General features: G+C 41.8%; 4 protein-coding genes and 1 non-coding gene across 9 annotated transcripts; 2 read left to right on the forward strand and 3 right to left on the reverse strand.

Annotated features, from left to right (window-relative positions):
• Positions 1-3963: 3963 nt before the first annotated feature.
• On the reverse strand, positions 3964-44435 carry shcbp1 (SHC SH2-domain binding protein 1). The gene is made up of 14 exons (XM_078210254.1): positions 44296-44435; positions 43189-43242; positions 42435-42590; positions 40439-40554; positions 35377-35585; positions 31685-31777; positions 28880-29119; positions 26383-26557; positions 25328-25448; positions 22880-23011; positions 15501-15619; positions 11483-11569; positions 10039-10189; positions 3964-5485 (listed from the first exon to the last, which is right to left on the reverse strand). Exons 1-14 carry the CDS (start codon positions 44411-44413, stop codon positions 5142-5144), a joined length of 2115 nt encoding a protein of 704 aa, XP_078066380.1. The 5' UTR covers positions 44414-44435; the 3' UTR covers positions 3964-5141.
• Positions 44436-63403: 18968 nt separating this feature from the next.
• vps35 (VPS35 retromer complex component) lies at positions 63404-121165 on the reverse strand. The gene is made up of 17 exons (XM_078210818.1): positions 121017-121165; positions 110367-110465; positions 100739-100835; positions 97631-97754; positions 96799-96981; positions 89387-89600; positions 88028-88111; positions 83903-84012; positions 83659-83755; positions 80048-80196; positions 79668-79875; positions 76894-77049; positions 72315-72437; positions 70687-70866; positions 70142-70381; positions 69256-69399; positions 63404-66673 (listed from the first exon to the last, which is right to left on the reverse strand). Exons 1-17 carry the CDS (start codon positions 121017-121019, stop codon positions 66494-66496), a joined length of 2391 nt encoding a protein of 796 aa, XP_078066944.1. The 5' UTR covers positions 121020-121165; the 3' UTR covers positions 63404-66493.
• On the forward strand, positions 110604-110799 carry LOC144493210 (U2 spliceosomal RNA). Its single transcript, XR_013497688.1, has one exon. It is a non-coding gene; the product is annotated as a U2 spliceosomal RNA (small nuclear RNA).
• orc6 (origin recognition complex, subunit 6) lies at positions 121108-161837 on the forward strand. 4 transcript variants are annotated; one of them, XM_078210819.1, is made up of 7 exons: positions 121108-121516; positions 133334-133463; positions 136240-136403; positions 148834-148923; positions 157933-158045; positions 158147-158218; positions 161229-161837. In XM_078210819.1, exons 1-7 carry the CDS (start codon positions 121452-121454, stop codon positions 161357-161359), a joined length of 765 nt encoding a protein of 254 aa, XP_078066945.1. In that variant the 5' UTR covers positions 121108-121451; the 3' UTR covers positions 161360-161837. The 4 variants fall into 4 exon arrangements, with proteins under 4 accessions (XP_078066945.1, XP_078066947.1, XP_078066948.1 ...); XM_078210821.1 differs by having other exon boundaries at positions 161232-161837; XM_078210822.1 differs by lacking the exon at positions 121108-121516 and adding an exon at positions 132681-132807.
• A 5831-nt stretch (positions 161838-167668) lies between these two features.
• On the reverse strand, positions 167669-218147 carry mylk3 (myosin light chain kinase 3). 2 transcript variants are annotated; one of them, XM_078210833.1, is made up of 13 exons: positions 217352-218147; positions 211609-211702; positions 205426-205909; positions 197573-198072; positions 197350-197455; positions 191285-191378; positions 189272-189381; positions 187642-187783; positions 181642-181712; positions 177383-177511; positions 172199-172351; positions 170655-170784; positions 167669-168307 (listed from the first exon to the last, which is right to left on the reverse strand). In XM_078210833.1, the coding sequence occupies exons 1-13, from the start codon at positions 217934-217936 to the stop codon at positions 168230-168232; spliced, it is 2676 nt and encodes an 891-aa protein (XP_078066959.1). In that variant the 5' UTR covers positions 217937-218147; the 3' UTR covers positions 167669-168229. The 2 variants fall into 2 exon arrangements, with proteins under 2 accessions (XP_078066959.1, XP_078066958.1); XM_078210832.1 differs by having other exon boundaries at positions 170655-170787.
• Positions 218148-281207: the final 63060 nt, after the last annotated feature.

The following is a 281207-nucleotide window of genomic DNA, read 5'->3' on the forward strand; positions in this document are numbered from 1 at the left end:
GCTGGCCAGCATTTATTGCCCATTGCTAGATGGCCTCGAGAGGATAGTGGATCTGCCTTCTTGAATCGCTGCAGTCTATGCGCTGTGGGTTGATCTACAATGCCATTAGGGAGGGAATTCCAGGAATTTGACCCTGCGACTGCGAAGGAACAACGGTATATTTCCAAGTGAGGATGATGAGTAGCTTGTAGGGGAACTTGCAGGTGGTGGTGTATCTGCTGCCCTTGTCCTTCTAGATAGAAGTGGTCATGAGGTTGGAAGGTGCTGTCAAAGGATCTTTGGTGAATTGCTGCAGTGCATCTTGCAGGTAGTACACACTGCTGCTACTGAGCATCGGTGGTGGGCATGGATGTTTGTAGATGTGGTGCCAATCAAGTGGGCTGCTTTGTCCTGGATAGTGTCAAGCTTCTTGAGTGCTGTTGGAGCTGCACCCATCCAGGCAAGTGGGGAGTATTCCATCATACTCCTGACTTGTGCCTTGTACATGATGGATAAGTTTTGGGGAGTCAGGAGATGACTTACTCGCCGCAGTATTCCTAGCCTTTGACCGGCCACTGTTTATGTGGCTAATCCAGTTGAGTTTCTGGTTAATGGTAACTCCAAGGATGTTGACAGTGGGGGATTCAGTGATGGTAACACTATTGAATGTCAAAGGGCGGAAGTTAGTGTGTCTCTTATTGGTGATGGTCATTGCCTGGCATTTGTGTGGTATGAATGTTACTTGCCACGTCAGCCTAACCTGAACATTGTCCAAATCTTGTTGCATTTAAACATGGACTGCTTCAGTATCTGAGGAGTCGCGAATGGTAAACATTGTGCAATCATCAGTGAACATCCACACTTCTGACTTTATTAGAGGGAAGGTCATTGATGAATCAGCTGAAGATGGTTGGGTCTAGGACACTTCCCTGAGGGACTTCTGCAGAGATGTCCTGGAGCTGAGATGACTGATCCTCCACAACCATCTTCCCATGTACCAGGTATGAATCCAACCAAAGAACAAAGAACAGTACAGCACAGGAAACAGGCCTGTGCCGCTCCTTGGTCCAACTAGACCAATCGTTTATATCCCTCCATTCCCAGGCTGCTCGTGTGACTATCCAGGTAAGTCTTAAACGATGTCAGCGTGTCTGCCTCCACCACCCTACTTGGCAGCGCATTCCAGGCCCCCACCACCCTCTGTGTAAAAAACATCCCTCTAATATCTGAGTTATACTTCGCCCCTCTCACCTTGAGCCCGTGACCCCTCATGAACGTCACTTCTGATCTGGGAAAAAGCTTCCCACCGTTCACCCTATCTATACCCTTCATAATCTTGTACACCTCTATTAGATCTCCCCTCATTCTCCGGCTTTCCAGGGAGAACAACCCCAGTTTACCCAATCTCTCCTCATAGCCAAGACCCTCCATACCAGGCAACATCCTGGTAAACCTTCTCTGCACTCTCTCTAACGCCTCCACGTCTTTCTGGTAGTGCGGCGACCAGAACTGGACGCAGTACTCCAAATGTGGCCTAACCAGCGTTCTATACAGCTGCATCATCAGACTCCAGCTTTTATACTCTATACCCCATCCTATAAAGGCAAGCATACCATATGCCTTCTTCACCACCTTCTCCACCTGTGTTGCCACCTTCAAGGATTTGTGGACTTGCACACCTAGGTCCCTCTGTGTTTCTATACTCCTAATGACTCTGCCATTTATTGTATAACTCCTCCCTACATTATTTCTTCAAAATGCATCACTTCGCATTTATCCGGATTAAACTCCATCTGCCACCTCTCCGCCCAATTTTCCAGCCTATCTATATCCTGCTGTATTGCCCGACAATGCTCTTCGCTATCCGCAAGTCCAGCCATCTTCGTGTCATCCGCAAACTTGGTGATTACACCAGTTACACCTTCTTCCAAATCATTTATATGTATCACAAATAGCAGAGGTCCCAGTACAGAGCCCTGCGGAACACCACTGGTCACAGACCTCCAGCCGGAAAAAGACCCTTCAACCACTACCCTCTGTCTCCTATGGCCAAGCCAAGATGGATCAATAGAGAGTTTGCCCCTTGATACCCATTGATTCCAAGTTTGGCTAGGGCTCCTTGCTGCCACACAGTCTTGATGTCAAGGGTTGTCACTCTCATCTCACCTCTGGAATACAGCTGTTTTGTCCATGTTTGAACCAAGCTTGTAATGAGGTCAGGAGCTGAGTGACCCTGCTGAAACCCACACTGGGCATCACTGAGCAGGTTATTGCTGAGCAGGTGCTGCTTGATAGCACTGTTGATGACCGCTTCCATCACTTTACTGATGAGAGTCGACCGATTGGGCGCCAATTGGTTGGGTTGGAAATGTCCTGCTTTTTGTGTACAGGAGATACCTGGGTAATTTTCCAGGTAGATGCCAGTTTTATAACTGTACTGGAAGAGTTTGGAAAGGGGAGCAGCAGGTTCTGTAGCACAAGTCTTCAGTACTACTGCTGGAATGTTATCAGGGCCCATTGTCTTTACAGTATCTAATGCCTTCAACCATTTCTTGATATCACTTGGAGTGAATCGAATTGGCTGGAAGCTGAGATGCTGGGGACCACTGGAGGAGGCAGAGATGGATCATCCACTCGGCACTTCTGGCTGAAGATTGCTGCGAATGCTTCAGCCTTATCTTTTGCACTGATGTGCTGGACTCCTCCATCATTGAAGATGGGGATATTTGTGGAGCATTGTCCTCCAGTGAGTTGTTTAATTGTCCACATCATTCACGACTGAATGTGGCAGGACTGCAGAGTTTAGATCTTATCCGTCGGTTAGCTCTGTCTATCACTTGCTGTTTGGCATGCAAGTAGTCCTGTTTGGTAGCTTCACCAGGTTGACACCTCATTTTTACGTTTGCCTGATGCTGCTCCTGGCATGCCCTCCTGCACTCAGTTTAACCAGGGTTGATCCCCTGGCTTGATGGTAATGGTTGAGTGGAGGATATGCCTGGCTGCGAGGTTGCAGATTGTGCTGGGATATAGTTCTGCTGCTGTTGATGGCCCACAGCCCTCATAGATGCCCAGTTTCGAGTTGCTAGATCTATTCGCAGTCTATCCCATTTACCACGATGAAAGTGCCACACAACACAATAGAGTTTATTCTCAATGTGAAGGCAGGATTTCGTCTCCACAAGGACTGTGCGGTGGTCACTCTTACCGATGTTGTCATGGACAGATGCATCTGCAAGAGGCAGATTGGTACGGATAAGGTCAAGTTTTTTTCTCTTGCTGGTTCCTTCACCAACTGCTGCAGATCCAGTCCAGCAGTTTTATTCTTTACGACCCGACCAGCTCGATCAGTAGTGCTGCTGCCGAGCCACTCTTGGTGGTGGACATTGAAATCCCCACCCAGAGTACCTCAGAACAAGTTCTAACCAAACTTAATTTTCAGCATATAGTTCACAGAATTTATCACATAAGCATTAGTTCGAACATGCCGGTTACCTTGGCTTGTTCTCTCTCTCTCTCTCTCTCTCTCCCCCCCCCCCCCCCCCCCACTTTTCCCATAAAGGCTCCAATTTCCTGGTAAATGGATTGTCAATACACTATTAAAGCAAATGAAAACTTCCAAATTGGAACTCAGAATTTATCATCACATAACATTAATTACTCTTGAGAATTGAACAATTTATCAATCATTTATATGGAAACATTGAGGGGAACAAAATAGTTTCCACCATAGCTCTCAACTCCTTATATGCAATAATTATGAATCGGAGTAGCATATTGGCCACAAGTTTTATAACATGTAGTCTTCTGGTGTTATGTTTATTCAACACAATGTACTTGGGATCTTTAGCTCTTGTAATCAAACTTAGTATTTGTATCAAATAGTCATCCACCCTGAAATTAGAGCCTGAAGTTTCAAATACCTGTGATAAACTCACATTCAAGGGAAAAGCAACATTTATCACAAAATAATAAAAAATACTGCTTGCAATGTAAGGCACTTGGATATTTAATTTAAAATGTTTGCAGTGTAATTAGGTTTTGTTTGGAATAAGGGTTTCAGTAATGAAATCAATAAACATTAGACACTAATTACAACTGGCAGTGGCATGAACCGAAGAAAGCAAAAACAGGTAAAATTCAAGTTCTTTGACAATGCAAATTAAATAAGTCACATTTGCAAATATAGCAGAAATATGTTCTCTCATGCTTACTCGCAACTTTACCCTGCACCAAAACACAATTTAAATAGTAAAATTGGTGCTCATTCAATATTATTGCAAAGTTACATGATTACATCTGATAAAATTATCAAGCATATTTCTTTATTCAATAAAGTGGTGAAGTTCACAAGTTGGTATAAAGCAAAAGGAAAATTATTCAAAGTACACACTCTTTACACCTGCAGGCGAACTGACAGGAAAAGACTGAGCAAAAAATCAGTTGTATCGGTGAAATGAACTATTCATTTTCTATCGAATTAGAACAGAACCGGAGTGAAACTAGAGGTGAGAAAAGAATCCCGGTAGATGAACATAGTGATGAAAATAAAGGACAGAAATTAATGAAATTGCAGGAAGAGATTTTGTCTGTAAAATAAGTCAAGTAGTACTGGTGTATTGAGCATGTCAGGGTATTTGGGCTGTGCTGGGGAGAGGGCATTAAAAGAGGAAGACAGTTACCAAGGGATCCCTGCTTTTTTTCAAAATATCTGCACATCTGGGGACCAATAGTTCCAATAATAGCATGTGAAAAATTATGAACACCAAGCATATCCCACTATTACAAACACCACATTTAGATTTTACATTATATTTCAGAAGCTAATTGAAGGGCAAAGCAAGTCTCTTTCTGCAGTTTATGGAAAAGTATTCCTAAATCACCTTAAACACTACACAATTAATTATCAATGGATCAGCTCTGATTACATTGTATTTGAATAAATAGATTTTGAGCTGGAATGATGACAAGCTTGATTAAACAGACTTGCTACTTAGAACACCTTCAGAACATGGCTCAGCGCCAATCATTTGCTGGGCATTGTGATTTTGCTATTTTACACATACTACTTAACTATAAGCTGATGAAAAATATGTTATACAGCTGCTTCATAAATAATGTACAAATATATTTCATACTTAAGGGTTTATATACATGGCTTAAAGTTACGAGTACACAATTCCAAAATTTCCTTTTCCATTTTTTTTAAAATGATTACTCACAATGGATAGAAACATTTCTTGTGCCATTACATCATCAGTCACTACGTCATTTATTCTACTTCTGGACTGTTTCCTTTTTTTTGCAGAAGTCGAAATTAGTTCATTTGTTACAGCTTCATCACATTCAGCAGCATCAGAAGGATTCAATTCTACAGCTTGTTCACATTTGTTAGGACTGCACTCAATTAATAAATCTGGTGCATTTTGTGTTTCACAACAATCAGAATTTAACTCCAAATTGTTTTCATTGAAATTGCTCTGTGGATTCTGATTTTGTTCTGCACCACCTAAAGGATAGAAATAGTAAAATTAATTATTCAAATTTTCATTTATCGTGCAATTTTCTGGTTTCATATAGAGTGCCATTGCAACATGCTATCAATTTAATCCTTTTTTATCACATTGCCTTTCTAATAGTCAGTAGGGGTGCCCGAATTATACCTCAACCTATTTTTCCAGATAACTAAACAGTTTTCCAGAAATGTTCAATTTCTGCAAATATCAACTTGGTGTTGGGAAAAGGGGAAAACGCTCACTAAATCACAACCAAAGCAAGTTTTGAACTCAAATATTGCAGCGCAATTAGGTTTTGTTTGGAATAAGGGTCTCAGTAATATTAATAAACATTAGACATTAATTACTATTGGCAGAGAGATGACAATCAAGAGATCTTACTTAGTACATACTTCACAAGGCATTATACATATAAACCAGAGGAATCATATTTCTATTCAAAGACGACAATCAGTCATACATTAGAAAGAACATACATTAGGAAGAACCAGATGTTGAGTTAGAGTTTGGTTTAGTTTCAGATTCCAGCATCCGCAGTAATTTGTTTTTATCCAGTGTTGAGTTAGAAATTAAGAACTGGATACTACAACTCTCAAAGACCATCCAAATCAAGAAAAAGGAGTTGAGAGAGAGATAACTGATCTTCCAAGTTTGACAAGAACATGATTGTGAAGCCTTCCACCAGATTGAATTTGTGATGTCAGTGGGAAAGATTTAGAAACCATAATCAAGAATAAAATTAATAGCCTCTGGCACAAAGATAGACCAATAAAAGAAATCTAGCAAAGATGCATCAAGATAAATCAATATTCACCAAATTGAGTTTTTTTTAATGAGGTAACATGGAAAAATGCAGTTGATGTGCACATGGACTTTCAACAAGTGTTTAATAATGTACCATATATTAGGCTCATAAACAAAGTTAAAGCCCATGGCTAAGGGCCAGAAAGGTGGTGGCGTATGGCTGTTTTACAGACTGGAGGGAGGTCTACATTGAAGCTTTTCGAGGTCAGTACTAAAATCTTTGTTTATGATGTACATTCAGGATTGGAACATGGGTGAAATAGAGACAATTTCAAAATGTGCACATAGCTGGAAACTTCTAAGTTTACAACAAAAGTGAGAATGGTGGTAGTAGACTCGAAGACAGAAACTGGTTGGTGGAATAGCCAGACACACGATAGATAAAATTTAATGCAGAAAAGTTGCTTATGGTACAATTTAAAAGGATGTGCAAAAATAGGCCCGGGCATGTTTGTGCACAAATTAAGATAGCAGGATAGGTTAAAAATCTGATGGAATGGTCTGTATAAACTGAAGGAATAAAACAATTGAAGAATAAAAAACAGGACATTATGCTAAACCTATATGAAGACACAAGTTTGGCTCAAGAAGGAGTATTGTGCTTGGACACCAAACTTCACGAAACATATGAAGAATTGGAAGAGGATATAAAACAAGATTGTAGAGTTTACAGTTAAATGGTTAGATTCAAAAAGGTAGAATTATTTTCCTTGGAGCAGAGATGGTTAAAAGGAGATTTGATAAAGCTTTTTACTCTTTTAATTTTTCCTGATTTTAAATAAATAAAAATTGCTCCCAGTGGCTGAAGAGTTGATAATAAAAGTACACATATTTACAGTGACTCGCAAAAGTACCAGAGTTAACATGGCTAAAACTTTTTACCCAATGAACAGTTAGAATTTGGAACACACTGCCTTATGAGGAAGTGTCTACTGATTCAATAGTAGCCTTCAAATTATTAGACAAATACTTGAAGGAGAAAAAACTACAGAGATATGGAAAAAGAGCAACAATGTAGGAGTAATATAGATTGAAAAGAACAACAGTGTAGAATAACATATATTGCTCTTCGAATGGCCTCCTCTGTGCTGTAGTATTTTATGATCTTGACTACGTAGTGGTAGAAGTCTTGGGGAGAGGTACTACTGAAGTAATTTTGAGCTGTCGCAGTGCCGTAGACAGTACATACATATTGCAGCCACACTGCACCGATGATGGAAGGGTTGCCTGTTGATTCTTACAGTAGAGGCACTGAAGTAAACCTTTCTGCCCTTAATGACAACAGCTTAATTGTTTCTGAAACATCACTCAAGTGGGTGATTATTAATCACATTGTTGACTCGAGTGGTGTAGATGATGGACAGACTGAGGACTATAAGAATACAATTTAACCAAATTCAAAAGTTGGCCAAAAGTTACCAGCATGGCCAAAGACCTTTCCAAAATAAACATTGCTGCTGAATGCTGCAAGCTGTTTTTCACAGATAAAGAAAACCTTGGACAGGAGTGAATTGCTGCGATTGTAACTGGTAAAAAGAGTTTCCAATGCCTGTTAAGATAGTTGAGAGGATCTGGAAAGCTAGTCTTGACCATTACTCACTGACTGGCACTGAATTTGTGGGTGAGTTTTTACTTCAGGGTTTTAGATAAAGAACTCAATGTACTATTGAACAATTTGTGTTAAGAACTTTTATAGGGAGAGGTTCCCATTGTGATTGTATCTAGGTTGACTCCTGGGATGAAAGTTTAAGATGTTGTGACAGAGTACTCGCTACACAGTCAGGAAGACAACTAGGTAGGTTGTCATTTGAAAAGCTGCTCGAGTCACTGCTGAACTGACCACTTGCTGATGTTCTTAAATGAGGATTTTGCTTGTAGTTAAAGTAAAACAGCAGACTTATGCACGTGTGTGTAATCTGGGATTACTCAGTACCATCAGATACTTGTAAACTGGTAAATCACACCCAAGCACAAAGAACTTATTCCAAAATTCTTTGCTTTGCAATGTTTGTTCCAAAGATCAGAACTCTGCAAATTGCTAACAAAAAGAAATTCTTATAGCAATCAGGAAGCAAATCAGTCTCTGGCCTGCTTTTGTTGCTATGGTGTTACTCTTGTGAGAGACCTTACACTGTATATTATGCTTATCAAATATAGACAGGGATGCTTATTGCTATCTCTAAGAATTTCAAACGGGACAAAAACCTACCCTGACTGAATCTATCAGTCTGTGACTCTGAACAAAAGAAGCTACCTGGCATTATCAGAGAAATTTGCTTACTGGTACCTCTGAACAACCACAAATGACCCCCTGGGGGCTACACAGGCTAAATTCAAAGAGAGCCATACAAAGGCCATCTGCATTCCATACCAGGGCTGACCAACAGAAGACTGCTCATCTGCCAAGACAAAGGGCCCCACAACCTCCCTTTCAATTCTTAATACTTGAGACATTTAACAATCTTGGGGGCCCAGACAAGGGAAACATGTTTTTTGTCGAGGACAATGGGGAGATGTAGGCATAATGTGAGATGGATCTCTGGCTTGAGGCACCAGTAATATTGCCTTACTGAACTGCAAAGCTTTGGGCTGCTATTTTACCATTTGACGAGCAGTTTCACAGACAAGGAGATCTGAACCAGTTTGGACACCTGACCCTCATCCACACTGCTCCTGTTGGAAATTATGTGCCATCATCTACAAGGCAGATTCATTTCTATAGGCCTGTCTCATCATGTGAAGTCAGCATTACCAGAAAAGTGAATCCAGTCTCAGTTTTCAGCTCACCAAGAAGGAATACCTCATTGGACTGTGATTCTAGACTCTGGAACCCACGTGAAACTATATTTATTTTCTTTGTGGTCTCTGCACCGTAAATTTTCCTTATCCCTTTCCCCTCTTTTATTCTATGAATGCAAAGAAGATAATATTGCAAACATCCTCCCAGTGTATTGAGTGTGGGCAAACAAATTCACGCTCGAGTTTGCTGTGGGGTTATTTATAGAAAATTGGATCACACCCAAAACCAAGAGGTTAGAAAATATGCCACCACTTATAAAGAGGGAAACAAATCGAAATACCTTTCCGTGGTGAGAGGAGAAATTAGTGCTGTTTAAATTAACCTCCTTCCTGTCAGTAACAATATGGTTTGATCAATTTGACATTGATAAATGCTGACCCACATGGAAACATGGAAATTGTGGTTCCATTGAAGGTCATGTTGAGGTGGCTGGACTTGCTCATTCAAAATGACAGCCATCCAGCAGTTAGGAACAATGTTGAAGTGTAATCCTGGAATTTATGTGGCTTGAATGTTACTGTCATTTATCAGTCCATGGTCTGGATTCTATCCAAGTACTGCTGTACGAAGCATAGGTTTGTTTCATAATCAGAGTGTGAATGGAACTGAACACTGGTACTAACAGACTCTTTCCTGACCATATGATGGAGGGAAATTCTCTATCATTTCCACATTTCCTGTGGAATTAAATGCATTTAACAAAAGCATATAGATATTGTGTTGATAGCCTATTCAGTATATTCAAGATAATTCATTGTAAAATTATAATTTATTAGCATTAACAGATCAGAAGCGGGTCATTCAATGTGAGGTCCATGTCAGAGTTTCTCAGTCTCCTCCCCCCATCTAACTCTATGAGCAAATACTTTTATTCACTTCTTCCTGTTTCAGATCATATAAGTAACAAAGTTAATCAATTTACAATAAATCTTTGCCACTTACTAATAGGTTGTGTTACAATTGCAGAAGGAGTTTTCTTTTTTGGAAAGGGTATTGCAAACTTGGCCATTGTAATACCGTAGTCTTCGTGATTATGAATCAGATTGTTCATCATTGTTATTTTTGGCACATCGTAGAGCTCCTCCATGAAATTCTGCAACAAAAGTACAAATGACATGGCATTCTGGTCATTCATGACACACTTACAGGACACTTTCATACACATCTATTATCAAGCACAGTATGAACATGCATGCATCTTATTACCTCTCTCTCTCCCTCTTCCACCCGATTAAAGTTGAAGAATTCTAGAAGGCCCGCCAGCAGGCACTGGGTCTGCAATACGATTTCCCCATGTCCAATGAAAGTGAAGCAGACAACAAGCAAATCTTCACATTTCCTGCTTGCTCATCTCCATGACTGTGGCATGCAGGCCAATTATAAAACTGTTGAGGTGCTGCATGCTCAACAGGGGTTCCAACTTCATGGAAGGCTCGTCTCAATTAAAGCTGAACTGCACTTCTTAAAGCCACCTCTAAAAGGTGCAGGGCCATTCAGGCTGCAGCAGGCCCGAGAAACTAACCCTGATCAGAAAGAAACACAACAGGACAAAGTGGACTCCCAGGAACTCAGCCACAGAACTGGAGACGTTAATGCCAGAGGTGGAAAGAAAGTAGTCATCTTTTCAGAGGAAAGACCCTCCAGGCATACAATTCAATGCAGTGAGATGAGATAGCTAGAAATTAATGCTAGGTCATGAGGAGCTGGATACAGTGCTAGATAAAGTTCAATAGCCTCACACGAGCAGTCTAGATCAAAGAATGCATGTTGAAATGACATCTCTTACCAATCTCTCACTCTTCAATGTGCCACTTCTCCATCACTCCCCTATCACAATCTTGAGTCATGTCGAACAATCATATGCTCCACCTTACCCTCACATGCTTACCACTGCTGCAAGCCTCATACCCACACCTCACAACTTCCATATACTCCTAACTATTCAGCCATAACAGGCACATCACACAAGTGCTGTACATTACCTTAATAAACTTCATCCTCTATTGCAAGACATGGTGACAGATAACAGGAGGCAGTGGCAGCAACAAACTAGCAGTGGGAAAGGGATGGCTGCATGTCTTCAACCTTTGGAGGATATGGTGCTCAACAATATTGGCACAGCAGTCACTGAGGCCATGAAAATTAATGTCACTGAAACCACATTCACTTGCCGAGTCTCTATACCTCCTTCAGCAGGGAACTACTTCCCTACATCCTTGTGCCATCTCCAATCATCTACTCTGACCTATCTTTTTGACCAAACTTTTGATTACCTTTGCTGGGTTGGCTTTTGTTTTCTCATCCATTTCAAAAGAATTTATTTCTCTATATAAAGGCACTACATCAATGCAAGTTGCTACTGTTGTCCAAAATATTTTGGGCTTACCTTGATGCGTATTCCTTCTTTGCAGTGATGTATATCATTGCCAAAAAGCTCACAGGTGCTGGTAGGATAAATTTCAAGTCCTGCACCCTGTTGAGAACCATATTTTAATGATTTTTCTGTTAAATCTTCTATGTAGATAATGCATTTTGGAAGGTCTAATACATATAGAAAATATATAGTAAATGGCAGAAACCTTAAGAGTATTGATAGGCAGAGGGATCTGGGTGTACAGGTACACAGGTCACTGAAAGTGGCAACGCAGGTGGAGAAGATAGTCAAGAAGACATACGGCATGCTTGCCTTCATCGGCCAGGGCACTGAGTTTAAAAATTGGCAAGTCATGACGCAGCTTTATAGAACCTTAGTTAGGCTGCACTTGGAATATAGTGTTCAATTCTGGTCGCCACACTACCAGAAGGATGTGGAGGCTTTGGAGAGGATACAGAAAAGATTTACCAGGATGTTGCCTGGCATGGAGGACATTAGCTATGAGGAGAGGTTGGAGAAACTTGGTTTGTTCTCACTGAAATGACGGAGGTTGAGGGGCAACCTGATAGAAGTCTACAAGATTATGAGGGGCATGGACAGAGTGGATAGTCAGAAGCTTTTTCCCAGGGTGGAAGAGCCAATTACTTGGGGGCATAGGTTTAAGGTGTGAGGAGCAAAGTTTAAAGGAGATGTACGAGGCAAGTTTTTTTTTTACACAGAAGGTGGTGAGTGCCTGGAACCCACTACCGGGGGAGGTAGTGGAAGCAGATACAATAGTGGCTTTTAAGGGGCGTCTTGACAAATACATGAATAGGATGGGAATAGAGGGATATGGTCCCCGGAAGGGTAGGGGGCTTTAGTTCAGTCGGGCAGCATGGTCGGTGCAGGCTTAGAGGGCTGAAAAGCCTGTTCCTGTGCTGTAATTTTCTTTGTTCTTTGATAAAAGTGCTTTTCCCCCACTTAATCCTCTCCTAAGAAACACATTTCCAAAACAATAACATGTTTCCCTCATTTGCGGTAATAAATTTTCATTTCATATACTTACTTTCCAAATCTCTTTGACTAACAAGTTAGCACTTTAAATCATTATATTTACTTTCAGTTATATGCCTAAATACATGAGCTTCAATCAATATTGCCCAGCTAAGGGTTTTTTTTTCTATTTTCATTTACATTATCCAGTTTCTTTGTTTAGTTGAATTGAGGGGATGGGAGGGAAATATTGCCATAATATTGTCTTATTTTGCTTTTCGCAATCGTTCTTACTTTAACTACCAAATTTAAACACTGTACCAGATGGTTTAGAGGATGATGACAGCGACATAAGGAGGAATTTCTCCAATTGTGTGAAAGGGTTACATACTGGATTCTTAAAGATCTGCAAGGTAAAAATGATCTTATCTCATTGAAAAATATAATTCACTGTTCACTGGATGAATGCTTTGCAGCCAGATAATGCAATATATTTTCTCCAAGACCATAATTCCCTTATAGTATATCTGGAAATATGAGCTAAGTAGATGTACCTGCAATTTAAAATTAAACCCTTCTTTGGGAATTTGTTGTGTGCTCTCTCTCACAAATGCTGGGTTAAGTATTCAGTTTCATCATGTCAAACACATTCTTGTGATTTCTTGAAAATTAGTTTTTGAGTCAATCATTACCCCCATTAATGTGAAAACTAAATAGACATTAAGTAATTATGAGTTTCTGTTGGAAAATATACCTCAGGAATGTTGTGCAGCTTGCAAATATCAAGCTGAGTCCAACATTGGAACAGCTGATTTAAGATCTTTCATGGGAAATGCAGTACACTTCAGCAATTAGAACTTTTTAAAAAATGTTTTGCCTGGAACAAACTACCAAAATATGTGCATGTAACAAATTTCAAATCGAAGGTAAGCTGCTAGCTAGTTTTGTCAGAGGAATCTCCTCAGTTATCCTGAATTCATTTATTTGCCTCTCCCAGGAGGGAGCATGATTAAGAGTGGGTGACGTGTGTGCAATTATATACCAAGTCCGGATGTGGCAGGCTCGACATGCTTGAGAAATACAGCAGCACAATGTTGTTAAAAAAAACATTTAACGAGCTTAGCTCAAAAATGTAACTTTGCATTGCCTCAAAAGACTCAATTAAAATTGCTAGCATTACTTTAATTACGAACAAATATTCAACTCCTTCACTAAGTGAAAATGAACTGCAATTACAAAACTGTTTTCTTCAAAGTTCAATTATTGCTGAAGAAAATAAAACCGTGTGTTTAAAGAGGTACTAGTCTCCAGTTGAGGAATGTTTCCTGGTGTGCTCTAATCTTTAAACTACGCAGTTAAATCAATTATACAATGTTAGTTTTAAATACCTTCAGGAAAACTATTTCAATTGCTATTCATATTCAAAACAAGTCATGTCCTGAATAAACATTTTGCTGTTCACTTTACAGAGTAATCAAGTCAAGTGCACAAAAACTAGTTTCTAGAGGCAGCTGCAGAAGAAATATGTGAGAAGTCACTTTAGCATGAACGCATTCAAGCTCATCTGCAAAAAGCCATTGCTCAGTTATTCGGACAGAATAAACCCCAAAACAGATAATGTTGTGCTAAATTTCTTACTAAGCATGATTATGTGGAAACCATTGGTTGAATCTGATACAAAATAAAATGCGTTTGGAAACACGCAATAAGTACAGTGGAGAAAATTATGTTCACAGAAGCTTCAGTTCTTTTATATTGGATAGTAAAACCCTAGGCATAGAAATGAAGACAAATATATTTAGTCCCACACCCCAAGTATAATAAAAAAGGGAAATTAATAAAAAAAGAAACACAATGCAAGTTCATTGCCTCACACAAGGTGAAATTCTGGCAAACAACCAGTGTTGATAATCAATGTTCAACTGTACTTTTAATAGATAACATCTTTAAGAAAATAACTTGAAAGACAACAAAATAAAACTTCAATCATTCAATCACTCTGCACCTCACAGCCTAATATAATCCTAGATTCATCTTCTATATCAATATTTTATTTCCCCCAGCTCAAAAATAGTCAAAAAAATGAATTAAATTTCATAGCTGAGTTTTCAAGAAGTAAACTCAAGCTGTTTCTTGACCTGCTTTTGTAAAATGCTTTGATATCAAATTTTTGATAAAAGTGGCCACAAAACAATACCAGATTTAGGCATCCCCACATATTTCTAATTTCAAAAGACCTGGCAACATTATTTCTCAGTATTTACCAGCTCTGCTGATACCAGCCCCTGGGAACTTCCCAACTATATTCTCTGATGGCATAAACAAAAGGGAAAGAAGAAAATCAACGAATATCTCTCTATAACACTCTTTACACACATCCTACCAGCCACAGCAAGTCCTTCACACCCCTCTGCATCATGCCTAGTTTGTTGCCAGAGAAGGGCAACACGATGCCTCACAGTACCCAGGAATTTGGGTTCAATTCCAGCCTTGGGTGACTGTCCGTGTGAGTTTGCACATTTTTCCTGTGTCTGCGAGGGTTTCCTCTGGGTGCTCCGGTTTCCTCCCACCCTCCAAAGATGCACAAGTTAGGTTGATTGACCATGCTAAATTGCCCCTTGGCGTGAAGGGGATTAGTAGAGTAAATAGGTAAGGTTACGGGGATAGGGCCTGGTTGAGATTGTTGACGGTGCAGACTCGATGGGCTGAATGGCCTTCTTCTGCACTGTACGGATTCTATGAATCAACATAACTAGTTATAAAGCAGTCAATTTGTGAAATGCATAGAAAAGTGTATTTCCTAACCAATTATGTAAATTGAAAACAAGAGATGTGTATAGAAATTTGTTCTGGAAACAAATATACAACTGATGCAGTTAGATCGAATTCCGATCAAGTTCAGAGCAGAGCTGTGAGCTTTCAGCATGCTGAAACTGAATATTCTAGCATGTCATTACACAGAAGGGATTATCAATTATTTTTCATTCAATTATTTAAATTATGTTCAAGTGTATTTATAGACCAATATTTTGTGTGTAGATTTATCATTAGACTATACCTTTGCTCCATACAGATCACAATTTTTCATATGCAGTTTTGCTGAAGTTCTCAATACGACGCCAGTAGTGTCACATTGGAATACACAATTCTCAATAATAGCCTGGCCCTTACGAACACCTAAACAGTTCAAACACAGAAGATTAGACTTTTTTCCATTTTATTCATTTGTCTAAATTAACAGATTTTCCATATTTTATTGATTATAGAAAATAGTCAGTGTTTTAAGTGCAGTTTGCTCATCAAGCAAATTAGACTTTATTAAACTACATCAGTTGTCAGCACAAAAATTGAGATGTTTAGCACATAGCAAAACTTCCACTAAAAGATAAATGTTCTTCAATATTCAATTACCAAATCCTTTTTCCACGTTGTTGCAAAAATCTTCACCCTAGCCGCACAATTGCTTATTAGTTTTGCCTGTAACATTCACCTGACACCCAATTTAAATGTTAGTCTTTAACTTAGCTGTTGGTTCAGAAGCTATCCTGCAGAATCACTGCGGTATAACTTCCATGGAATGGCAATCACAGTTCATTCCTAGTTATTTAGCCTGAAATATAGACTTTTGGACTTGGGCCAGGTGAGAAAGGTGCAGTGCAATGAATCCTGAGGCTTTGCGTTGAGGGCAGATGAGTCAGAAGAAAAGAAGGCACTCCCCCTTTACCACAGTGCCAGTTTCTGTAAAGTAGATAGGTTTGAAAGGTCCAGCCAGTTTGTGAAGCTAGAGAGAAAGAGGGTACAATTGGAGGGCAGAGGTAAAGTGATCAGGGAAGTGATCAGTGGGGGCCGTCCTGGGGGGATCACAGGGTAGTCGGAGGTTCCCGTGGAGGTTGGGTGAGTACTATAGTTAACCAGGAGTTAGAAGTGGTTTTAATTCTTCTCACATTTCCTGGGTTACGATTCCTGAAAGGCGATCAGAACCATTTGAATTTTGCCATTCAAATCAGAGTTTTGGATTGCAGGGCAATTGCTGTGCAATCTTTACAACGGGAACTTCCGGAGTGGAGCACATCTTTGGGGTACCCCCTGGGTACGACACCCCAGAGCCCACAAGTTATAGGCCAATGCATCTCTCAGCATCAAAAGTGGATCGCTGGCCCATCAACCTATGCTGGTTCTTAAAAATGTTTAATTCATTTTAGTCCCACAGCCCAGAACGTTTTGCCATAACTATCCAAATTATTCTTGTTCAGCTAACATGTTGTCACTTGTAAACCTGGGCTGCTCAAACGAAATTGGTAATCAATCAAACACCAAAAATCTATAAAATTATTATAAATGTTTGCCTTCTCCATATTTTACATTCTGAAAATCACTACCATACATCTAAGCTTGAAGTCAATAGTTCAGAACACAGCGCAATAAATTATCACAAACCTGTGTACATCATATATACAGATCAATATTTCAGATCTATCATTTAGAATGAAATGGGAAGGATTTAAGGATAAAACAATGATACTGTTATTGGTTGCACTGTCTCCTAATTCACGACTCAGTTTATTTTCTACACACAGATAATCGGTGCAGCAATTTATTGGAATAATTATACAAATACCGAGTGCAATTAATCTCAGGCGTGAGTCAGTATATCATCTATAAAAAGCAAGAGAACAATACAGGTTGTTCATGTACTGATGGTTGATAAGAGCTTTAGTTCTCCAGTGCCACAATCGCCCTGAGAATGAGGTCTCCAAGAATACTTTCTCAGCAGATAAGTACAAAGTTGCTTAAGGTTCATTATCACCCTCAGTTATACAGCACACTAATCCATGTTTAAGTTTGAATTAAAAATTTTGCAAGTGATTGTTTGAATTAAAAATTTTGCAAGTGATTGTTGCTCTACATTTGGGTAAATAATTAGAAAGGAAATTGTTAATGCTGCGAATATACAGCTATTTAATGGCAAGCACTCTCTGACCTGTTTCTATACAAAACATTGAGATTTAAATCTGAATTGCATGTAGTGCGGAGCCTTCTTTACTAACACCCATTAATCATATTAAACTCAAACTGTGATAACTTCTCTTTAAAAAGGTGGTAATATCAAAAAAAGGAAAGCATTCAGCAGTTTAAAACTGTAAAGGAATATATAAAAGATACCAACATACCAGTTATTGCCAGATTAAAGAAAGTAAAAATTTAATTGTACATCAGCAGTATAAACTGATGCAATCAGAATCTATAAAGCAAATGAAAAATAGCTTCTACTTTGACTGTATTTGCTAACTAGGAATGTCTGGCAGCTGGCACAGGAATAGCTGGCACAAAGGAAAGTGGTTGTGGTGATTGGAGGTCAATCATCTCAGCTCCAGGACATCTCAGCAGGAGTTCATCAGGGTAGTGCCCCAGCCTCAACCACCTTTAGCTGCTTCATCAATGATCTTCCTTCCATCATAAGGTCAGAAGTGGGGATATTTGCACAATGTTCAGCACCATTCTTGATTCCTCAGATACTGAAGCAGTCCATGTCCAAATGCAACAAAACCAAGACAATATCTAAGCATGGGCTGACAAGTGGCAAGTAACAGTTCCACCACACATGTGCCAGACAATGATCATTTCCAACAAGAGAGAATCTAACCATTGCCCCATGACATTCAATGGCATTACCATCGCTGAATCCCCAACTATCAACATCCTGCGGGTTACCATTGACCAAAAACTGAACTGGACTAGCCATATAAATGCTGTGGTTACCAGAGCACATCTGAGGTACAAATACTGCAGCGAATAAGCCACCTCCTGACTCCCCAAAGCCTGTCCACCATCTACAAGGCACAAGTCAGGAATGCAATGGAATACTCTCTATTTGACTGGATGAGTGAAGCTCCAGCCACACTCAAGTAGCTTGACACCATCCAAGACAAAGCAGTCCAATTAACTGGCACCCCATCCACAAACATTCACTCCCTCCACCACTGGTGAACAGTGGTAGCAATGTGTACCATCTGCAAGATACACTTCAGGATCTCACCAAGGCATCTTAGGCAGCACCTTCCAAACTCTCAACCACTACCATCTAGAAGGACAAGAGCAGCATACACATGGGAACACCACCACCTGAAAGATCCCCTCCAAGTCATTCACCATCCTGAATTGGAAATATATCATCTTCACTGTTGCTAGGTCAAGATCCTGGAACTGCCTCCCTGACAGCATTGTGTGTTTACCTACGCTCAGACTGCCGCCGATCAAGGCAGCAGCTCACTGCCACCTTCTCAAGGGCAATTAGGGATGGACAATGAATGCTGGTTGAGCCAATGATGCCCACATCCCATGAATGATATTTTTTAAAGCCTGACAATCCAGTCAGCTATCAGGTATGAGTGGGAACTTGATCATTAAGTGGTGTTTAAATTAACTCTCAATTATGGATGGATTTGACTTCCTTAGCTGGGATCTTAATTCCTAAAATGTATTAGGCAAAACATACATCCAGCAGTGCAGCACACCACCAGGAAGCGAGATCTGAGATTTGAAGCATTGGAAACTCAGCAATCTATGCAACAGTAAATTAAGTTGATTGGAATGAATTTTGACAAGTTGATTTCAATTGCTAACCATCAAAAGACTTTTCACAATATACAATGAGTAACTAATCATCATCCTTTCTGCCAAAGAAAGCAGATTTCAAAATTAAAACAAAATGGCATGAGGAACAATGAGACATAAACAGTTCATCTGAAGATAAGTCCTGAAAGTGAAAGGCACATAAGTGATCATTTTTCTAAAATATTGTGAATAGTCTCTAAAGCAGCCTGTGATTTGTGCAAGAACAGATATGAAAATTCTGATAGTAAAAACATTTTTAACAATTCAACTACAGAACTTAAAAAGCATTAAATCCATTATATGGAATTACTGATTTTTAAACTCAAAACGTAATTCAAATGTATTTCCCAGATTAAATCCCGTCATGTATAATCACAAATTGGCCATTTTTTTCATCATAGCGCACTTAATATTGTCTAATTTGTGTCCCAACAGGTCAATGTAATGTGCCTAGTGCATGGGTGAAGAAAGTTAGCACCCTTCTGACTTTTGTGTGCACGTTTGCTTCTCATTTTCAGCCCATACTGCTGGCCAGCAGCAATCCGGAAAAGGGAACCAATTGTGTAAGTCTTTTCCTCTCAGTACACAGCCTCTCAATTAGCAAGTCCTCATCCGTGCTTCCCCGTAGTGCAACATGGAAACTGGATTCCATGCAGCCCTGGGCTAAAAGTTCAGAGGAACCTGGAAGAGATATGTCTCTCAGGCATCCACTTTACAGATCCACCTGTGTATGAACACATCTTGACACTCATGAACCAATCACCCAGCCATGGGCAAATAGCGCCACAGCCTTGTGGATACCTCGGGAGAGTCAGACACTAACGGACAAGAAAATCTGGAATGGAACCGAAAGGCAGATTGATGTCCAAATATGTAACCTTCTGGCAACTCCTCCAACAAAAGCGGTGTCAAACGTAGTGCTTTGAATTAATTTAGACTCCTGGGGAGGTCAGGAGGGGAAGTCCTGATGTTTGGGCACACCATGGTGACCATAAATTTTGCCCAGGCTTGCGACTGGAGAGGACACTCCACTTTGCAGCAGAGTATTAAAAAAAATGGAAGGCAGCAGTTAAGAGTGATCAACCCAACACGATTGGCATAGACTACAGGCTGTTTCTGACAGTGGGAGGGACCATCGTGTTCTACCAGTCAGCCATGGCCACCTCAAGTTGGGATGCCCAGACCAGTAAAGTGCTGACCTGCCACATCCCATCTGTTTCAATGAGTGTTTGGAGTTTAGAGTCTCTACTCAACAAGTGGATGAAATCCATTGCCAATCTTCGATTGCAACAAAAAAAAACTTGCCAACAGCAGATCTCACTAAAACAAAAATGTTACACGTTCATTGGCAGAAGAGTTCAGAGGAAACAAGTGACCATGGGGTAGATTTCACTATAAGGAACTTGCCACTCTCAATGATAGAACCCTCCCCCTCACACACACACCTCAATATGTTCTCTCCATTTGCCCTTAAATCAAAAACAGGGCCAGTTAACCTCATGAGCATCTAGGCCCCAACGCTGTGCTCCGCCATAGAGGCGAAAGCCCAGTCCTATGAGTAATTTGACACAGTCATCAGCAGAATCTCCAAGTCAGAACATCTTTACTTATTGGGGAATTTCAACGCAAGAGTGGATGTGGACCATGAGACATGGCTGTCCTGACTTTAACATCATGCCCTGGGAAAGGTAAATAGGAAAGGGCAGACACTCTAGGAGCTGTGCTGCCCCCATGAGCTTTGTGTAACTAATACCTTCTTTCAGAATAAACCATGCCACAAGGTATCCTGGAGGCATATGAGATCAGCACATTGACACCGGCTCGATCAGATCATCACCAGACGTGACTCTCTGAATATAATTAAACATAATTGATGTGCAATTAACAATGAGAAAAATCCTGGAATACTATGTGCAGTTTGGTCTCCATATCCAAGGAAGGATATATTTGCCTTGGAGGCAATACTGTGGCATTCACTAGATTGGTTCCTAGGATGAGTGAGTTGTCCTATAAGAGGTTGTGCAAATTGGGTTGATGCTCTTTGGCGTCAAGAAGAATGAGAAATGCTCTCATTGAAACATACAAAATTCTGAAGGGGTTCAACAGCTAAACACTGACTGACACAGTCTAAAAATCTAGAATAAAGGGCAATAGCCTCAAGATAAGGCATCAATCATTTTGGATGGAGATAAGGAGAAATCTCTTCACTCAGTCATGACTCTTTAGAACTGTCTATTCCAGAATATTATGGATACTCCACTCAATATACTCAAAGCTGAGATAAGTAAATTTTTGATCAAGTGGGGATCAAGCAGAAAAGTAGAGTTGAGGCAGATCATGATTTATGGTCATATTGAATAGCAGAGCAAGTTTTGTGCGGCCATATGGTCCACTCCTGCTCCCATTTCTTACGTTCTTATTGAAGAGAAGTATAAAACCAAAACTGACACAAGCACTTCATTGTTAAGAATCTACTTCCATTCTCAATTTCATTTACACTATTTCTCATTACTGCTCCTTGATTGTCTCTCTTCTCATTCACCCACCAGATTTCACCATTTCTCCTCTGTCCTCTTTCATTCAATTACCAACATGGGCTCTCAAACTTGAACGGCAACTAAAATCCAAATAACTTTACATGGCCTATTTGCTGCTAAAGAATCAAATATTGCATTGAGGGTTTGTATTTGTTGCAGTTACAGCATTAATTCCTGTTGAATTTTACTCCTGATAAATGCTTTGTTAAAAATTCCAAAACGTAAGCAAACAAATATCTTACAATTTTTTGAACTAAAAACTTTCCTAATGTACAACTCCAGACAACAAATCTGTATTTTACCTATAATCATTCCTGCTAATTGAAAATAAATTGGGAGGTCCTACTTTTCAAATTAACATCCCAATTTTCCTCAAAGAGTAACCCAATATATGATATTGGTTATTCACTATAATTCCAAACTTCAGCTCCTTCTCCACAATAGAAGTGTATGAATATAGGATGCTCATCATATAGTTGATGAAACATGACATTTTAGAAGAATTGCCCAGCCACGAAAAGGTTTCAGAGAAGGAAACACAACAACTAGGCAGAGTGAGAGAGAAAGCCTGAGCACTCAAGATCATAACCTGCAAAGCAGAAGTTAATGTCAAAGCTGACAATAGATTATTAACCTGAAATGTTAACTTTGGTTTTCTCTCTCCACAAATGCTGCCTGACCTACATGGTGTTTCTGACATTTTCTGTTTTTAATTTCCAGCATCCATAATATTGTGCAATTGGAATAACAATAGTAATCAATAAACACATTAAACCTATTTTCAACCAAATTATGTTGAAAAGTTATTATTCCAAAAAAGTGAAACCAAGATTAATGAGTTTTATCATTAGTCTTCAGTAATTTAGCAGAAGGATGAGACAAGTTTTTGCTGCACATCCAGCATTAAATAATTGACATATTAATTCCAAAAATTGAGATGAGCTACTTCAGATGGAAGACTGTCTGTTCAATTACGATGAATTGCATTCATTGTGACCCCCAATAACTGTCAACCCCAAAACTATATACATGACTGTTAATGTATATTTAATCACATTGAGATGAGTTTGTGCTCGAAAGAAAGACACGTCCTCTGACGTGTGTAAAGGCATCTAAAGCAGAAGAATGTACTACTAATAAGGAAAGCATAACTGAGCAGAATTGCAGAATGGAAGGGGTTTCTATTAATTGTTTTGAATTTATAAAGTTAGGAATGAGAAACATCAACCACTTTCTTAGATTCCTCAACCCTTTCTCATATAGTAGACATCTATACTCTACTTACATAGAATACCCTCTGTAGCATCATGCTGAATAAATTTCAGGTTGGATATTTTTACACAACTGGCTGTGCAAGCAACAAAGGCGTCTCCTTTACCTTCCTTTTCCAGCACAACATCATCAGGAGGCCCGTAACCTAGACACAGAGAAAGAAAATATTTTCATGATTTTGTGGAAAACAAGCCGCAACAGATTTGTGGAGTATTAACAGTTCCTAAAATGCTCAAAGATCCCAGAAAATGCATTGCACAAAACTATGTAGCAACTATTGTGGCAAAGCATTGTTGGAAGCACAAGATCTCTCCAGGTCATACTATTCCTCAAAGATACCAACTAGCTTTTTTCTCTATTCCAAACTATCTTTTCTCTGTTCTAAATCCTATACCAAATGCTAAAATTCATGGACTTGTTGCCTGCACCACTTCACTCCCTTACCCTAGTCCATTGGGTCAAAACCTCTTCCATGAGTCCCCCACCCCTGCCCTAGCCCTGAAAATGCACTAGAATTTATTTCCTATCTGCCTCGTGCCCTGTGAACTTATCCTGTCCAAAAGACTCACTTTCTCTACCACACACCCTCCGCCCCCCTTCAGCTCTATTTTGATTCATTGCTGACCATCCAACTTTCTTTCCTGGTTCCCTTGCTAGTTGATATTAATGGTTCTCACATCACCCCTCTCATGAAACAAAGAGACTTCTCAGTCCTGTAAAACATCGAAAGTACAATATCCTGTTCCTCTCCAAAGTCATATTGCCCCTCACAAATCTATGCCAACCTCTCTGCAACTTAATCTGTGAATACCTCCACTTGTGCCATAATACTGAAACAGCTCAGTGATAAGTTACAGTCTATGATTTTGAGAAAGGCAAACTATGCTTCCTCATTCTTCTCAAATTGTCTGCAGTTTTGGGCACTATTGACCACATTATCTTCCTCTAACCCTTCTCCACTATCAGGCGGCTAGGTTGGACTGCACTCACCTGGTTCCATTCTTTTCCAACCGTGACCAGAGAATCATCTCCAATGATTTCTCTTCCCGCTACCACACAGTTAACTCTGGTGTCCCCCAAGGAACTATCCTTGATCCATCCATATTTCTCATTTACGTACTGCCCCTCAGTGACCTCATCCGAAAACACATGTGCTGATGACAACCAACTCTCCCCCACCACCATCTTTCTCAATCCCTTCTCTGTCTCTAATTGTCAGACAGCTTATCAGACATCCAGTACCAGACGAACAGAAATTGCTTCCAATTAAATATTGGGAAGACAGAAGTCTTTGTCTTTGATCCCATCACAAACTCTCTTCCCAGTCACCATTTTGGTGCCTGGTTCTGGTCTTCCCCAGCAGAGAAAACATTTCTACATCTACCCTATCAATCTTTTCATATTCTTAAGAGACCTCTATTTGTTTTTATTTTGAGAAAAGAACACAAGACTGTCTAGCCTTTCCTGTGAGTACCACATTCAGCTCTGGTAGCTGCTTAGTTAATCTTTTTTGCACCTCTCCAGTGCCTCTACATTTGTTTTAATTATTTGGAGGTCGGAGCGAATCACAATACTTCCAAGGTGTAATCCAATCAATGATCTATACAAGTTTCACGTAACTTTTTCACATTTATGTTTATTACTATATACAAATATATTTTATTAAATATCAAATTATTCCTAAGTTTGATAAGTGTACTTGCATGTGAGAAAAATATTTAATACCATCTAAGCTTAATATTCCAATAGGAGAACTGTCTTTAACTCCCTCTCTTCAGTTGTCCGCCTGCATCATTCTTAGTTATTAATTCAAGCACCATAACAACTGAAATTAAGACAGGAACCCATATTTTCTCTTCCCAAAGTTTTGTTCTTTGTTCCCATTCCCAAAATTCAACCAAAAAGATTTATGCTTTATCTTTTCCTTGTGGCTTGATCATATTGAATAAGATAATCATTGTTGGGCAGGTTGTACAATTACATGGGTGTTGGCTACCATTCAGATCCAAGCACTTTGATTGCCCTGTCCATTTCTATGTTTCTTCTAGCTTTTGCTAACAGTACACACTCCCTCAATCTCTAACTCCCACCCTCTCAGTATTATTCATATTTGTCTGTGGTTGTTGAATGAAACCAGCAAAACAAGTCTTTCATTTTCACTTTGAAAAGGTTGCCAAAAGATTTGATAAGCACTATTATGAATGCAAATCTTCTAATCACCAGTCTAGTGACCTGATTATTTCTGATTAATACCAGAGTATTAGACAAGCAAAGAAAGCAATAGTTCATAAACCACGAGATTCAAACTAAAATACATTACAATGGTCAAAGTTCATATAACATACATATAAAACTTTTATAAGAGTTGATAAATGGTATTGACATATTACCCTTTTTCAGATTTACAGATAAGAAAACCTGTGTAAAGTTGCAACATGTACACATTATTCTCCCAGCCTACCTTCTACTTGAATAGAATCAGCAATGCTGAAGTAGCCATTCACATAGTAATGACCAGGACAGATAACAACAACATCTCCTTCAAAGCAAGCATTTATTGCTACAAGTGGATCACTGTGAAACTAAAACAAAAGATGGTTACAATAAAATATTTACTCATTCTTGCAATAAATACATTTCATTCACATGCATTCAAAGCAATTTCCTAGAGGTCAGCTTTAGACTCAGCATGGTTGGGTAGTTTTTCATTCTTTTTAACACTATAATACTAACTCTATAATATGCACGTCCCCTAAATTTCAAAACTGTTTAATGATCAGAAAAGCCAACATGGGGAATTTGCCTAGTATTGCATGCAAACAGCCATTTATGATGTTTTTGTAAAATAATTGCCAGACTCTCTCAAATTTGAAAACATGCTGATCGGCACAGCAGTTTTCCTAAATCCATGCTGCTTGACACAACATAATTTTCCTAAATCTTAACCTAACTGGATTACGATGAAACATTAACAAATTTTACATCACAAAAGCTTAGAAATGATTAGCTCCTTTGGTAGCACAATCAAATTTGAATCAGAAGGTTACAGGTTTAGCTCACATACATGGAACTCATTATGTAGCTGGCAGTACTAGTGTCAGAGAAATTATTCTTTGGGTCATGTTAAACCAGGATCCAAACAGCTTGTTCCAGTGGTTCAGTTGCACATGAAAGATCTCAGGGATTTATTGAAAGAATGGGAGGCGAATTCCCTTGCCCTGGCAAGTTACTGTCTCACCATTACCAGAATGAATAACAGGTCACTTGTCTCATTGCTGTAAGCGATGTTGCAATTATTCAATGCCAGCAATAAGTCACTGCTCTTAAAACGTAATTCATTCTGTTAATAAATACTAAAGCTTATTTTTCTGGTGATACCAAAATGTTTATAGAAAGATTACAAATTTGTCTACTCTGCAATCCCTCAGGATTGTATTTTGGATTGTGTTAATAACTGAAAGTAATGATTTTATTCAACTAATATTTCATTCATTGATGGTCAAGGAAAATCAGTACCTCCAGCACACGTTCCTGAGTCACTTGGTCTGGGTTTAGCTTCTCCCTCAGCAGAGACTGCAGCAGAGTAACAGTCATGGAATTCGAAACTACATGAATAACATTTTCACCTGAGGGACGAGTTCCTTTAGCCTGCTTTGTTGGCAATCCATAGCTATCCTGACACAGTATGTACCTAAAAATAAATTTTCTCAAAGTTATTGATGTTTTCGTTAGGATCAGAGTTTCACCTTTATATATCCTTATCCAAATTTCTCTCAATTATTATTAATCGTCACAGTCCCTGAGCATCAGTGCTGTAGGTCCTCGGGACAGTATTCCAAGCCTAACCATCTTCAGCTGCTTCAATGACCTTCCCTCCATCCTAAGGTTAGACGTTCGCTGTTAATTACAATGCTCAGTTCTATTCACAGTTCTTCAGATAATGAAACAGCTTGTCTGTGCATGCAACAAGGCCTTGGATTGATAAGTGGCAAGTAATATTTGCATCTTTCAAGTGCTTGGGAATGACCAGCTCGAACAAAAAGAGAATCTAACCATCCCTTCCTGACAATAACCATCACTGAAACCCCACCATCAACATCTGGGGGTCACCACTCAATTAAAATTTCCACATAAAATAAATGATTGAGAATTAGAAAGTAAAACATAAACTTTAAAAGGAACTAATAAAAATACATGAATCCTAATAGAGAAATTTGACATTTCACTAATGTTTTCATGGGCAGTGAGGGTGCTGAGCAGTAATTTTGAAGTTAGCTTATTTTGCTGAAAATTTAAATTAAGTGGTGAACCCCAGATGTTGTTGGTGGAGACCAGAAACTTAACCTGACCAGCCACAAATATTGTGGTCGTAACAGGTTCAGAGACCGGGTATTCTGAGACAAGTGACTCACCTCCTGGCTCCCCAGTCTCTCCACCATCTACAAGGTGCAAGTGTGATGGAATAGTTGCCTCTTGTCTGGATGAGTGAAGCTCAAACAACACGCAAGAAGCTCAACACCATCCAGGACAAAAATACCCCACTTAAACAACCTCAGAACATTCACTCTCGTCACTCCTGGCACAACATGATTGCATGCACCATCTATAAAATCCACTGCAACAACTCAACAAGGCTTCCTCGACAGTTCCCTAATCTGAAATATATATTATTTAGAAGAGCAACTGCAGCAGGCACCTGGGATCACCATCATCTCAAAGCCACTCATTATCCTGATTTTGTAGTATATCACCATTCCTTTGTCACTGGATCAAAACTCTGTACCTAACAGCGCTATGGGTGTACCTTCACCACACAGACCATTTGTCAAGGGTAATTAGAGGGGAAATGATGGTGACCTGCCTTCTCAAATGGCTGCTGTCCATGTGGTGTTGTAACTCCCTCCCTAACAGCACTGTTGTCATTGATTGAAACTCCTGTAACTCCCTCCCTAACAGTGCTGTTAGGGAGGGAGTTACAGGAGTTTCAATCAATGACAATGAAGGAACAACAATATTTCCAAGTCAGAATGTGAGAGACTGGAGGGAAATTGGCAGGTGGTGGTGGTCCAATGCACTTGCTGCCCTTCTTCTGGGTGGTAGAGATCATAGTTTTGGAATGGCCAATGGAAGGTGCCTTGGAGAGCTGTTTCAGTGCATTATGTAGATGATGCACACTTATCACAGTGTGCCAGTGTTGGAGTTAATTTTTAAGCTGGTGGGCAGAGGTGCCACTAAAGTTGGCTGTTTTGTAGCCTTAGCGTTATTTTAACAGCACTCATCCAGGAAAGTAGAGGGTATGCCATCACTACCAGTGATTCTTCATTTCTCCATAAGGTGTGCTTTGGAGATTCCCCACAATCAGTACAAAAGCTTCCACTTTCAAACGGTTATGCTCACTTTTTAAAAACCCTTGAAAAAGTTACACCTTGTTGAATGAGGTTCAATTGGGTTTTTAAACTGTGTACTAACTTTACTGCCCTGAAAAGTTCATTTCATAGCGGTGGAATGTCGAATTTCGTCAGTGAGATTAAAAATTCCATGCAATTGTATTAGTTTCTTTTAAAATTTATGTTGATATTTTAGCTTCTAAATCCAATTATTTATTTTATGCACAAATTTAAATTAAGGGAAGATTGAAGTGCTTTTACCTTCGAGATTTACTGTCTGAGAATACATCAATGACAGTGAAGGAACAACAATATTTCTGCTTACCGCAAGCCTGGAACTCCCCTTGATGTGATATCAAATTTAAACCTCCACCAGGAAAGCAGAGGGCTGCACCACAGATTGCTGGACCTTTGCATGCAGCTTTCATTGAAGTCACCAGCAAGGCCTGCCGCTTCACTGCTGGCTGCAAAATCTAGCTCATTGCTACTTTTTAATCACAGTTGATGATTTTCTTAAGATAGTAAATACATAATTTTTAAAAAGGCAAATTCCCATGAATTTTATTATCTAACAAGAAAGACAGATGGTAAACAACATCAATGGAGTGAAACAAAGTATTGATTACCTATAAAATGGGGTCTCCATTATTTGAAGTTTATATTTAAGCTTCTCCAATTGTTCACAAAGTTGAAATCCTTCCACCATGGAAACATTATTCAATTCCGATTCCAATGCAGAATCATTAGTAGAAATATTCTCTCTCAGTTTTATAAATTCCTTGTATGTTTCCTCACACTTGGACAACATACGATTATATTCAGCAATGAGATTAGCGGGAACACGATCTTCAAGAATATCATAGTACCTGAATTTAAAAATAAAAAAGTGGATGTCTTCTCCAGCAGAAATGCATCTTTAATTTCATAATCAACCCAGATCACATCCTCCTTTATTCAACCTATTAGCTACTGTTAAATTCATATTCCCAATCTGTTTATTAGAATTATAGTTGAATTGGACATAATGAAAATATTTCAGAACACAAAAGCATTCACTGCTAATTCTGGTGAAATCAATTAGCTTTCAATGATTCCAAGTGAAGATGGCAAAAGTTGTTGTATTTTGATGAGGGGTTGTAATGTTAGTTGATAAAAGACAAAATTCAGATGTCAACTTTCACAGTACTGCTTAAAAAAAGTGATCCAATAAGGAGCAGAACCACAGAAATAAAAATAAACTCAATCTTCAGTCTTTCCAGAGTTAGTCAACTTTTGTCAGGGCAGTTGGGGAGCATTATTATTAGCCTCTGAACTGCAGCGGAAGGGACAATTGGTCATTGTTCTTGCACCTGATTGTTAGTCAAAAACTGCTGTTCAATACTAGCCAATGACAGTACCAAACCTGTGTACGATGCCCTCACTGTGAAGTGATCTGCCAAAATATCAAAGCTTATATGAATAAAGACATTTAGGCAAAGCATGAAAAAGAACACTAGCACTCCATCAAGGAGCAAGGCTTACAACAGAGGACGAAAATGATTGAGAATGAGAAAACTCTATGCTTTCCAATAACATTATTGCAATTCAATCATTGATGAATCCTCTAGTTCAATTAACACTAAAATCCATGATAATCACATGGTTTTAGAGATCGTACTCGAGTCAAGCCAGATTAAAATTTCAGTTTGCATAGAGCACCATCTGGTGTTAGGAATCAGCAAGAACGTTTTTAGTGAGAAGTCCCAATATTAGCAATGAAACTGAATAAGGGGCACAGTGAAATAAAGGATTATAATTGGCCTCGAGTGGATTGAGATCAAAGCTAAAAATTGTGGAGAATCTTCATAATTCACTCATGTATACATTATCAGTGTATTATGAAGATCATATAATCAAAATTCACTGGACCATTAAAAGTATTAAAATTGGTTAAAATTAAAGATTAAGGCAGGCAATGATTACAAACAAGGGCTACCAGTATTAAAAAATACAATAGCAAATTACATTTCAAATGCTGGAAAGCCAAAATAAAAAAGTTGGAAATACTCAGGTCAGCAGCATATATGGAAAGAGAAATCAAGTTAACGTTTTAATTCAATTAGAGTATTAGAAGCATTTTCTGTTTTTATTTTAAATGTTGCCTATAATTTTTTAAGCTGTAGCTGCTTAAAATAAATAATTTATGGAGCTTGTACAGAATGTTTACATAGGTTGCATTTTTAACACCATTTCAGTGCATGGTTATAGTTGTACACTACAGGTAGGGTTTTTAAGGTTGGAAAGGCAGTTTCTCACAACAGAAAATAGGAGCAGGAGTAGGTCATTCAGCCTTCAAGCCTACTCCGCCATTCATTATGATCATGGCTGATCTTCCAATTCAAGTAACCTGTTCCTGCATTCCCCACATATACTTTGATCCCTTTTGCCCAAGAGCTATATCTAACTCCTTCTTGAAAACATACAACACTTTTGTTTCAACTGCTTTCTGTGGTAGAGAATTCCACAGGTTCACCACTCTCTGGGTGAAGAAATTTCTCTTCATCTTAGTCCTAAATGGTCTACACCGTATCCTCATTCTGTGACCCCTCATTTTAGACTCCCCTCACCATCAGGAACATCTTTACTGTATCTACCTTGTCTAATCCTGTTAGAATTTTATAGGTTTCTTTGAGACCATCCCCTCATTCTCCTAAGCTCCAGCAAATATAATCCTAATCAACTCAATCTCCCATAGGTCAATCTCGCCATCCCAAGAATATCCTGTAAACCGTCACTGCACGCCATCATTAACAAGAACGTCCTTCCTCAGATAAGGAGAGAATATTCCAGGTGTGGTCTCACCAAGGCCCTGTATAATTGCAGCAAGTTATCTCTGGTCCTGCACTGAAATCCTCAACATACCATTTGCCTTCATCATCTGCTGCACCTGCATGCTTACTTTCAGCGACTGGCACACAAGATCACCCAGGTTTCTAAACTGCTCCCAACCCTCACTTTTGCTGTTTTTTCTGGCCAATTTGTATGCACCTTCCTTGGATCTAATACCATCTTTAATTTCCCTTGCAAGCCCTGGTTTGGCCAATTTCCCGTTTCCTGACAGGAATGAACAAATTGTTGCAGTCCACCTGTACGCTCTTTGAATGTTTTCCATTGCCTATCCATCGTCATCAATTAATTAATTTTTGATCTGTTGACAGTGCAACAGGGAAATTATCACGCATCAGAGATTACATATTTAAACCCAGCAAGTTTGTGACTTCTATTAAATCAGTGGTAGAACTTAGAAAAAGGTCTCTGCCTTTCTAGAAAACACTTCTAAATTCATTACTTGAGTAATCAAAAATTACATTAATTCTAGAAACATAATGACTTCTCAATATATTGGCAATTGTAACATTTGGCCAAGTCAAACCTTGACAAAATATACTAACAGTTTCAATCTTGGTTCGCAACATTTGACAAAATAATCAAATTCATCTTCGTCATCTTCATCCCAGTTTTTCCAGATGTGTAGGAAGAAAAACCTACAAAACATAAAATGTCAAGCAAATTATACTAAATGTAACCAATTGCAATAAATGTTAAAATACATAAATGAACTCATTTGCGAGGTGCTGAAAACATCTAATTAACCAAAGACAGCTCATTCATTATACATTCCAGCTCGTGATTGGGAAAACAAAGTTAGGAAAAAGTTTTCTGAGCAATTTTTCTTCAGTTTTGGGATGTCTGCTTTGAACAAATTCCACCATCAAAGATACTTTGGGTGTACTGATGATTTCTAGTATTGCCGAAAACTAAATAAATTGCATTATGAAATAAAAGCTATAAATTTATCTAAATAAATGTAGGCTTTAAAATATTGAAGAAAATTTGTCACACGACTGGGCTGCACGGTGGCACAGTGGTTAGCATTGGTGCCTCACAGTGCCAGGACCTGGGTTCGATTCCAGTCTTGGGTGACTGTCTATGTGGAATTTGCACATTCTCCCTGTGTCTGTGTGGGTTTCCTCCAGCTGCTTTGGTTTCCTCCCACAATCCAAAAATGTTCAGGTGAGGTGGATTGGCCATGGTAAATACGTGGGGTTACAGGGATAGGGCAGAGGCGAAGGCCTGGGTGGGATGCTGTTTCAGAGAATCGGTGCTAACTCGATGGGCCGGATGCCGTCTCTCTGCATCGTAGGGAATCTATGGTTCTTCTAAGATGTCCCAGGAAGCATCATCTCCCTAGACTAAATGTGTTTTCATAAAATAAATGGGGGAGTCAAGAATCCCCCACACCTTTAAGTTAATACTTTAAAAGGCCAGTGACAGCATATAGGTAAATATAGGTTCCATGCCATAGCCAGAATAGTGGCTTCAGTGGGCTGGATTTTGCAGAGATAACACAACAAAACTGTCAAGATCTGCTATCCTCATCCCACTGAAACTGGCAATAACTTCTGGAATTGGCACATATGCTTAGTAATAAGGATATCCACAAGCTGCTGTCAGTGATTTTACACTTCTCCAGAGTGCACTGCTGAGGTACATCCCCCCACCCCACTCCCCCTGCTGAGCAACACCCCCACCTCACTCCACCGAATCGAACACAACCAATTGAATTGTGAACTTCCACTATAATGCTGTTAAAAACTTTGAAAAGGCTTGAATGAGATGCAACTATTTTTAATACTCAACAGTGTCATAAAAATTGGTAAACACGTCATTGGCCTTGAAAACCTAATTTTATATTTGTGGATTATCAAATTTCTCCATAATAAATTCCACTTAAAAAAAATAAAGTTTCATTGAGGTTCTAGTTTAATCCAATAATTTACTGAACTGAAATTTTAAAATATAAAGTGAAAGTTAAGCGGTGACTGTGTGGAGTTTGCACATTCTCCCTGTGTCTGTTTGGATTTCCTTTGGGTTCTCTGGTTTCCTCCCATAGTCCAACGATGTGCAGGATAAGTGGATTGGCCATGATAAATTGCCCTTTAGTGTCCCAAGATGTATAGGCTAGGGGAATTAGCAAAGTAAATATGTGGGGTTACGGGGTTAGGACCTGGGTAAGATGCTGTATTGGAGGGTCAGTGCAGACTCAATGGGCCGAATGGCCTCCTTCTGCCCTGTACATTCTATGAAATACTTCAGTTCGATTGGTTGCATACCTGCATGCTAATATCATTGCTGCTGCATTCCAAAATATGTATTTGATTCAATACTACTTGGAAAGGATAAAACCACAGCATAGGGATCATTTCTCCTTAGGATTGTTAAGCTTTAGCAAATGACAAATGCAACAAACTGTTTCCCAGCCTAGACGCATGTAATATGATTTGAGAATAAATGCGTGCCCTCAATTCCTCTCATCTATTAGTTCTAATGAATAGAAAATCATGAGGGTTCAAAATCAGTCTTACGCTCGCATTCTTATTTTGCACCCCTTTCATACGAATCTCTGCTGGAAGAGTTGTGTTCCCTGGAATTAAGATTGAGACATCATTTGATTGAAGATATTAAGAAGAATGATGGGCTAGATGAAGAAAAACTATTTCAGCAGATTGCAGAATCTAGGGCTGAATAATAGGGAGTGCAGGATGGGTTGGAGGGTTCTCTCCCCATAGCAACAAAGCCCCCGTGCCAACTTGTCCCACAGCCAAAAAACACTCTGGGCAGGCTAAATGATGGCCAAGTGGGACGTCTATCCATCATTGGTAAAAGACCCGCCCTCTGGAGCTACCAGCCAATCAGATTGGCTAGCAGCTCCATCAGTCCTGGAGGGGCCAAAAGCATCTCAGTGGTTGCCACCAGGCCTGCGAGTAGGAAGAAGCCCCACTGATCACCAGAACAAGTCTTTAGCAGGGAGGGTTTGGACAGGTCAGGGAGAAAGGAGGGGGCTAGTTGAGGGGTTGAGTTCAAGCCTTTGGATGGATAAGAAGGAAGGGAAATTTCAATCCCAGGGCATCTTCCTGCAATAGGGGCAGCCCCCAAATAATAATCCACCTTTCCTTCCCACCCTTTGAAGAACTTTTTAAAGAGAAAAATGAGGCTGCCCACTCTGGCTCATGCCAAACATTTTATGGCACGGGCCAGTCGCATATTATCAGGGTAAATTGGCTTGATAACAAGCCCTAATTGACCCTTGGTTATTTATTTGAGCATGGTGGGTGGGCTGCAAATTGAGTTCAGTGGTGGGTGGGAAGGTGGATCTTGCCCTATTTTACTTCCTTCCCCCAAAACAGCCCTGATGAAGGCACGTAAAATACAGCCCGAGGACTTGTATATATCTCCTAAATACCAGAGCCAGGTCTTTCAGTAGTGAAGGTAGGAAACACTTCTACATAAATTGCAGTTGATGCTAGGTCAATTGTTAATTTTAATTCAATTTGATGAATTTCTGTTAACCAGAAACGTTAAGGGACACAAAGCAAAGGCCAGTACATGGAGTTGGGGGGCCACAGATTAACCACGTTCTCAATGAATGACAGAATAGGCGTAAGGGATTGAACAACCCAGTGCTGGTCCTATGTTTAAAGGAAAAAAATGGTCATTCATTTAAAATCTCTACTTCAGCTTTCTATTCCCGAAGCTCATTTTATTTCATGTCATCTGATTTTTTGTTCCCACATTGAAAATAAAGCCACATACAAAATGGGCAAAATATGTTCCATTCTTGAGCTGCCAGAATTCTCACTTCCAGCCCAGGAAACTTGCAAAAGGAGATAATATGCATCATACTGTATCTGTACAACAACCTCCAGAATATCACAAGTGCCATCCGCTGCACTCCAGGCATCTCACTATCATCTGCCATCTTCTCTACCCCTTGCCAGCCAAGCCTCACACTGAAATGCCTCATCTCTCCAGTTCCAACCTTGTGTCTCCTGGCACCCTCAAGTTTTCATGCTGCTGCTTATTTGTGACTTTTATTGCCCACAAGTAAAGAACCTTGCTTCATAACTGAACAGATACTCATCAAACAAGTTAAAAACCTGTCTTTTACTGGTCAACAAATTAAGAGTTTTTTCATAACCCTTACTCCTAACAGTTTGGCATTAACAATAAAAGGCAATAAAAGGTAAACTCCCTACATAGTTTTTTAAAAAGTCAAACACAAGTCTTTCACTCAATCTCTTACCGGAGATGTTCAATAGCGAGAGCTGTTTGGTCAAACTCTCCTGACTCATCAGACACCACATAAAGTTCTTGCAAGGGCACCAGGTGCTTTTTTGCCTCAAGGAAATTTTCCATTGCTTCTGCGTCAAGGGGATAGGTTTCAGACTCATAAAGGAATGGCTCTGTTAACTTTACCACTGCCCTGTGATTCGAAGTCTCCACATCAGTCACCTGAAATTGTAAGCAAATATTTTTTTTTTAAAACAGAAGCAGCTCAGTGTATTATTTCCCAATTTTTCAATCAGTATGGTTTAAAATGAGGACCTTCATTTTTGTAGTGCGTGCAGTAATCACCAGGCCACAGCTTCCACAGGGGATAAAAGGAGCTTTCTGAGCCCACCATTGAACTTTGTCAGGGGGTGTCTTCAATGATGTGAGTCATTGATTAACTTCTGTTTTTGAAACATACTTGTGCTTTACAGTAAGTGCCTCTTGAGCAACTTTGATCATAATGAATGCTACCAGAACAAAATGACATATAGTACCGGGTGGGGTGGAGGTTACATAAGCACAGTAGGGGACTAGTCTTTTGAGATAAGGCACACGCGGAGATAAAATAGAGAATCCAATCCAGGAGAATATAGTCATAAAACAAAATAATCTGTTTTTATATGTTTAAAATAGATTGGTTAAATCAATATTAAAGATGCAGCCAGCTTTGCACGAGATATTTGAATAAAACTTTGTTTGAATTTCTATACAAGTGGTTGGTCAACATTGATGGTTAATTGGACATATTTAGCCTTTGTCAACATTTTTAATGTGAATGTCAGTCTCTGCACCCACCTCCCCGGTACCTTATGTGAAATTATCTTGATAATGTTTAAAACTAATTTACTGAGTTCCCTGTTGTCAGGTGTAAGGCTCAGTATAACTGGATGATGTGATCGCCAGGGGAGACATATGGGAGTGCTTTCCACTGGCACAATCCTGCAGCAGAGCTTTGTCTGCTGTGATGAAAATGAATGGACAGAAAATTGTGGACTGCATGCGCATGATTGTCCATTGTGTTCCTGGTTGATGAGGCTCTAAGAGAAAGCGCTCAAGTGGTAAATTTACCCTATTCTTTCATATTCAGTCACGTAACTTTGGGGAATCTGCTTGAACTCAGTCTTCAAAGATTGCTTCTCCATTGAGAAAAATACCCTGATTAGCTGGAAATTTGACTAGTCCTCAATAATGCACAATTCACAAAACTGAGGGGCAAAATTAACATTTTATCTGCATTTACTAGTGACTGCAGTTTTAATGAGATGAAGAATTAGGCAGGTTCTTTAACAGATGTACACAATCTCCTCTTCCAGGTTATTCTCCTGACAAACTTCAAAGCAGCCCCCTGTATTTTGAGAAACTTTGGTTAAGGGTTGCAAAAACTATTGATGATGCCCCTCGTAAAAAAAGTGAACAGCTTTTATGATAATTAAAACCAAAAATGCTGGAAATCCTCAGATCTGGTAGCATCTGTGGAGAGAGAAACCAAATTAACGTTTCAGGTCTGGTGGCCTCTGATCAGAGCTTTTGCAAGTGCAAAAAGTGGGTGATAATGGAATAAGTGAAAGGAACAAAAGATGGGTCTAGAGGTGATGTAAATGGGCAAAGCAGAATCAAGAGCTGTCATCTGGGGAAAAAATGGGCAGAAGCTATGATCCGAAATTGTTGGATAGTCTTCCAAACTTAACATTGTAAAATTCCCAATGGAAACGATGTTCCTCGAGCTCATTTTGAATTTCATGTTTGAGTGAAAGTGGGAGAGGGACAGAGAATTAAATGACAAGCAACTGGAAACTCAGTGTCACACTTGTGGACTAAATGGAGGTATGCTGCAAAGTGTTCATCCTGTTTTTGGCCTTCCCGATGTCAAGGGTGCTGCACAATGAATGTAGTATAGTAAATAGAAGGAAGCACAGAGAAAATACTGCTTCACTTGCAAAGTGTTCGGGGCCCAGGTGGGAAGTGAGTGAAAGTATTGCGTCAACTATGCCTCTATGGAGAGGTGTTTTAGAAAGGGAAGAGGTTGTTGGGGATGATTGAGTAGTGGGCTAGAGTGTCAAGGAGAGAACAGTGTCAATAGAATCCTGAAAGGGGAGGGTGCTACAAGTTAGGAAAGAGATAGAGTAAAGGGTGCAGAAAAATTGAGATCAAGAAAGGTTAAGAGGCCAGATCAAGGATCCCAGGTAGAAGAGAATTCCGAGGCTGGGACAAAGGCTCCGCTATATGGGAGCAGAGAAAGACTGCCAGCCAAAGTGTGCATAGAGGCAAAAGAAAAGCTCACTGTCGTGCTGAACTCAAAGTTCATTGAGGTGCGGGCATAAAAGGGTGAAGCTGAGGCCTTTTCTGAGAATTTATCTTTTAGATCAGAGAGCAAAAGGTAAACATAGTGTAAACATGGCAAGGGGCAAGATTGGAAGAGGAAAATAACTGGGAAGAAAGCCCCAGCAGGGCACTGGGGTACAAGAGTGGTTGAAATTTGTGATCCTTCATGCCTGAGAGGAAGAAAATGTTTTGATACACATGAGGTGAGGTGTGGGGTGAATCAGAATTGAGGATCAGGAGAGCTCTGAGATAGAAAGAGAGAGAGTGAATGTGTGAGTGTTGGTGCTGAAGGAAGATCAACACTGCACATGTTGGTACAGAGGGTTGACTGTGGATGTCAGGAAGTGACTAAAACAATGGTTCAAGAAGCGCTGGAAAGTATCTGTAATCATGAAGAATTAGAAACATGAAGGGAAGGATTGAGTCCACGTCCACCAGTGGACTCACCTGATGAAGGAGCAACACTCCGAAAGCTCGTGCTACCAAATAAACCTGTTGGACTTTAACCTAGTGTTGTGAGACTACTTATTGTGCATACACCAGTCCAACGCCAGCAACTCCACATCTTTGAGTAGTGCCTTGGCACTTAACTTGTGCCAGGGCCAGTGCTAGTCCCTCAGAAAGGGGATTCGCTTTGTGTGTGGTGTGGTGGGAAGGAGGAGGGTTTGATGGCTGTGAGGGGGAAGAGTACTACAATACTGCCATGGGACTGGGGGGAAAGAGGACCCCTGAAATTTGTGTGTTTGCGTGGAAAGAGAGTCCTCAATACCTCAATGGTGTGTGTGTGTGTGTCTGGGGGATTCTCCATGGGGGGGGGGGGGGTGGTTTGATTCCAGCACTGATCGGGGCAGCTTTTAAAGATGGTGTCCCAGTCTCTATGGAACCAGCCTTGCTGGTTCTATCAGGCTTCATCCCGCCAGGGTGATAGCATAAATTACGTTCCCAGATTTTCTCTGCACCAAGTGCCAGAAAATCTGATCTAAAAGCTCGGCTGTGCATCTGGAAAGAAACATGCCTGTTTTCAGTCAGAGCCTGACACTGACAAATTATGGTAAAATTCCGCCTGAATGGTGGAATTTAAGATGGAATCCACACGGAAGAAGTCAGAGCGGCACGGTAGCACAGTGGTTAGCACTGCTGCTTCACAGCTCCAGGGACCTGGGTTCGATTCCCGGCTTGGGTCACTGTCTGTGTGGAGTTTGCACATTCTCCTCGTGTCTGCGTGGGTTTCCTCCGGGAGCTCCGGTTTCCTCCCACAATCCAAAGATGTGCGGGTTAGGTTGATTGGCTATGCTAAAATTGCCCCTTAGTGTCCTGGGATGCATAGATTAGAGGAATTAGTGGGTAAAATATATGGGGGTAGGGCCTGGGTGGGATTGTGGTCGGTGCAGACTCGATGGGCCGAATGGCCTCTTTCTGTACTGTAGGGTTTCTATGATTTCTTTCTATGATTTCTAGCCAGGGGCAGTTGTTAAAGAAATAGGTGTGGCTGTGAAAGTGAGATTAGGTAGATAACTGATAAAACATGAGAAGGGAAATAGAAAACAATAATGATCAGGGTAAAAAAAGAGACTAAATGAAATCCCTAAAACTTTCTAATATTTAAGAGGTTTGGCTCTGGCAATTGAATAAAAGAGACACTGGAAGTTCAAAGAGGTTCTCCAAAGCTGAAGAAAGACCTATGTTCTCATACAAGTTCCAAGACTCTTACCAAGTCAGGACCAAGAGGCTGAATTTTCAATCCAGTGTCAGAAACCTGACACCCAGATAATTTCAAGCTCTTGACCCTGTTCTGTGTAAGCACAAGTGCAGCAATGCTATTTTTAAATGTAAAATACATAATTGGTTTCAGGGTGAGCTTGGCACCTATTCAGCAGTGCCGGGTGTGAACTGAAGGCAGGACATAGAAACCAAAGGCCCTTTGAAAAGACAAACGGCAACCATGGCTGGGCATGCTGTTCATTGAAGACAAGTCACAGAAGAGGCCAGTGCTGACAAGGGCAAAGATTCGCAGGCGACGCCAAGGCTTTCCAATGCCTCCAGAGGCATTGACGGAGGTTGTTATGGACCAGAGGACAGATGTCCGAAACCATCTTCCTGGAAACATTCAGCCTCATATGGCATGGCCATTCTGTCATTTACAGTGAGCTGTCACTTGGACGGTACACACTTTCTCTCTTGGGTAGTGCCTTCTTCCCCTTGCAATCACTTTGTGCTCCTCTGGCCTCATCTTCACCAAGCATGTGCCTCTGCTGATCCAGTGCCAACTTCCAGGAAAGCAATTTTCAAGTCACACCTGTACACATTCCCAACCCACTGGTGTTAGAACACCCAGCCCATGGGAGTCGCAGGAGAGAAAATGGTGCTCCAGTGAAAAAGGTTGTAACCTTAGTCAATCAAAATTGGACAAGTTTCTTCAGTGCGACAAGGCTGATTGAATGACAAGGGACATGCAGAAGTATCAAGGGCTGAAATTTAAAATTGATAATTGCTGAACATAGATTTGATTAGTGTAATTTGAGAGAGGAGTAAAACTCGCACAGCACACTCAAAGCATCTCACCTCATTGATATAACCAAGGGATTGAAGCCCATTAGATCTTGGAGAACACACATACTATAATGTGTTGTGTTTGTGCAGCACTGCAAGCAAAAGTATCAAAATGCAGTAGTTAGCATCACCATTTGTATTTATTTAGAATAAAAATTTACCTCAACTAGCACCTCAAACATATCATTGGACCAGAGTGCTTGCCAGCCGTACGGTTCTAGGACTTTCTCCAAATATTCTGCAATGAAATCTTTCACTTCCGATGGTTTAGCATCACCTGTTCGTTAAAATCATGGACAGAGAATCCTCAATGACTAAAATATTCTAATCAAGAATTTTAGATAATAATCTTCATCATGAGCTTAATACAAATGCATTGAATGAGAAAAGATGAGATGTTGTTACGTGAATGCTTCCCATGGATATTGTATAATTTGCTCTATAATAGTATCATCCAGCTTAAATTTTTGAATTCAATAATCACAAGCATAAAATTTAAAAATATTTTCTTGGTCTCCAAGATAACCTCGCAAAACTCCAAAATATCCATTTTATATTAGAATCTTATCTTATGTAGCCCAGGCAGCTGCATTCCATTAGAACGCACTGGTCTGTCGGAGCCTTAAGGACCATATGCTTGCAGTCAATCACACCCTACACCGGGGAGATATCTCGCAATGGCCCAAAACCAAAACTGACTGTCTGAATTGGTGCAGAAGTGTTTATACTTGCTGGCCTTCTTGAAAAGGGCACTGGTGATCACCTCGATGTAATGATATACCTGTAAAATCTCTCACTACCTCCAGAGGATCGCTGCTGGAGATTCAACACATCGACCTTCAGCAGCACTGGAAGGTCATGAACTCTCATGGAGCTAAGCTTGTCCTACAGCATAGAACACAGCAAAAACCTCTCTGGAGGTGTACAAACATACAGATAGGAGCAGGAGTACGCCATTCAACTTCAGGTCTGCTACCATTCAATAAGATCATGGCTGATCTGTTTGTGTTTCCAACTCCCGATTCCCATCTACCCTCCAATAATCTCTGATTCCCTTGCCTAACAAAGATTGGTCTACCTCAGCTTTAAAAATATTGAATGATCCCCCTTCTAGAAGCAGAGAGTTTCAAAGCTGCACAACCCTCAGAAGAGATTTCTCCTCATCTATATCCTAAAAGGGTGACCCCTAATTTTAAAACAGTGCCTCCCCACCCCCAGTTCTGGACACACCAACAAAAGGAAACATCCTTTTCACATCCACCTTGTCAAGACAATTCAGGACTTTGTATATTTCAATTAAGTCACCCCTCAATTCTTCTAAACTCCAGTGGAAACGCGCCCAGTCTGTTCAACCCTTCCTCAGGAAACAACCAGCTCAATTACAGATACCAATCTAGCAAATCTCCTTTGAACCGTCTCCAACACATTTACATCATTTCTTGAATAAGGCTTTTTATATAAATGATCCCCTCCTTTCCCCTATATGCTTCTTCTGTTCATGTGCCATTGTCCCAATGCCATGCCCCTACAGTGCTAGCACATTATTCTCCCTCCTTATACAGCTTTGTACATTGCTGTCCTCATTGCTCTGGCCTCTCTGCCATGTCATGTTGGCTCTCTCAATGGATGCCATATGATTTCTATGATTTCTAAGCCAGCACTGAGTCCCTGCTTGCTTGCCTGCCAGCTCCTTTCACCAGGTAAGGTTCTGAAGCCCTGTGGTGTCAGTGCACCATTAGTAAAACTCAAAAACCACTGTAAAATTGTTCTCAAATAGCCAATTAATTGCCTTCCCATCGCAGGATATACAAAGCCCACCCACCATGTTGACCACCATCAGGGAAATGCAGAAGCAACAAAGATGTTGGGTCTTCTGCCTGATTTTACAAAACCCTACACACCACAACACTGCCTCTGAGCCCAGAAATTTCTGGCTTGTGTTTCTCCATATTAATTACTCTGTAGGAAAAATATCCTTCCATCTCTAGTTTCACTTGTATGGCTGCCCTCTTTTAGATGCTATTGTCAAAGGTAAATAGTTCTTGTATCTGCATTGCCCATACTTTTCATTTTAAAGATCCGGATGTTACAGTAGTATTTTCTGTCTATACTACTTACTTAAAAGTTTATTTAGAAGCACTAATAGAAATGACAAACCCAAGATGTAGTCCTGGTAGGCCCTGTATCGCTCATAATAGGTAAGTTGGGTTGACTCGATAACTTCTGGAAACTTGGCCGTTCCGTGGTGCGAAGGATTGTCCTTATTGGGACTGTCACAACTGCCTCTACTTTCCATTTGATCTTGAATGAGATCTAGATTTAAAATTGAAAACAACATTTGTTGTCAAGCACTGCTTCTTAAACAACTAGAAATAAATGCATTGGCTCCTTACTAATATTGGTTTTAGATAGAGCATTATTGCACTAATTGCATTTATCCACAGAACCTGCAAAGAACAAAAAACAATACAGCACAGGAACAGGCCCTTTGGTCCACCAAGTCTGTGCTGACAGAGATGCCTCTCTAATCTAATATTTTCTTGCTTCTACATGGTCCATATCCCTCTATTCATGTATCTATCCAAATTCTTCTTGAACGTTGTAATAGAATCTGCTTCCACCACCTCCTCCGGTATCGCGCTCCAGGCATTCACCACCCTCTGTGAAAAAACTAGCCCCCTTTTAAACTTTCCTCCCTCACTCTCAACCTATGCCCCCGAATAATTGACCTTTTGACCCTGAAAAAAAGACTCTTACTATCCATTCCATCCAAGCCTGTCATAATCTTTCAAAGAATCTGATGGGGAATAACAATTACTCTAGAAGAATAACTGATACTGAATCTTGCAAGATTAGCTGGCAGAATATCACACCCTATAAACCACGAGGGGCAACACTATTAGATACTTACAGGTGGATACATGGCCAACAGATCCATTGGGGTTGTCAATTCCACCACTGTCCACTGTGGAAATTGTTAAGAGATTCAGTTAAGAGAGAGTTTTGCCGAGAACAGAAGAATGCATTTGAAAAAACTTAATAAATCAAAATACATGAGGCTTCATTTTGTATTTATACATATATTAGTAACCATATAATTATTATTGCAGAAAGTACTGTTCCAACCATGGGTGGCACAGCGTGTTGGGTTTGATTGCTGGCTTGGGTCACCGTCTGTGGGAATTCTGCCCGTGTCTGTGTGGGTTTCCTCCGGGTGCTCCGGTTTCCTCCCACAGTCCGAAAATGTGTAGGTTAGGTTAATTGGCCATGCTAAATTCTCCCTCAATGTACCCAAACAGGCACTGGAGTGTGGCGACCAGGGGATTTTCACAGTAACTTCATTGCAAGCCTACTTGTGACTAATAAATAAACTTTAAAAACTTTATCTAACTGCTGAAAAGTTCAGCTCCTTCCTACCAGGGCATGTTGTGAAATGGAATTCAATAAATCCGACACCATCCAGGCAGTGCCTGATTGGCACCATAAAACTAACATGAAATCTGCTTCGAGTTTTCTAAACATCTAACTGGTTCATTGACAGTCAGGTAAGGGGACCTGAGCTAACCAGCCCAGCCCAGCCTGACACAGCACTGCAGCCACAATGCAACTTCATGTTTTAACTTGCCTTTCTGCTTTGTTTGTTTGTTTTGGGCAGTTCCCTTTTTGGGGGCTGTCCTTCTTGTTTTGTCCCTCAGTTTATTTGAGTGAATTGATTTGATTTGCCAAATGTAGCCACTCCCAATGGGGAGTGAATGCAGAGCTGTCAATGTCACCAACAGTCTAAACACAAAGCTGCGGGATGTGCTATCTTAAATAATACTTTTCACTGTATAACAATAATAAAGCAAATCACAATCAGATAATAGTGGAGACATTTGAGTTTTCCTTGTAAATGTACTGCTTATGTTGGGGTTGTTGTTAAACTCTCGATGGGATTATATCCCGGGAGGAGCTGCCCGCAGAGCGGAGCCCCGCCGGTTGTCAGGCGCTGCCCGGAGCGGGCTCCTCTCTCACTCACTCAGTGTCAGCACCGCCGGGCGCTCCGGCTCCATCCTCTCCGCGCCCATCGTCAGCACTGCCGCCGCCTCGGCCATCCCCGTGTCCCCGGCCGGGCTCCCCGCCGCCGCCTCGGCCATCCCCGTGTCCCCGGCCGGGCTCCCCGCCGCCGCCTCGGCCATTCCCGTGTGTCCGGCCTGGCTCCCCGCCGCCTCAGCCATCCCCGTGTGTCCGGCCCGGCTCCCTCCGGCTCCCCGCTCCCGGCCGTTACGCTCGGCCCCCAATTCAAATTCACCCGCCTGCTCTCCCTGATTGGTTAGGCAGGCGGCTGGTGACCCAGCGCTACAAACAGCGCCCCCCTCAGCCAGGAGGAATCACAGCGCCCCCTCGGTCAACTGGAATTATAGCGCCCCCCTCGGCCAGGAGGAATTACAGCGCCCCCCCCCCCACCCCCGGCCAGAAGGAATTATTGCACCCACCCCCGGCCAGAGGGGTCACAGCCACAAACCCCCTCAGCAAAGAATCACAGCGCCCCCTCAATCAGGAGGAATTACAGCCACACCCCCCCCCCCCTCAATCAGGAGGAATCACAGCCACACCCCCCCCTCAGCAAGGAGAAATCACAGCGCCCCCATAGTCAGGAGAAATCACAGCGCCCCCACAGTCAGGAGGAATCACAGCGCCCCCTTCAGTCAGGAGGAATCACAGCTCCCCCTCACTCAGGAGGAATCACAGCGCCCCCTCAGTCAGGAGGAATCACAGCGCCCCCTCAGTCAGGAGGAATCACAGCGCCCCCCTCAGTCAGGAGGCATCACAGCGCCCCCTCAGTCAGGAGGAATCACAGCGCCCCCTCAGTCAGGAGGAATCACAGCGCCCCCCTCAGTCAGGAGGAATCACAGCGCCCCCCTCAGTCAGGAGGAATCACACCCCCCTCAGTCAGGAGGAATCACAGCGCCCCCCTCAGTCAGGAGGAGTCACAGCGCCCCCCTCAGTCAGGAGGAATCACAGCGCCCCCCTCAGTCAGGAGGAATCACACCCCCCTCAGTCAGGAGGAATCACAGCGCCCCCCTCAGTCAGGAGGAGTCACAGCGCCCCCTCAGTCAGAAGGAATCACAGCGCTCCCTCAGTCAGGAGGAATCACAGCGCCCCCCTCAGTCAGGAGGAATCACAGCGCCCCCTCAGTTAGAAGGAATCAGTCGGGAAGAATCATAGTGCCGGCATCGATCAGGAGGAATCAGTCCGGAGGAGTCACCGCGCCCCCTCTGGGTCAGGAAGAATCACAGCATTATGCTTCAGGGCCATTCCTCTGCATTTTCCCCATACCTATGCAAATTGTTTCTATTCAAATAATCATTTAATGTCTCTTTAATGCATCGATTGAAGGTGGCAAGGCAGGTTAAGAAAGTGGTTAGAAAGGCATGTGGAATCCTAGAAGCACTGAGTACAAAAGCAGGAATAATTTTGTGACTCTTCAGTGAACACTTTTTCAGCCTCAACTAAAGTGTCCAATTTTAGGCACCACAATTTAGGAAGAATATAAAGGCTATGAAGAGTGCAGAAGAAAATACAAGATTGATTTCATGGATGATGGACTTCTGTTAATATGGATAGATAGAAAAGCTGGAGCTATTTTCCTTAGAGTAGAGTTACACAGCAAGTTAGGCTCTGGAATACACTGAGGCTGTAGTGGAGACAAATTCAATTGTGGCCATCTTAAGTAACATTTCTAAGGTAGATGTTGGGAGGATTGGGAGTCCAGAAACCTAAATAATAATAAATAATAATAATGGTTAGGGTATGGATGAGGAGAAAGCTTTTCATTTAAAGAGCTGTGAATTTTTGGGACTTCTAACCCCAAACAGCTTTGGATGTTCAGTCATTGAGTACATTCAAAGCAGAGCTCGATAGACTTCTGGATACTGAGGGAATTGAGGGATAAGAGTAAGGATAGTGCCAGAAGATGGAATAGAGATAGAAAATCAGCCACAATCTTCTCAAATGGCAGAGCAGTCATGAAGTGTTGATTGGCCTTCTCCTAGTTTTATGTTCTTTGAACAAAAGTGGCAATATCGTCGGAACGCCATCACTTCTAAGTTGGCTTCTGAGTCACATGCCATCCTGATTTGGTATATCACCATTTGCCATCGTCACTGAGTCAATATCCTGGAATCCCCAAGCTAACAAAATTGTGGGAACACAGCAAGAGTTCACAGAAAAGATCAACCATCACCTTCTCAGAACAACTTTGTTGAGAAATAAATGCAACTCTGTCATAGTGTCATCCATAAGCCATGAACAAAACTTCAAAAAATCTTCAATCTATATTTTCTGTAACTATTGCCAAGTTCCTTTTCTACTCTTTAATTTACATCGTTGTTTTGAAAATGGAGAACCACAATCATATAATTTCAGGGACAGCTCTTTCGCAATTTCATACACATGGACAATTTTCAGGAAAGAAAACCCACTGTAAATCAACAATATGTAGGAAAATGTCATGAATCGTGTACATATTGTAAAGGGTAGTTTTAGCAATAATGCACGTATACATAAATCTCCGTGTATAAGAACAAACACTAAGGGGATGGCGAAATGTTCATCCTGAGCATAGACTCGATTGAGAATTAGATTATTAAGCCAAATGCATGTGTTGTCATTGTCTCAATAAGGGAACAATCCTAAACCCAAACAGATAGCACATGGAGTGGAGGAGTAACAAACAGAATTTGGAAAGCAAGTCAAAGCAGCCACAGTCTATGTCTGAGTTAAATTTATTGCTGACTTTATATTTCATAACACCAGGTTAAAATCCAACAGGTTTATTTGCTATCACGAGCTTTTGGAGCACTGCTTCTCCATCAGGTAAGTCCACTCTCACCTGATGAAGGAGCAGCACTCCAAAAGCTCGTGATACCAAATTAAACTGTTGGACTTTAACCTGGTGTTGTGAGACTTTTTACTGTGCCTACCCCAACCCAGTGCTGGCATCTCCACATCATTTATATTTTATATCATGGGATTATTTCAATCTCCAGCTCACACACTAGCTGCACCTTCAAACTGAAAAGTGTCAAAATAAATACTCAGAAAATCAGGTCAATGTATCTTTTCCTGATGAATCCTTGACTGTAGCAAAAATCAAATAATACCTTGGAGTTGTAGATGGTGTTTCTGATGGTTTTTGGAGGAATCAACTCCACACATATAATTATTTTTATGTTGGCAAAACATTGTATCATCACATTTATGGCACAGGGGCGGCACGGTAGCACAGTGGTTAGCACTGCTGCTTCACAGCTCCAGGGACCTGGGTTCGATTCCCAGCTTGGGTCACTGTCTGTGTGGAGTTTGCACATTCTCCTTGTGTCTGCGTGGTTTCCTCCGGGTGCTCCGGTTTCCTCCCACAGTCCAAAGATGTGCGGGTTAGGTTGATTGGCTATGCTAAAATTGCCCCTTAGTGTCCTGGGATGCGTGGATTAGTGGGTAAAATATGTAGGGGGGTGGGGCCTGGGTGGGATTGTGGTCGGTGCAGGCTCGATGGGCCGAATGGCCTCTTTCTGTACTGTAGGGTTTCTATGATTTCAGACGAAGGCCATTCAGCCCATTGTGTCTGTGCTGACTGAAAAAGAGCTGTCCAGCCTAGTCCCACCTATCAACTCTTAGCTGTTGCCTTTCAAGTTACAGCATTTGAGGTGTATACCCAAGTACTTTTTAAATGAGGGTTTCTGCCTCGACCACTCTTTCAAGCAGTGAATTACAGACCACAGCACCCTCTTCAACTTCCCTCTAATTCTTCCACCAACTACTTTAAATCTCTGGTCTTTGACCTCTTTAAGGGAACAATAGGTCCATACTTTCCAATCTATATAAGACCCTCGTAATTTTATACACCGCAATTAAAATCTTCCTTCAGTCTCCTCTGTTCCATAGAAAACAATCCCCGCATAGCTATTCTTTCCTTATAGCTAAAATTTTGCCAGATAGGGCAACACACTCATAAATCTCGTCTGTACTCCTCTAGTACGATCACATCTATCCTGCAATTTGACAACCAAAATTGTACACTTCTGTAACTGGCCAAGCCAGTATTTTATACAGTTCCAGCAAAACCTCCTTGTTTATATTCTGTATCCTTTATGCCTTCTTACCCACCTTATGCACCTTTCCTACCATTTTCAGGGATCTGTGTACATGGACTTTAAGGTCGCTACACCTCTCAGTATCCTACCATCTATTGCCTATTCCTGGTGTTGCTGTCTCACAGTGCCAGAGACCTGGGTTCAATTCCCGGCTTGAGTCATTGTCCGTGCAGAGTCTGCATATTGTTTGCGTGGGTTTCCTCTGGGTGCTCCGGTTTTTTTCCACAACCTGAAAGACGTCCTGGTTAGGTGCATTGGCCATGCTAAATTCTCCCTCAGTATACCAGAACAGGCGCCAGAGTGTGGCGACTAGGGGATTTTCACAGTAACTTTATTACAGTGTTAATGTAGGTTTACTTGTGACACAAATAAATAAACTTAAACTTAACCTCAGACTTATAATGCAATACCTCGGACTTATCTGGATTGAATTCCATTTGCCATGTTTCCACCCACCGAAACAGTTTACTGATATCTTCCTGCACTCTATTGCTTTTGTCCTCATTATCAACCGATTAATTTTTGTATTATCTGTGTGCTTCTTAATCATGCCCCTACAAGTCTAAAACATTGATATATTCCATTAAAAGCAAGAGATCTAATCACTGAATCATGCAGAACCCTACTGAAAACAGCCTTCCAGTCACAAAAACACCCTTCGACCATTGTCTTTTGCTTCCTGCCACTGCGCAAATTCTGGATCCAACTTATCACCTTTCCTTGGATCCAACAGGATTTTACTTGTTCTGACCCATCCACCATGTGGGACCTTGTCAAAAGCCATGCTAAAATCTATACAGATCACATTGGGCACAGTACCCTTCTCAAAATATTCAATCATATTAATCAGACATGCCCTTCCCTGAATAAATATATGCTGTGGAGATGCCGGCGTTGGACTGGGGTAAACACAGTAAGATGTTTAACAACACCAGGTTAAAGTCCAACAGGTTTATTTGTGTTTATCTGTTTGTGAACAGAATTCCCACTCACCTGCAGAAGGGGCTTGGAGCTCCGAAAGCTTGTGTGGCTTTTGCTACCAAATAAACCTGTTGGACTTTAACCTGGTGTTAAGAACAAAGAACAATACAGCACAGGAACAGGCCCTTCGGCCCTCCAAGCCCGCGCCGCTCCCTGGTCCAAACTAGACCATTCTTTTGTATCCCTCCAATCCCACTCCGTTCATATGGCCGTCCAGATAAGTCTTAAACGTTCCCAGTGTGTCCGCCTCCACCACCTTGCCTGGCAGCGCATTCCAGGCCCCCACCACCCTCTGTGTAAAATATGTCCGTCTGATATCTGTGTTAAACCTCCCCCCTTCACCTTGACCCCTCGTGAACGTCACCACCGACCTGGGGAAAAGCTTCCCACCGTTCACCCTATCTATGCCTTTCATAATTTTATACACCTCTATTAAGTCTCCCCTCATCCTCCGTCTTTCCAGGGAGAACAACCCCAGTTTACCCAATCTCTCCTCATAACTAAGCCCCTCCATACCAGGTAACATCCTGGTAAACCTCCTCTGTACTCTCTCCAAAGCCTCCACGTCCTTCTGGTAGTGTGGCGACCAGAACTGGACGCAGTATTCCAGATGCGGCCGAACCAACGTTCTATACATCTGCAACATCAGACCCCAACTTTTATACTCTATGCCCCGTCCTATAAAGGCAAGCATGCCATATGCCTTCTTCACCACCTTCTCCACCTGTGACGTCACTTTCAAGGATCTGTGGACTTGCACACCCAGGTCCCTCTGCGTACCTACACCCTTTATGGTTCTGCCATTTATCATATAGCTCCTCCCTACATTATTTCTACCAAAATGCATCACTTCGCATTTATCAGGATTGAACTCCATCTGCCATTTCTTTGCCCAAATTTCCAGCCTATCTATATCCTTCTGTCGCTTCTGACAATGCTCCTCACTATCTGCAAGTCCAGCCAATTTTGTGTCGTCCGCAAACTTACTGATCACCCCAGTTACACCTTCTTCCAGATCATTTATATAAATCACAAACAGCAGAGGTCCCAATACAGAGCCCTGCGGAACACCACTAGTCACAGGCCTCCAGCCGGAAAAAGACCCTTCCACTACCACCCTCTGTCTTCCGTGACCAAGCCAGTTCTCCACCCATCTAGCCACCTCCCCCTTTATCCCATGAGATCCAACCTTTTTCACCAGCCTACCATGAGGGACTTTGTCAAACGCTTTACTAAAGTCCATATAGACGACATCCACAGCCCTTCCCTCGTCAACCATTTTGGTCACTTCTTCAAAAAACTCCACCAGGTTAGTGAGGCATGACCTCCCTCTCACAAAACCATGCTGACTAATGTTAATGAGTTTATTCCTTTCTAAATCCGCATACATCCTATCTCTAAGAATCTTCTCCAACAACTTCCCCACCACGGACGTCAAGCTCACCGGCCTATAATTACCCGGGTTATCCTTCCTATCCTTCTTAAATAACGGGACCACATTAGCTATCCTCCAATCCTCTGGGACCTCACCTGCGTCCAGTGACGAGACAAAGATTTGCGTCAGAGGCCCAGCGATTTCATCTCTCGTCTCCCTGAGCAGCCTTGGATAGATTCCATCAGGCCCTGGGGATTTGTCAGTCTTTAAATTCTCTAACAAACCTAACACTTCCTCCTTTGTAATGGAGATTTTTTCCAACGGTTCAACACTCCCCTCCGAGACACTCCCAGTCAACACATCCCTCTCCTTTGTGAATACCGACGCAAAGTATTCATTTAGGATCTCCCCTACTTCTTTGGGCTCCAAGCATAATTCCCCACTTTTGTCCCTGAGAGGTCCGATTTTTTCCCTGACAACCCTTTGTTGTTAAACTTCTTACTAAATATATGCTGACAGTTCTTGATTAACGTCTTCTGTGACTACCATCAGAATATTATCTGTCAGAATTCTGTGATTCCTAAATATTCTCTAATTTGACATCAACCAAATCAGTCCATCAGGAAATTGACGGAACCTAAAATAATAGGTATTTGATTAAATATACAAAGTCATACGCTGATGCTATGGTTAAGAAAGCCAACCAATGCCCCTACTTTCTCAGGAGGCTAAGGAAATTTGGCATGTCCACTACGACGCTCACCAACATATACAGATACACCATAGAAAGCATCCTTTTTGGATGTAACACAGCTTGGTATCGTTCCTCCTCTGACTGAGACTGCAAGAAATTACAAATGGTTGTGAACGTAGCCCAGACTATTATGCAAACCAGCCTCCCATCCATTGAACGGTATGTTTTGTCTGTATAGCGCGCAAGAGATATTACTTTTCACTGTGTCCCAATACATGAGACAATAATAAACCAAATCAAATCATTGTGATATAAAAGATTAGGTTTTCAAATTAGCCGGAAATTAGCAGAAAATAACGATGATCCAATGAAAAATCTGTTCAGTTATTTGTATTGCAACAACGTGTTATTTTCAGTTTTGAGTGGGATCAGTGCTGGGTCCACTGTTATTTGTCATTTATATTAATGATTTGGATGAGAATGTAGGAGGCATGATTAGTAAGTTTGCAGATGACACCAAGATTGGTGGCGTAGTGGACAGTGAAGAAGGTTATCTAAGACTGCAATGGGATCTTGATCAATTGGGCCAGTGTGCTGATGAATGGCAGATGGAGTTTAATTTAGGTAAATGTGAGGTGATGCATTTTGGTAGATTGAACCAGGGCAGGACTTACTCAGTTAATAGTAGGGCGTTGGGGAGAGTTATAGAGCAAAGAGATCTAGGGGTACATGTTCATAGCTCCTTGAAAGTGGAGTCACAGGTCGACAGAATGATGAAGAAGACATTCAGCATGCTTAGTTTCGTTGGTCAGAACATTGAACACAGGAGTTGGGACATCTTGTTGAAGTTGTACAAGACATTGGTAAGGCCACACTCGGAATACTGTGCACAGTTCTGGTCACCCTATTATAGAAAATATATTATTAAACTAGAAAGAGTGCAGAAAAGATTTACTAGGATGCTACCGGGACTTGATGGTTTGAGTTATAAGGAAAGGCTGAATAGACTGGGACGTTTTTCCTCTGGAGCGTAGAAGGCTGAGGGGTGATCTTATAGAGGTCTATAAAATGATGAGGGGCATAGATAATGTAGATAGTCAATATCTTTTCCCAAAGGTAGGGGAGTCTAAAACTAGAGGGCATAGATTTAAGGTGAGAGGGGAGAGATACAAAAGGGTCCAGAGGGGCAATTTTTTCACACAGAGGCTGCTGAGTGTCTGGAACAAGCTGCCAGAGGTAGCAGTAGAGGTGGGTACAATTTTGTCTTTTAAAAAGCATTTACTTAGTTACATGGGAAAGATGGGTATAGAGGGATATGGGCCAAATGCGGGCAGTTGGGACTAGCTTAGGGCTTTTAAAAAAAGGGGTGGCATGAACAAGTTGGGCCGAAGGGCCTGTTTCCATGCTGTAAACCTCTATGACTCTATGTTGGTAAGTTGGTAATTAATTGAATACAACATTGGAAACAATTAATGGGCCTCTGCCTTTCATTGTCAGAAATCATGTCAGGATTAACTGAGTTTTAAAGCAATATAAATATTTCAATAACTGGTCCAAATCGCTGACTGATGTGTAAACAGATTATTGAGGATAATATTGCTTTTAATTAAACATGTCAAAAAGGGAAAAGATGGTTAAGAACCCAACTTGCTGGAAAACATTTAATAATTCTTACTTTACACGTGAGAAACTAAAATGCAAAAACTACAATGACATCTAAATGATACATCTCTTAAATCCATGTTACAAAAATATAAACGTTACCAATCTGCGGATTTGCGCACTTGATAAATATTTGGGACAAGCAGGTTGGGCCATTCATCTGTTCACTGATCCAATCTGACTCGGCTGTGCACAATTCACATAGACACAACACACACACTACAAAAGATTTGCCACCATGAATTTTAGATTAGAAATTCTGCTTCAGTTATTAATAAGGGACAATTTAATTTATGCATCATGTGTCATTTAGCATCCTTTATTTCACAATTTAGTCTCAGATTTTACCTCATTTTAAAAAGGTAAGAGTAACTTTGGAATCTGGGAAACAAGAATACGCAGATCCTAGAAATCTGAAACAAAAGCAAAAAATGCTGGAAACATTCAGCAGGTCAGCGAACATAGTATATAGTTACCCTAGAGTTAGAAGTGTTTTAATCCTTCCAATGTTTTCTGAGTAACCATTCTGCTAAGTGAGTCGGAAATATCCAAAGTCACTGATTTAAATCAGATAGTTTCAGGTTGTAATTGCGCATCAAAGAAGATTAAACTTCCCAGCAATTCCTGTGCAGTAATTATGTAGGAACAGCTGGGGGTTCCAAGTACATCTTCTGGGGTACCTCAGGTGTATGACACCCCTAAGTTTCTGCTGCCCTGAACTGAGAAATATTCCAAGAAGGTTGTATTGAAATTCCCATGTTAGATTTGACCTGCATTTCTCTAGACTTTGTAGCAACTGATAGAAAAGGTAGCCCTAAAATACATCATGGGGACACTCATCAGAGATGCCCCTGCTATGTCTATGACCCATGTAACCGAGATCTTCACTATGTCACAAACTCCATGGCAGACTGTAGGGCAGAAAACGTTGCTTCATGACATCACTCTTGGGAGATGTCAGTATATTTCTTGGTCATGGACTTTTATTTGCCTCCACTGTCCTCGCCAAGATCAGGCAGCATAGTGGAGGAAGTCAGGCAAAATCGAGTGGTGCACGTTACTTCCACATTCCTGCCCCTTCCTCACCTCCTATATGTAAAGGCAAATCCTGGCAAGCTGCAACATTTCTTGGCTCACTGCTACTGCTGCTGCTAAGGGACTCACAAAAAAAAGTAGCGGTAGGCTCTAGGAAAGCTAATACTAATCAGATCCAAAGTAAATCAAAATTTTCTGCTTAATATGGTCGACATGTGTGATTGGCATGTTATATATTAAAGCAAAAATTATCTCATGTTCAAGACCACACACCTTAGCTATCAGTTATACTTCCTGAGCAGAATTTTAGGTTTTGGGTCAGGTCCCTGAACTCAGGGTCAAATGGGAGTCAAAGCTCACACTCTGTGGAGAACAGTCACTGGCCGTGATTTTCCCTGAAATGCCCAACTAAGGAGGCTCTTGAAGTTGGAGGGCTCAGAAGAGGCAGGAACTTGTAGTTCAGATAAGACAGCTGCCCTCACTCCAAAATAAAAACTGTCTTCAACAGACTACCATTGCGCAGGAGGGAACCCCATGGTCAGAGCTGTGGTCAGGCAGGCAAAGCTTCTCTGGATCACTAGCACACTGATCTGATGCCAGGAGGTCACCTCCAGGCAGCTGGCCTAGTTCCTGACAACTTGGTGGGCATGGAGGCCGAGTTGAAAATTACAGCTCGTCTTTGACACTAGACCATAAATGGTCTTTAAATACTCTTAATTGGCTATCCGCCGCTGCTTGTGGGCGGGTAATCACATTCCCTCCACTTCTGAGAAAGTGCCCTGGCGTGGGATAGTGCCAGCCAAATGGCATACTACCTGGCAGCATGAATTTTCATGCTCACGCGCCTCTGCGCTTGTCCCCACCACGGACCTAAAAATCTTGTCTCTGTTTATGGTCAGTGTCAGTGATCCTATGCTCAAAAATTCATACATGCAAACTTTAGCTGAGGGCAGGGTTAGGCTAGGCGGTGATGGCCCTCAATGCTAAGTAGCCTGATCAGAATCAATCATTGTACCACATGTTTAAAAACTGACTCTCGGGTGTGTTCGTAGAAGCCTAATTCCAGGGTTCCCCATTAGTTTGGTCATTAATATCCCTGCCTTTCACGCAGGAGACAGGGTTTCAATTTCCTGATGAACAACTTAATTGTGTAAAATTGGATTCCTAGACAAAGTTTTTGGGGCAGCACGATGGCATATTGGTTAGCACTTTAGCCTCACAGTGCCAGGGACCCGGGTTCAATTCCGGTCTTGGGTAACTGAGTGGAGTTTGCACACTTTCCCGTGTCTGCATAGGTTTCCTCCGGGTGCTCCGGTTTCCTCCCACAGTCCAAAGATGTACAGGTTAGGCCGATTGACCATGCTACATTGCACCTTAGTGTCCCAAGATGTGTAGTTTAGGGTGATTAGGCCTCAGTTGCTTTCTGTGGCTTACCACTCTCTGGTGAAGAAATTTCTCCTCATCTCAGTCCCAAAAGGTTTACCCCATATCTTTAGACTATGACCCCTGGTTTTGGACAACTCTAACATCAGGAACATCCTTCCTGCATCTATCCTGTCTCGTCCTATTCAAAATTTATAGGTTTCATTGTTGGAGGTGTTGTCTTTTGGATGACAATTAAACAGAGGGAGCATTGTCCAACTGGTCAAAATCTAGTTCACCAGCACCTTCGAGTGCAATTAGGTATGGGCAACAAATGCTGGCCTAGCCAGCAACGCCCACAGCCCATGAGTGAATAAAAAAAAGACCAACATGAGAACGCACGGAATTATTTGAAGAAGAACTGAAGAGTTCCTGGCTAATATTCATCCCTCAACCAACATTAGAAAAATGATTATCTGATCCTGTTTCTCATTGCTGTTTGTAGGACCCTGCTGTGTTTCTGTACAATACTGTAGTGAATACATTTGAAAAATACTTAATTGGCTGTCAAGCACTTTGGAATATTGAGATTTTGAAAAGTGTGATATAAATGCAAGTCTTTTCTTTCCCTTTCCAATTAGAGTCCACAGCAGGAAGATTTTGTTCAGCAACTGTTGAGGACTCACTGTCCAAATGCAACATTTGATCCATTCATTTGAGACCTAGGTCCAGGTTTTCAAAAATGCTGTTGTAATTAAAATATCTGCAGAATAAAAACATAGAACAATAAAAAGGCCATTAGGTAATACAGTTCCCTCTTTAAATGGTGTACAATCTACCCTATCGAAGATCTAACCCCACTTCTCCAATTTGGAGGAAAAGTTCTATATGTCCTCTTCAAAATTAATCAAAACTACAGAACATTTATCCACCTCTAATTCCCTATGAATCAAACCTCATGAATAAAACGAAGCCATTTAATTAAGCTAGTATTGATGCTGCTTCACTTTCAGAATCTTAAATGCGACTACTCATTTTGCCGATCTAATGTATATTCATCACTATTCACGTTCTAATTACAAAAAGCTACTTCACGGGCTGTGCTAATGTCAACTTCCACATGGATTTCCACTGATAGGTTATTTGGTGATTTGATTGTCTGATGTGTAGAATTGTGTGAATATTATAATCAGATATATATTCATGGAAAGGATAAAGTTCAAGCATTCAATTCTATCTAGATTTTATTATCTCTGGCTAAACTTTTTTCCTAAACTTAAAACCTGTTCAACCAAAAAAGTGACACTGTCAAGACAGGCTGAGAAAAGAAACAAGGCAATGCTACTTAATAATGCCAGTATTCAAACAAATTATTTAAAATGGCTAATTAAAATGATGGACAATGTTACTGCAGAGGGTCACACTATGACATGATGTATTACTTCCTATCAGGCTTGATGTTATGGAGGTATTTCAGCCAAGACTGAAAGACCATCAAATTGTCTCTTCATATTACAATACCACCATGTACAAGACATATCACGGTTCCATTCCCGTGTACAATGGGTGGCACAATGGCGCAGTATTAGCACTGCTGCCTCACAGCGCCAGGAACCCAGGTTCAATTCTAGCTTTGGATGACTGTCTGTGTGGAGTTTGCACATTCTCCGTGTCTGCATGGGTTTCCTCCGGGTGTTCCGGTTTCCTCCCAGTCTAAAGATGCACCGGATAGGCCTCTTTTAGGGAAGATGTGCCGGTTAGGTGGATTGGTCATGTTAAATTGCTTCTTAGGGGCTAAAGATGTGTAGATTGGGTGGATTGGCCATTGTAAATGCATGGGGTTATGGGGTAGGTCGGGGGAGCGGTCCTGGGTAAGATGTTCTTTCAGAGGGTTGATGCAGACTCGATGGGTCGAAAGGCTTCCTTCTGCACTGTAGGGATTCCAATCTAAAGAGCCTATGACTTGAAATAAAATTCAATAGAAGTTTTGCATTTTATGTATTAGTGTTCCACATTACTATGCCAGGGTGCCACTGTCATTTCACCACCCAGCCTGCAACAACTTTCCCACACATATTCTTAGTGAATTCAGGCACAGAGACTGGTAGTACACAGCAGCAGGGTGCCCCGCCCAGGCACCAGGACATTGGCACTCCACATGGATTTAATAGTGAACTAGAGGGATCTGCATGTGACGAAATATCCAGCAGCTGTGAACAGCATCAGCTCCTGGTCACAAAAGGAAATCTGCAATGTACAAATCTAGCTAGAGAGCAAAACTTTCTCTCAGTCCTGCTGTGACTGATGGGAATTCCATAATCCAGACACGAGATAAAACTGCTGGCCCCACACAATTGAATTTAAAACGTGAATGGCTGAGAATATAGTTGAGTTTGCATCCAGCCATTGTGATGTCATTTTTCACCACTCTAGAGTCTACCCTGTACATTGACATCAACTCCAAGGACTCTGTAGCCTGGTTCCCTCAGCTGCAATATTTATATTTATTCAGAGCTGGAACAGCAGCTATGCTGACTCTGAGCTCCACAATGGGGATATATATAACATTGTGATATTTTGAAGAGATTGGTCAACTTCTGGAATCTGCTATCCCAAATAATTATTGTAAGTGATGAACCTCAGTGCCAAAAGACTGGTGGGGTCATAACAGAATCATACATATTGACTGCTCTCAGGTCAACAGATCGTATTCAGTCCCCCATAACCAAGTCAACGGTGAAAGATTGCCCAAGATGCAACAACCAGCGCCTAGACCTCTCACAGGTTTGTGCACCGAGAGGTCTTCAGCCATTAGAAGAACAGCAGCCTTCCATCAACTCTATTGCAGCCTCCAGGGCTTGTAATAGCAGTAAATTTAGGAGTCATAATCAGTATGGCACAGGAGAGCATTCAGCTCATGCAGTCTATTCCAGCTCTCTGTACAACATTCAGGTCAGTGCTATTACCCCACTCGACTGTAAGTTTATTTCCAGGCGTCCATCCAATTTTCTTTTGAAATCATTGATCATCTCCCAATTCCCTCATAGGCAGCACATCCAAGTCATTACCATTCTCTGCATAAAAAAAAGGTTCTTCCTCACATTCCCCTTGCATGTCTTGTCCAAAGCCGTAAATCTGTGTCACCTTGTCGTTGTACCCTTATGTAATAGCAACTGCTTTTCTTTGCCTATTCTTGAATATGTCTTATCAAATCTCCCCTCAATCACCATCAATTCAAGGAGAATAATCCCAACTTCGCCAAACTATCCTTGTAACTAAAACACCTCATCCTCGGAACCATTCTGGCAAATCTCCTATGCAACGCCTCAAGGAGCCACACATACTTCCTAAAGGATGGCCAAATTTGGAAGCAATACTCCAGGTGTAGCATAATCAGTGCTTTCTAATGTCCCTGCTTATGTACTCAATATTTCTATTTATCAAGCCCAAGATCCCATAGGCTTTGCTAATTATATAGTGCATGTGAACCACCAGGTTACTCTGCTCCTGAACCTTGTTTAAAGTAAAGCCCTGGGGATTCATAATCTGAGTGGGAAATAAGTGGAAGGCTTTTATTATCTGGTATTAAATAATGCAAATTTGACACTTCGATCTGCAGTGCCATTTAATTATAGTTTCAGTGTACAACGTAGGAATGTCATTTGAAGTTACCTAAATAGTTTGAATGTTCTTCCATTGAAGATGAAGGGAGTAGAGGAGCACACAATAGTAATGCAGATCATCCTTGTACTGAGGTCTCAGCTAGGAGCTGGTCCTCGACTTACCTGGATGTATAAGAATGTAGCTTGCAATAAACAGACCAAAACACCGCATAACTCAATCTGGAGCACAGCACAGGGAACAGGACCCCCACCCACCACAAAGTAGTCCTAACATCTAAATCTCTGCCTGAATAGTCCTAAGGATCTAAGTTGTTCTTACTTTGAAAAAAAACACTGCTGCTTGGGCATGTTGGGTTGCACAATTCAGTCATGTATCTCCAGCAGCCATCCTCAATAGTTCTCATGAGATCAATAACAAATAGAGAAGACTACACTGATTTGAATGTAAAATCATTTGTGATAGCTGCATGGATATCTTGCAGAGCTGCATGATGATTCTGTAATCAGGTATTAACTGTAGACTGACAGCATTGTATCCTGACCCATTTAAACATATTGTATGTGCAATGAGTCACGCACTACATTTGCAGAAAGTCAGTATTTTCACAGTGACTTCATTGCAGTGTTAATGTAAGCCTACTTATGACAATAATAAAAATAAACTTTAATGCAAAATTCACAACCTCAATTCACAAGTTAACTGCTAAGGTCCGTGGGGAAGGTGATGCATTGCTCATTCAGTAAAATGGGTGCAAGCTTCATGTAGTTGTGAACTGCAGCCAAGGAGAGATGAATATGTTCCCAGCCAACCTGAAAGAAATGAGTGGCATAAAAATTTATTTACATTGATGTTGCGAACCAATGGCATGTTATGCCCTACTGGACCAACAGGTTTCACAAGTTTGTTTCTCGTTATTCATTCATAGGATGTGTGCATTGCTGGCAAGGCCAGAATTAATTGCCCATCTCGAAAGATCTCAAGATGGTGGTGAGCTACCTTTTTGATCCATTACAATTCATGTGTGTAGGTATAACCATTGTGTTGTTAGGAGAGAGTTGCAGAGATTTGGTCCTGGGAAATAGGGGGAACAAAGTTTAAAGTCAGAATGGGGCGTGACAGAGGAAACTTGTTCATGGTGGTGTTCAGGTGCACCTGCCTTACGAGTCCAAAACCTGAATACTGTCCAGGTCTTTTTGCATCATGGCATGATCTGCTTCATAACACAGCAATAATGCTCATCCCCATTTCTGATCTTATGATGAAGGTATTTAGGGCTAGGACACTGCCCTGAGAAACTGCGGCAGCAACATCCCAAAGCTGAAATGAATGGCCTCAAAGAAGCACAATTTTTCCTCTGTGCCAGGTATGGCTCTAGCTAGCAGAGAGGCTTCCCAGTTTCCCACAAATTTCACTTTCACTAGGCTCTTGAAGCCATCATCAGTCAGATGGTGCCTTAATGTCAGTGATCACTCTCACCTCACCACTGGAATTCAGTTACTTTACCATGTTTGGACAAAGGCTGTAATGAGGTCTACAGCCTGTTGATCCCGACGGAACTGAAACTGACAACCTGCTGGGAAAAGCACAGCATCACCCCGCTCCTCAGTAAAATATCATTTTTAATTATATTCATGTGTTACAGAAGCTGCGAAGAATTTATAGATAGGTTTCACAGTGGTATTTACAATAACTGACATTTTATTCAGTTGAAGCAAATTAACATTTAAACGTCATACTGTACCGCACTAACAGTATAATTCATGAAAAATCAAGCTTCTGTGAGATCGTTCACCATAAAAAGGACCTAGGTTTATAAAAGTATCTTCCACAACCTCAGGACCTATATTTATAAAGCATCTTTAAAATAAAACATCCCAAGATGCTTCAGGAGGTAGTGTAAAACAAAAATGACACCAAGCAACCAAAGGAGACATTTGGACAGATCACCAAAATCTTGGACAAAGGTAGATTTTAAGGAAAATCTCAAAGCAGGAAAACCAGGCAGTGGAGGTGAGATTTAGAAGGAATTTCATAGTTTAGGATCTATTTGACACCATTGATGCAGTAATTAACATGGGAACACACAACAGACCAAAATTAGAGGAGTGCAATCACAGAGGATTGTAGGGCTGGAAAAAATGAGAAATAGGGAGGGGTTATAGGGAGCCTTGATGAAGGATCATCCAGACTCAAAGCGCTGGCTCTATTCTCTCTCCATAGATGCTGTCAGACTTGCTGAGTTTCTCCAGCATTTTCTATTTTTGCTGTGAAGGGTAAATGACATTTGGTACAAGTTAGGATACTTCAGCAGAGTTTGGAAGAACTACAGAGGGTAGAATGTGCAGACAGGACTGTTGGAATAGTCAAATATAAAAAGGTAACAAAGATGTGGATAAGAGTTTCAGCAACAGAAGTGCTGAGGCAGAGGCAAGCAATGTTTCATTGGTGGAAAGAGACAATCTTAGTGGCACTGTGAATGTGTTTGAAAGTTCATCTTGGGGTGAAATATGACAGGTCACAAACAATCTGGTTCAGCCTCAGTTTCTGGGGTGGAGGATGGAATCAGTGGTGAGGGAGCAGAGTGCATCAGTGACAAGATGCACTCAATGGTTTCAGTCTTCCAAATATTTAACCAAAGGAAATTTCTGTTCATCTAATACTGGACATTAAACAATCTGACAACTTTTAGAGATCATAGAAATCATAGAAACCCTACAGTACAGAAAGAGGCCATTCGGCCCATCGAGTCTGCACCGACCACAATCCCACCCAGGCCCTACCCCCATATATTTTACCCACTAATCCATCTAATCTATGCATCCCAGGACACTAAGGGGCAATTTAGCATAGCCAATCAACCTAACCCGTACATCTTTTGGATCTGGTGTCACGTGTGGAAACTGACGTTGTTTTCAGAAAATGTCATCAAGGAGGCAGCTTCTAGAGGAGAAACAGGCAGGGGTCAAAGGATAAATCTTGGAGGATACCAGAGGGAACTGTGCATGAATGGGCGAAGAAGCCTTGATGCCAATTCTCTGGCTATGATTAGATAGATAAGAATGAGTGGTTCTGAATGTGTGTTACAGGTTTACATAGAGGATGAGATAAGGGGAGATAGGAAGGCAGTAAATCAAGTTTGAGGCAGGGGGGAGAGAAAAGAAAACACGACTCAAGTATTGTACCCCATATGAGAAGCTTCTCAATATAGAGGGAGGAATGGTGTGAAGATAGCTTATTGAGAAAACTGACATGGTAATGAGTGATAGCAGGATTTTAAATGCAAGATGCAAAGGGCTAAACAGAGATGTTAAAAAGTGCAATCACTTGAGATTTGGCTATAACAGCCACACCATTGCTGTGACAGCACGGACAAGGTAAAATGCGGAAAGGTATAGTTAGGCAAGGCACCTTCAGGTGGGTGGAAGGTTACATCACCTCATCAGCTGAGGCAAGAGTAATGGAAACAACAAGTTAAACACATCTTGTTGATTCTTCTACTCATTGGTTACGAGACACTTGGTCAAAATGATTCTTATTACTTGCTTTTAGAATATGGAAGAGTGTGCCCACATTTGCACTGGGACACAAATATTTTATTTTGGAATGGCTCCAATCCATTGGACAGAAATCCTAGTGGTTGTCCAAATGGTAGTTGGTTTTTAAATTACATTTGCTTCTCAAATAGGCACTTGCATACAAAACACTAAGTGTAGACAAAATATAGAGGGGACACAGGGAACACTGATGATTATAACCAGACAAGACGTTAACTCAAGTTCCTTCCATCACACACTCCACCACCTGTTCTTTTAGCTATCTTTCTCTTGTCTGTTTTCCATTCATATTTTCATTTTTGGCCTCACCATTTTACTTTTAAATTTCCATTACAGATTTTCTTACTGGGCTAACAACAGTATACTGATCAGCTATATAGTATATATGATTTGATTATATTGCTATAACATTAATTCTCACTACTTCCTGCAGATACTATCCTGCCAAGTGTTATTGAACAATCCAGAGGCAGTACTTTCCAAAAATACTCAGCATGCACTCCGTCATTTTTAATCATGATCTCTCTCTCAACTCCAAAAAGTGTTGACTAGACCCTAGCCTTATGCACCCTTCTTGCATCCTAATTTAACACTAGTTTACTCAACCATGTCCTAGGCCATCAAGAGTAGCTTTTTTGGAAATATTCCAATGAGCAAGATTTCACTAATAGTTATGCTTTTTAAAACAATGAACACTGCCAGCACTTGGTCAAGCATTTTAATAGGCTTTTTGTTGAATACATTGACCATAATACTCCAGTTAATTTACAAAGGAATTATAAAGCTTACAAGTATGTTACAGTGATTTCAAAAAGTATAATTCATTTCTCAAATTGGGAAATGAATACATGCTCGGTTGCAAGGATACATGTATACAAATACATCATAAACCTCTGAATACAGCAAACACCACCCTTTTATCAACTTAGCAGCTCAAGATTTTACATTAAGTACGTGATGTGCCTACTTTTAGAATAAAGTCTTTACAGCTACTATAGAATTCAACATTACTACTACACCTACAGGATAATAAGGAGGAGTAAGCATTCAAGGGAAGAAGCAATACCAATATCTAAAATAGACAATGCAATAGCTTTCATCATAGATTAAGGAAAATTACTAATAAACTTAGGAAGAAAAACACAAATTAGGGCATTAACTCACCGAAAGCAGTGTAATTCATGTTGGGTAATTCTTATCATCCTGCTAATTAAGACTTCCCTACTCTTAATATGCGAGAAGTCTCTCAACCTAGCTCACCTGCTTAACTGCTGTAGAGTACAAGGCAGATACTGAAAGTGTGCCATTTGTAGACATAGACAATTGGAAAGTTTTAAACAAAAGTTGTTCTGCAGGTCAAACTTATAAATTTGCTTTGGATTAAGAACCTAGCTTCCAATCTTTGCAAATGATTCTCACTGAGCAATTTGAGGTGACTTTGAAAGAAATGTCTTCAGGTGAAAAAGATACAGAACAATATGTGTGTCGCTGATCTAAAATGTGCAAACTAGTTAAATCATTCTAAGACTAGTACAAATTAACATTCAATTGGGTAAATTTGTCATGTTTTGTAATCTCAAACTACAAGATTGCATATTTTAGTGGTATGCAACTTGATATACTATCAAAATAACTACTATGAAGCAAAAACCTCTCAGGTGGCAAACTAAAAATTAGGGCAGGTAGAAACAAGCTGTGGGTTACGAACTGTCAGATGAGATATACATACAACAGATTTACAAGAAATAACATTAAACAAAAATAAAATTGCCTGTTATAAGTCACCACAAAGAGAGTCTCACTTGTGCTGGTACAATTCATAACTTGGAAGACAACACTGATAAATTGGTCAATCACGAAGAAAACTGAACTTCTGTTACATACATGTAACACTTTTGCAATCGAGATTGGAGAAGGACAAGATTGACATAACTCTTGTATAGTTTGAATGTTGAATTTTCTTTTTAGAGGATGTTTAAGAAACAGACATGGAAACTATTTTCATTCAATTGCAAGCAATAGTCAAATCACCACGTTGTAATTTTATACAACATTATGACTTTTATTTTTCGCACAATAATAGGGTGCACTTTCAGGTTTGCCTTTCCCAACTTCTCTCCAATTCTTAACAAGCCGTTTACTCCTTAGGAGTTGGGGTTCATCAATTTAGTGAGTCCAGTTGTCTTCCAATAACTCAACCAAGTGTTCATTGATTATATGTGAGGAAATATAGGGAATGTTTAGCAGGCTATGTGACCACAGAAGCAAAAGTCAAACCTGATCGTTGCACTCAATATCCAGAGTATGGATAGCTACTTAGAGAAAGACACCCTGCCCTATTTTATTTTCCCCAATCTAGTTAGCCATGGTTAACAGCAGAACTTGACCACTGTTCCAATGAGGAAAGTAACTCAACAAACCATGAATATTCCTGGTCTGTATGGCTAAGCTACTCACTGGAAATACTTGCTGAGTTTTGGGATTCTGCACATTTTTTGTTACGCACAAAATATTGTAAAGATTGAGATGAAGAAAAGTGATATACAATGAGCCATTCTTGAAATTTAGTCAAGTTCAGCTTCCTTCAATTTCAATATTTTAAAAATTACTTTTGTTTTCTGGACAAAAAGATGAAATATTCACTGAATCCTTCTTCAGATATCATATATATATCCATTAGAGACGCAAAATACTTAGATCACTCTTCATTATCTCAGTGAGACAAACTTCAGCTGGTTTTACAAAATGATGATAGTTTGAGAATTTTGTCCCGAGTTCCAGTACACTAATCTCAACTGGCTAATTTGTTCCACATATTACAGTATATTGTGTAAAATAGGAGAAATGTTACAGCAAATGTCTTAAAAGATCACAACCACGGAGTGTCAGCACTTCTTCCATTCTAGCTTAGTGTGGTGCAGTTATAAATCTCTGGATTCTAAAGAGACCAGTTATATTAACATATTTTGAAGGACTGAGGAGTGTAATTAATAGCCTGTATAGAAAAGTTACTTATATTACACTCATTCAATACAAATTCTGATACTATTTTTCCTTGCACGTTAACTGTGCCCATGTAATTTCTTGCTTACAATTAGTAGAATTGATATATTTGAATTGTAATATCAGATATATTACAATTGTTATAGTGTAATTTTTAGAGGTAACCGGACTTGTTAACCCACACCCACACAATCTAATCTGCTTATTCACTTCCTTCAAACAATTACTGTTCTATCCAGCAGGATATTTCATAACTTCTATCTTGGGCAAAAAGACTTCCACATGTGCAAATATGTAGTTTAAATAAACCGCTGTCTTCGAAATAAAGTGGCTCCTACAAAAAAATTGTTGAACCACGACAAAGTTAACTGAAACAGTGAACTGTTAAGCATTTTTAGGCATTCAGCTGTAGAGATTTTACAATTAAACTGCAACACAGACAATTTAGTTTTAAAAAACAAATCAACATAGTCGCCTTGATTCATTTTTGCTCAAGTTGAAATGCACGTGAATAAGGTAAATACAAGTCATGCTGCGGAAGATAAACAAAATCTCCCATAATGACATCCTGAAAGATTTTTAGTTTCACTGGCTAAATTCAAAGGAATGTCTTCCTTGAAAGAAGTATTGGTCATTAGATAGAATATAATATATATGGTACAATTCAATGGCAATCCTATTGTCCTGGCATGTCTAAAAGGCACATTCTGTAACCATCTACTACAGAGAAGGAGGTGTGATAGTGATTTTAAATTGTTTTCTGGAATCTTTATAATCTGTGTGGTGCTAGGTTACAAGACAAGACCTTCATAAATAGGTCCATCAGCTTCAGGTGATTCTCTCCGCAGACGCAGATGCTCCAGTGTGTTGTGAAAGTGTTTGTTAATTTGCTCAGTTTCTTCGCTGGATTCTAAGTTTGGGAGATCTTCTCTTATTTTTTGAATAAGCTGATTTAAGACTTGAATAGTCACCTGAAAAATAAAAGGAATTGTTTGCGGTATCTACATTAATCAGTTTGAAATATCATTTTTTTAAAGTCTGTATGATGTTACAGAAAAGACTAAACAGAACATTCTGTTGAAAAACATCAGCCATATTTAAACAAGGGCATTACGCATGGATGGTCTCACCAAGGGGCAACAGGTAAATGAGAAAGGAGGAAAGAGCCAGAATTTGATTCTTGGGATTCCAGAAGTAATAGTGCATGCTTGAGAATAGAAGCCATTGTTGGAGATGCTTTAGCAATGATTATAGAGGTCAAAACAAGGGCAGTCTCACTGAGTTGGACAATGGAGGAGAACAGTGAAGGATAACCATCCTCAACTGTCTCAAAGGTTGCAGAGAGGTCAAGGAAGGGATATCAGATAGAATGTCATATTTGACTTTGGAACGGTTTTGATGCATCGGTGGGGCAGAAACCAGATTGGTCAAGTTCAAATCCCACTTCTTGGCAATGACTCTGCAAAGTCTTTTCAAAATCACTGTGACCTCGTCTTTAATCACCTCATAACTAACCTCTTCTTTCATGGTGCCCATTTTCAATAAGCTTATTTATAAAGTTTTTTTCTAATGTTAAAAACACCACATATTTTCAACTTGCTGTCCATGCTCAAATCTTTAAAGGGCTTAGAGATGGGGAGAATTGGCACAAGAATTAGAGGAATGTAATATCTCATATTACCTTTCTCAGGCATCTATCATTCATGCATGGAACTAAGAAAATTACTATTTTCTCTGGGGAATGAGATAATCACAACTAATATTTCAAAGTCTTAAAAAAGTTTATTTATTACTGTCACAAGTAGCTTACATTAACGCTGAAATTAAGTTACTGTGAAAAACCCCTAGTCACCAGCACCCAGAAGAAACCCACGCAGATACTGAGAAAGTGCAGACTCCGCAAAGACAGTGACCCAAGCCAGGAACGAACCCGGGACCCTGGCACTGTGAGGCAGCAGTGCTAATCACTGTGCTACCATGCCACCCATACTATGCAACAAGTATGTCAGCATCTGTTAAGAGAAAAGTTAATATATTTGGGAAATGCGGGCCGCGATTCTCCCATCGTGACCTGCAACTTTTCTGGCGGGTCGAGGTGGGAAATGCACGTCGCCGGCCTTGTACCAAACTTTGCGCATGTGCCGGGAATGCATGCGCATCTCCCAGAGCCGGCGAACAGTCGCCGGTCAGACCACGCTGGAAACCAGCGGAAAGGCAGGTAAGTAATTTGAATCTTTTAAAAATGTATTTTAATTATGTTTAGCAGGTCATTATGGGGAACTTTCAGGTCCCGATCGAACCCACCCTGCCAGGTGTACTTCATTCTGGCGGGGTTCAGACTAGCTCCCCACGTTCAGGGAACTAGCGGGAGACCCCGCCGGGATGAAGGGGGGCAGGCAGCTGGGGTGGTGCCCCCTGGGCATGGCCACCCTGGCAGTGCCAGCCTGTGTCCCTTAGACAGTGCTAGGGGGCACCTTGACACTGTCCACTGGACATCAGGCAGTGCCAAGGGGGCAGGTCCCCGCTGCCACTCTGCATCAGGATTGGTCTGGGATGGAGGGAGGGTGGCGATTGGTGAAGGCTGGGTTAGGGGTGTGTGGTCTGCCGGGGGGAGGGGGATGTCAGATCGCCACTGTTTGGGGGTAGGGAAAGAGCTATGCATGGCACTTCGGGACGGTACGGGGGTGGGGGGAGTGGAGAAAGAGGTCAGGGCTGGCCTGGGAAGTGCTGTGGGTGTCGCAATTGAGCCGGTGGGGGGGGGGGGGGGGGAGAAGAGGAGTGTGGAAGAGCTGGAGGGGCAGCACTGCAGGGGTCCCAAACCTAGAACTATCAAACTCTGGCGCAAATAGCCCCCTCCCCCCCTCCGGGTTTTTAATGAGATTCACAACTGGGACCTTTGCAGTGCACAGATTGTGGAGATTCAGGTGAGATGCGGAACTGTCAAAACAGTCGGGATTTAGAACAGTTTTCCTGCCAATTCAGCACTTTTGGGAGAGTCGCAGCCAGGGTTCCAAAGGATTGCCAAAAAAGCATGAAAACTCTGTTCCTGAACTATTACTTTGGAAAGATTTACACCCAACCCTTTACACAGCTCATGACTCTTGCCTATCTATAATTCTTCCTGTACCAATTCAGAAATGCAGCGCCTAAGTTATTAAACCCATTCACTGCTTCTTTGCAAGTATGCAGTTGACCAGTGAGTTTTCCTAGCTTCTCCATTACAGTTATTGAGAGGCTTGCCTCCTTCTGCTTCAACTGTAATGATTTCTACTTAAACATTAGCATGTTATTTCTCTTTCCAGATGCTGATGGATATGTGAAGTTGCCAGCTACTTAATGTATTCCAAAATGTGCAATGTTGTTTCTCATGATGGGTGATACCAGTTGAGCACAGACTTTTAAATAGAACTCACCTCGTTCGTCTGTTTGACCCATTACAAAAGGCAATGCAGTTACTCTTTTTAAAAAGATTATACATGTCAGCAAAATTACCTCTATTAATGAGGCAAGTGCAATGTAAATTACAATGTAACAATCACTAGTTTAGGCTTACCGCCTCATTTTCTTTCTCATAAAAGTAGATGTATCGATTAAGGATTTCAGTGAAGAGCTGTACTTGTAGTGATGGATCCATACACTGATTGGCTATCTTCAAAGCCTTCTTAAGGCATTCCATTACTCTCTTGCCATCATGAATCTTTGAAAGAAAAATGGAAATTAAACATGTTCAAATTAAACAACTAAAAAAAAAATCAGCAAAGGAATTCATTAGTATGCAGTATCAGTCGCTTGTGCATCCTTCAGTTATCCAATATACACAGCTACTTTAGAAGGAATATTCCAATACAAGAATCATGTTTTCTCATTTATCTCCAAGATATACGTTTTATAAAGTCTCACTTGTTAAGCCTATAGACGTGTCACAATTGCCACATTGGCAAGCAAGCAACTGCCAATAAAAGGGCAATAAAGATTCTCGACAGGCAGCTAGACACAAGTTGAGTGACAATTAGGCTCAAAGTGTAAGGTTCCCTCAAAAGTGTAGCACAAGGCTCCAGTTTTATATTTCAACGTATAAAATGGTGTTACACCACCTAAAGTGTTTGGAAAAGAGTGAGGTAGAGTACTTCTATCAACTATTCTCCTTGAATATGAATACAACCTGAAATTTCTGTTTGTTATGTGGAGATACCTTGAGCACAAAAATGTGAACATTCTGGAGTATGCAGTTGAATGGAATGTTCTTTCACTGTGCAGTGATTACATTTTGTAGAAATTAAATGGAGGATCAATGCAACTATGTACAAGTTGAGAAGAAATTCAAATAATGCTCTCCAACATTTACAATTCTACAGCAAGCTCCAAAATATGAATATCATGATCAAGCTTCATTGAGTATTTCAATGCTATGGAAGGATAATTGATGCTTATTTTCTTACCTCCTCTCCATTCTTATCTGTGTTCCGCCCAGACCAAAATAAATGAGCACAAATGCTAACAGCACGGCACTGATCTGGCTTTTTAAGTAACTTTGAAGCAGCCAACGCACACTGTGTCCTCAAAGGCTCATGGTTCTCTTCACTGAAACATTTCATACGCTCAAATGTTCCAATTATCAAAGTGATTGCTGCCAGCTGTGCCTTTGAATCACTGATTTCATCTTCATATAAAGAGAATGCCTAGAAAACAGTATTTTTTGTTAAATGTCATCCATACAAGGCTTTGTATGGCACATTCAGAATGCTGGCTTCAGTACAAAATTAGACTGCAACAATTGTGGCAAAAAACTTGTGTGCTGTCAATAATGTGCAAATGCAGAATCTTACTTTATTAGGAACCCTTAAGAGACCTACAGGAGGGAAAGACCTACCAAATATTAACCAGTTATCTTGCTTTCAAAACTGTCAAACACCTCCGCACCTCCCTCCCCACCCCCATACTTGTAAAATTCCTGTCACAAACATGAATTGGTGTTTATCCTTACCTGTGACATAAACTCATAAGCCACAGTTTCATGATTCTCAAATCCAATATCCCCAGCTGCAAGTGCTCCCTGCAGAAATAGGCGCAGTGGTAACTCTGCAAGCTCTGCTTTAATCAGGGCACTGATCGTCTGGTGGGCAAAGGAAAATATCTTCTGGCACTTCTTTTCCCATTTTTCATCCTGTAAAATTAGATAACTAAATAAAGGCTCCAGTTATGAAGAATTTAGCAGTCACTTCTTAAAATTACTTTGTGCCTTTACGCAGCTCACAGCACATGAAAACACTATGAAATGAACTGCCATGTGGCGATAATTCTGACATCACTGGTTTATTAATCTGCTCTTTTTGTTCAAGTACCTGGTTCAAAAGAACCAAAGTCACAAACGTTCAGTTTCAATCTCCGAGCATTGCTGGACAAGACAGGCTATAAACTGATATTCCTACAATGAACAGATCTAATCTTTATTTTATTAGGCTTAAAAACATACAAGGGGAAATGGCAATTGGTGATAATGCTGAAACAAAATCTGCATGCTATGGTCCATATGTAATCTTTTCACTCAAGTTTTCTCAAAAAAACATTTAAGTGTTATGGTCCTGTATGTCATGAAATCCTAACATTTCTATGTACATATTAACCTGCTCAATTAGCGCCTGACCTATATCCTTCAAAAACATTATTCACTGTGGAAATTAAATTTTTGAACAAATTCACTCACATCAACACCAAGTATAAAATTAATTTCCATGTTAACCTATAAATTGAATTAATTTGTTTCAATTAGAAACCACTTACATTCATCTACTTATGCATGGGGAAAAATTATGCCGTGGGACAAATTCTTGCAAGAGAGCAGTTTTCAGTTTGTTCCTCAACTTTTAACTGATTTGGGAAAACTTATATTACACATTGAACCTATTGTTAAGGACTACTTGCTAATCAGTCGTGCAAAGGTAAAACAATGCATTCTTAACAATAAGAAAAGGTTCTATTAGTAACCAATGAGCCACTGATAACGTAACTGAATGAAGTCCACTCAGAAAAGATAGTAAAGCTAATTGCAGGCTAATTGTAAAGCAAAACAGATCGAAATACCAATTCAAAAGCAAGTATCCAGTTCACTATTTTAAAATCGATTTTTACAATGGAATTTCTAACTTTAGTATTCAAGACCTAAATTCCAAATATCCTGTTGACTGTTGTATGGCACTATCCAGCTGCATTTGCTTTCACTCGATTCATCAACACTTTTCAGTTCCCTTTAAGCATACACCATTTCCTTGCTTTTTTCTCCCAACGTATACCACCTCACAATTACATTTCACCTGCCATCTGTCTTCCTAATTGGTTTTGCAGCCCTCCTCTTGTTTGTCACATCTTAGTTTTATGCCTACTGCAAATTTTGAAGTGCATATTCCCTGTAACCAAGTCCAAATCACCCAAATATGTAGCCTTCCCAATTATATTAGTGTAATAAACTGCTCAAGAATATCAAGGTGGCACAGATGCTGGTCTAGCTACGCAAGAAGAGCTTGTTCTCTATTTGAGGTCTGACAATTTAACAGTGGGACAAATGCCATCTTTGCCCATTAAAAGTTTTACATCTATTAAAACCTTCCATCTTACCACTTTTGAATTCTCTTTGTAGCAGAAAGCCAGCTGGTAAGCAGAAAAGACCAGTGGTGGTAAAGTGAAACGAATCCTTTGATTTCCACCAGCACCAAAGTGTTTTCTGGCAGTATTTAAAATCTGTGTAAAGAAGGATGATGGTAAACAGAAAATCAGTAAGAAACACAATTTCCTTTGGAACAAAGATGAAACAAATACAGCCTTCATATAGTACATTTGATCTGATACTATACGTTTGCATTCAAGTTTGCGAACAAGTGCCAATTTCATTACGTTTCTACGATAGGAACTTCAATGGTGACCAAAGGCCACTTTTCAATTTTAAAATTTTGTTTAAACATGTCCCAACATTTCAGTTTTATTACTGATCTACTCAAAAGTATTCCTATTTGCAGAAAACTGTATTGACATTTTAAAATGTCCCTTTATTAAATTCTATAGCAGCCCATTTGGTGATAGAAAATTCTTTTTTTTCTGCTTGCATTTACTTTGAAACTCACTTTGCCTTCGTTTTTTCTTTAATCAGGAAATTAAAGGACACGGGATCAGAATTTCCTGCAAGCTTGCAACATTTATAATGCAGCTATTCCCTCATTATGGTGCAGAAATTCCATGAAATTATGGCAAATGACTTATAATTATGTATATGTTATGTCATAATCTGCAGGGACTTCTATGCTCTGCCTCAGAAACTTTCTCCACCAAAGTTAAATTACTGTAGCTCCGAATTCAAATCAGTGGCGAGATTCCGTTCTCTGAATTAATGCTGCCATGACTGCCACAGTTACTTGGACAACAATGGTGCTGTGCATTCAGTACATTTGTTGCAATCGTAACAGTCATATTGCTTAAATTCAGAAATTGTGTTGCCCTCATTAGATGCTTTATTTAGTTACGTAGTTCTGACAGTCTGGGGTCATTGGCACAAAGTGTATGCAAGGCAAAAGATTTGTATATCTGGTAGGAATAATTTGCAAGTTTCATGTTATAATAGATCATGCCAAGGGAACTATCTTTTGTGATTCAGATTTTCAACCCTATACATTATGTACACCTTACACCTTATTAAAATCCAAGCAGTAAATCAAAAATAAAACTAGGATTCCAGTCTGCTTGATCAACTAAAGTCAAGAAGCAAACCCAAAGTACTGGAGATGCTGGAAATTTGACAAAAATACAGAAAATGCTAAATCGAGGAGAGAAAAGAATTAACATGTTAGTTAATAACCTTTCATCAAAACTCATGCTCAGATTAAATACCCTGATGTAAGATTGCTAATCTGGAATATTAACTGTTTCTCTCTTCCCTGACTTGCTTAGTATTGTAAGAGTTTTAACGACACCAGGTTAAAGTCCAACAGGTTTATTTGGTAACAAATGCCATTAGCCTAACACTGAAAGGTAGCAAATGCTACCAAATAAACCTGTTGGACTTTAACCGGTTGTTAAAACTCTTACTGTGTTTACCCCAGTCCAACGCCGGCATCTCCACATCTTGCCAGCATTTCCTATTTTTATTGAACACCAAAAGCCCCTGATTTCTTTGTCAAACTCAAGAGGAAGGGGAAGGCCTTGTTCCATCGAACGGCAAAACAAAATAATCCTCAAGTCAAATCAGCTCCCTATATTTGGAGTTTGTGCTCGTGTTGAACCTCCAAATATCTATTTTAAAAGCTTTCAGGTCAGAACAGCATCACATCATAACTTGTGTTCATTTTGTTCTGATCCTGATCATTGCGTCCTTCAATTCCTTTTTTGAACAAATTCAAGCACAAATGCGCCACTGGCATAATGGGGAGCAAAACAATTTCACTTGTTATATTCGCATCAACTCCTACCTAGTGTCTACTAATAAATATTTGCAAATAGCTATTGCTGTAACATTACTCAAGTTACATCTGACATATAAATGTTCTAATATTTAAAATGTGATTTTCACCTTCATGCAGAGAAATCAAACAGTATATTAGGATTATTTTCTGTTAAAATTCTATAAACACAAAGCTAAAAAGAAACATATGAATTTGTAGTTTTAATGTGTACATTTTCAAATGTGCTACTATTGATTTGTACAATTTCCATATTTTTCAATGAGCTTATGTCACATCACTTATGTCACATGTTTTTTTGGTCTTGTATTGAACATATTTGTTGAGCAACCCCTAATGATTAACAAGGAAGTGTTACTTGATCAGTATGAACTTTGATACAGTGGAATGATTGAAACATGCAAAAAAAAACTAACAATGAGTCACAATGAAATGCAATAACTGATCCAATTCATAAAATTCTAATTAGCAATATTTATAAAAATAAATTGCAGTCTAGGACAAATCTGTTGATCCAGCAAACCTAAATGTTTAAGAAATCAACTATTTGCAACATGTATTCAAAAGTGTCATTGTTATTTGAATAACTATGGGGTGCAATTTGATCACCCAGGATCCGCCTGCGTAAATTGTTCAGGCTTGAAATTTGATGGAAGTGTCTCAATATTTTATATTTGGAATAATCTACCTACAGCATGGCTATAACTGAAAAACAATTAGGTAAGTCAAATAACAAAATGACTTTTCCCTTTAGATGCACTGTGCCATGCTATGTATAACTTCAGTTCAGTCCAGCGTACTGCATTTACTTTATATCAAAACTCAATGAAACATTTCTCAAAACATATATGGATGGGCTTAAAGTTTTACTGGATTTTATGTTAGTCGTTGTCCAAGTGTTAGGCTGAAGGAAATCTGAAAGGGAAGGACTATAAAAATCTCTACCATAGGCTTGTCCAATGTACGTGGGCTGTATGCAAACAAGCGAACGACTGGGTAGGTGAAGGCGAGCGATTGTTTCTTTCCTTAAAACCTCAACCTTTTTAAAAAATTCAGTTGATTGTTGTGCCTAACCTTATTTTTCCGAAATTTGCTCATCAGCCCCTTCAAATGAGAAAAATACACAAATATGGCCCCCAGAATGAGACGGTTGGACAAGCCTACTCTAACAAAAGCCACCTAATGTTCCTTCCATTTAAACTAATGGGAAATGTAGAGAGTTTCCCTGGCAACAGGTATGCAATTTTCCCAGCCCCCCTTCAATTACTTTTTTTCTCTGGGCTCCACCCTAGGGATGCTTAATGCTCAGGCATTAAAGATTTAAAAAAATTATTCCACTGATTTTTTTTTTCCAGTGCAGCAAGTTAACTTACAACTGTCAGAGGACATAATTATCACATGCACTGACACAGCTAACCACAGCACCACACTAACTCACGTCTGAGCATATTTATTTCCTATTTCTCTCAGGAGCTCAGCAAGCATAGCACACCAAAACCACATTTATGCAACACAAATATCCAAGAGTAGGCTGCAGTCATGATCTTCCAACATGGGATTTCCCAATTCAACTTTTTTTTGATCAAGCACTGAACACTGGCCAGTAAACTAGGGATCAGGGGAGAAATGGCTCAGACGTCTCTTGCATACTAATATCGAGTTCCAGACATTACTGGGTGCTCAAAAAAATTCTCATTTGTTAGGCTATGGATAGGCTTCGGTTCAATGAGTCTTAAAAAATGGGAGGAAATTGCTTTATTAAAATTGTTTCACCTTTGGAAAAAGATTTTCCATTCCTGCAAGTGTCAATTTTAGGTATGCAAGTCTTCACAACAACTGTATGACATTCCCAGTGAAGTGAAATTTTGCTTTCCTATTTTATGTAGCCAGTGAGCGACACATGCAATATTTTTAAACAAACACTGAGACGTTAGGCATCACTATCTTTGTGCATATAAATATTAACTCAGTTTAGGATTTCATATTCCACATTATAATACTCCTACACAATTCTTCCATAATATAAATCTGTGATTAAACAATTAGAATGTTGAGCTACAAGTTATGTACCAGTTAAACTGCCTGGCTAACCCAGGGCAGTGAATCTTGTGAGGCCTAAAAGATAGATCTTTCGAACCAAACTATAAATATAGGCCAAGGAGACATTGGTTCAAGTTAATAAAATGTTTATTCAGGACTAATGTTGGGATGTTTTTCTAGAACGATCAATGCATAAAATATACTTACTAGGTGAAAATCCTAGAATTATTGAAATAAATTATGGGGGAGTGATAGGAGAAAAGGAAAACTAGGCAGACATTCTGGGGATGCACTAAGTTGAATCAAATTGCTTGGCCCATACATTTTAAATGTGAAACACAATGTTTGATTGGCATTTATACTTCATTACTTTTAACAGACAATCTTCAGCAGTTCAACTGCATTAGCCTGCACTGCGTTGAGAGAAGAGATGTTATCATATACGCATGGCTCACAGTTTCTCAACCAAACACTCGCATTAAAATTAGTTAGCTGGAATTCAAGATTGTGCAGACAACAGTAAAAGCAAATCTTGTGGCAAGAAAACCCAAGTGTGGTTTTATTTTTGAGTAAAGAAAGGAAAATGCTTAACATAAAAACCTCACGTAAAATCAACAGCCAAAATTACTAGGCATAATGTAAACAACTCCATTCATTTGTTAAAGGAAAAGAAAGATACAACACCTAAATTTGGCAAGTTAACGTACCAGATACTGTTGGTCAGGATCTTCAGATTGAAATAAATGGATAAATCTACCAACAAGACTTTGCTCGTCAGCAAAATCTTCTGGGTCAGGATCCTCTGCTGGCTGATCTGGCTGATCCTGAATCAATGTTGACACCAGGTTCAGTATAGCATCCACCTGTAGAAAGAAGCAGACATCTGTTTAACAGCTCAGGTGATTCTACAATTTTACACAACAACTTCACTTAATATGCAACACAATCACTATCCAGAAATAAACAAAAAAGCTGGAAATATTGAAATCAGACATCATCTGGGGAGAGAAATAGTTAGATTCAGAGACATTTACAGCACAGGTGGCTATTCGGCCCATCACACCCACACCAGTCAAAGATCTGACTACACTAATCCCATTTTCCAGTGCTTGGCCCATAGCCCTGGCAGTGCAAGCAAATGTCTAAATACTTCTTAAATGTTACCAGAGTATCTGATTCAACCACCTTTCAGGCAGTGAGTTCCAGACTTCCACTACCCTCTGCATGAAAAAAGCTTTTCCTCAACAACCCTCCTACCTCTTACCTGAAATCTATGCCCCCTTGTTATTGACTCATCTACTAATGGAAAAAGTGCCCATCTACCCTATCTATGCCCCTCAATCTTATACATCTCTTTCAGGTCCCCTCTTAGCCTTCACGGCTCCAAGGAAAACAGTTCCAAGCTATCCAATCTCTCCTCTTTGCCAAGACTCTCCAGGACAGGCAACATCCTGGTAAATCTCATCTGCACCCTCTCCAGTGCAATCACATCATTCCTATAATGTGGTGACCAGAACTGCACGTAGTACTTCAGTTGTGGCCTAACCAGTGTTTTGTACAGTTCCAGCATGACCTCCCTGCTTTTGAATTCTATGCCTTGGCTAATAAAGGCAAGTATCCCATGTGTCTTCTTACCCACCTCATCTACCTGCTCTATCACCTTCAGGAATCTGTAGATATGGACTCCAAGGTCCCTCTGATCTTCAGTACTCTACAGGGTCCTACCATTCATAGTGTAATCCTTTGCCTTGTTAGCCCTCCCCAAGTGCTTTCCCTCAATTTTCCCAGGTTAAATTCCATTTGCCACTGCTCTACCCAACTGACTAGTGCATTGATACCCTTCTGCAGTCTACAGCTATCGTCCTCACTATTTGCCACCCTATCAATTTTCATGCCATCCGCAAACTTCTTGATCATTCCACTATATGCGAGTCCAAATCATTAATGTACACCACAAATGGTAACAGCCTCAGCACAGACCCCTGCAGGGTCCCATTAGAAACAGACTTCCAATCACAGAAACATCCCTTTCCCATCACCCTCTGTACTGTAGGAAATGTGGCATCCAATTTGCAGACAAGCTCCCTCAAACAGCAATTTGATCTGCCATTTTTGTGATTCTTAATGTGGGATAAATATTGGTCAGCCCTTCTTTACAATACCATGAGATAATTTATGCCCATTTGAGGTGGCAGATGAGTCCTAGGTTTAGTATTTTATCTAAAAGATGGCACCCCCAACACTGCAATGAAGTGACAGCATAAGTTTTTGCGATCACGTCTCTGGCGTGGTTCCTGAACTTAAGAGATTTCAGCTCAAGGCGGTGAGAGCTTTACCGATTAAACCACAACCATAATATGAAAAGTTAACATGAAACTATTCATTATGGCCATAATTTTTACAGGTGGAAAAAAGTTGTTACATAGGGACCAAATCATAACAACAACTGATGAAGATATATTATATTTCCTTGCACCATGCAATCAAATTTTACTGTGAAAATGTATGCAACATCATTAAATTTTGCTGGATGAACAGCACTGCATGCTACTTATTGCCAAAACAAATTTCACATTTGCCAGTAATAATAGAGGATTATTTTCAGATGATATATAGTTGTCCAGGTAAATAACTTTATTGTACTGTTCAAATATTTGTTATAGATCACTGGAAATTTTAAAATTTATATACAGTTTTGTCAAACACAACTGGCTGATAACTTTCTAAACAGCAAATATTAATGAATACTGTAACTTTGTAAATGGAGTCTTACATTCAATACTACATTCAACATTTAGAATCAAGGAAAAAAATGTTCAAATGCTAAGAGACTCAGAAGGAAAACAATGCACTTCCATTTGTCCATCTTAAATAATTTCATGTTAACGTTACAAAGCATTCTCGTGTGCCTATTTCAGTGCTACAGAAAGGAAGTGATTGGACTAAATCAATAGACACAGGGTAATCCAATGTAATTTAAATTCACCAGCCCTTTACTGACATTCTCTACAGTCTTGCCCTCCCATCTTATTTCCCCTCAAGAGGGTCGAAATTCTTGCTTTTGAGTTAATTTGGGAGGACAAATCCTCCCGCGGAAGATTTTGAAGTTAATGCTTTTTTAGACAACCAAATTTCAAAAATAACACTAATATTAGGAATCTTTAAAATTAATATGATACATATTTTTCTTTCAAATTACTGATTTTCCAACAAATTCAACTTATGTTGTAAAAAGTTATCAGTTTTGGAAAAGCTGTACACAGGTTCACAGGTTTTTCTCTTTAAAATATATCTCTCATTGTACAACACTAATTTCCAGTCAATTTCTTAAATATATCCTAAAATCCATTTGTAACAGTCAAGATGCATTTTAAAATCAACAGTTTGTTTTTGCATTACCTGCTTTTGCCATCATTTTAACCCATCATACTGTTAAAATAAGTTATGTGGCTCCGCTTAAGACACATGTATTAAATATTACCTGTTCTTGTCCAATTATCTCGGTGTTGTACTCAAGCGCATTGCTTAGTATGTAACAGCTCATATTTTTGCGTGACTCATAATCGAAGTATTCAAACAAAGGATGGAAGTGTTTCAATTTCAATACAGTCAGGATGTTGTTGTAGGTGTCAATGGGAATCTTTAGAAGTCGTGTTAATTCTTTGGAAACTGCACTGCTAGTAGCAATACTAAATGTGGCAAGGAAAGAAATAAAAAAATTTGATAACAAGCTCTTTCATGGCTATTGAAAGCCAACATATTTGTTTAACTGAACAGAAGTACAGTTTAAGATACAAAAATGTGACACAGCAATCTTAAAATTCCTATGATAAAAGTATACTTAAGAATGAAAGTACATACTGTTCGAGATTGAGTTTGTTAAAGATCTCCACAGTTGTTTCAAGAACTTTATCAACATAGTCCACCCGGTCAGGGTAACACTTCATGGCCAAGTTGATAAGAGATACTTGTAAAGATACCACATCTTCAGATGGCATATCTTGTCTTGACTGCAAATATAACCAAAATAAAATGAGAATATTTGTCCTTTTTAAAACACATTTTAGACAGCATTTTTAGTAAATGGCACAGCAACTGTAGAGCACGTTAGACAGAGGAAAGTTTAAAATGACAATCTGATAGGTTACCGCAATCATGCAAAATGTCAAGCTTCTGATCAAATTGTCAAATTTCCTTTGCTACTTTTAATACAACTGCATAAGGCAATTAGTGAAGAGGTCTTGTGGCGTAGTGGGTAGTGCCCGTCTGAGCCAGAAGCTCCAGGTTTGTGTGTCACCCCAGGATTTCACAGCCAAGGAAGGTGCATTCCTAATGTGGCCAACATGTTGAGTATCGACCTACAAAATCCTTCCAATATGCCAAGGGCAGGTGGTAAGAGCTGGAGACCCTCCTGGTCAGCCATGCTTGGTGTAGAATAACACCCCTCAATCTACAAGACTCTGGCAGCAGTCTAGCAATTTGTTCCAGATAAAACTTGTTATGGGAACAGATGAAAGTTAGCCTTGTGCACCACTAGGTGCAGAAAGAGAAACAACAACAAGGCAATTAGTTTAAAAATAGTGTAGGATTACACATTTAGAAATAATGCAACATCACTATTCTTAAAGTCATTCCCAAGCACCTGGTACAACATTCCAATAAAGTATGCCTGAATCTGACAGTTGAAGAATAATGACATGTCTATCATGGCAAAATAAAAAGACTTCATAAGGACTGTGTCAAGGCAAGGCTCTCAGCACATTCAATGCTCTTCTGAAGTTAGTAAGAAGTTTAACAACACCAGGTTAAAGTCCAACAGGTTTATTTGGTAGCAAAAGCCACACAAGCTTTCGAGGCTCTGAGCCCTTTCACCTAAAGAAGGGGCTCAGAGCCTCGAAAGCTTGTGTGGCTTTTGCTACCAAATAAACCTGTTGGACTTTAACCTGGTGTTGTTAAACTTCTTACTGTGTTTACCCCAGTCCAACGCCGGCATCTCCACATCATGACTTCTGAAGTTACTCAGGCACAAAGGGAATTTTACTTGACATTTGTCCATTTTACACTGCAAGGGTTGGTAACAGACGGCATTGACGTCAAGTGTCAACCAGGAAAGCATTCTACCTCCAGTACAATTGAACAATGGAAATAATTTCAGAATCAGAAAATCAGGCCCAGTGAGTCCATACCAGCTGTTTGTCAGAGCAACTCTCATTACACCCATTTCCTTACAACCTTGTATCAAGTGCTTCAAATATTCTTCAGATTTGTTCATACAAGATATAATGGCTTCTGCCATTATATCCATTATTTACCATGGGAAGTGGTTCCCATGGTAAAGCATCCCACGCACCAACAATAACTTGAATTTGTATAGCACCTTTAACGTAATAAAATATTCCAAGCCAAAAACTAACATTAAATCAAAAAAAGACCTATTAGGATAGATGCCTAAAAGCTAGGACAGAAGTAGGTTTTAAAGAGCATCTTAAACCAAGAGAGAGAGAGAGGGAGAAAGCTCTTGCGTTTAGGGTCTTGGTGACTGAAAGCATGGTTGTCACCCATGACTCAGAGAAGTGGGGATTTCTCAAAAGCCAGAATCGGAGAACTGGAGGAAATTACATAAGTAGAGTACAGTGCGGTGATAGAAGTTTGAAGGATGAGAAGTTTTAAATTAAGGCAACAACTCACGTACAGAAACTTCCCCTCAATCTGTGATGTTCAATTGAAGATCCCTAGCCACTGACTCCCAACCAAAAGTAACAGTCTTTCATTATTCACTTGATTTCCTTCCATAAAATACGTTACCCCATGTTTCATATCAAACTGCATCGCCCACGTACCCACTTCATGATCCTTGTCCAAGTGTTTTTTTTGGAACAGATCCCCTAATTGCTAAACTTCTTGCTTGTTTCACCAACAAATCTTGAGGCCAGGTTTTCTGTATCCATGACAAAATCATCCAGAGACAGAACAAAGATGGACACAGAACTCACTCCTGAGGTGTACTATTTTCAACCTTTTAATCCATGACACTACATTTCTTTTCAAGAGACTTATTAAATAAGTAAGAAGTCTCAACACCACGTTGAAGTCCGACAGGTTTATTTGGAATCATAGCTTTTGAAGCGCTGCTCCCTCATCAAACGTTCCGAAAGCTATGGATCCAAATAAACTTGTTGGACTAAAACCTGGTGTTGAGACTTCTTACTGTGCCCACCTCAGTCCAACGCCAGCATCTCCACATCATGGCTACTATTAAATAAGTGAATAAGTTGCATGCTCTATAAATGCCTTCTGAAAATCCAAATTAATTACAGCTGCTGCTTTCTCTTTACCATCTCAGGAGGCCATCGATAGTGAAATTATACATCCCATTATAAGCCTGTCCTGTCATGCAGAAGTAATGGCATGGAGTCAGAATAATTAATGGTCCAGCATTTGCAATCAAAGTTACAACACAACTAATAATGTCACTATTATTTATGAGCAAATGATGCAGACCAGTAGTTTAAAACATGAAATCCCAAAAGTTGCTGCCCGAATTGTGACATGCTGCCATTAGATTCTCAAAAAACACTATTACAACCATAGCCTACCTTTTGAGGAATTTCTTGTATTTATTTATTAATTATTCATTAAACTCATCATAGAAAGTTGTCCTGACATTACAAGTGCAAATCCCTTGTTTAATGAAATGCTAAGTATTAACTGCCAATCAGCACCTCTATAATGTGGAGTCTCATTCCTTTAGGAAGCTTTAATATCAAATTTTAAAAATTCTCTTATTTTTTCCTTTGTCTCTCCCCCCACCTCCCCTTAATCCAATCTTTATTTTCCTCTTTCTCGTTCTGTACCTGATTTGATATTGAATTTACCCATTTTATTCATTTGTCTCCTCAGTCTTTCCTGTGCTTATTTCCTAATCCTTACATTTCATTGGATTTAGGAGAGATTCTGTTGACTGTCCTGTTCACACGGATCCCAGATGCCCTGTTTCACTTACTGCACTGCTATCAGCTTGTATTTTCAACAAGTTTGTAATCAAAATACATTTGAGTTGAAGGATGCAGGGGAAGTCTAACAGCATACATTGTTAGATGCCTGCAAGTTTAACTTCTTGCCTGTATCTCTGCGACCCGTAAGTATATATTGCTGTTCAGTTGCAGCTGAAGACATAATTTGCTAAAGTCTAGTTATTAGCTCACCCTCGAGTAAAAACACAAGTTATAAATGCTTTTCCAGTTCAAGTAAATTTCACATTTTAATGGAATGCCAATTTATTGACTAGGGAAACATTCTCACGGGTTTAAATTTCAAGCAGACCTCGTGTAGTTTCGTTAGTGAAATAGCAAACAACTAAGTTTAGGAAATGGTAAAATTGTGAAAGCATCTGAGACACACGAATTACTGATATTCATAAATAAAAAGCCATGGACCAAGAAAGAAGTCTTTGACAATAAAAGCAGTTTTACCTGTATAACTGTTGCTACTTGTTGGGAAAAGATGTCAAACAGTTTTATATCAGCAGGGATCCCGGGACCATCTTCACGATGTGCAAACAAAGCCAACCTAAAAATTGCAAAAATGACCACTGAAAGCAATTCAAATCAAGTAAAATCTCATTGTTTATTTAATGAAACTACAAGGAAACCTACTGGAATCCAATTCATAACTGCAAAGAAACCACTGGGATCCAATTCCTATAAGCAGTCTTACCGATCAATCAATGCAATGATAATGTTTTTCACATTAACACTTTGGTGGAGCTCTGCACAAGAACGAAGGAATGGATTCAGCGTCTGCAGATGAAACTCATCAGGGAATACCTGTAAAATAGATAACCTCATTACTTGAAAAGTTTTACTAAGATTGTTACAGATTTGACACAAAATGCATGGTGTGCTCATGGATCCAGTACAAGATGGTAGTTTAATTGCAAAAGATGCAGTGCATTTACAGTATAGCTGAGAAATCATTGTGGTTGTTATTCAAAAGGACTTGGAAGCTGTACTATTTCCACGTCCTTCGAGGTACAGTCTTTAGCTTACCTCTCATGAAAAATAATTCACAGCCCCAACGCTTATAGTAAGATCAATGTCTGGGATTCCAGACATGCACCACTCTTTCAGCTGAAAGTCAGCATACATGTTTCACACGATCAAGGATACTGCACTCTTCGTGTAACTGCTGGTGTTTAACATTCGATTAAGTTCAGAATTTAGAAAGTCTGTGAAGAGATCTTGGCGAGTTTATCGTATTAAACTTCTGTTAGTCTATATGCCAGTATTAGCTAGGAGTCTCCCAAATAAAAAGGTTTGAAAACCACATTATTAATGAAGTACCTCTCAACAGGATTGATGGACAAAATGGAAACATGTAGCTAACGTTGCTTGAAAACAGACATCCATCCTATTAACTGAGTTATCAACTTTCTAAGCAAACTTTTGATCACTTGCTGTCTTTCCTAATAAATGGAGCATAGCTTAATTCATTCTTTAAATTCAAGAGTTAGGGCTGCAGTGACAGGGAAAACTACAGGATTTCAGTCCCACAGATGAGAATAAAAAACCAACCAAGAGTCACCATTGTGTTCTAATGCAGCTCTCATCATTAACCCCATTTCTATGCATGTCCTATAATTATTAGTAGCTCGGGAAGAATCTCAAATGATTTTGCAACCATGACCCTCTGGATTGGATTACTAGTTGGTCAAAACCTAATAAGTCAAGCTTTGTATTTGAGTTTGTTTAGCCAGCTTAATTTTACCCTAAAACCATAAAAAACTGGAGCAGAATTAGGCCATTCAGCCCATTGAGTCTGCTCCACCATTAAATCATGGCTGATATGATTCTCATCCTCATAACATGGGATCCCCTTATTGATCAATAACCTATCTCTGTCTTAAAGACACTCAATGACCTGGTCTCCACAGCCCTCTGTGGCAATGAGCTTTCAATTTATATTCCCTGGTCCTAGCTTCGTGTAGTACAGCAAAAATCATACTCAAACCCGATCACTTATTAGTCTGATCGAGAATGAATATACAGGTCACTCTTTCAAAAGTTTGAGTTTGGTGATACAGCAACTACAGAGGGCTCACACATTTAGTTGCAGTGCCTGTGATGTCAAAGCCAGCTGCCATCATCAAACTCTGCCAAAGCAAAAATGTTGGGGAGAGGCCATTTCCTGCATTCACCACGCTGGAAAATAGTGCAAGTGGTAAAGTCCAGAAGTAACAGCAAGTGCTGGGAACTCTCAGGGAACACCTGCAAATGGAGGAGAAACAGGTCTTGGGCAAAGAGTGAATGCAAATGGAGGAGAAACAAACTGCAGCTCAGGAGAGGTGGTGAGCGAGAGGTGGTGGAAAGAGCAGGGTGCTGGCCAATAGGTCTGCTCTCTGAGCCGCAGGCAGTGAAAGCGATGACCACATTCAGGCGCAGCAGTACTGACAGATAAATGGGAACACTCCAGATATGTCAGCAGTCGGAGATACTGCACCTGTGTTAGCAGGTGCAATGCGAGTTGCGAATACGTACTAACAGTTGCTGATCAGCGTCATCCAAGTGAAAATAATGCATGTATCCTAAACTGGGGCTTCCCAAAAGTTAAGTACAATTAATGAGATGTGACTTGCCTTCCATGTGGCTGCAGTTACACATCCTTGCTTTTTAAACTATTACTTTTGTGAAGAACTTCCATATCCCAGTAAAATTGTGTTCAGAACTCAATTCCTTTCCTATTCTAGCACTCTTCCCTTTTCCATTTGGATTATTCTTCCGTCTTCCAATTTGTATTGTAATTACAGGCGCCGATTTGTTCCAAAAGGTCCATAGCAGTCTTTATACTCCACACAAACCTCCTCCCACCCTCCTTCATCTAACTGCATCAACAAAACCCTTATATTCCTTTCCCTTCATCTAGTTACCTATTTTCCTTTTAAATGTATCTATACTGTCACATCAACCAGTTCTATATCCCAATCACTCACTGAATAAAAGCATTTCTCCTTAATTAGCTATCAGATTTATTATAAATTTATGGCCCCTTGTTCTAGCTTGCCATAAAAAACAGAAAGATCTTCTCAATGTCTACCATATTTAATGATGTGGAGATGCCGGCATTGAACTGGGGTAAACACAGTAAGAAGTCTCACAACACCAGGTTAAAGTCCAACAGGTTTATTTGGTAGCAAAAGCCACTAGCTTTCGGAGCGCTCGCTGCTCCTTCATCAGGTGAGTGGGATTTCAGTTCACAAACAGGGCATATAAAGACACAAACTCAATTTACAAAATAATGGTTGGAATGAGAGTCTTTACAGGTAATCAAGACGTAAAGGTACAGACAATGTGAGTGGAGAGAGGGTTAAGCACAGGTTAAAGAGATGTGTGGGCACCAATGTAGGGCATTGAGCACACAGGTGATATTGGTTAAGAACGGAATACTGCACATATTGTATAACCTCATTTTTATGGGAATTGATTAATATTCTGTGGGAATTTTAACTATGTTCTTTATTCATTTTACATTTTTTGCTTCCACAGTACTTTTTCCTCCACCATCTTTCCACAATTAGGCAGCTGGTATGATCCCTTATCATATATGGATTCTGGTTCTAACATTTTGCTAGTTACGTCCTTTTTCTATTGTTAATGTTCTCTAATTTGTATAGCTAACCTTCCCTCTCTTCCCTATTCTGATTATATATTGCAAAATTTAGCTGCTGGTCCTGTAACTGTATTCACATTTCAGCGATTCCTATTACATCTAATTCCTCCTTATGAATTATTGCCTCCAGTTCTATTTTGTTTGCATGTGCATTTCTGAACAGGCTGTCCAATTAGACCTTTAATAGTTCTCCCCATACCTTTTATTTTAGAGTGTTTTATACTTCTGTTATTTAACTTACATACACGTTTCCTGGCCATTAATTACCTTTGTTCTTGGCCTTTACACATCTCCTATTTTTTCAATCCTCTGATGATGCTATTTTCACCAGAACCCTCCTTGCCATGTTACTAGTTTCAAAGTGTCCAAAGTGCACTATCACAGAATCTTTACAGTGCAGAAGGAAGTCATTCAGCCCATCAAGTCTGCACTGGCTCACTGAAAGAGTATTCTACCTCCCCTGCCTTATCCCCATAACCTTGCACATTATTTTCAGATAGCAGTTCAATTCCCTTCTGAATACTTAGATCGAACCTACCACCGTACAGCGTCAGTGTCTGTCATTGTCTCATCCAGTAACTTCATTGCAGTGTGAATGTAAGCCCACTTGTGACTAATAAACTTTACATTCAATTAATTTATGCCCTGTGCCATTTTGTGCAAGTCGCCATGCCTCTCAGTTCATCAGATACGGATATATTCCCTTTTATTACCAAAAGTGGTTAATTATTTCATTAAATACTGCATCAAAAATACCCAAGTTTTACTTGTCTTTCTCACAGCTTGGTCAGCTATAACTAATTAATACTTCACAAATAAGTGCTGGTTTTGGTTGGTCCCTTTTTTCTCAGCAATCTTAAAGCAAAAACATTTAACTCACTCCTGAATTTCCACTCAGACCAGCTCTCTCTTCAGGCCAATCTTACTGTCAGTTTTCATTGCTTTAATTTATATCTCAAGAGCCTATTTCCTTATATACTTGTTCAGGTGCAGTACAAGAAGACATAGTACTTTCATTTTATTAGCACATCATCACTCCTTTTTAGACTTGACAGCACATTACATTGAAAACTTTGCTCCCTACCAGTTTCTTCTGGAAAAAAACTTCCTTACACCCAAAGTCAACTCATTATTTGCAAAACAAGTATTTGCAGACCAAAGTAAATAGAACTTTACCTGAATAATACATTCCATGAGATATTCTTGAGCCAAGCCATCCCTGCAGTTTACAACCTGCTCCAATATTCCAGTTAATACAATCTAGGGAGAACAAATTGAAAACAAGAGTCAGAAGCATTCTCTGGACAAAGGTTGCTTGAGGCTAACTGCTGACATGCCAACGCACAAGGTTTTGCATTGTGAGAGATGGGTGAGATGTTAAACGAGAATCGGCCTATTCTGATAGGTCTGGGAATTGTTCTAATGCTCTAGGTAATATTCCCTCCCTCATTACCACCAAAAAAATGTTTAATGCGTTTTTTGTGGAATTTCACAATGCAAAATAGTTACCATATTTTCTTACACAAATCAGGACATTTGAGGTAAAAAGATTGTAATATGCTATATAATTTTAAATCTTATTGAAATAATAGCCACTGCTCTAATGAGCAACTTCCTCTCACCACATTTCCTCAGACAGCCCCAATTTCAAATATATACATCAGCTATAATTAAAATTCTTCACAGTCTACTGCAGCTTGAAATACATTAAAACAGAGGTGGAAGATGAGAAAGAAGAAAATGTGTGTCAAGGCACTCATTTAAAATGCTAGTACCGCTAATCTGAGATTATGGAGTGGACCTTTGTCTCTTCATGGGAGGCAGGAATTAGCTCAAAAAAATGCAGAATGTAGTTTTCCTACAAAAACAAAACTACTTTTCTGGCCTTCCCAACCACCCACAACCCATTTTAGTGTGGCCTTTTCATGGATTGGGAAAGGCCATTTTGCAAAATGTGCACACACACACACCTCTCCCATGGTCAGTGTCCCTCTTTTGAGGGCCAAAATAAAATTTCCTCCTACAGACTGTGTGTGTTCTGGTGTCGGTTTTGCAAGCCAAAGAACATTCCTCCTTGGAGGTTGAGACCATTGGGGGAAGTCAACAGAGGAACTGGTAACATTCTGCAAGTGTAAAATGTTTGACATCTTCAAATTTCAGTCTTAGATGCTGCATCATAATGTACTGCAAAGATAAGTTGACCATTATATTACCAGCATCATGCAAGTGTTGACATGCATTACAATGTGTTGGCAAACCGTCCTATCACGTTTGGTTTTATGATTTAAACTTACAGACAACACTGGCTTTGAAAAGGAATTCAAGTATAAATTCATATCCAAATAGTTATTAATCTGTTCATTCTGAATAACTAAGCTGGTTATTTTGAATATTAAAGGATACACATTTTTCCATAAGGCTGCATTAAAAACAATAGATCACTTAGCTATACAATCTCAAACTATATAATGAGTATTTCTTTAGAAAGATTTTTAAAATCAGATTATCATTTGAAACATGAAGCAGAATTCTTACCTGTTTGTACCTTTCTACATTCACCCCTTCCAACTGACTAAGTCGAACTAGGTTTGTACCAACAAGGATTCGCAATTCTTGACGTTCACGTTCCCGTTTTTCACGGTCTCTGCTGTGGCCTTGGTGCTGCATTCGTACCCAGAGTTTGTTCATTTCTGCAAAGTTCAGCAGCACAAAGTCCATGGAATCATTGATGTCGCCAGTTACAACTTCTCTGAAATTAAAAAACATAAAAAGGGAGTTAAAGGATGTGATATATCAGACACCAGAATACATTTTGCAACGTAAATCTTACTTAGTTACAAGTACACTCCCGTGGTTATCATTAATAGATACTTTAAAAAAAAAACCCAACTAATCTCAGAAGAAAATATCTTTGTACATCTTGTAATGCTATTCAGTGTTTGATAAAGCGCTTTGTTGTTGGATTGTTCCATTTGGCAATTAGTCTGAGTATAGAGTGCAGAATCGTTATCAGTGTTGTAGGTGTAAACAGTATTACTTCAAGCATACAGAGACAGAAAAAGATTATTCAGCTCAACTGATCTAAGCTGACTGTAACTCTCATGAGCCTCCACCCAAACTATTTTATCTAACTATCCTTCTATCTCTTTCTCCCTCTTGCTTATCTAACTTCCCCTTAAATGAGGCTACTTGGCTCATCTGCTCTTTGTTAAAATGTGTTACTACTATTTGGTAAATAAGTTTCCTCATGAGTTCACCATAGGATTTATTCATAACTATCTTCTATTTATAACCTATATTTGTGCACACATCTACCTGCATTTTGGCAAACATTCTTATCAAACAAGCATACCTCTGCCATGATGTTAACTCAATATTCATAGAATCATAGAAACCCTACAGTACAGAAAGAGGCCATACGGCCCATCGAGTCTGCACCGACCACAATCCCACCCAGGCCCTACCCCTGTATCCCTACATATTTACCCACTAATCCCTCTAACCTATGCATCTCAGGACACGAAGGGGCAATTTTAGCATGGCCAATCAACCTAACCCGCACATCTTTGGACTGTGGGAGGAAACCGGAGCACCCGGAGGAAACCCACGCAGACACAAGGAGAATGTGCAAACTTCACACAGACAGTGACCCGAGCCAGGATTCGAACCCAGGTCCCTGGAGCTGTGAAGCAGCAGTGCTAACCACCGTGCTAGCGTGCCGCCCACGTTGTGTAATATTATTACACAATTCTTCCTAGAGACTTTTCCATCTGGTGGATGCTCTAACTACAAAGTTGAAAAAAAAACATTTTTATTTAGATTTATCTCATTGAGGTGGTTTCAGGTCAATCTGCATCCAACAGCCTGCTCTGAAAACTGTCAAAATGTGTGAAGATGTGTGACAAATTCCACCACAGAAACTGAGACAATCACAATATTCTAAATTTAACAACCCACAGAAAAGGAGTCATTTTACCCCATCTCCCAACGTTATTGGCACCTTTGAAAGATATCCAGGATCCAGATCCACATCTTCTCTCAAAATAAATTAATTCTCAGGCTATACCTTACGCAACAAGACTGAGATATATCGTTTACGAACAGACTAACAACTGAAAAGATTACCTCCCTACATCCTTCTATTTTCTAGAAAGAGCGCACTAAACTCTTTAGCCATTTCGAATAAATATATCTCAGCTCCGATCCCATCCTTTTGAACTTTTTGCTGTTATGTTCCCCATATTGAAATAGTGCCTACACTTCAAAAGTAGCCACAAGGCAAGGGACATTCTAATGTCATGAAAGACAATATATGAAGTTCTTCATTGTATTCACGAAATAAATAATCACAAAGTGCCTAAACCAAGCAGTTTCTTCCAGTCCTGATGTATTGGGTGCCGATAGGCCTCCATTGAGTCTATGGATTGGACACTCTTCTATGATGTGATGCATATTTTGCTCTCTCCCACAGGCACATAGGGGGTTGGCACTAATGCCCCATCTGTGGAGGTTGACCAAGCCGGAGCTGTGGCCAGTCCTGAAACTCTAAGATGTACCTCTTTCTTTGGAAGGTTGAAACGAGGCAGCTGTTGGGTTGGGTCTGAGACCAGGTACTTTTTTGTTGTGTGCAACCATAGAATCCGACAGCGCAGAAGGAGGCTATTCAGCCCATCGAGTCTGCACCGACCACAATCCCACCCAGGCCCTATCCCCATACATTTACCATAACTAGTCCCCCCGACACTAAGAGGCAATTTATCATGGCTAATCAACATGACCCACACATCTTTGGACTGTGGAAGGAAACCGGAGCACCCGGAGGAAACCCACGCAGACACAGGGAGAATGTGCAAACTCCACAATGATTCCCATTCTTCTGTCTGGGTAGAATTTGCGATGAAGTCATGTGTGGGAGTTTTTTTAGATTGACCTTCTTGATGGAAGCTCTACTTGCAAGTCAGTGGATATGTAGAGGAGTGATGCTTGCCAGGACAAGAAATCAAAGGAGTGATGTTGAGCATTGTGCTCCAGTAATGATACACATGGTAGCATTCAGCTGGGTATCTGTGCGTGTGTGCGCGCAAGATGATCTTGACCAAAAAGGGGTGCAAGATGATCTTGACCAAAAAGGGGTGCAGTATTCTGCTACTGAGCATGAGAGTGAGTACTGAGGTTCAGAGGGTGATGATAGTAGCACCCCACGTTGAGCCAGCTAGTTTGGCAATCAAGTGGTTTCTGGACTTGACCCTGGCTGCAGTTCTTTTTAGATGTTCCCACAAGGTCAGATCCTATCTAGGGGGTCACAGACATATGCTCGAGTTGGGTGGTGCTTTAACTTGTAGCCATCCATGTGAATGTTGAATTCTTTATTGTCTTTTGCATTGTGAAGATGGAATGAACTGGATACTGTTTTTTCAGGGCTTTGCTCCAGTCACCATGTATTGCAGTATTGTTCAAGTTTTGACAAGTCCTCGTTTAGGTTCCGGTCCAAGGTGTCGAAGTCAGGGCTTGAGTTGCAAATCAGATGCTGTCAGCATGTAGGAATTTTTGGAAGATCATACGTGTATAAGTTAAACAGGGTTGAAACCAGCACTGAGCTTTAAGAGAGTCCATTGGTTTGTCTTTTCCATGCACTTTTTGTCTGTCAAAGGTGAACTCTGAACCTTCAATAGTTCACAGTAAGAAGTCTCACAACACCAGGTTAAAGTCCAACAGGTTTATTTGGAAGCAAAAGCCACTAGCTTTCGGAGCGCTCGCTGCTCCTTCGTCAGGTAAGTGAGAGTTTTGTTCACAAACAGGGCATATAAAGACAAACTCAATTTACAAAATAATGGTTGGAATGCAAGTCTTTACAGGTAATCAAGTCTTAAAGGTACAGACAATGTGAGTGGAGAGAGGGTTAAGCACAGGTTAAAGAGATGTGTATTGTCTCCAGCTGGGACAGTTAGTGAGATTTTGCAAGCCCAGGCAAGTCGTGGGGATTACAGAGAGTGTGACATGAACCCAAGATCCCGGTTGAGGCCGTCCTCATCTGTGCGGAACTTGGCTATCAGTCTCTGCTCAGCAACTCTGCGTTGTCGTGTGTCACGAAGGCCGCCTTGGAGAACGCTTACCCGAAGATCAGAGGCCGAATGCCCGTGACCGCTGAAGTGTTCCCCAACAGGAAGAGAACACTCTTGCCTGGTGATTGTTGAGCGGTGTTCATTCATCCGTTGTCGTAGCGTCTGCATGGTCTCCCCAATGTACCATGCCTCGGGACATCCTTTCCTGCAGCGTATCAGGTAGACAACGTTGGCCGAGTTGCAAGAGTATGTACCGTGTACCTGGTGGATGGTGTTCTCACGTGAGATGATGGCATCCGTGTTGATGATCCGGCACATCTTGCAGAAGTTGCTGTGGCAGGGTTGTGTGGTGTCGTGGTCATTGTTCTCCCGAAGGCTGGGTAGTTTGCTGCGGACATGGTCTGTTTGAGATTGTGCGGTTGTTTTGAAGGCAAGAAGTGGGGGTGTGGGGATGGCCTTGGCAAGATGTTCGTCTTCATCAGTGACATGTTGAAGGCTCTGGAGAAGATGTCATAGCTTCTCTGCTCCGGGGAAGTACTGGACGACGAAGGGTACACTGTCCGCCGTGTCCCATGTTTGTCTTGAGGAGGTCGATGCGGTTTTTTGCTGTGGCGTGTCAGAACTGTCGATTGATGAGTCGAGCGCCATATCCTGTTCTTATGAGGGCATCTTTCAGCGTCTGGAAGTGTCTGTTGCAATCCTCCTCATCTGAATAGATCCTGTGTATACGGAGGGCTTGTCCGAAGGGGACAAAACCCCCAGCTTTTGTCGCGACACTACGGACTTCCTACAGAAACTCAGCACACATGGAGCAGTTGAACCAGGAGCACTCCTCGTCACAATGGATGTCTCGGCACTCTACACCAGCATCCCCCACGATGATGGCATTGCTGCAACTGCCTCAATACTCAACGCCGACAACTGCCAGTCTGCAGATGCAATTTTACAACTCATCCCCTTCATCCTGGACCACAATGTCTTCACCTTCAACAACCAGTTCTTCATCCAGACACACGGAACAGCCATGGGGACCAAATTCGCATCTCAATATGCCAACATCTTCATGCATAGGTTCAAACAAGACCTCTTCACCGCACAGGACCTTCAACCGATGCTATACACTAGATACATCGATGACATTTTCTTCCTTTGGACTCATGGTGAACAATCACTGAAACAACTATATGATGACATCAACAAGTTCCATCCTACCATCAGACTCACCATGGACTACTCTCCGGAATCGGTTGCATTCTTGGACACGCGCATCTCCATCAAGGATGGTCACCTCAGCACTTCACTGTACCGCAAGCCCACAGATAACCTCACGATGCTCCACTTCTCCAGCTTCCACCCTAAACACGTTAAAGAAGCCATCCCCTACGGACAAGCCCTCCGTATACACAGGATCTGTTCCGATGAGGAGGATCGCAACAGACACCTCCAGGCACTGAAAGATGCCCTCATAAAAACAGGATATGGCGCTCGACTCATCAATCGACAGTTCTGACACGCCACAGCAAAAAACTGCATTGACCTCCTCAAGACAAACATGGGACACGGCGGACAGTGTACCCTTCGTCGTCCAGTACTTCCTCGGAGTGGAGAAGCTACGACATCTTCTCTGGAGCCTTCAACATGTCATTGATGAAGACGAACATCTCGCCAAGGCCATCCCCACACCCCCACTTCTTGCCTTCAAAACAACCGCACAACCTCAAACAGACCATGTCCGCAGCAAACTACCCAGCCTTCAGGAGAACAGTGACCACAACACCACACAACCCTTCCACAGCAACCTCTGCAAGACATGCCGGATCATCGACACGGATGCCATCGTCTCACGTGAGAACACCATCCACCAGGTACACGGTACATACTCTTGCAACTCGGCCAACATGGTCTACCTGATACGCTATAGGAAAGGATGTCCCGAGGCATGGTACATTGGGGAGACCATGCAGACGCTACGACAACGGATGAATGAACACCGCTCGACAATCACCAGGCAAGAGTGTTCTCTTCCTGTTGGGGAACACTTCAGCGGTCACGGGCATTCGGCCTCTGATCTTCAGGTAAGCGTTCTCCAAGGCGGCCTTCACGGCACACGACAACACAGAATCGCTGAGCAGAGACTGATAGCCAAGTTCCACACACGAGGACAGCCTCAACCGGGATCTTGGGTTCATGTCACACTATCTGTAACCCCCACGACTTGCAAAAACTCACCAACTGTCCTCGCTGGAGACAATACCTTTGCCAGTTTTAACCCTCTCTCCACTCACATTGTCTGTACCTTTAAGACTTGATTACCTGTAAAGACTGACATTCCAACCATTATTTTGTAAATTGAGTTTGTCTTTATATGCCCTGTTTGTGAACAGAACTCCCACTTACCTGACGAAGGAGCAGCACTCCGAAAGCTAGTGGCTTTTGCTACCAAATAAACCTGTTGGACTTTAACCGGGTGTTGTGAGACTTCTTACTGTGTTTACCCCAGTCCAATGCCTGCATCTCCACATCATGGCCTTCAATTGTTCAACAGTGTTTCAATGCTTTAAGTTGTCCAGGAGGGGAGGGCCCATGACAGCTTCATGACGAGGCCAATGTGTTAAATGGTATCATAGGCAGCGGTGAAGTTGAGGTACACAGCATGTCTTCAACTTTCCTGAAAGCTGTTTTCAATGCAAGCGATAAGGGCTAGTACCGGTTTCCCTATGCTGGGGTCCTTGCAGAAACCAACCTGGTCAATGCTAAGGTCTTCTTCTACGATTGTGGATCTGTGCAGAAGGATGAGGCATTCAAGGATTTTGCATGGGATTGACAGGAGTTAGCTGCACATATGGGGTCTTTTCTGGGTTTTGATATGGCGATAACTTCTGCTCTCCACTATTTCTTTGGAATGATGTTGGAATTTATGACCATTGTGTAAAGCCAGGTCAGCCAGGCCAGAACGTGAGGACTCAGGTGTTTCTTAAATTCTGGCATGATATTGTCATGTCCTGTTGCTTTGCCACACTTCCAACCCCTGTAGGGCTTTTAGTTCTGCAACTTCAAAGGGGGCAGGGCTGATGTATTCTATGTTGCTGATCCATTGAGGAACAATAGATCAGCACTCATGCCATGTCCCCTGCCAGTACCCAGGCTTGCCTGAGGAAGTTAATGATCCTCCCCGCAGACCCCAAAGGATGCTTCAAGAGAAGAGTCCAGTCAAGGAATCCTACTCAAAGTCCGTAAGCCAAAAAGGAACAATATATCACATTAATATGTATATATACACACAACTACAAAAACCTGTTGGCTATATCGTCTTTCAAAATGTAACCCACGTTAAGACAAGCCAAATTAAAATATAATACAGCAAGCCCATTTTATGTCTTTTTCGCTTTAATGGCGTGCATTTAATAAGGCCAGTATGCACACTTAGCATTGAGATTTCAGTTTCAGCATTGTCTTGCACCAGACCAACATAGCTTGTGACCTGAATGGTCTCATTTTGGAGCGGCCTCACCCACTCCCCGGCTCCTTGCCTGACCCTCCCACTCTCAGCTCCTCAGAAGTCAGTCAGCGAGCAGGAGTCAAGTAGAAAGAGTTTGCATATTTCTATTTCATTTACAAATACAGGATTTTAAGAATATACAGTATTTCAGCTCAGGGGGTGCAATATTTTAATGTTTTGTTTCTGTTGAGAAAGGTCACAGAACCTAACTACAGATTTTACACTGGTTGTAAATAGGAAAATCTGATTTGCTTAACTTTTTAAAAATTAAAGTTGCACTTTTCAGGAACACAACATTAAGCAATAAGTGATTGTATCATCATTATTTTACAGCTTTACAGGTCATAATAGATCTGGTATTAATGTCAAGAAAAAGTAAGACTTACTCCGTCTCCTCCCCTTCATCTGGCAAAATATTTCTCGTACATTGAAGCAAATAGTTTCTGAGGAAAAGCCCTCGCAATGGGTGCTGCACCCCACGACACATTTCCACCAGATCCTTAAGAATATCCTTCCTGGACTGGGAAAATGACTTAATGTAGACAACTCCAACAGTGATGAGTAAGTAGCTGAACATTTGAAGAAAAAACAAACACACTGTTTAGTTTCAGATACAATTTAACATTCTACCTCACAACAATTTGGGGCCAAGTACTTCAAAGTTTTACATACGAAATGTTAAAAAAATCTGTAGTTTTTAAAAGAAATTAAAAAGTGATCTACATTGCAAACTGAACAGTTGCAATCAGTGATTTTCAGCATTTTAATTTTAATCAATTTCTAATCACTGGAAACGTCTTAATACAGGATTTAATTTAACAATGGATTGACTACCTGAACGTTATTAGCAAACCAAAAGTAAAAAATAAAATGCATTACACCTGGCAATGAGATCAATGCTCAAGACAACTTAGTCCATCAGACCCACTTGCTCAAGTAAAGAACATTGCTCTTCCATTGAAATAGTCAGAGTAATGATGTTCTCTTTTTAACAAGTCCCATGAATCAATCTTACAGAAACCTCCTTTCAGTCTTGTAATAATGGGAATTTCAACCAAGTACAGAATTTAGTATAAATGGATGGACCAGTTGCACATTAAATCAGGTTAAAACCACCTCCCAAAAAACAATGCAGTTTTAAGATTGTAGACTGGCACATATATTACATTCGAAGTTTACAATCCATTGCCCATTATTTGAAGAACGAAAGATACTTACAGTCTTGGGATAATATTGCCGGCATACTGAACAAGCTCATACAGATCAGCCACCTTTCTCCCTTTGGCAAACTCATCAGTCAGATAAACTTCCAGATAATGTAATTCATCTGAAATGGCCATGTCTATTTTCAAGTTAAGAGTCACTACATACATAAAACCTTTTAGGTGTACACCTAGGTGTAAGATGGACCTTACTTTATTGTCTGAAAACAACAATGATTCTATTTTATTGAGCATATTTGGAAAAAGGAATGATCAAACTGCTTAAATTAAATCATAGAATCCTACAGTGCAGAAAGAGGCCATTCGGCCCATCGAGTCTGCACCGACCACAATTCCATTCAGCCCTGTTCCCATAATCTCATGCATTTGCCCTAGCTAGTCTCCCTGACAATAAGGGGGAATTTAGGATGTCAAATCCACCTAACTCGCACATCCTTGGACTGTGGGAGGAAACCGGAGCACCCAGAGGAAACCCACGCAGACACGGGGAGAATGTGCAAACTCCACACAGACACTGGCCCAAGTCAGGAATCAAACCCAGGTCCTGGCGCTGTGAGGCAGCAGTGCTAACCCCTGCACCACCCTTAAAATGTATAGATTCTTTGAAAAATTGGGCTTTTTGGCAGTGGGATGGGGGTAAAGAATCTAGTCTGGACTCAATCCTCATGTTCAACAATCTGGACTGGTCATCAGTTATGTCAGAATTATATTTAGAGATATTAAATTATATCTGACTATGCAATAAGTTATTTTATAGAATAAGGGAATTGACTAAGTAAATTGATATAGGTATACCTCACGAAGGGAACTCATGCAGACTTGGGGAGAACATGCAAATTCCATACAGACTGTCACCCAAGGTCAGAATCAAACCCAGGTCCATGGCACTAAGAGGCAACAATGCTAACCACTGTGCCACCCTGATCTCACCTAGACCTTAAAAATGAAACTAAACAAACAACAACCGTAGATCACTTCCTCATATCACTCTCCACTTATTCCCTTCCAAGCTCCAACATGACTCGTGTCAGTCACTGCAGAAAAACTATCCTCTAATTTATTTACAACCGCAGTTTCAAAATCTAGCCTTTGACCCTCCATCTGTCATGACATTTCTACAGCTACTGTTGTGCTCAATCACAGACCTACCTCCATCCTTGATGTCCTAGACCCAAATTCCTTCCTAGCCATTTCCCCAGTAGAGTCCTCACCACCGCTCCCTTCAGGGGAAGGGACACAATCATGAAAGAAAATGGTGGACAACTGGTTCAGCCACTCACTGTCAGATCTAGCGAGACCACAAAGGACTGGTCCTGCTAAAACCATTGTTCCTGGATCATCCTGAAATGCAACTTATATTCTTTATTGCAAACCGTCTTGTTAAACGCTTCATCCCATCTTCTCCATCCTCACTTCCAATGTGGACTTTTTTGTCACCGAGATCAAAAACATGCCTCTGCCAATTCCCCCATGGACAAAACTTGCCCCAGCCTTGAACTCATTTCTCTCTCATCTCCCCTATGGCCTCTAAGCTTATCTCGTACATGACACCCAACTCCTGCTCTCTCGACTGTTTCAACTAAACTGCTGACCACCGAACTTCCACTCCTGATACCCATGTTAGCCAATCTTCATGGCTCTCTCTTCAGGTGCTTTCCTCTCCTTTAATCTATCAATCTTCTTTTCAAAAAAGATGATCCTTGACCCCACTCTTTGTAAACAACTACCTCAATCTAGCGTCTCTTTCCCCTCAAAACTCTTTGAACATGGTGTTGCCTTCCAAATCCATGCCCAACTGTCCCAGAACTCCACGTTGCAAATGTCAATCAAGTTTCCACCTCATGTACCTAAATAGCTCATGAAAGTCACAAATGACATTCTATGTGACTGTGAAAAATGTAAACTACGTTCCTCATCATTCTCAACCTCTCCATGCACCTTGGACCGCTCCATGGCCTACGACACAGTTGACCTTGCTATCCTCCTCCAATGCCTTTCCAGTGGCATCCAGCTTGGTGGGACTGCAATCACCTGGCTCCATTTCATCTATGAATTGTAGCCAAAGTATCACTTGCAATGGTTTCTCTTCTTACTCCCACACATTAGTGTCCCTTAGAATCTAACTGTGGCCCCCTCCCATTTCACATCCATATGCTGCCCTCAGCAATATCATCTGAAGGCAGTGCTAGTTTTCACATTAAAGCCAAGGACATCCAGTTCTACCTCACTACCACAGCTCTCAAATCCTTTGTTGCTGTTTATTTGACATCCAGTCTTGGGTGGGCAGAACTTTACTCTAATTAAATATTGGATGACTGAAGCCATTATCTTTAGTCCATAATCCAATGCCTCTCCCTGGCAACTGTTCTTGAGACCAAGTCAAACTGCTCGAGATCTTGGAATCTTACTTGACCCTGATATCAGCTTCCAAACACAAAAAGCTGGGCCATCACCAAGATGGTCTATTTCTCCATAACATTACAACTTCGTCCCCACCTGAGCTCATCTGCTGTTGAAACCCTTGTGTTCTTCCTTTTAGATATGACTATTCCAATGCATTTCTGACTGGCCTCCCACATTCTACCCTCCACAAAATTGTTATCCAAAAACCACAGTCTCTGACCTTATTCGCATCAAGTCCCATTTACTTACTACTCTTGTAACCGACACTGTCTACCAGTCATGTAAAACATAGATTTTAAAATTCTCATCCCCCGTTTTTACACATGATCTGCCCCTTCCTGATCTCTGCAATCTCCTCCTTCATCATAGCCCTCAGATATCTGTGCTTATCTAATTCTAGCTTCTTAAATATCCCCAATTTTAACTGTTCCACTACTGATAGCTATGCCTTCAGTTGCCGACGGCCCAAGCTGTATAATTCTCTCCCTAAATCTCTTCAACTTTCTCTTTATCGATCTTTACGAAACTCCTTAAAACTTCTTTGACCAAGTTTTTGGCCATCTGCCCGAGTATCACCTTCTGTGGCTCGGTATCTAATTTTGCTTCATAACATTCCTGTTAAGCACCTTGTGATGTTTTAGTATTTTAAAGGAGCTATGTAAATATAATATGTTACCGGCACAAAGTACTGAAAGGATACAGAGCTCATAGTAACTCTTCGGCGATAGCATGGAAGTCCGCAGCTCACCAAGCATATTCGAAGCATGTTTTAATGCATCCATCAATTTATTCTTGTCCTTAATACAAAACAGATTTATCAGAAATTGAACAAATAATGAATCATGGGTTTTAAAACAAATATTTTCTATAATTATAATGAACAAGCTTGAGAACATCTGGATTTTGCTATAGCTATTACCTGTCCTTAGAATGAGAAAGATTTTAAAATATTGTGTATAATTGAAAACCATATGCCAATATATTTAAGTTCAATGTAAATTTCTTTAACTATGCAAGTTCAAAATTGCAATGCACTTGACAATCTCAATCAATTTGAAAGCAATGCCAATCACTATAACTGACGATACACCTCAATTAAAACCACAATGAATCTTGTGATCTGAGTCACACCTACAATTGATATCATGCAGAGAAAATATTATTTTTGAAGTTTTCATAATTCAGTCACCTTTCTCTTATCCATTTTATATGTAGAGAGAATATACCAATGATATGCCTGAACAGGTCTTAGATTGAACTTTTGCCCATATTGCCAGTCAAGTTTGTTCACTGAAGAATCTCTACTTTAATGCAATACAAGATATTAATAAAGTACATCTGAAGTAAAATGTTTTATCTCCGAATTCAGAATTTACCAGAATAGACTTATCAAGCTGTTTCTAGTACATGTCTAAAACGGTGAAAAGACGAGATTTTGCTCATCGGGTGGCATTGTTTTTCCTCTGAATTCAATGTTAGATTTGTTAAAAATTCCCAAATACTCAAAAAGTAATGGACCTCCTCCTGTACTCAGCTTAAAAATTGGAAAAACCTGGTTCCAAGCCTTTGTATGCAAATAGTAAAACATGCCAAGTTAAGGTGAGAAACAGCAATAAAAAAAATGATTTCCCTTCCCAAATCCTGTTGGAAAAATATGACAGGATCAAATTTGGTTATGAGGCCCAAATAGCAGCCCAGCAACATTAAGAGCAGACGTTACCAATGAGCACTTGAGATAACCAGGGGATCATTGGCGCCGATGGAATTATACATTGGTATATGCTGGTGGCTTAATGAGGGGAAAAGAGCAAAAACGAAAAAACATTTTGTAAGCAAGAATGTGGCATCCATAAATTTTATTTGCAAATGTTAAAGTTATGCTGCATCCCATGACAAAGTAGATTTTACTCAGGTAATGTAGTATTGCTCTGGAATAAAAATGAGGACACTCAATCTTTAAAATATCCAAAGACTTGAAGTCTGACTCCCCCAAAGGTATTGAGAAATAAATTAGTCCAAGAATCAGAACTAAAGTAGCCCGATATAACCAGTAAATGTACAGACACATTCAGACTAGGGAACTTAATATCTAAATCTAAAGAAATGCCAAGAGAAGCAGAAAAAGTGAACAAATTAAAAACAGGGAAACATCAGCGAACCATTTAAAGCAACCCAGATAGTTTTTAAAAATCTTGTAACCATTCTATTACTTAATATAGCTTGTCCAGAGTTGTTGGTCCTGCATCAGTGACCTAGAATTATAAATCTTGACCAGTTTAGAGAAACAAACAAAATGGTGAAGAGTCCTTAATGTAACATTTGTATTTTCACATGATGAGATTAGGTAATACCGACAATAAATCCAACAGAAAGCACGAAATGGATACAAAACAAGTAAAATGTGCCAATCTGCCCAAGGGCAGGTCCTCTGCCCACTTCTCCATAACTTACGGTCTTACACTGTCAATTGTTGTAGGAGCTTCCCACCTTCAATTTCAATGAGTGATATGACTAGGGAAAAAAGTGATTTCCTCACATGTGCTCAAACAAAATGAATCCTTTTCGCAAAGGATCCTTCTCCACCTGTAAGCAGCCATTGTCCCTGCTTCTAGCTCATCCACCATCACCATTAAAATTTGCATGTTCAGCCATTGGTCATAGCTTATAACCTTGAGCATAGAGCCCTTAACTGGAGCGAAAGGGCAAGGAAAACTACCCTAAGCTCTCAAGTCATCCTGCTATAATTAAGAGCTGCAGAAATGAATATGAGAAAAAGCTTGCAATAGATATCTAAGCTAACTGCAAAAGTTTTTAATGATGTTAAGAGAATGAGGGGAAAGTATACCTATTAAAGAGTGACAGGTGAGACTATAATGGACAATGAAAGTATGACAAACTTATTCAATTAGGATTTTGTCTCCATTTTCAGTGATGCTCAAGGAAAGAAATACTAGTGGCACCATATGTGGAACTAAAAATAAGGACTGGAAAGACCTAATAGAATTAAATAAAGATAATAAATGGAGAAGTTGTGACTTGAGAAATATAGGTATCGAGGACCTGTGTGATTCATTTCCAGAGCATTTAAAGAAAAAAGGAGAGAAAATTACAAATGCAGTAGTTATTTTCCAAAGGTCTCCAATTTAAGGATTACACCTCTGGAGTGGAAAGGTTTGGATGATTTGGATGAAAGATTTAAGATGAGAGAGAAAAAAAATAACGACAATGTAAATTTAAAGTATATTGTGGGGAAGTTATTTTAAGCTGAGATTGAGACACAGCACTGGGTCAAAGATGAGCTGACGAGAGAGCCAGCATGGATTTATAATGGGAAATCATGTCTGATCAACTTAGCTGAATGTTTTTGAGGAGCTCACTAACAGGTCAGACATGGAACTGTGTACGAACTTCATATTATTCCACATTAGATTTCCAAAAAGGAGAATGCACAGAATGGAAGGTAATATTATGACACAAGTTGGTAACTGTGTGGAAGCAGGAGGAGACAGCGCAGGGATAACAGGTTCATTCTCTGACTGATGAAATTGGACAATGATGGTCCTCTGGGATCTGTACTTGGGCCTCAGCTTTTCACCATAATCATTAACAAATTGAGATACAAATTTCTAATACTTCATCCCAAGTGTGCAGAGAGCATCAAGTTAGGAGGCAGAATTGGAGCAAGGGAACCTAGGATAAACTAAATAGGTGGACGATACTATGACGGATGAATTTCAATGTGGGGTATTACAAGATCAACTACATGGGATCCAAGCCACACAATTTGGAATATTTTCTTCATAGAGAGACTAGGTGCTAAGAAGGAGCAAAGTTTAACAGATCAGCTTTAAAGTACATAAAGTTTATTCGTCATAAGTAGGCTTACATTAACACTGCAATTAAGTTACTGTGAAAATCCACTCCAGCGCCCATTCGGGTACACTGAGGAAGAATTTAGCATGGCCAATGCATCTAACCTGCATGTCTTTTGAACTGTGGAGGAAACTGGAGCATCCGGAGGAAACCCACACAGACACAGGGAGAATGTGCAAACTCCGCACAAGCGTGACCCAAGCCGGGAATCGAACCCGGGTCCCTGGTGCTGTGAGGCAGCAGTGCTAACCACTGTGCCACTCAAATAACAAGAGTTACTACAAAAAAACAAAAGAGGCTACTGGATGCTGACCTTTACCTCAAGGAAGTTAGAATACACAAGCGAGGAGGCCAGGGTTAAACCTGAACTGGTGTATAGAATTCAGTTTTGAGCATTAAATGTTAAGATATTTTGCCCTTAGAAAGGGTATAGTGTACTTAACCAGAATGACTCACGGGCTCAAAGCTTTGGTTCCCCCAACTTTTTCAGCAACATGGCTCACTTCAATGAGGTAAACAATCCCACAGCACACCCACTTTTCAGCTGAACCGATTGCTTATAAACACCTCACAACGTAGTAGTACCCAATCCAAGGGGTGGGGTATAGGGTGCACCACAATTCAGCGATAGTGTTTCCTCATTGCATGGCCATTCATCCTGCATGCTCAGTTTAAAAATCAGCGTATGGACTGAACTTCAGTTTAATTCAAAGCCAATATATTCAATGCAACAATAAATCCAGTTAAAGTATCAGACCTGAAGGTATACCAATCAACTGGGGCAGCATGGTGGCACTGTGGTTAGCACTGCTGTCTCACATCAGAGACTGGATTCGATTCCAGCCTTGTGAGACTGTGTGGGGAATTTGCATGTTCTCCCTGTGTGGGTTTCCTCCAGATGCACCGGTTTCCTCCCACAGTCCAAAAATGTGCAGGTTAGGTGGATTAACCGTACTCCCAGAAGAAAAAACATAAGCAAGATTTAAAAAAATGATAGCATGTCTCTATCAGCAATACTAAACAATTATTAATATTTATATTTAACTAGTCTGATTGATCCACCTGAGCCAGGAGATGGAATGCTCACCCATGCCCCATTTGGAAACCTGAGATGTTCATTTTCAGCTTTTTCCTGCAACACCAACCACCCACACCCAATACTAATTTTATTCCGGAGAATATTCCCTTAGGAATCTGGCAACCTCGGGTTCCCCACATAACAGTTTTGAGCAAGGGATGCCTTGTCAAATACGATGTGGGATGGAGAAATTATGAATAATTTTTTTGGGGGGAGTGGGAGAGAAAAATCCTCACCACCCTGGTATTCTGTCGATCCTACGCCATGCCCAACCCATTTCAAAGTTAAAAATCAATCCGATCTTGCCTGTTCTCTCCGTCCATCGATGTCATCTGACCTGCTGAGCGCTGGCAGCATTTTCTGGGTTTTGTGTTTCAAATTTCCAGCAACTGCAGTATTTTGATTTTTTTTGTACCACCCAACTCGATTGTTAAAAAGGCATCTTGCATAAATCGCAAGTTGAGCATCATGAATAAAACAGCAATACATTCTTGCAAATCACAAATGTAATATTTTATTCAACTTAGAAAACAATTTAAAAAGTCCTGTGCCACCTACTTATACAGCCTACATTGTCACAGGTACTGATAATTACAGGATCCTAGAGGACACTGAAGGTTTCTGCAAGAGTACTGGATGAATCTTTGGTAGCCATGTCTCCTTTTTGGAAAGAGCTAGCAGAGGGTGCCAATCAAGACCAGACAGGTGCTGACGACACAGATCGTACAGCTAAAGGTGACAGGCTGGAAGCCCAGCACAAAATCGGCAACTGCACCCCTAGTGGGACAGCAGAAGGTTTCTAAGCTGGGGGATATCATGGCTAAAGATTAGTTACAAGAAATCAGAGAGAGAGAGAGAGATATTTTGAAATGCTTTGCTCTTTGGATCATGGGATGAGGGTCATGTGCATTCACTCAAATGCAAACACCACCTTCAATCACCCCCAAAATTTTTCTTCTAAAACTGCAGCCCTGACACAACCTTATTTAGTGGGCCGGAGGAAAACACTTTGTTACTTCATTAATCATGTGCAGTTCCATTCCCAATTACAACAAAGGTGAGTTGCGAAGAGAATGGATTTTGAAGGCAGTATTCAAGCGGCAGCCATAGCAGGAGCCAGGCAGTTGCAGAAAGAAAGAAAGATTGGGGCTTGTCAGGTGGCTTGATGCAAAGATGCATCAAGCCGTGGCACACTTGCACCCTTCTCACAGCGGAACCACAGACCTAAAGGAAAAGTTTAAAGTTAAAGTTTATTTATTAGTCACAAGCAGGCTTACATTAACACTGCAATAAAGTTAATGCGAAAATCACCTAGAATAAATCATATGAGAGCAGTTACATTAAATTGGCTCACATTTCCTTAAGTTTAGAAAGTTGAAAGGTTATCAAATTGAGCTATTTAAAATATCATCCAATTTTATAGATAGCAACTATTTCTTCTGCTGAAGTTTGAGTTTTAAGTTTATTTATTAGTGTCATAAGTCGGCTTACATTAACACTGCAATGAAGTTACTATGAAAATCCCCTAAGGAATCCTGAACCAGAGAGCATAATCTTTAAATTAGAGTTTGGCCAATTTGGAGTGAGATTGGGAAACATTTTTCAGTATAAAAAAGTTAATAAAAACCTGAAACTCACTTCTCCAAAAGACTGGTTACACAATCAATCGAAATTTCTGGCTGCAACTTCCTCAGAGAGTGACGGTGGCCCATATTGACTCACCTGCGCTTAAATTCCAAAGTGTCTGTCTTGCCTGACCTTCCTGACTCAATACTGAAGTTAGAAGTGCTTTTATTTCTTCTGAGTAACTAGGAGTGTAAAACTGGCAAAACAATCTAAAATTAGTAATTTAAATCGTTTTTCAGATGGTTCCCAGCTCAGCACAATTGTCCCTGGGAAGTTAACCCTTCTGAACAGTTGGCAAACCTTTACTGGGATTCCCAGGCACATGCTCTGAGGCAACCCCCAAAATCCGATGCTGGGGAGTCAGGAAGTTACAGGCCTTTGAAGACCAAGATTGATCTAACTGAATTGTGGAACAGGCTCGAGGGGCTCATTTCTGAAACTCAATTGTGAATCCTAACCAGACCACAGAAACACAAGCAAACCACTGAGATACAAACAAGAGCTGTTAAAACTTCATTCACATAAAACGTACTGCTTTTCGTTACAAGCCCAGCTGATGTTACTACTGGATATTCAGACCCCAGAGCTTCAGCTCAATAGGTCGTAGCTTTTATTTTTTGTTTAGAGATGTGGATGAACAGAGTCACAGGACTGTCAACTAACTTTTAACAAAAGAAAAGAAATATTAACTATAACACACAACTCTTTCACTCCAGCTACATCTTTACAGATACACGCAGATTTGTAAGAACACAAGTTACAAAATCTAACTTGCACTCTAACACACAGTAAATATACAGCCCATGAAAAGCAGTAGGCAAAATGATCAGACACCGTACACTGAAACCAAACTGAAGCCACTTCTGTGGATTTCTTCTCAAATCCTCCTCCAGATGCATGTTACACTCTGAGCCAACTGGTCGCACTGGAACTCTGATTTTTACATGAGGGTTTCTAATCACCACTCTTGAAGGATACACTTTGGAACTTTCCCCCACACAAGGCTCTCTCTCGGATCCACATCAAGGTTTCAACTTCTCCTTTTGGTATTCCTCTGCCCTAATTCACCATATGTTTTCAAGGTTCCACACAATCTCTTAGGTACCCAACCACACCAAAACACCACTGCTTCACAGGCTGCATTAAGGTATCACAACCTTAGGATTACTTTGGATGTCTGGCCTCTCACTAGCTAACCTTTCTAGGTTTGTACCTTGGTCTTTAACTGGGAGCCTCTTTCTCCGCTTCAGACTTTGCTGAAAAAAATCTACCTTCACCAGATTTCTGTTCTTGGTTCCTAACTTCCTGGAAGTCTCATCCCTCGATTTCTGACTGTTCTTCAACTTCTCAGACTTGCTTGCTGTCCCTCTATTGGCCTGCCTATAGTGACAATTTCTGTGGAAAGCTTCTTGGCTACAGATTCCAGCTGAATTGAAATGCTTCTACTTTTCAGTATAGGCCTCTGGCACTATTCAACAGCTTAGTTTTTTTTTAAAACTCTGCAATTGCCTTTACATTGTAAGCCCCTAATTACAATTCAAGCAAAGTTTAAGGTGAAACTAAAAGCCAAAAGCTTGCCAGCACCTATGTTTAACAAGAAGCTAAACTGAGGTTTTAACCCTTAGTACACAAATACAGAAACAAAGTTAAATTAGTTCTAACACAATACAAATAGATTATTTCTTAACATTATAGAATGTAACCACATAGAATTCACAGACCCAAAAAAAAAATTACACTGGCATATTAAAAGGCTCCATTTAGTTCAGCACCACTGAGAACTTATCATTTGCTTTTCTGGATGGTATTATGTAAAGATCTGGTCAATGCAAGAGCGGTTCTCTTGTTCTTCTGAGTGTGTCAGCAATAACCACACTAATGCTATTGAGGATCTTCATTCCAAAAAATTTGTAGAGGGAAGAGTAACGTAATACCAATTAGAAATTACAGGGTAGTGATAAATAAGACAAATGGAATTGAGGATTCAATTAAAGTGAAACTGTGATACGCTTGTTTATTGAATTTCTTTCCACATTATCCATTACAAAAATATTAATTTTCATTCAAAAGAGATTATATTCCTTTAGAACTACCAGAAACAGCAAGATCCCACACCGGGACAACAGCCATAAGAAAAGCAATCATACCTTCAAAGTTGCTCCCAAGACATGACCATCCAAATAGAGGATGGAAAGAAGAATCATTTAAAGTATTGATATAAAGTACGTTGGCTTCTACCCATGCCAAATATTGCATTAACTGAAGCACTCAATTCAATTATTTTCTTCAATAATTTCACTTATACAATAGGATATTGATCTCGGACTTCCTGAATGACATTATCCTTCATCAGGTTCAGTTTTGCTGAATTTCGGGTAAAGGATCTTCTTCTGTGAAACCAATAAGTTTTAATTAAACTGGTGAACCTTTATAAACACTGGTTTGGCCTCAACAGGAGTCCAATTCTGGAGACCACACCGGAAGTGTGTGAGGCAGTGGAGAATGTAGAAAAGATTTATTAGAATGGTTCCAGGGATGAGGGGCTTCAGTTACGTGAATAGATTAGAGAAGCTTGGGATGTTCTCCCGAGAGGAGAAAGGTTGAGAGATTTGATAGAGGTGCTCAAAAATCACAAGAGGTTAGGACGTAGATAAGGAGTTCCCATTAGCAGATGAGTCGAGAAACAGTGGATACTGATTTGAAGTGACTGGCAAAACTACTGAAGACAACATGAGAAAAAATGGGGCTACATGGCAAGTGGTTTGGATTTGGAATGCATTGCCTGAAGAGTGTGGAGGCAGATTCAATATCAACTTTCAAAAGGAAATTGGATAATTCCCTTTTTCCTAAAGAGGAAAAAATTCAGGCTTCCAGGTAAAAGGTGAGGGAGTTGGGACTAACTGAGCTGAGCTTTTGCAGAGAGCCCGCACAGACATGACAGGCCCAATGGTCTTCTCTAGTGTTGTAGCCATTCTGATTTCTTTGCTCCATTACAATGAAGCTTATGCATTAATCACTAGCGTATGCAAATTAATCAGCTCACTTTGTCATCAATTTGTTAGATAAAAACGTACCCAAGATTTTGAAGATACCTTATTAGACTGACCTATAAAATGAAGTTTATTTTTAATTACAGCCAGTGATTCAACATAATATTTGCACATTTAGCCAAGAATAGATCTGAGTAATAAAATCTGAAACTAATTCATGCTATACAATGGAACGTTAAACTTTTTCAATCTTTGTTAATACCTCATGTAGATAAAGCATTTCAAAAGTAGAGAGATCTATGAAGATTTTCTTTTAAATGAATTGTGTAGTTTGTGAAAGCAATGAAGCCTAAAGTTTTCTTTGCTTTCCATTGTGTTGAATCCACAGACATGAACAGAGTTTAGACAGCACTTCATAATCTCTAGCATAATTCTCACTGAATTTTGGGAGAAGGTTCGAATGCACCAAATTTGGTAATTATTGAGCTTGACACCATCCTCAAATATCTGCAATGGAGTCACTAGATAATCAGACTTGGAAGAATAGGTTATGTCAGAGAAAGCTGGCCAAAGACATTAACGTCAATTATAATGCTGTACTGTCAACTCAACTGAGACCAGCTAACTCAGCAGAAATTACTGCTTTGCTTTGTATACCTATTCTTTGGATAAACGGTGAACAATTGGGCAAGGCCACATATTTTTCTTCTTATCTTGCAACAATATTCATTATTGTACAAGTTACACAGCAGAATTCTTACCAAACATCGCTTCATTTGGAACGACTGGACCTTCACAGTCTGAACAGCTTCATCAAGAAGCTTTTCCTGCTCATCCTGAGGTGACTGTTGAGTTGTCGGCTGAAAAAAAAGAATATAATTACTCAAGATTAACTGTATTTACTTGGAGGCCTGGTTGGGTGAAATAATATGCTTCCCTTTGCAATTGCTACTTTCCAAATATGTTTAAGAGTCCCCTCCAAGATGAGAGCATAGCAAATCGCTTCTCGGCCTTTTGGCTAAGATCAAGTGTAGTATGGAGAGGATGCTGCACTTGGTTGAGGTCATTAGGTTACATTGAAGCTTCATATGTTTCATATGAAGCAATTTTTAAAAGCGACACCTCGGCCTTTTGGCTAAGATGCAAATGAGCCCAAGTCTTGGAGGAGGAACCTCCCCCTTCTCCAATCAGCTTGGCTCATGTAGATCGGGCCCAGGACAGGGTGGTTTGGTCGCTTGCCCTGTCTTGTCAGCCTGGATCGGAAATGTCTCAACTTGTTGAGACTCTGAATTGGATTTGATTTGATTGAATTGAAAAAGTATTTAAAAAAACACCTGTAGTTATTGTAACAGATGAACAAAGAATGTTTAAAAATCTACTCATTTTAAAAGCAAGTCAACAATGTTACAAAATATTTTCAACAGACACACAAGTCTCATGGATTTATTGACTAAAATCACCAAAAAATGTCCATTGAAGTGCAAGTTAATTTTTTACAACATAACTCTTAATTAAAGTCAGCTATCTCTGGCACATGTGGAGTCTCATTCCTTCAGATTGTAATTGTTAGAGACCTTTTAAATATTAAAAGTCACTTTTCATTTCTCTCTCATCACTTTTGTACATGATTTTATGGGTTTTGGCTCTTTCTGCATGCCTCAGTAGGGATTCTTAAATCTATCTGGTTCAAGAAACAAGTTGCTTATCCTGTACACAAAACTCCAGATTCCCTGCAAAGTATCAAATTTAAAATAGCCATATGTTGCTGCACAAAGGTTGGTGCGAATTCTGAGCAACTAAACATAGTGAACAGCAAGCAACTCCAGAAAAAAGGTAATAGAATCAAATTCTATACATTTTAAAAAGGAATTGGACAAGTAATCAAAGATGAGGGAGGAACTTACAGGATTGCAGTCAAAAGACAGTTGTGAGAAGAAGCACAACTTCATTTTCAAAGAGCCAGCCCAGGCAAACTGTCCAAATGGACATTCACTGTGCTGCAAATTTCGATATTTCTACTGTGGCACATTAGAACCAAGAACAATGAATTGTGAATAACATGGCATATTCACAAGGTCATATTTAGAAAAGGCAATCAGAAGAAGAAATAAAAGCCTTTTTTGATACGTTTCTTTAAAATCATTCTTGGGGTATGGGTGTCGCTGACTAGGCCGGCATTTATTGCTCATTCCTTAACGCCCTAGAGAAGATGGCGGTGAGCTGCCTTCTTGAACCAATGCCGTCCATGTGGTGTAGATATACCTACCCACAGTTGTTAGAGGGGGAGTTACAAGATTTCGACCCAACAGTGAAGAACTGGTAATATATTTCCAAACCAGGGTGGGGTGGGTGGATTGGAGGGGAACATCCAGGTGGTTTGTTCACATGTGCCTGCTGCCCTTGTCATTCTATATGTTGAGGGCTTCAAAGGTGCAGTCTGAGTAGGCTTGGTAAGTTCTTGCAGTGCATCTTACAGATAGTACACTGCTGTCACTGTGCCTCAATGGTGGAGGGAATGAATGCTTGTGAATGGTATCAATCAAGTGAGCTGCTTTGTCCTGGATGATATCAACTTCAAGTGTTATTGGAGCTGCATTGATCCAGGCAAGTGGAAAATATTCCATCACACTCCTGGATTGTGCCCTGTGGATGGTGGACAGGCTTTGGGGAGTCGGGAGTTAGGGTTTCACTCTCCTCTGCAAAAAATTAAACCCTGCTATCTATCATACTGTGGAGCAACTCCATGGCTTCTTTTACCCACTACCAACCATCTCCTTAAACTCTTGTTCTCCAACCAGGCACAAGGATCTCCTCAGCAGGTTTGAAGCCATCCGTTCAGATGTCTCTATTTCTTTTCCCTTTCATTTGTCAAAGCCAACCACATTTGCCCAATCCTAAACCTGCAACTCTAGTTTCCCTCCAAATTTCCCTCATGCCCTTTAAGCTCATCTAATCTATTTAATTTCTACTCCATTAACCTCCTTTTCCCACTAAACTGATCATCCAACCTGCCTTCTTGGTCTTCCTGCTAGGTAATGCTGCGAATGTTTCCCTTTATGTGGGCAATATCCCCTTCCCTTTCCAAACTACCACCATGACCACCTCACAAAAATCCACCCTTCGATCTTCTAAAATACCACTCCATCCCCAAACTCCCTTCCCTCTCCAACATCCTTGAATGTGCTCTCACCTCCAAAATTTGAGTTTTCTTTGCTGTAAATCTCTCAGGACTGCAGCATTTCAGGAACACACCTCACCACCACTTTCTCAAGGGCAACTAGGGATGGGCAATAAATGCTGGCCAGCCAGTGACACCCATGTCCCACAGGTGAATAAAAAAGGATTGCACCCCTGCTGCAGCACTGAAATGGTCCTAACCAAAGTCACAAATGACACTGACAGTAGCCATGATTATATTGTTTCTCCATGTCCTCTCTGCATCATTTGACATGGTCAGTCATACCAGATTCCTCCAATGTCTGTTGGATTGCCCTCACTCTTTCTTACCTACCAAATCAATAGCCAGACCATTTGTAGGAAAGGCTTCTTTGCCTGTCTTAATGTCATCAACAACAGAGCACCCCTCCAAAAAACTTTCTCCACCCATCTCGACCTCTCTGCAAAACCTTCTGCAGAAATGGGATCAACTTCCAGATGTATGCTGATGACCTAACCACCACTGCTCTGGACCCCTCCACTGTATTATCTATGCTGTCATGTTACTTTTCAGTTTTAATTTCCTTGAGCTGAACATCGGAAAGACTTAAATCATTATTTAAGGCCCTCCGTCACCCATGCCAACACTCCCTTACTATTCAGAGCCTGAAATGAGGCAATTTGCAACACTGGTGTCCTATCCAACTTGAACCTCCATATTCTCCCCATCACAAAGACCTACTTCTATGTCTGTATCCACCTTTACCTCAGATGGCCTATTAATGAAGTTGTCATCTATGTATTTATCAATTCAAGACTATGATTTCAATACTTCCCCGGCCAGCCACCCATCAAATCCTTGTTATAAACTTTCAAATCCAACATCGCTCACCTATAATGGTGATAGGTGGCACAATTTAAAATACTCATGCCCGAGTTTAAATCCCTTCATGGCTTTGTCCATCCCTACTTCTAACCTACAACCCCACCCAAAACTCTGTGCTTTGATTCAAATTTCTTGTGCAATCCTATTCCTTCAATGGCTGTGCCTTCAGCCACCTAGGTCTATCTCACCGGAAACATCTCCACCTCCCTCCATTAGGGCTCTCCTTAAAATCCACCTCGACCAAGTTTTTTTCACTTCTCCTATTACCAGCCACTTTGGCCCAGTGATTATTTTTGCCGATTTCTGTGATTTTCTATGTTGAGAGCTGTGTGTGAAATGTAGGTTGATTTTCTTGAAAATGCAAGCTTCAAACCAACAACATTTGTAATATGCCAACTGCGAGCACTTAAAATTTAACAGGCTGAGGGGCAAGTAAAACGAATGCATTAAATATCACTCAAATGTATCCTCTTTGTCCTACATGACAATAAAAGCTAGTTCCTTGCCTGCAGCTGGTTGAGTAATTTAATCAGTTAATCAAAGATTTACATGCATATGAACTTATATAGCACAGCTGATACCATCCATATCCTATCAAAATAAATTCTAATCATGAGAAATTAGTTCTGCACAAATAATTTAATTTCTCTTTGAGCAGATTCTCTATACAAAATAAAGCTTTTAAAATATTGGAAGCTCTTTGAAGCAGGGCCATATTTAGGTAGTTTCTGCAATTCATTGCAAATGCTGTACATACATTTGCAAAGGAAACAATATTTAAACCACTGGTCAGCCACATATGTTGAACTTGCAGGGGCCCTGGCAGACATATTTTAAATGTCAGTATTCACGGGGGAGGTGCCGGATGATTGGAGGGTGGCTCGTGTTGCTCCGTTGTATAAAAAAGGTTCCAAAAGAAATCCAGGAAATTATAGGCCAGTAAGTTTGACGTCGGTGGTGGGCAAGTTATTGGAAGGAGTGATAAGGGATAGGATCTACAAATATTTGGATAGACAGGGACTTATTAGGGAGAGTCAACATGGCTTTGTGCGTGGTAGGTCATGTTTGACCAATCTATTAGAGTTTTTCGAGGCGGTTACCAGGAAAGTGGATGAAGGGAAGGCGGAGGATGTTGTCTACCCTGGATTTCAGCAAGGCCTTTGACAAGGTCCCTCATGGGAGGTTAGTTAGGAAGGTTCAGTCGCTAGGTATACATGGGGAGGTAGTAAATTGGATTAGACACTGGCTCAATGGAGTGGTTGTGGAGGATTGTTTCTCTGAGTGGAGGCCTGTGACTAGTGGTGTGCCGCAGGGATCGGTGTTGGGTCCATTGTTGTTTGTCATCTATATCAATGATCTGGATGATAATGTGGTAAATTGGATCAGCGGATTTGCTGATGATACAAAGATTGGAGGTGTAGTGGACAGTGAGGAAGGTTTTCAAAGCTTGCAGAGGGATTTGGACCAACTAGAAAAATGGGCTGAAAAATGGCAAATGGAATTTAATGCAGACAGGTACGAGATATTGCACTTTGGAAGGACAAACAAAAGTAGAACGTACAGGGTAAATGGTAGGAGTCTGAAGAGTGCAGTTGAACAGAGGGATCTGGGAATACAGGTGCAGAATTCCCTAAAAGTGATGTCACAGGTGGATAGGGTCGTAAAGAGTGCCTTTGGTACATTGGCCTTTATAAATCGGAGTATCGGGTATAAAGGTTGGAGTGTTATGGTAAGGTTATATAAGGCATTGGTGAGGCCGAATTTAAAGTATTGTGTACAGTTTTGGTCACCTAGTTATAGGGAGGATGTAAATAAGGTTGAAAGAATGCAGAGAAGGTTCACAAGGATGTTGCCGGGACTTGAGAAGCTGAGTTACAGAGAGAGATTGAATAGGTTGGGACTTTATTCCCTGGAGCGTAGAAGAATGAGGGGAGATTTGATAGAGGTGTATAAGATTTTGATGGGTATAGATAGAGTGAATGCAAGCAGGCTTTTTCCACTGAGGCTAGGGGAGAAAAAAACCAGAGGGCATGGGTTAAAGGTGAAAGGAGAAAAGTTTAAAGGGAATATTAGGGGGGGGGGGCTTCTTCACGCAGAGAGTGGTGGGAGTGTGGAATGAGCTGCCGGATAAAGTGGTAAATGCTTTTAACATTTAAGAAAAACTTGGACGGGTTCATGGATGAGGGGTGTGGAGGGTTATGGTCCAAGTGCAGGTCACTGGGACTAAGCAAAAAATGGTTCGGCACAGACAAGAAGGGCCAAAAGGCCTGTTTCTGAGCTGTAATTTTCTATGGTTCTATATGTACTAAGTCCTGACACATACAGCTGAATTCACTCTGAAAGTGCCGCATAAAGCAGTGCTCACCAGACATATGAATACATTTGTCAACAGCTCAGTTACTATGGCAGTATGACCAGCTTGGTATCTTATCTTTGTCTGCCAGTGTCAAAAGCATTGGAGGTTTAAAAATACATTTTTAACATTTCAATAATCCATAACTTTCCAACAAAACTACTGCAAAGCAATATAAAAGTATGGCAGTTTATCTAGATATGTGGCATATTGTGAAAACTATTGCAACTTTAACCTCAACCTATCTACACTTGCATAGAAACATAATAACAAGATGCAGGAATAGGCCATTCGGCCCTCCTCCACATTCCACATCATGGCTGATCCTCCAACTCAATGCATATTCCTGCTTTCTCCCCATGCCGCACAATGCCATTCAAATCTAAAAAAAAACTACCACTTTCTTGAATGCATTCAGTGACTTGGTCTCCACAGCCTTCTGTGGTAGAGAATTCGTCAGGTTTACCACCCTTCGAGTGAAGAAATGTTTCCTTATCTCAGTCTCAGGATACAGGGTAGCCCACTTAGGACTGTGTCCCTGGTTCTAGATTCCCCAACAAGCGAAAACATCCTCCCTGCATCTAGTCTGTTTAGCCCTATTAGATTTTTATACATTTCAATTAGATGTCCTCTCATCCTCCAAATAATACAGGCCCAGAAGAACAAATATCCACCTCATAGGACAGTCCCCCTAACCCGAATACATGCTGCACTTTCTCTATGGCAAGTATATCATTTCTGAGGTGGGGAGACCAAAACTGCACACAATACTCCAGGTGTGGTCTCACCATGGCCCTGTATAACGTCAGTAAGACATCCTTACTTCTGAACTCAAATCCTCTTGTAATGAAAGCCAACATACCATTTGCCTTCCTAACTGCTTGCTGCACCTGCCACTCCATTTTCATTGACTGGTGCACAAGGACACCCAGATCCCTTCGTACATCCACACTTCCCAATATATCATTTAAATAACACTTTTCCTTTCTGTTTTTCTACATTGAAATGTATAACTTCACAATTTGCAACATTGTACTGCAGCGTGCTGCATCTGCCATGTGTTTGCCCACTCGCTTGTCTAAATCATCTTGAAGTCTTCTTGCGTCCTCCTCACAACTCACTATTCCACCCAGTTGTGTCATCAGCAAACTTGCTAATGTTACATTTGGTTCCCTCATCCAGGTCATTTATATAAGGCCCAAGCGCTGATCCTTGCAGTATCCCACTAGTCACTGCCTGCCACTTGGAAAAAGGCCCATTTATTCTCACTGTCTGCAACATAGGTTAACCTAAGAGTTCAGGGTTTTTGACTGAAGGAATATTAGAACAAAACAAGAATGAGTCTAATAAGTCTTCAGTTTGAGCAGATTTCATCCAACATTTAGCTCAACGGAGTTACAAATACAGACTCCTACATTAGATGTTTAAATTTTGAGTGGGGGGGGGGGGATTAAAAAAGAGGGCCGTTGATTTATGGCATTGCTGATATGTCTGATGATGCATTATTCCGCACACATGAGGACGGCCTAAACCGGGATGTTGGATTTATGTCACATTATCAGTAACCCCCACAGCTTGCCCCCTGGACTAGCAGAATCTCACTAGCTGCTCTGTCTGGAGACAATACACATCTCTTTAACCTGTGTTTAATGCTCCCTCCACCACATTGTCTGTACATTTAAGACCTGGCTGGTTGTAGGGATTCGCATTCTAATTAGTATTCTGTAACTTGATTTCTGTGATTCTGTGCACTGTTTGAGAGCACATTTCCACTCCATCTGACGAAGGAGCAGCGCTCCGAAAGCTTATGGTATTTGCTACCAAATAAACCTGTTGGACTTTAACCTGGTGTTGTGAGACTTCTTACTTATTTCCTAAAGACAGGAACAAGCAACACAAAACACAACATATTATTTGGTTTGGTCTAATTGAATATCTCTTGGAAGCTAAAATGTCTAATATTGAATTCACCCAGGTCAAAGAGGCTGCAGAAATTCTGGCTCCAAGTGCACTGCTCCTTCTTAATACTTTGAAATGTAACAGAAATTCAAGTATGGACAGTAAATTCAAGTGTGGACACTGATTGATGCAAGTAGGATCATTTACAGGAATTGTATGAAGTGCAATGGAGAATATGTTACAGCAGCTTCTGTTTAAAGCAGAATAAAACCACAAATTTTAAAGAAAGATTCGTTGTTGGGGGAATTGGGTGGATCAAAAAATACTTTTTGATTTCCTTCATTAGGCCAAAGCATCCAGCATTCAGGTTCAACATTGCTTAAACAAAACTTCAGATCTGTAATGAGATGCTATGCAGATTGTTTACAGTGATGACACTGCTGCAGGAATGCAAGAAAGAGGCTAAACAATTTAGAAAGAAAGTAACTTAGATTTTGTCTAGAGACAGAAAAAGTGTGCTCCGGCCAGTTCTAAAATTACTGCTTCTGTCACTACTGTATATTTAAGAAAACCTTTATGAAAAAATGAGAATTAACAAAGATAAAGCGCAGGTGTTCTGGTTGCAGTCAATCTCACAGTCCAAGACCTTGCAAACAATTGACAGTTTTTCTCTAAATCATATCAAAAACTTTCCAAATCAGCATTATAACCTCAGAACACATGCACTCAATTTTTTAAGGAAGTAATGCTTGCTTTCAAGTTTGTAGTACCAACACGCACCAATGACAATATCTGAAATGTGACAGATAAAATGCTTGTTATAATTGGTAGAAATGAAATGCATGAGAATAAATTATAACGCTCAAGGAATAAAATGGACAGTAGTCACGTGGATATAAAATTGGCTGAATAGGATTTTCAGGCTGGAGGAAGGTTTGTAATGGTGTTCCCCAGGAATCGGTATTGGGATCTTTGCTTTCCTGATATCTATTAATGACCTAAATCTTGGCGTGCAAGGGATAATTTCAATGTTTGTGGATGACAAAATTTGGAAATCCTGTGAACTGTAAAAAGGACAGTGTAGATCTTCAAAAGGACATAGATAAGTTGGAGCAGTAGGTAGATAGATGTCAGATGAAGTTAATTGCAGAGAAGAGTAAGGTGTTGCATTTTGATAAGAACAACATGGAAACAAAAGAAAATAAGGGATAAAATTCTTAAAGGGGTGCAGTGGGACCTGGGTGTCTATGTGCATAGGTCAATTATGGTGGCAGTACAATTGGAGACAGCAGTGAATAAAGCATGTGGTATCTGGTCTTTATTAATATGGGCACACAGTACAAGAGCAAGGAGGTTATGCTGAACTTATACAAGACAGTAGTTAGACCTCAGCTGGAATATTTTGTATAATCCTGGGCGTCACACTACAGAAAGAATGAGAACACAGAGGCTTACAAGAATAGTTCCAGGGATGAGAAACCTCAGTTATGAGGATAGATTGGAGGGGTTCTCCATGAAGAGAAGGTGGCAGCTAAAGAGAGATTTGATAGAGATGTTCAAAGTCACGAGGAGGCTGGACACAAGAGATAGTGAGAAACTATTCCTGCTTATAAATGGATTAAGAACACGTCACAGGTTTAAAGTGATTTGCAAAAGAAGCAAATGTGACAAGAAAAAAAACTTTCACACAATGAGTTGTTTGGGTCTGGAATGCACTGTCTGCAAGTGTGGTGGAGACTGGTTCAATTGAGGCATTCAAGGGGGCATTAGGTGATTACTTGAATAGAGACAAAGTGCAGGGGACAGGGGAAAGGCACGAAGTCTTGATGCTTGCTTGGATTTTCACAGTAACTTCATTGCAGTGTTAGCCTACTTGTGACATTAATAAATAAACTTTGAGTCGGTGCAGACATGATAGGTCAACTGGTCGCCTTCTGTGCCGTAACAATTCTGTGATTTGCAAGACAAACTGAATATTCAGCTTTCAATGTAGGTTAGATCTAGTGTAATTTTCTACTGATTACATCCATTGTTGAATGCTCTGTTGAATTGCATGAGATTGACTCAGAAATACACTATCGTCCATGACTATTATATGGTTATGGGGAGAGGGCAATAAAGTGGATTTGAGGCAGAAGACCAGCCATGATCATAATGAGTGACAGAACAGGCTCAAAGAGCTGCACAGTCTACTCCTGCATCTATTTGTTAGATTATACTCAAGTCTAAACAGGCATTCTGGTGTACACTTACATTCTAAATACACATATAAAAACAATGGGAAAATGGGAGATGTTAACCACCTCATTACAAAATCATCCCAATGTGATGGACTCGATGTGTACTATTAGTTTGTAGTTGGCTTTGATCACTTGCTAGAAGTGGCACAATACTTATGCGATAAGACTCATATCAGCAATCAAGACAGCTTTACGCAGTTGTGCCAATGACTCACGTCAATGGACAGACCGAATGGTACAAGTTAAAGTAAAATAATTGATCATTTCGGAACCATTGCATTCTGGCACAAGACTGTGCCGAATTACATGTTGTTGTGAATTGGGGCGGGGAAGGAGACATTTTTGATGAGTGAAGACGATTTGCAGGTCACTCTCTCAACAAAACTCGTTATAATTTGTTGACGAATTTATTGGATCTGAAGGGAGGAGCAACCAAAGCTGCATAAGTGGCATCCGGTAAAATTAAACTAAAAGCAAAATTCCTCTTTAGGGATTCGACATTAAAACAAGAAATAAGACGGTCACAACCTCGAGGCCTCCAATATCTCCGCCGTTGAGGCCTCTGAAAACTGTCCATCGGCACTCAAATCTCCCCTTCCTCACCTATAACCCTTCGATACAACGATGGCCAGTTTCCCCTTGCCACCCATCACCAGCTTCTGTCAGGGGGGAATCAGGCTGTCCCTGCAAGCAGGCCAAAGCCAAGCCTAACAACGCCCATTCACAACACTCGCTCTCTCTGTATGTGTGTCTGTGTGCAAGGCCGAAATCTGACCGCCGCCGTTCCCAGCAGCGGGGCCCGGGAGATGGGTACTGTGTTGGTGAAAGGCCGAGTAAAACGCGGTTGCAAAAATCCCGAGATGCGTCCAACACTCACCATGATTATCGTGGCTCAATCCAAGCGATCACGGCCCTGAGGTCACCTGACGCTCACTCAACCCTCTCCTGGAACAACCGGAATAATTAACCGACCGCCCTCGCCACAGGCTCCGCCGCCTCGCCTGATTGAAGGCCGGACGGACCAAACACAGGAGGGTCACTGTCCTTGCGTCAGCGGAACTGGAGGCGGGACAACTAACGCGGCTCTGATTGGATGACCTGAGCAAGCCGTTCTGGAGGCAGCGGCTTTGGACCAATGAAGACAGCTGGCTGAATGATTGGCATGTAAACTGTCCAATCGTCGGCCGGGGTGGCTTCGGTCGTCTCGCCAATGATAGCTGCTGAGTGTGTGCGGGGATCAGGCGCATGCGTCCTAGCCGGCGGGCGGCGTTTGGAGCGTTAAGCGGCCGTTAGCGCGCGCTGTGATTTGAAAATGGATCGCGAGGTGGTCGCGAGACTGTCTGTTAAACTCAGGATCGAATCGAGGAAAGTTATCCGGTGAGTGTGAGGGAAGCTGGCCCGATAACTCCTGTCAGCCGCTGCTTTGGAGCCTCGCTGTCGTGCTCTTTCCCTCTGCCCCGGGATGTGAGCACTAAACCCGGCCTCCTGCTCCCCGTCAAAATCAAAAGACCGCGGATGCTGGAAATCTGAAATAAAAATAAAATGGCAGCATCTGTTTCGGGCTCAGCATGACTGCAGAGTACAAGAAGAGTCAATTTGGTTTATTATTGGTAAAGGCGAAATACAGTCGATGCTGGCATCTGAACTAAAAACTGAAAATGCTGGAAATTCTCAGCAGGTCTGACAGCATCTGTGGAGAGAGAACAGAGCCAATGTTTTGGGTCAGGGTGACCCTTGCCAGAGCTGGTTTGTTATTGGGGTGGCATGGTGACAGTGGTGAGCACTGCTACCTCACAGCGCCAGGAACCCAGGTTCATTCTAACCTTGGGTGACTGTATAGAGTTTGCATGTTTTCCCTGTGTTTCTGTGGGGTTCTTTTGGGTGTTCCGGTTTCCTCCACAGTCCAAAGATGTGCAGGTTAGGTGGACTGGCCTTGCTAAATTGTCCCTTAGTGTCCCAAAAGTGTGCAGGCCAGGTGAATTAGCCATGGTAGATGTGCGGGGTAGAGGGGAGGACCTAGGTAGGATGCTCTTTTGGAGAGTCATTGTAGCTTTGGGCTGAGTGGCCTCGTTCTGCACTGTAGGGATTCTGTGATTGGTGTCCTTGTTGACACAACTCAGTCAGTTTCTTTAACTGACAGTGTGTGCACACGTACGTGGTGGTTCATGGATTGCACCTTGTTGAGATTGTGTTTATCTTTTAAAAAGCATTTAGACAGTTACATAGGTACGATGGGTATAGAGGGATATGGGCCAAATGCAGGCAATTGGGATTAGCTTCGGGGTTTTTTAAAAAAAAGGGCAGCATGGACAAATTGTAGGGGTAGGGCCTGGGTGGGATTGTGGTCGGTGCAGACTTGATGGGCCGAATGGCCTCCTTCTGCACTGTAGGGTTTCTATGATTTCTATGATTTCTATCTTGTCTTCCCATGATTACTCAATGGTTTGCAAAAGGTTGTGCCAAATCAAAATTAGCAAGGCCCTCAGTGGGTGTACTTGAATTGATGAATAATTTAAATAAAAACAGAAAATGTTGGGAAAACTCAGCAGATCTGGCGGCATCTGTGGAGAGGGAAATGGAGTTAACACTTGAAGTCTGTATGACTCTTTGAAGAGCAAGTAGGTACTCCATATCATCAGTGATACAAGATCACAAAATATGCCGAGAGTTAGTCCAATGTCATGTAGAAAATCTTACCCTTACCAGAGTGTTTTAAACAGGTGGACGGGATCAAGCTGAGAAGTGGCAGAACTGGTGTCATAAGTTGAACAGGCTTTGGGACTAGTAGAGAAGCCTAACATGAACTGGTCCGTATCCCTGTCGAAGCCATAGGCAGTGACACAGACAACGTAATGGTCAGAAAGCTGACAATCACATTTTAATTTGATGTTTTTAAGTTTCCTTTGTACTTTGATTTCTGTTCGGGCTGTTCCCCCTCCTTTTGGGGAGCTGCCCCTTTTACTTTGTCCTGACTTAATCTGAGTTTGTTTATTTGGTTTGACATAAAAAGAGGGCACAAATGAAAAAAGATAATATTGAGAGATGCTTGAACAAGTCAGTCATTGGTGGTTAATGAGACAATTTGTCTTCTAGGTGGGCTAATGAAGGGGAAAAAATATTAATTGGAGGTAGGCACAGGGGTTATAAACCAGTTCCACTATATCGAGTTGGATTAAAAAGCGATTTAGTAACATAGAACATAGAACATAGAACATTACAGCGCAGAACAGGCCCTTCGGCCCACGATGTTGCACCGACCAGTTAAAAAAAAAAAAAACTGTGACCCTCCAACCTAAACCAATTTCTTTTCGTCCATGAACCTATCTACGGATCTCTTAAACGCCCCCAAACTAGGCGCATTTACTACTGATGCTGGCAGGGCATTCCAATCCCTCACCACCCTCTGGGTAAAGAACCTACCCCTGACATCGGTTCTATAACTACCCCCCCTCAATTTAAAGCCATGCCTCCTCGTGCTGGATTTCTCCATCAGAGGAAAAAGGCTATCACTATCCACCCTATCTAAACCTCTAATCATCTTATATGTTTCAATAAGATCCCCTCTTAGCCGCCGCCTTTCCAGCGAAAACAATCCCAAATCCCTCAGCCTCTCCTCATAGGATCTCCCCTCCATACCAGGCAACATCCTGGTAAACCTCCTCTGCACCCTCTCCAAAGCCTCCACATCCTTCCTGTAATGTGGGGACCAGAACTGCACACAGTACTCCAAGTGCGGCCGCACCAGAGTTGTGTACAGTTGCAACATAACGCTACGACTCCTAAATTCAATCCCCCTACCAATAAACGCCAAGACACCATATGCCTTCTTAACAACCTTATCTACTTGATTCCCAACTTTCAGGGATCTATGCACACATACACCTAGATCCCTCTGCTCCTCCACACTATTCAAAGTCCTCCCGTTAGCCCTATACTCAACACATCTGTTATTCCTACCAAAGTGAATTACCTCACACTTCTCCGCATTAAACTCCATCCGCCACCTCTCGGCCCAACTTTGCAACCTGTCTAAGTCTTCCTGCAAACTACGACACCCTTCCTCACTGTCTACCACACCACCGACTTTGGTGTCATCAGCAAATTTGCTAATCCACCCAACTATACCCTCATCCAGATCATTAATAAATATTACAAACAGCAGTGGCCCCAAAACAGATCCCTGAGGTACACCACTTGTAACCGCACTCCATGATGAATATTTACTATCAACCACCACCCTCTGTTTCCTATCCGCTAGCCAATTCCTGATCCAATTTCCTAGATCACCCCCAATCCCATACATCTGCATTTTCTGCAGAAGCCTACCATGGTGAACCTTATCAAACGCCTTACTAAAATCCATATATACCACGTCCACTGCCTTGCCCCCATCCACCTCCTTGGTCACTTTCTCAAAAAACTCAATAAGGTTAGTAAGGCACGACCTACCTGCCACAAAACCATGCTGACTATCACCTATCAATTCATTACTCTCCAAATAACTATAAATCCTATCCCTTATAATTTTTTCCAACATCTTGCCGACAACAGAAGTGAGACTCACCGGTCTATAATTCCCGGGGAAGTCTCTGTTCCCCTTCTTAAACAATGGGACAACATTCGCTAACCTCCAATCTTCTGGTACTATACCAGAGGCCAACGACGACCTGAAGATCAGAGCCAGAGGCTCTGCAATCACTTCTCTTGCCTCCCAGAGAATCCTTGGATAAATCCCATCCGGACCAGGGGATTTATCTATTTTCAGACCCTCCAGAATATCCTGCACATCCTCCTTATCAACTGTAATACTGTCTATTCTACTCCCTTGCAACCCAGTGTCCTCCTCAGCTATATTCATGTCCCCTTGCGTGAACACCGAAGAGAAATATTGGTTCAATGCTTCACCAATCTCCTCCGGTTCCACACATAACTTCCCTCTGCCATCTATAACTGGCCCTAAACTTGCCCTAACCAACCTTCTGTTCTTGACATACCTATAGAACGCCTTAGGATTCTCTTTAACCCTATCCGCCAAAGTCTTCTCATGTCCCCTTTTAGCCCTTCTAAGCTCGCTCTTCAACTCCCTCTTAGCCAATCTAAAGCTTTCTAGTGCACTACCCGAGTGCTCACGTCTCATCCGAACATAAGCCTCCTTTTTCTTTTTAACCAACAAAGAAACTTTTTTGGTGCACCACGGTTCCCTAGCCCTACCAATTCCTCCTTGCCTGACAGGGACATACCTATCACAGACTCGCAGTAGCTGCTCCTTGAAAAAAACTCCACATGTCGGACGTTCCCAGTCCCTGTAATCTCCTAGTCCAACCTATGTTTCCTAATTCTCTCCTAATAGCCTCATAATTACCCTTCCCCCAGCTAAAACCACTGGCCCGAGGTTCATGCCTATCCCTTTCCATCACTAAGGTGAACGTAACCGAATTGTGGTCACTATCACCAAAATGCACACCAACTTCCAAGTCTAGCACCTGGTCTGGCTCATTTCCCAGCACCAGATCCAATATAGCCTCACCTCTAGTTGGCCTGTCTACATACTGAGTCAAAAAACCTTCCTGCACGCTTTGAACAAAAACTGACCCCTCTAACGAGCTAGAGCTATAACAATTCCAGTCAATATTAGTCAAGTTAAAATCCCCCATAACAATTGCCCTATTACTTTCACTCCTAAGCAGGATTGACTCCGCAATCCTTTCCTCAACCTCTCTAGAACTTTTAGGAGGTCTATAAAAGACTCCCAACAGGGTGACCTCTCCTCTCCTATTTCTAATCTCCGCCCATACTACCTCAACAGATAAGTCCTCATCAAACCTCCTCTCTGACACTGTGATACAATCTCTGACCAATAATGCTACCCCTCCTCCTCTTCTACCTCCTTCCCTACTTCGACTAAAACATTTGAACCCCGGGACCTGCAGCATCCATTCCTGCCCCTGCTCTATCCATGTCTCTGAAATAGCCACAACATCGAAGTCCCAGGTACTGATCCACGCTGCAAGTTCACCCACTTTATTGCGAATACTCCTGGCATTGAAGTATACACATTTCAAACCCTGCTCCACCCCACCTCTGCAATGCCGTGCATTGCAGTCCCCATCCATGCATCCCTCACTTTCAGCCCCACTACTCAGGATCTCTCCCCCCCCCCCGAATCAGTTTAAACCTCCTTGCATGGCCTTAGCAAATTTACCCCCCAGGATATTGGTCCCCTTCTGATTAAGGTGTAGACCATCCTTCTCATAGAGGTCACACCTTCCCCAGTACGAGCCCCAATTGCTTAAGTACCTGAACCCCTCCCTCCTGCACCATCCCCTCAGCCATGAATTCAAACCTTCCCTCTCCCTATTCCTCTCTAAACTATCCCGTGGTACAGGCAAGAGTCCAGAGATAACCACTCTGTCAGTCTTGGCCTTTAGTTTCCACCCCAACTCCATAAATCCCTGCCTAATATCCCCTTCCCCTATCCTCCCTATGTCGTGTGTCCCCACATGTACAATAACTTGTGGTTTATCTCCCTCCCCCCTAAGAATCCTGAATACCCTGTCAGACACATCCCGGACCCCAGCCCCTGGTAGGCAACACACCAACCCTGAGTCCCTACCTTTAGTTCCGACCCTCCTATCTGTCCCCTTAATTGTGGAGTCCCCAATCACAAGGCCCAGTCTTTTACAGCCCCTAACCACCTGAGCTTTCTCACTCGGCTCACCCCCAGAGATCTGCTCTCTATGCTCAGTTGATTCCTCCTCAACTGTAGCCTCCAGCACCGAAAACCTATTATGGAGGGGAACCGCCCCAGGGGATTGTCTTCCCGATTGCTTCTTACCCCTCCTCCTGGCATTGACCCAAGCCTCATTTCTAGGAGTTACTATTTCTCTATAACTCCTATCAACTTCCACCTCCGCCTCCCGAATTATGCGGAGTTCCTCTACCTCCCCCTCCAGCTCCTTTACACGCTCCTCCAGAAGCTGCAATCTAATGCACTTCTTACAACTAAAATCTCCTGAAACACTACTGGATTTCCTCACCACATACATCCCACAGGAGATGCAGCATACTGCCTGAACTGCCATCCCTGAAGCCATTACCAGCAAGAAAAAAAAAAAAAAAAAACTTCCCCACACTTCCCCAACTGTCACTCTCCACTGCAGCCCGAGCAGCACTCCCTCACTGAGACACCAACTGTCACTCTCCACTGCAGCCCGAGCAGCACTCCCTCACTGAGACACCAACTGTCACTCTCCACTGCAGCCCGAGCAGCACTCCCTCACTGAGACACCAACTGTCACTCTCCACTGCAGCCCGAGCAGCACTCCCTCACTGAGACACCAACTGTCACTCTCCACTGCAGCCCGAGCAGCACTCCCTCACTGAGACACCAACTGTCACTCTCCACTGCAGCCCGAGCAGCACTCCCTCACTGAGACACCAACTGTCACTCTCCACTGCAGCCCGAGCAGCACTCCCTCACTGAGACACCAACTGTCACTCTCCACTGCAGCCCGAGCAGCACTCCCTCACTGAGACACCAACTGTCACACTCTACTGCAGCCCGAGCAGCACTCCCTCAACCTCCCTAACTAGAGAGGTTGCAGTTGGAATAGTGCATCAAATTTCCATAGCAGGATTTGATTTTATCTTGGGGAATAATAAGGCAAGCTCAGAAATGCTAGTTTCACAGTGTGTTCGAACAACCAGTGAAAGAATCTGAGACACGACAGGAGGAACATCCTGGATTGTTTCCTGACTGTTGTGACTTGATCTCTGGCCCAAAAAACATACTGAAAGGGAAACATAGAAACTAGAAGCTGGAGTAAGCTATTCGGCCCTTTGAGTCTGCTCCACCATTCATTTTGATCATCGAATTCAATATCCTGATGCCCCCCCCCCTCAATCCTTTGATTCCTTTAGCTATATCTAATTTCTTCTTGAAATCAGACAACGTTTTGGCCTCAACTACCTTCCGTGGTAATGAATTCCACACGTTCACCACCCACTGGATGAAGCAATTTCTCCTCGCCTCAGTTCTAAAAGGTTTACCCCTTATTCTCAAACTACGATCCTAGTTCTGGAATCCTCCACCATTGGAAGCATCCTTTCTGAATCTACCCTGTCTAACCCTATCAGAATTCTATAAGTTTCTATGAGATCCCCACACTCTTCTAAACTCCAGTGAATATAATCCTAACCGACTTAGTTTCTCCTCATATGACATACCTCTAACCCAGGAATCAGGCTGGTAAACCTTTGCTATTCTCCCTCTATAGCAAGGACATCTTTCCTCAGATAAGGACACCAAAACTGCACATACTATTCCAGAAACAAATCTATACCAAAAAAAATGACAAGAAATTCAGTTATCTGACAAAATTTTCGAAAACTTGAGGAAATTAAAGTTAACGAGACTGACATGTTTAGCCCATCTTCTTTATTAGAAATGCAAGAGACTGATCCTGAGTTGAAAGAGCTGTATCAAATAGCCTACTCCCAGACTGAATCAGAACTAATACATGAGTGTTATTATTTAAAAGACAAAGTGCTAATGGGAAAACAGAAGCCATCTCAAATACCAGAAATGAGGAGTGGGCCATTGTTAAATCAAGTGGTAGTTCTGAAATTTTATGAAAGGCTCACAAAGTTCCAATGGCAGCTCACTTGGGTATTAGGAAAACTCAGGCTAAAATATTAGAAGATTTTTATTGGCCAGTATTGCATAAAGATGGGATTAAGTTCTGCCAGACATATCATACATATCAGATAGTGCAGAAACCCCAATCATCTATTAAACCTGCACCCTTAATTCCGATACCAGCTTTTGAAGAACCATTTAGCAGTCTTCTTATAGATTGTGTAGGACCTTACCTAAAACTAGAAGTGGGAATTGGGATCTTTTAACAATTATGGATGTTTTGACAAGATTTCCTGAAGCAGTGCCTTTGAGAAAAAATACATCAAACGTGATAGTGGAAAAGTTAGTTCAATTTTTTACAAAGTGTGGATTACCTAAGGAAATATATTCCGATCAAGGCACAAATTTTATGTAGAAATATTCAGAAGTAAAGAACAGTTTGGAAATAAAACAATTTAAGTCTTAAGCTCATCATCCACAATCGCAATGAGCATGAAAAATAATTAATCAAACTTTCAAGGAATGTAGTTAGAGCCTATCCTCAGGAAATTCCTAATGATTGGGATAAAGAAATTCCATTTTTACTGATTGAGGCCATGAGTCAGCAGAATGCAGTCCTTTAGAACTGATATAGGGCATGAGACGGGAGGGTCTCTTAAATGAATTGAATAACAATTTATTAACCAAAGCTCTGACAATTTTGACTTGTGTGTCAAATTTCTGGGAAAGATTAACCAAAGTGTGTGAGTTGGCCAAAGAGCATTTGAAAATCATTCAACAAACAATAAAAGCTAGAGTTTGAAATTTTGTCCCTCAAGACAACGTGTTAATTTTATGTCTCTGGTGAACCATTAAAAGCTAGGTCCGTGGACCTTATCAAATCAAACATAAACTCAATGATGTTAATAACATAATGTACGCTGCAGACAGGAGGAATGGTCATCGAGTGCGTCTCATTGATATGTTAAAGCAATGTTATAACAGAGAAGATGGTCAGGATAGCAATAGATTCAAAGTGGTGAAAGATGTAGGGAGTGAAATAAAATATCAGAACATTGAGAATGAATCAGAAGTCGAAAATTCTAAAGTTGACCCTCCTGTAATCAGATTGAGTAAGACGGATGTGCTTAAATATTTAGATGTAATATTAAGTTGTCTTGCAGAAAGCTTTCCAGGCGATTTGTAAAACCTATTATATACTCATGAATTGATTTGTGTGACCAGGCTAGGGAAAATATCTTTGGCCATACCTGATGATAATGTAAAGGATGCATTACCCAAAAAGCAACATCCTTACAGTCACAATCCAGAGAAGTTAGCCCAAGTGAGGGAAGAGGTCACGTTCATGATGGAAAATGATATTATTGAACCAAGTCACAGTAACTTGAGTTTGCCTATTGTAATGGTATTAAAACTGGAATGGGACACAGCAATTCTTTCCAGATTATCACAAAGTTAGTGTGGTAACAAAGACAGATTCATATCCAATTCCACGATTAGAAGACTGGACAGGTAATGTTAATTTTTTTAAAAATGATTTATTGAAGGGTTATTGGTGAGTTTAATCAACTGAAACAGCAAAGGAAATATCAGCTTTCGTCCCGAGATGGACTTTTCCATTCCACAAAGGCATTGATAAATACACCAGCAACGTTTCAAAGACAAACAAACAAGGTTGTTGAAGCACTATGCAACTGAATGGTATATATTGAGGAGGAGTAGGCTATCTGGCCCCTCGAGCCTGCTCCGCCATTCAATAAGATTACGGCTGATCTTTTTGTGGACTCAGCTCCACTTATCCACCCACTCACCATAACCCTTAATTCCTTTACTGTTCAAAAATGTATCTATCTTTGCCTTAAAAACATTCAATGAGGTAGCCTCAACTGCTTCACTGCGCAGGGAATTCCACAGGTTCACAACCCTTTGTGTGAAGAAGTTCCTCCTCAATTCAGTCCTAAATCTGCTTCCCCTTATTTTGAGGCTATGCCCCCTAGTTCTAGTTTCAGCTGCCAGTGGAGACAACTTCCTGCTTCTATCTTATCTATTCCCTTCATAATCTTATATGTTTCTATAAAATCTCCCTTCATTCTTCTGAATTCCAATGTATAGCCCCAGTCTACTCAGCTTCTCCTCATAAGCCAACCCTCTCAACTCCGGAATCAACCTAGTGAATCTCCTTTGCACCCTCTCCAGTGCCGGTATATCCTCTCTCAAGTAAGAAGACCAAAACTGGACACAGTACTCCAGGTGTGACCTCACCAGCACCTTATACAGCTGCAACATAACCTCGCTGTTTTTAAACTCCATCCCTCTAGCAATGAAGGACAAAATTCCATTTGCCTTCTCAATTACCTGCTGCACCTGCAAACCACCTCCTTGAGATTCCTGCGCAAGGACACCCAGGACCCTCTGCACAGCAACATGCTGCAATTTTTTACCATTTAAATAATAGTCCATTTTGCTGTTATTCCTATCAAAATGGATGACCTCACATTTACCAACATTGTACTCCATCTGCCAGACCCTCGCCCACTCACTTAGACTATCTATATCCCTTAGCAGACTTTTTGCATCCTCTGCACACTTGCTCTGCCACCCATCCTAGTGTCATCTGCGAACTTTGACACACTACACTTGGTCCCCAACTCCAAATCATCTATGTAAATCGTAAACAATTGTGGTCCCAACACTGATCCCTGATGATTTTGTTGTGTTTAGCCAAACCTGAGAGAAACACTTCCAATACTTGAACAAATTGTTTGATCGCATATCAAAGCCAAATTGATCATAAACGTGACAAAAAATGAATTTGAATCACATTGTGGGATAAGGCCAAGTAGCACTTGGAGAAGGAAAAATAAAGTTTCTCTTGGATTTTCCAGTGCCCAAGACAAAAGAAGAGTTTTTGCAGTACATCAGCATGGTGGATTCTATCAGAAGCTCATTCTGAACTTCAGCACTGTTGTCCTCTGACAAGCTTCTTAAAGAAAGGCAAGACGTTTGAATGGATAAAGGAATGTCAAAGTGCCTTTGCTTGCTCGAAAGCTGTACTGACTACCACATTGGTTTTAACAACATGCTAAGTCATTTAAACTGGCTGCTGATGCCAGTGACATAGATGTTGGAGGATGGACTGGGGATTGAACAGTCAGTCAGTTACTTTTCTCAAAAGTTAAATTTTTGCCAGCAGAAATAATCAATTGTGGAAAAATAGATTCTACAACATTTTGGAAATCTACATATCTTAACAACTATGCGGAAACCTTTATATGGACCATAATCTTCCATCCTTTTTAGCAAAGTTTCATGCCAAGAATCTGGGACTATTTCATTGGAGCCTAATGCTATAACCACATAATTTGAAAATCATTCATGTTGTGGCAAGAGACCATGTCATAGCAGATATTTTATCAAGAGTAAATATGGTGAAACAGGGATGCTGTGATCAGAATGGACTTGTGTAGAATATGAATTTCTAAAAGAAAATCAAGTTAGGATCTACCTATCAAGCCAGGTTTCACTCGGGTCTGACCAGTATTTAACATCGACTGGGATTGTAACTTGTGAACCAAGAATGAAGGCAGAGACTTTGAAGGGGGATGCAGGATAATGTAAATAATGTGCTTCAAGGAGGCAGTGACTTATGTAAATAGTTAGTTTATCAGTGATGTAAGGTCGTTTGACAGCAGAGTGTGCTGAGAAAGAATGAAGCCTCGTCCTAAACCTTATTCTATGCATAGTTAGAAGAATGTTTAATAAAAGTTAGTTTACCAACAGCCTTACCTCCAGCAACCTCTATCAATCCTAACCAAGGACAACCTCAGCTTAGACCTACAATGATGTTAACAGGTTCAGTACTGCATATGATTGAATTTAATGAACATGCCTTTTTTAGCAGAGGAAATCTGAATGAATATCCTATTAATTGTCACCGAGTTCCAGTTGTGCTCCATTCATGGGTGATAATGCTGTGGCTTTCTTTTTACACAATGCCAGGTGTCATCTCAACACTTAATGGGCACTTAAGGTAATTTTCCCAAAATAAATAAATACACTTGCGAAGCGCATTCTTCTGTGATCTATTTTGTTAAACAAGATGTTTAAATATGCATTCACATTTCTGTCTGAGTTGCATGAAATTTTAAAAACTAAGCAAATTGTGTCTGAAATTTGAATATTGAGGAGACACAAACATGCTGGGCTGAATGGCCTCTTGTGTAGTAACATTCTGAATCTGAACATGCTGGATCTTTTGGTGTTTGTATTTTCAGGAGGTTGAGCACAAAGTGTTTTGGGCTATGTGTCTATTGTAGCTTTTAATTTGAAAGATTGGCTTTAAGTTCATTTATAAGCCTGAAATGCTTTTGTTTTTTACAACTGTGAAGTGAAATTTAAGTGTCTTTGAAGTTCTTTATCTGTTTTATAATGAATGAAAATGTATACGTTCCCTTTTCAAAAGTAAGTATGTGTCAAACTTTGATATGAAATGTTCTGTTGCCCTTTTATCCATCTGGCACAAGGGAATATTTCAGATGCCTTGTCTTGTGTTTCAGGAAAGCAGAAGAATACTTGCGCCTGTCAGAGGTGAAATGCACAGGATTTTCTGCGCACGTGACAGCAACCAGCCGTGCAGTAATGTGCCTTGACCTTGCAGCAGCTTCTCTTAAACATCCACTTGACAAGGTAAGCCTAAATGGATAAAGTAGTTGGGATATTGCAGATTGTATTAGGAGCTGTGCATTGAGGAATTGGGGCTACAACAACTATAACCTTGCTCCATGTCCCTACATCATCAGACTATTTTGACAACCTGACCAGTATGAACAGAAACCTCTTCCAAAAAAATAATGGAGAGACCTAAACCATTGTCAAACTCTGTGACCTAGTCATTGAGGCCGCGATTCTCCCAAAAACGTTCTAAGTGCGTAATTCCCGGGAAAACTGGTGTAAATCCCAATTTTTTTTAAAGTGGGAGTTCACACTAGAATCTCCCACACTGTGCAATGCAGAGGTCACAATTGTGAATATAATTAAAAGCTCGGGGGGGAGGGAGGGGGGGACCTATTCGCACCGCAGTCTGACAGTTCCAGGCCTCTGCACATACACAGTTGCTCCTATTTGTCAGTCTGCAGTTTGCTGGCCAGCTTCATCACAGGCCAGTCCCGACCCTACACACACACACACGTCCCATCCTGGACCACTCGATCTCCAACAGCCCCCCACCGTAGCCCGCCAGATCACTGGCCTTCCTCCAGCCCTGTCCGATACCCATGCAGAGTGGCAGCAGGATCCCCACTGATCGCCCCCACCAGGCCCTACCTACGGCACTGCCAGATGCCCAGTGGGCAGTGCCAAGGTGCCCCTCGGTGTGGGCATTTTGCCCCTTGGGCAGTGCTGGGGGCACAGGCTGGCACTGCCACGGTGCCCATGCCCAGGGGGCACCACCTCCCCACAGCCCAACTCCCTGGGGGGCCCTGCTTGCCCCCCTTTCACTTCAGAGGAGTCGTCTTGCTAATTCCCCAAAAGTGGGGAGCTAGTCTGAACCTCGCTGGAGTGAAATACTCCTGACGGGGTGGGAGATGCTAGCGGGCCCAGAGAATTCAGTCCTGGGCCCACCAATCACATTAAAAAGAGATGTAAAATATATTAAAATGACTTACCTGATGTTCCCGCTGGTTTCTAGTGTGGTTCAGAAGGCGTCGGATATCCAGCGCTGGGAGTTGCCTGCACATTGGGAATGCATGCGCAAATCCCGTGAATTGGCCGACACGCGATTCTCCCGGCCCGCCGTGCTAAAAAATTAGTGCGGCGGTATGAGAGAATCGTCCCCTGACTCTATCCTTCTGCCTGGCAACTGTCTGAGGCTGAACTCAAGGCAAGCTTGGTGTCATACTTGACCCTGACATGAGCTTCTGAACACATATCCACAGCATCAGTAAGATTGCTCTTTCCACCTCTGTACCATTGCCCCACCTCTGCTCCTGCCTCAACTCCCCTGTTGCTGAAACCCTTATACCTGCATATGTTACCTCTGGACTTGACTATCCCAGTGCACTCATGGCTGACTTTCCAATTTGCACTTTTCATAAACATGAAATCATCCAAAACTCAGCTTCCTGTATCCTAACTCACTCTATTCACCCACCACACTGTGCTCACTGACCTACACTGACTCCTAGTAAAGCAATGTTTCGATTTTTAAATTGTCCCTCTTATTTTTAAATTCCTCAATGGTCTCAATCTCTAAACCCCTCCGACCCTATAAACCTCTGATATCTATGAGGCACCAATTTTGGCACCTTGTGCAGACCTGACACTGGGGTTATGCTTCAGTATTCTGCAATTAACAGAAAGAGTTGTCTTGTAAACATTGCTGTTTGTGATTTCTCAAGAATATGCTTTACTGGAGACTAAAAGGTAGGTGGATAATTAGCCATAGTCCATTGGGGACCATAGCGTCTCTATTAGAGAGAGACAATTGATTTATATAGGTTGAGAGACACCATTCTGCATCAAGCATGAGGCAGGTCGCAAGTCTGTCAGCTGGAATAGGAATTAAACTCATACTGTTGGCATTCTTCTGAATCACATGCTACCCAACTGAGCTAATTGGCCTCGTCCTGAGACTAAAATAATGACTTGCATTTATATAGCACTGTCATGACTTTAGGACTTCCCAAACACTCTGAAATGAATGCAGGTACTTTTGAAGTGTTGTGTCTGTTATAATAATGGAAATCTGGCATCCAATTTGTGCACAGCAAGCTCCCACAAACATCAGTAAAATAAATGGCCAGATTAGCTATTTTCAGTGTTGGTTGAAGAATAAATATTGGCTGGGGTATCAGGGTAACTCCTGTGCTCCACTTTGAACAATGCTATGGAATCAAATGGGACTTTACAACATGGATATTACGGTGAATCTATGACTAATCAATTTAATTAAATTAGCCTCCAATTCTGCTTTTGTCAGATTTGGTGCGTAGATTACATAGAGCAGTATGTTTGTGATTCAAAGGCAAAAACCAAGTTCTGGGTTCAAGCCCCACTGCAGGGCTGGAGCACAAAAATTAAGGCTGACGTTCCAGTGCACGCTTGTCTTTCGAATGAGATGTTAAACCATCTGCCTGCTCTGGTGAATATTAAAGATCTCATGGTATTATTTCTAAGAAGAGCAGGGTTGTTATCCCAGTGTCCTGACTAATATTTACCCTTCAATCAGCACTGAAAAAAGAGATTATGGTCGTTATAACAGTGTTGGTTGTGGGAGTTTGCTGAGAGCAAATAAGTTGCTGGGTTTCCTACTGCAACAGTGTCTACACTTCAGACTACTTCATTGTCTGTAAAACAGCTTTGAGATGTCTGGTGGTAGTGAAAAGCACAACATAAATGCATGTCTAATTTTCCCCTCTGTGGCTGTGAAGATGACTTTTGGTCATTTAAATTTTTACATTTTAAGGAGCTTGTTCTAAGATTATCTGGATTGCAAAAGAAGGTTTATCAGCTCCATTTGAAAGCCATGGAGAGTATCCTTGGTCTGCATTCTCAGCTAGGAATTCGTGACCTGGCAGTTCAATATGGCTGCACAGAGGCAGTAGACACATCAGTCAAGATTCTGCAGAGGTAAATGTATTTTCCTTTTAAAAATCATTTTACACTATTTTCTGAAACCAGCTGGCTGTTGGTCTTTTAATTGATACTGTGTTTCCTTCATATCGATATTTCAATCATAAAGTAATATCTACTTAAGATGTATCTGGTCACTTTAACGTTAATCTTGCTGAGATTCTCTCTGCTGACTTACTTTCTCTGAAGAATATACACATCACTATCTGGTGTGTAAAGATAGTAAATCGATACCGTTTGGGTAGAAAACATAGTGGAGATTATTTATTCATTTCACGTGCGTAACAATCACTTAATATTGTTTACCTAGCCACAGGAGCCAGGAACCAAAGCTAAATTATACTGAATTGTTAAGTCATGAGGCCCTCATACCAAGACTAAAAATTAGACTTTGTCTTAGGAATAGCTTAAATAGGTTTTTGAGGAGAGTGCACTGTGCTTGGAAATTCAATGATGAATAGTTCTGTAGCTAAATGGTACTGATCCTGAAGATAAATATGACAGCCTACTCCCAGTTTTTTAATCCATCTGAATGTTGGAAATGGAGGCTGGAGATTCCATGATGGTTAGATGAAACTTCATAAGTAAGTTTTATTTAATGTATGCTTGTTGAAATTTAAGATTACTTGGAAAATTGAAGTCAAATCGTTCTACTCTGTAGCTGATCACTTATTCTCAGGCTAGTTTCAGATTCACCAGCCGGTGAAACCTTAGCCTCAGCATCTATGAAGCTCCTTAATAATTCTTTTTTAATGAGATCACCTTCCATTCTTCTAAATTCTCGGGAATATAATCCCAGTCTATTCAACCACTCCTCTTAAAACAGTCTCTTCCTTTTAGAATTCAATCTAGTGAGCTATTGCACTCCCTCCAAGGGAAGTATATAATTCCCTTGGGTAAGGAGGTCAAAACTGTACACTATTGTCTTGCTAAAACCCCACATAATTATAGTAAAGCCTCTTTACTATTTCATTCCAACCCCTTTGTAATAAAGGCTGACATTCCAAATTACTTTCCTACTAGCTTGCTGTGCCTTCACGTCAACCTTGTGTGATTTGTGTGCAAAGACATTCCAATGCCTCTGAATAATATTTCTCAATCTCTCAATATTTAAAAAATATTCTGTTTTTCTACTTCATACAAAATAGATAACTTCACATATTTATCTGATAAATGCTTGCCCACTCATTTAAACTATCCAAACCTTTTGCAGTCTTCCTGCATCCCCCAAACAGCATACTTTCTCATCTACCTTTGTATTCAGTAAACTTGTACATATTGTGCTCAGTAGTGTCATCTAAGTTATTGATATAGATTAGAAATAATGAAGATGCAAGCACAAATCTGTGCTGACCCTACCCAGTTACATAATTTTCTAAGTGTCCTGTTCTGTCCCTAACAATAGTAACTATCATTTTGTTTACTACTAATAGGCTAACTGGCTTGTGATTCCCTGTTAATTTGCAATCCATGGGGACTATTCTAGAATCTAGAGAATTTTCTGGAAGATCAAAACTAATGCATCCACTATTTCTGTAGTCATTTCTGTGTGTTCTACTATGAACACAGATGCAAAGGGCTGAATTTCCCCAACCCTGTGGAGACGTTGTTGGGGGCAGCAGGAAAATAGTGGGAGAATATTTTGCGACTGCTCTACCAACATTTTCATGCCACCATTCAAATTTCCCTGGGGTGACTGGAGTTTAATGTATGGCATCAAACATAAATTTGGGTACATAATAAAGCACATAACACCATATATGAAATAAAGACAAAACTGCAATATCCACTGTGCTGGTACACGAGTTCATGTCTTAAATTTCAAGTGCTACTATGTTGTGCCCCCCTCTGTGCCGGTTAGTGATGTGGGGGCAGTCTGCTGGCCTTGCTGTTCTGGTGCAATAGATGGCCATGGAAGAAGATCACTGGATTACACCGACTGCACCACCTACATTTGTGCAGTGGAAGCCTCTGTTATGGAATAGAATAGAATCTCTACAGTGCAGGAGGAGGCCATTCAGCCCATTGATCTTGCGCTGACAACGATTCCACCCAGGTCCTATCCCCATAACCACATGTATTTACCCTGATAATCCATGTATTTACCCTGCTAGTACCCCTGACACTAAGGGTCAATTTAGCATGGCCACTCAACCTAACCCGCCCATATTTGGAGTGTGGGAGGAAACCGGAGCACCCGGAGGAAACCCACGCTAACACGGGGAAAACATGCAAACTCCACACAGACAGTCACCTGAGGCCAGAATCGAACCTGGCGCCCTGGCTCTGTGAGGCAACAGTGCTAACCACTGTGCCACCGTGCCACCCCTATCTTTGCAGGAAGCAGCAGAGGGACCAAAGGGCCACTGTCAAATCCAGGACACCTTGAGCAGGGCCACCCTTTGCCTTCAGCCAACTGTTCCACGACATTTTCATGGCTCACCTTTGCTTCCATGCTTACCAGAAGCTCTTGGCCGCCTGGCAACAGGTCCATGCATCTGAGCCATCATACCTGCCCATTGCTCAATGTCAATCAAGGTTGTGATAATTTGGTGGCCATTGCACGGCTCCTGCACGTACTCTGTAACCTGGATATGTATCTTTTCGTGAAGGTTGCCACTGTGTTAATGGAGGGGACAATACATTCATAAGCCAGAGACTTGACACTACTTACGATGGACTTCTCCATCCTGCACATACTGGAGCAAACAGCGCCTGGGAACCCTGACAGATGCGCACACATTTTCCTCTGCTGATTTATAAGCGCTTGCTTCACTAGTGATCGCCAAGGCTCAGCATCTGCATGGAGCTGCGCATTGCTGGTCCTGCTCTTACTCCTCTGATGGGGACTGGGCACAGTTGTCATGTCTATGTCACCTCCTGCATGTATGTGCTGTGCTTACCAGCTGGTGCCCTACTTTCTAATCAAGCTTCATGCCTCAGGGGTTATGACAGTATCTGCGGGAGTGGAGAATGCACTGGATTAATACGGCATTGCATCCTCAGGTGTTGTCATCTCCTCTGAGCTTCTTGCTGGCATCGATGACCTCTACAATGCCACCTCTACCAGAGGCTCTGCAGGAGAGGCAATCACTGTTAATGACATTCCTTTGCAATCACTTCATCCTGGCTGTAGGTGCACTTGAGCTTGATATGGATATAATGGGCTACGAGGCCACGTAGAAATGACAAATGAGAAGGATTTGCATTTGCTGCAATCATGTCTCATTCTCCCTGGGCTCCACACCTCCCTCACCTTCTGCAGCAGCGTGGTCTGCTGTCAGTCTCTAATGCCGTCTCCTCCGTCTACGTTACCATAACAAGAAAGGTTACCCCACCACTCTTTATCTCCATATGCTTACATTATGAGCTTTCTTCTGAAACACCACAGTGTGATGTAATTCTCCTGCCAATGCACTGCTTATAAGGCTGCCCCAGTCAAGGTCACCATTGCACCACTGTGGGGGAGGCCTGTTGCATGTTCATCCATGTTTTATCATGCCATTGTGTATGCCCCTTGTCTTGCTCACCCCTAAATAAGTCATTGAAATCCTTCCAACACTGCGTCCAAAATTTGTGCCCATGGTACCGTAGCTGCTCACTTCGGGCACCTTCAGCCAGGCCTTTTTGTGAAGCTGGCTGGTTTCCTTTTCCTCCCATTTCTGGGAATAGTACCTCTCTCCTTTCCTGTACTGCCTGTGTGGAGCTCCCTTCCTTGCACTCCAAATGTTGTCCGACTCACTGCTTTCCACTGCACTTCTCTACAATCTTCTCTGTATGCAACTGCTATGAAGGCTGCAAACTCCCTTTTTAAAATGGCGCACTCTTGGTTTGATTTGATTTATTATTGTCACATATATTAACATACAGTGAAAAGTATTTTTCTTGTACACTATACAGACAAAACATACTGTTCATAGAGAAGGAAACGAGAGAGTGCAGAATGTAGTGTTACAGTCATAGCTAGGGTGTAGAGAAAGATCACCTTAATGCAAGGTAAGTCCATTCAAAAGTCTGAGAGCAGCAGGTAAGAAGCTGTTCTTGAGTCAGTTGGTATGTGACCTCAAATTTTGTATCTTTTTCCTGAAGAAAGAAGGTGGACGAGAGAATGTCCGGGGTGCATGGGGTCCTTAATTACGCTGGCTGCTTTGCCAAGGCAGCGGGAAGTGTAGACAGAGTCAATGGATGGGAGGCTGGTTTGCGTGGTGGATTGGGTTACATTCACAACCTTTTGTAGTTCCTTGCGGTCTTGGGCAGGGCAGGAGCCATACCAAGCTGTGAAACAACCAGAAAGAATGCATTCTATGGTGCATCTGCAAAAGTTGGTGAGAATCGTAGCTGACATGCCAAATTTCCTTAGTCTTCTGAGAAAGTAGAGGAGTTGGTGGGCTTTTTAACTATAGTGTTGGCATGGGGGGACCAGGACAGGTTGTTGGTGATCTGCACACCTAAAAACTTGAAGCTCTCGACCCTTTCTACTTCGTCCCTATTGATGTAGGCAGGGGCATGTTCTCCTTTTTACGCTTCCTGAAGTCGATGACAATCTCCTTCATTTTGTTGACATTGAAGGAGAGATTATTGTTGCCGCACCAGTTCACCAGATTCTCTATCTCATTCCTGTACTCTGTCTCATCATTGTTTGAGATCCGACCCACTACAGTGGTGTCGTCAGCAAACTTGAAAATCGAATTGGAGGGGAATTTGGCCATACAGTTGTAGGTGTATAAGGAGTATAGTAGGGGGCTGAGAACACAGCCTTGTGGGGCACCGGTGTTGAGGATGATCATGGAGGAGGTGTTGTTGCCTATCCTTACTGATTGTGGTCTGTGAGTTAGGAAGTTCAGGATCCAGTCGCAGAGGGAGGTGCCAAGGCCCAGGTCACGGAGTTTGGAGATGAGTTTTGTGGGAATAATGGTGTTGAAGGCTGAGCTGTAGCCAATAAATAGGAATCTGACATAGGTGTCTTTGTTATCTAGGTGTTCCAGGGTTGAGTGCAAGGACATGGCGTCTGCTGTGGACCTGTTGCGGCGGTAGGCAAACTGTAGTGGATCCAGGTAGTCCGGGAGGCTGGAATTGATTCGTGCCATGACTAGCCTTTCGAAGCACTTCATAATGATGGATGTCAGAGCCATCGGCCAATAGTCATTGAGGCACGTTGCTTGGTTTTTCTTAGATACCGGGATGATGGTCGTCTTTTTGAAGCAGATAGGGACCTCAGATTGTTGTAAAGAGAGGTTGAAGATGTCTGTGAATACCCTTGCCAGCTGATCCGTGCAAGGCCTGAGTGCTCGTCCGGGTACCCCATCCGGGCCAGTCGCTTTCCGTGGGTTGACCTTCGAGAAAGCTGCTCTGACATCTGCAATGGTGACTCCAGATACAGGTTCTTTCAGGGTGGAAGGCATGCTCTCGCTGACCTCTTGCTCAAAACGGGCGTAGAATGCATTGAGCTCATCAGGGAGGGGTGCATTGGAGCCAGTGATTTTACATGCCTTCATCTTGTCGTCTTCATCTCCAGCTCCCTGTAAGATCGGGGAGGGGGGGCTCACCCAGTGGTAAGTGTTGTAATATGCTTTTTAAGGGGTATAAGCACAACAGCATTAGAAGGGAAATGTGTCATGTGATCTAGTCTTGGTTTTACTTTGACTTTGAGCAGAGCACACTGCTCTGATGCTTTCAAGCTTTATATCGATGTATAACCGTTCTCGTGCCCAATCTTAAATGAATCCACAATGTGTTTACCCAGTCCCTTGTGAGCAGTCAGTGCCCTATGTCTTATACAGTAAATAAGCCTAAAATATTATGTCATTATAGCCACATGACATGGTGAACAGTGGTGGTAAGACAGATGGCAGCAAGATTAAATACAGGTAAAACATGGGGACTAGCCTTAATTATGCATGACCTCAACATGTAGTCTGCTGAGATGTGGTCTCATCAGACCACAATGAAGTCTCAGCATTGGAGAGTGTTGAAAATAGTTGAGCACAACTTTGGAGTGACAGCACCAAGCTCATGGATCCCTCATGATGAGATTGCAGTGCATTGCCTGTCAGTTCCACGAGTGGACAGTGCATCGAGAGGACCAGCATCAGGTTAGCTCAGTTAGGAAAGGTGTGTTACCAGGTGTGGACCTACTATTCAAATTCAAAATATTTAAACAGCATACAGAGCTATGGTTTCTTGATTCAGGCAAGTTTAAACCAGACAAGCAAGTCATAAAAGTTTGCCTTGCATTTGGGAATGAAGATCTGCACGTGTTGACATATCAGGATTAACAGAAGAATTGCTAAAGGATTCCCCAGAAATTGGACTACTATTGGAAGACTGGTTCAGAGTCGGTGAATATGGAAGCTTAACCTGATTAGTGTTCATGTCATATCGACAACAGCCTACAGAATTCATAGACCACTTAGAATCCTACAGTGCAGAAGGAGGCCATTTGACCCATCGAGTCTGCACCGACCACAATCCCACCCAGGCCCTACTCCCCTAACACTTTGACTTAACCCTCGCTAGTCCTCTTGATCTACATGTTTCAGTGTTACATTTGAGAGCAACACTTTTCAAAGCAGCTGGCAGATCTCGCATTCCATCACTGGCAGATCTCGCATTGAGCAAGTCAGTGCGTTTTTTTTTTCATTTACGGGATTTGGCTGTCGCTGGCTCGGCCAGCATTTATTGCCCATACCTAGTTGCCCTTCAGAAGGTGGTGGTGAGCTGCCTTCTTGAACTGCTGCAGTCCTTGAGTTATAGGTACACCCAGAGTGCTGTTAGGGAAGCAATTCCAGGATTTTGACCCAGCGACAATGAGGGAATGACAATATATTTCCAAATCAGGATGGAGAATGACTTGAAAGGGTATCTCCAGGTGTTCCCAGTTTATGTTGCTATTGTCCTTCTAGATAGTAGCGGTCATGGGTTTGGAAGGTGCTGCCTAAATAACATTGGTGAGTTCCTGCAGTGCATGCCACTGTTTGCACTTGGTGGAGTGATTGAATGCTTGTGGAAGGGATAGCGATCAAGCAGGCTGCTTTGTCCTGGATGGTATCAAGCTTCTTGAGTGTTGTTGGAGCTGCACTCATGCAGGCAAGTGGAGAGTATTCATTACACTCCTGACTTGTGCCTTGTGGATGGAGGACCAGCTATGGGGAGTCATGAGGTGACTTATTCACTGTGGATTCCTAGCCTTTGACCTGCTCTGGTAGCCACAGTATTTTGTATATCTCGTCCAGTTCAGTCTCTGGTTAATGGTAATCCCTTATATGTTGATAGTGGGGTATTCAGCAATGGTAATAAATAGCATGTCAAGGGGCGTTGGTTCGATTCTCCTTTTTTTGACTTCTTCTGACTTCCCAACTACCCATGACTATCTTCCTTTGCTGTGGAGATGCCAGCGTTGGACTGGGGTGAACACAGTAAGAGTTTTAACAACACCAGGTTAAAGTCCAACAGGTTTATTTGGTAGCAAATACCATTAGCTTTCGGAGCACTGCTCCTTCGTCAGATGGTGAGAACACCATCTACCAGATACACGGTACCTACTCTTGCAACTCGGCCAACGTTGTCTACCTGATACGCTGCAGGAAAGGATGTCCCGAGGCATGGTACATTGGGAAAACCATGCAGACGCTACGACAACGGATGAATGAACACCGCTCGACAATCACCAGGCAAGACTGTTCTCTTCCTGTGTGGAGCACTTCAGCAGTCACGGGCATTCAGCCTCTGATCTTCAGGTAAACGTTCTCCAAGGCGGCCTTCACGACACACGACAGCGCAGAGCCGCTGAGCAGAAACTGATAGCCAAGTTCCGCACACATGAGGACGGCCTAAACCGGGATGTTGGATTTATGTCACATTATCAGTAACCCCCACAGCTTACCTCCTGGATTTGCGGGCTATCCTGTCTGGAGACAATACACATCTCTTTAACCTGTGCTTAATGCTCCCTCCACCCACATTGTCTGTATCTTTAAGACTTGATTAGCTGTAAGGATTTGCATTCTAATCAGTATTCTGTAACTTGATTTTGTGTCTCTGTGCCCTGTTTGAGAGCACATTTCCACTCCATCTGACGAAGGAGCAGCGCTCCGAAAGCTAATAGTATTTGCTACCAAATAAACCTGTTGGACTTTAACCTGGTGTTGTTAAAACTCTTACAGTATCTTCCTTTGCGCCAGGTATGATCCAACCAGCAGAGGGTTTTCCGTTGATTTCCATTGACTCCAGTTTTGCTAGGGTTCCTTGATGCTACATTCTGTGAAATGCTGTCTTGATGTCAAGGGCAGTCACTCACTCCTCACCTCTGGCATTCAACTCTTTTGTCCATCCTTGAACCAAGGTCAGGAGCTGAATGACCCTGGTGGAAACTAAATTGAGTGTCGATGAACAGATTATTCCTGGCACTTTTTCGATTAGTAGAGGGGTAAATAACCATGGGTTATAGGTTTAAGTTAAGAGGTAGAAAGTTAAGAGGGGCGTCGAGGAGAAATCTTTCCATTCAGAAGGCGGTCGGAATCTGGAATTCACTGCCTGAAGGGATGGTTGAGTCAAAAAGTCTCGTAACATTTAAGAGATATTTAGGTATTAACTTGCACTGCCATAACCTCCAGGCTACGGGCCAAGTGCGTGAAAATGGGGTCATTTTTTTCATGATGTGGAGATGCCGGCGTTGGACTGGGGTAAGCACAGTAAGAAGTCTCACAACACCAGGTTAAAGTCCAACAGGTTTATTTGGTAGCAAATACCATAAGCTTTCGGAGCAGAGCTCCTTCGTCAGATGGAGTGGATATCTGTTCTCAAACAGGGCACAGACACAGAAATCAAATTACAGAATACTGATTAGAATGCAAATCTCTACAGCCAGCCAGGTCTTAAATGTACAGACAATGTGGGTGGAGGGAGCATTCAACACAGGTTAAAGAGATGTGTATTGTCTCCAGACAGAATAGCTTGTGAAATTCTGCAGGTCCAGGAGGCAAGCTGTGGGGGTTACTGATAATGTGACATAAATCCAACATCCCGGTTTAGGCCGTCCTCATGTGTGCGGAACTTGGCTATCAGTTTCTGCTCAGCGACTCTGCGCTGTCGTGTGTCGTGAAGGCCGCCTTGGAGAACGCTTACCTGAAGATCCAAGGCTGAATGCCCGTGACTGCTGAAGTGCTCCCCCACAGGAAGAGAACAGTCTTGTCTGGTGATTGTCGAGCGGTGTTCATTCATCCGTTGTCGTAGCGTCTGCATGGCGTCTACCTGATACGCTGCAAGAAAGGATGTCCCGAGGCATGGTACATTGGGGAAACCATGCAGACGCTACGACGACGGATGAATGAACACCGCTCGACAATCACCAGGCAAGACTGTTCTCTTCCTGTGGGGGAGCACTTCAGCAGTCACGGGCATTCAGCCTTGGATCTTCAGGTAAGCGTTCTCCAAGGCGGCCTTCACGACACACGACAGCGCAGAGTCGCTGAGCAGAAACTGATAGCCAAGTTCCGCACGCATGAGGACGGCCTAAACCGGGATGTTGGATTTATGTCACATTATCAGTAACCCCCACAGCTTGCCTCCTGGACTTGCAGAATTTCACAAGCTGTTCTGTCTGGAGACAAGACACATCTCTTTAACCTGTGTTGAATGCTCCCTCCACCCACATTGTCTGTACATTTAAGACCTGGCTGGCTGTAGAGATTTGCATTCTAATCAGTATTCTGTAATTTGATTTCTGTGTCTGTGCCCTGTTTGAGAACAGATATCCACTCCATCTGACGAAGGAGCTCTGCTCCGAAAGCTTATGGTATTTGCTACCAAATAAACCTGTTGGACTTTAACCTGGTGTTGTGAGACTTCTTACTGTCATTTTTTTCAGCAGGAGTTTTAAAATGAATCGCGGGGCTGGCCAGCAATCGGGAGGTTGGCAGTATACGGTCACTGCACGTGCGCCGTTATCAGCGCATGCGTAGTGGCCCGCTCAGCATTCTACTGCCAGCCTGTTCAGCGAGAATAGGCCCGTTCCCTGATTTTTAGCATGATTTTCCCTGATTTTTAGCACTGAGGTACTCTGCAGTGCACAGAATATGGGAGATTCATTTTAAAACTCCCGCTGAAAAAAAACAGCGGGATTTACTCCAGTTTTTACATGAATTCGCCCTTGTGAACTGATATAAAAATGTGCTCCATTTTTATGATAGATTTATGCCCTCTTGTCTGATTCCACTATATAATTTCTTCATAATCTTGGGGAGTTCCATGAGATGATGCCTTAATTGTCTCCATTCTTATAGAGCAAAGAGAGCCTAGCTTCATGATCCTGTTCACAACTATCCTCTCATCCCTAGTAAATCTTTTCTGTTATTAATTTTGGTCTTGCTCAATTCCGTTTAAATCTGACCATTTAAGGTATGTTTCCTCTCCTACTTTTGCTTAATGGGTAGGTGGTGCCATACGGTTCAATGAAGGAAAATGAGTGTCACAATCTTTTTTGTAAATGCCTATATTACCCCAAGTTCATGTCACCCACAAATTTCAACATTGTTTCTTCAGTTCTTATGTTCAGTTTGTTTATGTTTTAAGTAAATAAACAACCCAACTTGAGACATTTTGTGGAACATCACTCACCACACCTTCCCAGTCTAAAATCTTTCTTTTAACCATTTTGCTTTCCCCCTCTCTATCCAAATGGAGTTTGGATAAAAAGGAAATGAATTCTCCTTAATTCCATATGCCATGATTATGTTCAAATGGTACTGTTGATGGGGGTTTTCTCTCAAGGCTATGTATTGCTAAACTTCAACCAATACAAAGGCTCATGAAACAGTGTACTGATTTTACGACGTGGCTTTATTAACCAAACGATCGAATGGGAGAATGATATAAAGTAGCCCAGCACTGCAGGTAGAGGATGCAGGCCACCCAATATTACTCTGAGATACAAAGCCTCCACAAGGGCAATTATACATTTACAAAATCATTTCTCCCACCTTTCCAGTGGGCATAATCCATTAAATGTTAATACAAATCAGTCAATAATCATCCTATTATTAACTCCAGCCAATAACAATCTGCATCTTGATCTCATAGGATTTCATTTCTCATTAATTACGGACATTACCTCCTTTCTGTTGCCCAGCGACATAAGATGCTGGACAGTGAGATGGGAGAATGATTCCCATCGACTTGAACCCACGTGACACACATCCGACTCTGAGAAATCCCTTATGTCTGCTTGCACCTGTGTTATCAGCTTGGAACTGTATAGTACTATTCATCAAATTTGCATTGGTAGCCATCTTGTTCCCGACAACTTTGATAACCATTGTCCTTTGGAATGCAGGCTCTTTCTACTACCTCCTCCCATCAAGCCCTGCTGCACCATGTCATTGACTGAAGCTTCACAAAATCCTAAAAGCAAACTACATTCATTTCATAAATTCAAAATGCATGTTTTTAAATGAAAAATACTTGTTAGTCATACAGAGCTATCTTCTACAGCAACAGCCCTTGTCAGCATTCCAATAGTCTAAGATCCTTCACTCTTAAGTCAGTATTGTGTTAGTGTTCTCAAACCTATGGTTATGTGTTTTATTAGCCTATTCTAACCCCCCTACATCAGGTACCTTATCAAGTTATTTTGAAAACTTATCCTGTTACCTTTTCAAATAATTCTGTAAGGTTCATCAAGCACAGCATCACCTTAGAAATCATGTGAACTAATCCTAATTAATACAGGCTTCTTCAAATATTTGTTAATTATGCACCATAATATAGATTTTAGTAGTTTGCTAACACTCTTAAATTCAGACTAACTGGTCTTTCTATTTGCTGACTTAATTGTTTCTTTTTTTTATTTAAAACAAAAAGCTGTGTTTTACTTGCCACTTTCCAGTCTGGTACAGTGTTTTTTTCCCTTTAGATTTTACAGAACTATTAACTTCCTCGGCTATTCTTCCTTGGCTTCTCGGGATACTTAGATTTAAGTTATCAGGTGCCAGTTATTTGTCTCAAATCTGACTAAATTATTTCAGTTGCTTTGATTAATAAACTAATTTACACCTATTTTGATTGCTCCACAGGCTTGCCTTTCTCTGAGTCTCAAATTTTTATTGTTATGTTACGTGTTTAAAGCAATGGCTGAGATTTTCCAGTCCCTCCAGCAGTGTGAATCGCAGCAGGGGATGGCACAGGGTTATGGGGAAAGGGCAAGGGGAGTGGACCTGGGTTAAGATGTTCTTTTAGGGGTCGGTGCAGACTTGATGGGCTGAATGGCCTCCTTCTGCACTGCAGGGATTCTATGGGTCATTGACTTAGGGTGAGGACTTCTGGTACTGCCAAGTTCCAACCAATGTGTTTCTGCTGGTTTGACTCTGTTGATTTACTGTTGCTTATTTCTGTTGTGTTGTGTAAGTAATTAAAATATATTTTCCTCCTTCAGATATGAAGCCAGTTTGCCAGAAGCACAGCAAGATGATCTTGATTTCTCAAAGCCCCTCTTCACCACTGCAGCTTTATATAGTGCATGCAAGTGAGTAGAATGTAGATAATACCATCTTCTTAATGTGCCTAATATATGGTAGAGTTCAGATTTTTAAAAGTCTTTTCTCTGATATTGTTTGGTTGCTGTAAGGGAAATTTAGTGCAAGGACGAACTACAGGTTAAAATTCTCTCTTATTAACATTTTGCATGGCTTCCATAGATACTGGAAGGATGTGATGTGTTTCATGGACACTAACCTGTCTTGTGCATAGGAACATAGGGACTTGGGAGCAAGTGTAGGCCTTTGGCCCTTGCGGCGTGCTCTGTCAATCATTCAGATCATGGTTGATCTGGTTATGGTGTCAACATCACCTTCCTGTCTGTCCACATAATTCTTTACATTCTTATAGCTGAATCAACCTTGAATAAATTCAATTCTCTTCTGCGGAAGAGAATTCCACAGACTAACAACCCTCCAAATGAAAATAATTCCCCTCATCTCCATCTTAAAAGGCAGACTTCTGCTATTTTATTGCGTTCCCTAGTTCTAGTCTCCCCAACAAATGGAAATGTCAAGATAAAGGCAGAGTACTTCGGATGCTGGAATCTGAAACAAAAACAGACAATGCTGGAGAAACTCAGCAGGTCTGACAGCATCTGTGAAGAGAGAATAGAGCCAAATTTTTCGAGTCTGGATGACCCTTCGTCAGAGCATGGAAACATCAGCCTGGTATCCACCCTACTAAGTCCCCTTAAGATCTTGTGTTTTAATTTTTTCTCTACCTTTGAATTATGATCTATTCATAAAGTATTCTACCTACCTTCAGTGCAATCAAACAATGATCAGTATTATCAATTTTCTGTGGAAATCAATTTAATTGTTCCACATTACTTGGTTCCTTTGCACAGTGTCAATCTCTCCAGTTTGGGAGGCTTTTCCTCAGTGGTGTTCAGTGGACTGCCCATGCTGGATGGCTAACAGCATGAAAGAAAGCACTGATCCATTTTGGATACGACATAGTCCAAGCAGCTTCTGTGTGACCATTGAGCCAAGAATGCTCTGGGCTGGAAGAAAGCAGGTCATAGTGCACATAAGGGTGGTGAAGCCGAGACAATCAATGATTTCAAAAGGAAATTTGATAGGCACTTGAGGGAAATAAACTTAGCACGACTACTGGGAAAGAGCAAGAAAATTAGACTGACTGCATTGCTCAACAGAGTGTGGTATGGACTCAAAAGGGCTGAATGGCTTCCTGTGTGTTAGAATTCTAATGAGAGGGGTTCGATGAATGTTGGAGGACTTTGGTTTTCATATTTAAAATGTCCTACCACCTGACTTGATAGTAGGCCGTGGGGAAGATGAAGACAACCACACTGTTAATGGGGAGTCATTTTCCACCATTTTTGGATTGCTATCTGCTGCATTTCTACTTGGTACAATGCCTCTTAATCACCCCCGTTATATGCATTTTTTTAAAAGTTTATTTATTAGTCACAAGTAAGGCTTAGATTAACACTGCAATTAAGTTACTATGAAATTCCCCTAGTCGCCACAGTCTGGCGTTTGTTCAGGTCAATGCACCTAACCAGCACGTTTTTCAGAATGTGGGAGGAAACTGGAGCACCCGGAAGAAGCCCACGCGGACACAGGGAAAACGTGCAAACTCCACACAGACAGTGACCCAGGGAATCGAACCCGGGTCCCTGGTGCTGTGAACATAAGAGCTAGGAGCAGGAGAAAGCCATCTGGCCCCTCGAGCCTGCTCCGCCATTCAATAAGATCATGGCTGATCTTTTTGTGGACTCAGCTCCACTTACCCGCCCGCTCTCCATAACCCTTAATTCCTTTACTGTTCAAAAATTTATCTATCCTTGCCTTAAAAACATTCAATGAGGTAGCCTCAACTGTTTCATTGGGCAGGGAATTCCACAGATTCACAACCCTTTGTGTGAAGAAGTTCCTCCTCAACTCAGTCCTAAATCTGCTTCCCCTTTATTTTGAGGCTATGCCCCCTAGTTCTAGTTTCATCCACCAGTGGAAACAACTTCCCTGCTTCTATGTTATCTATTGCCTTCATAACCTTATATGTTTCTATAAGATCTCCCCTCATTCTTCTAAATTCCAATGAGTATAGCCCCAGTCTACTCAGTCTCTCCTCATAAGCCAACCCTCTCAACTCCGGAATCAACCTGGTGAATCTCCTCTGCACCCCCTCCAGTGCCAGTATATCCCCTCTCAAGTAAGGAGACCAAAACTGTACACAGTACTCCAGGTGTGGCCTCACCAGCACCTTATACAGCTGCAACATAACCTTGCTGTTTTTAAACTCCATCCCTCTAGCAATGAAGGACAAAATTCCATTTGCCTTCTTAATTACCTGCTGCATCTGCAAACCAACGCCTTGAGATTCCTGCACAAGGACACCCAGGCCCCTCTGCACAGCAGCATGCTGCAATTTTTTACCATTTAAATAATAGTCCATTTTGCTGTTATTCCTACCAAAATGGATGACCTCACATTTACCAACATTGTACTCCATCTGCCAGACCCTCGCCCACTCACTTACACTATCTATATCCCTTTGCAGATTTTCAGCGTCCTCTGCACACTTTGCTCTGCCACCTATCTTAGTGTCATCTGCGAATTTTGACACACTACACTTGGTCCCCAACTCCAAATCATCTATGTAAATCGTAAACAATTGCGGTCCCAGCACTGATCCCTGAGGCACACCACTAGTCACTGATTGCCAACCAGAAAAACACCCATTTACCCCCACTCTTTGCTTTCTGTTAGTTAACCAATCCTCTATCCATGCTAATACATTATCCAGAACACCGTGCACCTTTATCTTATGTAGCAGTCTTTGGTGCGGCACCTTGTCAAATGAAGCAGCAGTGCTAACCACTGCTACCGTGGCGCCCGTATAAATGAAAGTGCAGGGATGCCAGTTGAAACTTGGATTTTTCCTTCATTGCGACGGCAGGATGAAAAGCTGTGTTTTACTAACTGGGTGCAATGGACTTTGCACTGTATTGCCTGCTTCCCTCCACATTAAATATGCATGCACAGGAAGCACATTGGATCACGGGCTGGTGGCCTCTGATCTGCCTTCCCTACCGTAAACTCACCCGTTTCCTCACTTTTGTCATGAGGACTGCCACAGATGAGAAAGATGATCCCAAAAGGGAAGAAGGCAGTTGCACTCAAATTCAATGACCCTGTGATTACTGGAGGATACCCACCAACCTCACCACGCTGGCTTGGGGTGGTGGTGGCAGCTGTGCAAATGCAACACAGAAGAGGTCAGCCACCCAGTGCAGAAAGAAGATAAATTATCTCATCCATGCCACCAGGTTAAGTCAATTATTTCATCATTCTGAACTCTCTCACTCACCAGCCTATCACACAATCACTGGCATCTCACACACTGCCAGCTCAAGGGACATCACCATTCACTCAAACGCACTTTCACATAAACATCTGGGCTCATATCTTCTGCGGTTCACATCCTCCACACATGGCAGATATCTTTATCATCTGTCCAAACACTCGACTCTACAATTTTGAGCATTTCACAATCTGTAACTGCCTGGATTGCAACTACAAAGCTCTCCTCACAATGTTATGATCCAGCGCTGTGCATCCCATCACCTAAATATTCACTGAGATGAGTGTTAATTGCAAATGGTGGTATTTGGCGGTCAGTAAAATCTTTTGAAAATGTTCTAGAAGTGCACATCGTAGTTTTAGACAATGATGAGGGAAGCACTGGGCTAGGAGTGAGGATGTGCTGAAGCTGAAGTATGTTCTTTATTTGCAAGGGCTCATGACCTTGAAGTTTCATGGTGTCTGAGAATTTTGGAGTTCGCTAGCTGGCCATGAGGGTATTTTAATGTTTGGCATGCAATTGGGTGAACACTGTCATCCTCAATGGTTCACATGCAAAGTACAGTGAGAATAAAAGAAAGCCAGCATATTTAACTGAGTGCAGGATGTTGATATGATAGAGAAGAAGGACACAGAATTAAGTAATCTCTAAATAGATTCACACCTGTGGAATGTCCTCTGCTCTGCTGCCTTAGCCCAAGTGTCACCTACAGTTTCACCATCGAGGTTACACAGAATGGGTTGTCCTATTGCTGGAAATGGATCTCCTTGAAGAACTTTGTCAGATTGAAGATTTACAGCCTCGAGCCCACCCGAGGATACTGGAACAACTCCTGACTCTCTGACTGCCACTGCAACTGGGATGCTAGAGATATGCTTGAAGTGGCAGCACTTTCTGATGTCTGATGCTGAGACTCTGCCCTCCAGTTAGCACCTCAGCCCAGCAAGGGCATCATGCTCCAGAGCCTTCAAAGTCCTTCAAAGGATCAGGACAATGTGAGAATGATGTGTAACTATTCACTCTCTTATTGAAGTGCATGGTTGAAATGAAAGGAATAACAACGCTGGTTTTCACATTGGCCATTGATGGAAGGCACTTGTCCAAGAGGGTACTCACTGCAACTCTTCATCCTCCTCATATAATCTGGTTATGAGGACCTCAGGTGGATACCTGTTTTGTCTGGCCCCTGCAATGGTTTCCTTCCCTGCAGCCTCGGCTTCCTTTAACTCAACCCCCTCATCCCCTTTGTCCTCTTCATTGGAGGATACATGCAGCTTTCCATGCTGGCATCTGACAAGTTCTCCTCCCTTTGCAACACCAGGTTGTGCAGCACACAGCGGACACGATCGTCCGCAAGACCTTCTGGAAAGTGTACTGGAGTGTTGCACCAGATCCATCCAGGCATTGGAATCACGTCTTTAAGATGCCTGCAGTCTGCTTCCCGCTGCTGGATTTTATGCTACCACACTTGAGCCAGCCCTGGATCCTGTGTGAGTCCATCGAAGACATCTGGGATCTGCAATCTACTCAAGATGTAGGAGTTTTGGACAAATCCGCATGATAAATTTCTTAAGGTCGCAGACTTGCTATACATCGAGCAAGTGGTAATCTTTCCTGTTGCCAGGGAACTTTTCTAGCCACATGAGTGCAGTCAGTGGCACCCTGCACCTGTGAGAATCTGGAAGTCTCAGCAAAGCCCAGTTCTCTGACATACTGGCTTGCTTATCTCTGTTGAAGTTGACGTAATTGTGGGCCTTGGTGAAAAGGGTGCCTATGAGCTCATGTATACATTCATGCATGGATGCTTGAGAGATCCTGAAGAGGTTGCAAGTGGAACCCTGGAATGAGTCACTGGCATTGAAGTAGAATGTGGCCGTTATTTTCAGAACCACTGGCAATGGATGCCCTTGCAATCGCCATGGTACCAATTCCTTGAGAATGTGACAAATGTGAGTCACCAGATCCCTGAACATGCAACACTGTAGATAAGAAATACAAATTCTGTACACCCTTGGTCTTGCAAGCTGCCTACGCACAACATTTCAGTGAGTCTCATCCTCTGAGTGCAGAGGGGGCTCTGCTGGCCCTTGGTCTTGAGGGTTTTTCTCCTTCCTTTGGTGAACCAGGCATCTACATCGCAATCTTCTTCTTTTCTGCCTGTATACGATTAATGCAGGCATTAATCCAAACTCCATCATCCTGATCTCCTCTCTGCAATATCAGCGAGAGACAGACAAGAGTCAACATTAGTCTTCAAAGATCCTCTTTGTTCAAGGGCTTTGTTCCAGTGTTGGTAACAATTTGCCCCTGAAATGCTATCCACCGTGGGGTGCGTTTTATGTGCTTTCTCCACCAAACCTCCCCCCACCCCCCCTTACATGACTGATTACTATGGCATTGATTTGCCAGGTGCTTAAATGTGCTGTTTTCAGCCTAAGTATTGGGATCCTCATTCACTGCACTCAAATACTACACTCCTTGGAATAAACTTGAGGGAAAATGTTTAGTCAGGAAATTAGATTATTTGAAGGGATCTGAGGCTTCCCTTCTGTGAACCTGCTAGTGGCATGATTCTTACACTTTTCTCGAAAGCGTGTCCAGTCACCAAATTGCTCTGGAGTTTCTTATTGCTCTGGGGAATTCCTATGCTGCAAGCATGGGGGTTAATGCAAGGAGGTTGATTCGTGCCACTTTTCAGGATTAGTCTCACATGAGTGCTCATCATTGCTTCACTTTCCTGATTCCTTGCATTATAATTGAAAGACTCCTATCATGTCTCAGCTGTGCATCTCTCCTATTTCATAACGCATAATTCAGTTGGATGCCCTTTAAATTGTTCCCCCCACCTCCCCTGTCCCAGTGCATGCACCTGTTCCATGCAGACCTTCCAAAACCTCACCAGCAGCGCTTCTCCTCATTTTAATTTTGTACTGTGCCATCGCTGCAGGTTGGAAGATGGTGGTTTGGAACCTCACTGCCAGACCAGCTTGGATCCTCCCTGTGGTGAGTGTGGAAACCCCTGCCATCATCCTGGAGGATCTGAATGTTCAGGTTTCCCTCCCTCCAAGACATCTGAATCCTTGATCCCATCATGACTGTGGTGAATATCTGTTTGTTAGCTCCTGAACATTTTGAAGCGAATGTGCCTATGCCCCATGTGGACAACGTCATCTTGAGGCCATTTGTATAGTTCTTCCCTCCCATCACCACCATGCACACTCTTAAATGCCCCACAATGCTTTTTTTCCCCATCTGGAAGCTGCAGATGACTCCTCTGACTGCGCCAGAAATCCCATGGCACATGATACAACAATGCCCTGTGCACAACATGCTCAGCATGACTGACACTGGCCTGATGTGCCCTCCCACTTCCTGGATTGAAGCAAGGGTGGTCTTTCTTGGCTCAACATGGTAAACTGAGGTCTTCTTCACTTGGCAATCCTCCTGTTCTGGACCCAAGTGACTTGCGTCATTCTGTAACTCTCTCAACATGCTGGCTTTGAGGACATTCCTCACCACAGGATAGCGAATGTGGTCCCATTGTTTAAGAAGAGTAGCAGGGATAACCCGGAAAATTATAGGCCGGTGAGCTTGACGTCCGTGGTAGGGAAGTTGTTGGAGAGGATTCTTAGAGACAGGATGTATGTGCATTTAGAACGGAACAATCTCATTAGTGACAGACAGCATGGTTTTGTAAGAGGGAGGTCGTGCCTTACAAATTTGGTGGAGTTTTTTGAGGAAGTGACAAAAACAGTTGACGAAGGAAGGGCCGTGGATGTCGTCTATATGGATTTCAGTAAGGCATTTGACAAAGTCCCACGTGGCAGGTTGGTTAAAAAGGTTAAGGCTCATGGGATACAAGGAGAAGTGAGTAGATGGGTGAAGAACTGGCTTGGCCATAGGAGACAGATGGTAGCGGTCGAAGGGTCTTTTTCCGGCTGGAGGTCTGTGACCAGTGGTGTTCCGCAGGGCTCTGTACTGGGACCTCTGCTATTTGTGATATATATAAATGATTTGGAAGAAGGTGTAACTGGTGTTATCAGCAAGTTTGCGGATGACACGAAGATGGCTGGACTTGCGGATAGCGATGAGCATTGTCGGGCAATACAGCAAGATATAGATAGGCTGGAAAATTGGGCGGAGAGGTGGTAGATGGAATTTAATCCAGATAAATGCGAAGTGATGCATTTTGGAAGAAATAATGTAGGGAGGAGTTATACAATAAATGGCAGAGCCATCAAGAGTATAGAAACACAGAGGGACCTAGGTGTGCAAGTCCACAAATCCTTGAAGGTGGCAACACAGGTGGAGAAGGTGGTGAAGAAGGCATATGGTATGCTTGCCTTTATAGGACGGGATATAGAGTATAAAAGCTGGAGTCTGATGATGCAGCTGTATAGAACGCTGGTTAGGCCACATTTGGAGTACTGCGTCCAGTTCTGGTCGCCGCACTACCAGAAAGACGTGGAGGCGTTAGAGAGAGTGCAGAGTAGGTTTACCAGGATGTTGCCTGGTATGGAGGGTCTTGGCTATGAGGAGAGATTGGGTAAACTGGGGTTGTTCTCCCTGGAAAGACGGAGAATGAGGGGAGATCTAATAGAGGTGTACAAGATTATGAAGGGGATAGATAGGGTGAACGGTGGGAAGCTTTTTTCCAGATCAGAAGTGACGATCACGAGGGGTCACGGGCTCAAGGTGAGAGGAGGGAAGTATAACTCCGATATTAGAGGGATGTTTTTTACACAGAGGGTGGTGGGGGCCTGGAATGCGCTGCCAAGTAGGGTGGTGGATGCAGGCACGCTGACATCGTTTAAGACTTACCTGGATAGTCACATGAGCAGCCTGGGAATGGAGGGATACAAACGATTGGTCTAGTTGGACCAATGAGCGGCACAGGCTTGGAGGGCCGAAGGGCCTGTTTCCTGTGCTGTACTGTTCTTTGTTCACACTGTGCAACCTGCCTCACTCTTACTTCCAGGGGAACTCTAGCCTTGGAGCCCCGTCCCATGCCTCAGACCAGTTTCCCCTCCCTCCAGTGGAGCTCTGGACCTGCAGCTCATTAAAAGCCACTCCCGCCTTACTGTTGGTCTGCTAAATAGAGATTTTCCTGTGACAATGCCCTGAAAGCAATGTGATGCTAACTGCAAAGTCTAGCACTAATTACCACAAGTGCTGTGCGATGCAGTGCAGGTCAATTAAACTCAAAGTCACGAGTGAAGTGCAGGTTACCTGGTGCATGTAATTTATATACCATTGTGAAACACGTTGTTCCGATTGCATGTCAACATGCCATGATGATCCAGTGTTGGGGGAGAGGTGGGGGGATGATTCCAGTGAAGAGTCCTTATAATGAGATATGAATGCATTGAAATGACGTTCTTGATGTGCCACAGTGGGGAAAAGGGGCCCACTATTGAAGCTTTCAGCGCACAATCATGAGCTGGTTTCATGACTGAAACCGATTTCTAGTCTTCTCACAATATTTTCCACTCCTGCCCACCATGGCACCCACACGGATGGGAGCAGAACACCCCAGCCTAAAACAACAATTCCAAAAGCAAAATGTCTTAATCCCTTCAAATTTGAGGCCATTGAAAAGATCTATTGTGATTTTCAGTAGTAGGAATATGGTTGTTTCATCATTGATTGTTCTGATGCCCTTTAGATGCTTGAAAATAAAGATTGAGAAGTCCAAGCTCGCTGCCTCATCTGGTGTGAAAAAAACTATCTTTGACCGACTCTGCTCTCAAATGGAAATGTTTGGACAACTTATTTGCAGTAAGTTTCAAACTATGCTTTGCCCATTTAATTTGAAGATAAATGAAGACATGACCATCAATGTGTTTCAATAACTATTTTTGGCTGAATTACTTTCAAAGGTGAATCTGCTGAACAACCTAAACAAAACAAGAGACAGAGGACATTGCGGGAAATATTAGAAAAGGAGGAAGGTATGAACTTGCTTAGAGTTGTCTTAAGTTATGTAAAAGTTACTTAATGGATTGGATTTTTAAATACAATTATTTTTTATTGCTGTTTATATTGGAATTAAAGCCCGAACACAATTTCTCTTTAATTTAATATTTTCTGTTATTTAAACTTCATACCTCCTAAAAAAACTTTTCTCAAATGTACATATATAAGACATTTCATCACCATAAGAATCATTCATAATACAACGAATGTTAATAAATATTTACTTCAAATGTTTTTAAAACTCGAGTTCTGTTGTTTTGTTGCACACTGCATATGTATCCACTAATAAGGTTTTTGGTCCATTGTATGTATATCTATGAGCAACTGAGTTTACTAATCCAGTCAAGCTCAAATAGGGGCTTAAGCCTAAGAAAAATTCTTGTCAAAGAGTTATTCACTTCAGGTCTGTCTACTACTTATTTCCTTCAAACAAATTTGTCAAGTTACTAAATTATGATAGTGTTGAATTGTTTGTTAATACAGGCAATATTAACCATAGAATCCCTACAATGCAGAAGAAGGCAATTTAGCCCATTGAACCTGTACCGTCTCCAATTTAGCACGAATGGTTGGGTGGGGGGGGGAGGAGGAGGGAGCACTGCTATCTCACAGCGCCAGGGGCCCAGGTTCAATTCCCGACTTGGATCACCGTCTCCGAGCAGTCCCCTTGTCAGCATGGGTTTCCTCCCACAGTCCAAAAGGTGTGCTGGTTAGGTGGATTGGCCATGCTAAATTCTCTCCCAGTGTACCCGAACAGGTGCCGGAGTGTGGCGACTAGGGGATTTTCACAGTAACTTCATTGCAGTGTTAATGTAAGCCTACTTGTGACACTAATAAATAAATTTAAACTTAATCCGCACATTTTTGGACTCCGGGAGAAAACCGGAGCACTGGGAGGAAACCCACCCAAATGCAAAGAGAACGGTCAAACTCCACGGAGAGTCACCCAAGACTGGAATCGAACCTGGCATTGTAAGGCAGCAGTGCTAACCACTGTGCCACCGTGCTGCCCATTGCCACCATGTGGCCCATAACTTTATATTGTGTTGGAGAATCCCTCTTGGATGTTACCACATAAGGGTTTACCCAGCAATTGCCCAGAAACGCTAACTCTCCTTGGGCAATTGTGCTGGGCTGGGAACCATCTGATTTTGAATCACTAACTTTAAATGGTTCTGCCAGTTTTACCCTCATAGTTACTCTGGAAGAGTTGGAAGGAAGTAAAGTACTTAACTCCAGAGTAATTATTTTAAAGATGCAGACCTAGCCCGGGACACACATACACCCCATGCACACCCTGGACACCGGACACCACCCATGCACACATACCACCCCACCCGTCTGTTTGAATGCTCACATCCCATTTGCTTGCCCTTGAAACTTACCTTCTCTATGGCAGCTAGTGCTGTAAAAAGGGGGGGTGTCCTCCTTCGCTACTCTCCATTTACACCCCGCTGCTGCAACTACAGTTGCTTTGCTGTCCCAATCTCACCAACCTGAGTGAGGAAGATTAGGTGTGACAGGAGCTTTGGAATTCCATCGTAGGTAAGTTGCTACAGAGTGGCAATTCAGAATTGTTACGTTGCACGAAGAAGCCATTCAGCCTACTGTCTGCACTGGCTCTCCAAATGCCCATATTATGACTTAGTACCATTCTCCTGCCTTTTTCTTGTAACACCGCAAATTGTTTCTATTCATATAATCAGAATGCCTGATTGAACCGGCCTCTCATGCATTCCAAACCTAAATAATTCACTGTGTGAAAAAGAGTTTTCTCTCATCACGTTTGCAAAAGAAGCAAACCACTTTAAATCTGGGCCTCATTCTCGATCCTTTTACGAGTGGGAATAGTTTCTTCCTATCTATTCTGTCCAGTCCCCTCATGATTTTGAACATTTGTATCAAATCCCCTTTTAGCCTTCTCCTCTCTAAGAAGAGCATTTCCAATTCCTCCCATCTGTTTTCATAACTGAAGTTTCTCCTCATTCCTGGAATCATTCTTATAAACCTTTCCTGCACTCTCTCCAATCTGTTCACATCCTTCCTGAAGTGTTTGGCCCAGAACTGTACATAATATTCCAACTGAGATCTAATTAGTGTCCCATACAAGTTCAGCATAACCTTGCTCTGATAGCTCTGCCCCTATTAATAAAGTAAGAAGTCTCACAACACCAGGTTAAAGACACGTGTCTTTATATACCCTGTTTGTGAACACGACTCCCACTCACCTGATGAAGGAGCAGCACTCCAAAAGCTTGTGGCTTGTGCTACCAAATAAGCCTGTTGGACTTTAACCTGGTGTTGTGAGACTTACTGTGCTTGCTCCAGTCCAACGCCGGCATCTCCACACCATGCCTATTAATAAAGCCCAGAATACTATATGCTTTATTAACTGCTCTCTCCACCTGTCCTGCCATTTTTAATGACTTATGCACAAAAACACCCAGATCTTTCTGCTTCTGCGTGACCTTTAGAATTGTTCCCTTATTTTGTAGTGCCCCTACATGCACTTCCTACCAAAGCAAATCACCTCACATTTCTCCACATTGAACTTCATCTGGCACCTATGTGCCCACTCCACCAACGAGTCTATATCCTTTTGAAGTTCTACACTGCCCTTTTCACAGTTTACAAAACTTCCAAGTTTAAATTATACCCTACACACCAAGATCTAGATCCTTTTATATATAGATATATAGATATTATATATATATATCAGGAAAAGAAAGGGTCCCAATACTGACCCCTGGGGAACTCCACTACAAACCTTCCTCCAGCCTGAAAAATGTCCATTAATCATTACTTGCTGTTTCCTATTACTCAGCCAATTTTGTATCCAAGTTGCCATTGTCCCTTTTATTCCATGAACTATAAATTTTCTCACAAGTCTGTTTTGCGGCATTGTATTGAATCAGGTTAGGATGCTGACCTAATTGAATTAAATCTTATTTTGTTCAAAGAAATTAAAGCTGTTCTAATTATTAGCAGATGAAGAGGCTGCATCAGAACCCAAACGAGAAAAGCCTGAATCTAAAGCAACAAAAGAACAGGATTATGAAGACTGGAAAAGGCAAATTCTTGAAAATGCAGCCAAAGTCAAGCAGATGAATTCTTAATTTATTCTTTTTTTTAAACTGCAATGCCCATTCAAGGGATATACCTTCTTTGGGATAGAGAGAAAGATGTATTGAAATCCTAATGCCATGTCTGTTGAACTATGGATTGATTTTACATTAGAATTCTGATTGCAGTTGACTTTGTAGAAACCTAGCTTTCAAACTTTGACCTCCACGATATATGTGTCTCAGCCTGTAAACGTGAAGCCTGACTTTGGTTACATAGACTATTGGGATACATAAATGAATATTGCAACAAACATTGATTTTACTGCCCTCCCAAGCATGAAGAATTTGTGGCTACTGAAGAAACTGAAGCAGAGTAGTATATGAAAAGACCTCAAACCAATTGTTTTTGTAGCTTTGTTTTACAATTTAGTTATTTTGTGTACATTTTGGGAAATGTCTTTTAAATTGTTACTTTTATTGTGTATTAATTATTTGAAGTAAAATTCATGATTTAACTTTTTAAAAATTCAACAAAATTAATGTCTGAAGTTTGTCCTTTCAGTACTTAGAAATCTCTTTCACCTGTCCTGGTCCCCCCATGCTGACACAATAGTTAAGAAAGCCCACCAATGCCTCTACTTTCTCAGAAGACAAAGGAAATTTGGCACGTCAACTACGACTCTCATCAACTTTTACTGATGCACCATAGAAAGCATTCTTTCTGGGTGTATCACAGCTTGGTATGGCTCCTGCTCTGCCCAAGACCACAAGGAACTACAAAAGGTCGTGAATCCATCACACAAACCAGCTTCCCACCCATTGACTCTGTCTACACCTCCCGCTGCCTCGGCAAAGTACCAGCATAATTAAGGACCCCACGCACCCCGGACATTCTCTTCCTTCTTCCTCGGGGAAAAAAATACAAAAGTCTGAGATCACGTACCAACCAACTCAAGAACAGTTTCTTCCCTGCTGCTGTCAGACTGGTGAATGGACTTACCTTGCATTAATTGATCTTTCTCTACACCCTAGCTATGACTGTAACACTACATTTTGCACTCTCTCATTTCCTTCTCTATGAACGGTATGTTTTGTCTGTATAGCACGCAAGAAACAATACTTTTCACTGCATGTTAATACATGTGACAATAATAAATCAAATCAAAATCACTACCAAAAGAGTGCCAAGTCTGGTGGAAACAATTCTAAGAGTGTAGGTTTTCCATTTCTCATGCACAAATAATGTACTTTGCCCACTGACCATGTATCAGAAAATTATGGACCTGTAATTCTGCGTGCTCAAGGTAGGATGGCAATCTCGCCATGTGTGAAAACTCAAAAATATAATTATGCAATCCAAATGGCCTGCACTTTAGGGATTCTATGGTTCTGTGGTAATATCATTTATTTTAACCTTGCCACTCGAAAAATTATTATTGCTGTTTAAATTTCCATCAAGTGCAGGTTGTTGAAAGCATTGTTGCATAAAGTCTGCATGTTGATGTATTTTTTAAATGATAGTTCACAAAGCTGATTTTGTCAGTAGTTGACAGAGCTCTAAATTTGTAGCTATAAGGAGAAACTTTTCTGATTGTATTTTCTTTCTTGTTGCCTAGTGCTCTCGGTTACGTAACATGCTTTGCTAAGAAGAATATGTATAAATCGTATCAGTAAGTAGATGTCACTAATAAGCTGCTACTGCATGATATTCACATGCACACTATCAGGAATAGGAGTCAGAAGCATAGTTTTACTATCTTTTTGTTTCTTGTCTTTGCCTTGAAAATTTGCCTATTATAGTCTCTATCACTGTCAGCTGAGGTTAATTAACTTACCATAGACTGACATTCAGATCCACATGCTTACAAATGAATGCTGTCTCAAGCAGATGGATCAGAAAGCAGAGTTTAATCACCAGTTTATTGTCGTCATCAAATGTAACCTTGAAAGCCATAGAGTAATGTCTAAATGCAGCATGTTTTTATCAAGTACCTTTTTAATATATTTTTATTTTTAAAAATATTCCAAGTTTCATGGAAAGGTTTGCTTTGTTGTAAGAACCAGAATAAACTTTGGCTTAATATTTCCTCTAGAAATGGTTTTAATTAATATTTTGCAGGCCTCTCTTCCCCAAACCACTGCTCAGTTGGATCATGGCTGGTCTATAACTCAACTCCATTTATCTACTTTTACAACATATCCCTTGATGCCCTTGTCTAACAATCAATCTGAACCTTGAAAGCATAACTATCCCAGGATCTGCAGACTTTTGGGGGAGAGAGTTCAAAAGTTCTGTTATCTGTTACGTGAAAAAGGTGCTTCCTGGTGTCTTTTTTGAATGGCCTAGCTCTAATTTTGAGATTATGCCTCTTTTGTTCCAGAGGAAATAGTTTCTGTATCTACTTTATAAAATCTCTTCATACTAACACCTCCGTTGGATCACCAATCAATCTTGCATATTCTGGGGAATACAATCCAAGATTATGCAATCTCATAATTTAACCCTTCAAGTCTTGGCACTATTCTGTACATCTGCAGACCTCTCCTTCCAAGGTCAGTATAACCTCCTTGTGGTTCAATGGTCCACTGCCTGCAAATCCTTACTGCCTTTCTTTCAACTGCTGTAGTATTGTATTTTTGAAATATTGCTGCTCTTCCTTTCACTGCTCTTTCCAAAGACTTTATGGCCTGAATTTAAAAAAACTATACAGTGTGTGAGATATAGTTTATTTGTGAATTTTGTTACATTTCAAAGTGAGAGTGCAGTAATGTCTCAGCAACTGTTTACCAATAAAACAAGTTTCAGTATTTCTTGGGATTTAAGTTTACCTTCATGGAAGGTCATATAAGCACTATGTTTTGTACTGTAGCATGGGGACAGTGAAGGCCAAAAACACATGTTCCATTTTTCAGTTACAAAGCATAAATTTCATGCAGTTCACATTGATTTTCAAAATTAGAACAGCCATTCATACAAAACCTTACAAATTTTAAGTGAATTTGTTAAATGTGCATGTAGCTAAAGCTTTCCTTTTAATTTTTGGAAAAAAATTCAATGTAAAACATAAACTTGCTTCTCTGTATCAGAAGAAGCTACCATGTTATCCCTTCTTTCTATACATAACTTTGGTTCTATTCTGAAATTTAGTAGGAGAGGAGGAAAAAAAGTTCTATTTCCTCCTGTTGCAGCTGATAAATTTAGTGAAATTGTGTGGATAGTTGTAATGATAACTATAATAACCAGTCATGGTAACGTAAATAAATGGGAAGCCCAGATTTATAGGAGTGCGACATTTTGTAAATCATTGTGTATTGCCATTGTATTTACTTGTGTGCAGTTTCACAAAAACTTCCGCTATTACAATCTCGAATGTTCAGTTGTGCCATTGCAGTTAGGAGGGTAAAATAATGTTGCCTTTCTGCTTCAAAACTTTAAATACAGGATTAATCTGAAAATCTTGAAAAGTACTGTATGTTGTATACAAATGTCACTTCAATAAACACTCTTCCTCAATATTGTGACACAAAGTACTTGTGTACTGGCCTGAAGAAAGAGAAAATGTTATCACTTTGCAGTACAGAAATATTGAGCACCTGCAATTGTAATGTAAGCAATTCTTCTGCAATCAGGGCCTATCCAATGAATGTGAACGATCTAATGCAACTGCCAATGAGTACAATTATTTCTACTTCAAGATCACAAAATTTCATATGCACCAAATTTCCTCAGGGCTGTGGAGGGATTAAATGAGGGCAGGACAGGTCTTCCACCTGGCAGTGATGTATTGACCCTGCTGGAATGGACAGGCTTAGCTAAGTATCATAACTGGGTGACATAGCACAACTCCTAGAACCAGCAGTCTCTGGCAGCAAAAAGATCAAATTCTGGAGCTTTTACTTGCTTGGGTGTTGACCCAAAGATTCTGTTGGAGCACATGAGCGTAGGAAGAAACTTGCAAGAGAGGAAGCCAGTGAACGGAGTAATGAAAAAGTAGGGAGAGAAGTACTGGCTGAGAGTGCCACCTTGTTTGCACTTGAGGTGGAAAACCAATACTAGAGTAAGATCAAAAACCAGTTGAGGGCAGGCAAAGTACAAGGACTGCAACCATCCGCAACACACTCTGGCGTGATGTTGGACATGAGAGCTGGAAGTATAAAGTGCAGCCAGCATTTGTTACAGTACTTAATCCAGTAAGTATATTTTAGATCTGACCTATTGTTAGTTCCTTTGGTCTCGAGCATAGAGACCAAGGTGTCCCCAGCATCGCTCACTCTATTTCCTACTCAGCAGCTGAGAGTTTCATTCCATTGATGAAGAATTAGCACTAGGAAAGTTACAGCATATGGAGTCCAGGAGGTATAAGAGGACACTGCCCTTGCTGAGCAAAGGCATTTTCTTTTCGATGGAAGAATGCTGCCCTTGGCTCAGGAACTAGCAGACTTGCATCCTGTTATGTAAAGAAAGGTGATAAGCATCACATGTTTATTCAGGCACTGAGATGCTAAAATGTACATCAGTTGATAAAAGTGACAGAATCTATTGCCTTCATGCAACAACATTGAGAAGCATTTTCCACCTCCATAGATGCCAGTGCAGCATGTGGCAGCTTTGTTGTATGCCTAGGTTGTCTTTTCCCTGCAGAAATGGCTCAGGACAAATTAGTGCCAACTCCTCGGAACAGAGCTGAAAGAATATTTAATTCCATATTTCAAACAGTTCAGGCCAGTTTCCAAAAGACACTCTGGTTCCATAGAAGCCATATTGGACTCAAAATGTTAAGTTTGTTTCTCCCCACGGATACAGCCAAACTGCTGTGTTTTCCAGCATTTTTTGTTTTTATTCTAAAAGATGGTCTTTTGGAACTATCAGGATCTTGAGAAATCCATTAAGTCAGCCCTCCCATTGATAAGTGGCCACCAAGAGCGCATGTTTTTTTAAAAATTCATTCATGGGATAAGGGCATTGCAAGCTAGGTCAACATTTTTTGTCCATCCCTAACTGCCCTTGAGAAAGTGGTGGTGATTTGCTTTCTGGAACCCCTTCATATCATAGCGTGTAGGTACACCCACAGTGCTGTTCAGAAGGGTGCTCCAGGATTTTGACCCAGCGACAGTGAAAGAACAGTGATATATTTCCAAGTCAGGGGATGAGCGGCTGGGAGGGAAACTTCCAGGTTATGGTGTTCCCATGTGTCTGCTGCCCTTGTCACTCTAGATGGTTGTGGTCGTGAGTTTGGAAGCTGCTGTCTAGAGAGGCCTGGTAATACCAGTAAGCTTGTTCTCTCAGGATCATAATACATACCAGCCCTCACATGCACCCCCGAAAGGTCTACTCAAACAGCACTGAGCTCATTTAGTTACCCTGAAAACAGTTTAAAGTGGAAGTGGCATGGTTGGTTTCTTAAACCCAAAGACAGCCATTTTCCTTTGAAGATATCAGTGACTGAATGCTGGGGAGATGTTGTGGATGTGTATCGAGAGCACGGATGTTAATCTACAGAGAATCTGTCCCTGTATTTCCCTGGCAGCTAGGATGCTGAATCAAGAGCCTCCAGATGTTGCATTATAGGTGTTTCTGCCTCCAACTCAGCCAAGCTGACCTCAGAAATTTGAGTTCCACTTCTTTTGAATTGTTATGTTGTACAGAGCGCAGCAAGCAGCCATGGAACTCCCATACTTCATCGGTCTCGATGGAACTTCTTGTGCTTTATTTACGATAAGATGAATCTTTTGTGACCAAAGTGACGACGTGGAATTTTCTTGTGCATACTTGGTTTTATGCTTGAATAGGTTTGTAACTGTAATCACCCACTGCTATTTTTCTCTCCTATTGTTGCATTTTTAAAATCTGTAATATCAATGCTGAACAAGGAGCAAAATACTATTGACCACATGGCTTTTTACAAAGACTATTCTAGATGGCTGATTGCTGTGGATCCATAGCACTGACTTCAGGCTGGTTGAAGAACGTGCTGCAAAATTGGGGAGGGGAACAGTGTTAATGAAGTCTGCATTGTTTAACCCTTATCATTTGGCCATAATTGCAATGATACTATTGAAAACGCAGCAATGAAACAGTGATCTTATAATAATATGGTCAGATTATCCTACTGATCGCAAATGCAAAGTTATTGGCAATTTCATTTGAAGGTTCCTCAGACACCGTCAGAAATACATTTTCTGAAATGTTGTTGCATGTTGTAAAATTAGCATCTAACCAAATTTTAACGAAAGAAAAAAAAGCTCCTTAAAAACTTGTCACTAGCAGGAGTCCTTTACACTCACTGATCTAATGCAAAAGGATCTGAGAGAGCTCTATGGCTTGATATTCACAGTAGTAATATTTTCGATTATCAGGTATAAGACTCCCTATACATTTATTAACATAAATATTTAAATAACAATTTAAATTTTTTAAATCAAAAACATTAATGTAGAATTAGTTTGCTTGTGATTCATCCCTTAAGGGATTTCATTTCACTTTACACCACTCGGAATCTATAAATGTATTTATAACAATTTGCAACTTGCTACATTGTAGAATGAAACATACTTTTTGGAACACAATCTAATCAGATTTGCATTTTATCAACATGTCAAATATGTATTTTTTCAGCAGTTAAATTTTCATTTGTGTAATTGACTAATATAATTTTGTGTAGAAATTAAAGAAATAGTATAGAGATTGTTTTTCATTAGAATGGTCAAGATACCACTGCCAAGTCTCTGAAGGGGAAAACTCCTGCCACGTTTCTGCAGTTTACGGGTAACATTTGTTACTTTTATCAATCCTGTAATATTAAGAACAGTATCAAATGTTTAAAGTGCAGCATTTGAATGCAGGCAACAGTAAATTCATTGACCCTCCACTCCTCTAATGATAATGTGCTCATTTTTCAATTGTCAGTTGGCTCAATTTCTTCAGTATTTGGATCTGTCATTTTTCTGCTGGTTGAACTTCCTGAGCCTGTTCACAGCAGCAACTGCATAATAATTTTTCTGCAAACAAAGATGAAAACGTAGCAATTAGCTTGCAGGATCATTAATTTTTATCACTACCCCCATCTCTCCCCACACCCCCATCTCTTCCCACCTCCTTTTTTTACCGTGATCCCTTTATCCTATGACAATGCACTCTACAATTTAATCTCCCAATGGGTAAGTAGCTAGTCTCTTCTCAGTTTCTCTTCACTGTAGTATTGTCATGCAAATTGGATGAGAAATTACACATCACAGATGTTTTAATAATTCTGAAATGGTCTGCTTTCAGTTTTAAGATTTTATTTTGAAAATAGTAGACATTTTCATAAATTCCTGACTTTGAAACTATATAAGGAGTTCCAATGAGATCCACATTATAAAATTGTATGATGTGAATTTACTATTAGAATGCTGTTTTTTTAAAATTCATTCATGGGATGTGGGCATGGCTGGCTATGCCAGCTTTTATTGCCCTTGAGAAGATGGTGGTGTGCTCCTTCTTAAACCACTGCAGTCCATGTGGTGTAGGTATACCCACAGTGCTGTCAGGAAGGGAGTTGCAGAATTTTGACCCAGTGACAGTGAAGGAATGGCAATATATTTCCAACTCAATATGGTGAATGACTTGGAGGGGAACTTCCAGATGGTGGTGTTCACATATGTCTGCTGCCCTTGTCCTTCTTGACGATGGTGTTGTGGTGGTGGAAGGTGCTGTTTAAGGAAGCGTGGTGAGTTATTGCAGTACATCTTGAAGATGACATACACTGCTGTCACAGTGCTTTAGTGGTGGAGGTATTGATTTTTTGTGGATGGGATGCCACCTAAGACTGCTTCAACCTGGATGGTGTCAAGCAACTTGAGAGTGTTGTTGGAGCTGCACCCATCCAGGCAAGTGAAGAGTATTCCATCACACTTCTGACTTGTGCCTTTTAGAATATGGACAGGTTTTGGGGAATCAGGAGGTGAGTTAATCGCTGCAGGGTTCCTAGCCTCTGACCTGCTCTTGTAGCCACAATATTTATATGGCTAGCCCAGTTCAGTTTCTAATCAATGGTAACTCCCAAGGGTGTTGAGAGAGAGGAATTCAATGGTGAAAATGCTGTTGAATGTCAAGGGGCAATTGTTAGATGCTCTTGTTGAAGGTGGTCATTGCCTGGCACTTGTGCAGCATGAATGTTACTTGTCACTTGTCAGCCCAAACCTGGATATTAACCAGAATTTGTTGCATTTGGACATGGACTACTTCAAACCTGAGGAGTCGCAAATGATGCTGAATATTGTGCAATCTCAAGAAATAGAAGCAGGAGTAGGCCACCCCCAGTGAACATCCCTACTCATAACCTTATGATCAAAGGAAGGTGATTGATAAAGCAGCTGAAGATGGTTGGGCCTAGGACACTACCCTAAGAAATTTCTGCAGTGATGTCCTGGAACTGAGACGATTGAAAATTACAAAGTTCTTACAGGGCATAACAGGGTAGATGTGGATAGGATATTTTCCCTGGCTAGTGAGTCTAGTAAGAAGTCTAACAACACCAGGATAAAGTCCAACAGGTTTATTTGGACTTTAACCTGGTGTTGTAAGACTTTTTACTGTGTTTACCTCAGTCCAACGCCGGCATCTCCACATAGTGAGTCTAGACCAAGGAAATAGTCTCAGAATAAGGGGATGACCATTTAAGACTGAGATGAGGAACTGAATTTATTCCTTGACACGTTCAAGACAGATAAATTTCTGGAGACTAATAAAATCAGGGAATATGTAGATAGTAAAGAAAAAATGGTGTAAGAGGTAGATCATCAACCATGATCAGTTTGAAGACAGAGCAGGCTTGAAAGGCCAATTTCCCATGTTCTACGTTCCTTGCCTCAGGCATTCCAAATCCCAACTGCTCACTGTGTGAAAAAGTTTCTCTCCATGTCTCGCCTGCTTCTTTTATTATTTAATTGTATTTAAAGTAAAAGGAACTCTTTATTGTTACTTAATTTGGCCAGGACTTTCAGGCCCTGCCTGCGACAGGCATCATCAGGGGCAGGCTCTTCAAATTTTCCAATCCCGCACGTGATGATGCCTACTGCTGGCGAGTCTGGAAAATCCTGCCCTTTATATTAAATTTCCAAAGGTGACTTACATCCTAAATATTTACTGACAGTTTTAGTATGTGGATGATTAACCCAGGCCCACCTATAAAAGGAACATATCTAAACGCTTTAGGCGTTTCTTATAGATAGGGGATCTCACAGTAGTTGCAGATTGGAAACGTGAATGGACCATTTGTCAATCATGTAAACATGTTGCACAGCATTTATTAAATATTGCACACGTAATCAAAATTACTCAAATGAAAGCAAATCCATGTGTTACCTTCCATAAGCGCTGTGCGATGTACTTCCGCAGCAACACTTGGGACCTGAGTCGAACCTTGCACTTCTTTGCTTTTTCTGGTAAATTGTTAAGCCAGCTGTGTTTCAGACACTGTGCTGCACTGAATCTGCTACTAGGAATGTTGAAAATATGCATATTAGCATTGGAGGCAAATATATACTAGCCACTTGATAATATAGAGCACATTGCAGAATTAAATTGAAATTTGTTTAATATGCCCTTCCTTTGGCTTTGGCATTAACATGTTCTTGTCTAGCTTGCCTTAAAGTCAGTAAAATGGAGATGCAACTACTTGTAGTGGTGCTACACTCAGAGCAACAATTTTAACTCCCAGCAAGAACAGTCAGCAATCCTGGGGAAGAGATCTATCTGGACGAGTGACAGGTTTTAAATGTTGGACCTCATTTGAATTCCATTTTGGGTAGCAGCCTGCAGAGGGATAAAGAATGGATGGTCCAGAATCCTCTGGTCTGTATCAGGAAAAGGTTGTTGACAGCCAGGTAACTCCAGGAGTGGGTAGGGTTGGTTCGAGGTTCTTGTCCAGGTGCCCAGGAGAATGCCTGCTTTTGGCCCCACTGAGGAAAGGTTATTTTACATTGAGTGACCTTGCTGGTTTCATAACAGCTCTGGCTAGGCAACCGCACTCACTCTACTGCTTCAGAGATATTAAAATGCCATCAGTGTACCATGTCCAGCATGGGATCCCAATTTGCATTTATTATTAAGGCTCCTGCCAGAGGCTGGTAAGAACCTCATCTGTCACCAAAATCAAAGGCATTAAAATAGGTCATTGCTGCGGAGTGCAAAATGGAACAGTTATATTTGAACTGTTTGTTCATTCCTTTCAAACCAACAAGGGAACATGTTAAAATTCCTCTTTTATAAGTCTGGTTTTGGTGCTGAACAATATCGGCAATTCTGAAAGGATTCTTTAACAAACACATCACCTACCGGATGCACGAATGGAAAATTGAAATTTCCGAAATAATGAACAGATAAAACAAACTCCAATGGTCGTGTTACAATGAAATAACTTGTTTTTAAATAGTTGACAGGTACCCTTTTGTGGAGGATTAATTGATTCCATTATAAGAAAAGCAAAGGGAAAAACATCCTTTTAGGTTTTGAACATAAATCATTAGTTTCTACCAGTTTATATTTTTCTTGTTACCTAGAGGGAAACTTGCTTTGCTCACAGGATTCCCATTTAATATGTTGTTTGGTTTTCATAGCAGCATTCGAAAGAAAGGCTTATTCCTTGGATCATTGACAAACTTCCAAAATGAAGAACTGTTCTTTGTATGCAGACATTCATCTATTCTCTTTGGTAGAATTTGTTCATGTGCCTCATTTTTAGGAGCAGTCATACACAGTTAACTTGTTGACTTAGGAAACTGGAGAAATTGATCTTGGAGGCAATAGAACTGACATCTGAAATACCTCATCATTGACTCAAACACAGCACTGACTTGAATTTAAATTGGGAAATCACTGCCAGGATAGTTATGTTTTATTTGTCATACCTCTTCTCTTTCACAAGAAGGTTCGAAACAAATTCTTTTGCTTCTTCAGACACACTTTCAAATCCTTCTGCGTCAAAGTCCCAGTTTGCATTAATGACATTGTTCATGGTTTCAGTGTCATGATCACCTAGGAAAGGGGACAGGCCGCTCACCCTAGAAAAGTAGACATCCATTACCCATATGTGCAGAGAATCAACAGTTTTATTCATTTCAACAGCTCAGAAAAATGGTTTCGTGTGATCAGCAGCACCAGTTATCTGGCCACTTTGGTTGCTATTCGGGGATCAAAATGGCGCCTGAGGTGTGTGCACATACTTTGGGGCAAATTTCACTGTACACCATACTGCTGAGGGACTTAGTGTGCATGCAATGAATGGTCACTGGACGTATACAGAGCACACAGATCATGATGTCAATCAGTGTGCAGTACTGATGTGACGGTGCCATTTTGGAACTCAACAATCAGGTCACACCCTCTTTAACATTGCACATTCAAACATATCTTCAGAATCAGGAAGGATCCCCAACACCAGTATTATTTAAAGGGATCATTCTTGCTTATAGGTTGCTTGCTGATTGATTTATCCGGTACAGCTCCACGGGTGCTTTACATAATTGGTTTAAGTTGTAAACTTGTACAGGGACTGGTGTGGCAGGTTCTCAAGGAGTTTTTGCTTCCTTCATGGCTTCTGCCCAATCAATTGCATCCAGATATGGGTGCATTAGTAACCGTTCCCCTTAGAATACAGCATGACTTGAAAGAATGAACAGAGGCCGCACAGAGTAGGACAAGCTACGGGATCAGGAAAAGAGGGATTAAGAGTTCCAGCAGGCTGCCAAATCCACCAAGGTGTAGAGGGAGAAATTCTCCTACCTGAACCTCTGAGCAACAATGTGTGAGATGTTTGCACTTCAGTAAGAATTCTCTCAATGAAATCTGCCACCTGCTACAGCAACTGCAACCTCTGTAGCAGCTTTGCCAATAGCTGTGGTGACGAACATTGACGCATTTGGCTCCTTCCAGACTATGGGTGCAGATATTTCAACGTCTTGCATTTTGTTGTCCATTATTGAATATGGAAAGTCACTGAACCTTAGCATTCAATGAGAGCAATGTTTCATTCTCTCTTGCTAGAGAGAAGCAATGAAGCGAGCACTCAGCCTCATGGGATTTCAGTCTTCTGTATGGCATAGGGTACCATTGAACAGCACTGTGCCTTTGCCTGACTTAGTGTTACTACAGTAAGAAGTTTAACAACACCAGGTTAAAGTCCAACAGGTTTATTTGGTAGCAAAAGCCACACAAGCTTTCGGAGCCTTAAGCCCCTTCTTCAGGTGAGCGGGAATTCTGTTCACAAACAGGGCATATAAAGACACAAACTCAATTTACATGAATAATGGTTGGAATGCGAATACTTACAGCTAATCAAGTCTTTAGGATACAAACAATGTGAGTGGAGAGAGCATCAAGACAGGCTAAAGAGATGTATATTGTCTCCAGACAGGACAGCCAGTAAGACTCTGCAGGTCCAGGCAAGCTGTGGGGATTACAAATAGTGTGACATGAACCCAATATCCCAGTTGAGGCCGTCCTCGTGTGTGGAACTTGGCTATCAGTTTCTGCTCAGCGACTCTGCGCCGTCGTGTGTCGTGAAGGCCGCCTTGGAGAACGCTTACCCGAATATCAGAGACCGAATGCCCGTGACCGCTGAAGTGCTCTCCAACAGGAAAAGAACAGTCTTGCCTGGTGATTGTCGAGCGGTGTTCATTCATCCGTTGTCGCAGCATCTGCATGGTTTCCCCAATGTACCAAGCCTCGGGACATCCTTTCCTGCAGCGTATCAGGTAGACAACGTTGGCCGAGTTGCAAGAGTATGTACCGTGTACCTGGTGGATGGTGTTCTCACGTGAGATGATGGCATCTGTGTCGATGATCCGGCACGTCTTGCAGAGGTTGCTGTGGCAGGGTTGTGTGGTATCGTGGTCACTGTTCTCCTGAAGGCTGGGTAGTTTGCTGCGGACAATGGTCTGTTTGAGGTTGTGCGGTTGTTTGAAGGCAAGAAGTGGGGGTGTGGGGATGGCCTTGGCGAGATGTTCGTCTTCATCAATGACATGTTGAAGGCTCCGGAGAAGATGCCGTAGCTTCTCCGCTTCGGGGAAGTACTGGACGACGAAGGGTACTCTGTCCACCGTGTCCCGTGTTTGTCTTCTGAGGTCGGTGCAGTTTTTCGCTGTGGTCTGTTTGCAGTGAGCAGTCTGAGCAGAAACTGATAGCCAAGTTCCGCACACATGAGGACGGCCTCAACCGGGATATTGGGTTCATGTCACACTACTTGTAATCCCCACAGCTTGCCTGGACCTGCAGAGTCTCACTGGCTGTCCTGTCTGGAGACAATACACATCTCTTTAGCCTGTCTTGATGCTCTCTCCACTCACATTGTTTGTATCTTAAAGACTTGATTAGCTGTAAGTATTCACATTCCAACCATTATTCATGTAAATTGAGTTTGTGTCTTTATATGCCCTGTTTATGAACAGAATTCCCACTCACCTGAGGAAGGGGCTTAAGGCTCCGAAAGCTTGTGTGGCTTTTGCTACCAAATAAACCTGTTGGACTTTAACCTGGTGTTGTTAAACTTCTTACTGTGTTTACCCCAGTCCAACGCCGGCATCTCCACATCATTAGTGTTACTAAACAGTGTTATATCAATGACAGCAGCATGGCTGATGGAAGGCTAATACCTTACAGGGGAGCAGACTGCATCTGACTTTGTTAAATGAATGATGTCAAGCAGGTATATACCAATAAAGACCGGCTATTGACTGCAGCCTCTCCATATGGATCCCAACAATCTAGGCTGGCTGGCTGATAGGCAACGGCAAAGGGGAACTAGTGGATTGGCAGTGATAGGAGGACTTTTTTTTAGTTTGGTTTCCAGATGACAACTGTTGGTAATAATCTTACTTTTTCCATTTTTACCTCAGTGAGACCCAACTTTTATGGTTCCCATTACCATTTTTTTTTGCTTTACACCACCATCCCTTTTGTCATTTAATCTTCCCTGTCTTCCATCCTAACACAGACCTTCCCTATTGTGCATTCCACCCACTTCTCATATTCCTCCTTTGCTTCCTTCAAACCCATTACACCCCATGTCTTCTAGTTCTGCTGAAAGGCCGTTGACCTGAAATCTTTTTCTTTCTCCACCTATGGGGCAGAATTTTATGAACTGTTTGCAGCAGGGCGGGGGCATAAACTGCAGTGAGCAGTTCAAAAATCCATTGACTTTGGCAGAATAGAAAAATCCTGTCAGCAGGAGGGACCATAAAATTCTATTCCATGCTGACAGACCTGCTGAGTATTCTTAACATTTTTCGATTCTTATTTCAGGTTTCCCCCCCCCCATCCTTTGCATTTTTCTGTCTTTAACTGTTTTTCCCTCATCTCTCCATTTTATTTTCTACTTTTGTCTTGAAGTAAACATACAGGAGTCATTAATCTGATTGCTGCCACCCACTGATCTGGATTGGATGCAAGCATCTGTGTAATAGGCTGCAAAGGTCTGAAACCAGCCCCCCATAATATGTGGCTGCATTGCCCAAGGAGCTGTCCTGTTGTTCAACATCCATTACAACTAGACACTGCATGGTAAAGTCACATGAAGATCTGTAGGTCTTTCCACTGGGTGGTCCTCTGCTTTCACTAGCATGCCAAACTTAACAGCTGCTGAATTGTTATTAGCAAGCAAAACAATTTTATTTGTGCCCAAGTGCATGAAATGACTGAAGAGGGACTGTGTTCCTGGCTTCATTGTGTACTATTGTTGTACTTAAGCTGCAGTTGCATGCAACACAGCCCAAACTACATTGAGGGGGCTTTCACTTTGTGGCAGCCATGCTGGATCACAAAATAACAGTTTCCCACCCAACTATAATCTTAGTACCATCCATTCACATAAAGATATACAGTAAGAATTATCTGCTTATTTGAAAATAAGAGCCCAGGACAAACATGCTATTAAGGGTGTCAGTACACAAACTGCAGAGAACTGAAACTGACTTCCATCTCAGTGGAATAGTTACATTTCTGTATTCTACTGAATTGTCCTATGCCCCTCGACATTACAAAATGAGGTATCTATACGGCACCATATACTGCTGTCTTTTAATTCTCCTTTGCTAATGCATGAATTTCTTTTCCGGTGACTTCAGTGTTTCTCCACCCCATTGTTCCAATTAATCGTGCCACTGACTGAAAAGTCCAAGGCCTGCATTTTGTGATCAGTGCTAAATCGAAGAAAGCTACCCACGAGATCTCGCCATGCCTGTGGTGTGGTTTTCTCCTTCCTGCCAGCAGGTTAAATCTGGCATCAAGTCTAGGGGATTTCAGCAGCAATGACATCAGCAAGCAGACAAGGAACCAATCATACTGAAGTATTCACATACAGCGAACCAGAAAGTTAAAAGCACTTAACGTCCTTCACTTTTAACTTAACATTTTGGATGCAGAAATCAATGGTTATTATTGGATTAAGATAGAAGCTAAAATTTAATTTATTTATTTGATTTATTATTGTCACATGTATTGGGATACAGTGAAAAGTATTGTTTCTTGCACACTATACGGACAAAACATACCGTTCAAAGACTACATAGGGGAGAGTGAAAGGAGAGGGTGCAGAATATAGTGTTATAGTTACAGCTAGGGTGTAGAGAAAGATCAGCATGAAGGTGGTTAATAGAATGCAGTCCAGGTAATTCTGTGAAAAGGAGTACTGCAATTCCTTCAAAAAAACTGGAATAGACAATCCAATGCTGCTCCTTGTGATTTTATCCAATACATCATAGGTGAAAACAGTGAATAAGGTGAGTTGACAGTAAGCAATGCTGCCTCACTCTTCTTGTGCATGATCTAGTTCAGTGAGCTCATCCATCATGGGGATCTTGGAGCTTATCATATCAAAGAAAATCTTTGTATGGCTAGGATTCCTGATGCTGCTTATCTGCTGGGGTACCAATACTAAACTACATATTTCAGTTCTAACGTCATTGTGGGTGCAATAGTCCTCCCATCTCTACTGTTAAATTGACTGGTTCACCAATTTTGATCTTAAGTCACTTCTAAACATGCTTGCTGTAAGCTACTGGAGATAGGAGATTATCTGCAAAGTGCTGGATACTTACAACATGTAGGTAATGACGCCCACGCTCCACATGTCTGTGGGGAATGAAACATAATCATAATTCACCACTTCTGGAGCAAGGAATTCTGGGGTACCAAAATTAACTTTCAATTTCTCCCTTGGCTTATACCTAAAAAAAAGAAAAGATTTGTTTAAGTGACCATTTAAAGTCAGACCTGCTCTGTGTATTTTATAATTCCTACGACTGCTCGCTAAGCAGCCCAATGTTGTGCTCCGCTGTCGCACCGCTAAGGTGACAGGGTCCAGGCTGCTGCCCCTCTTCCCCACAGATCACCACACTGTAACTGATTAAAGCCAAACAGGTAAAATTAGAAAGTAAGTATTGCTGCAACATGCTTACAGACTGACACAGAGAGCCCTTGACTTCCACTAATCAGCTAGAGAAGAGTGAGTTAAGTTACACAAGGAAGGAAACACATTACAAATAGCGTGATTTTATTTTCTTTTGTCCTTTAACCACACTAGTTTCAGCTACAGCAATCCTGTTTCGATCATTAGAATTTCAACTTCAAGTAATCAACCTATTGTCATAAGTACAATTATCAAATCTTACCCTTGCCTACCATAGATGTTGAAATAATAACACTCCCTGACATGGAATCACTTGTTCTATTATGATAAATTGAACAATTCTTATCACTGCTGGTATTGCATTTTCTAATGTTGCATGATTCGAGTTTCAATTCCTTGTTATTCTATAATGCGTATGAGATGTGAAGGGATAGTGTCTTCATGGTAACGTGTCAGAATATATTTTGTGTGCGAAAGAAAAAGGCCAGAGGAGTCATAATCATCAACATCATACCTACTTCACTGCTGTGCTCTTCTGTTATTTATATATTTAACATTATAGTTCTGAAGAAAAGTTTGATAAACATGTTTTCATAAAGATATTCATAATATGACAGATCTGACATATTATGTCTATTTTATATTCCTGAATCGGGTCTTTGGAAGCAATCTAGTCTTTTATGGAAAATTCCATTCTACTAAATCATCACTTTGATGCTGTGGAACAGGTTCAGCAACAAGTTAAAACGATTGCTCCCAAATTCCATTCATGACTTTAATAATATAGTGCTTAGGTGAACTGAAGTAGAGACTTTTGCCCATTTGTCAGGGAAGACCTGTACCGATCAACAATTCTGTAAGTGCTTTTACAAGAGTTCCATCTGCCCACAGCCAGTCCCAAAGTGGGAATCCTGATATGAAATTGTGCTGTCGAAGGCTGTTTATATTTGCCATGACAGCACAGTGGTTATCATTGCTGCCTCACAGCCCTAGAGACCTGGGTTTGATTCCAGCTTTGGGTGACTGTGTAGAGTTTGCACATTCTCCCCGTGTCTATGTGAGTTTATTCCAGTACTCTGGTTCCCTCTCACAGTCCAAAGATGTACAGATTAGGTTGGTTGACCATGATAAATTGGCCCTTGGGGTCCTATTTTACCATTTTGATTCTAAGTGCTGGGCGGACTTGAAACTGGGAGTGTTTCAGATCCGACTTTTAAACCTGCTCTCAGGTCCGAATCATGCTGCAGATGTCGTGGGTGGGGCTTAACGCACCCGAAATCCTGCAGCTCCGATCAGCGCCTCCAACTGCGCATGCGCAGAAAAAAAATTGATAGAATGCAGCTCTCCTGTCACATCACTCCCAGGCCAGATAATGCCTCCCCCTGGCCCCCACAGACATTGCCTCACCCCCACATCATTCATGACCCCCTTATCCCCCCCACCCCCCCAGACTGATCGTGGGCCCTTCCCCATTACTCCTCACTGATCACAGACAGAGTGGTAGCGGACCCCCCCCCCCCTTCTCCTCACTGATCACAGGCAGAGTGGCAGCGGACCCCCCTTCCCCTCACTGATCACAGGCAGAGTGGCAGCGGACCCCCTCTTCCCCCTCACTGATCATAGGCAAAGTGGCAGAGAGCCGTTGGACACAGCTTCACCACCGCCCGCCCCCCCCCCCCCCAAACAACACTGATCTCAAGCAGAGAGCCATCAGACGCTCGGCACTTACCTCCTCACTAGCTGGAGTGCCCCCCATGTCTGTTTCGCACCGATTCTGGATGGGCGAACACAGTGGTAAAGGGGGAAGTGCCAGTAAGGTTGGTCGTGCAGCCCATTAAGTCAATTTAAGAACAAGAACAAACAAAGAACAATACAGCACAGGAACAGGCCCTTCGGCCCTCCAAGCCCGCGCCGCTCCCTGGTCCAAACTAGACCATTCTTTTGTATCCCTCCATTCCCACTCCGTTCATATGGCTGTCTAGATAAGTCTTAAACGTTCCCAGTGTGTCCGCCTCCACCACCTTGCCTGGCAGCGCATTCCAGGCCCCCACCACCCTCTGTGTAAAATATGTCCTTCTGATATCTGTGTTTAACCTCCCCCCCTTCACCTTGAACCTATGACGCCTCGTGAACGTCACCACTGACCTGGGGAAAAGCTTCCCACCGTTCACCCTATCTATGCCTTTCATAATTTTATACACCTCTATTAAGTCTCCCCTCATCCTCCGTCTTTCCAGGGAGAACAACCCCAGTTTACCCAATCTCTCCTCATAACTAAGCCCCTCCATACCAGGCAACATCCTGGTAAACCTCCTCTGTACTCACTCCAAAGCCTCCACGTCCTTCTGGTAGTGTGGCGACCAGAACTGGACGCAGTATTCCAAATGCGGCCAAACCAACGTTCTATACATCTGCAACATCAGACCCCAACTTTTATACTCTATGCCCCGTCCTATAAAGGCAAGCATGCCATATGCCTTCTTCACCACCTTCTCCACCTGTGACGTCACTTTCAAGGATCTGTGGACTTGCACACCCAGGTCCCTCTGCGTATCTACACCCTTTATGGTTCTGCCATTTATCGTATAGCTCCTCCCTACATTACTTCTACCAAAATGCATCACTTCGCATTTATCAGGATTGAACTCCATCTGCCATTTCTTTGCCCAAATTTCCAGCCTATCTATATCCTTCTGTAGCTTCTGACAATGCTCCTCACTATCTGCAAGTCCTGCCAATTTTGTGTCGTTCGCAAACTTACTGATCACCCCAGTTACACCTTCTTCCAGATCATTTATATAAATCACAAACAGCAGAGGTCCCAATACAGAGCCCTGCGGAACACCACTAGTCACAGGCATCCAGCCGGAAAAAGACCCTTCCACTACCACCCTCTGTCTTCTGTGACCAAGCCAGTTCTCCACCCATCTAGCCACTTCCCCCTTTATCCCATGAGATCCAACCTTTTTCACCAGCCTACCATGAGGGACTTTGTCAAACGCGCATGCTAATGCATGCTAATGTATTTAAATGGCTGTTGCACCTGTTATGGGCGCAGGCCCGTTCACGGCCATTTTCGGGCCTTGGTAAAGGGGGAACTGGCACGGAGGCGGGTGTGGATCACACTACTCGCCTCACGCCCGACTTTACCAAGTTTTCGCGCCCGAAAACGGGCACAACTTGATGGTAAAATCGGGCCCTTAGTGTCTCAATATGTGTAAGGTTTGTGGAATTAGCGGGATAAATACGTGAGGTTGTGGGGATAGGGTGGGCCTGGGTAAGATGCTCTGTTGAAGAGTCGGTGCAGACTCGATGGGCCAAATGGCCTCCTTCAGCATTGTAGGGATTCTATGATTCAATGGCTGGGTAGTTCGATCAGAGGGAGAAAGTGAAAACAGATTGTAGCAGAATGACACTACATCCAATGGAAATTTCAAACATGCAGCTCAAATCATTACATAGTGTACAGAAAATGTTATTTTATTTCTCCCCTCCTCGATAGCTATTCAGCCGACTCTTCACAATGTGGGTAGACCATTTGACAGCTGGGGCATCACTGTTAACCCTAATGCTGTTGTCAGCTATATAAGTCCACTTTCCAGTATTAGTCACTAGATGGCGGCCAGTACAAGGAACCCTGCCTTGTTTTTCTTCTGTCTGAGAAGCACTGATGCCAACTTTAAACTTTCTGTTAGCCGCTTTCATTTAGTATGGAGCAAGGTTCAAACATGGGACCATTTCAGTCTGTAAACCTCAGTTCCATACTAGACAGTGTTCACGTAAACAGAATTGTGGGCCTCATAGATGTTTGTAAAATCTAAAATATTGATTTTTTTTTACATTCTGACAATGATTTATCAGTGAACCGAGCTGATGTTGGCAGTTAGATTTATTCCATTTAGAATGCTTGAATCAAACAACTGATAGTTAAACTGATGTAGTTCTTACCTTCTAGCCAGACCAAAGTCAATAATTTTGATCTGATTTCCAGTGTTGTTTACACACAAAATGTTTTCTGGCTGCGGGACACAACAAAAGCACTTTCATGAAAACACAGATAAAAGCAGAAGTTTCAAACCACAATCTTTGTTCACACATCACACGACTACTCAAAAAAAGCACAACCCAATGCTGATCTTATACAAGAAACCTTTAACTGCTTTCTAAAATTAATAAATTTGTAATTTTTCATTTTGTTGTTATTTTATTGGTCAGAACATTGAATACAGGAGTTGGGACGTCTTGATGAAGTTGTACAAGACATTGGTAAGGCCACACTTGGAATACTGTGTGCAATTCTGGTCACCCTATTATAGAAAGGATATTATTAAACTAGAAAGAGTGCAGAAAAGATTTACTAGGATGCTACCGGGACTTGATGGATTGAGTTATAAGGAGAGGCTGGATAGACTGGGACTTTTTTTTCTGGAGCGTAGGAGGCTGAGGGGTGACCTTATAGAGGTCTATAAAATAATGAGGGGCACAGATCAGCTAGATAGTCAATATATTTTCCCAAAGGTAGGGGAGTCTAAAACTAGAGGGCATAGATTTAAGGTGAGAGGGGAGAGATAGAAAAGTGTCCAGAGGGGCAATTGTTTCACACAGAGGGTGGTGAGTGTCTGGAACAAGCTGCCAGAAGTAGTAGTAGAGGCGGATACAATTTTGTCTTTTAAAAAGCATTTAGATAGTTACATGGGTACAATGAGTATAGAGGGATATGGGCCAAATGCAGGCAATTGGGATTAGCTTAGGGGTTTTAAAAAAAAGGGCGGCATGAACAAGTTGGGCCGAAGGGCCTGTTTCCACGCTGTAAACCTCTATGACTCTATGTTCTGTGACTTCCTGTCCCATTTTCCCAGCCAAGAGTCCAAACTCTTGCTGCTTTATAACTGATTGGTTTCAAGAGACACGGGATGACCTAAATGTTGGTTTTCCCCATCTCAGAAAGCATGTTACCCACACAATTCCTCGTGAAATCCATGAACTTGGCTGTGTGATAAATGACACTTTTTCTCATCACTCTGTGGAGGTATCTACCTTTCACAAGATGATTTCTTGTCAATAACATTGACAACTAAACTGTCTCAATTTTAATGTCAATTACATTTTTAAAAATGAAGCTTAACCGGAAGAGTTCTCATGAGAAAAGCTGATCTTACTTTACATAGTGCAAGACCCTTTCAATTATAAAAATTGCTCTTTAACCATGACATTGCAAATTTGTTACACCATTGTTCAAATAAAAGTGAAAGGATAATCCCAAGAACTACAGGCCAGTTGTTGCAACCCCAGTGGCATGAAAGCTTCCAGAAACAATAATTCAAAAAAAATTGTCACTTGGACAAATGTTAATTAATTAAAGCCAGCAAGGGTTTATTAAGGGCAAGTCATATTTAACTAATTGGCTTGGGTTTTTTGATGAGGTAACAGAGAGGATTGGTAAGGGTGATGCAGTTGATGTGGTGGTGTACCTGAACTTCCAAAAGACATTTAATAAAGAACTGCACAACAGACTGGTGAACACAGTCATAACTCATGGAAAAAAGGGACAGTATTGATTATGAAAGGGGCTGAGTGAGACAGAGAGTATTGGTTAATGGAGGATAATGTGGTGTACATGGACTTCCAAAAGGCGTTCGATAAACTCCCACAGGCTTGTCAGCTAAGTTGAAATGCATGGAATAAAAGGAACAGTAACAGTATGGATACGAAATAGGCTGACTGTCAGGAAACAGAGCAGTGGTGAACAATTGTTCTATAGACTGGAAGAAGGCACAAAGTGGAGTTTCCCCAGAGATCGGCTTTTCTTGCTCTACATTAATAGTTGAGACTTGGGTGTGCAGGGTACAAGTTAAAAATCTGTGCCTGACAAAAAACGTGAAAGTACTGTGAACTGTGAGGAGGATAGATGAAATTTAATGCAGGGAAGAGTGAAGTGATTCAATTTAATAACAGCAAGGAGAGACAATATAAAGGATATAATTTGAAAGGGTTGCAGTAGCAGGGAGGCTATGTGCACAAATCATTGTAAATGGCAGGGCAGGTCGAGAGAGAAGCATTTGAGTCCTGGGTTAAAAATAGCAATGTAGCGTAAAGAAGCAAGAAAGCTATGGTGAACCTGTATCAGACACTATGGCCTCAATTGGAGCATTATGTCCAGTTCTGGGTATTGCACTCATAGGAAGAATAGAAGGCATTAAAGAGGATTTTTTTAAAAATTCCTACAGGCAAGGTCAACATTTGTTGCTCATCCCTACTTGCCCCTGTGAAGGTGGTGGGAAGCCACCTTCTTAAAAAGCTGCATTCGTTCTGGTGCAGAGGCACCCACAGAGCTCTTAGGAAAGGAGTTTCAGCATTTTGATCCAGCAACAGTGAAGTAGCTATGGTTTAGCTCCTAGTCAGCATGGTGTGTGGATTGGAGGGGAACTTGCAGATGGTGGTGTTTCCATGCTCTGCTGCCTTGTCCTTCTAGGAGGTAATGGTTATGCATTTGGAAGTTGCTGTCGAAGAAACCTCGTGAGTTGCTGCATTGCTTCTTGTATATGGTACACACCGCTGCCACTGTGCATCACTGGTGGAGGAAGTAAGTGTTTAACATTGTGGATGGGTGGCAAACAGGTGGCTAATCAAGTGGGCTGCTTTCTCCTGAAACATGTTGAGCTTCTTTAGTGTTGTTGGAGCTGCACTCACCGAGGCAAGTGGAGAGAATTCCATCACACTCTGGTGGACAGACTTTGAGGAGGCAGGAGTTGATTTACTTTCCACAGAATTCTCAGCCTCTATCCTACTCTTATAGCCACAGTATTTATACGGGTTAGTCCTATTCAGTTTCTGGTCAATGGTGATCCCCACCAGAAGAATGTCATTATGTTAAGGAGAGATGGTTAGATTCAGTCTTGATGGAGATGGGCATTGCCTGGCACGAGTATGGTGTGGATGTCACTTGTCAACCCAAACCTGAATGTTGTCCAGGTCTTGCTGCATTTGATCATGCTTTAGCACCTGAGGAGTTGCGAATTGCGCTGAGCATTGTGCAATCATCAGCAATCATTCCCGTTTCTGATCTTATGGTCGAGGGAAAGTTATTGATGAAGCAGCTGAAGATGGTTGGGTCTTAAACACTACCTTGCAGAACTCCTGAAGTGATGCTCGGAACTGAGATGATTGACATTCAACAACCACAAACATCTTCCTTTGTGCCAAGTAAGATTCCAATCAGTGGAGAGTTTTCCCACTGATTTAAATTTTGCCAAGGATCATTGATGTCACACTTGGTCAAATGCTGCCTTGATGTCAAGGGCAGTCACTCTCACGCTTGAGTTAAACTATTTTGTCCATGTTTGGACCACGGTTGGATTGTGGTTAGGAGCTGAAGGCCCTGGCATAACCCAAACTGATCATCAGTGAGCAAGTTATTGCATTGTAGTGCCTCTTGTTAGCACTCTCTGTGACATCTTCCATCACTTTGGTGATTGGGCAGTGATTGACTGGATTTGTCCTGATTTTTGTGAACAGGACCTACCTGGGCAACTTTCCACATTGTCTGGTAGATGCGAGTGTTGTAGCAGTACAGGACAGCTTGGCTAGGGGTATGGATCATTATGGAGCACAAGTTTTCACTATTGCTGTGAGGTTAGGGCCCATAGCCTTTGCAGTAACCAGAGCCTTCATCTGTTTCTTGATATCACGTACAGTGAATCAAATTGGCTGAAGATTGTCATCTGTAATGCTAGGGACCTCAAAAGGAGGCTGAGATGGATCATCCACTTGGCGCCTCTGATTGAAGATGGTTGCAAACACTTCAGCCTTGCCTTTTGCACTGATGTGCTGGGCTCTGCCATAATTGAGGATAGGGATATTTGTGGAGCCTTCTCCTCCAGTTAGTTATTTAATTGTCCATACCATTCAGGACTGGATGTAGCAGGGCTGCATAGCTTCGATCTGATCTGTTGGTTGTGGGAAAACTTAGCTCTGTCTATTGTATGCTGCTTCTGCTGTTTGGCAGTAGTCCTGTGGTGTAGCTTCACCAGGTTGTTACTTGATGTTTAGCTATGTCTTGTGCTGCTCCTAGCATGCTCTCCTGCACTCTTTATTGATCCAGGGTTGATTCCTTGGCTTGATAGTAATGGTAGAGTGGGGATATGCTGGGCCATATGCTGGTTACAGTCCGTGGCTGAATCTAATTCTGCTACTGTTGGGAGCCCACAGTGTCTCATGAATGCCCAATTTTATGTTACTAGATCTGTTCTGAATCTATTCCATTTAGCACAATGGTAGTTGCACACAGTATGATGGGGGATATGCTCAATGTGAAGATGGGACTTCATCTTCACAAAGGCTGAGTGGTGGTCATTCCTACCAATGCTGTCATGGATTGATGATTCTGTGATGGATAGATTGGTGAGGATGAAGTCAAGTAAATTTTTCCCTTTTGTTGGTTCACTCACCACCTGCTGCAGACCCTGTCTGGCAGATATGTCCTTCAGTACTTATGATGTGGAGATGCCGGTGTTGGACTGGGGTAAACACAGTAAGAAGTCTCACAAGACTTTAGCCTGGTATTGTGAGACTTCTTACTTCAGTACTTAGCCAGTTTGGTCAGTAATTATGTCACTTTTGGTGATAGACATTAAAATCTCCCATCCAAAGTACATTCTGTTTCTTTGCTACCTTCAGTGCTTCCTCCAAATAGTGTTCAACATGGAGGATTACTGACTCATCAATTGAGGGGGATGCGGTAGATGCAAATTAGTAGAAAGTTTCCTTGCTCATGTTTGATCTAATGCCATGAGACTTTGTGGGGTCAGTAATCAATATTGAGGACTCCCAGGGCAACTCCTCCCGACGTCTATTTCTGTGTCAGTCCCTCTGCTGTCCCACCAGCAGGACATACTCAGGAAAGGCAATGTTTGTAACTGGGAGATTGGCTGTAAGATATGTATGAGTATGCCCATGTCAGGCCGTGGCTTGACTAGCCTTTGGGACAGTTCTCCCAATTTTGGTACAAATATTAATAAGGAGGACTTTGCAGGATTGACAGGGTATGCTATTGTCATTTTCAGTGCTTAAGTCAATGCCTTAGTTTTATTACTTTTTGAATCTTCTGTGGCAGTTTTGTACAACTGAATGTCTTGCTCGGGCATTTCAAAGGGCAGTTGAGAGCCAACTACATTTCTGTGGATCTGGAGTCACATGTAGGCCAGACCAGGTAAGGATGGCAGATTTCCTTCCCCTAAGAACATTAGTGAACCAGATGGGTTTTTACAACACTCATTTGACATCATTACTAAGACCAGTTTACACTACCAGATTTTTAAAAATAATGCATTGAATTTAAATTTAACAATCCGCCATGGTGAAATTTAAACCTTTTATCCCCAGGCATTTAGTCTGGGTCTCTGGACAACCAGTCGGGTGATATTGCTACTGTGCCACCATTTCACCTGCACAAAATCATGAAGGGTCTGGGCAGAGTAGGTATGGAGATACGGTTCCCGTTGACAGAGGCATTGAGGCCCAGAGGACATGGATTTATGGTGATTGGCAAAAGGAAGAACAGCAATTTGAGGAGAAACCTTTCAACACAATGAGTGGTTAGGATCTGGAATGTGCTGCCTGAGAGTGTGATGGAGGCCGATTGAATTGGGTCTTCAAAAGAGAATTGGATAATTATCCGAAGAGAAAGGAATTGAAAATCTGTAGGGAAAAGTGGGCAAATGGAACGAGGTGAGTTTTTTTTGCAGAGTGCTGGCACAGACTAGATGGACCTAATGTCCTTCTGGGTTGCTACTATTCCATGATTGCATGACTCTAACTAGTTTACAGCAAAAATTAAAAATAAAGTTCAAGTTGACTAAATGTGAATTTATATATAATCAATGATAGTTAAATAAAATATCATTCAGTAGTGAGTTTAGAATGGAGGAGTGTCTGTGGATATAAACATACCTTAAGATCTAAATGAAGGACATACTGTTGATGTAAGTATTGAACACCTTCACAGATCTGCTTGACAAAGATGATTGTATCCAATTCTGTCAGATTATAGTTTTCATCAATGATTCGGTCAAACAACTCTCCACCTCCAATACTGCAATGAACATAATGTTCTGATGTAATTTAAATGAACAGCATCTTCAATTAGTTTTCTCTTTTCTTAAACAGATATTTTCGCGAGAGATTTATTCCCAGTGTTTGGCCTTTAGGTGTGTTGTGAACACAGTATAGCAAAGGAAATCACTGAATACTTCCCCTGACAACTGATTCTTTATTTGGTGCTGTGGGAACTGTTACATCCACCTAAGGGGGAAAATGGGGCCTTGGTTTCATTAATGGAATCTCACTTCTCTCGGTGCCACAGTGCCTCACAAAATGTCAGTTTAAACTTTGTGGTCAAGCCTCTGGGTTGAGAATTGAACATATAACCTACTGACTTAGATAGAGGAGTGCACCAACTATGCTAACACTGATACCTGAGTGAAGACATGCCTGAGATATAAATGTATTTACAGTCACCATCAATACTCCTTCATGGCTATAAGTACATCTGAAACACCATAAGATCAGAAATCTCAAATTTGTATTCCCCCCAAACAATGGGGTACTGAAGGGACACTCTAGTTCATGGAGTGCTGAGACCTAGAACTCAGAGATCTGAGTGTCAAATAGTCTGGGGGATTTAAGCTTGGAGCCTTATTTCTAAGTGTTCTTATCACTAAAATGTTTAAAAATAAGTTCTCCAACAGCATTGGGCAGATCTTGCTAAGTGTGACACAGAGTATGATTTGCAAATTGGAATTAAATCTCCAATCTGTCATCTAATTGAATATCCTTAAAATCTACACATGAAGTAAAAATAAGGCAAATTGAATTAGGAGCTAAGGACTGGAGAATCACATATCGAGTATGCAGAACTGAATACACTGACCTTCACATCCAATTCTGCAATTCATCCTCCCATCAAACCAGACTAAGTGCTGGGAACAGAGCCATGCAAAATTCACCCTTACCGACTCATCAGATCATTTAGTTTTTATTTTTGCAGATAAGTTAATCAATACGTAGGGTAATTCCTGAGCTTTCTGATTGGTTTTGAGTTGCTTCATTGACAGAACTATTTACCAAGCACGGGTGATTTGGCAGTGGTCCAATCAATAAGGATTACACTACATTCTTTCCAATGAAGCAATCCACAGTAACAGCAGCTAACAGATTTCAGGTAGCAAGATACTAGTTTTTAAGAAGTTGCAGACTCAAATTCCTAGTATTGAAACCAGTGAGGATTCTTAAGAACTCCTGGAACATTCTGAAAGTTCCATACTCCCTCCCACGTATCACTCGGAATCTAAGGGCCTGACTTCATTAACATTGTTGTGTCAGCTGCTAAACTGTACTTGATTCAATGTTTTTGTTTTTGTCTGAATGATGCCACGGGTAATGTATCAGAATTGTAAATAATTATAGGGAGCAATGAGTTATTTAATCTAAGGTTCAAATGCCTTCAAAGTGTAGTGCAGAGTCTCAGAATTTTGAAGGACATTTCCATCTATTTTTCTGTGGAGCTTTCAAAACCACTTACTATTCCATAATCAAGGTGAAGTTGTTCTTGGCTTCAAAGGCGTCGTAAAGCTGGATCAGGTTGACATGACTTAACTGATTCATGACAGTTATTTCATTTTTTACTTCCTCCTAAATCAGAAGGGAATTCAAAGTAAGAAAAAGCTATTTAATCGCTGGTGAACTCTTATTCATGAAGTACATTAGGATATTCTATTTAGAGACAGGAATATTTACTTTCAGTTTATTTTCCTCCTTTCTTTCCTGAAGATACTGATTCATGTTGGGGCTCAGTTCCATTGTCATTACTCAGTTTCCAATATTCTACTGTGTGTGCCAGTGTGTCCGAGGAGAGACTGGGTAATGATTAGGAGTGCCATCTTGGCTGACCTTTCCCTTCTAGGACACAGGTACCTAAACAATGATAGTGCCCTGACCACTGCCACCACTAAACCAATTGACTAAACCTAGACCAAAATCTATACCTGGCACCTTCATATTACCTAATTCCATACTAGTAATTCCATAGCACTAATCAACTGAACCAGAAGAGGAAAATGTTTGCAGGATTTGACAATGTATTAGCTGTGTCAACACTCAAATTAAATTACAAAAATATACCGTGTTGTGTGAAATGGATAGATAGAGACCAGCAACTTTCCAGATTTAGTTCTTCACCTGTGTTAAGCTATTTGATCTCAGCCTGGCCAACAGTGGGATCACTTGTACTAATCCCTAGGCTAAAAGGATGTGGAAAATATGTTTGCAGGGACAAAAAGTGAGGATAGAGATTGTCAATTTAATTGTTAATTTAGTCGTCTCACAGTCAGACAGCCTTATATCTAGGATCACACATTTGTGTAAGATAGTGAAAGACAGGCAGAATCTGTGAAACCGAACATCACATCCAAGAAAGAAGAGAAAATAGGGGGAAAAATATGCTTAAAAATAAAATCATTTGATGTCCTTTCACCCCCTCTGTTCACTTTTCACAGAATCTATATAGGCTGGTAAAGCCAGGTACTGTCATTCTAAGAGAAATACAACAGTTTTCATTCAGGATCCTGAAAAAAGATTATGTTGGGCATGACTGTACCGTGGCATTGATGGTACCACACCAACACTATTCACAGGTAGAATGGATTTACCCTTCAGATGCCAATTTGTTTATCTCAGTCACGTCATCAAGTGCAGTTAGGAAGTCCCCCCAAGGAACGGACAATGATCGGAAGAATCCATCCATATTACTTTCATGCACCTACTTATAACCAAATATGGAATGACAGGGTGGTTATGATATCGGAACTAATATTGTATGTGCCCACTCTGCAAAACTCTAAGATATTCTAAATGTGAATATTTCATAATAATCACAGTGGCACAACAGGGTGGCATGGTGGCACAATGGTTAGCACTGCTGCCTCACAGCACCAGGGACTTGGGTTCGATTCCCTGCTTGGGTCACTGTCTATGAGGAGTCTGCACGTTCTCCCAGTGTCTGCGTGGGTTTCCTGTGAGTGCTCCGGTTTCCTCGCACAATCCGAAAGACATGCTGGTTAGGTGCATTGGCCATGCTAAGTTCTCCCTCAGTGTATCCGAATAGGTGCCGGAGTATGGTGACGGGAGATTTTCACAGTAACTTCATTAACGTAAGTTGACTTGTGACACTAAATAAACTTTAATAAAAATAATTTTTTTTAAAATTAGCATTGACATGTGCAGAGCACAGAATTTTCTAAAAAGTCCAATAACATTCACTTTGTGTTTTAAAGACATTAAGGTGCATATAGAAAAGTCTGGATAAACATTCAGATATTGATTGTCACAAATTATGACCCTGATTGCAATTGTGCTGGCTGCGCTCAATTAAGGAAGGCCAAGAAAGTAACGTTAAAAAAAACAAAGTTGTAAATCATTGCAATATCTACGTCATTCACTTGGCTGTCAACATGAAACGCTCCCCAGGTGACTGCAGTTAATCAAAATGAAGCAAGTGACAAGCTATCTTGACCGTTATTTTAAGCAAGGAATTTACCCTGTCCTTTGGTCCTTTTACTTTAATTATTTTGGCAGCGAGTTCGAGACCTGTTGATTTTTCTGCACATTTAAGGACTTGGCCAAACCGACCCCTGCCATTTAAAAAAATACAAGAATAAGACATTAATTTACATACTACAGGAAATCATCAAACCTGATTACTGCATAATCTTTATTGTCCACCTAATTGCTACATGTTTCTAATTTACTAAGTTAAGGAAAGCAATTGTAGTCTCTATATCGTATGATATTTATCAGGATTACTTCTAACAGATTGTTAGTGCAAGCAGTGGAACACAATCAGTTGCTTCTTTAAACATGTTTCAGAAAACGCCAACTTTTTCTCGACCTTTTGGCTAAGATCAAGCGTCAGATCAAGGTCAAAATAGGATGCAATGCCTCATCTTGTCAGCTTAGATCTAGGTTGTCTTTCTTATGGGGACCTTGAATTGGATTTAATTCGATTTTACATTTATTTTTTGGAGCAACCAAGGAATGGATTTGGGTTTGCCTGGTTCACAGTGTGCATTGGCTTTGTAGTTTTAAGCATAGAGTAAAAAAATGTATTTAAAACTCCTTCAAACAGTATTACATACTGTTCAGTGCCCAATAACAAAACAAAATAAAAAAGAACAGGTTTCTCCACTTTTCTATCCTTGTCATCTGAGGGACCTGTTCTTAATCAAGTGAAGTGCCATGGGTACTGTTGCATGCCTCCCCACCCCCCTCCCACAACCCTGCTCCCGCTCCTCCAATGCCTTATCCAATGGTAACAGCAGTAAGCTATTTTGAGATTGGAGTGTGAATGGGGGGGTGGTCGCAAAACAGCCCAGTATGATTTTGTCTTCACTGACATCTAGTGATTTAAAAGTTTAAGTTTAAACTGGAAGTAGACCGGGCGTGGGGTCACGTGGGCGGACATTTGTAGTTTTTTAAAGCGCGCGAAGTATAAAAGGGAGGCCGCAGTATACAGCGGCAGCGTCAGGAGCGGGCAGTGGAGTGAGTGGGGAGCAGAGTGTGAACTGTAAGGGCTTTGGTCACAGGGCTTCGGGGTAAGGGTGAGCAAGGGTGAGTTTCAAATCTTAGTTCTTTAACTCTTAACTTTTCTCTGTGTGCCTTGTTAAAAAGGGTCAAATAAGAGTGTGAGGCCAGTTTGTTGTTCTGGGTGTATGATGTGGGAGGTCCTGGAGGTCCTAGCCTCCCGGACGCCCATATCTGCGCCAGGTGCATTGAGTTGCAGCACCTACAGGACCGGGTAATTGAGCTGGAGCTGGAGCTCGATGACCTTCGTCTGATGAGGGAGATTGAGCAGACAATTGATACCAGTTACAGAAACATGGTTACATCGGGGCCACGGGAGTCAGACAAGTGGGTAACAGCCAGGAAGGGGTGTGGTAAACCACTGTCGTGCCTTCGGCACGGTTGAGCTGTATATATTGTTGCCACTACTGTTCATATATGAGACACTCCCTGACACCTTTAATTCGGCTGCACCTTTAACTGGAGGCTCCGCCCTCAGGGTATAAAGGCTGCAGCCCTCCCCCTCCGGCCTCAGTCGGGAGATCCTCATGCCCAGTATTGTTCTGTTTATTGTCTGTTCCACATCGTTCCTTTTTAGTGAATAAAAGCCTTCTGTTCCTGGCAACATCAGCCTTGTCTATTTATCAGACGCGCCTCAAGGGGAAAGCTCGGGTGATAGAGAGCACCCCAGTGGATGTGCCCCTACACAACAAGTACTCCTGCCTGAGTACTGCTGGGGGGGGACAGCCCGCCTGCGGGAAGCAGCAGTGGCCATGTCTCCAGAGTGGAGGCCAGCCCTGTAACTCAGAGGGCTAAGGAAAAGCAGAGGACGGCAGTGTTGATCGGGGACTCGACAGTAAGGGGGACAGACAGATGTTTTTGCGGAGGCAGGCGGGAGTCTCGGATGGTGGTCTGCATCCCTGGGGCTGGGATCCAGGATGTCGCTGGGCGAGTCCCAGAAATCCTGAGGTGGGAGGGAGAAGAGCCAGAGGTAGCGGTACATATTGGTACCGCTGATGTGGATAGGAAGAGGGAAGGGGTCATGAAAAGAGAGTATAGGGAATTAGGAAGGCAGCTGAGAAGAAGGAAAGCAAGGGTAGTAATCTCAGGATTGCTGTCTGTGCCACGGGAAGGTGAGGACAGAAATGGAGTGAGGTGGAGGATGAATGTGTGGCTGAGGGACTGGTGCAGGGGGCAGGGATTCAGGCTCCTGGACCATTGGGACCTCTCCAGGGGCAGGTGTGACTTGTACACAAAAAACGAGTGGCACTTGAATCCCAGGGAGACCAATGTCCTGGTGGGAAGATTGGCTAAGGCTACTGGGGAGAATTTAAACTAGATAGGTTGGGGGGAGGGGATCGAGAAGAGGTGACTGGGAGCGAGGAAGTTAGCTCGCAAACAGAGAAGGGTTATAGACAGTGTAAGAGGGAGGAGGTTAATAACATCTCAACAATTCGGGTCCAGATAAAAGCTGGAATAAGGACACTTTGCCTGAATGCACGAAGCACTCGGAACAAAGTAAATCAGTTGATGGCACAAATCAGCACAAATGGGTATGATCTAGTGGCCATTACAGAAACGTGGTTACAGGGTGACCAGGACTGGGAAGTGAATATCCAGGGGTATCAGGCATTTAGATAGGATAGACAGGATGGAAAAGGTGGTGTTAATAAAGGATAATATCAGGGTAGTAGTGAGGGACGACATAGACTCTAAGGAGCAAAACGTGGAATCATTATGGGTGGAGATAAGGAATAGTAGGGGGAGAAAGACACTAGTAGGCGTGGTCTATAGGCCCCCAAATAATAATGTTGAGGTGGGGAGGGCTATAAACAAACAATGGATGCGTGCAAAAACGGAACGGCAATAATCATGGGGGATTTTAACCTGCATATTGATTGGCTGACTCAAGTTGGACGTGGTGGGATGGAGGAAGAGTTCTTAGAATGCTGTTGGGATAGTTTCCTTGAACAGTATGTTACAGAACCTACGAGGGAACGAGTTATCTTAGATCTGGTAATGTGTAACGAGACAGGTAGAATTAAGGATCTTCTTGTGAAGGACCTTCTTGGGTCGAGTGATCACAATATGGTCGAATTTCTGGTGCAGATGGAGGAGGAGAAAGTAGGGTCCCAAACCAATGTCCTCTGCTTGAACAGAGGGGAGTACGATAGGATGAGGGCTGAATTGGCTAGGGTGGACTGGGAGAGCAGACTGGTAGGTAGGACAGCTGAGGAACAATGGAGGATTTTTAAGGAGATCTTTTTCAGTACTCAGCAAAAATATATTCCGGTGATAAAGAAGGACTGTAAGAAAAGGGATAGCCAGCCGTGGATAACGAAGGAAATAAAGGAGAATATTAAATTAAAAACCGATGCGTACAGAGTGGCCAAAAATAGTGGAGACTTAGAAGATTGGGAAAGCTTTAAAAAACAACAAAGAATGACTAAGAAAGTGATAAAGAAAGGAAAGATAGATTATGAAACTAAACTAGCTCTAAACATAAAAAATAATAGTAAAAGTTTTTACAAATATATAAAAAGGAATAGAGTGGCTAGAGTGAATGTTGGACCCTTGGAGGATGAGAGGGGGGATTTAATAGTGGAAAACGAGGAAATGGCTGAGACTTTAAATAGGTTTTTTGTGTCGGTCTTCACGGTGGAAGACACAAATAGTTTACCGAATATTAACGATTGAGTGTTGGTAGGAGGAGAGGTACTCGATGCAATTATTGTTACTAGAGAGGCAGTGCTTGGTAGACTAACGGGACTGAAGGTGGACAAGTCCCCGGGCCCGGATGGAATGCATCCCAGGGTACTGAAAGAAATGTCAGAGGTAATAGCAGATGCATTAGTGGTTATTTATCAAAATTCACTGGACTCTGGGGTAGTGCCAGCTGATTGGAAAACGGCTACTGTTACGCCGCTGTTTTAAAAAGGAAGTAGACAAAAGGTGGGTAACTACAGGCCAGTTAGCTTAACGTCTGTAGTTGGGAAAATGCTGGAATCCATCATCAAAGAAGAAATAGCGGGCCATCTGGATAAGAATGGTTCGGTCAAGCAGTCGCAGCATGGATTCATGAGAGGATAGTCGTGTTTGACGAACTTACTGAATTTTTATGAAGATGTGACTATTGCGGTTGACGGAGGGGAACCAGTAGATGTGGTGTTTGTGGATTCCAAAAGGCATTCGATAAGGTGCCTCACAAAAGGTTGCTGCAGGAGATTGGGCACACGGAGTTGGGGGTAGGGTGTTAGCGTGGATTGGGGATTGGCTATCCAACAGGAAGCAGAGAGTTGGAATAAATGGGTGCTTTTCTGGTTGGCAGATGGTGACTAGTGGCGTGCCGCAGGGATCGGTACTAGGGCCTCAACTATTTACTATTTACATAGATGATCTGGAGGAGGGGACTGAGTGTAGGGTAACAAAGTTTGCTGACGACACGAAGATAAGTGGGAAAGTGAATTGCATGGAGGAAGCAGAAGGTCTGCAGAGAGATTTGAATAGGCTGAGTGAGTGGGCGAGGATCTGGCAGATGGAGTATAATGTTGGCAAATGCGAGGTTATTCACTTTGGAAGAAATAATAGCAAATTGGATTATTATTTAAATGGAAAAAAATTACAACATGCTACTGTGCAAAGGGACCAGGGGGTCCTTGTGCTTGAGTCGCAAAAACTCAGCCTGCAAGTACAACAGTGATCAAGAAGGCAAATGGGATGTTGGCATTTATCGCGAGGGGGATAGAATATAAAAGCAGAGAAGTCTTGCTGCATCTGTACAAGGCATTGGTGAGGCCGCTGGAATACTGTGTGCAGTTTTGGTCCCCTTACTTGCGAAAGGATACATTGGCCTTGGAGGTAGTGCAGAGAAGGTTCACCAGGTTGATACCGGAGATGATGGGTGTAGATTATGAGGAGAGATTGAGCAGATTAGGTTTGTACTCGTTGGAGTTTAGAAGGCTGAGGGGTGATCTTATAGAGGCATATAAGATAATGAAGGGGCTGGATAGGGTAGAAGTGGAGAGATTCTTTCCACTTAGAAAGGAAACCAGAACTAGAGGGCACAGCCTCAAAATAAAGGGGGGTCAGTTTAGGACAGAGTTGAGGAGGTACTTCTTCTCTCAGAGGGTGGTGAATCTCTGGAATTCTCTGCCCACTGAAGTGGTGGAGGCTACCTAGTTGAATATGTTTAAGTCACGGATAGATGGATTTCTGATCGGTAGGGGAATTAAGGGTTATGGGGAGCAGGCGGGTAAGTGGAACTGATTCACTTCAGATCAGCCATGATCTTACTGAATGGCGGGGCAGGCTCGAGGGGCTAGATGGGCTACTCCTGCTCCTATTTCTTATGTTCTTATCCAACAGGGTTTATCAGATGGAACTCCGATCCTTTTGTCTCCATATTAGCCCAAGGATGATGAAAAGGTCAATTATAGCAGTCCACCATCCCCAGGTTTCTATGCTGACATCAGGTCAGCCAGCACAGGCCAGATTGTTAGCCTGTTCTGCATTCTTCAACGTGAACGTACAGTCAATTTACCCAGTAAGGTACTAGAGAAGCAATTGTGTGTAAACTCTGTGCTCCTCAGTAAACTTATCTTCATAGAATTAATAAAGATTATGAAATTGCAGCAAATTTAAAGTACCAGTAATCTGAAACATTAAAGTTGTAACTGTACAGTCAAAAATTATTAATAATCTTTCAGTGTGAGCTCCTGAGAAGAGAATAGATGTATAATGGGGTCATTACCTGAACAGGATTGACTGGCGGCTGTTCTAGACCAGTGCATTCTAACTATAGCAAACATGATTTAATAGCCTTATACTTGGCATTATGGGTTTGAACTACTTGGTACTTTTTAAAATAATTGTTGCTTTCATTTCAATCTATGTTCTTAAGCTGAAATTTGAGATTGTACTCATTAACGCTGTACAGTGGATATTTGCATAATAATTAAACACATTCATAGTTATCTCCTTTCCACAGGCTATTATTGGTCAGTAGTTGATCAAAATGACCAAAAGATCTGAAGAATGACCTACCCTCCCAGCACCTCATCGTGGTGAACCATGTATGAGGAGGTTACAAGAATTTGCTTAGTGGTTACTATGCGATGACAAAAGGGGGCGGGAGGTGATGGATCATCATCTGAAAAAGAAAATCAAAGCTTTACAATTGCCATCACCTTACAGTTTTACAAATAGTGGTTGAAAGTGAAATATTTGATGCTGGAACTAATAATGGGATTATGAGATATTAACTCACCAATAATGATGTCGTGATCCTCTGCCTTTTCGACATCTCCTTCATTTTCTTGTGCCTTGTTTGTGATTTCCGTAGAATCGGTTTCCCTCTTTGCCAAATTGCACACTTCTGTGATTTTCCCAGGTTCTTTGTTTGTTTTCTGAAGTGCGTTCAGATCCTTTGATTCATTGTTGGATTTGTACTTGTTTTCCACTTTATTCTGACAACTCTGAGCATTTTTCTCACTTTTCTGGCCTGTTTGGGTTTTGATGCTTTTTACAGCTGGTTTGGATAATTTGCTGACTCTTTCATCTGATGCTGTGCTGGGTTCCTTTTCCTTTGCTGTTTTCTGCAGTACAGTCGCTCTCGTGTCTTCTTTGGGCTTTTGCTGTGCTTTGTGATTTTTATGGGGTTCTTTCAGCCCTTCACATGTTGCAGGCACAAGCTCCTTGGCAGCGGTTACCTCTGGATCGGCCTTCTCTGTAGGACTGGATGGTGTTCCCTGTATTATTTCAGAAGGCCTGTAAAATAATTACAGCATTAATTAAACAGCAGCTTTTCTTTGAGTGATCACTCGATTTGCATCAATGTAAATCCTTTATTAGTGAGTTTTCATAGAATCCCTAAAGTGCAGAAGGAGGCCATTTGGCCCATCAAGCCTACACCAACAACAATCCCATCCTGGCCCCAAATCCCGTGATCCCACATATTTACCCTGCTAACCCCCTGACACTATGGACAATTTAGCATGGCCAATCCACCTAACCAGCACATCTTTGAACTGTTGGAGGAAACTGGGGCACCTGGAGGAAATCCATGCAGACACAGGGAGAACATGTCACACAGACAGTCACCCAAGGCCGGAATTGAACCCGGGTCCCTGGCGCGGTGAGGCAGCAGTGCTAACCACTGCCACTGTGCCACCACATTCCTGAAAAAGATCTTCTTAATCCCTAAATATCCTCAGTTATCAGATGAAGATACGGTAGCTTTAGAACAAACAACACAGTTTATTTAAATCGCTATTAAAAAAGGCAAGGTTTATCAATCACTACTGTCAATATAAGAAGACTCGGTGGTGCCATAATTTGCTCTTGGGACCTAAATTTCAATATAACTTGGCTCACAGAATGAAAGTTCCCTTGCTAATCACTGTATAATCTGATTTATATGGCATTGGCAATGCTTCTGCAACATAATCCAATTTCATTTTCAGAGAATCTGTCCCATTTCAGCCTCTTTATATTGAGGAGTGTAAATTACATATCTAAAGCAATAGAATTACCAGCCAAAGGAAATTGTGGTTAGGCTATGTAAGTGCCCAGGTCTGACCATATTAATTCTGGTCGCTGAGACAGAAGGGGGACATTTAATGCTGAAGGTAATACAGAAAAAGAGTCACAAAGTTGATCCCCAGGCTGAAAATTTCCGTTATGATGAAAGGCAGGAGAACCATAATGTTGTCAGTCTGGAAAAGGGAGAGCATTTGCCAGAACGTGCTGCAGTGGTAATATTGTCAATGAACACTTGTGATCCTTGATCCTCCAGTGTCAAATCCATGCCACAATTATCTAGAATATAATAAGAATTCAACACTGCATGTCAGGAACAGTGTATAAGAACTATCTCTTATACACAAGCAAGGGCATAAGATCTAACACAGAATGGAACAATGGGTTATTCATGGACACATTTAGGGGAAATAGTCCCAGTTTGATGATGTGTGAATGGGTCACTGTACGCACAGAATGTACAGATCATTAAGAGAGGATTTAGATATATGGGGCTGTCTCTTGAACTGCATGCAATCTCAGATATTTGATTAACAATGGGTGTCCATGCAGACAAACAAGTTCAATAAATGTTAACATAAACAGTAGCAGTCAGCAGAATCTCAGAATGTTTAAACTTTATTTTATTATTTAATTGAGGATTCAGGTTTCAATGAAGTTCCCTGATCAATAAAAAATGTTATCCTCTGATAATTTGTTGAGCACTAAGCAATGATTCTGAGACCATCAGCACCATTCTGTGATGCTCTAACTGCCTGTTGCAATCATACTGAAATTATTAATCAGTAACTTAATCTCACCACTGATTTTAATAAGTAGAAAGGCTGTGATAATTACTTTAAAAAATATTTGTTTTAAGGGTCACTGTGGAGTAAAGTCCTGACAATTTTGGAATACTGGAATTCTGCACTATAATAATAATGTTGCCATAGGTGGTGCAAGTATTCAGTAAATTGAGGTCCACAATGGCACAGTGATTAGCACTGCTGCCTCACAACGCCAGGGACCTACATTCAATTCCCGTCTTGGGTCACTGCCTATGCGGAGTCTGCACATTCTCCCCGTGTCTGTGCGGATTTCCTCCAGGTGCTCTGGTTTCCTTCCACAGTCTGAAAGACGTGCTGGTTAGGTGCATTGGCCATGCTAAATTCACCCTCAGTGTATCTGAATAGACACCGGAGTGTGGCGACTAGGAGATTTTCACAGTAACTTCATTGCAATGTTAATCTAAGCCTACTTGTGACACTAATAAATAAATGTTAAAAAAGTTATCTTATCTTGCAGAGGTTTATAACATAGGTGAGTACATGGAACAGATAAACCAGAATATTTAAGTTAAATAATGAAAATTTAAGTGGATATGTGGTCATTGTGGTTACATTATTGGACTCATAATCCAGAGATCTGGAACAATGATCTGAAAACATGAGTTCAAAACCCAACATGGTGGTTGGAAAATTTAAATTCAATTCATTAAATAAATCTAAAATAAAAACTCGTCTCAGTAATTGACACCATGAAATTACTGGATTGTGATTTTTTTTAAAAACATTTTGCTTACTCATTTCCTTTAGAGAAGAACATTTTCTGCCCCTACCTAATCTCGACCAAAGCAATCTGATTGATTCTTAACTGTCCTCTGAAGGCCTGGCAAACCATTTAGCTGTGTTTCATCACTATGAAAAACTGTTATAAGAATAAAATTGGACAGACCACTTGGCACCAACCTGGACATCGTACTGAACACGACAAAGGCATACTTTGTCCAGTCAACTCTGTAAAGTCCTCCTCACTAACATCTGGGGACTTGTGCCAAAATTGGGAGAGCTCTCCCACAGATCAGCCAAGTAATGGCCTGCCATAGTCATAGTCAATGAATCATGCCTTAGAGCCAATGTCCCAGACTTTGCCGTCACCATCCCTAGTAAACCTTGTACTAGTAGCAGGACAAAACTTTGTCCAACAAAGCAGAATACATTTTGGAAGGAGTGGCCTTGGGAGTCCTCGACTTATGAATCTGGATCCCATGAAGATCCCATGTGATCAAGTCACGCATGGCCAACAATTTATATTGCATGAGAAGAGAGTGCTGATTGATTGGCAAGTGGATTCTGATTGGCTCAAACTCAAGCCAGGCAAGTCAACTCTGATTGGTTAAGGCATTGCCATCATGAATGAACCACAGAACGTCTGTCTGCAAAGCTTTAGTTTAATTGAAAAAGGTGCAATGTGTGGAAGTGCTCCCGCTGTCTGCAAAGGACAGGCCCTTTATATGAATATATGTAACTTCTAGCACGTATAAGTGAGCCACACTGTAAACCCAACTGATAATCTTAAATTGGTTTTCAGTGTAACTCTTAGCACAATCAGGATTGTTTAACAAATATTGTTCAAGCACTAAACCACATCTAATGTTGGACACTATGTTTTGAGTTTTGCAAATATAGGTTGATTAGTGATGGTCAATACTTTGCCTGCTGTGAACAGCCAAAGGCACGTGCTCTTTGAGATAATCCTCAGTCATTGGACATACAGCTGCTTACCTGGCATAACACCAGCTCTGAAATTCATATACCACATTATTCATTTGTGTGATAAGCAGAAAGTATTTTTGGCTTGTGTTACTACTGCATAGTAACAGTGTGCAATGGCTAGCTTCAGCTGTTGCTCAAATTCTTGAGGCATCTTATCTTGCCAGGGTAATTTGAAATATACTGTGCACCTTTCAGGACTGAAAGTGGTGGCCTTAGACCCATTCATGAGTCTATGCGATGTACAGCAAGCAATGATCTAATCCAGATAGTCATTAACCCACAGGATGGCTTTGCTGTGTCCTTTTTCAGCATCAAGCTTGCATGTTGAGCATATGGCTCAGGTTCTATTTGCAAGGTTCATGATGAGAACTGTAGAAATCCCAATGCATATGTTGACCAGTGAAGGTAGGCTTGCAGTAGGCATTAGGGTAGAACCCATTGGCAGATTTCTCAACTAGCACATCAAGGAAAGGGAGCTTATTTGACTGCTTCATTTCAAAGGTGAATTTGAGCGCAGGATGAAGCCCATTAAGGTGTGTAGGCAGCTTACATACAGCTGTGGATTCAAATATAACAAATATATCATCTAAAGATCAGTAATATGCAAGGAGTAGGAGGTTAGGTGTCATTCCATCAAAGACACGTTTTTCGTAGAAACCATTAAAGATCCTTGCAAGAGCTGGGCCTAGAGGGGATCCCATGGCAGCTCCATCTATTTGGGCATACATGGTGTTGTTAAAACTGGACTCAACTGCACAGGTTGCCGAGTTCATAAGCTAAATGAATCAGACAATGGTGGCGCATCTAGATCACCATGATATAGTGATATTGTGCAAATGTTAATAGCTTCCTTGAGCAGTACATTACTGAATAGGCTAACAATGTTGAATGAGCACATGGACACAGCATTGCTATCAATATGCAACTCCTATATGGTCTTTGCAAAGGTGAAGGTCTCCTTCATTACATCTGTGAAAAACTTGCTCAGAACTGATTGTAACAACTCGCCCAGCCATTTGGCAAATTCATGTTGTGCAGGCCTACTCGTAGATAAGATAGGATGCAAAGGGACATCACAACTGGAAATTTCCCATCTTGCCCATGGTGGGAATCGTAGCAGGCAGGACAGAAAATTTGGCGCATCATTTAAAGGTCCATTGATCTTGGGGGGGCGTGCAGCCGGAAAATCCCACCATACTTTTGTGTGTCTTAGGCAATCCATACATACACAGACGCAGTGAACTGTGATATATATATGTGTATATCATATATACCACCTGGCAGCTTGGTACTCTTAGTCCAACAAGCATTTTGCAACTTGTTTTAAAGCAGGGCTGTCCAATCATGCTTAGCAGCAGATCCAATGGATATGAATTTGGACACATCATTAAGGATGCCGTGTATTTAGTTGATTTGTCACACTTATTGAGCATGACTATTCCAGTCCCTTTGTCGAGTTTACAGATATGTATGTCTGGATTGGCCTTGAGGCCTCACAGCATTACCAGACCTTTGTGTTGTATGTGAAAATCAGCCAAGTCTGAAAGGGTAAGGTGTCAAAATGTTATCAACAGGTGAAGCTATCCATTTCATGCTGTTACTATGCAATAGCAACATGAATGATATTCTCCACTAATGGGATGTGCTGCCATCAAGCCAAAATGACGTTCTGCCTATCACATAAATGTGAACCGTGGTATATGAATTTCAGTGCCAGTGTGATGACAGTACATCCCAAAGATGATCAAAAAGTATGTATCTTCATCATTCACAACAGGCAAAATACCGATAGTACCCAATCAGCCCAACCTTGCAAAACCCAAAACATGATGTACAATTGTAGATGTGATTCAGTGACTGGACACCACTTGGTAAACAATCCTGATTGTACTAAGAAGTACACTGAAAACCATTTTAAGATTATCAGTCAGGCTCGTTGGGTGACTCAATTATGCATGCTAGAAGCCATATCTATTCACACAAACGGCCCTGTCCTTTGCGGACAAAAGGAAATTGTCCACACATTGTACCTCTTTCAACTAAACAGAAGCATGAGGGGACAACCATTTCCTGGTTCATTTCCTATTGCAATGCCTTGACTAGAGTCAACCTGCCTGGTCTGAATTTGAACAAAAGCAGAGTTTGCACATTCTCCCTGTGTCTGCGTGGGTTTCCTCCGGGTCCTCCAGTTTCCTCCCACAGTCCAAAGATGTGCGGGTTAGGTGCATTGGCCATGCTAAATTGCCCTTTAGTGTCCCGGGATGTGTAGATTAGAGGGATTAGCAGGGTAAATGTGTGGGGTTGTGATCGTTGTCAGTGCAGATCCGATGGGCTGAATGGCCTCCTTCTGCACCGTAGGGTTTCTATGATTTCTATGAGTTATCTTTTCATGCTGCACTCTTCATGACAATGCCTCTACCAATCAGTTCGCTTGCCAACCAATCAGTGCTCTCTTCTCATGCAGTATGAATTATTGTTCCCTTGACTGTTGGTAATCCTACGATCTGTCCTGTTGAGTGCAAGATGAAAAGCTTAAACAGCATTTTTTAGCAAAGTTGTAGTCATTGAAGGCCAATCACCTCAGCCCCAGGACATTGCTGCATAAGTTCCCCAGGGTAATAATGACCAGTCATCTTCAGTTGTTTTGTCAATGTCCTTCACTTCTTTGTAAGGTCAGAATGGGGGTTTCTCACTAATGAGGTGCAATTTGATCAGTGTTCAGATCAAATTGCAACTCCTTAAATGATGAGGCACCGTCAGCCCACACATGGATATCATTCAGACTTGTGTTGACAAGTGACCTGTAACACAAGTGCCTGACAATAACCATCTCCAACAAGAGAGAATCTAACCATCTCCCAATCACTGCACTCACTGAATCTTCCACCATCAACATCCTGGAAAATCATCATTGACCAGAGATTGACCAGCTACTTAAGTACAGCGGCTACCTGAGCAGGTCAGAGGCTGGGTATTCTGTGACTCACCTCCTGATGCCCTGAAGTCTTTCTACATCAACAAGGCAGAATGTAGGATACTTGCCACTTGCCTTGATGAGTGCTGCTCGCACAACACTCAGGAAGCTCAACACCATGCAGGACAAAGCAGCCTGCTTTATTGGCCTCCCATCCACTACCTTCAAATTTCACTCACTCCACATTGGCTCAACCTGGCTTCAATGTACACGATCTAAAAGACCACGGTTTCTTTGATAGAACCTCCAAAACCCATGAACTCTACTGCCTAGAAAACCTAGGGCAAAATGTGCAGAGGGACATCCCACCTCCAAGTTCCATGCAAGCTCACACACTATCCTTCACTGTTGCCTGGGTCAAAATCCTGGAACTCCGTCCCTAACGTCTCCAAGAGCATCTTTACCACACAGACCATGGCTGTTCAAGATGGTGACTCACCAACATCTGTTAAAGAGCAATTGGGGCTGGATAATAAATACTGGCCTTACCAGCGACTCCCACATGCCATGAATTATCAATAAAAAGAAAGATGGGCAAGGTGACATAGATTCAGACTAACAAAAGATAAATAATGAATAATGCCATCTTGACATGAAAGAGTGATCAATGTTTGGAATAGGATTCCAGAAATTTAGTGGAAACAATTGGGTAACAAAATGGGAGAATATTAGAATCTTTGAGGGTAGATGAAAAAGGTTGGGCCAAATGGAAACTGTTATCTGTATTTACCTTGCGATAAACAAGGTCAGCACCGTTTTAGTTTCAAATCAGATAAAAACAGATTATTAATTTTGCGAGTTCTTACCTGCCTAAAAAACATAAAAGCTAAATGATATCTTTTTATTTATGGCAACAAAAGTAATTGTAATAAGATGCCTAGTTATTCAATTCCTTTTCAGTAACTGGTTCAAACTTTGTATTCTTAATTCATCTGGTCAGTTTCATAATATTTGTTGATGGATATTTTCTATTTAAACCAGGATTCATCAATGATATAACAATGGAAAGAAAGCATAAGTTTGAAAGTTATGGATAAAGCAGAGATTGGTGAGTTATTGAAGTTAATACATTACCTCTCAGGAAGTAATGTGGAGTTTTCATCAAGCTTTGACTGAGTTGCAGCCACACTGACTTCAGGGGCTCCAGTTGTGACAGTCAGTTTCATCTTGTCAGTCTCTTTCCCCTGACTTCTTTCAACTCCTTGTGCATTATCTGCCTCATTGTCTGTGCTGGTTTTAGTCATTTCTTTCAGGTTGTCTTCTGATGAGTTCTGACTCTGTGTGTTTTCTGTATTTTCCTGTGAAACTTCTTTCAACTTTCTTGTTACAGTAGAGATCTCTTTTTTGCTGGCACCACCAGATTTATTTGTCGTAACTGAAGCCCCCCGGGTGTCCTTGTGTTTGTTCGCTGTCTCTGGGGACTGATCCAGTAAAGTTCCGCCTTCAGAATGAAATGTTGCCTGTGGTTCAATTTGAATGATGCTTTCTGCCTTTGTGTGCTCATCTTTATCTTTCTGGACGGTTCTACAGGTCTGGGTATCTTTGCAATCATTATCCTCTGAGGGAAAATGTTCAGCAAAGAAAAATATAAATTCATGCATTAATAAATATATATATATATATATAAATATATGTGAATAAACATTCATGTTGTAAAATCCCATCTAAAACTCAATTATATTGACTCTGTTACAGTTACCAAGCTATAGTAAAGATTACGATGTTGGATTTGTTTTCCTGAGTGGAAATCTATATATAGTGCACCACTTATCATCACAAATGTAACAGGAATGAATAAAAAATAGAGGGAAACAAAATAATATGTAAATTAAGCAAATGAGAAAAGGACAGGAGTGGAGTGTAACACATTAATGTTCTAACAGGTTGTGTCCTGGTAGGACATGAGTTTATGTTGAAATAGCCAAGCCTCTTTTAACTGTTACCTAAGTATGTAACATTGAGTCAAGGACACGGTGTGAAATGTTCTTGCTTAAAAGGAAATGATGATACAATAACACCAGTGAAGAGTGTTCCACTGCTCATGTAGGTGATGGAAAGGCTTTGGAGAGTTGGATTTGAGCTGACTGCAGACTATCCAGCTTCTGACATGCTGTTATAGCCATAGCATTGAGGTAGCAGGTAAGCTGAGTTTCTGCTCAATTGTGAACCACAGGACATTGATAGTGGGACACTGAGCAATAGGAACATAGGAATTGGGAGCAGAAGTAGGCAAATTCAGCCCTTCGAGCCTGCTCTGCCATTCAATCAGATCATGGCTGATCTCTCCCTGGTCTCAAATCCACCTCCCCACCTGTTCCCCATATCCTTCTTTCTCTTTTTTTATTTGAAATATGTTTATCTCCCTCTTGAAACCATTCAACGATTGAGACTCCAGCAATGGTAACGCTATTGAATATTAAAAGAATGTGGTTGTTGGAGATGGCCAAGCCTTGGCTTGCCATTTTAAGATGAAAACATATGTTGAATTTTCAAGTATTTTCTAGAGCTGTGAAATGTTTTATACAAATGTAAGATTTTTCTTAACAATTCTCTTTAAGACTTTGCTATAGCGTCAGTTGCTTCATTGGGTGCAATCACCTTACTGCTGTAATTATGAACATTTAAATTTGTACAAAATCTGTTAGTAACAAAGTTAGGAAGCAGTCATCATATAAAGATGTAAATAATGTAGTAGGAATTTATGTTGTAGCATCGACCTTAAATCCATATTTTAATGTATACAAGTACAAAAACAGTGCAGGCATTCTGTTTTTCAAAGAAATACAAAAATCTAAAAGCACGACTTAAAGGCTTCATTGGTTAAACCCATGTCTCTTATTTCTTGACAAAGTTGTCATGTGGGCTTGGTCATGGTAATGAGACTAGTTAGTAAATGTAATGGATCTACTTTAATAAACAAATCAGTTCAGAGCAAGATTGCTATGCACAGTAACAGACCTGGTGTATGTAATGACATGGGTCTGGTTATGTATAATGATACAACTCTAGCACATATAGTAACTCTGATTTGATATAAACCAGATAGGTACATATACTGGGGTGTAACTCAGCAAACGTATTGCCAAGTCACACTTATCCTCATATCTCAGTGTGGGAGTGCTGCTCGGGCTGCAGTGGAGAGTGACAGTTGGTGTCTCAGTGAGGGAGTGCTGCTCGGGCTGCAGTGGAGAGTGACAGTTGGTGTCTCAGTGAGGGAGTGCTGCTCGGGCTGCAGTGGAGAGTGACAGTTGGGGAAGTGTGGGGAAGTTTTTTTTGTTTTTTTTTTTTGTTTTCTTTTTTTCTTGCTGGTAATGGCTTCAGGGATGGCAGTTCAGGCAGTATGCTGCATCTCCTGTGGGATGTATGTGGTGAGGAAATCCAGTAGTGTTTCAGGAGATTTTAGTTGTAAGAAGTGCATTAGATTGCAGCTTCTGGAGGAGCGTGTAAAGGAGCTGGAGGGGGAGGTAGAGGAACTCCGCATAATTCGGGAGGCGGAGGTGGAAGTTGATAGGAGTTATAGAGAAATAGTAACTCCTAGAAATGAGGCTTGGGTCAATGCCAGGAGGAGGGGTAAGAAGCAATCGGGAAGACAATCCCCTGGGGCGGTTCCCCTCCATAATAGGTTTTCGGTGCTGGAGGCTACAGTTGAGGAGGAATCAACTGAGCATAGAGAGCAGATCTCTGGGGGTGAGCCGAGTGAGAAAGCTCAGGTGGTTAGGGGCTGTAAAAGACTGGGCCTTGTGATTGGGGACTCCACAATTAAGGGGACAGATAGGAGGGTCGGAACTAAAGGTAGGGACTCAGGGTTGGTGTGTTGCCTACCAGGGGCTGGGGTCCGGGATGTGTCTGACAGGGTATTCAGGACTCTTAGGGGGGAGGGAGATAAACCACAAGTTATTGTACATGTGGGGACACACGACATAGGGAGGATAGGGGAAGGGGATATTAGGCAGGGATTTATGGAGTTGGGGTGGAAACTAAAGGCCAAGACTGACAGAGTGGTTATCTCTGGACTCTTGCCTGTACCACGGGATAGTTTAGAGAGGAATAGGGAGAGGGAAGGTTTGAATTCATGGCTGAGGGGATGGTGCAGGAGGGAGGGGTTCAGGTACTTAAGCAATTGGGGCTCGTACTGGGGAAGGTGTGACCTCTATGAGAAGGATGGTCTACACCTTAATCAGAAGGGGACCAATATCCTGGGGGGTAAATTTGCTAAGGCCATGCAAGGAGGTTTAAACTGATTCGGGGGGGGGGGAGGGATCCTGAGTAGTGGGGCTGAAAGTGAGGGATGCATGGATGGGGACTGCAATGCACGGCATTGCAGAGGTGGGGTGGAGCAGGGTTTGAAATGTGTATACTTCAATGCCAGGAGTATTCGCAATAAAGTGGGTGAACTTGCAGCGTGGATCAGTACCTGGGACTTCGATGTTGTGGCTATTTCAGAGACATGGATAGAGCAGGGGCAGGAATGGATGCTGCAGGTCCCGGGGTTCAAATGTTTTAGTCGAAGTAGGGAAGGAGGTAGAAGAGGGGGAGGGGTAGCATTATTGGTCAGAGATTGTATCACAGTGTCAGAGAGGAGGTTTGATGAGGACTTATCTGTTGAGGTAGTATGGGCGGAGATTAGAAATAGGAGAGGAGAGGTCACCCTGTTGGGAGTCTTTTATAGACCTCCTAAAAGTTCTAGAGAGGTTGAGGAAAGGATTGCGGAGTCAATCCTGCTTAGGAGTGAAAGTAATAGGGCAATTGTTATGGGGGATTTTAACTTGACTAATATTGACTGGAATTGTTATAGCTCTAGCTCGTTAGAGGGGTCAGTTTTTGTTCAAAGCGTGCAGGAAGGTTTTTTGACTCAGTATGTAGACAGGCCAACTAGAGGTGAGGCTACATTGGATCTGGTGCTGGGAAATGAGCCAGACCAGGTGCTAGACTTGGAAGTTGGTGTGCATTTTGGTGATAGTGACCACAATTCGGTTACGTTCACCTTAGTGATGGAAAGGGATAGGCATGAACCTCGGGCCAGTGGTTTTAGCTGGGGGAAGGGTAATTATGAGGCTATTAGGAGAGAATTAGGAAACATAGGTTGGACTAGGAGATTACAGGGACTGGGAACGTCCGACATGTGGAGTTTTTTCAAGGAGCAGCTACTGCGAGTCTGTGATAGGTATGTCCCTGTCAGGCAAGGAGGAATTGGTAGGGCTAGGGAACCGTGGTGCACCAAAAAAGTTTCTTTGTTGGTTAAAAAGAAAAAGGAGGCTTATGTTCGGATGAGACGTGAGCACTCGGGTAGTGCACTAGAAAGCTTTAGATTGGCTAAGAGGGAGTTGAAGAGCGAGCTTAGAAGGGCTAAAAGGGGACATGAGAAGACTTTGGCGGATAGGGTTAAAGAGAATCCTAAGGCGTTCTATAGGTATGTCAAGAACAGAAGGTTGGTTAGGGCAAGTTTAGGGCCAGTTATAGATGGCAGAGGGAAGTTATGTGTGGAACCGGAGGAGATTGGTGAAGCATTGAACCAATATTTCTCTTCGGTGTTCACGCAAGGGGACATGAATATAGCTGAGGAGGACACTGGGTTGCAAGGGAGTAGAATAGACAGTATTACAGTTGATAAGGAGGATGTGCAGGATATTCTGGAGGGTCTGAAAATAGATAAATCCCCTGGTCCGGATGGGATTTATCCAAGGATTCTCTGGGAGGCAAGAGAAGTGATTGCAGAGCCTCTGGCTCTGATCTTCAGGTCGTCGTTGGCCTCTGGTATAGTACCAGAAGATTGGAGGTTAGCGAATGTTGTCCCATTGTTTAAGAAGGGGAACAGAGACTTCCCCGGGAATTATAGACCGGTGAGTCTCACTTCTGTTGTCGGCAAGATGTTGGAAAAAATTATAAGGGATAGGATTTATAGTTATTTGGAGAGTAATGAATTGATAGGTGATAGTCAGCATGGTTTTGTGGCAGGTAGGTCGTGCCTTACTAACCTTATTGAGTTTTTTGAGAAAGTGACCAAGGAGGTGGATGGGGGCAAGGCAGTGGACGTGGTATATATGGATTTTAGTAAGGCGTTTGATAAGGTTCACCATGGTAGGCTTCTGCAGAAAATGCAGATGTATGGGATTGGGGGTGATCTAGGAAATTGGATCAGGAATTGGCTAGCGGATAGGAAACAGAGGGTGGTGGTTGATAGTAAATATTCATCATGGAGTGCGGTTACAAGTGGTGTACCTCAGGGATCTGTTTTGGGGCCACTGCTGTTTGTAATATTTATTAATGATCTGGATGAGGGTATAGTTGGGTGGATTAGCAAATTTGCTGATGACACCAAAGTCGGTGGTGTGGTAGACAGTGAGGAAGGGTGTCGTAGTTTGCAGGAAGACTTAGACAGGTTGCAAAGTTGGGCCGAGAGGTGGCGGATGGAGTTTAATGCGGAGAAGTGTGAGGTAATTCACTTTGGTAGGAATAACAGATGTGTTGAGTATAGGGCTAACGGGAGGACTTTGAATAGTGTGGAGGAGCAGAGGGATCTAGGTGTATGTGTGCATAGATCCCTGAAAGTTGGGAATCAAGTAGATAAGGTTGTTAAGAAGGCATATGGTGTCTTGGCGTTTATTGGTAGGGGGATTGAATTTAGGAGTCGTAGCGTTATGTTGCAACTGTACACAACTCTGGTGCGGCCGCACTTGGAGTACTGTGTGCAGTTCTGGTCCCCACATTACAGGAAGGATGTGGAGGCTTTGGAGAGGGTGCAGAGGAGGTTTACCAGGATGTTGCCTGGTATGGAGGGGAGATCCTATGAGGAGAGGCTGAGGGATTTGGGATTGTTTTCGCTGGAAAGGCGGCGGCTAAGAGGGGATCTTATTGAAACATATAAGATGATTAGAGGTTTAGATAGGGTGGATAGTGATAGCCTTTTTCCTCTGATGGAGAAATCCAGCACGAGGGGGCATGGCTTTAAATTGAGGGGGGGTAGTTATAGAACCGATGTCAGGGGTAGGTTCTTTACCCAGAGGGTGGTGAGGGATTGGAATGCCCTGCCAGCATCAGTAGTAAATGCGCCTAGTTTGGGGGCGTTTAAGAGATCCGTAGATAGGTTCATGGACGAAAAGAAATTGGTTTAGGTTGGAGGGTCACAGTTTTTTTTTTAACTGGTCGGTGCAACATCGTGGGCCGAAGGGCCTGTTCTGCGCTGTAATGTTCTATGTTCTATGTTCTATGTTCTATGAATGCCTGCCTCTGCTCAGAAAGTGTGTACTTTTTCTGTACCTTCAAATAAGTCTCTGTTTATTTGTACTTGGACCCCTCTGCTGCTAAAACCATGCTTTGGTTTGGCGCCTTTCTCTTCAGCTTTATTATTTGCCTGTTAACAAACAAAATTTGCAAAATTTTAAACGGTCATAAAAAGTAATAATACACAGACATCTAAGTGATGCGGAGAGCCACCAATTTGGGAATAATACACAAATTAGTATCCTGTGAATGCCAATTTATCAGTGTTTATTGATTGTTGTGGGAACTTACAAGCCCCTGTCATTATAAATTTACATATTTACAACAAGAAGACAAAGAGCTTTTCACATCTTTCAAATACTAAATGTACTATCCACTCTCTCTATTAGATATGTACAGTATTGTGTGTGGTAAAGGATGTTGTCCAATCTGCAGCCCATGTGGTCTGAATTCTGGCAACCTAGCTATTAAGCTTATTTCTATAATTTGTCACTTGCAGCTCTGTCTCATTTTAACTTTATAGACCTGAAACTCTGAAAAGGATTGTTTGATTGATAGTTAAATCCTAAAGAAGAACACCAAGATTGGTTTTTGTCTGACTGAAATGTGTACGAATTAATGGGAACACTAATTTGATAATAAAACTGCATGGCATGTGGTCCACTAAGATAATAAGTTGAATATTCCTATGGTCATATGTACAAAAGCTTCAGTTACATGTCTCTCTTTTCAGCAATATTCAGCAATATGCTTTTGAATACTCATCTATAGTGTATATATACACGTGAAGTATCTGCAGTTTGAGTATGGGCTCCAAATTTGCACCAATAACAAGTTTGTCATTACTAAAAGTCCTGGAAATTTGGAAAATGGCATTGTGTTCCTGGTTTACTTGTCTGCCAAAACCAACTGGCATAACATAGAATCATAATTCTCTGTAATTCTGATGTAGAGCCAAACAAACTCGAAATATTGGGTGGAATTTTTCCGTCGCGCCCGCCACAGGAATCATAGAGGGCGGGGACGGATCATGTAAATATCCATTGACCTTGTGCAGGATTTTCTAGTCTAGGGGTGAGCAGAGCTGGAAAATCCCACCCATTAACCCTGGTTCCTCTCCTTGCAGATGCTTCCAGATCTGCTGAGTTTTTCCAGCATCCTCTGTTCTAGTCTCTGTAACTTTCTTTTCCAGAAAATAACTCATAATTGCACTCGGCATTCAGACCACAGAAGGACATTCAATCTTTTTTTCTGCTTTTTGAAAATGTTCACCCAATATGTGGGAACATACGCAACCTCTTTTATTGATACAATCCAGGTAATCCAGTGCTGTACCTACTTGAAAACAGCTGGACAAACTGCTATATTTCACTGTGAACTGGCTCTTAAGGTAGTTCCCAACCTATTATAGCTCAATACTGAAGTCATGGGAAGGCTCTTTGTAAAATGCTCTTGCAATTTGTAAGTCATAATGAATTACAGTGACAGTTTAGATGCAAGTGTATTCCTAAGTTAGGTAAAGTATGGGTTATCACCCATTTTATATCACCAGACAACTCAATATTGAAAATACAAATTGAGTGGAACATCCATTCTCCGTATTCTCAGCCCACCAAAGGCTTTATCATCATATATTAAACGAAACTCCATAACTACGGCACAATGGCGCAGTGGTTAGCACTGCTGCCTCTCAGCACCAGGGACCTGGGTTTGATTCCCAGTCTTGGGTCACTGTCTGTGTGGAGTTTGCACATTCTCCCCGTATCTGTATGGGTTTCCTCCGGGTGCTCCAGTTTCCTCCCACGGTCTAAAAAGATGTGCGGGTTAGGTTGATTGGCCATGCTAAATTGACCCTAGTGTCAGGGGGATTAGCAAGGTAATAATGTGGGGTTACGGGAATAGGGCTTGGGTGGGATTGTGGTCAGTGCAGACTCGATGGGCCGAATTGTCTCCTTTTGCATCGTAGGGATTCTATGGGATACACAGGTCAGTTAGTATTTGAAAGAGAAAAACAAGTCTGGATAGGGCCTTTCATCAGGGCAGTGCTTAATATCAAGGTTTTGCCCTCATTATCAATAGATTACTTAAGTTATTGATATTTCCATTCTACGTATAGCACAATAAACATATTGGTCGTAATTTTACTGTCCCGCCTGCCATGAGAATCAGAGCAGGCGAGGGGCGGACCATGGAAAGGTCCATTGACCTCGGGTGGGATTTTCCAGTTTCAGGCCGAGTAAGGCGGGAAAATCCTGCCCCTTCTCTTTATGTCATGGTAGGCTCCTCAACGACATACACACCTATGGTAGATTGGAAAAAGAAAACCCTATGGTGCACTCACTAGTCTGGTATTAGAGCCAGACAGGATTGCAGCACTTCATGGCATTGTTGGCAATTGACTATCCAGCCTGACTCACTGATGGATTCTGGAGGGTTAGACTGTCACTGGAGGTTGGGATACTCCCCTCTCAGCTGCAGGTTGTCCTTCGAACCAAACCTCTAAACATGTAACTTTGGTAAAAGTAACATGGAACTTTGGTAAAATGTCACTGTTTGGACAAACAGCAGAAATTTTTACAAAGTTCCATGCATGGATTTAGCTGGTATAAGGTGCTGGTGAAGCCACACCTGGAGTACTGTGTACAGTTTTGGTCTCTTTACTTGAGAAAGGATATACTGATACTCGAGGGGGTGCAAACTAGGTTGATTCCGGAGTTGAGAGGGTTGGCTTATGAGGAGAGACTGAGTAGACTGGGGCTATTCTCATTGGAATTCAAAAGAAAGAGGGGAGATCTTATAGAAACATATAAGATTATGAAGAGAATAGATAAGATTGAAGCAGTGAGGTTGTTTCCACTGGCGGGTGAAACTAGAACTAGGGGGCGTGGCCTCAAAGTAAGGGGGAGCAGATTTAGGACTGAGTTGAGGAGGAACGTCTTCACTCAAAGAGTTGTGAATCTGTAGAATTCCCTGCCCAGTGAAGCAGTTGAGGCTACCTCATTGAATGTTTTTAAGGCAAGGATAGATAAATATTTGAACAGTAAAGGAATTAAGGGTTATGGTGAGCAGGTAGGTAACTGGAGCTGAGTCCACGAAAAGATCAGCCATGATTTTATTGAATGGCAGAGCAGGCTCGAAGGGCCAGATGGCTTACTCCTGCTCCTAGTTTGTATGTTGGTAGGTAGACCTCAGGACATATGTAAGGACCTTTCTAGCTTACACCCAAGCTTCTCAGGTTATCAGAAACTATTTATTTGGATAATTTTTGACTGGTTTACCACAGAAAGGATTTGGAACAGAAACTTACTTTTTTTTTTAAATGAACCGTACTCATTTTTTTACATGCACTTTCACAACAATATATTAATTTGTTCCAAAGACTAAATAATAAGTATTTATTAACTTGTTTTGATAACTGATAAGCACCTCACACCCATTTTATTGGGAGATCTTTGGACCCAGCTCCTTGGCAATGATTGTTTTGCATGTCAGCCCTCCTGGCTGTCAATATAGGATTAAAAATATAGGTAGGGTTGGTCAAGCTTTTACAACAGGCAGCTATGAGGGAAAATGTTGATCATGTACAGAAGTTTAGCATGCAGAGGGGCAGTTAGGAGTTGTGTAAGATAGTCCACACATGTGAGGAAGCATTGTATTTTTTGTATTATGTGAAAACAACTATTGATTGAATTAAGTGAGTCTGACCCTTCGCTGTTACTTCGTATGTTCACTTGCTATTTGTTTCTGGCTTTGTCTTACCATGTGTTTATTTATACCATTTTCAAGAAAGGCACATGGGGAAATGTGCAAAGCACACAAATATCTGCTCCATATCACATGGAGGCACTATTTTAACATCTCTGGATTACAATAATGTGCAGATGGAGGAGTTTGGGCATACCCTAAACCTAAAATGCTGAAACCACAACAGAAGTAAAGGACACCATGATACCTAAGAAAATACGACCTTAAAAGTGTAACAGTGGGATTCTTAGTAATTTAATGTAGAGCCTTCTGATGACTGGTTGCTGCAACTCTATTCCTCCAGATATCTATTGACCCGTATTTGTGTATATATATATAGCTACACATAGATAAGCAATTTAAGTAAATGAATGAATAGCAGTTTCTACTTATCGAGGTTGAGTTACCCCCACCAATTTTGGACACTGCCCCCACCAATGCCATGAAAACTACCACAGCATTTTAGCAGTGACAATTCCACTCTGGATGTATTGATGTGGTACAATATTTTCTATTATATATTATGCCAGTGCACAGGGAAGACTTCTTTGGGTTTGCTGCCACTTCCCTCATTCAAACTGATTGCTGCTCCCAGCACAATGTACTTTTAACACTAGCAGAACAGGGGTTCAAGATTTTATTGGCAGTAAATCTACTTTTGAAAGTGACATCTGCATTTCTTTCTGGCTGCTGAGTTACTATTTATGTATTTTCTGTTGTGGTATTGTGCTAAGATGGGGACAGGAGACAGTTAATATTGGGAGGACAGCCTGATGTTTTGAACATTGGGATCCACCAGCGATAGCCATTGCAAAGAAATGAGCAGTGGCATAAGGTTGGGAATCCAAAAATAACAAAAAAAGGAAGGAGCAATGTAATCAAGAGTTTGTACATTTTTATTATACATCCAATGGTTGTGTGCATGCTGGAGTATGCTTTGCCCTGCTGTTTAAGACTCACAGCTATCCACCACCACCTTGCCAAAATTGCAGCACACCATAGCTCCTAGAACTTCAATGACACAATAGTTATCATGCCCCAAACTGGAGAGAAGTGCAAGCTTCCTGTGTCGCAGCATGGCACCAATGGAAAATAAAAACAGGGTTGATGCAAAATAAAAGATCCAGGTTTCCATACTATCCCTATCCTCTTGACTGTACATGGCACATGCTCACACAACAGACAAATAGAAGAGGAATTACAACCCCTTTTCCAATGTACAAAACATATGACCAGCCACGAATGGCTCATTAATTTCAGGTTACATTTTACTTGAAGAAGTATTCAATTGCAGTACAACATCAAAAGTGTCCCAAATAGCCGTTGGAGAACTCAGATAAACAAAATTAACAAAAAAAATTAGTCACATTCATTGCAATACCATCACCAAGCTGTTGCATCACCCAAGGGTATAACTAGGATACACAAACCCACAGTTGTCCTGTCACAACACTTACCTAACATAGAAACAGGCAAAAATGATCTTAACCCCAACAAAAAGCATTCTTCCTTTAGAAAGCCATTTTACAGTAGGGGTTGTTTTAAATGCTTGAATATTAGACTACATCCTCAATCTTCGCTCTTGTGATTAACAGGAATCTGGAGAATTAAGCAGGGATCAGTGGAATATGTAAGTTGTACATTCATGAAATGAATTTTATTGCAAAAACCTTTCATACTACAGTATGGGTAATGGCATTTCATTTCATGTAAGAAACATCCTTTGGCTCTTAAAAGTTAACACAAGGTGACTGTCAACATTATGGGGGTAATTTTCATTTATGCAATAGTGTAAAATGGGTCCCATTTTGCACAATTGAACAAAGTCAGATTGATTCTGCTGTGCCTTTACATGTAAAGTATGTACTCTTTAATTAAAACTACATTTTTTCAAAGATTAACAAACAGAGGATGAATGGGTAGTTGTTAACATAGACTTTCATTCCAAGCAGCACATGTTAGGTCATAATTAAAAGTATAATCCCATTGTAACTCTAACTTGTTTTAAAATTTTGGTTGAGTTGATAAGACTGACCTCTGAAGAGTCTATTAGATTTCCCTTTTTCCAAGGCACAATTCCTTTAAGAATGAATTGTACTATGTGGGAATTTTTGAAGGTTTCGCCCACAAAGTGTACGGCTTTATCCAGAGCTGACACCTTTTTTTCTATGCCATCTAATTTCTCTTTTTGCTTTGTTGTGTCTTGATGTACAGATGTCACCAGTTTGAGCAGTTCCATGAATAAAGGTTTCATCTCAGCATGGCCACGGCAGTCAGTATTGTCCGAGCATTTAACATCACTTTTCTTCTGATCCACCACTCCATTGGTGTCTTTTAGCGTTTTCAGTATTTCAATATTCTTTTCTAAGTCTCCCATTCCTTGAGACATGTCATCCAATTTCTTAAGAACTTGCCCTTGAAAGTTTACAATCCGATCGACTTTTTCGTTAAGAAGGTTGAGTTTATTGTCCATTGTACTTAGGTTATTGGCGACACTGCTTTGATTTGCTCCAGGTGGCTTCTTCACTTGGCCAACAGACCCACTTTTATTCTGAGATTCAAGACTACCTCCTTCATACATTCTGGCCAAACAAGTGGCCAAGGAAACTGGTTTACTCATTGTTTCTCAAAATTGAATACAAAAGAAAATAGCTGATCTAAATGAAATTGGCTCAGAGCTTGTGGTATCACCTCCTCCCTCTTGAACAGTTTCTCAAACAAACAAATGTCCATTCAGTTCATCCGGATACGTTTTGTTGAAGAATCTCTTTGCATGACCGTAATATTAAAGAGGAACTGTGTATCTGCTTTAGTTTTGTCATCCTATCTGAGCTCCACATTCTCCTGTCACTGTTGCCTCTCACAGATTTTTAAGTAAGCCATGCTGTTTGATGCAATCTGAATTCTTCTTTGCCCTTTGACGTCACTGAAATGTTTCTGGGTGATTAGCATACTTTACTTCAGAATCGGATGATAAACAAGCCACTCGTGAGAGTGACAAAGCAGGGCACTTACATTTATTAATGTTATAAATTCATACCTCATATAAAATAATGTATTGTAAAATATTCCATTAATCACAACTGTAAGCTTAGAACTTGGAGTACAAAGGATTAGTTGACTCATATATGCAGCTATTTGCAACTGGTAGAGAATATATGTTCTCAAATGGTAATGCATCGAGTGGACTGCTACCAGCTGTCAGATGAGACAAAAATAGACTGTGATGACAATAGCATCAATTTTTTTTCTTGCACATGCCTTTAGCAGTTCAAACTCTGTTATAGGATAAAGTTATATTAAACAGAGTTCTAAACATTGCCATTAGGGTCCTCATGGCCACACAGATACCAATCTCATATTTGAATATAACCTTGGACAATTTATTTTCAGAGCTCTTCTGAAGTCACTCATGATTGCCTATTTCTGAAAAAAAATTAACCACTTAAACACTCTCCAAAGCACTGTCATAATTTGAATTATACATATTTCGCAGTTGATCTTGAAACATTTCTTCCAATTCTTCCACTGCACTTCCAGTGACAATGCTAGTAATTAGAGTCTGCTATATGAGGGTTCAGCCATGAAAGTACTATCCAAGACTAAGATAGGTATCAATGATGTATACTTGACGTCCGATAAAATCTCTCAATGGTTTTGCACCTCAGAAAGGTTCTGTTTGTTAGCACCTACTTCCTACAGCCCCATGGTCTGGTTATATATGTGAAAGGAGAGCTGGCAAAAATGTGGCACATTAAAATCGTGTGCAGGGCACAAAATCCTGGCAACCACATTTGGTCATCGTATCTCCCATTTCCCATTGTCCAATACTAACATTAATCTAATTCTCCTGTATGCATCAGAAACTTGGACAGTCTCACAAGTAAACCCTGGCAAAAATTGGTGCAGCAGACCAGTGATGTCTCTGCCCGATCTGCTATCATTCGATAGCATGACCCTGTCACCTATATTCCCAACCTCTCCTAAGTGTCGCAATTGCTAAAAGATATTTGTCACAGTTTGGGAACATGGCCAGTCTTGACCAAGCACATAACATATCCAAATCACTGAGCCTATCCTCCAAAGACCTGGAAATGCCCACTTGGAAGGATCTTGATCTTTACAGGTGACCTCAGGTCCCAGAATATGGGGGTCTACGAGGCTGTGAGATGATCTGAGAACCACAAGACATGGAGAGGTATAATCCACAAAGCAACACATTGAAGGTTTATGCTGCAAGATAATACATCAACTCTTGCTGATTTATATAAAACACACCAGCCATTTTGTGCTCTCAGTTTGAACTGCAATGTAAATAATGGAGCAGCATTGTCAATCTTTGTTTATGGGAACAGAAAGGAAAACATTAAGATGGAACATAGACCGCATTAAGCAATGATAGCCTCTATCAGCAACTACCTGGTGGTGACATGGTGGCACGATGGTTAGCACTGCTGCCTCACAGTGCCAGGATCCGGGTTTGATTCCTGGATTGGGTCACTATCTGTGTGGAGTTTGCACTTTCTCCCCGTGTCTACGTGGGTTTCCTCTGGCTGCTCCGGTTTCTTCCCACAGTCCAAAAGACGTGCTGGTTAGGTGCATTGGCCATGCTAAATTCTCCTTCAGTGTACCCGAACAGGTGCAGGAGTGTGACAACCAGGGGATTTTCACAGTAACTTCATTGCAGTGTTAATGCAAGCTTATTTATGACACTAGTAAATAAACTTTAACTTTAAAAATAAACTTCAAACTTTAAACAACTACCTGTGGAGCAACGTACCCTCTGATATTTTTCTGAAGTGTGACAACAATTTGCTTAAATGTACCATTCTTTTATGCAAAGGCAGTTACTTCAAGAGGCCAGCTTCTGTGTGACCTGCACAGTTTCAGCTGTGTAGTTTAAATGAGGCACTTAAGACCACAAGTGCCTCAACCGGCCATCACTGGTAATCAGCCAACTGCAGGGAGGCCAATGGCCAGCTTTACACCTTGTGGGGGGGGGAGGGAGGTGGCTGATGGCTCAAGTCTCAATCAAAAGCGCTCAATGCCTGATTGAGTGATTGGAAATCGGGAAGGGGGGGCCTGTTGAGACCCACAGCCCCGCGCTTGTTAACAATATCCCTGCACTGCTCTCCCATGACTCCCACAGTGCAAACCAGCCTCTCCCCACCTCAAAACAATCTGCACCCTATGTCTTGATTCCACTGCCTGATTGGTGTGTGGTTCAGCAGACCTTCCCAAAAAGATGCAACCTGGATCTCTCAATGACTCCCCAGCCCGAGATCCCTGAAGCCTCAGCAAGATTCCGCCCGAAGGCTCAGACTTTCCTCCCCCTAAAAATGGGTGTGTGTTTGATTCAAAGAGAGTCTTTGGGAGCAGAATTTTGAATTTCCCATTGGTAAAAAAGTCTACAAAAATTTCCCATAGACAGGAAGAGATGAGGGTTAGAACATAGAACGTAGAACAGTACAGCACAGTACAGGCCCTTCGGCCCATGATGTTGTGCCGAGCTTTGTCTGAAACCAAGATTAAGATATCCCACTCCCTATCATTCTAGTGTGTTCCATGTGCCTATCCCATAACCGCTTGAAAGTTCCTAAAGTGTCTGACTCCACTATCACAGCAGGCAGTCCATTCCACACCCCAACCACTCTCTGAGTATAGAATCATAGAAACCCTACAGCACAGAAAGAGGCCATTCGGCCCATCGAGTCTGCACCGACCACAATCCCACCCAGGCCCTACCCCCATATCCCTACATATTTACCCACTAATCCCTCTAACCTACGCATCTCAGGACACTAAGGACAATTTTAGCCTGGCCAATCAACCTAACCCGCAGATCTTTGGACTGTGGGAGGAAACCGGAGCAACCGGAGGAAACCCACGCAGACACAAGGAGAACGTGCAAACTCCACACAGACAGTGACCCAAGCCGGGAATAGAACCCAGGACCCTGGAGCTGTAAAGCAGCAGTGCTAACCACTGCGCTACCGTGCCGCCTCGTTAGGGTCAGGTTAGGGTCAGGTTGCGGTCAGGTTGCGACGCCACAAGGTCAGGTTCTGGCTATGTTCATGTCAAGACCAGGTTAAAGTCCAACAGGTTTATTTGGTAGCAAATGCCATTAGCTTTCAGAGCGCTGCTCCTTCGTCAGATGGAGTGGAAATCTGCTCTCAAACAGGGCACAGAGACTCAAAACCAAGTTACAGAATACTGATTAGAATGCGAATCTCTACAGCCAACCAGGTCTTAAAGATACAGACAATGTGAGTGGAGGGAGCATTAAGCACAGGTATTGTCTCCAGACAGGACAGCCAGTGAGATTCTGCAAGTCCAGGAGGCAAGCTGTGGGGGTTACTGATAATGTGACATAAACCCAACATCCCGGTTTAGGCCGTCCTCATGTGTGCGGTACTTGGCTATCAGTTTCTGCTCAGTGACTCTGCGCTGTCATGTGTCGTGAAGGCCGCCTTGGAGAACGCTTACCCGAAGATCAGAGGCTGAATGCCCGTGACCGCTGAAGTGCTCTCCCACAGGAAGAGAACAGTCTTGCCTGGTGATTGTCGAGCTGTGTTCATTCATCCGTTGTCGTAGCGTCTGCATGGTTTCCCCAATGTACAATGACTGTAGAGATTCGCATTCTAATCAGTATTCTGTAACTTGATTTTGTGTCTCTGTGCCCTGTTTGAGAGCAGATTTCCATTCCATCTGACGAAGGAGCAGCGCTCCAAAAGCTAATGGCATTTGCTACCAAATAAACCTGTTGGACTTTAACCTGGTGTTGTTAAAACTCTTACTGTGTTTACCCCAGTCCAACGCCGGCATCTCCACATTATGTTCATGTCCACACTGATTTTAATCCAAGTCCATACGATAAAGATTCACTGAAACTTAAGAAAGGATTTGATTGATCATGCTAAATTGCCCCTAGTGTCCCGGGATGCATAGTTCCCTGCTGCTGCCAGACTTTTGAGTGGACTTATCTTGCACTAAGTTGATCTTTCTCTACACCCTAGCTATGACTGTAACACTACATTCTGCGCTCTCTCGTTTCCTTCTCTATGAACGGTATGTTTTGTCTGTATAGCGCGCAATAAACAATACTTTTCACTGTATGTTTAATACATGTGACAAAAATAAATCAAATCAAATCAAAGTTAGAGGGATTAGCAGGGTAAATATGTGGGGGTGACGCGGATAGGGCCTGGGGGGATTGTTGTCGGTGCAGACTCAATGGGCTGAATGGCCTCCTGTAGGGTTTCTATGATTCTTTCTATGAGATGTCGAAGTTGCCTAGGAGTGTTTTGTTTTTCAGGTCTATCAGTATTTTCATTGGGTTGGGTGGGTTTTGGAAGACTTCTGAAAACGTATCGTGCTTGACTGTTTGGGAACCTTGGGGCAGGTTTGCTGAAGAGTCAGCAACATTCTGACACCAAAGTGTTAAATGGATTTACAGCTTCAAATATTATTAGTAGATGGTGTTTATCAATTATATGTGTGTTTACTGCAGTGATTGATCATAGAGCTCTATCCTGCAAAGGAAATTACATTGACTAGCATTGTATAAGTGTTGAGATGCATTAGAATACTTCCCATTGGGAAAAGTACTATTTTACATTTGAAAACAGCATTTGGGAATGTCAGTGTCATGATCTGAGGTGATTCAAATGTCCACTATACTTTAAATTTGAATTAAAATAGGTCTGCAGCTTTCACCTAGAGAAAAAAAAGTCACCTGCTCCAGGACTGCTTTGATTGACAGGACATCTGTTGTAGCTTAGGGAAAAACAGCTATCTGCTTTTGAAGTTTCAATAGGCTTCATTGTTAGCACCATAATGGTTTGGTTCGACACAGTATAACATAATAAAGCAATCAGGTCAGAGGGAATACAGCAGTGGTAAGTTTCAAGGGAGTGAGACAAAACTGGAGTGCCTCTACTTCAATGCCAGGAGTAATAAAGGTAAAACAGATGAGTTACGGGCGAGGATTGACATGTGTAATTATGATATAATAGCCATCACAGAGACGTGGTTTTTTGAGGGGCAGGATTGGCAGCTCAACATCCCGGGATATAGAATCTTTAGGCAAGACAGAGGAGGGGGTAAAAGAGGAGGAGGCATTACATTATTAGTTAAGGAAGCAGTTACTGCAGTAAGGAGTGATGTTATCTTGGAGGGAGCATCAAATGAAGCTTTGTGGGTAGAGCTTAGGAATAAAAAAGGGACAGCTATGTTGCTAGATGTTTATTATAGATCCCCAGGTAGTCAGCGGGAAATTGAAGAGCAAATATGTGCGCAATTCGCGGAGGGGTGTAAAAATAATAAGAGGGTAATTGTATTAGGTGACTTCAACTTTCCCAACATTAATTGGGATAGCCATCATGTTAAGGTTTTGATGGAGTAGAGTTCTTGAAATGTATACAGGAAAACTTCTTAGGTCAATATGTAGAGAATCCAACTAGGGATCAAGCACTGCTGGACCTAATTCTGGGGAATGAAGCTGGACAGATGGTTGATGTGTTGGTGAAGGAGCATTTTGGTGCTAGCGACCACAATGTGGTTCAATTCAAATTTGTTATGACTGAAAAAATAGACTAGTTGCAGAAAAACATTTTGGATTGGGGGAGAGAAGATTTTAACAAAATAAGGCAGGATCTGGCCAAGGTAGACTGGAATAAGTTACTTGTGGAGAAATCTACGGAAGAACAGTGGGGGTTGTTTAAAGATGAAATGGGGAGGGTACAGGCCCAACATGTTCCCTCTAGGGTAATAGGAAGGTGTAACAAACCCAGAGAACCATGGATGACCAGAGAAATTCAGGATATAATAAGAAGGAAAAGAGAGGCTTTTAACAAGTATAAGGGGAGTAAGTCTGCGGAGGCATTAGTGGAGTACAGAAAGTACAGGATGGAGCTTACGAAATCAATTAGGAGAGCAAAGAGGGGATATGAGAAAGCTCTCGCTGGTAGAAGTAGGGAAAATCCTAAGATATTTTATAAGTATATTAATGGGAAGAGGATACCCAGGGAAAGAGTAGGGCCCATTAAGGACCAAGGGAGAAATCTGTGGGTGGAGGCAGAGGACATTGGTAGGGTGTTAAACAAAAATTTCATATCTGTCTTCACCCACGAGAATGAAGAAGTAGTTATGGAAATTGGGGAGAGAGTCAGAAGTCCTAGAGCAAATTGTCATAGGGTGTGACAAGGTATTGGAGGTATTTGGCGGGCTTAAAAGTGGACAATGTATCATCTTGTCATTATCTCACTACTGTGTGCAAATTGGCTGCCTTGTTTCCTACATTACAATAGTGACTATACTTAAGAAGTAATTGATTGGCTGTGAAGTCCTCTGTGACATCCTGAGGTTGTGAAAGATACCATACAAATTTAAGTTCCTTCTTTTTTGGGCCAACTTCAGAAATTAGTGGGAAATATACTATGGTCTCAGTTCACCAACTCTCCTGAGGCCGAGTGAAAGGCATGAGAAAAAGACAAATAACCCCATATAGCGTTACTGTTAAGAAATGTTATCACAGTTCCAATATTAGTAAGAACATTAGTGAATGCTGCATCTTTTATTATCTTCCATGTTCAAGCAGAGATATTCAGTAAATTATAGCAATCTGCATTATTGTATATTGCTACTGCTTATTTGTTACCTTTCTTAAACCATGGGTTATTGCTGAACTATATTCTAACACAGTATTTATTCTAACCGTTTTCCAAAGTTTAGGAGGTCACAGGGAGCTTGTGATTTCTCTGGTAAGCTAAATGCAGCCACAAAGATTTCTGTTTGCCTCTTGACTCATGGTAGCTTTGAGTATGAGAAATACATGAGGATGATCTGCAAACACCACTCCAGATTCTATAAGCTAACCAGAGGTAGAAACTGTTATAAATTCAGATCTGCTGGATGTACCATCTGTCAATCACTCTCATAAGTGTTTAGAGCATCTTCGTTTCATGGGAGTTGGATCACACTGTCCTAATTCTATTGCATAATAGCAGAGCAGAGTGTAACAATAGTATTCCCCTGTGACCTGCACCTGTCATTCATGTCTTTCACTCAAGTACTTCTCTAACTTTCCTGAAGGCAGAGCCAACAAACATTTGGTGAGGCAAAGCTGTTTACAAGTTAAGCTGCTTTATTTCAACGTGAGTAAATATGTAGAGCAACAATTATGATCAAATTACTTTGTTCAGGAGGTGCAACTTGCTCTCTATGAATAAAACAAAAGTAATGAACACAATGCTTTGTCACATTACTTGATGGTCATGCTTAATTTAAGTGAACTAATTTCTAATTATCCTTGCAACCATTTCTGGGTCCTGACTGCTTCATAGCTTTCTGTTTCTACATCCTGTCTGCATAGTCTCCTGTGTCTGTTTTTTATCTATTACTATTGTATTGGATTAATGCAATGAGTGTGAATAATTTGATTGATTAAGGGAAATAAATTACATTTATATAGTACCACCAAAGCCTCTAATTTCTCAGAAGACTAAGGAAATTTGGCATGTCCACTACGACTCTCACCAACTTTTACAGATGCACCATAGAAAGCAATATTTCTGGTTGTATCACAGCTTGGTATGGCTCCTGTTTTGCCCAAGACCGCAAGGAACTACAAAAGGTCGTGAATGTAGCCCAATCCATCATGCAAACCAGCCTCCCATCCATTGACTCTGTCTATACTTCCTGCTGCCTCAGCAAAGCAGCCACCCTGGACATTCTCTCTTCCACCTTCTTCCATCGGAAAAAAGATACAAAAGTCTGAGGTCACGTACCAACCGACTCAAGAACAGCTTCTTCCCTGCTGCCATCAGACTTTTGAATGGACCTACCTCGTATTAAGTTGATCTTTCTCTGCACACTAGCTATGACTGTAACACTACATTTTTCACTCTCTCGTTTCCTTCTCTATGAATGGTATGCTTTGTCCATATAGCGTGCAAGAAACAACACTTTTCACTTAATACTAATATATGTGACAATAAATCAAATCAAATCAAAATGCATGACCACAGGACATCCCAAAGCACTTCATAGCCAATAGTCTTTCACTCTCCTTTATTGCTTTCATGGCCAAATCCATGTTTACCTCGATATGTAATATTATTAAGGGCCTTAAAATCCCAAGATATTCTATAAATATATCAATGGGAAGAGGATAACCGGGGAAAAAGCAGGGCCCATTAGGGACCAAGGGGGCAATCTGTGGGTGGTACCAGAAGACATTGCTAGAGTGTTGAACGAATACTTTGCATCTGTCTTCACCCAAGAGAATAAGGATTTAGGTATGGAATTCAGGGAGAGAGACTGCGAGGTTCTTGAGCAAATTGACATATGGAAGAACAAGGTATTGGAGGCGTTGGCAGGCTCCAGATGAATTGTGCCCCAGGCTGCTGTGGGAGGCAAGAGAGGAATTTGCAGGGGTTCTGACTCAGATTATTAATTCCTCTCTGGCCATGGGGGAGGTGCCAGAGGACTGGAGAACAACTAATCTGGTTCCATTATTTAAGAATGCTTAAGAAGAGATAAACAAGGGAACTACAGACCAGTGAGTTTCATGTCAGTGGTAGGGAAGCTATTGGAGAAAATTCTGAAGGAGAGCATTAATCTCCACTTGGAGAGGCAAGGCTCGGTCAGGGATAGTCAGCGTGGCTTCGTCAGAGGGAGGTCATGCCTAACAAATTTGATTGAATTTTTTGAGGAGGTGACCAGGTGTGTAGATGAGGGTAGTACAGATGATGTAGTTTATATGGATTTCAGCGAAGCCTTTGACAAGGTCCCACATGGGAGACTTGTAAAGAAAGTAAATGCAGATGGGATACAGGGTAATTTGATAAAGTTGATTCAAAATTGGCAGTTCTGGGAGAGAAACAGTGATGACAGAAGGCTGCTTTAGTGACTGGAAGCCAGTGTCCAGTGGCGTACCACAGAGATCAGTGCTGGGCCCTCTATTATTCGTCATTCATATAAACAACATAGATGACTATGTGGGGCATAGGATTAGTAAGTTTGCAGATGACACATAGATTGGCTGGGTGGTTAACAGTGAGGCTGAGTGCCTCGGGCTACGAGAAGATATAGGCGGGATGGTCAAATGGACAGATAAGTGGCAGATGGAATTTAAGATGGAAAGTGTGAGGTGATACATTTTGTAAGGAGTAATTTGACAAGGAAGTATTCAGTGAATGGCATGACACCAGGAAGTTCTGTGGAACAAAGGGACTTTAGTGTGTTTGTCCATAGATTTCGGGTAAATGGGATTAGTTGGGAGGTCAGGTGTTTTGGCAGATGGCATGGAGCACAGTGGTTAGCACTACTGCCTCACAGCACCAGGGACCTGGGTTCAATTCCTGGTTTGGGTACTGCCTGTGTGGACTCTGCACGTTCTCCCTGTGTCTGCATGGGCTTCCTCCAGGTGCTCCGGTTTCCTCCTTCAGTCCGAAAGACATGCTGGTTAGGTGCATTGGCCATGCTAAATTCTCCCTCAGTGTACTCGAACAGGCGCCGGAGTGTGGCGACTAGGAGATTTTCACAGTAACTTTGTTGCAGTGATAACGTCAGCCTACTTGTGACACTAATAAATAAACTTTCTCACATGTTGGTGCAGACTCAATGGGCTGAAGGGCCTTTCCTGCACTGTATGATTCTATGATGATTCTATGATTCTAAATAAATGTGTCAAAGAGCCAGGCTGGTGATGGAAAAATTTGTTTAACATTCTGGGGCAAATTTTCCCGTTCTACCGGCCACGGAAGTCATAGTGGGCGAGGGGCAGACCATGGAAAAGCCCATTGACCTCGGGTGGGATGTTCCAGTTTTGGGACGAACGCAGCCGGAAAATCTCACCCTCTGAGTCACACACAGGGAGGACACAACCCAAACAGAATCACGTTGATGATCATTAATTTTTACTACTATCAGCATCATGAATGGCCACAGTTCCTGATCAACAACTTGAAAATACTGTAGGAAGAGCGCAGTGTAACCTTTGGGTGATGATATTATTGGGCACTGCTACTATGATTTTCTTCATTACTTCATCCCTAACACTTGCTTCCCAGTCTCAGTTACTAAGAAAAGCCTTCTAGATGAGGAGTAAACATATGCAAGAGGATTTGATTTGATGTGATTTGATTAATTATTGTCACATGTGAAAAGTATTGTCACATGTACACAGTGAAAAGTATTGTTTCTTGCGTGCTATACAGACAAAGCATACCGTACATAGGGAAGGAAAGGAGAGAGTGCAGAATGTAGTGTCATAGTCATAGCTAGGGTGTAGAGAAAGATCAACTTAATGCAAAGTAGGTCCATTCAAAAGTCTGAGGGCTGCAGGGAAGGAGCTGTTTTTGAGTCGGTTGGTACGTGACCTCAGACTTTTGTATCTTTTCCCCGACGGATGAAGGTGGAAGAGAGAATGTCCGGGGTGCATGGGGTCCTTAATTATGCTGGCTGCTTTTCCGAGGCAGCAGGAAGTGTAGACAGTGTCAATGGATGGGAGGCTGGTGTGGTATTATTGCTAGACTATTAATCCAGAAACTCAGCTAATGTTCTGGAGACACGGGTTCAAATCCTGCCATGGCAGATGGTGGAATTTGAATTCAAGAAGAAAAAATCTGGAATTAAGAATCTACTGATGACCAGGAAACCATTGTTGACTATTGGAAAAACCCATCTGGTTCACTAATGTCCTTTAGGGAAGGAAGTCTGCTGTCCTTACCTAGTCTGGCCTACATATGGCTTCAGAGCCACAGCAATGTGGCTCTCAACTGCCCTCTGAAATGGCCAAGCAAGCCACTCAGTTCAAGGGCAACGAGGGATGGGCTACAAATGCTGGCCATCCAGCAACGCCCATATCCCATGAATGAATAAAAAAAGAGTGATGGACTGGGCTTCATTCACAACCTTTAGTAGTTTCTTGCAGTCTTGGACAGAGCAGGAGCCATACCAAGCTGTGAGACAACCAGAAAGAATGCTTTCTATGGTGCACCTGTAGATGTTGGTGAGAACTTTAGCAGACATGCCAAATTTCCTTAGTCTCCTGAGAAAGTAGAGATATTGGTGGGCTTTCTTAACTATAGCATCTGCATGGAGGGACCAGGACAGGTTGTTGGACACCTAAAAACTTGAAGCTCACAACCATTTCTACTTCGTCCCCACTGATGTAAACAGGGACATGCTCTACACTACGCTTCCTGAAGTCGATAATTATTTCCTTCATTATTGTCGTCGCACCAGTTCATCATATCTCATTCCTGTGCTGTGTCTCATCATTGTTTGAGATCTGATCCACAACGGTGGGGAATTTGGCCACACAGTCAAAGGTGTATAAGGAGTATAGTAGGGGGATGAGGACACAGCCTTGCGGAGCACCAGTGTTGAAGATGATCATGAAGAAGGTGTTGTTGCCTATCCTTACTGACTACGGTCTGTGGGTTAGAAAGTCTAGGATCCAGTTACGGTGGGAGGAGCCTAGCCCCAGGCCACAAAGTTTGGAGATGAGTCTCGTGGGAATAATGGTGTTAAAGGCTGAGCTGTAGTCAATAAATAGGAATCTGACATAGGTGTCTTCGTTACCTAGATGTTCCAGGGTTGAGCGTGCAGCCAGCAAGATGGCATCTGCTGTGGACCTGTTGCAGCTATAGGCGAACTGTAGTGGATCCAGGCAGTCTGGTAGGCAGGAATTGATTTGTGCTATGACTAACCTTTCGAAGCACTTCATAATGATGGATGGCAGAGCCACAAAGGAGTACAACAGTACTCAGAGCTCAGTAAAACAGAAAGAATCATACTGATGCAGGAGTGCTCTGTATTAGATTATCTCCCTCTAAACTATTATGAATTATAGTTCATGACATAGGCTGTGCCTTGCTGTCATTAGAAACATATTTTACTGAAGTGACCAAGAATGTTCACTGACACACACATTTGTGCACACACCGCGCCCCCCCCCCCCCCCCCCCCCCCACCACCACACACACACACACACATCCAAAACATTGCTGGTGGAATGGAACTGTTTTGTATTGCTCAACTCACTCAAAATCGATTAGCCTGACTTGGCCTCAATGTTCTCACTCCGATAATAACAATCTTCCATGAAAAGAAATACTATTGTACAACATTACAGGTCAATCCATCTTGTTTGCAGGAGACACGTCAAAATTAAGTGGTTTGGACTCTGCATTCTCAAGTATTTCTCCAGTAACTTTTATATAACAGTCAACACAGACATCAGAAACCAAAGGGAGTATCATTGGTGTAAAAGTATTACACATCTAACTGCAGCAAAACAACATTGTGAGCATGTTCAAATGGGACTATTCTATATATGCAGTTCCTTAATTAGCCACACATTCTTATCTTAGAAAGGTACTTTGAGAATGCAGAATCCAAATCACTTGCGTTGACGTGCCTCCTGCATTTCAGCTTGAGTGATCGGAATGTTCACACTGGAAGCAAATCCTTTGAAAGGTCCCAGGCGATTAAGAGGAGCCATCAGGTTTCAGTCCTCTGTATTAGCGACCTGCTGTGTCCATTGGTATTTACATAGACTTACACAACAGCAGAGATCATTAGAGTTAATTCTTCAAACTTTTAACTGAGCTTAGACAATATCTCAAATGAAACCAGCCTCTCATCCATTGACTCTGTCTACACTTCCCACTGCCTCGGCAAAGCAGCTAGCATAATTAAGGACCCCACACACCCCGGACTAACTCTCTTCCACCTTCTTCCGTCGGGAAAAAGATACAAAAGTCTGAGGTCACGTACCAACCGACCCAAGAATAACTTCTTCCCTGCTGCTTTCAGACTTTTGAATGGACTTACCTTGCATTAAGTTGATCTTTCTCTACACTCTAGCTATGACTGTAACACTACATTCTGTACTCTATCATTTCCTTCTCTATGAATGGTATTCTTTGTCTGTATAGCGTGCAAGAAATAATACTTTTCACTGTATATTAATACATGTGACAATAATAAATCAAATCAAAAAATATCAAATCAAAAAATAACTACTGGTACATTTCTAACGGACCATCCTCCATCTTTCCCCTTCTAGCTAGACAGTGAATGTTGGTAGGCTATTTGGCTATGGAGAACATCACAGCTGTGACTAATTCTGTTTTTAGCCAATGTGATTCCATGCACACTTTCCATGGATTAATGGATATCATTTCAATTCGCTGTAAATTATATTTTTAAGAAAGAGGAGATTTCACATCGCCCCAGCACTTAGATCAAACTTAACACCTACTAGTATTCATAAAGAGCTAGGAACTAATTGTTATGTGAATACAAAACCTGGGGTGCCACATTGACTGTTGCACTGCAATTATATGTCAAGTAACAATGCCTGTTAGTCACATGGAGAGCAGCAAGACATACACTTAATGAAGCTCCAGAAGTTTGAGTCTGAAGTGTGATTAATTATAACTTGTGGGAACCAGAAGTCATAACATACAGAGACCCTTTTATGTTGCAGCCAGATTTCTGAGACTTTCCTTGAGGAAGGGGAAGACAGACAGAACAATTTTAACATAACCCACCAGCCAAGAAACTGACAGAATCTTATAAAGCTCTGTACATGCATCTGATCTAATTCTCCATTGAACTCAGTGGGGAATAACATTGGGCTGAGTACAAAACTGGCATCCCATCTGGTCCCGTGGGCTGGTCACTGGAAAGGCTGGGTTAAAATTACTTGCAGGAGATTTTTAACCCCCAAAGTCAGGAAGATTGGAGAAGATGGTGTGGTGAACCATTGTTGGTTCCCACTAGGTAGTGCTGAACCATGGTCTGGCCAGTACTATGAGTCTGTATATATGTTACTGTTGGGGTTAGGGTTGGGCTGTTCTACCTGTTAATATAGTTGTTATGGTACACCCCAGTCGGCTCCGCCTCCTGGGAGAGGTATAAAGGTCACTGCTCTGCCTGGTGACCCTTTAGTCTGGGATCGTGTACTGTATATGGTAGCTCTGTTATTGTTGGCAATAAAAGCCTTTATTTCCCGAGTACATCACGCCTCTCGTGTGTTATATCGCGCATCAATTTTATTGCCAACAAGTAAATTCTTTTTTTTTGTGAAAAAAAAAACGGCAAAGAAAACATGGAGCAAATGCTTAAACCCGAACGGCTTACGTTGGACCCACGTGCGGCGGGCGCATCGAACACCTTCGACCACTGGTTGAAGTGTTTCCAGGATTACCTCGACGCCTCCACAGCGGTCAACAACGACGCCGACAGACTCCGGGTCCTCCACGCGAGGGTAAGCGATGCTGTATACCTAGCGATCCGTGGGGCCACCGACTACAAAGGGGCCCTCGAGCATCTCAAGAAGCGATACAACAAACCGCTGAATGGGATGCATGCTCGATACCTTCTAGCCACTCGACAGCGGCAGCCCGGCGAAACGACGGAACAGTACGCGTGTGAGCTTCAACAGCTAGCCAGAGCCTGCAACTGCAAGGCAGTGTCGGCAGACCAGTACATGAACGACCTCGCTCGAGATGCGTTCGTGGCGGGAATTGGCTCGTCGTACATCCGCCTTCGGCTGTTGGAGCAAGGTAACCTCGACCTCACTAAATCCATAGAGTTAGCTGACACTCTAGAAACGGCCTCCAAAAGTCTGGCGATGTACCCCGACGACCACGTGGAGACAGCGTGGCAGGGGCAGTCACAGACCCCACTTCATTCAGCGGGACCGAAAAACTGCGCGATTGCGTTCCCAGCCTCGGACCTGACGACAGCAGCAGCTCCAGGTGGCCCGCGGTGTTACTTCTGTGGGGGGGTGAAACACCCTCGGCAGCGATGTCCAGCTAAAGCGGTGTTGTGCTCCCCCAGCGGCAAGAAGGGGCACTATTCCAAGGTATGCCGGTCCAAACTTCCATCCAAGAACAGCACTGCGGCGTGTGACTCCCCAGAGCCGGCCTCCTTGTCTTCTGCATCTTCAAGGTCTTCTGCCACGTGCGATTCCAGGACGTTGCCATTCCGAACGACGGAGTCGCAAGACACGTGCGACCTGCAGGGGCCGCAGGTTTTGGCGCCATCGTCCACGTGCGACCTATGGGGGCAGCCATGTTGGTCGGCACCGACCGTGAATGACCAGCAGGGGTCGTCATCAACCATCTCAGCTGCCTGCAGTTGCACCCACAAACCAACGGTGGCGTCGATCATCCTGGACCAGGCCAAGCCTCACAGACTCGACAAGTCCATGATGGACATACAGGTAAACAAACGCCCGATTTATTGTTTGTTTGACAGCGGGAGCACGGAGAGCTTCATTCATCCAGACACTGTGAAGCGGTGTGGTCTCCAGATTCGGACTGTCAAGCAGACAATTTCGATGGCGTCAAGGTCCCGGTCTGTCACCGTGCTAGGGAGTTGCGTGGTCAATCTGACGGTGCAGGACACAGTCTACGAGAACTTCAAGCTCCTTGTGTTACCGCACCTTTGCGCGCCAATACTCCTAGGACTAGATTTTATGGTCCACCTGAAGAGTGTAACCCTGCAGTACGGTGGGCCACTCCCTCCGCTTTCAGTGGGAGACCCGCAGCCTCTAAATTGCCCAACGCGCTCCACATGTAGTCTCTCAACGCTTAGGATTACCACACCCTCCCTATTCCAGAATCTTGTGCCAGGCTGCAAGCCCATCGCAACAAAGAGCAGGCGTTACAGCGCTGAAGATCGGATCTTCGTTCGATCTGAAGTTCAGCAGCTCCTCAAGGAAGGGATTATCCAACCTAGCGCTAGTCCTTCGAGAGCGCAAGTCGTGGTGGTTAAGAATGGGAACAAACCCCGGATGGTCATAGACTATAGTCAGACCATTAACAGATACACGCAGCTGGATGCGTATCCCCTCCCGCGCATATCTGACATGGTCAATCAGATTGCGCAGTACCGGGTGTTCTCCACCATCGACTTAAAATCTGCTTACCACCAACTCCCCATTCGCCCAGAGGACCGACAATACACGGCCTTTGAGGCGGATGGTCGCCTGTACCATTTTTTAAGGGTTCCTTTTGGTGTCACGAATGGGGCCTCGGTCTTCCAGCGTGCTATGGACCGAATGGTGGACCAGAATGGACTGCGGGCTACCTTCCCGTACCTGGATAACGTCACCATCTGCGGCCATGACCAGCAGGACCACGATGCCAACCTTCTTAGATTCTTACGCACTGCATCTTGCCTGAATCTGACCTACAACAGGGAGAAGTGTGTATTTCGCACGCGCCGCCTAGCTATCCTCGGATACGTGCTGGAAAACGGGGTCCTTGGCCCTGATCCAGACCGTATGCGTCCTCTCCTCGAACTTCCCCTGCCCACTAGCGTCAAAGCACTGAGAAGATGTTTAGGCTTCTTCTCATACTACGCACAGTGGGTTCCCAATTACGCGGACAAAGCCCGTCCGCTCATCAAGTCTACCTCTTTTCCCCTAGCAACAGAGGCTCGCTTAGCCTTTGCAAGAATAAAAGCCGACATCGCGAAAGCCACGATGCATGCTATCGATGCGTCCATCCTCTTCCAGGTGGAGAGTGATGCATCTGATTTCGCCCTGGCCGCCACACTTAACCAGGCGGGCAGGCCCGTCGCCTTTTTCTCTCGCACCCTCCAGGCCCTGAAGTTCGACATTCGGCAGTGGAAAAGGAGGCCCAGGCCATTGTGGAGGCCGTTCGGCATTGGCGCCATTACTTGGCGGGCAAACGGTTCACTCTGCTCACGGACCAGCGGTCCGTGGCGTTCATGTTCAACAACACGTTACGGGGTAAGATCAAGAATGATAAGATCTTGAGGTGGAGAATCGAACTCTCCACCTACAATTATGATATCATGTATCGTCCAGGGAAGCTCAACGAGCCCTCGGATGCCCTGTCGCGTGGAACATGCGCTAGTGTGCAGGAGAATCGATTGCAGGCTCTCCACAATGACCTCTGCCATCGGGGGGTCACTCGGCTCTACCACTTCATAAAAGCCCGGAATCTACCCTACTCGGTGGAGGATGTCAGGTCCATAACCAGAAGCTGCCGGGTATGCGCGGAATGCAAACCGCACTTCTACCGACCTGATAGGGCACAACTCGTTAAGGCCACTCGTCCCTTCGAAAGACTGAGTGTGGACTTTAAGGGCCCACTTCCCTCGACAGATCAGAACGTGAACTTCCTCAATGTGGTTGATGAGTACTCACGATTCCCTTTTGTCATTCCCTGTTCTGATATGACCGCTGCCACGGTTATCAAGGCATTTCGTGATCTTTTCACCCTGTTCGGTTACCCCTGTTACATCCACAGCGATAGGGGCTCGTCATTCATGAGCGATGACTTGAGGCAATACCTGCTCTCATATGGGATTGCCTCTAGTAGAACCACGAGCTACAACCCAAGGGGTAACGGACAGGTCGAACGAGAGAATGCTACAGTCTGGAAGGCTGTCTTACTGGCGTTGAGGTCTAAAGGTCTTCCAGTCTCCCGTTGGCAAGAGGTGCTCCCTGATGCGCTCCACTCCATACGCTCACTCCTGTGTACGGCAACCAACACTACTCCTCATGAGAGAATGTTTTCATTCCCTAGGAAGTCTTCCTCTGGGACCTCATTACCGTCTTGGTTGACGTACTCAGGACCTGTCCTCCTGCGGCGACATGTTATCAAGTCCGACCCTTTGGTTGAACAGGTCCATCTCCTCCACGCCAACTCTCAGTATGCCTATGTGGCATATCCTGACGGGCGAGAGGACACGGTCTCGATTCGAGATCTGGCGCCAGCAGGGGGCTTGGAAACCCCTGTCGCTCCCACACCTACTGTTAGGGACCCCCCAACCATTTTTTCCCCTCCTGACATGGCACGGGCAGTATCGGGACCACCACTTAACCCTCTTACTCCCGTGTACAGCTTGCCTGAGTCCAGGAGATGGTCGCCACTTCAAGGCGTGCCCAAGTTCAGCGGATTGTCACCACCTCGGGGTCTACCGGCCCGTGAGGCACGGGAGGAGTCGCTGGCCATCGCCTTGGAGAGAACGCCACCGCGATTGCCTGAACCGGTGTCATCGCCGGTGTTGAGGAGGTCACAACGACGGTGCGGTCCCCCAGACCGCTTGAACTTATAGACAAATGGACAATTGTTCTGTGTTTTGTACCCCGCCGGCCTTTGTTTTCAAAGGAGGGGTGAATGTGGTGAACCATTGTTGGTTCCCACTAGGTAGTGCTGAACCATGGTCTGGCCAGTACTATGAGTCTGTATATATGTTACTGTTGGGGTTAGGGTTGGGCTGTTCTACCTGTTAATATAGTTGTTATGGTACACCCCAGTCGGCTCTGCCTCCTGGGAGAGGTATAAAGGTCACTGCTCTGCCTGGTGACCCTTTAGTCTGGGATCGTGTACTGTATATGGTAGCTCTGTTATTGTTGGCAATAAAAGCCTTTATTTCCCGAGTACAGTTTTGGGGCAAGCGCAGACGCAAGGTCCCACCCCTGTTTTCTTCTGGCAGCCCAAGTAGCAACTGTTTGTACTTTAAAATGAAACTGAAACAGTGGACATGATTCTCCCAAAAGCGCTGAATTGACGAGAAAACTGTTCTAAATCCTGACTGTTTTGTCAGTTCAGCTTCTCAACCGAATCTCCCCACTCTGTGCACTGCAGAGGTCCCAGTCATGAATATCATTAAAAACCCCGTGGCATGGCCTATTCGCGCCAGAGTCTGACAGTTCTGGAACTCTGCGCATGCGCAGTGGACCCGATCTGTCAGACTCGGCGTTTGCTGGCCAGCTCGATCACTGGCCAGTTCGGGACTCCCACAGTGCTGTCCCTCCAATTCCCCCCCACAGCCCGATCATGGCCCCCATAGCAATTCCCGGGCTAGCCCTGACCCCCCCCATCCCGGAGCGCCCCGATGCACAGCCCATCCCCCCCCCCCCACCCCCTGCTGACCCCCAGGGTCAGACCTGGAGGCAGACCTTGAGGCAGCACCCCCCCGGCAGTCCACCCCAATCACTGCCCTCCCTCCATCCCAGACCAATCCTGTCTGCAGAGTGACAGCGGGACCCCCCCCCACCACCACCCCCATCAATCACCCTTAGGCCCTGCCTACAATAGGCCCTGCCCCCTTGGCACTGCCCATTGGGCATCAGGCAGTGCCAAGTTGCCCCCTGGACATGGGCACTTTGCCCTTTGGGCAGTGCCAAAAGGCGTAGGCTGGCACTGAAAGGGTGCTGATGCCCGGGGGCACCACGCCCCACCGCCCAACCCCCTGAGGGGCCCTGATTGCTTCATTTCAACAGGGTCTCCCGCTAGTTCCCCGAACGTGGGGAGCTAGTGTAACCCCCGCCGGAATGAAGTACTCCTGGCAGAGTGGGAGATTCAATCGGGACCCAAACGTTCCCGATAATCATATTTCAAACATATTTAAAATACATTTAAAGGGATTCAAATTACTTACCTGCCTTCCCGCCGGTTTCCAACGTGGTCTGACCGATGACTGTTCGCCGGCTCTGGGAGATGTGCATGCATTCCCGGCGCATGCGCAAATCCCGGTGACGCGCATCTCCCACCACCACCCGCCAGAAAAGTTGCGAGTCGCGATGGGAGAATCACAGCCAGTGTTTCTTCCCTGCAAGCTTAGCTCCTCCCATTAAGCACATGACTCTGTCCCTGTCAATCAACCTAATCAAAACTCTACACTGAAACTCCCAGGAAGACCCAAGTAAACACAAATGCATTATCTCTGCTTAAAACAAACAATCCAGGTCTAAAATGAGTACCTATCCTGCCTCCCAGCTACCACTTTAAAGATTTTGCTACACAAATCAGCACCCTGAAAAACAGATCTGAATTCTAAACTTACCCCTTACAAGAAACATGATATGCAGACATTTCGTAAGGCACAGTATTATCATAGAATGCTATTTACTTTAAGTGCATGATTCTTGAACATGAGGATGTTCCCCTGAACACACAACCCCTGACCTATGTGGAGCCAAAGTTACTGTAGTTCCACCTGTGCTTATTGCTCTGCCTGAATTTAAACTGTAACATAAAGGAACAAAACCATCTGCTGTTCTTTGTCAAATAGAAGTTTCTTTTCTGACTCTTGAACTTTGAAAAGGTTACCTTGCTGATACAGATTGAACCATTGTAAATCTTAGACTCATTTTCCCATGATTTTCTTGTATTGAGAAAAATATATAAATGTCCTTCATTCATCCTTCACTCAGAAATAAAAACAATCCAGCCTAAGGATGAAAACTCTTGAGATTCCTGGTAATATGTAACTAAAAATGAACTACCTTTAAAATAGCCTGTCCTGGATCCTTCTCTGACTCAGTTTGCCTAATTGCCAGGGTCTGGAGGACCAAGTCAATGTTGACAATGTACATAATGAAAACTGAAAACCACTTCCTCTTGCAGTTTGAAAAAGATTGCCAGCAGCAACTGGCATTTGTAAAGTGCACACTGTGTAGAGGTTTGAAGCTCTACATAGCGCCTGAGCCATACATACACGGTATAGCACATTATAATAACATTAACAAATTCAAACGTACTGGGGCTAACACAATAATTAGTAAATAGAATGTGAACAAAATCCTAGAAATCCAAATATAACCACATTTTATTTACTATTGCAGTTTATTTCAAAATTATTCACAAAGTTCCTACTGATTTTCAACAGTCCACCTTGGAGATTTTTATTATTGCTACACTGTGAAAGTGAACAATTAATATTCAGATGAGGAATCAAATGGAGATGTTCCTAATTGCACCCCTCTCCTCCCCCACCAAAAAGCTTGCATTTTACTGTAGGACGGCACAGTGGCACAGTGGTTAGCATTGCTGCCTTACAGCACCAGGGACCCGGGTTCGATTGCCGGCTTGGGTCACTGTCTGTGTGGAGTTTGCACCTTCTCCCTGTGTCTGCGTGGGTTTTCTCTGGGTGCTCTGGTTTCCTCTCACACTCCAAAGACGTGCTGGTTAGGTGCATTGGCCATTGTAAATTCTCCCTCAGTGTACCCGAACAGGCGCTGGAGTGTAGCGACTGGGGGATTTTCACTGTAACTTCATTGCAGTGTTGATATAAGTCTACTTGTGACAAATAAATAAACTTTAAATTATTAGTCATTGAAGTTCATACATGTCTGAATAACTGCCTGGGGAACTTCATCGCTATCATTTACTCATACAAGCCAGGGGTTCACTTTGCTAAAGAAAAGGACTTGCAATTATATCCCATTTTCATGATTCCCTAACATCTCAAAGCACTTTACAGCCAATGAGCTACTTTTAAACTGTAGTCACTGTTTTAATGTAGGAAACATGACAGCCAATTTTCATACAGCAAGCTCCCATACAGCAAATGTGAGTGGTAATAGTAGTAATAAGCTCTTTCTGTGATGTTGGTAAAATATTGGCTACGACACTGAGATAATTCCCCTACACTTCTTCAAAATAGTGCCATGGGATATCTTACATTCACCTGAGCAAGCTAACCTCACTGGTCAGTACGAATGTCTAGAATAGATTCCTTGTGGCCAAATCCCCCTCCAACTCGATTTTCAAATTTGCTGATGATGCCACCTTAGTGCGACAGATCTCAAACAAAGATGAGACAGAGTACAGAATAGAGATAGAGAATCTGGTGAGCTGGTGCGATGACAATAATCTCTTCCTCAATGTCAGCAAAACGAAGGAGATCATCATCGACTTCAGGCAGTGCAGTGGAGGGCATGCCCCTGTCTACATCAAAAGTGATGAAGTGGAAATGGTCGACAGCTTCAAGTTTCTAGGTGTCCAGATCACGAACAACCTGTCCTGGTCCCTCCATGCCAACACTATAGTTAAGAAAGCCCACCAATGCCTCTACTTTCTCAGGAGGCTAAGGAGATTTGACATCTCCACTACGACTCTCACCAACTTTTACAGATGCACCATAGAAAGCATTCTTTCTGGATATATCACAGCTTGGTATGGCTCTTGCTCTGTCCAAGACTGCAAGAAACTACAAAGAGTCGTGAACGAAGCCCAATCCATCACGCAAACCAGTCTCCCAACAATTGACTCTGTCTATGCCTCCCGCTGCCTCGGAAAAGCAGCCTGCACAATCAAGGACCCCACGCACCCCAGACATTCTCTCTTCCACCTTCATCCATCAGAAAAAAGATACAAAAGTCTGAGGTCACGTACCAACTGACTCAAGAACAGCTTCTTCCCTGCTCCCATCAGACATTTGAATGGACCTACCTTGCATTAAGTTGATCTTTCTCTGCACCCTAGCTATGCTTGTAACATTACATTCTGCACCCTATCCTTTCCTTCTCTATGAACGGTATGCTTTGTCAGTATAGCACGCAAGAAACAATACTTTTCACTATATACTAATACACGTGACAATAATAAATCAAATCAAATCAAATTATTAAGCACTCATCAAAATAAATACCTTTAAGATTCTAAGTGAAATTGAAGAGAAATTCTTCCCCTTTTTATAATTTCTTAAAGAGCTTGGTCTAAAAATTGGACTTCTATAAATGTAAAAGTGAAATATGGATGCAGAAGTAGTACATGAGAAGTTTCATATTCTGTTTGAATTAGATCTTTTTTACTTACATAATTCTCTGTTTACTGCAGCTTGTTTGCTTTTCTCTTCTTAGCATGGGTACACGTCTGAAGATCATTTGATTATTTCATCACAAATATCAGGATTAATTAATGGATTACGCTACCAGGAAAATAATTACTGCCCATGTAGTTACTGCCATCTTTTACAGCACTTACTGTGCTCAGGACTGAAGCATTGTATGAGGGCAAAGACCTTGTGAAACAGTCCGTTTCCATATACAGAAAGCCCTGGGCAACATTCATGCTTGTGCTGATGAGTGGCAAGTAACATTATAAACCACCTGAGTGTCTGGCGTGGGCCATCTCCAACATTACTAAGACTAGTTTTTCAATTCCAGATTTATTTATGAATTCAAATTCCACCAGCTGCTGTGGTGGGATCTGAACCCATGTCCTCAGAAAATGTAAATTAAAGCAAATTTAACACAGCAAAACATCCCAAGGCATTTCACAGGAATGTTATAAAGCAGAAAGGAAATACCAGGGCTGATGACCAGATACTTGGCAAAAGAGGTATGTTTTAAGTTGTGGCTCAAAGGAGGGAAGTGAAGTAGAAAGGTGGACAGTTTTAGTGAAGGACTTCCGGACAAAGTGGCACATCCATCAATGGTGGAAAGATTAAAATTGGGGATGCTCAGAAGGAAAGAATATGGGGAGCAGATATATCTTGGACATTATAGGACGAGAGCAGATGACAGAGAGAGGGAAGGGTGAGACAACAGAGGGATTTGATAACGAGGGTGAGAATTTTAAAATTGAGGCATTACGTAATCAGGAACCGATGTAGGTCAGCAAGCAGATACACGTGACAATAATAAATCAAATCAAATCAAATCAAATCCGCACCAGCATCAAGATCACCTATTTCCATCTACTTTTGACTTCAATCCGTGTCTCAACTTATCTGCAGCTGAAACTATCATCCTTTTCAACCTCTCGCCTTCACTTTTCCAAAGCACTCCTGGCTAACCTGCCGCATTCTACAATCCATATTGTTTCTTGCGTGCTATACAGATATTTGAACACTGGTAACAGAGCGTTGAATGTCCTCAAGTTTATGGATTGTAGAATGTGGCAGGTTAGCCAGGAGTGCATTGGAAAAGTGAAGGCGAGAGGTTGAAAAGGATGATAGTTTCAGCTGCAGATAAGTTGAGACACGGATGGAAGTCAAAAGTAGATGGAAATAGGTGATCTTGATGCTGGTGCGGATCTGTGGTTGGAAGCTCATCCTGGGGTCAAATATGACACCGAGGTAGCAAAAAAACAAACTCAGCCACAGACAATTGCCCGGGAGAGTGATGACGGCTGGATTACTATATCCGGCTGAGAAAAAGAGCCTGTACAACCCCAAATATGCAGTAAAATAAGGTGGTAGTGCTTTAGGTTGCAAAATAAAAACTAAAATCATGTTTGTATTTTTCAGCTGCTGTTGTGTTCTCATCTGGCAATTAATCAGCCATAGGCCTGAGTGTGTCACATCTGAAAATGGAACTTTCATTCACTAACATATTGTCACGAACACGTACTTGTTTTCTGACACCTAAAAAAATTCCTAATCAGACGGTGCCATTTAACCCCAGCATATGGAAGACCGCAGATTTTTATTTGCACAAGTTTTGCTCCTTTATATTCTGAATGGAGTGCCCTAAATTTATGTCAAGAGCCAAAATACCAGAACATTTCAGCTGATTGAGCACTTGACAAGTATTCCTACTTACCTAAAGGAACATAAAAATGTGCAGACTGGAAACACAGTTCAAAAGTTCAAACAGTATTATTTTCTCTCTTATCCATTAACTGCATCATATGGTAAAATGAAACAGTCCAGTTCGCCCTTGAATTTGCTGTTTGTTTGGATAATTATTTGCATACCTCCTTCTGTGTGACATAGTTAAAGCTAAACTCTCCACCTTTTCTCTTCTTAGCATGGGTACACGTCTGAAGACCATTTGATTATTTCATCAAGAATATCAGAATTAATTAATGGATTACACTACCAGGAAAGTAATTACTGCCTATGTAGTTACAGCCATCTTTTACAGCACTTACTGTGCTCAGGACTGAGGCATTGTACTCGGGCAAAGACTATATATAATGTGAAACAGTCCATTTCCAGATACAGAAAGCCCTGGGCAACATTCACACTTGTTCTGTTAAGTGGCAAGTAACATTATAAACCACCTGATGGTCAGGCATGGGCCATCTCCAACATTACTAAGACTAGTTTTTCAATTCCAGATTTATTTATGAATTCAAATTCCACCAGCTGTGGTGGGATCTGAACCCATGTTCTCAGAAAATTTGTCTGGGCCTCTGGATTACTAATCCAGTGACATTTCCACTACACCGAAATATGTTAGCTTGAATAGTAAAGCTGTTCAGTTCTAACACAAAGAAGAATTTTAAAAACTTTTTAGTGAATAATGAGTGCAAAAGAGTTAATTAATTGTTATGAATGATTGGCTTTTTTGAGTTAATTTTGTACAAATTGGCCTCAACAGAATTATCTCTTCAGTAATTTTTGAATTTCTCAATTTCTTCATGAGTGTTGTACTTTTTCTTATAACAATGCTACTTGTTTAGGAAACTGAGACCTGTGACCCACATACACTACTGTCCAGTTTATTTTACTGCTCACAACATGACTGTCTGTTGCCTGCCTGGATCATTCCACGGTGGGATATGTCATTAAACCCTATCCCTTTTCTTTCTCATCTTTATTGTATGGTAGGTTTCCAGCAGAACAGGAGAAACCCATTCATCAAGCGTTATGTTTCAGAATGACACCTCCACAGCAGGAGGTTCATGTCATGCATATCTCTCAAATGGTACAGATTTCAGGGCATTCCCTCACATTACCTTTGGGACCTTACTCTGTTTGCTGCCTCTGCTGCGAATTATTGTCTTCCATTTTCATCTGATCTTAGTTTTTAAAGACTTATTTTCTAAAATGGCAATTTCAGGGTTTAATCTCTTGAAGCTTTTTATTATTCATGACAGCGCTTAGTAAAAAGTGATCAGTATAATGAGGAAACTTTATGTCACACATATTAAAATCATCAAGAATTTGTACAAAACGTATACCATATGCCTTGGATCTATGCCACATATTTTATTCTACAGCAGGCCTTTTGAAGGTTGACATTATAAACTGGAGAACATTAAAGATGGGTTTTGTCAGAAATTTGATGATCGACGCAAAACTTGGATACTAGTGGTGGATTTAGTTTGTATCAGCCTGCCATCTATGTTGCACAGAACATTTTAAAGTTTATTTATTGGTGTCACATGTAGGCTTACATTAACACTGCAATAAAGTTACTGTGAAAATCCCCTAGTCGCTGGCATCTGTTCTGGTACACTGAGAGAGAATTTAGCATGACCAATGCACCTAACCAGCACCTCCCCCCCACCCCCGTCTGGCTCTGCTTCATTTAGCCCTGCTGTTGTGAGGCCCTGACCCCTCAGGCCCTGCTCATTTGGTGGTGTCTGATGGGTACTACCAGTGTGCCAGGCTGGAAATGCCACGGTGCCTAGTAAGTAGTGCCAGGATGGCCAGGCTGGCACTGTCAGAGTCCCAGACTGACAGTGCCAGGCTGGCACAGCCCAAGGGGTACTTGTCCCCCCCCCCCCTCCAACCTCCTGGGGGGCCTCAATGACCTCTGGTCATAAGAACATAAGAACATAAGAAATAGGAGCAGGAGTAGGCCATCTAGCCCCTCGAGCCTGCCCTGCCATTCAATAAAATCATGGCTGATCTGATAGTGGTTTAGTTCCACTTACCCGCCCGCTCCCCATAACCCTTAATTCCCTTATTGATCAGAAATCTATCTGCCTGTGACTTAAACATATTTAACGAGGTAGCCTCCACTGCTTCAATGGGCAGAGAATTCCAGAGATTCACTACCCTCTGAGAGAAGAAGTTCCTCCTCAACTCTGTCCTAAACTGACTCCCCCTTATTTTGAGGCTGTATCCTCTAGTTCTTGTTTCCTTTCTAAATGGAAAGAATCTCTCTGCCTCAACCCTGTCTAGCCCCTTCATTATCTTATATGTCTCTATAAGATCTCCCCTCAGCCTTCTAAACTCCAACGAGTACAGGCCCAATCTACTCAATCTCTCCTCATAAGCTAACCCCCTCATCTCCGGTATCAACCTGGTGAACCTTCTCCGTACTCCCTCCAAGGCCAATATATCCTTCCGCAAATAAGGGGACCAAAATTGCACACAGTACTCTAGTTGCGGCCTCACCAGTACCTTGTACAATTGCAGCAAGACCTCCCTGCTTTTATACTCCATCCCCTTCGCGATAAAGGCCAACATTCCATTTGCCTTCTTGATCACCTGCAAACTGAGTTTTTGTGATTCATGCACAAGGACCCCCAGGTCCCTCTGCACAGTAGCATGTTGTAATTTTTCACCATTTAAATAACAGTCCATTTTACAATTATTCCTTCCAAAGTGGATAACCTCACACTTGTCAACGTTATACTCCATCTGCCAGATCCTCGTCCACTCACTTAGCCTATCCAAATCTCTCTGCAGACTTTCCGCATCCTCCACGCAATTCACTTTCCCACTCATCTTTGTGTCATCTGCAAACTTTGTTACCCTACACTCGGTCCCCTCCTCCAGATCATCTGTGTAAATGGTAAACAGTTGAGGCCCCAGCACCGATCCCTGCGACACGCCACTAGTCACCAACTGCCAACCAGAAAAGCACTCATTTATTCCAACTCTCTGCTTCCTGTTAGATAACCAATCCTCAATCCACGCTAACACTTTACCCCCAACTCCATGTACCCTAATCTTCTGCAGCAACCTTTTGTGAGGCACCTTATCGAACGCCTTCTGGAAATCCAAAAACACCACATCCACCGGTTCCCCTCTGTCAATTGCACTTGTTACATCTTCATAAAAATCCAGTAAATTCGTCAAACACGACTTTCCCTTCATGAATCCATGCTGCGTCTGCTTGATCGAACCATTTTTTTCCAGGCGTCCTGCTATTTCTTCTTTAATGATGGATTCCAGCAATTTCCCAACTATGGACGTTAAGCTAACCGGCCTGTAGTTACCCGCCTTTTGTCTACCTCCTTTTTTAAACAGTGGTGTCACATTAGCTGTTTTCCAATCAGCCGGCACTTCCCCAGAGTCCAGCGAATTTTGATAAATTACAACCAACGCATCTGCTATTACTTCTGCCATTTCTTTCAGTACCCTTGGATGCATTCCATCCGGGCCCAGGGACTTGTCTACCTTTAGTCCCATTAGCCTACCAAGTACTACCTCTTTAGTAATAGTGATCGTTTTAAGAACCTCACCCCCTACAGTCCCATGACCGTCAATTTTCGATAAGCTATTTGTGTCCTCTACCGTGAAGACCGACACAAAAAACTTGTTTAAGGCCTCGGCCATTTCCTCGTTTCCCATTATTAAATCCCCCTTCTCGTCTTCTAAGGGTCCAACATTTACTTTAGCTACTCTTTTCCTTTTTATCTATTTGTAAAAACTTTTACTATCAGTTTTTATATTTTGTGCTAGTTTAGTTTCATAATCTATCTTTCCTTTCTTTATCACTTTCTTAGTCATTCTTTGTTGTTTTTTAAAGCTTTTCCAATCTTCTAATTCCCCACTAATTTTGGCCACTCTGTACGCATCGGTTTTTAATTTAATACTCTCCTTTATTTCCTTAGTTATCCACGGCTGGTTATCCCTTTTCTTACATTCCTTCTTTATCACAGGAATATATTTTTGCTGAGTACTGAGAAAAAGCTCCTTAAAAATCCGCTGCTGTTGCTCAGCTGTCCTACCAACTAGTCTGCGATCCCAGAACATTAGCCAATTCTGCCCTCATCCTATTGTACTCCCCTCTGTTCAAGCAGAGGTCACTGGTTTGGACCCGACTTTCTCACCCTCCATTTGTATTAGAAATTCAACCAAATTGTGATCACTCATTCCAAGAGAATCCCTCAAAAGAAGATCATTAATTTTACCTGTCTCATTACACAGGACCAGATCCAAGATAACTCGCTCCCTCATAGGTTCTGTAACATACTGTTCGAGGAAATTATCCCGAAAGCATTCTAAGAACTCTTCCTCAAGTCCACCGCGTCCGACTTGAGTCACCCAATCAATATGCAGGTTAAAATCCCACATGATTATTGCTGTTCCGTTTTTGCACGCATCCATTATTTGCTTGTTTATAGCCCGACCCACCTCAAAGTTATTATTTGGGGGCCTATAGACCACGCCCACCAGTGACTTTCTCCCCTTACTATTCCTTATCTCCACCCACAACAATTCCACATTATGCTCCTTAGAGCCGATATCATCTCTCACTACCGCCCTGATGTTATCTTTAATTGTAACATGATTCATTGTAACTTGATTTTGTGTCTGTGCCCTGTTTGAGAGCACATTTCCATTCCATCTGACGAAGGAGCAGCGCTCCGAAAGCTAATGGTATTTGCTACCGAATAAACCTGTTGGACTTTAACCTGGTGTTGTTAAAACTCTGACTGTTATCTTTAATTAAGAGCTACCCCACCTCCTTTTCCTTCCTGTCTATCCTTCCGAAATGTGCGATTCCCCTGGATATTCAGCTCCCAGTCCTGGTCACCCTGCAACCACGTTTCTGAAATGGCCACGAGATCATACCCATTTGTACTGATTTGTGCCACCAACTCATTCACTTTGTTTTGAATGCTACGTGCATTCAGGTAAAGTGTCCCACCAGTGAGGACATGGTGTTTGGTCCCCATTGGTGATCCCCGCTGGTGAAGTGATTAAAGCTTATCAGATAAGTGCAAAAGGTAAAGTCACCATAGGCCACTCTCCCCTTTGAGGGGAAGAGCTGACTGGTGGTGATTTAAACCTGAGGATCACCACATCTCAGGCAAAGTTGAGAAGGCAAGCCTTCATGAATAACCTCAGCTGGTACAGGAATTGCACCCATGTTGTTGCCATCACCCTGCATCATAAACCAGCCATCCAGACAACTGAGCTAACCTAAATGTTGCCCTTTTTTTGTAGAAGTTTTTTTATATACAAGATGTTGAGGGAGTTGGAAGGCTTCAAGAACCTTCCTCCATGGAGCCATGCTATAGCTAGATTGTGGCAGTTGATCCTGTAAAATGTAATGGAAGACACTGACATCGCAATTTCCAGTGGTTAATGTTGAATCAATAACGTGAACAAAAATCATAAAAAACAGGAAGTAAGATTTGTGGACAGGAAGTGAATGCCCTCTGCGAGGTTTTGAGAGGCATTGCACCTGGGGAAGAAAGAGGTGAAAGAAGGTTTTGAGTGAGATACCTGAAGCAGGAGACTCAAAGATCATTTAGTTCCTATTATAAATGTCACAGATTATTTGAAACAATTCCTGTTTAAAATTGATTTGATTAACTATTTTATACCATTTTTGGAGAGAATGGAATGTAATTTGAGGAATAGAATTGGCTAGAACCTGGGGAGGTTAATTTCCTCAGGACTTCACCCACTACACTCGCAGAGCCTCAGCAGAGACTCCAGCCACGCGCACCCCAAAACCAGAAATTCCCACCCGAGCTGGGAGACCCGAATGGTCCACCCTGGTCTTGCCCTGCTACGAGTCCTGCAACAGGTGAGACGGGAGAATTTTGGCCGCTGTTTTTATGTACATAGGTGGCGTTTCCACTGATGTAACAGTGGCAGAGCAGGAGAAGTCATGAGGAATTTCATGATAGATTAAAACACCACCCTTGATGGGAGGATGTAATTACATAGGAACATAGGAACACAAGTAGGCAAATTCAGCCCTTCGAGCCTGCTCTGCCATTCAATCAGACCATGGCTGACCTTTCCCTGGTCTCAAATCCACCTCCCCACCTGTTCCCTACATCCCTTCATCCCTTTTTTAAATTAGAAATATATTTATCTCCTTGAAACCATTCAAGGATTCAGACTCCACCGCGCTATGCGGCAGTGAGTTCCACAAATTCACCACCCTCTGCGAGAAGTGGTTCCTTCTCATCTCAGTTTTAAATCTAACGCCTCTCAACCTATACCTGTGACAATTACAGCGTGACAAATTTCCATTGGTTGTTTTAGAGAATTTTTTTTAACTACAAATGTGAAAATCATGGAAAAAGTTGCCAACAACAAGATTTCGTACAGGAAGTGCACACAAGTTTAAGATTTTGAATATATGAAACTTGGATGTTCATTATATGCTGACAGTGCTCTTTGTTAAAACTAACTGCCATGAACCTGTCTTTTTCTCTTCCAAAGAAGTGCTGTGCAGTTCCAACAAGATTTATTTTAATTTTAAAGTTTCTGGCATTCAGAGCTTTATAAATTTTTTTTAACATAAGTCAGTGTACCCTGTGTGGAGAAATAAATGACAGACATTGAGTCCCTGTGGGCAGTACTTCAGCAGCAATTCTGACAACTTCAGCATCACGTGACTGGCTGTGTAACAAAACCTAGGATGAACCATTATTTATTTCCAGTTACTGTGCCCAGTGACTTTCTGTTACGATGTGATCTCAGACCTGAAATTTTACATAATTTTTTGCAGCTTTTTCTTTTGTCTCACTATCAACGGTCTTCGTCAGAAGGTTTGTGGAACTTGGCACACAACCAGATTGCAAGTCAGCATCTTCCACCAAACAACTGGAAACTGTTGTCTCACCACATTCACACTGCATGCAGTCACCGCTTGGAGGTCCATTCCAAGGTTTGATTATTCTCTGCATGAAGAAGAATGTTCTGATATCTGTCCCACAGATAACAGTTAGCATGTGAATTTGTATCTCCTTAAAATAGTCCCACAGTTTGATTTAAATAAGTATTTCAGATTGACACCATCTTATATACATCCTATAATTGTGAGGTCATGCATTTTGGTTGGAAAAATGGGAAGGCGACTTATTATCTAAATGGGGGTGCTCCGGTGCAGAGGGATCTGGGTGTCCTCGTTTATGAGTCACAGAAAGCGAGCATGCAGGACAGCAGGTAATAAAGAAAGTGAATGGAATGTTGGCATTTATTGCTAAAGGAATTGAATATAAAGGGAAGGAAGTATTGTTACAACTATACAAGGCACTGGTGAGGCCGCACCTGGAGTATTGTGCACAGTTTTGGTCCCCATGTTTGAGGAAAGATGTAGTGGTATTGGAGGTAGTTCAGAGGAGGTTCACTAGATTGATTCCAGAGATGAGGGGGTTTGTCGTATGAAGAGAGATTGAACAGTTTAGGCCTATACTCTCTGGAATTTAGAAGAATGAGGGGAGATCAAATTGAAGTATATAAGATGATAAAAGGTATGGATAAAGTAGACGTGGAGCGAGTGCTTCCTCTTGTGGGGCATTCTCGGACAAGAGTCTTAGGATAAGGGGTAGCAAATTTAAAACAGAGTTGAGGAGAAACTACATCACCCAAAGGGTTGTGAATCTGTTGAATTCACTACCCCAAAGAGCAGTGGATACTGGGACAATGAGTACATTTCCCTCATGTAAAAGGAAATTACATGAGGGAAATGTAATTTTTCCTCATGTAAGGAGGAGTTAAATGGATTTTTAATTGGTAATGGGTTGAAGGGTTATGGGGAGCAGGCAGGAAAATGGGGATGAGGAGCATATCAGCCATGATCGAATGGCGGAGCAGACACAATGGGCCGAATGGCCTAATTCTGCTCCTATATCTTATGAACTTATGAATTTATGAACTATCTATGAAATCACACCTTGTGCATCTCCTTTCTGGACTAAAAGCCATCTTTTGATTACAACTTTGTAAAATACTTGGAGATGTTTTTCTAAGCTGAAGACATTATATCATGTCTCCTTTGTTTCACGACAAGCAGAACTAGACACAATACTCAAGGTGTAGTCTGACCAATGCACCAACATTTTAGTCATCATTCCTCTCAAAACATTATTTTGGCGAAGTGATTCACCATTTTATTGGCTTTGTTGATTGCTGCATTACATTGGCAGGATACACTGGGGCCTGAATTTGTAGTTGGCTGAAACCCAAAGCAAAATGGTTAGCGCAATCCAATGATGCGCTTGTTTATGTAGATTCAGGGACTCTTGTTGTTTTCACAGCCAATTGAAGAAGGAGGAGACTAGAAGTCAATCTTTACTCAGTTTGAGATTTATTCACATTATAAATAAAGTTTATTTATTAGTCACAAACAGGTCTACATTAACATTGCAATGAAGTTACTGTGAAAATCCCCGAGTCGCACACTCCAGCACCTATTCACGTACACTGAGGGAGAATTTAGCATGGCTAATGCACAAACCAACATGTCTTTCGGACTGTGGGAGGAAACTGGAGCACCCAAAAAAAACCGACACAGACACGGGGAGAACGTGCAGATTCTACACAGACAATGACCCAAGCCGGGAATCGAACCCCGGTCCCTGGTGCTGTGAGGCAGCAGTGCTAACCACTGTGCCACCATGCCACCCCCTGTATAGCTCTTAACTCTTCAGCACAACACCAGTGTCAGTAAATACCTCATTATGTGCTCTTTTGAAACCAATAAGCAAATATAATCTAATTAACTAATTAAATGGTGCTGCAACAAAACACAAATCTTTCAAAGAAAATGTAATAAATTAAATTGGAATATCATTACCGGGGCTCATAACGCATGTGCCCCTACGGAACCCACCAGCCACAGGAGGTCTCAAGCACACTGCATGTCCCCTCTCCAGGAGCATCCGACTACAAAAGATGCCTCGAAAGAGAGCCAGCAGGTTAGTTACACATGATTTTCCCGTAACAAATCTTTGCTGGCTTTCTTTAAATAACCCACATTTGTCCAGGTGACCATTAATTTTGTTCTGTACGATCGTTGCTAGATTTCTCTGCCACTGAGTTTAAGCTAACTGGCCTGTAGTTGCTGGGCTTAACTTTACACCCTTATTTGAACAAAGGTATAGCATTTGCAATTCCCCAGTCCTCTGACATCAGCCCCAAGTCTAAGGAAGATCCAATGCCTATGCAATTTCCACTCTCAGTGCCCTCAGTATCCTTGTATTCATCTCACTTGGTCCTGGTGTCAAAGGAGCTTTAAGTAGAGACAGCCTATCCAATACCTCCCTCTTAACAATTTTAAAACTGCCCCTATGTTTCTAAATCCTTCCAGTGTGTGAATTACCTCCTCTTTTACCAGATGCGAAGCATCTTCATCCTTGGTAAAGACGGATGCAAAGTATTCATTTAATGCCTCAGTATGATCACTACCTCCATGCGTAAATCACATCCCTAATCAGTGCTACTTCTCCATATATGTCCAGAGGATCCTGTGTTACTTAACTACATTGAAACAAGCAGAAGTTTAGAAAGTGGAATCTTGCAAGTTGAGAGGTTAGCATAAACAGGTTAGCATAGACAGCTCTGCAAATCAAGGTTACTGAGCAGAAGTGTGTAGCAGATTGAGGAAGTAGATAGGACATTCTAGGAAGCAACTTGCTGGAGGGAAACCTCTCACTCTAGTCCTTCAGCAGGAAGCAGAGATGATCACCTCAAGGATCCAAACTACAGAAAAGAACTGTTGGCTATAAAGCAAAAATGTTTAAGTGACCTGGACAACCTGCTTCTCAGCTTCCACACAATGACAGAGATAATGGAGGAATCCAACTCCAACTGAAGGCTTCATGCATGGCAATCAGACCTTACAGTTCACCACAGCGTGAATATCCAACTCTATCTACACTGCATGAGGACTCACATTGATAGCACATTTGATGGCAACTCTAAAAGCTTTGACAGAACCCCAGACTTGACTCTGGGTGCTAGGTTGTCCTCCAACTTACAAAGCATGAAGGAGAGTATTGGCAGGGACTTTTAGAGCATCTCTTCACTTTCATACGCTGATGCAGAATAAGGGTGCAGAAATACAGCCCTATGAGAGTGGTATTGGCTATTTGTAAGATGCAGATGTTGATCAGAAATCATCAACACATTCTCTACTGTCTTATTAAGTTCATACAGAGGCTCATGGAGGTGAGTATCCCTTTAAATTGTTCTTCTGCAGCATGTTTTCCAGACTGGTAAAGCACTGATTTCCTGTTTGAGGTTAAAACCCAGAGAATCTGGAGCTTCCAAACACTAACTTAGTAAACAGGTCCTTCGTCAGATAAAAAGATAAAACAACCCTCATTTTAATATTTAAATCAATGTACATTCTACAAGTCTCAAGACCAATTTAGCAGTCGCTGGGTTTTCACAAAGTACTCACTAAATCCATAATCTTTTGTCTAGTTTGTATTAATTAGGTTTCTTTGATTGAAACCTAAAACATGTTTTCTTTTGTTCTTGATCATTTCTATTTTAAATCAATATGTGAATGCATTTTATTAATGTAATATAACAACGCCATCGGATAATCCTGACCTGCATTGCTAATCGGAGGCTCTTTTATCAAATAAAGTTAAATAAAATAGTACAAGCTAAATCATCAGATTTATGATTGTATCATTCTCCACTTCGAAATGGTTTTCATTCAGCATAAGACATTTGATTCTCTTTCAAAGGCTTACTTACTTGATTCTATTCCTTTTTAATTAAGTGTAAACTTTGAAAATCTTACCGCAAATCTCTTTATATAGTCAGAGACATTAAATCCTCCAGTACTGAGTCGAATAGATCTGTGCAACTGTGAATCTTTATACAGCATTTCCATTATTCCTTTTGTATTCATAAGCTTTTACAGGCAGACAGCAAACTATAACAAAGCCACTCTCTTCAAGTTCATGATGGATGTTTACTAGATTGGTGCTAATGTGACGCATCAAGTATTTCATCTTATCAGGCACTTTATTTGGCATTTCAAAAATTCTGTTTAAACGTTGCACGGCTTAAGTGCATCAACTCATATCTACAGCTCTGATGTTTCTTTCCTGCGAGACTGATCTAAGCTCGCTTTCACCATCAGAAAACACATGAGAGAATTTAAGTACAAATAATTTGTTTGGGTTAATTCCTGATCTTAAATGTGTGTTAGCTGAAAGATCCTTCCTTTCTGGTCATGGAGAAATTAGGCCTTGCTAAGATATTAGTGAGTAGCCACTTGCTCTACAGGGGAATTTACCACATAGTGGCCAGGGCAGGGAATTTATCATTGTATTCCCATCCTGTTAGTAAGTTACATTGCAATCCTAAAATTGTTTTTGGCAGATCCTCTTCACTAAATCATCCTGTGTATTTTGGAACAATGATCCACTTATCCTGACTTTCTAGTTTTCATTCATTAGCTGTCGTCGAGGCTGGCCTCCTCCTTATCTTCCAAACCAGTTTTCCAAAACAAAGCCGAAGGCCAGGAATTCTGAACAATTTTACTCGAGAGTTTCTCCATTTCATCAAGCTGATAGCCCTATAAACCAAGCTCTCTCTCTCTTTCAGCATCAGGTGACTCTTTCCAGTGAAGCTATTCTGCCTGAATAGAGGTGCTAATACCTCCATGTGCAATTTTGCAGTAATGCACAGCACACCAAAAACATCCAGATTACAATTGGTGATTGAAAAAGTGTTGAAAGTTTCACTACCTAAAAGGATCATGGCCAGGATTTTTTGGATGGTGGCTCTATCTTCCCATCAACCGGGAGGAGTTGGCAGAGAACACATCCCTGCCGATACTGCCTGCCTCACTGCCATTTAACGCTCCAACGTGCATTAATTATTGGCTGGAGGCAGGACCTCCACCCCTCACTCAGGAGGAAGTCCTACCTGGAGCTGCCAGCCAATCAGAATGGTCAGAGGCTCTCTAATCCCTACAGCAGCAGATGTTGCAGGACAGGACTGGGACTACAAGCCTAAATCCTAGGAGTCTAGCACCAGTTAGTTCTGGGGATGGGTGGGGTCTCAGGTCGGATGGAAAGATGAAGCTCGGGAGGGTGGGGGGGGGCAGTGCAGAAGGTGATTGGGGGGTTGTTGCAGAGAGGTGATGGAGGAGGGAGGCTTGCCCAATGGGAAGTGAACAGGGGAGTTAAAACCCGTTGCTTCAATCCAGGCCAGTATTCTGTAGGTCCCCGGGTATTGACTTGCATGCTGTAAGTATCGAGTGTGACTCTTTCTTGTGTTATCATTAAAGGGTTTTTGGTGATGGAAGGCTGGCCTTGGCGGAATTATGATACAGCCCTTAAGTGGTCACTTAAGGGCCTCATTTGGGGCAAGGGTGAGTGGGTTGGCCCAGGCCTTGCCCTCCCAGCGTGAAATTTCAGTGAGGTCAGGGTGAGCGGGTACCCGGTGGGAAGATCATACGAGAAATTTTATGGTGACACCCCCCCTCCCCCACCCCCACCCCATACTGCAAACCCACTGACAGGGGAAGGTAAAATTCTGCCCCATATATGTTTCAACTCATTATGGGGACAATAGCATAGTGGCATTGTTACTGGACTCGTAACCCAGACATCTGGACGACTGCTCTGAAGACATGAATTCAAATCCCATCTCGGCAACTGGGAAAGTTAAATTTGATTAAGTAATAAATATATATATAAAACATATATGTTAATGAGGCCTGACCCACAAAATGTACCAAGCCACCCAGTGGCACCTTGGCAACAGATCACCAGTTAACCAGCCTGTGGTTAAAACCTACCCCATTGCATCAGCCACTTATTGCACCATCCAGTTCAACAATTTAGGGGGAAGGATGGAACTTAATCCTGTTGTTGTCAATGAAATTTAAAATGGAGGGCTTAAACTGCTGGTGCTTGCAAATAATAATATGGAACTTATTATCCAACAGAACAAATTTAACACACAACGCAATCAAAGATATACATTAGGTCTAGAAATTATAACCTGCTGAATAAAATTCTGATTTAAGTAAATCCACTCCAACAATGAATGCAACAGACACTGGTGAATGGACAATACTCAAAGTGAATGTATCTGTAACATGTGAAAGAGAGAACAGTGAAATGCAAATATTTGGATTGAGGTATTCTTGCCCTAGGAATGACTGTAATATGAGCCACCAACTGGGTGGGTGTATGTCATTCCAATAATTTAAATGAATTGCTCAGGCCATCAGTTAGACAAAAACATCCAAAGTTTCTAACATGCGATCCTACGGAACAAAAGGATTTATTATAAATTAATATTAATTAATACTGTGGACATTATTCAGCCGGTAAATAATACAATTATCGTTCAGTTTTAGACACTTCCAATATTTTCAGTGGAATTTATTCCTCCCAGCACCACTTTTTTTTAGAAAACCTGGCCTTTGACTCTTTCAGTTTCTCTGCAACATCATCATAAAACCAAATTGCCAAAGTAAATTCCGGGAGTTAACATTTTAAAAATTCATATGAAAGGATTTGATGAGAGGGGACTTGAGGCTTTGTTCTAATATCAGAAAGATGGATCATTAGGACATATATCATTGATTATCACAGGAACATTTGCAGAACAAAGTCTTAAGTCCAGTAACACCATCCTACTATTCCTGTCATTAATCAACCCAACAGACGAAGAAAAAATAATCTGTGGTATTGTTGTCAAAGTTGTCTTTGTTCCCATCTAAGATATTGCTGAATCATATGTATAACTGAATTTGAAGATTGCCAATTATCTGCTAAATTCCATTATCCACTAAATAGCCAGTTGCCTGAATCATGGCAGATGTTGGCAATGCAAATGTGTAACCTGATACATAACCTTTAACTTTTTGCAGATTCTACATGTCATGTGATTACCATAAGTTTATTTTTTGCTTCAATCAACAAAAGCCTTAACAATTGAAATGTGACTCAAGCTCCCACAATGGCTCAAATGTGTCTTGGCCACACAAAGGAGGAAATTCCCATTTATGCTGAATTACCTTTTCAGTTACGGCTCTATAGGCCTCAAACCCACAGCCTTTTGGCTAAGATCAAGTGTCAGATCAAACCAAAGATAGGATACAATGCCTTATCTTGATAGCTTGGATTTTGTTTTTCTCTCTTATGGGGACCATGAATTGGATTCAATTGAAATTTGAATTTGGTTTTTGGAGTAAGCGAGGAATGGATTTGGGTTTGCCTGGTTCACTCTGAGCATTGGCTTTGTAACTTTAAGGATGGAGTAAAAAATTTTTTTTAAAGATCAAGATGTCTTTTGGTTAAGATCAATGGGCGATCTTACCAAAAGTGCCGAACAAGCGTGAAAATGGTGTGTGCATTCCAATTAAATAATTCAACGGCAAGCTTTTGTAGGTTTAAAATAAAGAAGGTTATTTATTCACACACACTCCAAATTAATGCAACATCACACACAGTCTCATGAGCACTTACACACACACGTACATACAACACAAATACATGCATACACACACATACATACATACACACACACACACACCACATGGCAGTCCTGTCGCTTGATGATTTAAAGTTAAAGTGAGGGTCTTGAAAAGCAAAGGGTACACAACAAATTGTGAGGTTTATTGTCATCGAATATCTGGGAGGTCAATTCTCAGGTGAACTTTGGAACTGGAACAAATTAAGTACGTTAGCTGCTTGATGACTTACAACTAGTTTCAGAGTCTGGTTCTCAGACTGGCTGATGACTCTGATGGATCTGCTGTGTCCTGGGATAAAAAGAATGCAGTTCCTGAAGCCAGCTTCTATCACATGACCTCTGAGTTAAAACATCTGAAGCCCACTCAGTCTAATTGTTCGGGGAGGCTATCGAGATACAATGGGAAATTGATAGTGACTATTGAGTTTCAATTTTTCCTTTTCCCCAGCACGAAATTTGGAGATGGTCAGTCTGGGAACTCCTTAGTCTTTGGGTATTGGACCATCCTTAAACAATAACATGAGTAATTCCGCAAATGCCTATACTGGGCATGACACTGAACCATTCTCTAGCCATCTAACCAACCGAGCCAACCGACCTCTACATGGAAGTTGGAGAAGGATAGATTTGGCCATGGATGTGATACTTCCTTTACCTTGATTCAAAAGTGAAGACTGGCCACTTGATCAAAGATGTCACAGGGCAATGGTGGCGGCTGTGGGACTATGTCATCATGAGTTAGTGCATTCAGCTGAGGAGTTGGTAAAGGAGAATCAGAATCCAAATATAAATAAAACTATAAATTAAATACCATTTTGATTGACTTCTCACTTATCCAATTAGACAATTGTGGTTGTCAAGTAGGCACAGAGTTGGTGAATGCAATACCAACACAAAGTACCAAAAATCAGAAAGAGATGGGCAACATGAGGTTGCATCTCCTTCCAACTGGACATGGTGTATTAGTAGCAACAACCACAGCGATGGCTAAAGTTCCAGCCTGTTCTCATAGGCAGTATTCAGGGTTGAAAATCCATGGCACAAAGACACAGGCAAAGGGCAGAATTTAATACTCGTCAGCTCTCCAGCCACTTTTTGAGAAGGCCCCAGCTACATTCAACACCAATCAGGAACTTAGCTGGGCAGTGGCAGGCCTTCCCTGCGATCAAGGACCCCGGGGGCCAAAGTCCTGCCCGCCGAGCACTGCCAGCCAAGGCACTGGCTGCTGCTGGTAATGCACCATCCTGTGGCTCAGGATCGCTGACGGACCCAAGCCACAGGTGAGTGATGGTGGGAGGGGGATTGTAAGGGTGAGGATCACCAGGGAGTGAGGGCAGAGGGCAGTCGACAGCAAGCTTCCGGGAAGGTGGCTCTCAAGGGGTGACCCCCCTTCCCGATACCAGATCCCTTGATCAGGCACATTTAAAGTGTCTTTAAGTGTGGGAAGAACCAGATGGAAACCCCCAAGCAATCCCAATAAGGTTTGCTTTTTGGGATTCCTGCATGGCCAGTCCCCACCTGCCGGTGGGTGAATATCAGTGGCAGTGGGTTGAAGCTTTGAAGTTAAGAACCTCTATTGGCAGCAGAAGTCCATCCTTGAAACTTCCCGGCACAGACTTAATCAGGGCAGAGATGGGAACTGCCACCCTCCCACCTGATTAAATGTCTCCCCCAACTCCAAACTTGCCATGAGGAAGGACATTAAAGTTTGCCCAAAAACTTTCAATAAAAAACATACTAATTCCATTTATTTTTAAATTTATGACATTAGCTTCAACTCCCAGCAACACCAAGACATGAATTTCATTGCTTCATTATTTATTGCCCCCAGGCCCTCTCCCTCTACCAACAAATGGGAAAATGCTCTCCCAACTCCTCAGGCATGCTTTGGTCTCCCCTGTTGCCTCTGCTGATTATGATTTCCCTCTCTATCCCTGCCTGTCGTGATCAGAGATCCCCCCTCCCCCACCCACTCTCAGTCCCACCAATCAAACTTCCACCTCATGTAATCACCAAGGACTATCTCATGGGTCCCCAACAGCAGCCTCCTGCCACTGGTGTATCTTAGTGGCCAGCAGCCAACATGTCAACATGGTTGGCTGCCATTGAGGAAACAGGAAAATATTGAAAATGTGGTCCATCTGTTAAAATTGCCAGAATCCCTGCACTCTGTCTCTGGACTCACCAGGGTTTTCTGGCAGGGGTCAGGCTCCCCCCACCACCATCCTCTCTGTTAATATCAAGGCCTCAGTGTCCTCCATAAGGTCATGAAATAGTGAGCAAGCAAACATTCATATACTGCTTTGCAGGCAGAGCACATTTCAATACTGGGAGGAAATAGAAACCAGAAGGTCTGTGTAATCTAATACCATTTTATATATAGAACAATCAATGTGTCAACAAAACCATTGCAATAGGAATATCTCAATGAGAACTCAGGGAGCTGCTGCCAGGTTGGGCTTGATAACACAGTCAGTAAGAATTGGCAACAGTTAACACCGAAATTATTCATTTTTAGAGGCTTGCATCGACAAGTTTAATGGAACGTACACACAACTACAAAACCTCTGACTGCAAGAAACCAATCTGCAATTCCTGTAGGAACACGCCTGATATTCACAGTAGCGGCTCCCAAAGTTGGTCTGACAGCAATCATGGAGAAGAAAAATAATTTATATATTATACACCAAACCAGTTGCGATTCAACCTGATAAACCTCATTTCAACTGCAAAAGGTTAAGACGTACAAAAATAAATAGCTGTGAAAACTCAACTCGGCAAAAGCAAAGTAAATATTATCTGTTCTCTGTAACTAGTAGAAAACTTCAAACACATTGCACATGAGTGAAGTTTAATTACCTTGGCACCATAATAAGTCTGTTAATTTCCAGTATCAATCACTAGGCTGTTGCTGTTATATTTTAGTATTCTTCAGGTTCCTTCCTCTTGCCAAGGGTTGGATACAATATTGTGCCAATGGCTTCCACTGGAATGCAACAGCACTTCTGCAATTCAGTTTCATTGCAAACTATGGTTCCAATCGATAAGGTCCCAATCTTTTAGAACCATAGAACCATAGAAAATTACAGCTCAGAAACAGGCCTTTTGGCCCTTCTTGTCTGTGCCGAACCATTTTTTGCCCAGTCCCACTGACCTGCACTTGGACCATATCCCTCCACACCCCTCTCATCCATGAACCCGTCCAAGTTTTTCTTAAATGTTAAAAGTGACCCCGCATTTACCACTTTATCCGGCAGCTCATTCCACACTCCCACCACTCTCTGCGTGAAGAAGCCCCCCCTAATATTCCCTTTAAATTTTTCTCCTTTCACCCTTAACTCATGCCTTCTGGTTTTTTTCTCCCCTAGCCTCAGTGGAAAAAGCCTGCTTGCATTCACTCTATCTATACCCATCAAAATCTTATATCAAATCTCCCCTCATTCTTCTATGCTCCAGGGAATAAAGTCCCAACCTATTCAATCTCTCTCTGTAACTCAGCTTCTCAAGTCCCGGTAACATCCTTGTGAACCTTCTCTGCACTCCTTACCAGAGATCAGCCTGTGCCAATCCACACTTCCCAGATCCCTTCTCATTTCATCAAATTTGGCCCTTTTCCAGTTCAGAACTTCAACCCGAGGACCAGATCTATCCTTATCCATGATCAGGTTGAAACTAATGGCATTATGATCACTGGATCCAAAGTGTTCCCTCACACTCACATCCATCACCTGCCCGAACTCATTTTCCGAGGTGACTGTCCACAAGTCCACTTAGAGGGGTCACATCCCTTATTCACAGCAGGCAAAGCTGTTAATGCTCTCTCTTAGTGTGCCGGGAATCAAACCCAGGTCTCTGGAGCTGTGGGGCAGGAGTGCTAACCACTTTGCCACCGTGCCGCCCTTATCTTTAAACAGTAGCCCCTAGTTCTAGATTCTTCCACAAGAGGAATCATCCCCTTCATATCCAGCTTGTCAAGAACCCTCAGTATCTTATATGTTTCAATTAAGTCACCTCTTACTCTTTCAAACTCCAGTGAATACAAACCTAGCTTGTCCAGCCTTTCCCCATAAGACAACCCCCCGTTCCAGGTATTAACCCAGCAAACCTCTGAACTGCTTCCAAAGTATTTACGCCCTTTCTTAAATGAGGAGACCAATGCTGTACAAAGTACTTCAGATGCGGTCTCACCAATGCCCTGTAAAACTGAAGCATAACCTCCTTACTCTTGTAATCAATTCTCAAATTTGTGCTGGCTTTCCTTAATTAATCCACATAATTTTTCTAGGCGATTGCTGCGAATGCACAGAGAACATGTGGACAGAGCATGGTAATAGTCTTTCATAGAAACATAGAAAATAGGAGCAGGAGTAGGTCATTCAGCCCTTCAAGCCTGCTCCACCATTTATCATGATCATGACTGATCATCCAATTCCATAGCCTGATCCCTCCTTCCTGCCATATCCTTTGATCCGCTTTGCCCCAAGAGCTCTAATTCCTTCTTGAAAACGTACAATGTTTTGGCCTCATCTGCTTCCTGTGGTAGCAAATTCCACAGGCTGACCACTCTGAGACTGAAGAAATTTCTCCTCGTCTCAATCCTAAAAGGTTTACCCCATATCCTTCGACTTGTAACCCCTGGTTCCAGACACCCCTCCATCAGGAACATCCTTTCTGCATCTACCCTGGGGGTCTAAGCCTGTTAGAATTTTATAGGTTTCCATGAGATCCCCCTCATTCTTCTGAACTCCAGTTAAAATAATCCTAACTGACTCAGTCTCTCCTCATACGTCCGGGAATCAGTTTGGTAAATCTTCTCTGCACTCCCTCTATAGCAAGAACATCCTTCCTCAGATAAGGAGACCAAAATTGCATACAATATTCCAGGTGTGGCCTGTATAATTGCAGTACGATATCCCTGATCCCTGTACTCGAATCATCGCACTATGAAGGCCAATATACCAATTGCCTTCTTTACCACCTGCTGCACCTGCATGCTTACTTTCAGTGACTGGTGTATGAGGACACACAGGCCTTGTTGCACATTCCCAATCTATAGCCTTTCAGACAATAATTCACTTTATCGTTTTTGCAACTGAAGTAGATAACCTCACATTTATCCACAATATATTGCATCTGCCATGCATTTGCCAAATCGCTGAGCTTGTCCAAATCATACTAAAGCAGCTCTGCATCCTCCTCACAGCTCAACCTCCCACCCAGCTTTGTATCATCTGCAAATTTGGAGATATGATATTTAGTTCCCTCATCTAAATCTCTAATATATATTGTGAATAGCTGGAATCCTAGCACCGATCCCTGTAGTACCCATGAGTTATTGCCTGCCGTTCGGAAAATGACCCGTTTATTCCTACTCTTTGTTTCCTGCCTGCCAACCAGTTTTCTAACCGTCTCAATAAACTACCCCCAATTTTATGTGCTTTAATTTTACACGCTAATCTTTTATGTGGAACTTTGCCAAAAGCCTTCTGAAAGCCCACAGGCTCGCCCTTATCAAGTCTACTTGTTACATCCTCAAAGAATTCCAGTAGATTTGTCAAGCATGATTTCCCTTTCGTAAATCCATCCTGACTCTGTCTGATTCTACCACTGTTTACCAAGTGCCCTGTTATAAAATCTTTCATAATTGACTCACAAATGTTCCCCACCGACGACGTCAGTCTGACTGGTCTATAATTCCCTGTTTTCTTGCTACCTCTCTTTTTAAATAATGGGGTTACATTAGCTATCCTCCGATCTGTAGGAACTGTTTGAGAGTCTATAGAATCTTGGAAGATGACCACCGATGCACCCACTACTTCTAGGGCCATTTCCTTAATTACTCTGGGATGTAGATTATCAGGCCCTGGGGATTTATCGGCACCTCCCCCCTCCCTCCCCCCTCCCGCCCCTCCTCCCCCTCCCCTCCCCCTCCTCCTCCCATCCCCACTCCCCTTCCCCCCTCCCCGCTCAATGTCCCCAACACCATTTCTCTACTAATACTGATTTCCTTCAGTTCCTCTCTCTCACTAAACCCTGTGTTCTCCAATATTTCTGATATGTTTTTGTATCCTCCTTTCCGAAGACAGAACAAAAGTATGTATTTAGTTGGTCAGCCATTTCTTCCTTCCCCGTTATAACTTTCCCTGTTTCTGACTGCGAGGGACCAACATTTGTCTTCACCAATCTTTTTCTCTTCACATACATATAGAAATTTTTAGTCAGTTTTGATATTCCCAAGGTTACTCTTGCACTCTGGTGATAGGTCACAATTTATCAGATTTGCTGAATTCAATGTCACAGCATGATGTGATGCTGGGATTATGAACTCACTGCCCATGGATTGATGTTCCAGCACTTCAAGCAAAAGGCTACCAACAAGTGAAGGGAGTTAGTTTAAAGCAAAATGCTTGGAATTTGACAGCCTTTTGTGTGGGAGTGCGTATTGTAGTGTTTGTGGGTTCTTGGGGAGGACACCAAGGACTACAGCTTTCCACATGCCCAAGACTCCGGCACAGGTGCAGAGAATGGAGTGGGGGGCAACAGCAAGAGTATCTCCTGTTGTCAGTGATTCCATGCCATGTTTCCATGGAGATGAGGGCCAACATTGACACAAGTGCAGAAGGGGACAGACTGCACATCTGTGAAAGATGACGCAAAAACAACAACCAGGCGAGAAGGATATGGCATGAAAATGAGCCCACATGACAAGTTTTAGTCTGGAGCTGAAGAGGCAGCACAAGGTTACTAGCTCTGTGCAGCTGGGTTAGGGAAGCCCAGCGGGAGCTAGAGGGTTGGCTCCATGCAGTTGAAGTGTGGCCATTAGCTCTGTGCTGCTCAGGGGGGTGTGGCTCTGTGGTGATTGTCCCTTTAAGGGCAGCACAGGCTCAGAGAGGCCCTGGGAGCAAGCTGAGATTTTGCCTCAGGAAAGCCCAGGAGAAGTGTTCTGCTCAGAACAACTAGAGAGCTGAGATCATGCTTGGGTGCAACCTGGTGAATCCAGTGGAATCCAGCCTTGAGACCAAATACGGTCCAATCATCACTGAAAGCTCCCATTTCTAATCATATGGTGCAGGGAAAGCCATTGATGGAGACCACTGGTCTAGGATTTTGCTTAGAGAAACTCCTGCAGTGAAGACCAGGAACAGAGGTGATGCATCTCTGACAACCACTGCCATCTTCTTTTGTGCCAGGTGCGACTTCAATGATGAGAGAGCTTTCCCTCTGATTCCTCACATGAGTTTTACTGGGGGTTCTTGGTGCTGTTCTGGCTCCACTAAAACTGATCAAAATTACCTCCTGGTGATGGCTGGTTAGGCTACGGCAAACTCATGGAAATCTGTGTGACAAATTTCTCCTGTGGTTCCTGGGGAAGCATTAGGCCTCTCAATGATGTCTGCAAGGAGCCCAGTGTCTATTTTAGACAACTGTCGGGACTGTCTTAAGTATGGTGCTGACAAATTGAGCAGACAACTAAATGCATGTGCATTTAGGGTGTGAGCTGTGATTGCTAAATTTGTCATTTGCCATTGTTATGCCCACAAAATGGGTGCAATATTCCCACCAAATTCCATTCCTTTTTGGGTACAGCAGACTCTAATAGCCATTGGAGTTTAAATTCTACCAGATACCACTGTGGGATTTGAACCCATGACCCCAGAGCGTTAGCCTGGGCCTCTAGATTACTAACCCAGTGATATTACCACTACGCCACTCGCTCAAAACATTCTACTGGGTAATTTGCTCATTTTTGAGATCATTGGAATGAATGACGCATTCCTATGATGTAGATTCGATATAATTCTATGCAACTTGTAATTGAAAACTAATTAAACTTGCTCAAAGTCACAACTGAAGAAATGATTTCTGTCTGAAGGTGCGATATTAAATAATGAATTTGAAGTACACTGTCACATCACAGAACCTGTCATGGTGATTCTTGCAATGTGCCCTCTCTTGACATTAAACGGTATGCACTTGAGTTTAATTACTTTGCCGTAGCTATAATTATCATTGAAGATAAAGGTCTGGAAGGTATCAGATGGTTTTCTGCTGCATGTTATTTTCGACCTTATTTCTTCTGCCAAAGCAGCACCAACTTCATTTCTTTCTGAGTAATGGAATATAACTTTAAAAGACTGCCGACTGCACAGTGTCCCTTGTGTCACCTTCTTAGTGCTTGTATTTGGGTGGGACAGCTGCAGCACCAATGTCACTGATGTACATTATATGTTTTTCTACTTATTCATTTATAACTTCCTTGTATGTTCCCCGCTGCTCTTGATAGCAATTTAAGCCAGCGTTTTGTGAAATGTCCCTGGTATCTGGGAAGGTACATTGGTCTTTATTGCCATTTTGATCACTTTATGATTGGCTAACAAGCTATTATGTTCAATGTACCGCTGATGTTCTAAAAATAAATTGTACATTTTACTTTCTTTCTTTTCACCACAAACATCAAGGGAGTTTCACTACCAATTGCAATTGAACCCGATAGAATGGATATTCCTCTGGAGAATTCCTCTCGCCTTCATGGAGTTATAGTAGAAGGGGAAGGTCCACAGGAATGAGCTGAGGAAAGTCTACTTTCACCTGTGGGGCACTACACACTCTGATCTTTACTCAACAGAGTGTTAGCATGTCGGTCCGCAGATATCCCTCGGGCTCTTTGGGCACATTATTTCTTGCCAAATGAGCTTGCTGTGCTTCCATGGGAATGAGCAATGATGAGAAGGCTGCCCCAAAAGACCATGCAGCCCACATACTGCACATCCATTTGGCTAACAACTGAATGGGGTCAGGTGCTACACCAAGCTTATCACTTGTCTCTGCATTGAGTTTCGTTGTATTTCTGTTTTGCATGGCTCCTCACTCTCACACTCTCCTTTCCACCTGCTCTGGAAAATCTGACAAATAGTTCAAATGAATTCTGTAACTTTATAAAGGCAGAAGCAATATTTGAACCAAAATGCAGTCACTTGCCTTTATATATACAACATCTGATAATGTTACTATCTCAGACCATACCCCAAGTTTCATTATCATCCAGTTAGAAACCAGTAACTTTTTGTTGTGGATGGAAATTGAAATCCTGGATAATTACTAAGAGAATAAAATCTTAAGATTCCACAATTTTAAACAAATGGAAGATATTTTATTATACAAGTGCTGACCACGCAATTTCCCTTCCCATCTCTTGCTGTAAGAGGGGGGTAGTTCAGTAGGTCTCACGATGAGGGGTTCTGAGTCTTGTATGTCATAGAATCAGAGTATCCCTACAGTGCAGAATGAACCCATTTGGCCTTCGAGCCTGCACCAACAGCAATCCCGCCCAGGCCCTATTCCTCTAACCCCACATAGTGACCCTGACACTAATGGTCAATTTAGCATGGCCTGTCAACCTAATTTGCACATCTTTGAAGCACAGTTTAACAGTAAGTGTTTATTAACTACTCATAATGATATACATGTATATAGTGTCAACTCTAAGCTAGGAGCTGTCTCCATGCTTCCCTCTCAGCAGTGCCTCTGTGATTGCTGTGTGCAATTGCTTCATCACAATCCATCAGAATTTGCCGTTGAAGACAATAAATCAATGCCTAACCACACCCCAAGCCTGGTTGGGAACTGTTTGGAAATAAGGGGCTCCCTCTGGTCCTGCCCGTGTCGTGCACACACCTGGCGGGTCACTATCATTTCTTCAATGTCTTGGAATGCCTGGCCACCACACTGTGTATTTGGCCTGTGTCCTGCATTTGGTAATACCCAGGTGTCCGTGGCGCATTTCTTGGAGGATATCCAGGAAAAGGGAGGCTGGAATGACCAGCCACTGGTTGTGTACCAGTGGATCGTCAATGATAGCTTCACTGTTCAAAACAAGTCTTCACCGCTGTGTCCCTGCCATGACCACGCTTATTGACAGTAACAGCGGACGAGGGCACACTCCTCATCTTGCATTTGTTCCTGATGGAATAGCTGGAGTTTTCCTGTGATAGCCGGAGGTGTTTCCTCACTAACTGGGGGTATGATTCGAGATCCTTTCATGTTTAATTGGAAGGCTCACTGTGGCCTTGGAAAGTGTGTCTGCCGTTGGGTTTTTTTTCGCTGAGTGTATACCATCTTGTAGGCGGGATCTCTGGATTCCGGGTGACTCCTTTGCCAGCTCCTTCTCACTAGCAGTGAAACCAGTGCCTTTTGGTCTGCTCCAATGGTGACTTTTAGGCTGAAAATGTAGTTCAAAAAATTCTCACACACCCACATGACTGTGAGAGTTTCTTTATCAATCACAATGTATCTTGTCTTTGTGTCTGACAGTTTTCTGGATGCCACATTGGCCAGCGACATCCGTCCAGTTGTTCCCTGAAATAAGACTGCTCCAAGGCCTGTGATAAAGCATCCGCTGCTATGGTGGTGGGCAGGGATGGGTCAGGATGTCAGTTGAGAACAGCATGGCTTTCTGCGTGTCCTAGCATCATGTCTGGTCTTTGTTCAGAAGATGTTGCAAGGGTTCTGTGATCTGTGTTGGGTAAATCTTTTGACAACTGAATCACCGTTCCCAAGAATCTCTAGAGCTCTGGATTCGAGGAAAGGGTCGGGAACTCGCTGATAGCTTGTGTTTTCTGTGAGTCCGCCATGATGCCTTTGTTGTTGACAATGTGTCCAACGAACCGAATAGAGGGCTTGGAGAATTCATATTTCTCATTCAGTGTCAGCCCTGCAAACATTCCCAGACCGCTGTGAGCCTTTTGTCATGCCATGGACCAAAACACCATCTATATGGCAGAATGACACCTTCTAGGCCGTGTAAAATGGCAGACAACATGTGTTGAAAGATTTCCAGTGTGGACATGATTCCAAACGGTAAGGGCTTGAAGCAGAATCTGCTACAAGGGTGATAAATGTGGTCAGCAATCTGGACTTTCCATCCAGTGGAAGTTGCCAAAAGCCGTTGTTAACTTTGAAAACATTATGCTTTTAGGGAATTTGATCATACTGTCATCTACCAAGGACATCAGGTGGAGTTGTTTTGCCACAGATTTATTGAGCTGTATCAACTTGACACGGATAAAGGGCGGCACGGTGGCACAGTGGTTAGCACTGCTACCTCACAGCACCAGGGACCCAGGTTTGATTCCCAGCTTGGGTCACCGTCTGTGTGGAGTTTGCACGTTCTCCGTGTCTGCATGGGTTTCCTCCGGGTGCTCTGATTTCCTCCCACAGTCCAAAGATGCGCAGGTTCGGTGCATTGGTCATGCTAAATTCTCCCTCAGTGTACCCGAACAGGTGCAGGAGTGTGGCAACTACTGGATTTTCACAGTAATTTCACTGCAGTGTTAATGTAAGCCTATTTGTGAGAATAATAAATAAACTTTAAAACTTTTTTAATCGACCTGTTTGGTTTTGGGACCGGGACCATCCCGGGACATCATTTATTTGGCTAAGTGATGGAGGAATGACTCAATTTTTGTCATCTCATCCAGCTGTTGCTGCACTTGCTTCATGAGTGAACGGAATATTTTTCATGGCATCAACAGGCACACAGTCTTAGCATCCTCCCTCAATGTAGACCTATATATGATCTTTTTTGATTTGATTTGATCTTCAGTCGCTGAATTCAATAGTTTCAGGAACTCCCTTTTAAATTTGGAACCAGGCCCTTGCTGGTTGATGCATCAATTTTCTGCAGGAGGTTCAGGTCAATATAGACTTTTCAGCTTGAAAAGAAACATTCTTGGCTGCACCCAGTGAACTGTGTGAACAGCGAACACTCTCTTTTGTCTTTGTACCTGAGTATCGCCTGCCGAGTACCAAGAGTTTGATGCCGCTTTCTCCGTACAACTATGTTGTAAGTGGCATTAAGCTTTGTGTCACCAGCCAGGGTTCCTTGTCCTAGAGGATCTTATCACTGGCTCCCTCGTCCAATTTAAAATGTGTGAGAGGACCATTAATGGAGATGTCCGCATTCCAGAACAAAAGCCCCTGATCTTTGACCTCACTTCCTCTTGGTGTGGTTTCTCAACCTCATAAGTCACCTTGGGGTCATCTGTGTGTCTGGTTGTGTTAGCTTTGTATAGCTTTCTGAAGTGGCCTATGCAGTTGCAAATAATACACTGCTGAAACTGGCAGACATTGATCACACTTATGGGGTCGTTTGACTCCACACTGCTGGCATGGTTGCCCACCATCTGGTGGTCGGTTAGGGTATTGCTTCCCTTGGCCTCCAGTGTCCCTGCTCCTCTGCTCCCACCTGAAGAAGGAGTGACACTCCGAAAGCTTGTGCTACCAAATAAACCTGTTGGACTTTAACCTGGTGTTGTGAGACTTCTTCCTCTGCTCTGGACCATGGCTTGCTTTCACTCCTTAAGAGTCAGGTTGAGGGGCCAAGCATTTTGAAATGAGAAGAAATTTCTTCAGAGAGTTGTGAATCATTGGAATTATCTACCTGAGAGGTTTGTGGATGCTCTGACATTGAGATATATTCAAGACTGAAATCAATAGATTTTTGATCTCTCAAGGAATCAAGGGATATGAGGAGTGGGCAGGAAAGTGGAGTTGAGGTAGATGATCAACTACGATTATACTAAATGGTAGAGCAGGTTCAAGGAACCAATTGGTCTACTCCCAGCTCCTACTTATTATGTTTTTATGTTTTCAAATTAGTGCCATCACTGAGAGCACCTATTCCCACCTTTGTAAATTATCCACCTCTAACCTTCAGCTCATCTGCTGCTGAAATTCTCATTTCTGCTTCCATTACCTCAAGATATAACTATTTCAACACACTCCTGGTCAGCCTCCCATCTTCTACCCTCTATAAACTTGGAGTCAGTCTGTTCACCCAAGAGCTGTGCTCGCTGACCTACATAGGCTCCTCATTAAGCAATGCCTCCATTTTAAATTTTTCATCTTTGTAAATGCAAATATAAATAAAAGTTGTGAAATCTTTGACTGGCGTGTAAACAGCAAGTTAGGTAGTAAGGGGGTAGGGGTGGTGGGGAAGATATCATTAGGGGTAAAGTGAGTGTCATATACTCAGAGGTGCAGGGAAAGGTTAGAATAGTTAATGAGTACTTTGTATTGCTGTTTGCTAAGGAAGAAGATGCTGGCTGAAGTATTAGTAGAAGCGGAGATGGTAGTGGTCATGGATAGCTATGAGGACATTCCTAGTGACTACAGGCCAGTCTGTTTAACAGAAATTATTTTGGAAACAAGAACAAGGGAACAGGTTAACAGGCGCTTGGAGAGATTAATTAAGGAATTAAACAATTAAGGATCAATTAAGGAAAACCAGCACAGATTTGTACAAGGTAGGTACTTGATGAATATAATTATTTTTTTAAACAAAGCAACATAGCAGGGTGGGTGGTGAAGAGAATGAAATGGAGGTTGTCTATATGGAGTTTAGAAAGTGTATGACAAAGTACCACAGAGAGGCTGGTTAACAAAACTGAAACTCATGCGATAGGAGGATCTGCCTAAGCTTAGTTTTAAAAATTGGTTTAAGGACAGAATAGTGAGTCAGAGTTGTTTTTCAGAGTGGAAGATGGGATGCAGTATGGTTCCCCAAGGGTCAATGCTAGGACCACTTATATATATATATATACGAATGACTTTGATGTAGGAATACAAAGTAAAATTTCAAAATTTGCTGATGATACCAAACTTGAAGATGTGACAAATAGTGAGGATGATACAATTGACTACAAAAGGAAACAGATAGACAAGGAAAATGAGCAGACGGTGGCAGATGGAATTTAATAAGAGAAATGTGAAGTGATGCATTTTGGCAGCAGGCATATGGAGAGGGAATATAAAACTAATTTCACATTTAGAGTCATAGAGTTTTACAGCACAGAAAGAGGCCCTTCAGCCCATCATGTCAGTGCCAGACATCAAACACCAATCTATTCTAAACACATTTCCCAGCACGTGGCCTGTAGCCGGTGAATGCAGTGTTGTTTCAAGTGCTCATCTAAACACGTCTTAAATGTTGTGAAGGTTTCCACCTCTCAGGATGTGTGTTCCAGATTTCCACCACGCTCTGGGTGAAAAAGCTTTTCCTCATGTCCCCTCTAAATCTCCCACCCTTTACCTTAAATCTATGCCCGCTGGTTACCGACCCCTTTACTAAGGAGAAAAGATTCTTACTATCTACCCTTTCTATCCCCCTCATAATTTTGTACATCTTGATCAGGTCCACCCTCAGCCTCCTCTGCTCTAAAGGAGAACAACCCCAGCCTAGCCAGCCTCTCTGCATTGCTAAAATGTTCCATCTCAGGCAACATCCAGGTTAAGCTCCTCTGCACCCTCTCTAGTGCAATCACATCATTTCTACAGTGTGACGATCAGAACTGGACACGGTACTCCAGCTGTGGCCTAACAAGTATTTTATACATTTCTAAAGAGTGTGCAGAGATAGAGGGACTTGGGGGTTCATGTGCATAGCATTTTGTAGGCTGTAGGCCTTATTGAGAGATAAAATAACATTGCACATAGAATCTTGGGCTTCATGAATAAAGGTATTGAGTACAAATGCAAAGGAGTTATTCTGAACTTTTATAAAGCTCTGTTTAGACCAACACTGGAATACTGCATCCAGTTCCGATCACCACGCTTTAGGAAGGGTGAGGGTCCTTGACAGGGTACAGAGGAAATTTACCGGAATAATTCCAAGTATGAGGGACTTTAGCTATGAACTTTAGCTATGACTTTATCTATGATTTCTATGATTCTATGATTTCTATGAAGTTAGATTGGAGAAGCTGGGGTTGTTCTCCTGGGGACAAACAAGGTTGATGAGAGATTTGATAGATGTACCTCCTGGATGGGTGATGTTATATTTGAAGTTGTATCTTGCCACAGTTAGTTTCTGTACCCTTCACTATAACAAGTAATATCCTAACTTGCTTTGCATGTGTTTCATAAATCAATTTACATATTAACTTTAAATTTAGATTTAAAAAAACACAGGGCCATGGTCATTTATATGGTGCAGTATGTTCACTAATTGTATGCACCTAAAGCTACAATTTCAAAAAACCCTGCAATAGCAATTCTAATGATTCGCAAGGTGGAACTGGTTATAAAAGCTGATAGAAGAGCAGTTTATTGGTGGTGAAAAGCCTACAGCCTCTCTTGTTTCATGCCAATTCAGCCCCAATATTAAAGAAAGTATCTATTTACTAAATCCTATTGATGTATTTTTTTTACACATATGTAATTTAAATCAAATTGCAAGTGTTTTATTCATTCTGACATTATTGTAAAGTGAGAAATTTTACATGTTTTTATACGTTTGCTGTGCTGAGCGATACAAAGTGTTGGTCTTTAGCAATGTTACCAACTTATAGAAAATTATTTTCTTAATGGGTATTTTATGATGATATAGCGCCTTTAAGAAATGTATTTGGGTCTTATTTTGTGTGCAGGATTTGTTTTAGCCGGCTGTTTTATTATTGGTGCCAGTTTATCTGTACCTGCAGCCCTTGTTGCTACTGCTGCAGCATAATTGATCTTAATTGCTAAAATGTTTGTTTTAATGTGGACTAATTGCTGTTTGGGCTCTGGAGAGAGAAGACTTTGCTCTCTGTCTGCCTCTTTCTCTCTCTGGATTTGGAGCCTGGAATCTGCCAGTAAATAGGCCTATTTCTCCGAAGTTCTGCTGCTTGAAGGTAGAACTTCCTTTGGAAACTGTCATAAGGGAGTCAGAAGGCAGGTGTCTTTCTGTGTCTGTCCAAGGGGTTAAAAGGCATATCAGATTCTGAAGAAAGATTTATGTCTGTGGGGATATTGCTTAAATTGGAACTATAGATATAGATAGCTGTTAATAATTATACCTTGTCATGTTTAAGTATTTCAATTGGTAAAAGTTTGCTAATTCCTTTTGTTATATTTTAACTGTTGTTAAATAAAGTTTGTTTTAACAAAGCTTCTTGGAGGGTCAATCGAATCATATCTAGAATGAAACACCTTATGCTCGCCAGTCAAGGCATGTGGGGCATGCTGACTGGGCCAGCATTTATTGCCTTCTCCTAATTGCCCTTGAAAAAGTGGTGTTGAACTGCTGCAGACCATGTGGTCTAGGCGCATGTTAAGGAGGGAGTTCAAAGATTTTAGCCCAGTGAGAGTGAAGAACTGGCAATATATTTCCAAGGCAGCATGGTGAGTGGCTTGGAGGGGAACTTCCAATGGTGGTACTCCCATCTGTCTATTGCCCTTGTCCTTCTGGGTGGGAGTGGTCGTGTGTTTGGAAGGTGCTGCCTGAGGAGCCTTGGTGAGTTGCTGTAGCGCATCTGGTAGATAATATACATTGTTGCCATGTGTGTCGGTGGCGGAGAAATAAATGTGTATGGATGGGGTGCTACTCAAGTGGGCTGCTTCATCCTGCAGTGGGGTCAAGCTTTCTAAGTGTTGTTGGAGCTGTGTTCATCCAGGCAAGTGGAGAGTATTGCTTCACACTCCTGATTTGTGTCTTGTAGATGGTGGACAGGCTTTGAGAAGTCAGGAGGTGAGTTACTCGGTGCAGGATTCCTAGCCTCTGACCTGCTCTTGTAACCATAGTGTTTATATGGTTAGTTCAGTTCATTTTCTGGTCAATTATAACCCTTCGGTTGTTGATAATGGGGAGTTCAGCATTAGTAATACCATTGAATGTCAAGCGGCAATAGTTACATTTCTTGTTGGAGATGGTCATTGCTTGGCACTTGTGTGGCGTGAATGTTACTTGTCACTTGTTAGCCCAAGCCTGGATTTTGTCCAGGTCTTGCTGCATTTGGACATGGACTGCTTCAGTCTCTGAGGAGTTAAAAATGGAGCTGAATATTGTGTAATCATCAGTGAACATCCCCACTTCTGATCTTATGATGGAAGGAAGGCCATTGATGAAGCAGCTGAAGATAGTTGGGCCTAGGACACGACCCTGAGGAACTGAGATGATTGGCTTGCTTGTGATGGCTTAAATTGGTGAACATCTAATGGCAATTATATGTGATAAACTGTCACTTGGATGAGATACTGGATAACTGCCTTCAGGAGGAAACATGAGGAAAATGAAAAAAAATCATATGAGTTTATTGCAAATGCTATCTCATTTTTCAATTTTGTTTAAATTACTTAATTGATTTGGAACTATAGCATGGTTGAAGGATAAACACCAACACTGGTCGTGCCAAACGACCTAACGCCATGTTAGAATTTCTATGCAGTTGTTTGTGTGATTCCTCTTATATCATTGAGCAGCCTTACATGTACAAGTGATCAGATATACAATATCTAGCAGAAACTCAGATGGTTTGAGTAGATATAAGGCAAGGTCTCCATTCTAATGTACCATTCTTCTGATTATCATGTTAGCAATCTGCTGATTCAGTATTTCTTTTAACTCACTTTTAAAGACTGATTGTAGGAATGTGAAATCATGGTGAGGCGTTTAACTAGCTCGGAGAACATCACAGTTAGTTATTGGAAAACCATGGGCTGCACATCCCGGCTTGGGTCACTGTCTGTGTGGAGTTTGCACGTTCTCCCCTTGTCTGCGTGGGTTTCCTCCAGGTGCTCCGGTTTCCTCCCACACTCCAAAGAAGTGCGAGTTAGGTGGATTGGCCATGCAAATTGCCCCTTAGTGTCAGGAGGGCTAGCTAGGGTAAATTCATGGGATTATGGGGATAGGGCATGGCTGGGATTGTGGTCGGTGCAGACTCGATGGGCCAAATGGCCTCCTTCTGCATTGTAGGATTCTATGATTCTAACTCATCTGCAATTTTTTGACATGCAGTTCAGCAGATGAGGTAGATGTAATCAGAAAAATCAGCCCTATAAAACCCAAAAGGCTCACTGTATATATCTATGATGTGGAGATGCCGGCGTTGGACTGGGGTGGGCACGGTAAGAAGTCTCACAACACCAGGTTAAAGTCCAACAGGTTTATTTGGAATCACAAGCTTTGGGTGCGCTGCTCCTTCATCAGGTGAAATGGTGGATCACTCACCTGATGAAGGAGCAGCGTTCCGAAAGCGCATGATTCCAAATAAACCTGTTGGACTTTAACCTGGTGTTGTGAGGTTTCTTACTATATATATCGAGGAGATGGATTATGAATACTAATTTGAAGAAATGTATCTGCTCCAGGTTGTGGATTTTAAAAATGTTTCCATACAAATAACAATATTTTCATTACATGAAGTAACAGTGTGTTTTTGTTTATGTTCAACATTAAATTGCATAAACCACTTATTTGTGAATGTTTTTTTAAACCATGCTTTGTATTTTAACCTGCTGGTACCTACCTATTTTTATTCCAAGACAGGACATGCCACAATCAGCATTTTGCTTCCTTTTCCAACCAAGGTTCTTAAAATAGGCAAAGTGGAAAATATCCTTAAAACATGAACTTACAGACAGTGCATCATAGTTGGAGCAAATTGGTACTTGTCCAACATCTGATCTCAGCAACATTGCAAAGTATGTTGTCTCACATCAGAATGAAGAGGCACAACTAAATGATGAGTAACTTTGTCACACTTTCTCGATCATATAGCTGGCTTTACTCAACCAGCTGGCCTATGGGCCTGTGACATTACAAAAGTATGAAATTGGTCATCAGGTTTGTTCTGCAACATGTTGAAGTTGTCATTCACTGTCAGTGAAACAATTAAAGTTAATTCCTTCACTGAATGGAAAAGTCAGTTTATGGGTTTTATCAGAAATGTACAATTGGCATGGATGTGATTTATCCCTTTATAAGAAATAGTCAATGAATCACGTTCCAGATACACTTCTCTGATTTAAACAAACCGCATGATTTGATGTCAGAATATGCTTCGTTCCAGCATTAATGAGCATTGGCAAAGGAATAACAAATCATCAAAAACCAAAATAAAACTTTTATCATTTTCTACAATTGTTTAGTACTGAGATCAGAGCTCGAGTTCCTTCACATGGAGTTGGCTGCCTCCCGTGAGAAATACTCTGGCACAAACACCATAAAGTGACATTTTGCTTTCTGAAAAACACAACTACAGCTTTTCCCCTTTCACTTGTGAGAATTTGAAACAGGACTGACGGGATGAGCCTAAAAAAGCTGTTGCACCAAAACTCGAATTCAGCACATTTTAGTCCTAGTTGCAAAAAATTAAAAATAAATCACCTCGCTTGCACAAGTAATTTGTGGCAGCGATGCCTGCTACAAACATTCAGACCTGCTCTCCTTAAGAATATTCCTGCAAATTCTTGCTTGTTTGCAAATTCCCATTCAACTTGTTATTTCTCATTATTTGTTGCTTTATGTGAACCATTGTTATTTAAATTCTTTATAATGTTCTTGTGTTGAGTCTAGCCTTTACTGCAATTTGTGGATTTCAATTAATGCAATTGAGAGAAGAAAATTACATTGGTAAAATGGCATGGAATTTTTAGTTAACCGCTACAAAATAAACCCCTTAAGAATCAAAGGAGTTTAAAGCTAATAAACTGTACATTTAATTTCCATTAAACATCTAATTAAAGAATGAGATTGATTCTTGCCTGGTTTAATAATACAACATGCACCACCTAGTGGTCTGAAAATGAAGGAACAACATTCATTCTGCCCAATTTGAAACAGTAGACAAGCCCTTACAGCTTTGTATTTATACACTGCCTTTGATGCTGCTAGACTTTCTAAAATGCTTATAAAGATATAGGGACAGTGCCACAAAAGGAAAGATTGGGCAGCGCAACCAAAAGATTGGTCAAGGTGTCCTTCAGGAGATGGTCAATGGAGAGACAGAGGAGTTTAGGAGAAAATTCCAGAATGCGATGCCAAGGCCACTGAAATCATGGCTGCCAGTAGAAGAGCAAAGAGAATTGGGGGGGATACGCAAGAAGTTGGAGTCAGAGACATGAGAGTTTGTCAGAGGCAGCGTTGTACAAGGATCACACAGAGAGAGGCAAATTTATGGAACGATTAAAACACAGGGATGAGAATCTTAAATTTGAAAGAGCCAATATCAGTTGACCAGGGCAGAAGTCAAAGTGATAGGATACAGACAGCAGAATTGAGATGATTTGCAGTTTATGGTGGTGGATAATGGGAGACCAGACAGATAAACACTGGAATAATTGATTCTGGTGGTGATGTACTCTAGGCATTGGATGTATTGGAACAACAAATAACCTGGTGTGGCTGCAGAAGCGAGTTTGCAAATAGTCCAGTTTAATCCATGACAGTGTCAGGGAGGAGGATTTAGTTGATAACGAGGATGCAACATTTGTGCAGCGGATGATTGGACGAAGGATGATGATTTTCACTTTCCTACCATTTCGATGGAAGAAAATAAATCACATCCATGATTGGATATTAGAGAACACAGAGACTAAAGGGGTTCAGAGAGGTGATGGAGAGGTAGAACTTGTGTCACCTTATAAACTGACCCCATTTTCAGATAAAGCTTGGCACAACATCGTGGGCCGAAGGGCCTGTTCTGTGCTGTACTGTTCTATGTTCTATGTCTGTCAGCAATGTGTTAGGAGATCTTGCAGCAACTTGTAACTTATAAAGGGATTGTCCTGCCATTACCTCTGTTGTGAAAAAGTAAATTGTACCTCCTCACTCCTGCCACTGAAGATGGCTGCAAATGCTTATGAATGTATAAGCACACAAACATATACATACATTATAAATATATACATTCACATATTTATTTTATGAAATGGCATTCGCATATATATTTTATGATGCCACAGTACCTTTCTACATCCTTTAGGACTTGACCAGCTCAGTATGTATCCTAGGCTGCTGTGTGTGTCAAGGGAGGAGATTGCAGCGCCTCTGACACTAATTTTCAAATCTTCTCTAGCCACAGGAGAGGTGCCAGAGAACTGGAGAACAGCTAATTTGATACCATTATTCAAGAAGGGAAGTAGGGGAAAACCAGCTAATTACAGGCCAGTGAGACTAACTTCAGTGGAAACCATTGGAAAAAATTCTGAGGGACAGAATTAATCTCCACTTGGGGAGGCAAGGATTAATTAAGGATTGTCAGCATGGTTTCGTCAAAGGTAGATCAAATTTACAAATTTGATTGAATTTTCCGAGGAGGTGACTAGGTGTGTAGATGAGGGCAGTGCAGTTGATGTGGTCTACATGAACTTCAGTAAGGCTTTTGACAAGGTCCCACTTGGGAGGATGATGAAGAAGATAAGAGCCCACGGGATCCAGGGCAATTTGGCAAATTGAATCCAAAATTGATTTAGTGGCAGGAAGCAGAAGGTGTTGGTCGAAGGTTTGTTTTTGTGACTGGAAGCCTGTGTCCAGTCGTCTTCCATAGTGATCAGTGCTGGGTCCCTTGTTGTCTGTAGTGCACATTAATGATCTAGATGGTGATCAGTAAATTGCCAGGTGACACAAAAATTGGTGGTGTGGTAAATAGTGAGGAGCAAAACCTTAGATTACAGGATGATAAAGATGGGCTGATCAGATGGGCAGAACAGTGGCAAATGGAATTTTGCCCTGAAAAGTGTGAGGTGATGCATTTCGGGAGGATTAATAAGGCAAGGGAATATACAATGAATAGTCAGACCCTAGAAAGAACAAAGGATCAGAGGGACCTTGGTGTGCATATCCATAGATCTCTGAAGACAGCAAGACAGGTAGATAAGGTGGTTAAGAAGGCATATGGGATACTTGCCTTTTTTAACTGAGGCATGGAATATAAGAGCAGGAGCAGGCCATAACAGGAATATTGTGTCCAGTTCTGGTCGCCACACTTTAGGAAGGAAGTCATTGCACTAGAGAAGGTGTAGAGAAGATTCACCAGGATGTTGCCTTGGCTGGAGTATTTCAGTTATCAAGAGAGACTGGATAGGCTGAGGTTGTTTTCCTTCGAGCAGTGAAGGCTAAGATATGATATTAGGAGGGACATAGATAGGATGGATAAGAACGAACTTTTTCCCATAGCAGAGGGTTCAATAACTATGGGCATAGATTTAAGTTAAAGGGCAGGAGGTTTATAGGAGATGTGAGAAAAAACATTTTCACCCTGAGGGTGGTAGGAATCTGGAATTCACTGACTAAAGAGTGGTAGAGGCGGGATCCTAACAATATTTATGAAGCATTTAGATGAGCACGTGAAACACCATAGCATACAAGACTACAGATCAAGTTTTAGAAAATGGGATTAGAATAGATAGATGCTTGATGGCTGGTGCGGACACAATGAGCCGAAGGGCCTCTTTCCATGCTGCAAAACTATATCGCTAGAATTCTCCCACCCCACCCACCACGGGAATCAGGACGGACATTGGCCTTTGGCGGGTCAAGGAGGCCGGAAAATCCCACTCTATGACACTGAGTAAGTCGTGGTGCTATTGAGCCACTCTTGGTAATGGACATTGAAGCCCCTCAACCAAAGTACATTCTGTGCCCTTGCCATCCTTTAGTGCATCCTCTGACTGTTGTTCAACATGAAGGAATATTGATCCATCAATTGAAGGGGTTGGGGCTGGGGTGCAGGGGGACAATAGATAGTAACAAACAGGAGGCTTTCTTACCCATTTTGGGTCTGATGCCATGAGACTTTATGGGGTTCAGAATCGTCATTAAGGACTCCTAGGGCAACTCCCTCCGGACTGTATCTTACTGTACTGCCATCTCAGGGATAGTGATGGTGCTGTTTGGTGTCTGGGACATGAGCCTTGATCTCTAGGTTACTAGTGCAGTGAAAATCAATTCAAAAAATATGAATGTATACCTTTGTAGTTACTTTATAAAAGTGAATTATTCATAGATTCAGGTATGGCTTTTATGAAATTCACCTGTTTAGTGTATAAGTGTATATTCACATTTGTTTCATGAATGTACATGTATACAAACATATTTTATAAATGTAAAATACACTCACATATATTATAAATGTATACATTCACGCATTTATTTTAGGACATATGCATTCAAATATATATTTGATCCCATAGTACATTTTATTTCATAATGTTTGTGCAAGGAATGTATAGGTGCATTGTGAAATTATTGAAACTATAGCAGGTAAATACGCTTTAAAGCGACTGCTTTGATGTAAAGTTTATTTATTAGTGTCACAAGTAGGCTTACACTAACGTTGAAATGAAGTTGCTGTGAAAAGCCCCTAGTTGCCACACTCTGGCGCCTGTTCGGATACACTGAGGGAGAATTTAGCATGGCCAACGCACCTAACCAGCACATCTTTCAATGTTTTGATATGTCTAAAGCAAGAATAAGAAAACAAATAAGTTAACATCCTACTTAACCCACATTGTTCAGTTATTTAATCTTTTCTATTGTAAATTGTGAAGTTTTCAATTAGTTAATAATTCTTAGTGAGCCTGGCAGGCTATTAAAAACTGAGAAACAAAGGGAACTTTCAAGTGTTGGAGGCAGTTAGGAGGAAAGCCATAAAACTGATCCCCAGTGTCAATGGTCTGACTTACGAGGCAATACTGAAAAGACTAGGACCATTCAGCCTTGGGAAGAAACAGCTGAGAGGTGATCTTCAAAAAATATTCAAGGTACTAAACTGGATGGAAAAACATTATATATAATTTCATAAATCTACTGCACAGAGGCATGCCATTTAACCCAAATGGGGTACACTACTATTCATGCTCCACATGAGCTCGCTGCCACAATGTAATTCTGGGAAAAGATTTAATCCAGATAGCTCATTTAAATTAAACTCAGAGTAGGACAAGAGGATATAGACTCAAAGAAAAAAGAGTAAGCATTGATATAGTGCTTTCACATCTTCAGGACCTCCCAAAGTGCTTTACAACCAATGAAACATTGAAGTACAGTCACAGTTGTAATTTAGGGAAATGCAACAGCTAATTTTGTTACGCTGCAAGATCTCACACACAGCAATGAGACAATGATGCTAAAAGCAAAATACTGCGGATGCTGGAATCTGAAACAAAAACAGAAAATGCTGGAAAATCTCAGCTGGTCTGACGGTATCTGTGAGGAGAGAATAGAGCCAATG

The sequence above is a fragment of the Mustelus asterias genome, chromosome 4, assembly GCF_964213995.1.
Source record: "Mustelus asterias chromosome 4, sMusAst1.hap1.1, whole genome shotgun sequence".
NCBI lineage: Eukaryota > Metazoa > Chordata > Chondrichthyes > Carcharhiniformes > Triakidae > Mustelus > Mustelus asterias.

Coding starts and splice junctions, on each gene's coding strand:
- orc6 (XM_078210819.1), top strand. CDS start 121,452: ATGGATCGCGAGGTGGTCGCGAGACTGTCTGTTAAACTCAGGATCGAA. Junction 121,517..133,333: donor GAATCGAGGAAAGTTATCCG/GTGAGTGTGAGG, acceptor CTTGTGTTTCAG/GAAAGCAGAAGAATACTTGC. Junction 158,219..161,228: donor AATATTAGAAAAGGAGGAAG/GTATGAACTTGC, acceptor TCTAATTATTAG/CAGATGAAGAGGCTGCATCA.
- shcbp1 (XM_078210254.1), bottom strand. CDS start 44,413: ATGGCCGAGGCGGCGGCGGGGAGCCCGGCCGGGGACACGGGGATGGCC. Junction 25,449..26,382: donor CTCAGGAACGTGTGCTGGAG/GTACTGATTTTC, acceptor CTTTTGTTTTAG/TTTCACAGTGATCCACTTGT. Junction 11,570..15,500: donor GTGATCTGTATGGAGCAAAG/GTATAGTCTAAT, acceptor GGTTCTCAACAG/GGTGCAGGACTTGAAATTTA.
- vps35 (XM_078210818.1), bottom strand. Junction 72,438..76,893: donor ATCCTGACCAACAGTATCTG/GTACGTTAACTT, acceptor TTCTTTACACAG/ATTTTAAATACTGCCAGAAA. Junction 70,382..70,686: donor CTTATGAGTTTATGTCACAG/GTAAGGATAAAC, acceptor ACTGTTTTCTAG/GCATTCTCTTTATATGAAGA.
- mylk3 (XM_078210832.1), bottom strand. CDS start 217,936: ATGAGTAAACCAGTTTCCTTGGCCACTTGTTTGGCCAGAATGTATGAA. Junction 211,703..217,351: donor ATCTAATAGACTCTTCAGAG/GTCAGTCTTATC, acceptor GTTTGTTAACAG/GCAAATAATAAAGCTGAAGA. Junction 205,910..211,608: donor AAACAGAGACTTATTTGAAG/GTACAGAAAAAG, acceptor ATTTTCCCTCAG/AGGATAATGATTGCAAAGAT.